At 38.5% G+C, this 237,635-nt stretch overlaps 14 protein-coding genes across 28 annotated transcripts; 8 read left to right on the top strand and 6 right to left on the bottom strand.

The window, feature by feature from the left end:
- The first annotated feature begins 15,920 nt into the window (after window positions 1-15,920).
- On the top strand, window positions 15,921-27,258 carry pnp4b (purine nucleoside phosphorylase 4b). The gene is made up of 6 exons (XM_057340578.1): window positions 15,921-15,951; window positions 16,894-17,066; window positions 19,677-19,780; window positions 23,455-23,630; window positions 23,724-23,914; window positions 27,018-27,258. The coding sequence occupies exons 1-6, from the start codon at window positions 15,929-15,931 to the stop codon at window positions 27,254-27,256; spliced, it is 906 nt and encodes a 301-aa protein (XP_057196561.1). The 5' UTR covers window positions 15,921-15,928; the 3' UTR covers window positions 27,257-27,258.
- A 4,834-nt stretch (window positions 27,259-32,092) lies between these two features.
- On the top strand, window positions 32,093-38,367 carry calb1 (calbindin 1). Its single transcript, XM_057339594.1, has 11 exons — window positions 32,093-32,302; window positions 32,578-32,654; window positions 34,962-35,036; window positions 35,702-35,782; window positions 35,877-35,933; window positions 36,675-36,752; window positions 36,852-36,907; window positions 37,000-37,039; window positions 37,126-37,179; window positions 38,082-38,153; window positions 38,243-38,367. The coding sequence occupies exons 1-11, from the start codon at window positions 32,224-32,226 to the stop codon at window positions 38,354-38,356; spliced, it is 783 nt and encodes a 260-aa protein (XP_057195577.1). The 5' UTR covers window positions 32,093-32,223; the 3' UTR covers window positions 38,357-38,367.
- A 1,955-nt stretch (window positions 38,368-40,322) lies between these two features.
- On the bottom strand, window positions 40,323-44,740 carry decr1 (2,4-dienoyl CoA reductase 1, mitochondrial). Of its 2 annotated transcripts, XM_057339592.1 has the most exons (10): window positions 44,606-44,740; window positions 43,980-44,179; window positions 43,799-43,856; window positions 43,561-43,647; window positions 43,288-43,435; window positions 42,652-42,751; window positions 41,772-41,844; window positions 40,879-41,025; window positions 40,517-40,579; window positions 40,323-40,435 (listed from the first exon to the last, which is right to left on the bottom strand). In XM_057339592.1, exons 1-10 carry the CDS (start codon window positions 44,735-44,737, stop codon window positions 40,376-40,378), a joined length of 1,068 nt encoding a protein of 355 aa, XP_057195575.1. In that variant the 5' UTR covers window positions 44,738-44,740; the 3' UTR covers window positions 40,323-40,375. The 2 variants fall into 2 exon arrangements, with proteins under 2 accessions (XP_057195575.1, XP_057195574.1); XM_057339591.1 differs by having other exon boundaries at window positions 40,376-40,579.
- A 176-nt stretch (window positions 44,741-44,916) lies between these two features.
- Window positions 44,917-61,071, top strand: pik3r4 (phosphoinositide-3-kinase, regulatory subunit 4). 4 transcript variants are annotated; one of them, XM_057339589.1, is made up of 21 exons: window positions 44,917-45,114; window positions 45,984-46,743; window positions 46,826-46,959; window positions 47,045-47,648; window positions 48,089-48,223; window positions 48,329-48,550; window positions 48,698-48,871; window positions 48,965-49,110; window positions 49,322-49,525; window positions 50,181-50,382; window positions 50,488-50,508; window positions 51,457-51,554; window positions 51,955-52,177; window positions 52,274-52,439; window positions 54,413-54,577; window positions 58,874-59,085; window positions 59,214-59,345; window positions 59,933-60,033; window positions 60,117-60,205; window positions 60,284-60,404; window positions 60,501-61,071. In XM_057339589.1, exons 2-21 carry the CDS (start codon window positions 46,026-46,028, stop codon window positions 60,669-60,671), a joined length of 4,038 nt encoding a protein of 1,345 aa, XP_057195572.1. In that variant the 5' UTR covers window positions 44,917-45,114; window positions 45,984-46,025; the 3' UTR covers window positions 60,672-61,071. The 4 variants fall into 4 exon arrangements, with proteins under 4 accessions (XP_057195572.1, XP_057195570.1, XP_057195573.1 ...); XM_057339587.1 differs by having other exon boundaries at window positions 51,457-51,677; XM_057339590.1 differs by lacking the exon at window positions 50,488-50,508.
- On the bottom strand, window positions 54,786-56,580 carry LOC130557640 (ictacalcin-like). Its single transcript, XM_057339595.1, has 3 exons — window positions 56,449-56,580; window positions 55,187-55,329; window positions 54,786-55,070 (listed from the first exon to the last, which is right to left on the bottom strand). The coding sequence occupies exons 2-3, from the start codon at window positions 55,322-55,324 to the stop codon at window positions 54,930-54,932; spliced, it is 279 nt and encodes a 92-aa protein (XP_057195578.1). The 5' UTR covers window positions 55,325-55,329; window positions 56,449-56,580; the 3' UTR covers window positions 54,786-54,929.
- Window positions 61,072-64,352: 3,281 nt separating the features above from the next.
- On the bottom strand, window positions 64,353-92,350 carry col6a4a (collagen, type VI, alpha 4a). Its single transcript, XM_057339519.1, has 40 exons — window positions 92,299-92,350; window positions 85,078-85,174; window positions 84,028-84,618; window positions 83,021-83,575; window positions 82,301-82,918; window positions 81,660-82,214; window positions 81,008-81,571; window positions 79,202-79,777; window positions 78,417-78,992; window positions 77,956-78,305; window positions 77,486-77,564; window positions 75,800-75,945; window positions 75,290-75,382; window positions 75,148-75,201; window positions 74,299-74,370; window positions 74,169-74,195; window positions 73,735-73,779; window positions 73,459-73,512; window positions 73,273-73,335; window positions 73,070-73,135; window positions 72,932-72,985; window positions 72,814-72,849; window positions 72,553-72,615; window positions 71,910-71,972; window positions 71,735-71,797; window positions 71,569-71,631; window positions 71,406-71,456; window positions 71,279-71,314; window positions 71,103-71,165; window positions 70,969-71,031; window positions 70,849-70,884; window positions 70,695-70,731; window positions 70,585-70,596; window positions 69,579-70,072; window positions 69,104-69,200; window positions 68,163-68,831; window positions 67,607-67,706; window positions 67,395-67,513; window positions 66,079-66,123; window positions 64,353-65,916 (listed from the first exon to the last, which is right to left on the bottom strand). The coding sequence occupies exons 2-40, from the start codon at window positions 85,151-85,153 to the stop codon at window positions 65,744-65,746; spliced, it is 7,497 nt and encodes a 2,498-aa protein (XP_057195502.1). The 5' UTR covers window positions 85,154-85,174; window positions 92,299-92,350; the 3' UTR covers window positions 64,353-65,743.
- A 9,449-nt stretch (window positions 92,351-101,799) lies between these two features.
- Window positions 101,800-112,488, top strand: capn7 (calpain 7). The gene is made up of 21 exons (XM_057339520.1): window positions 101,800-102,184; window positions 102,372-102,480; window positions 102,991-103,148; window positions 103,375-103,442; window positions 103,643-103,840; window positions 103,987-104,073; window positions 104,761-104,887; window positions 105,551-105,636; window positions 106,692-106,785; window positions 106,903-107,049; window positions 107,162-107,268; window positions 107,408-107,528; window positions 107,678-107,822; window positions 107,897-107,996; window positions 108,081-108,216; window positions 108,303-108,378; window positions 108,668-108,807; window positions 108,898-108,960; window positions 109,069-109,199; window positions 110,350-110,442; window positions 111,101-112,488. The coding sequence occupies exons 1-21, from the start codon at window positions 102,083-102,085 to the stop codon at window positions 111,243-111,245; spliced, it is 2,433 nt and encodes an 810-aa protein (XP_057195503.1). The 5' UTR covers window positions 101,800-102,082; the 3' UTR covers window positions 111,246-112,488.
- Window positions 112,489-112,550: 62 nt separating this feature from the next.
- On the bottom strand, window positions 112,551-129,138 carry sh3bp5b (SH3-domain binding protein 5b (BTK-associated)). Its single transcript, XM_057339518.1, has 9 exons — window positions 128,812-129,138; window positions 127,540-127,602; window positions 123,577-123,705; window positions 117,950-118,114; window positions 117,741-117,871; window positions 117,283-117,325; window positions 116,412-116,631; window positions 114,310-114,606; window positions 112,551-114,017 (listed from the first exon to the last, which is right to left on the bottom strand). Exons 1-9 carry the CDS (start codon window positions 128,884-128,886, stop codon window positions 113,815-113,817), a joined length of 1,326 nt encoding a protein of 441 aa, XP_057195501.1. The 5' UTR covers window positions 128,887-129,138; the 3' UTR covers window positions 112,551-113,814.
- A 541-nt stretch (window positions 129,139-129,679) lies between these two features.
- mrps15 (mitochondrial ribosomal protein S15) lies at window positions 129,680-135,374 on the top strand. Its single transcript, XM_057340477.1, has 8 exons — window positions 129,680-129,935; window positions 132,136-132,198; window positions 132,432-132,507; window positions 132,683-132,731; window positions 132,905-132,989; window positions 133,092-133,150; window positions 133,400-133,591; window positions 134,959-135,374. Exons 1-8 carry the CDS (start codon window positions 129,785-129,787, stop codon window positions 135,079-135,081), a joined length of 798 nt encoding a protein of 265 aa, XP_057196460.1. The 5' UTR covers window positions 129,680-129,784; the 3' UTR covers window positions 135,082-135,374.
- Window positions 135,375-137,248: 1,874 nt separating this feature from the next.
- oscp1b (organic solute carrier partner 1b) lies at window positions 137,249-144,431 on the top strand. Of its 2 annotated transcripts, none has more exons than XM_057340475.1 (10): window positions 137,249-137,815; window positions 139,920-140,074; window positions 140,347-140,514; window positions 140,649-140,729; window positions 140,889-140,992; window positions 141,256-141,384; window positions 141,617-141,686; window positions 141,826-141,965; window positions 142,214-142,277; window positions 142,958-144,431. In XM_057340475.1, the coding sequence occupies exons 1-10, from the start codon at window positions 137,704-137,706 to the stop codon at window positions 143,075-143,077; spliced, it is 1,143 nt and encodes a 380-aa protein (XP_057196458.1). In that variant the 5' UTR covers window positions 137,249-137,703; the 3' UTR covers window positions 143,078-144,431. The 2 variants fall into 2 exon arrangements, with proteins under 2 accessions (XP_057196458.1, XP_057196459.1); XM_057340476.1 differs by lacking the exon at window positions 137,249-137,815 and adding an exon at window positions 137,824-139,142.
- Window positions 144,432-146,238: 1,807 nt separating this feature from the next.
- On the top strand, window positions 146,239-163,030 carry stk40 (serine/threonine kinase 40). The gene is made up of 11 exons (XM_057340039.1): window positions 146,239-146,458; window positions 148,843-148,969; window positions 150,169-150,254; window positions 150,892-151,035; window positions 151,835-152,059; window positions 152,145-152,197; window positions 155,722-155,837; window positions 158,911-159,055; window positions 159,185-159,304; window positions 159,560-159,644; window positions 159,731-163,030. Exons 2-11 carry the CDS (start codon window positions 148,852-148,854, stop codon window positions 159,947-159,949), a joined length of 1,311 nt encoding a protein of 436 aa, XP_057196022.1. The 5' UTR covers window positions 146,239-146,458; window positions 148,843-148,851; the 3' UTR covers window positions 159,950-163,030.
- Window positions 163,031-164,587: 1,557 nt separating this feature from the next.
- On the top strand, window positions 164,588-196,213 carry eva1ba (eva-1 homolog Ba (C. elegans)). 4 transcript variants are annotated; one of them, XM_057339484.1, is made up of 8 exons: window positions 164,588-168,466; window positions 169,876-169,937; window positions 171,661-171,752; window positions 177,022-177,142; window positions 177,258-177,375; window positions 192,106-192,209; window positions 194,713-194,803; window positions 195,379-196,213. In XM_057339484.1, exons 7-8 carry the CDS (start codon window positions 194,737-194,739, stop codon window positions 195,804-195,806), a joined length of 495 nt encoding a protein of 164 aa, XP_057195467.1. In that variant the 5' UTR covers window positions 164,588-168,466; window positions 169,876-169,937; window positions 171,661-171,752; window positions 177,022-177,142; window positions 177,258-177,375; window positions 192,106-192,209; window positions 194,713-194,736; the 3' UTR covers window positions 195,807-196,213. The 4 variants fall into 4 exon arrangements, with proteins under 4 accessions (XP_057195467.1, XP_057195470.1, XP_057195469.1 ...); XM_057339486.1 differs by lacking the exons at window positions 164,588-168,466; window positions 169,876-169,937 and adding an exon at window positions 170,902-171,538; XM_057339483.1 differs by lacking the exons at window positions 164,588-168,466; window positions 169,876-169,937; window positions 171,661-171,752; window positions 177,022-177,142; window positions 177,258-177,375 and adding an exon at window positions 184,583-185,392.
- Window positions 196,214-197,442: 1,229 nt separating this feature from the next.
- Window positions 197,443-207,844, bottom strand: sh3d21 (SH3 domain containing 21). Of its 2 annotated transcripts, XM_057339481.1 has the most exons (17): window positions 207,671-207,844; window positions 205,943-206,100; window positions 205,783-205,840; window positions 205,221-205,333; window positions 204,424-204,514; window positions 204,254-204,315; window positions 204,112-204,157; window positions 203,662-203,756; window positions 202,777-202,875; window positions 202,368-202,419; window positions 200,518-200,580; window positions 199,939-200,062; window positions 199,268-199,457; window positions 198,963-199,040; window positions 198,510-198,679; window positions 198,366-198,429; window positions 197,443-197,869 (listed from the first exon to the last, which is right to left on the bottom strand). In XM_057339481.1, the coding sequence occupies exons 1-17, from the start codon at window positions 207,672-207,674 to the stop codon at window positions 197,840-197,842; spliced, it is 1,497 nt and encodes a 498-aa protein (XP_057195464.1). In that variant the 5' UTR covers window positions 207,675-207,844; the 3' UTR covers window positions 197,443-197,839. The 2 variants fall into 2 exon arrangements, with proteins under 2 accessions (XP_057195464.1, XP_057195465.1); XM_057339482.1 differs by lacking the exon at window positions 198,963-199,040 and having other exon boundaries at window positions 207,671-207,843.
- A 1,410-nt stretch (window positions 207,845-209,254) lies between these two features.
- thrap3a (thyroid hormone receptor associated protein 3a) lies at window positions 209,255-225,497 on the bottom strand. Of its 6 annotated transcripts, XM_057340547.1 has the most exons (12): window positions 225,127-225,497; window positions 220,322-220,471; window positions 215,420-216,238; window positions 214,839-214,906; window positions 214,211-214,757; window positions 213,883-214,052; window positions 213,322-213,433; window positions 213,107-213,191; window positions 212,163-212,350; window positions 211,143-211,302; window positions 210,921-211,055; window positions 209,256-210,612 (listed from the first exon to the last, which is right to left on the bottom strand). In XM_057340547.1, the coding sequence occupies exons 2-12, from the start codon at window positions 220,441-220,443 to the stop codon at window positions 210,391-210,393; spliced, it is 2,628 nt and encodes an 875-aa protein (XP_057196530.1). In that variant the 5' UTR covers window positions 220,444-220,471; window positions 225,127-225,497; the 3' UTR covers window positions 209,256-210,390. The 6 variants fall into 6 exon arrangements, 4 of the variants coding, with proteins under 4 accessions (XP_057196532.1, XP_057196530.1, XP_057196528.1 ...); XM_057340545.1 differs by having other exon boundaries at window positions 214,211-214,906; XM_057340546.1 differs by having other exon boundaries at window positions 210,921-211,052; window positions 214,211-214,906.
- Window positions 225,498-237,635: the final 12,138 nt, after the last annotated feature.

Raw genomic sequence — 237,635 nt, 5'->3', positions numbered from 1 at the left:
ATCATTCTTTGTCATTGGCAAGGTTTCAGGAATTAGATTAACAAAGAGCCGTCGACCAGGGCAGTCAGGCCGTTTTCTTCTCTCGTGAAGAAGTTACTGTGCAGAATGTGCCATGAATCTACTAAACTACTTTTCTTTGTTTATATTGCCAGACACATGTCATCCTTATTATCTAGAGAGTCTAACCAAATTCTGCAAGCATTACCTCAATAAACACATATAGCAATGATTACATCAGTAAACGGCATGAAAAAACATTGACAAAACTGCCACTTCCACATTTTTTGTGTCAATGCCGTTAATCAAATGTCTAACGGGTAATGGATCAACCTGTCACGCTCTATTTGCTTAATTCCAATACATCATGGAATGAGAGCAATCGTCATATCTCCATATCTCTAAATTGCCGTGTCTGTAAAGTTTTTAATCAAATGTTGAAGTAGACTATTCTGTCTGAATCTAGAGAGCATTTTTAATATAAAGCACTATGAAAGGTTGTGATTGATCATTAGGTATATATAGTAATATTAATATTTTAGATTGGTTTATGGTGTGTTTAGGTTGGGCCATACCAAATTCCCATACCAGACTGCTGTCTGAACATCTGATTTCTCAACAAAGAGTCACCAAGTGACTTTCAAATTTGACCTCAGCTCTTTGATTCTGGACATTGGGCTTTGTTCCATTTCTTACACACTTGCTTGGTTTTTCATATGCAAGTGGTTCTGAAAAGCAGTGTGTTCTAGTGTCAAAGGGAGGAATGACAGAAACAATTGAGAACCACTGACATAACTAATTGTCCTTCACGTGCAGTGTCCAAACTTTATGCTGGGCTCATTTTAATAAAAACAGACCCCTCAGCAGTTTTGTCTAGTTCAATGACATCAGGGGTCACAGGGAAACATTGCAAACCAGGTATAAATAGGCATAAACTATCAAGACATTGAATATACACTCACCTAAAGGATTATTAGGAACACCATACTAATACGGTGTTTGACCCCCTTTCGCCTTCAGAACTGCCTTAATTCTACGTGGCATTGATTCAACAAGGTGCTGAAAGCATTCTTTAGAAATGTTGGCCCATATTGATAGGATAGCATCTTGCAGTTGATGGAGATTTGTGGGATGCACATCCAGGGCACGAAGCTCCCGTTCCACCACATCCCAAAGATGTTCTATCGGGTTGAGATCTGGTGACTGTGGGGGCCATTCTAGTACAGTGAACTCATTGTCATGTTCAAGAAACCAATTTGAAATGATTCGAGCTTTGTGACATGGTGCATTATCCTGCTGGAAGTAGCCATTAGAGGATGGGTACATGGTGGTCATAAAGGGATGGACATGGTCAGAAACAATGCTCAGGTAGGCCGTGGCATTTAAACGATGCCCAATTGGCACTAAGGGGCCTAAAGTGTGCCAAGAAAACATCCCCCACACCATTACACCACCACCACCAGCCTGCACAGTGGTAACAAGGCATGATGGATCCATGTTCTCATTCTGTTTACGCCAAATTCTGACTCTACCATTTGAATGTCTCAACAGAAATCGAGACTCATCAGACCAGGCAACATTTTTCCAGTCTTCAACTGTCCAATTTTGGTGAGCTCGTGCAAATTGTAGCCTCTTTTTCCTATTTGTAGTGGAGATGAGTGGTACCCGGTGGGGTCTTCTGCTGTTGTAGCCCATCTGCCTCAAGGTTGTGCGTGTTGTGGCTTCACAAATGCTTTGCTGCATACCTCGGTTGTAACGAGTGGTTATTTCAGTCAAAGTTGCTCTTCTATCAGCTTGAATCAGTCGGCCCATTCTCCTCTGACCTCTAGCATCAACAAGGCATTTTCGCCCACAGGACTGCCGCATACTGGATGTTTTTCCCTTTTCACACCATTTTTTGTAAACCCTAGAAATGGTTGTGCGTGAAAATCCCAGTAACTGAGCAGATTGTGAAATACTCAGACCGGCCCGTCTGGCACCAACAACCATGCCACGCTCAAAATTGCTTAAATCACCTTTCTTTCCCATTCTGACATTCAGTTTGGAGTTCAGGAGATTGTCTTGACCAGGACCACACCCCTAAATGCATTGAAGCAACTGCCATGTGATTGGTTGATTAGATAATTGCATTAATGAGAAATTGAACAGGTGTTCCTAATAATCCTTTAGGTGAGTGTATTATGCCGATTTGTGTGATAAGTTTACAACACACCATGCAACTTAAGACAACATTACAGTAAGAGGACATTTTGATGTCTCTTCGACATGTGACGTCTTTGTAGGATTCTTGTATGAGAAAATAGGGAGAAATGTAAGACTGTTTGAAGGTCAACCTACACAACACAACACCAAACTTGGCCAGACTTGTTCGTAAAGTGACAGGGTCGATATTTCCATAAACACAGATAATAGATGGGTTAAGCTATGGAGCCATTTGCAGGTATCCCAAGTAATAAATAAATCAAACACATGCACCCTGTGCAACGACAACAATGTTTGTGATGCGATCACTCACAAACAACCAAATTCTGATGGCTGATAAAACGCTGATAAGCGGCCATTTTCAAACACAATCTCGCTATCCTTTCTTGCCTTGATCCACCCTGTTAGTGGGACATTGTCAAGAAGACAATCCCACCATGTATCATTAGTCAGGTAACAGGCTGGTGATTAAGGAGACACTTGATGAAGTGTGGCAGCTCAATTATATGACGTGCTCAATGCGATAAACACATACGTTTTTCCTTCACCCAACAGCTCAACCAGAAACCTGATGCATCAGTTTGGACTGCTTCATTTGATTCTCCTGTCTATTTGTCCAGCTTGATCTTTTGTAATTATGCCCCAAAGGGCTTTCCTGTCTTTAGGCCCTCATTGGCTATATCGACCAATTCACTCTTGTTGACGAATGAAAGATCTAATGTTTGAACGGCTGGTGGTACTTTTTCCTATTTTTGGAAAGCAGTCCACTGTGCACTGTGTGGCACTCTTGTTCTTTCTCTAGGATGCGGTTGCCATGAACACCATGTTGCGGGTTCTGACATGGCGGTGACCTGTGAAGAAATCCTGGTGACTGGACTAACACATGTTCTCCAGCTGGTAGATAATGTCACTTTAATATTTACCTGCTGCCTTTGCTCTGCATGCTATACAATTAAAGTGAGAGTTCGCCCAAAAATGAAAATTCTGTCATCTTTTACTCACCCTCATGTAATTTGAAACCTGTATGACTTTCTTTCTTGAGCACAACACATAAGAAGATATTTTGAAGAATGTTGTTAACATGGCTCCCATTGACTTGCATTGGTTTTGTGTCTGTACTGTACAATAGAAGTGAATGGGTACCGCCATTGTTCGGATACCAACATTCTTCACAATATCTTCTTTTGTGTTCTGCAGAAGAAAGAAAGTCATACAGTTTTGAAATGACAAGAAGTAATTGATGACATCATTTTATTTTGGGGTGAACTATCCCTTTAACTGCAGCATTTAAATCAGGTGCCCATTTTCACAAAATGTCCGAAACTCAGTCTTTAATTATGAAACAATGGATGTAATTGCCTAATTGCTTTTAATCTCAAATTTGCATTCATTATTCTATGAAGCAGATTTTGATTACCCAAGACAAAACTCTCTGAATTATTGCTTACTAATTGCAATCCACCAGAGAGGAAGTTTTATTATGGCCCATCTTTTTGTCATCAGCCAAACACTGCACATACAAAATCGAATCATCCCACTATTTTATTAAGAAGTATTTTGTAAAAAGCAAAAAAACAAGCAGTTATTATAATCACTATTATCTGAATCTGTCCTTCTCTCCAGCTCTGATTTGCCTTCCTATTGTCATGGCTACCTGAAAAACAAAAGATATCTCTATGTGACAGGATGATGGCAATAAAAATACACTAAAAACACCTTTTAACCTCTTGTCTTCCTGAATGTAACAATGTCTAGATGCCAAGGTATGAGGCATTTTGGCTAAATTTCGTAGCATATCAACAATTTTCCATATATTAGCGTACCATTGTTGCATATAGAATTGTAAACTTAAGCAAAAACATCACTGATTAAACAATTTCTTTGCTTAATAGATTAAAGTTTTAACATGTGCTGTTAATATTTTACTACTGTATGTGGTAACTCTTTTATTATATGAATAAATTACTTTACACAATGCCAATTAAAGGGATAGTTCCCCCCAAAATGAAAATTCTGTCATCATTTACTCATCCTCTTGTCGTTTCAAACCTGTATGACTTTTATTCTTCTGCATAACACTAAAGAAGATATTTTGAAACCGAACAACGGGCGATACACATTGATTTGCGTTGGTTTTTGTTTTGTGAATGGGTACCATGGTTGTTCGGTTACCACCATTCTTCAAAATATATTCCTTTATGTTCTGCCGAAGAAAGTCATACAGGTTTGAAATGATAAGAGGGTGAGTAAATGATGACAGAATTTTCATTTTTAGGTGGACTATCCCTTAAATGACTACAGTATAGACCTGAAGTATAACGGTGATGGTGAGTTTTATGGCTATGTAAGACATTACATATGACCCGTGACTACAGCATTGACTGTTGAATAAACAATAACAAAAAGGGACAAAGACAAATAAATAATGTCCAGAGCAATGAATCATCCACACAAGGACAACGCAGCTAATCCAGCTCACAGCGGTTGAATGCATGTATGCATGTGTGTGTGTATGCCTTATCTGGAGAGTGCCTGTACGCCTATTGATCTGAATGTGGACTCCATTCATCACAATGAAGAAGGCTATGAAGTTTGACTCTCTGTATTGATTCACATCACTATACCACCATAACCCAACGGTTGCCACCTCATTGGCTCTTCAGGTGCCAAAACAGCTTTGAAGACTGTTTGGATAAAGTATCTCTTACATCATCTGCCCCAGATGATGGGGATGCTGCAGGAAATGGTGGTCTTCTCCAATATGAAATGCATTCGGGCAAAGCATTCAAAGAAGTTTTAAAGTACATTATACCACGGGGCTGTTGAATGCTTCATTCTGATTGGCTGACGAACGTTCGACGGGTGTGCATTATTTTTCAGTTAAACGCACACCTATGAAGGTGTTCCAGGTCTGCTGACCGCATTACAGTTCCATATCACTTCGCCAAGTTTAGCCTACTGTCCGCCAGTGAATATGTATCTAACAACAGACAAAGTGACTGGCAAATTCCATTGTCTGAGAAGAAATAACTATTAATATTTATGGACAGCATGAACATTTGAACAACAATGGCGAGAGCACTGTACAGGACTGTTCAGATGAAAAACTAAAGCATATATCAAAGGTAACGGCAAACTACATGACACAATCAGCGGGTTAAAGATAAAACACGAAGCACAAAAATAACAACAACAACAACATGTTAAATTCGTCTGTGGAATGGGTAAACGGGACTTAAAACACACAGCAGGAAGCTTTCTATGCCACTGCGAGAACCGCAGCTGGCGCAGAAACCTCCGTGTCACTTTTTTCTCTTAATACTTTTCTTATACGACAGGGGTGTTAAATACGACGAAAACAAATCAAATATAGATACTTGTCTTTTCACTCTCAGTGAAGCAAACGCGTGTGCACGTGCACTGTCTGTCTTCCTCTCGCTCTCGGAAAACTGCATGCAGGCTCAAGCAACGCCTTCAGATGAGATGCGTAAGAAATTAGTCCTACCAGAAAGAGCATTCCGGGACAAATACCATACAAATGTCTTGAGATAAAACATCGTAACAACGTCTTGTGGTATCGGAACAACGTCTTGTGGTGTTGTGACCGTGGTATAAGCGGAATAATTGACTCCGGTCCGTTCAATTATCGAAAGTTAATGCACACCCGAGGTGTAAGGGCCACTCCGCTTCGCGTCGTGGCCGCATTACCACCTCGGGGTGTGCATTAACTTTCGATAATTGAACGGCCCGTCGTCAATTATTCCTTACGTATATAACTCCATAGGATTTCTACAGATGTTCTCTTTACTAACCTCTGACTAAATGTATAAATTCCTCTTCCATTCTTGTTCACACTTTCCAGCAATATATCCTATGTCCCACAATAACTGTTAACACAGTTGCTATTTTGCCATCACAGAGCTCAATGTCAGGACCAGGCAGCAAAAAATTGAAAATATTTTTTGCAAGTTTAGTCCAAGATTTTTGGCCTACAGATAAAATGGACACCAAATGAAAAGCCCAAGCACGGACAGGTTTGGAGTGACCAAAGCGCCACCAGGAGCCAGACTTTAATTATCACCTGCCCGTAGACAACAGCAGTGGGCATATTTGTATTCATATAGCATAATGAAAACACACCAGACCTTTGGGAATGAATGTTTACAAAGGTAACACGCAACCAATAGCATGCTTACATGTGAATAAATAAAAGACAATCAAACAACTTCATTCGTGGTGAATTGCAAACTGTTTATGGATACTGATTTGATTCTGTTGGTTTATTTGATCAGTAACGGATATTACTGGTTATGGGTCACATGATCTTAAAACCTTTTTATCTGAAGGCATATATCAGAATTTTTAAAGGGGTCATATGGCGCGAACACGTGTTTTTCTGTGTCAAACATTAAAGTGTGGGAACAAAAGATGCATTCTATCTAAAAGCGAAGGCTCACCCAGACCTGCCTGAAACGCCTCGTGTAGCCACACCCCCACAAATCTACGTCAGTTCGAGGTCTGATTTGACTAAGACCGCCCAAATGTATACGCAAGTAAGGTGGGTGTACCTGTCAGTATAATTGAAGAGGAACCTGATGTTCCAAATATGGTAAGAGGCGTTACATTTCCCTCACACGCTTGCACTGGCCAATCATAGCACACCTCGCTTTTCTGAGCGATGAGCTTTGTCAAAAATCTGCGCGTTTCACAGAGGCGGGGCAAAGAGGAGATACAAACATGCATTGTATGTGAAAAATACAGCGTTTTGAACCTTAAATCGTGTATACACATTGCATCACATCTAAAACAAACCATAAAATTTGTTTTGGCCGTGTCATATGACCCCTTTAAAATGAGATAAGTGGAGAACAACGTAACTAGGTTATTAGTTACTACGTACATCGTACTGTTATTACCAGTTGGCTGTCATTCTAAAATGTGGAAAAATAATGTAGAATATATAAGTAAGTACTGTACTACTGTAAATAAGTCTATACTTTAGGTAGGTAGTATAAAAATTTTAATCAATGTTTTAATAACTTTTTTCCCCTTATTGTGAATTCATACATCAGTGTCAATCTCAGAGGTGACAAAGTGCCAACCTGACAAAAATAACAGGAATTAGCATTTGTCAGATGCGAGTTCAAATGTGAGGTGTGTCAGCGTGTGTGCTCCCCTGCATGCAATTGCTTTTCTTCTGCATACAGTATTTCAGCCAAAAAAGTCTACAAACATGGCATGGAAATAGCTTTCATTTAATTTCAGCTTCTGCACTCCCAATCTCTCAAATGTATTCATGTTTAGAGGCACAGAAAAACTGTCATTTTAACAAAGAACTTTTAACTTTTTAACAAAGTTATTTTCCAAACACACAGAAATAGAAATAAAACCTGAAATGATTAGAAATAAAGGCCACAGGAAAAGAGAAATACAATTGCAGTTTTGTTTATACCCTCTGCCACCCATTTGTGTTCTTTTGTTTCGCTCGGAGGTCCTGCAGTAATAAATTGCACTGAGATAGTATCAGTTAAACAACCATTGCAATTTCACAAGATTTACAACCTGCAGTACTATAAAACCAATGGCCTATAAGAAGTGTTTGCTACGATGGACAGGCAAGATAATATTAATGTGAAATCTCTCCCCTGAAATGAGCTACTCATGGAAACACAAGGCTGGAAAGGCAGATGGCAAAATTTGCAGGAGATTTATAAGTGTCATAAGGTTCAAATCATGTTAGGTGTGTGTGCTGTCCTGTTAACAGTTGCCTTCATTGGTTTAAATCCATGACTGGTTTAATATAGTATATGATTTTCCCATCAGCAATGAGTCCAAACTATACCAGGGCAAAACGTGAAAAACATGATGTTAATAGACATTTTGAAGGCACCACCTGTGTGCGCGTGTTTGTGATGGTCTCATTTGTATTTACAGTAATGGACTGACGGGCACATCAAAAATGCAAACTGTTCTTTGGTTTTAATCTAATAAATTAATCAATTTACTTGGATTGTATGACAAAAAAAACAAATATTAAACATCCATAATATGCAAGATCGAAAGCCATTTGGGTTTGGAAAGACATGTAGGGGTAAGAAAAGACAGAATCTTCATTATTGGGTCAAACATCAATTTATAATTTTAATGACAAACATTATACATTACATTATACAAGTGACAAATAAAGATCTTCTCACAAATTTGTCCCACTTTTATATATATTTTGTCTCAACAGATGCTGACAAGACAAGGCTACTTGGCCAAGCATCAGCGTGTGTGTGTGCGTGTGCGATCATGCATGAAATTATAACACCGGGTACCACCGAGATGACAATAACAATACACTCCCAACGGTACACCTCAATATAACTCTTTGTAAGACTACATTAAACTGCACACTATCACTGACGCAAAATATTGAAGCTCTTACCGTACGTGGATCCTCTTGGATTCATCTGTCATTCTTGTGGTTTTTCTAACAATCACAGCAATAAAATCTTCACATGAAGTTTCATGCAAAAATCATTACACTGCTTATGATGATATGTCAACAGAAAACCATTAGCTAGATTATGTTTTCATATGATGTGCAAAAATAATATACATATTCCTGTTTAGTGAAACAATTTGCAAAGGAGGGTTGGGTAATAATCTCATGTAAAACATTAGCTACTGGCAAATGATTGTGTGTGTGGCAGCATAAACACTATATGTTGTTTATCGGGTACCTGAAGCTGAAAGCTGGTAGTAAATCATTGTGAATTTTTAAAGAAATTTATTAGGACTTAAATCCTTTGTTTCATTCAGATGGAAATAGGCCAACACATCTTTTTCCAAATATTACAGTTATAGTTCTTTTTCCTGAACCCCATGTCATTACAAACACATTTCTCCAAATATCTTCTTTCGTGTTTCACAGCAGAAAGACTCATATACAGCTTTTTCACAACATGAGGGTAAAAAGATCACATTTAAGTTTTGGATAAACTATCCCTTTAAATAGCTAGAGAACATTCGACATTCAAAGACAACCAACAGGAAGGTTCAATGAATTCACTTATTTACCAAATTATGTCCTCCAGTCATTTAGTAATTCTGTTAGGCAGCCTCCACTCTGTCTGATCTTGTCCGACCTCTGTCTCTTTGTATTTTTCTGTGAGACCTGATCTCTGCCTAAACAAGCGTGGTTGAAGTGCTCACAAGTTAAGTGTTTGGCATTTGAGGAACAAAAGGCCCCCACTTCCTGAATATAGCCATGGAGCAGCCAAAATCAAGCCCTGTCTGTTCTGTCCCTATAATGAAATCAAAATATGCAAAACCACGTGGGTCTCCCATTGAGAGGAAGTGAAACTGAATTAATCACATTCATGAAATACACGAGCATTAACCTTTTAACTTGTCAGGCATGAGAGGACTGACTGCTTTCTTTCTTAATGTATTACCTTTCTACCAGCATTGTTGTTAAAAAGACATTTGATCACAATTTGAAACCTCTCCCACACATTCACCATCATATGTGATTCTTGCTGGCCTTCTCCCCAGCCATATCTCATAATGGTCAACCCAAGATCACATCACATGTTGCCTCAGGGATTTGTTTCTCAGCCATATGGAAGATCAAAGGGGTGGAAAGCATCTCTGCCAAGAACGAATGAAGATGGTAAATTGGAGTACGGATTCCCAAAAGTGAGATTACAAAATAATCAAGATTATATAGGAGAGTCTTATGGTCTCAATTCAATTTTCAATTCACACCAGTGACTTCCCCAGAGAGCAATGTAATCGCTCATAATCTACCCCTGTCATCGCCGCAACCGACATTCTTTTATCTTTGAGCTGCAGGTGATGTGCGCTTGTGATACAAAAGATGCCTGGGGCATTGTGCTGTATTAATGTCATAATCACCTGCCACCCACACAATGATGGGAAAAAAGTAAATGGACCACTTGCACCTTTTTCCCAAAATTATTACAGCTTTCTATTGTGTTGTTAGATAAGCTCATCACTCCAGTTTCACCTGGTCCTCAACCTGCGATTATTGAACTCGTTTTCCCTTCCATGGCTGAGCTCAGAATAATGCAGCATCCTTCGTATCCTGATCTGTGTTTTTGTAATGTAGCACTCGACAGTCATTTTTCGTCATGGTATTCATCATTAGGTATTGTTTGATATTTTCATGACTATTTTCTACATTCATAATTTTCAGATACTGCTACCTTTGCAGTGTAAATATGGCTATAGATACACGCTTTTCTTTTCTTGACCTTTAGTCATGCTAAGCCCCCATGACTCTCTGTAGTGAGTAATCAGTCAGCATGCTGTAACTCAGTCTAATTAACCCCCTGAAGTACTAGTCTAATACGCTGTGGGGTGGTTAACTCGCTGCACTCGATGCAACTGGACCCAGGCTGGGCCTGATGAGCTATGTGAATTACTCGTGTCCTTTGGAGTGCACAAGGAAAATGATGTTTAACAGCAGCTCTGCTAGAAAACATCCATGAGTGACAGTAATGACTGTTTTTAGCATCTCTCAAACCCAAGAGAGATCATTTCTACCGGACAACGTGCAAAATTTCAAATCATCATTTCTATATTTCTTGTAAGATTGAAGTAATGCCAGACCTGTTTCCAGCAAGTGGACTCAGTGTGGGTCATGGGATGCTCAGACACCACAGCGACATCTCATTATGTTTCGAGACATTTTAGATAGTACGATGACGCAATAGCACAACTAAGTGTTGTGATGGTTGATTTTACATGCTGCCAGGAGAACAGAAGTTATATGGACTACATGATGTTTTTGGTGCCATTTCGGAGCTCCAGACCTTAGTGAATATCCCTATATAGAAAAGAAAAAAGATCAGAGTTTAAATGCTATATAGTAAAGTAAATAAAATCAGCTCTGATGTGAAATATCCCTCTGGCATTTATGCTACAATAAAATTTGTCAAGAGATGTGGAAATGTAGATGGAAGGACAAACAAGGTCTCATTGGCAGCTTTGTGTCAATTTCATCAACTTATTGTTAAGGTTCTAGAATTACACTGCCTTTTCACAAAGACATTTTGTTTTGCCGTTTTTATCAAAATATAGGTTTTATTGTTATACCGCGGGGCTGTTGAATGCTTCAATCTGATTGGTTGACAAACGTTCTATGGGTATGCATTAACTTTCAGATATAACATGGGCTCGCTAAAGCACCAGAAAACCTCCAACCACCAAATCTTATAACACCTTACCAACCACTCAGTATGCAAACCCATCCCCTTTCAGAAAAACAGATAAGTATAATATAAAAGATAAGTACGAAAAATAAGTACATGAAAAGATAAGCGTAATAATAATAGCTATATTGAAACTATTTTGAACCATTAAGCTCATTTGATGGTATAATAACCCTAATAACCAATAACCTTCACCACCTCCTCCTAGTCTCTCTGTCATTAAGCAACAAGTGTATAAGGTGTGGCTGGATGTTTCATCCCATTTAGATAATTATACTGCTGGCTGTGTGTACTACATTGTGGGAAAGCACTTACAAGCCACGTTTACACAACAGAATACGGGTTTAGACAAATAAAAATGCTTCCGTCCACACATAGACGACCGAATTCTATAGCCCAGCCCAGAACTGCACTTACGGTAAACCGCGCTGTAACGCAACGGCGTCTCGCGTTGAGCTAGTCTGGATGCCAAACGCCATAAAACAAGAAGGCAACTCGTGTTTGTGTATAGAGAACGTGAAGCTGACGTCACGCCCTATGTTGCATGTTGTAGTGGCACCTCCATCTTGGGAGGATCATACTCCGCTGTTATTATTGTTTTGATATGTACCGTTACTTGTTTTGTATGATATATGGAGAAATGGAAAGTGAAAGATCCAGGGGCTTTTCCTGAACGACTCTGCGTAATGCTATTGCAGATTTTAAACACAGCAAGACCGACCTACCATAGTTATATTTCCTAATCAAACAAGAAAAACAAAACACTGCATTGAACGCACTAGCCGCCATCCTCCCAAGATGGCGCAACATTCGACGCGGCGTGACGTCGATTAACAAGCTCTATACCGTGTTTTAATGCAGGGTTACAGTTACTCACACATGAGACAGAGATATGAGCCGCGTGTCATCTGAAGGTTTAAGACCCAGTCGCTGTCATCCACAGGAGCAAGTTTGTAAGACGTTGTGCCACACTAAAAGTTACAAACAAAAGCATGCAAAGTCAAATTTGGTTGAACTCATGACTAGATACGTATCGACCTGTTGTGAAAAACTCACGTTTTATCAGTTGTGATAATAAAACCTTTACGTTTAGTAGGCATCAACAACTTCGTTATTTGCTAGTCGCTGTCAGGTGTTTTTCATCACGAGCTACGCATTGACGCAGCTATCGCGAGAGTTAACGGGATTTATGGCAGGTTCCTTAATCGCGTCTCCAGTCACTTGTTATTAAATACAGTTAGTACCAAAAACGTGTGTAAACATAGCCTACACAAATTTGTGAATAAACGTAATAGATATAAAGAGCCTGGCGAATTTGGATAACATAGTTGAGGGATTTTGCATATTGTTCAGCACTTTTTATACCACTAACGTTATCTCTAAACTCTTTATACTATAATTTGGAAGTAAGCAATTAAAGGGCCTTGTTAAATTTCACAGTTAAAGGTGCTGTGTGTCATTTTTTGGAGGATCTATTTACAGAAATGCAATATAATATACTGTACATAACTATGTCTTCAGAGGTATATAATCAAAAATACTTCTGGTGCTTTTATGATAACTTTATGTGCTATTCTCATTTTTCATAGTTTCACAGACCCAGTCAGCTGCATCGAAGCAGCAGACAGTCATACGAGTTTGGAACAACATAAGTGCAGATGTTAAAGGTTGTTTATGGAACCAAAAGGCATCTATGGCATCCAAGAACCTTTTGAAGCACCTTTTTTTAAGAGTGTATACATGACGGCTCAGCTAAGAAATTATAGATATACATGAATGCTTCTCGATTTGCAACTAATGTAAACATTCTGTGATTCTGGCTTTTCCTTGTTTGGTGTTTTACTCTGAGGCCTTGTTGTGGCTGTATGTGCAATATCCTGTTTTGCATGTTTACACCCAGTGACCTTGATTTCTGGATGCGCTTATTCGGAGATCAAAGTACAATGTGAGTGATGTGCAGAAATCATATAGATTTAAAATGCCCCCAGCCTTTATTTAAGCCTTTTTGGCATAAATAAGTGCTGCTTCTGACAGAGGAGAGATGGAATGGCAATTTCACAATGATTACATATTGATTCAAAAGTAAGACGGTATTGAATCTTTGTGAAGTATTGTCATTAATCTAGTCATCTTAAAGGGATACTTCACCCAAAAAAGAAAATTCTGTCATCATTTACTCACCCTCAGATTGTTACATTTACAATAGATATAAAGATACATTATACATTTCTTTGTTTTGTTGAACACGCAGGAAGAAATTTGGAAAAATTTCAGATCTCATTGACTCCCATTGTAGGGAAAATAAATATTGTGGGAGTCAATGGGGGGCGAGATCTGACATTCTTCTAAATGTCTTTTTGTGTGTTCAGCAAAACAAAGAAATGTATACACGCTTGGAACAATCTGAGGGTGAGTAAATGATGACAGAATTTTCATTTTTGGGTGAAGTATCCCTTTAAGTTGCATGTTGTTTTTTTAATGGAAAACCCAGACAGGATACTACAGAGATTCCAGGCTTGACAGATCAGCGAGGGCAGCCGGTGAATTTAGGCTTGATGGATCATTAACCTTTGCCCTCAACAAAGGCAAAGTTCAGATGATTCATTATAGGTTGTTCAAAGTCCAACTTTGATTTCAAAGCACTTGGTATATGAAACATGGAAAGGGAATCTAAATGTGACAGGTGTTAGTTTAATGTCTGTACACAGTATGTGTCAATTGTGTCAAAAGCAACAATTTTGATGTTTATTTGTGTTTATGAAGTTTATATGATTTCATATTTAAAGGGGTCATATGGCGCCAATACGTTTTTTTCTGTGTCTTTGGTGTGTTATAAGTTGTCCATGCATGTATTAGACAAGATGGATCCAGGGGATCACAGATTTTGTGGCATTATATGAAATATAGACATTTATCATACTTTATGATGTTCCAGCATTGTATAACAGAATTCATTTTTGGTTTAATTACAATTCTAAGTTTAAGATTATTGTGCACTCTACACAAAGGGGGCCGTACAACAGAAAAGTGAGATAGAGAAGTCAAAGGAGAGTCTTCCTAATGATAGTAACTAATAGCGAGGTGTGTGTGCGTGCGTGTGTGTGTGTGCGTGTGTGTGTGTTGTCTAGGGTAACCTGGACGGTGGCAATGATGATATATAGTTTTACTTTAATAACTACAATAGTTTTAATACAAACGTAATGATACAATATAGTTGCTGCCTGTAAACTCTTATAAAAACCCGTTGACATAATTACATTTAAAGCAAAACAAGGAATCATTTTCAAAAAGCCTGTTTCACCTGTGAATCCAGATGGCACAGTGCCTGTAAAGTACATTTACCTTGACCATACGCACACGTTCCCCTTTCCTGTTGGTTCAGTGAAAGTTTAACCGAAGGGACCCTGCGGCTCTGACGGAGAGTTTCTGTTGATGAGACAGCTGGCAGACTGTACATCTGGACAAACAGTCACGGTCAGTCTCACCCGTCACCCCTGTAACGCCTCATCACATGAAAACCAATCATAAAGACAAAGCAGCAATAGGGGAAGTCACATTAAAATGTGTGACAAATTATAAAGATGTCACGGAAACAAAGTGACTATTTTGAATTGGATACATGTTTTGATCAATTAAATAATCTGTTAATATATGAATATTTTATACAGTATATGTACATTTTGCTTAAAACTGTAGGTGAATCACCTACTTTGTATATGTATCCAATACATTCATATACTATCTTTTTTTATGTTCCCTTTCAGCATATGTAAATGACAAAAAGTAAATTCATCTTTGCACCAAGTAGAATAAATAGGTAATCCATTCACATTTCTGTCCTTGTTGGTTAGCGTGCCTTGGAAATGTAACTGTTATGCAATCACATCTGGGTTTTTTACTTATTAACAGGTGCTACCTTGGACCCCTGGCTCAAAAAAACCCCTTGATAGAAAGCACGTTTTATTCAACACAGCAAATAAAGTTCAAAAAGAGTCATGTGGCAAACAGATTAGGATAATGCATTTGTGCTTAACTGCACTCACAAGTTTGTTTTTTTCCCAGTTACCAGAATCCACTGCTGTAAATATGGTTTTGTAGAAATTTCTGACCTTGGTACTGTAGAGACATGCCTGTCACATGTTTCGTTCTGTTTACAGTCGTGTCCGCATGCATGAGCTAACTACAACATTTCTGATAAAAGTTACACATGGGCTATAAACTAAAGGCAGTGTAATGCACTGCCTGTACGCCTGCTGTCTGGACCTGACTGTTTTTTTTTCTCCATTTTAGTGAGTGAAATGTCAAGTTTCTCAGGGGATGGTATAATTTCTTGGAATGGACATGGAGATTTCCAGCTCTCACCATTTATGCAGCCAATGGGACGAGACTTTCCCGTCCTTTGAGAGTCTACACTCTTTTTTCTCTCTCTCTTATCTGTTCTCATAGGATACACACACATCTTTTTTCTAGGTGCTGTCTGTTTGTGACTGCCAGAGACTGAGATCATGCACACCAAGGAAAACTCATGGTAAATCGAAGTTTTATATTATAGATTTAATTTACATTCCCTATAACACATGAAGCTAAAACTTCAATGAACTAAAACAAGGGAATTGCTAATGTCATTTGGATTCACAGCTGTTGTCTTAGAGTAAAAGCCTTTATCTGTTTAATCAGATTAGTAAGGCCAATAAAAATATATCAGCCCTGCCAAACACAGATGAGTCACAACAGAGCAAATTATTCTCAAATGAGATGCAAATGAAATAGATATTTGACTTCTGCATGCTGAAAATGAGCTTTTGTCGATTGTTTTTGGACTCAATTTTTTACATTTTCATTTTATTTGAAAAAAGGTGAGCCTTAATTGCATTATACCAGCTACCTGTTTAATTCAATCGCTTAAAACGGTCTCTGCTGATTAATTTAAAAATAAAATCCTCAACTAATGGAACATTTGGAACATCAGATAAAATTATTTTCTCAGTGCAGCTGTTGTTAGTGGTCAAATTACAAATTAAGTTTGATACATCTTGCATTTAAGTGGACGTCTGTTTTGGGAAGTGCTTAAATATCTGCACATAAATATCTGCACACAAACGTTATGTTATTGTATTTTGAAAGTGTGCTCACGAATTCAAGGGATAGTTTACCCCAAAATCATCTAACCTCACGTGAGTAAGTGATGACATTTAGGGGTGAACTATCCCTTTAAGTTCACGTTTAATGGCCTATGAGTGCATATACGGTATATACATTAAATATGATACCACATTAACCCTTTAATGCATGAAAGTCACTAAAGAGCAGCTCTTACAGCCTCCTTGAAGTTAAGTTGTGATGTAACATCCAACGCACTATGGGTGATTACTTTGAACTCTTATTTAATGTAAGTTCGATTTCAAAAATCATGTAGGACTTAATTGAATGCAGTGGTAATCTGTTTATGTGCCCATTCTTCTCATTGAAGCTGCTGTTCGTTTGATGACTGTAAACTGACTACAGAATGGCTGCTGAGCATGACGAGACACAGGCCGAAGATCGCCATCGTGTGCGGCTCGGGTCTGGGGCTCCTCGCCGAGACCGCCTCTAACAAACAGGACGTCCGCTATGAGGATATTCCTAATTTCCCAGTGAGCACAGGTACTGTATACTGGAGTGATGGAAACATAGCTGAATTACATGTGTGGGTCATTACAATCTCAAAAAGCGCACAATATATACAGTGCATAGATTTAAAAGATTTTCTACACATATTGAAAGCAACAGTTCACCCAAAAATGAAAATTCTGTCTTCATTTATACCACCCTCAAGTTGTTCCAAATCTGGATGAATTTCTTTGTTCTGATGAACACAGAAAAAGATATTTGGAAGAATGCTTGTAACCAAACAGTTCTTGGCCTCCATTAGTAAAAATCTCTTGTTGAACACAAAAGAAGATATTTTGAAGAATGTTGGAAAGCAAACAGTTCTGGGGCACCTCTTGACTACCATTGTCATTTATTCTACTTTGGTAGTCAATGGTGGTCAAAAATGGTTTGATTACAAGCACTCTTCCAAATATCTTTCTGTGTGTTCATCAGAACAAAGATATTTATGCAGCTTTGGAGCAACTCGAGGCTGAGTAAATGATGACAGATTTTTTATTTTGGGGTGAACTGTCCTTTTAATCTTCAGTGCTGTTTTGGACTAAATATCGGTTATAAAGAATATGACTCAGTTGTAGGTAATTATAGCCCGTGCTTTTCTTTTCTCTATTGGCTTAATCCTTAATGAATAGAAAACAAGTCAGTGAGCAACGCTGAAATCTTAGCAGTAATAAAGTGAATGGAGCGGATGTTTTCTTAATTTACATATCCTTTTAGTCAGCATGTTGAGTCTGTAAAAAAGCACCGGAGAGTTGGCGCTAATGCATGGACGAATCAGAATCAGTTTTTCTATTCTGTCCCTCATTGTATTGTATGGCTAACAAATTACGCACAGCTCCCGGTAATATGAGCTACAAAATGAATAACTACTGCCTATGAATAAAATATGACTGGAGCAAAAATAGCTCCTAATATTTGCCACGGGGAGTTCATACTATGATATCGCGGACAGATTTAAATATTTATACGCTGAGGTGAATAATCTTGAGAAGCTGCATCAAATCATATTTGCACCACCTGTAGCAGATTACGGTTACAAGAATAATAGCCTTTGCCTAACATTTAAATATGTCCAATCTGTTAAAATTGGTTTAATATCATAATATCAGATATCATGTAACTCTCTGTGACAGAGGGGTCGTGTTATTGTCATTGATTGAATTTGATTTGTTCTTGAGCGACATATCGATTTATGGCTACACACTCACACATTTATAACATTTGCATTGATGCATTTGGCAGACGCTTTTATCCAAGGTATGCGATTTTAATCAACATGTTTGTTTCAAACCAACCATTGCACACTATAGGAACATTCTTAATGAACATTTTTGGCTTTTGACAACCTACATTCAATAAGCACACGTTTTGTTTCAAGATACTGTATGCATATGCACATTATCCATTTCTGATTAAAATATTAAAGTTTGGTTATTGGAAAATTGTAAGCCTCGCTATATTTATCTCCAAACTTTTCTCATTACACACATTGTTTGGCCAAATTGCGTGGCGTCTGATTAAAATGAAAATCAGCCTGCGTGTGCTGAACTTCATTTGCTCATTCATTTTTGGAAGGTTACAGGAAATAAATTTCACGCCGAGTGTAACACCCCCCTCTCAGTCTCAGCCTTTTGTGAGAGCCATTTGTCAACGCTCAAGCAAGATTGGCCCTTGAAAAAATAGAGCTATTATTCCACCAGAACCTCATTACGCTGCAGGTTTTAGGGCCAAAGAAATCTCATCAGCCAGAATTCAAGGTTACACTTAGCCTACACGAGCTCACGTTCACTTTATGCGCTCAATCAACCTATCAAAGTGAGTTTCTCTAACCACAAACAAACTGCAGCCTCCACCGGGTTATCATTTTGGTAACGTTACTCCTCTAATGATGCACACTCCTTGATGACATCAGCAGTCGTCCATGAGCGGCACCAAACAACTCTTCTGATTGGCTGGACACTATCAGTATGTTGAATGAGCAAAAAAATGCAAATCGATGAACTTTCAAATACAGCCAAGCCAGCGGGATCTCTGAGACTTGGGAAAAGTCATCATTATTAGTCAATTAACATTACATTATCGAAAAGGATTAGATGGCTGCTCTATTGGATGGCAGAATGTGACCCTTTGTGCACTTATTGCAGAGTAATGCATCATCAGATGGATATCTCCTTTCGTTGGGTAGACGCAATATATTATGAAAAGAGCAAAGAGTAAATGCTTTACAGCGGGAGGTTATTTATCATATAAAGGCAGCTTTGGAGCGCAGTACGCTGCATCATGCATTACATTGTGTTAGAGCAATTCCAACCCGTAAAGTTTAAATCAAATAATATAATTCAATGTCACGTAAAATATTTTAGAAACAGCCAAATATATGCCTTTGTCTAACACCCTGATGAAGACCTGCTAGGGCCGATACGTGTTGGTGTTTTTAATAGTTAGCCCTGGAAATAAAGGCTTTTTAAACGACTTTTTACTTATATAAGAGTGCCTGGATATGGAATCTTTTATTTATTGGGAGGAATCCCAATATTTTTTTAATATATGCCATGTTGAAAGCTGTGACTATGCTGTGATGTACTTTATGTGTTTTTTGCACAGTTCCTGGTCATGAGGGGCGTCTTGTATTTGGTCACATCAAAGGCAAGTCCTGTGTCTTCATGCAAGGAAGGTTTCATCTCTACGAGGGTTACTCATTGTGCAAGGTGAGCTTAACATAATGGTTTAAGCTGATTTACAAAAAAGCATTTTTTTCATTTACAAAAAATCCAGCATGTTTACAATTTTTATGTTCTCTCTTTTATTCTTGTACCATTAACTCGGCTCTCAATAGACTGTCAAGTGGTAGGCCTATCCATTTATAATACTTGCATACGCAGTGGTTTCTTGAGGTAAAGGTCAATCTGCTTTTAGTTTATGCCACCAATGTCCGGATTGTGTGTATTTCATATTGTTCCTTATAACGTCAGCTCAAGGACAAGAGAACTCTATGAAAACCAATCCTATTTGCAAAAACAGAGCGGAGCCGTTACCTCCTGTATGGGCCATTAAGTTTATCTGTCACAATCAGAAACCACACCGCATGAATGCTGAGAATGCAGGTGCAGAGAAACAAACAGCCCCGTCACTCTCGTATCACAGCGGCTCAGACAACATCCAGCTCGCAGCTGTAGGGTAATGCTAGTGATGGTCAATGGGTTTGTGTGGATGAAAATATGAATTCTGTAAATGTGTGTGTGCGGAGAATGGCGTTTTAGCAAAGAAAACAGTTTTGTTTGATTAGATTGGGGTAAAGTTAATTTTAGGTTGACAGAATGCATTGACATATTGTATGCGATAAGTAAAATTTGTTTAATGAAGTTTTATACGAGTAAATGAAACATTAATGTGAACACCACTATAGAACTTGAGGCCAGAGTTTTTTTGTTTGTTTTCTTTTTATTGTTATTCATATTTTGAATTAGCATTTATTTCTATTTTTAGTTTTCATGTCAATTTAAGTTGAATTTTTAGCAATGTATGTGTTTTTTGCAATTTTCGTATTTATTTTATTTTTTTCATCTTGCTAAATTGGTTTAATTTTTTTCTGTTTTTGTTTTAGTTTATGTTTTATTTATTTTTTACGTTTTTTTATTTTTTATTTTATTGCCTCAACTTATTTCAGTTTATTGCTAGGGAACATTTCTAAATTTACAGTTTTATTATACAGTTTTTAATATATGTAGCCATATATATTTTTTACAATGTCAATGATTCCCTTACTAACATAATAACACACTATTTTTCATTATTTGTTTGAAACTAAACCCATGTGTTTAGAATAAATATAACTAAATGCTTTAAATGGTTGATTTAGCTTTTGGTTAATCCTTCATCAACAGTATCTCAGCATCTCAAACGTACACACATCTGTCCAGCGGAATAATTTGTCTGTTGTGCAAGAGAACAGAGAGACTTTTTACCAAATTACAGTTGCATCTACAACCTTTTTGCCCTGGAGTGGAACCTAGTAATTGCAGGCCTGACAACATGACACAATGCATTAGAATTAGTTGTCATGGTCACCGTGCCCATCTACAGCAACACACGAGCTTTTGACTCCTAATGTGTCGCTGTAGGGTATAGTCATCAGTGCATTATTAACCACTATATTATTAACCTCTAGCCTTACAAAATACTGCTTTGGCTGCAATGTCATAATGGCTATTTTTCTTTGTGCAGCAATCAAATGTGCATACTATCCTTGTTTGAAATGGGTACATACAAAAACATTATATTTTGAAAATAGTATGCTCCCAATATAGTATAATATTGTCTAAGTATTTTTTTTAAGTGTGTATCTGTGCATGTAATATTGCACACCCCTTTTTGCACAATGAGTGTAAAGTTTTCTTCTGGCAGTTATAGTTTTACAAAGGTGGCAAGGAACAAAAGGCTAAATATGTCTCGTCAGTTTTTAAAGATGAGGTAACACGTGTAGTTTCTGCCAATCTCATATTAATCTTGAGTACCTATACAGTAGTATTGCATACTTTGTATCTTCGAAGAGTATTTAGTTTGATCACATTTATAAAAGACAGATACAGCTGTACGATTATTTCCAGAAAAAGACGAGGGCCTGGAGGCATGCAGGGGGGGCGCAAGTACAGCACGAGCACACAATACATCACTATAAGTTTGTGTCGTTTACATTATGCACTTACACGCCGATTGCCAACAAAACACATACTACTTAGTTTGACTTACCGCGTGCGGTTGTTACGAAACGGGAATCCCTTTTCAAAAAAAACTTCCCGAACCCTGGCGGAGTGAATCGAGCACAGAAATACTATGTTTTACTCTAAAATGCACCACATTGCAGTGACGTGCCGTTTTATATTGACCTTTATGCACTCTGCATCATTAGCGAACTAACCAATCAGGTTATTGCATCCTTTATCAAGCTGAGTTTGGTGCATTTGTGAATGAGCGATCAGTTCATTAGCATTTGGCTGACTCTAATCTATGAGTCATCGCGAAAGTCTGTTCCAACCCACAATATCAGAAGTAAATAAATGTGCACTAATAATCAGCACAATTCATTTACAGTGTATGATGGGAACTTGCTAAACGGAAAGCATTGCATTTAGTATCTTTAAGCGATTGCTTGGATATTTGCTGTGAAGAATGCTTCTGCTGTGTTTCTTGGGACAAAGTAGTTTGTACCGTTGTTTCAGTCTTTCAGATACTGCATATAAAGCAAATAAAGAGATGAAAACTGTTTAAACGGATCATTTTTGGTTGGTTTCATGATGTTGTTTTGTATTTCCCAAATAAATGTGCTTTATACATTTTTAAAGATATTTTCTACCTGCTTTGCTGTTTATACTATATTAGAGCTTAAAATAATTTGTCTATATGTCTCTTTTCACTATACAACGCACTAGGCAACAAAGCAAAATGAAATTCTCCATATATTATCATGACTGAGTGCACAAAACTCAAGCTGGCAGTGATGTGTAATTATTGAACTGTCTATGTATGTAACGCAGTTCCTAGATCGTTGGAGAATCAAATTAAAAGCGACTTTTGATCTCTAACCCATGAAGATGTCGGCTTTGATTTAGACGGCAGCGGGTTTGGGGTGTATTTTCTGAAAATGCACCTCTTTGACCCGTCGGTGTACAGTTGGGATGGCAGTGTTGCTGGTGGCGGCCCCACACGTCCACCATCAGCCATAGAACATACTGACAAACTGTGACATCTCTATTGAGCGGTGCTATACTGAGCCTACGAATTCATTGTTCATCTTCTGCTCATACTGACACTTCCCTTAATGGCATTCTGCTCCCCAGTTTGGAATTACTGAAGCTTGTTTCATCCATACTGAAAGCTGTGGCTGGCTGTGGAAAACTATTGCACAGTTTGCCATGTAGTTGTATTTTGGTGTTATAATGACATGCTGTGTTTTATTTTTGACTTCTATAGGGTGTAGGGTGTCATTTAAAAATGTACTATAGAAATTAAATAACGACAGTCAAAAGTAAGGTGTTTGGTTAGTGAATATGTGTTCTTTCTTTTATTTATGCATTTGGCAGATTCTTAATAAATGTAAATCTCTTTCTATAATATCTATATTATTTTAATAATATGATTTCATTTCTATAATAAATTTCAGTTTAATATTTAATGTGTGTACTGTATATGTGGTTTATTTACTTACTTTCATGCAATTGATGGATGCTTTCATCCGAACGATGAATTACCTGGGAATCGAACCCATGACCTTGGTGTTGCTAGCCCTTACTTGAGCTATACACGAAAGCCAAACTCATGTGGTACTAAGGGTTTAGTGAACGTACAGTACCTGAAGATCCTTTGTTGTATGGTATTTTTCCAGGTCACATTCCCTGTTCGAATCTTCAAGCTGATGGGCGTGGAGACCATTATCGTGACAAATGCCTCTGGAGGTCTTTGTCAGGATTTTAAAGTGGGAGACATCATGGTTATTAAGGATCATATTAACTTGCCGGGGTTTGCTGGACAGCACCCGCTGTGTGGGCCCAATGATGAACGGTATGTTAAATGGAAATTGAGACGGGGAAGTTGGGATGTGCTACTTTCCGTTGAATAGAACAGGGTGAACTCTTAAATTGTACATCTCTTTAGGTTTGGGATCCGGTTTCCCTGTATGTCTGATGCTTACAGCAAAGCCCTGAGGAAGCTTGCTCTAGACATCACGACCGAGCTGGGCTACTCCAATTTTGTGCACGAGGGGGTCTACTGTATGGTTAGCGGACCCAACTTTGAGACCATCGCTGAGGCACGCATGTTACAGATTTTGGGGAGCGATTCTGTAGGTATGGACTATATGCATGCTTATTCCTGTTTGTATTCATTTTCTTTTAGAGACTATTACAACCTCAACTAATAATATTGCCTCACAAAGTAAATAGTAAAATGGCTCCAAAACACAGTTAAAAACAACACATTTTGTGTTCAGGTAAGGACAACGCATCTCTGTTTTATTTACACCGTGTGTGTTAAAATAAATAACACAGAACAATGTTTTAAAATGAACACATCAATTTTGTGTACATTATGTTTTTCTTTATGTTATGTACATTATGCAAAAAGTTGCAAAATCTTGCAAAAACTTTGAAGCTCAATATCTCAAAACTGCTCAGAATGCAGATAAAGCAATCATTTGGCATTGTCATCTGTAAAATAGGTGCCATTTAATACATCTAAGACGCTATTTTATATATGATGTAACAATACACTGTATAGGGCACAATACTGTATTTATATTTTAAAAATCCGGTATTGATTTGTAGGGTTAAAGCAAGGGAAGCAAGGGAGAGAATGCCCAGAGGACATTTTTTTTGCTCATTGGTTGCTTTTTCTAAGCTCAGGAGACATAGTTGTGATTCTCGTATGTTTCTTGATTAAGTGTCAGCAGTTTATCAGATATTTCTCCTAAAATTCCTTAGGAGAAACAAAAATAGATGCAAATGAGAGATGTCTAAGAGAGTGAAAACTGAGATTGTGGTGAGAGAAGCTTGGGAAATATCTTTATTGTCTAATTTAGGCATCAGGTTTGTCTTCCCATGTTTCTCCTAAAAATCCATTAGGAGAAATAAGAGTAGACACAACTGAGACATGAGAAATATCTGAGACTTAGTTGAGATTCTTATTTATCTCTCATTGTAGTATCAACAGTGTCTCAGATGTTTCTCCTAAAACTTCTTAAGATAAATAAAAGTAGACACAAGTGAGACATGAGAAAGTCACGAAAAGAAGAAAATTCCAGCTGCATATAATTAGTTGAATAGTTACTAAAGAACATGTAGTAGTTGCCCTAGTAAAAAATTCATTTAATTCATTTAAAATGCATTTATTTCATACTAAGTATAGTTTAGATGTATTAACATGTTTACTGACATGACTTACTAATATAAAATTATAATTAAACTTTATTTGGAGCACTATTTATACACAATGCACATTTCTTCATATTAAGCCTGTGTTGAAATAAAAATGTGTTCTAATGTGCACTTTTGATAAGGATTTTATGATTTTTTAATAAAATCAATCTTTCAATGCAAGATATTTAAAGTGTACCTGAAGCATACTTGCAATAGTTTTCATAGATTAATAAGGATAATGAAAAGAAATTAAATACAAAACAAATATCTGTACTCCCAAGTCAGAATTGCATCATCTTTAGAAAATACACGAACACGCACGCGCACACACACACACACAGGTCTATATATATGATCTATCAACACTAAACTATGACACGATCACTGAAATATGTCAATGCATGTATTGTGCTTGATTGAAATGGTGTGGATGAATGACATAGAATCTACCTTCAACATCTCTAAGGTTTTTGCAAGAAATAAATGAGGTTACATTAACATCAAATACAGACTTGCTATAGTGCTTCTCACACTTATCTCCTGAATCAAACACTCTCACATTTATTTCCTCTAAGGTTTAATAAGAGATCTCCATACCATCTCACACTGTGCTCAGACTTTTCCCCTTAGCTAGAGACTATTCTCACATTTATCTCCTCTAAAGTTTCATAAGAGATCTCAATACCATCTCACACTGTGCTCAGACTTTTCCCCTTAGCTAGAGACTCTAACATTCTCACATTTATCTCCTCTAAAGTTTCATAAGAGATCTCAATAACATCTCACACTGTGCGCAGATTATTCCCCTTAGCTAGAGACTCTGACATTCTCACATTTATCTCCTCTAAAGTTTCATAAGAGATCTCAATAACATCTCACACTGTGCTCAGACTTTCTAGCTAAGGGGAAAAGTCTGAGCACAGGGTGAGATGTTACGGAGATCTCTTATGAAACTTTAGAGGAGAAAAATCTGAGAATGTTTTGGTCTCTAGCTAAGGGGAATAATCTGAGCACAGTGTGAGATGTTATTGAGATCTCTTATGAAACTTTAGATGAGATAAATCTGAGAATGTATGAGTCTTTATTGAAGGAGAATAATCTGAGCCCAATGTGAGATGTTATGGAGATCTCTTCTAAATTTCAGTGGAGACAAACATGAGAGAATGACATTTGTTTGTCTCAGGAGAAACATGTGAGAAGCAAGAGACTTAACCTTATGTCTCATTTTGATGTTCACTTGATCTAATTTCTGTCTAGGAGAAAGATGTGAGATGAGAACGAGATCTCTTGTTTGATTTTCCTTTCCTCTTTGTGAACAACATAAGGTTTAGACATAAAACATAGACAGTTATTGGTTAGTTAGATAAATGCAGAACAGGCATGTTTTGAGTTGTTTGAGTTAATTCTTTATATATGGCAACATTACAATATATTGAATAATACATAAGTAATTTCTGCTTTTCATATATTGAAAAATATAAGCACTTGGTTCCAATATATGGAAATACATTATTTAATATATTGCAACATATTTTCCAGTATATATATTTTTGTAGGGGCACACAGACACATACACACTATGATCAGACTTGTCTGTGGTAGGAGCTCTTCATATAGAAGTGGTTTAACTTGTTTTCCTCTGTGTGCCGTGCATATTCATTAATAGGTCCTTCATAAAAATTTGTTAATGATGTGCCAGATGGCAAACGGAGGAGACCTGTCCTGTTGATAAAGATTGGGCCCACCCAAAGGCCCAAAAGAGACCACTTCAATCAATATAATTAGGTTAATCAGTGATCTCAGCAGTACATACTCACCGCTGGTCCTCTGATGACCTGAGGGGTGGGTTTTGATAATTGACCTAAGATTACTAACAGCAGAATGAATAATATTTCCGGAAAAAATATTTCCAGCCAGACCCCAGTAGTCTTTACAAAGTAGGAAGAAAGACCCAGACATGGTCTGCTTTTGTAATGTGCCATCTTAGTGCCATTTAATTATGTTTCTCTCTCTCTGGTTCTGGTTGTGGCTGCAGGCATGAGCACGGTACCTGAGGTGACTGTAGCCAAGCACTGTGGACTGAGGGTCCTGGGCCTTTCGCTCATCACCAATAAGGTTTCTCTGGACTACAGCCGGGAGGAGAAGGTCAATCACGAAGAAGTACTGCAGATCAGCAAGATGAGGGCTGAGATGCTTAAGAACGTGCTCATCACTTTCATCGCTCGCTGTCATCAAGTGGAGACCATCAATACCAACTACCCCAATGCTGTGTAGTGTCAATCAGACCGATGAATCAAGGGCATCATCTATGTACATTTACATTTAGTCATTTAGCAGACGCTTTTATCCAAATCGACTTACAAATGAGGTAAACAATGGAAACAATCGGAACAACACAAGGACAACAAAATGCATAAGTGCAGTAAAACTGGTCTCATGTAGCCCACCACAGTATAGAAAGCTAAGGATTTTTTTATGGATAGAGAGTAGAAAAGAGATAGAAGTCAGAACTAATCTGTCAGGTGCTGACGGAAGAGACGTCAACGCGAAGATCTTAAAGGATCCATGTTAAGACGTTTAGACAGTGGTTCTCAAACTGGGACCAGGGGGCCCCAAGATGGATCCAGGTGACATTTTATAAAATATAGAAATTTATCATAGATTATATGCAATCAAACTTCAGAAAAAAACGACCACCAACCCCAAAAATTGTGTTCTAGCACATGTTTTTCTACATTCTACTAGGGCTGTCACGATTATTAAATAATCGTCTCATCGCGATTGTTTGACCTCAGCGCGATGGTTTCAGATCATCGCAATTATTGCACATCTCTATAGAAGACACTAGGGGGAGCTGTAGTGCATCTGCATATTGCATATTTTATCGTATATATTGTAACTGAAGCACGGTAATACTTGTAAAATGTACCACCACAACACAATCACTTAAAAAAAACTGCAGTACAATTTAATATTATTTCAGTGTGAAAACCAGTCTACCAAAATCTCATTAACATAGAAGTCAACTTTTATTGTAGTCTTGCAAGTGAGAAAAAAACAGACTAGAAGCTTTTCTATGACTGACAGCATTTTAATGGTGGCTTCAATTCACTCCTGATCAATTTACTTCATTTACAAGTATTTGGCGGTTGTATTATTGACAGGAAAAGCCTAAACCTCAAGTATGATGACCCAATTTTTTCCTATGTATTTCCAAGAAAAAGAACATAGTCTTTATATTCAGAACAATATGGTCGTTTCAAAGCTGAATAAAAAAATGTATGAGAATTAAAAGTCAAAGCTCTAAAACAGACAATTAATCGTCATAATCGCAATGATTAATTAGACAATTAATCGTCAGCCAAATTTCATAATTGTGACAGCCCTAGATTCTACATCTAATTCTACATTTTTGAGAACCAATAAAATTACAATAATACTGTGGACAGGTAACAGACTTATACTTTCTCAATGTCTTTTACATACAAAAATCATGTTTATATTCCTTCAAGTGATTTCAGGTTTTACTTGAGAAACAAAATGATGTTCAGAGGAAGTTACATAATGTTGCTGACAAATCAAGATGACTGTAATTTTAAAATGACTGCTGTAGACAGTTGAAATATACTTTTTTTCATTTATGAAACATCAGCAAAATCACTTTGCACGAGCTGACCAATTAGTCCTAATTCATCTGATTTTTAAATTAAACTAATCAAATTTAGCTTTGCTTCATGATGCTCTGAAAACAGATTCATCTTTGTCTACAGGCTTATGATAATAGAAACTAAATGAGGCTATAAAAGATGTTAGGAATTGCCATGCAAGAACACTGATTGAATAATTTAGCTATCGTGAACACGTTTTGAGATTAAATCATTCACTTTCTCTCACTGGATTTTGGTAAATATAAATATCACCGTTGAGGGAAAACCTTTAGTCACATTTATGTAATCTTGGGGGACTATCTTTGTATTATTAATACTGTTTGCTAAATACTTTTTTCTTCCAAGATGCAACTTTGAGGGTCAAAAAGTCATTCTTCTAATTAGCACCATCTTTTAATGAGTATTCCTATCAATAAAATAGATTTTTACTTAATCAAGAGTTTTGACTGCGTAGACGTTGCGGGCATAACCTTCTTTGATTTTCTTTGCATGTCAAATACAGAAACCAAGGTGATGGGTTCAAATTAATTTAATCGCCGACAGCTGCATTCCTGTTTTTGGAGTCAGCAGGAAATATGGGTCCCCTCCGAACATTCTTTGGAGCTTGAAAAGTTCTGCTGTAATCTGGATGTTCTGACTCTGTTCTTAAATCCTTTTCTGAATTTAAGTTTAACTTCAACTATTTAAGCTCTGACACATATTGACAAAGAATGAAGTGTTTATTGTGCTGTCCTGACTTGTCACCAAGGAGGTGTTCCAAAACACCCGAACAAATACCCAAATCTGTGCAGAAGCCTATCAGGATCTGATGGGGAAAAGCTGCAATAAAAATAAAAACTGGAAGAAAGGCTGAATTATTTAGCAAATGGCTAAGTCGCAAATTATTAAAAATGATTCATGCAATCATTTTGCAGATCATAATAATTTCAGTGTAGACATTTCTACCATGAAAACAAATAAAAACACAAATAAGCAAGTGAGGAATATAATAAAGTAAACGTATGAGTGATCAAGACAAAAAATAATAACTCAAAGATGGTTTCTATTTCCCACCGGTTGCTCAACAATGAGCTGCTTAATGGACATGTTGCTGTTTCATGAATAACAAAATGTAGGCATATTTTACTGAAGGGAGTTTTCAAATTCCTAATACAATTATGCCAAGTCACAGAGTTCACAAAACTGCGGCAGATGTTGGAAAGTTCCAGTGTGTTCTTGTATGAACCATAGCCAGGGCGTTAGAATGTCAATTCATGAAAGCTTAAAAGGATAGTTCACCCAAAATGAATAGTTTCGTCATTCACTCACCTTCTTGTCATTCGAAACCTGTATGACTTTCTTTCCTCTGCAGAACACAAAAGAAGATATTTTGAAGAATGTTGGTAACCAAACAACACTGTCCCCCATTGACTTCCATCGTATGAACACAAAACCACAGGGACATTTCTCGAAATATTCTTTTGCATTCCACAGAAGAAAGAATCATATACATGTTTTAAATGACATGAGGTAAACAAATAATGACAGAATTGTTATATTTATGTGAAACATCCCTTTAAGGCAATCAAAACTGTGGATTAAAATCAAATTGTCTAAAATCAAGTTTGATGAACAGGTTTTGAAATGATACATCAATGAAGTCAGTATTCGACTGATTTTAAACACATACAGTGGCAATAAAACAAAAACAAGCAAGTATTTTTAATCAAGCAGACATCATATGGTGTGTATCTCAGCACCTGAGGTGTAGACGAGTTGTTTACATGTGCAGGTGCCACAGTGCACTTAAGGTGTGATGTAAGTTTCTCACAACATTACTCTGCAGGAGTGTTTCATAATGGCCTGGACTCACACCACAGCTGTCAGACAACACGTATACACTCATGTGTCCGTGAAGAAAACAGTGTCCAGTCACTAAGCCCCAAACAAATACCACCCATCCAACCACAGACATGAAGTTGCAGGTGACAGCATTAGGTTGACTAGTCTCTTTCGGTTCTTTGATTTGAACCATGAATGTTCTTAACGATTCATAAAGCACATATTTTTTGTGGAGTGACCATGAACATCATGTATGAAGTTCATTTCACACAGTCTGTCAGGTTACCAGTGAGGTTTTTAATTGCATGAGGGGGCTTGAGCTGTCCATCTATCTGTCTGTCTGCCAGGGTGCAATTTGTCTGGGAGGGGAGCCTCATTAAAAACATATGGAGAGCAATTATCTCTCGGGTCATTGCTTATCTTTATGAATTAATGTTCTGTAAACAAGAGAGAAGGAACAAAAACAACAAACCCAGCAGTGGAATGCTTTCTGTAGAGACAAAGGGGAATTGTTTCTATGAATCCAGGTTTGCATTAGTTTGTAGGGGTCACAATATACATGTATTGTCAATAATCATAATATTAAAACCATGATCTTTGAAATTGTGTTAATTCTACACATATGATGATATCAAAAATATTTGAGCACCTGCCATAGTAGGGAAAATCTATATCAGAGTCAATAGGGGATGAGATCTGTTTGGTGACTGACATTCTTCCAAACTTCTTCCTTTGTGTTAAGCAGAACAAAAAAATGTATACAGGTTTGGAACAATCTGAGGGTGAGCAAATGACAGAAGTTTCGTTTTTGGGTGACCTGTTCCTTTAAGAGCCACAATGGTTACAGACAATCTCTCCTAAAACTCAATTTTTAAGTGTGATTTCTTGGCCAAAAACGAGAAGACACAAAATTAACAAAATTAAAGATTATTTGTTGATTTGAAAACCATAATATATATATATAACATTGTTAATGTGAATTCTTTTGGTTAGGATTATGACATCCCTAGTTTGTACACACAAGGCAAAAAAGAGCTTCTGGCTCTGTTTGGATTCTGAGTCTATTACCCTGACCCTTTTACCATTACCTATTGTATTTTTGCACATATTCACACACTGTCTCAACTTATAATGTACAGTCACAAAAAATGTAATTCCGTTTTTATAAATTACTAGTATCTAACATCTAAAAGCTTGGAGTAGCCTACATATTGTAAAAAAAAACTAAGAAACAATCTAAACCCTCCAGGTCGTCCGAACTAAATCGGTGAACCAAAAAATATCTATATAAAATTCTCGATTTTCCACCCAAACAAGCTCTTATGATTTTACTGTGATTTTTAGAAATCATTTCCCCAGCAACTTCAGTAGGATATACTTTTAATCATAATGGAGGTTGGAACCGAAGTGGACATTTTGCCTAATGGAAAATCTGTATTCAATGGTGCCAAACAGCGCACTTCGTGCATATCAGATTGTGAAATGGCGTTTTATGTGGCCAGATGTTCCACACTTTCTATTTTAAGTGTATTACAGATTCAATGTGGTCTTGGTTTTTGTGACATCAGTCCTCATTTAAATGCGCCTCACATCCGTGTGGCTCAGCAGTAAGTCACTGGAGTGCGCGCTACACCTGCGGATACAGAGGTGCGCGCATCAGAGTGGAGGAGGGCGCAAGCACGTTTAAATACTGGAGACATCAGAAACCACATCACAGCATCACAGTGCGAAACACCAGTACACGGCAAAAACATGGCAAACGCTTACCTTCAAGGAGTAGAGATCTCCGCATCTCAGTTCCTGGATATATTTCATCATTACGACAACGATGGTAATTTCTTTCCCTTTTATTGTGGATTTCGTGAAGTGAAACAGTTTTTTGGGGAAAGAACAATTCGGGATTATTTTGCCACCTGCTTTGCAACCGGTTTTTCAAAGTTTGCTTGAAATTGTTTACCTGATTAATCTGACGTGAATTAACCTGTGACGATCTCGATCTCAGAATTGGGCGAACGAAAAATTGTCAGTCATTTCAGTCTGTATGTTTTTGAAATATATTTTTGGCAGAATTGAAACTGTTGTGTGATTGATTTGGAATGCTCTCAGGTAATGGATATATCGAGGGGAAGGAGTTGCAGAATTTTATCAAAGAACTACAACAAGCACGAAAACAAGCAGGACTGGTAAGTCACACGAGTTTTCTTTTACCTTCTGCGTCCTTGAAGCAAATAGATCGAGATAAACTGCAAACTATTGCGCTTTATCAATAACATTAATAATCATATTTTGTATTAATTACGACAGTAATTTGTAAAAGGCTGCACAGTGTGGCTTAAAAATAAGCAAAAACTGAAAACAGAATAAAAGTAATTTAGCAATACGCATTTCGCAAGATCTGTTTATACAGCATATGCGTATGGTCATGCTCTGTGGGTATGATGGATCCCTTTCGGTTCTGTCAAACGAGTGGCGCAGTAACTACAATATGATCTTGTCAGACCAAAGAAGCAGTGAGAGAGGACGAAAGCGAGACACTGACTTTATCTCTGCTTGTCTCAGTCAGTACACTAGAGTCAGTCCGTCCTGCATCTGTCCATGCACATCTGCTGCTCCTGCGCGCGGCTGCCTCATAGTGGATCAATCAAGGAAGAATCTTTGTTTGTTGTACAATAACTGCAGTCCTCTGTAGTTGCAATTACTTGATTGTCATGCTGTTAGTGTTATCTATAAGAGAACTGTGTTAAAAACAAAGAGGAAAGAGCCTTTATCAGCGTTGTTGAAGGGAACTGCTTGTGGTCTTGATGTAGTGGAATGAATTTGGATGAAACTCATTACTGGTGTGAACCGTAGTTTGTTTCAATCTAGAGTTGGGAAAACAGACTTGCTGTTGAAATATCCATGAAAACAACATTTATGGGGCACATTGCCAAACAGATACCTAATGATTTATGGCAGAAGTTTTGTACTGAATATCTAAAATATTGTTTAATTACGTTTAGTAATTACAGAAGCTGTCACCCAAAGCATTGCTGAAGGTCACATAGTGAGGGCACATCACACTCGAACATGCAACCTTCAAGTTACCAGTGCCGACGCCACACATCTGCATTACACCATTGCAGATAAAAATCCTGGCTATTGTCTATTCACGTGTTTTAAAGGGGATAAAAACTGTCCAATCCCCAACCTGAATACTGGTGCATAGGATGCATCCTGGAGGTCAGGGCCCTTTATTGCACTATTCATCACTTGATCCAGAGCCATTGTTTCATTGAGATTTCCGTGTCAATGAGTTTCAGACCTATTAGAGGTAAAGATGATGATGAAGGAGGTGATGAAGTATGACAGAACTGGAGAATCAACCTCTGGCTCATTTCTCACCTCTAATGATGTCGTCATGCTCTGCTTTCCAGTTCTTATACAGTGAATGTGTCTCAGAAGCCTCACATATATTCATTTATTCACACATTACGGTTATCTGTTCTGTGTTATTTGTCTATCTGTGCCCACCTTAGCTTAATTCAAGGACAGTTAATGTGTTCTGCGGTAAAGGTTTCTTGCCACAGTGTGAAAATGAATCTACTGTATATACCAATTTGTCTATTAATGATTCATGTCTGCAAAGAATATAACCCCTAAAAGCGATTTATGAGAGCTAAACTATATATCTAATGGTTTATACAGTATAAAACAGAAAAACATTGAGAAATGTAAACTTTAAACACATTTAAAGTAATACCGTAATACTACTTTGTTTTAATTCAAATTTCAGTAGCTACTAAATCCAAAATATTTCACTTAAAACTGAACCTAAAATAACCTAGATAACGGTAACCAATACACATTACTAAATATAAAGATGAGTATTTTACAACGGATATCTAACTGTAATGATAGAAACAAACGCATAACAGAGATGAGACAAAAGGAAAACAGTAATTCTATAAGGATAATTACAAAGACCACTTCAGATGATGTAAACAACGCTCGACACTGGTCCAGAAGAACTTCCTGTTACTACCCACAAAATATATATAACCAAATCAAAATGTTAAACAAATATGTTTAAAATGTAATTATGTATGACACCGGAAGCGCCTCTGGTTTACATCTTCATTTGTTCATTTATCAATATTTTGATTCAAATTCATATTTGTCCATTTTTATCTGCTAATGTGATGTTTTGCACTTGCTTTGCATACTCTACTACTGTACTACACTAAATTATACCAAGATGCCCTGTTATCTGGGCAGGTTGTTTGAGGAAAGAGGCTTCTGCCGTATATGTATAAAGCGCAGAAGGAAAACACAATCAGCATTGTGCAATCTGGACTGAACATAACAGCATGTATAATTGTCTTTGCATATTGGTCTTCTTACACATCAGCAAAAACTTCTGTAGTAAATAGACTGTAACCGCAGGAAGCTTTGTTTTCTTAGAATTACTGAATATATTAGGACTGCCTGTTCATTGAATGTTTTTCCTCTAGGAACTAACAGACAAAATGAAAGCCTTCGTGGAGAAATATGAACAGAATGCAGATGGGAAAATAGGTATCATTGAGGTAAGAAGTGTTCCTGTGCCTCAGGTGTTAAAGTATTGCATTATGGGTTTGGAACACCCAAGTGATAAAAAATGCACAGCTTGAATGCACTGTAAGTTGCTTTGGATAAAAGTGTCCGCCAATTTGTTATATGGAAATGTAAGAAAGCTAAATCTCCACGCTGAGGTAATATTTTCAAAAATCTTAATAAGATTTTATGACATGTGTCATGACACATTCCTGTCACCAGCAATATTGACCGAAACGCTGTCGTCTGCGGTGTCTTAAGTTCCAAAATTAAAAAGGTTTGGCATGTTGACAAAGGTAAATGTGTGGCTCTTGCCACCTGCCTGTAATTCTGAAATATAAAACACTACAATTCTGCAAAATATTAAGAAAAGACTAAATGCCATTTAATACTGACTCAAGACCATCATTCTAAAAAAGATCTGTATTGCCTGTTCACATTGAAGCACATGGATTTCTGCCAATCAGGGCAGCTGTCAGTAGCTCTCTCAGGAGCATCTTCTTTGAGATGTTATCTCTAAATGGATACCCTCAGATCTTGCTGACTTTGACATTTTCTTAACTGACATCTCTTCATGACTCACACCGTTACCCTCTCTTTCCCATAGAAATTCATTTGTATTACATGTACAATTAATCTCATCCTTCTTCTCTTGCAGTTGGTACAAATATTACCCACAGAGGAAAACTTTTTGCTATTTTTCAGACAGCAGTTAAAGTCCTGTGCAGAATTTATGAAGGTACTCACTGCTTCTAACTGAAATCATTTCCTGAACATTACATACTGAAATTACAATATTCACAGAGATCCTGTTTATTTTCGTTCGATTTCAGGCCTGGAGAAATTATGATGCTGATCACAGCGGATACATTGAAGCTGATGAACTTAAGGTCAGAAACTTATTTAATATGTTTATTATTTTTATCATTAAATATTTTATAAATAAACATGAAATATTATTAAAACTAATAATACTAAACGATTTGAGGATGAATCATCTCTATTTAAAAATGTCATGCTTGAGAAACCCTTCATGCTTATAGACTTTTTTTAATACAACCTTTTTTCTTTAACTTCTTGTGACCTAATAAAAACACAGCCGCAGAAATAAATAAGAGACCATTTCAAAATGAAACTGGAGAAACAGGTCAAAATAACAAAAAAGATGCTCAAATAATGCAAAGAAAACAAGTTTTATTTTCACTTTTAAGTAATATAACAGTATTTTGTACATGTATTTAGGAAAAGTTCCAAAATGATTTTTTATGTGATAACAGATTCTGGACTGGAATGGCCACGATACATCTAGAAATGCTGCATAAATGAACGTTTGGAACGGTGTCTTAATTTTTTCCGTGGCTATATTATGTCCTTGAACATTTAACATGAGCATGAGGTTTAAGGTCTTCTCAACAAAAGACCTTTTTACAATAAAATAATTAAAGACGCCCGTCACCTTAACCTAACGTCACTGGCGCAAAAGCAAATCGTACTAAAATGTACGAATGAGATTGTACAAATTAGCCTCAGTTGGACATCATTTTTGGCGAGGACCGTACTTTAGCATCCATATATTAGTCCGTGAATTCTGCCAGTCTGTAAATGTAATATAAAATTATATTGTTTTTCAGAACTTTTTGAAAGATTTACTTCAGAGGGCCAAAAAACCATATGACGAGAAGAAATTAGAGGAATACACACAGACTACGGTAAAACGGCTCCAAATCTTAACAGATCTAGCTGCATTTAACGCCACCTCAGAGAGTTTTTCCAATTTAAGAGAGGAAATGTTGTTTGAATTTTTACAGCTTAAAATCTTCGATTCGAATAGAGACGGGAAATTATGTCTGTCAGAAATGGCGAGGTTAGTGGGTTTTGCGAATTCATAAATATTTATCACTGGCTTTTAACGCTGATGTGAAAACTGGGAATGTGGCGTCCCTTATTTTTAAACAGGCTGTTACCAGACCAGGAGAACTTTCTACTAAAATTTCAGGTTAGGCTCCATTAAGAATTCAGTTTACACCATCATTCTGAACATAACCTCCTCATCTGAACAAACGGTTTTCCTCTTTTCATCAGGGTGTAAAAATGGCCAGAAAAGAGTTCAACAAGATTTTTGAGTTCTATGATCAGGTAAGTCCCTAAATATGCATCTGTTCATCAAATCCTTTGTGCAACCTTAAATTACAGCACATGAAGGCAAAAGCTACGGCTGGGCACTAAGTGGGCACAATCAAGCACAGTGTCTGTATTTGTATAAGCACTGAGGAAAGCAGGCATTAGTATGCAAGGACAGATCTTTATCTGGATATCACTGCCAACAACTTTAAACATTTCTGTCCAGGCTTCATTGTAATGTATCACTGTGTCCCTGAATGGGTCGAAATCTTTACTGTTGATGACAGTAGCCCTGATCTATATTGACTGGCAGGTTCAGGTTGCACACATGCCTGGACATTTAAAAATACAGAGTAATAATGCAAAAGACAACACATGCCGAAAATCCGGAGACTGGCTTCAAACCCATTCTTTCAACAGACCAATAAAGGGATAGTTCATCCATAAAAATCCAAACACAAAAGAAGATATTTTAAGGAATGGTCTCAGTGGTTTTGTGTCCATACTATGGAAGTCAATGGGGGCCAATGCTGTTTGGGTACCAACGTTCTTCAAAACATCTTTATTTGTGTTCTGCAGCAGAAAATCACAACTCAAAGTGCATTGCTATTTCAGGAGGACATCTAAATGTCTTAAGGCATCTGAAGGAAGTTTAAGGCCCAGTTTCTCTGGCTGTTATTTCTCCAGAGAACCAAATGAGCACCCCGAGACCCAGCATGTCATTGCATTGACTGTGCAAAACCGATCCTCAATGCCCCGATTTTCAATCTCTACCCAGAGAACATTGCATGAGGCATCACTAATGTCTCCGCAGCAAATACAGGAAATGATGGTAAAGTGGCACGACGCTGAGTTTCCTCAGTGGCTGTCACAAACGTCTGCTTGTTAACGTTCACGCTGCTCTCCGTCTCTTGCAGGACAGGAATGGTTACATGGATGAAAATGAGCTTGACGCCCTCCTCAAAGATCTTTGTGAGAAAAACAGCAAGGTAAAAGTCTAACAGACCAATTATTATGAAATTTTGGACCTTCGTTCTCAGAGATAAAACGAACATTAAAGATGTTCTTTCTTCAACAGATGCTAGAAGTAAAAAAAATCCCGACATATAAAACCGCCATCATGGCTCTGTCTGATGGGGGAAAGCTCTACAGAACAGAGTTAGCGCTCGTGTTGTGCACAGAGGCGATGTGAAGCCCCTCCGTCAAACACAACACCCACCCCTCTGTACTCATACCCAGAGCCATTGAGAGAGAGAGAGAGAGAGTAGCGTCAACTCCGTCGACTCCAATGGAACGGTTTTTTCACAGCAATGGAGGCTCTCAATAGTTCCCGGAAGTTACTAGTAACGCATGGAGCTGCGACTAAACAGACCAACTGAGGTAAACTTCTAACCCATGAAAGCCATTTAATGAATAAAAAAATGAAAGAAATAAAGCATTTAGAGAGAAAACATAACTTCCTGGAACTATCTGAAAGCTCCATGAATCACGTGACGCTCCAGCGTTTTGGACGTCCGTTGGCAGAACTCTCTCTCTCAATGGCTCTGGACTCATACCATCCCAGAAGCACGCCCACCGCTCACCTGTCAGGTGTAAAGTAGCTAGATCATATGTACTGTACATTTACGTTCTTTTATTCTGAACATTGACTTCACAACACGTACTTTTCGATTCGTTGTTTCTACCGTTTCTAACTGTACAGATTTTTTCGATAATAACAGATACGAAACTTATGAACTGCACCATGCGCGCCGCATACATGAAACATGTCCTTTAACAAAGAGGACACGGTAAGAAATACCTACCCAACATCAAATATATACGCCAACATTTATTAAATGAATATTCTTCGTAATAACCAATTTATCTTACAATATTGTAGCAAAAAGCAATAACATGGTACAGAATGCTGAAACACATGACCTGTTGGTGGGACCTAGATTGAACTTTAAAGGACTACTGTACGTTTACTTTGCGATGCATGTTTGTAGATGGCAGCTCGTGGGGCATTTCTGACTGTAAGCACATGCCGAGTATAACGCATCGCCCCGGTCCTGTCTCTGATGTTAGATCAACATTATTTTGCACTGTAAACAATGACCTGCTCTTCTATGCTGAACACAATAGACACTGTGTAAGAAGATATTAAACTTATTGAAAGACTGACTAAATGACATATATTTTGTGTGCGTTGTGTACATGTTTCTTCCATCCACAGAGATTAGTTTCATATAACGGCATCACAACATGCATTATGTTAGTTTGTTTAGTACATAAAACCATTCTTCAGTGTAAAGCCCTGCCTTGACATGGTGCATGATTAAGCGCTTGCTTGGAGTTTAAACAGATCAACGATCTTATCTTGGAAATTGAAGCGGTGACCTTCGAAAGATGGACAGTCACGTTTTGTGTAGAACTGCAACATATTGTTTCATTTGTTACCAAACAGATACATACTCAAACGATAAACCAACTTCTCCATGGTAACTTATATATTTTATTTTATTTTCCATGATCAAGAATGCATTCAAATTGTTATTGGAATAAAGAAATTAAAATATTAAATGTGCACGATTATCATATTTTACGTCTGCTGATTTTGACTAGATACTGTTGAATAGTGCTTGTTATTTCTCTAAAAGTACCCATTGAAAATTCAAATCCACATATAACTAAAACCTCAAGACTCAAAATAAATGTTGCTGCTGTCCTTCCGAAACATAAATCATTATTATTAGTCACCCTTTATGTTCGGTTTTGCAAATACATAAAATAAGTGCTTGTCAACACAGTATTTAAAGGCGGGGTAACCGATTTCCGAATTACGCTTTAGACAACCGAGTCGGGCCGAGTACCAAAACAACCTTGTAGCCAATCAGCAGTAAGGTACACAGGACGGACATTAGCCGAGACGAGCGCTGACGAAAGCTAAAGATGGGGGTAGGGGTGTGTTTGTTTTGGTGATTTGAACATCAACAACGGCTAAGAGAAATCAGACACCCCGCCTTTAATAATTAAAACAGTCGTTTTTTTATTTCCTAAAAAATATTTGGACATCAGAGGTTTTGGAAGGACAGCGACAATGTAAAAATAAAGTTCATAATAAAGTTGACATATCAATTTGAGGTATACTCATTATCTTTGTTACAACAGAAGACAGGCATTAGAACTGTTACTGCACGTTCACAATGGGAATTCTGTCTTAGCAGGTTTAAGATCCTTTTGTGCTTCTGATCATTGCCTCCATCATGGCCCACTGCTCTTTTGTGACCTGCCAAATAAAATCAAGGTAAACAGATGAAGTAATCATTACTCCCTGCTCTACACATGTGATGGACTGAGTTAAAATCACCTTCTTCAGATCATTGAACTCTCCAGCCATGGAGACGTATTCACCTCCATCCATTCTGATGACCTGCAAGGACAGGGGAGTCATTAACGCTGCAAAAGTTGTAAAAACAGATAATTAGATGCTCTGTCAGAGATCCTTAACTTTAGGGCCATTACAGTAATGTGCCAGCCTGTATATATCGATCTCTAGAGAACGGGTTCTTCTAATCCTCCACAATTTCATCACAGAGAGTAATACAGAGAGAGAGGGTGGCAGTGTATGCCCTTGGCTCTGTCTTTTTTTGGCTGTAAAAGGAGAGGTCCTGTGGGGGAAGATGGTTGGTTGAGCTCTTGCCCGGAGAGACGCAAGGTCACCAAACTCACCGCGCCTGACACCCAGCTGGCATAATCGCTGCAGAGGTAGGCGGCGAGGTTGGAGATCTCGCCTGGAGTGCCTAAACGACCCGTGGGTATCCTATCCATCACAGACTTCTCGAACATGCCCGTGGGATCCAGTCTGCTAAAAGCACCCTTCAAAAAGATAGGGGGCGCTGTAAGCATGGGCACGGATATATTGTATGGCAAGCCGAATTAGCTTTTAATCATTCTCAGGATATCAATTTTTGACAATTAAATTTTTACTAGTAAAAAATATAATTCTTGATATCAAGAATAGAATTTCTACTAGTAATAATTGCTATTTTTGATATCAGTAATTACATTTTCACTAGTAAAAATGTGAATTCTTGATATCAACAATCACGCCATCACTCGCAGAAATGTGTATTCTTGATATCAAAAATTGAATTTCAACTAGTAAAAAACATAATTCTTAATATCTTTAAATCTGAATATCAAAAATTATGGTTTTTACTAGTAAGAATTGCATTTCTGATATCTGAAATTGAATTTGAATGGCAGCCTATTGTGTTATTTAACTAGTAAAAATGCAGATATCAAGAATACACATTTCTGCGAGTGATGACGTGATTGTTGATACCAAGAATTCACATTTTTACTAGTGAAAATGTAATTACTGATATCAAAAATAGCAATTATTACTAGCAGAAATTCCATTCTTGATATCAAGAATTATAATTTTTACTAGTAAAAATTGAATTGTTGATATCAAAAATTCATATCCTGAGAATGATTAAGCTAATTCGGCTTGCCATATATATTGAGGTGTTTTTTTTAAATACATGCGAGTAAATTAACTAACAAAATAAGGGTCTTATTCTTTGCTTATTCATTCATCTTTTTTATGAACACAATACCTTGGTTTTGATTGGTCCGGGCTGAATGACATTGAATCTCATACCGTGTCTGCCCCACTCTGCTGCAAGAGACCTGTGGGTATGAGAGAAGCAGTCTGAGGACACAATGATTCAATTCAGACCTTTCACACTGGTCTGACTGATCTAGAATTTGTCCCATGTTTTCCAGGGATATCTGGTCATTCATCACCGCTTCAAGTGCCATTATCTCCCCGAGACCGACTCTACTGTTAGGTTTATCACGCAGGGGAATGACAGTGGCTCAGGGTACAGCACTATGGAGTACAATAAAAAAAATCTGTATTCAATAAATATACTTGAGTGTAATTACAAATAAGGCTAGAAATTGATACTACTGCATATGTCAAATTGTCTTATATGTCAAAGAATAATTTATTCAGATGTATAACTTCTCCATGGAATCAAGACCATTAGAAAATAAGACCTATGAAAAGCATGCATTCCATGTGTAGACCATCATGTGCTCATGAATTGGCATCAAATCTACAATTTCATATAACAATAGACATTTTACTATGAAAATGGTCAAACATGTCATGAGAGAATATCTTTATAATAAGATACCGATCAGAGCTCCGAGGTAAACAATGTGCTGTTGTTTTTCCCTTTTGTTACTCTTGGAATATTTAACATCCCTTAATCATGATTCAACCCCCTTAAGGGAAAAAGATCAAGATCCCATCTCACAATTAAAATGTAAATGAAACAAACCGCCACCTTCATTATGTTAATGTATGCAGGCCTTGAAAAAAAAAAAAGATTAGAAGGACATTTGACATTCGCCTCAAATGAAGCCACAGCCTGCTAGCGTGTGCCATCTGAAATGCTGTCTGACTCCGGAGGTAAATAGGGTACATACTTGCACAGCGTTTCTACTCCAGATTTAGCCGCGGCGCTTGGCACGACAAACCCAGAGCCGCTCTCAGCGTAGATTGTGGTGATGGCCAAAAAGGCAGCACCTTTTCAAATAGATACAAAGAGTTTAATGCTTCATACTAACTATATAAACCATTATAATAAATATATTGTGTGTCCAAAATGTTCAGTATTTATACTATGCATATTGCACTTCGACTTAATAGGGTAATTAAACATTTTGTAATTACTATATGTTGATTGAAGATGGAAAAAAAGAGGTAAAAATCGCACAAGGAGCCAGGCTTCTGAATAGATTACGTGCCACTTTCCTGTACTATTCTTGAAAAAATGTCTTTATTAAAAAAGTCTTTATTATTTATGCAACATTCTCAAAATATTGCATATGAGATGTGCAAGAAGCCACAGGAAACTTATGAAATGTGCACTTACTGCCATCTAGTGGTCATACTAACTAATCAAATACAAAAAAAGTTTGTACACATCAAAAAACAAAACAAAAAAAGAAATAATATATTTAAAATTATTATTAAATATATTGTATTTAATATTATTATTAAATATACATGTGGAAATAATGTAGACATATTTTCTATAACCTTATGAATATAGTATTTACCTTTCTCAGCTTTAATGAGACGTTTCCCAACCTCCAGTGTGATGTAGGCCGTGCCGTTCAGGACAATGTCAGTAATGGTTTTCCAGGCATTAGGTGAAAGCTTCTCTGAGGGGCTGATGAAGTTTCCAGCAGCATTGTTTATCACCACCTGTGGGACAGAGAACCAAGATGATGGAATCATACCAAAATGTGCAGGTTCAGTCAGATCTAGGAGTTTTATGTGTTTGGAGAATCTACTGTGTCTTTACTGTGGAGGTGAGGACTTGAACCTACATCAGGTAGACCGACATCATTGACAAGCTGGTTGACAGCAGCCTCCACTGAAGCTGGATCTCTCACATCACACTGGATAGCATGAACCTTACACATCAACACATTTATCATGTGTATAAAAGAAACAAACAAATACATTTAATTAATTCAACAAAAATCACAATAATCCTGAAACACTGAGTTGCAATGCTACAGCTCTGAGAATTTAAATGCAACTTGTACAATAATATCCATGTACCTTGTTTCCAGTCTGCTGTGAAATTTCATCAGCGGTTTTCTTCAAAACATCAAGTTTTCTGGAATAACAGAAAGTAACATCAACATATAACTTTATTACATTATTTAAGCTATGGGTGTGACTTATGTGCCAAAACATTACGACTGCCACCATAGATGCAGATGAAAGAGGGGTGACTAACCTGCTGGCTATCACACATTGTGCCCCCAGAGCAGAGAGATTGGCGGTCATGCCTCGCCCGAGTCCAGTGCCCCCTCCTGTGATGAAGGCCACCTTGTTTTGAAAGGTCCCTGGAGGAAGCATAACACCTTCAGACGCTGGAAAGAATCCAGCTGGAGAGGAACTGCTCTGGTATAAAGTGTCTGTCCCATTTCCAAATAACTGAGGATGCAAACAAGAAATATTTCAGATTTTTAAAGATTAGCCTAAACCAGCAGAAAGCAAAGAAACTGTTGGAAGTGGGTCAAAGGTCATTAATACTTTGACAAGGTAAAGCAGGTATGCACAAATAAGTACAAATATTCAAAGTAAGTTTAATACTTAAATCAATTTGTATTTTTTGGGAGGCAACAGGTGTAAAACGTAAATCATGTTTACATGCATTATTATCCATCCCAGTGTGTCACTTTATATATTCCCATCCATTTGAACATTTTAGTAGCATATATATATATATATATATATATTATAAATGTTTTTCCAACCTATAAAATCAAAACACAACACTTGAGACGTTATAATCATTAAATAAATTATTTTGCATTAAAATCCAAGGAGAAAATTAAGTATATAAAAAGAATTCTCTACCCGTGCTGGAGTGACAAACTTAACCGGGGTTAAAAATCTATTTAGCCCTCTCAAAAGCACCATGACGTCAAAAGAAATCTTTTTAAAGAGTTCAAAACAACCCTGCAGACAAAGTAGTGAAGTCAGAATCATCAACGTCGCGTGAAATGACTCTACAATAAAAGTCCCAACTCCCTGATTATTCTTCCGGTTTCCTGTTCGCCCCGCTGATCTAGAATCAGCCGCGCAACGCATTCCTCCAATAGCGTGTCTGTAATGAGTGACGAACAGATCCCGTATCAGCCAATGCGGTCACAGTCTTATACCTCTATTTCATTTCTGATACATAATAACAGACGGAGCTGATCTTTGACGTCAGTGTCTGTATATTGTATCATTTCGTACATTTAGCTAGTATCGCAAAGTATTAACGCGTTTAAAATGTAGAGCGTCTTTTGAGTCCGAGAGAAATTAACAAGCTGACCAGCTAACCTGCTTGATATTTGACAACGCTGGGACCCAAACATCAGGTAAACAACATGTTTATGTTTATGTTAATGCTTCATTATACACATTACATATGTCACTGACAGTTTATATTTAGAGAAAATAACAATAATGCAGTTGCTCTGAGTTTTGGGTGTTATTTTAGCTACTGTTGCTAACAGATATGATGCAGCAATTCATGTCGCATGACACTGTAATGTGATAGAAAGCAGACACCGGACACAACTGATGTATAACATGAATTTGCACGTCTTTTGTAAATAATTACTGGAAAGTCATTTTCAGTAATCATGTAAAAAAAGACTCATAACTGTTACAACCCTTACACAACGAAAATGTGTTTCCCTACATATTAACTGTAAATATATTAAATAATTTTATAATGCTTGTTTGAATAATACATTTATAATTAATATGTAATAATATTACAATTTATTACATAATAATACGCAAGGAAATGCAGCTTTTAAATGAAAAATAGCAGGTAAATAATGTAATGCATTATTTATTATATTGCAAATATTATTTAATATATTGTATTATTTTTCCAGTATATTCCTATATATTTTAGTTTAGTATAGGAAGAATCTTCCCACATAAAAAATACTGTAGTACACTGTGGTAAAATTCCTAGATGCCTAGATAATGTTTTTAAAACTTGCTATAGTAAATAGAAAAGAATTCAGTATTTATTACAGTTTATCAGTTTAATATAGTCATTATGACAGAATTCTTATATATAGTATACTATGGTATGATGCATTTAATATACTACAGTTTACTACAGACTAAAATACTTCATGTGTTTTGATGACAAATATCCAGCCGTCCGGTCATACAAAATAAATTGTGATTTTTCTGTCTCTCTGTCTGTCTATCTAATCTCTATTAGGTAGAGAATTGTCTTGGGGACGACCATCTCTAACCCAGTAAGATGGGGAATCAGCTAGCAGGAATCGCTCCATCACAAATACTCTCAGTGGACAGTTACTTCTCCGACATCCATGATTATGAGTATGACAAAAGCCTGGGCAGTACACGGTTCTTCAAAGTGGCCCGAGCCAAACATAGAGAGGGTTTGGTGGTGGTTAAGGTCTTTGCGATCCAGGACCCCTCCCTGCCCCTGACCAGCTACAAGCAGGAGCTGGAGGAGCTGAAAATCCGACTGCACTCTTGTCAAAACTGTCTTCCTTTTCAAAAAGCCACGCTCACTGAAAAAGCAGCCATTCTATTTCGCCAGTACGTACGTGATAACTTGTACGACCGCATCAGTACGCGTCCATTCCTCAACAACGTGGAGAAGAAGTGGATCGCCTTCCAGATCCTCAATGCTGTGGATCAGGCCCATAAATCCGGTGTGCGTCACGGCGACATTAAAACCGAGAACGTGATGGTGACAAGCTGGAACTGGGTGCTGCTTACGGACTTTGCTAGTTTTAAACCCACGTACTTGCCCGAGGACAACCCTGCAGATTTCAACTACTTCTTCGACACGTCCAGGAGGAGGACGTGCTACATCGCTCCGGAAAGATTTGTGGATGGCAGCATGTTTGCTACAGAAAGTGACCAGACAACTCCGCTCGTGGATCTCTCCAGCAATAGCCAGAGGACCAGAGGAGAGCTCAAGCAGCCCATGGACATCTTCTCAGCTGGTATAAATGTTGTCACGGTGGTCGTGGAATATAAAGGGACATCTGATTCGGCATTGACGTTTTTGCATTCGTTCTTTTTCAGGATGTGTGATCGCAGAGCTGTTCACAGAAGGCGTTCCACTCTTCGATCTCTCACAGTTGCTGGCTTACCGTAACGGACATTTCCAAACCGAACAAGTGCTGATGAAAATTGAGGATCGAAGTATAAGAGAGCTGGTACAATTTCTTAACATTCCTTTTTGTAGATGTTTAGCATGCGTTTACCTAAACTCATACTTACTTACGTCCTTTGAATCTCTAGGTGGTGCAAATGGTACAGCGAGAACCAGAAAAACGTCTGACGGCCGAAGAATACCTGAAACATCAGCGAGGCAAAGCTTTCCCAGAAATCTTTTACACCTTCCTCCAACCCTACATGGCCCAGTTTGCCAAGGAGGCCTTCCAGTCCGCTGACGAAAGGGTGCTGGTGATCCGTAAGAACCTGGAGAACATTCTGAACAACCTGTGCGGGCACGCTGGAAAATCCGAAAAGCAGGAGAAGGCATCTGAGGAGCTTAGTTCTTCCAAGGAGCAGGGTCTGGTGGTGCTGGTGTCGGTGATCACTTCCTGTCTCCAGACGCTGCGCTTTTGCGATTCCAAGCTGGCGGCACTGGAGCTGATACTGCATCTGGCAGGTCGGCTGAATGTGGCGATACTGCTGGACAGAATCACGCCGTACCTGCTGCACTTCTGCAACGACTCCATGCCCCGCGTCAGGGCTGAAGCCGTGCGCACGCTGACCAAGGTGCTCGCGCTGGTCAAGGAGGTTCCTCGGAACGACGTTAATATCTACCCGGAATACATCTTGCCTGGGATCGCACACTTGGCCCAAGATGAAGCCACGATTGTCAGACTTGCTTATGCAGGTAAAATAGAAGGAATTGTTTGTGTGATAAAGTGACAATTCTGTCATCATTTTGTCACCCTTTTGTCATTTCAAACCTGGATGACTTTATTACCAACATTCCTCCAAATATCTTCTTTCGTGTTCTGTAAAAGAAAGAACGTCACGCAGGTTTGAAAGGACAAGATGGTGAACATTCTAAGTCAAATGAAGCCCATTTACTTTTTTAAAAAAGGTGAAGGCACCTTTTTAGTCGATGTCCTCATCAATCCATATTTTTCTTCTACTTACTCTATCTGCCATCATTTTACTTTGTAATGCCCACTTTTCACAATCTATTGTAAAATGGTGTCAGTAAGGAAATTGGGTTGCAAAAGCATGTTTCATGTTGATTTCAACATGAAAGATAAAAACATGATGATGGTAATGAATGATTGACCTTATGTCTTGTGGTTTCTATAGAAAACATAGCTCACTTAGCTGAGACAGCTCTGCGTTTTCTGGAGCTGGTGCAAGAGAACAACTTGAGCTCCGAACAAGACTTAAATGGAGAAGACACAGAAGAAACTCTTCACCCTAATGAAAACTACGATTCAGGTAAATATTGGTTCTTTCATGGTCTCCCGATGTCCGACTCTTCTTCAAACTCCATTAATAACTGAGGTTCAGTCGTTGTGGAGATTATTCATCTCTTGTCTGTAGAGTTGCAGGCACTACATGAGATGGTTCAGCAGAAGGTTGTGACTTTACTGAGCGATCCAGAGAACATCGTCAAACAGACGCTGATGGAGAACGGCATCACGCGCCTCTGCGTGTTCTTCGGCCGGCAGAAGGCCAACGACGTGCTCCTCTCCCACATGATCACCTTCCTCAACGACAAAAATGACTGGCACCTCCGTGGGGCTTTCTTCGACAGCATAGTGGGTAAGTTGCCATCGCGTTGTGGCAACGTTCCTGCAATTAATCTTCCATAATTTCCTTTGAATCATGCTAGAACCGTGCTGTAAGCTACATGAACAAGTCGGAAACATACGCTTGCAGCCTAGTAGCCAGATATTCTCCTCCCTGCAGGTGTAGCCGCATATGTGGGCTGGCAGAGTTCCTCCATCCTGAAGCCTCTTCTGCAGCAGGGCCTGAGTGATGTTGAGGAGTTTGTCATTTATAAAGCTCTCAACGCTCTTACTTGCATGTGTCAACTGGGATTGCTGCAGAAACCTCACATCTACGAGTTTGTCAGTGATATCGGTGAGAGAAATGCTCTTGTCTTGTATTTCTACAGTGTATGCAGTAGGCTTTGTAAATCTATTGTGTGTTCATTACAATGTTACTATCCCAAAGCTCCTTTCTCGTGTCACCCCAATCTGTGGATCCGCTATGGAGCTGTGGGTTTCATCACTGTGGTCGCTCAGCATCTAAACATCGCTGACGTCTACTGCAAACTCATGCCCCATCTCAGTCCCTTCATCACCCAGCCTATTATACAGGTGAGAAAACATCATTCTTCAATTTTCAGCCTTTACAGACCTGGGGACCGCCAGCTGTGGAATCCCGTGATAATCATTTTCTTTCTCAAGAACTCAATATTTATTGAAGGACATTCACCGTAGTGTTTGGAGGAAGATTTTAATTCGGTTGAATCTTTATTTAGTCTTATTCGGTCTTTATCGAAGTCACGCTTTTTCTTGATATCGGCAGATTGATAAAGAGATCGTGCTGCTCAGCGTGCTGAAAGAGCCAGTGAGTCGTTCCATCTTCGACTACGCACTGCGTTCCAAAGACATCGGCAGCCTCTTCCGACACCTGCTGCTCCGGCAAAAAAAACGCAACGGCTCCATCCCAGAATGCCCCATTCCAGAGGACCCTGCGATCGCTCAGCTACTTAAGAAACTTCTCTCACAGGTGTTAGAAAACCTTCCTACATTTTCTGCTCTGCTGTAGTTATAATTCATGTATACTTGTAAATGTACACGGCTACTTAAAAGGTTACTTGGCATTAGACAAACAAAATTATTATCGTGCATTAAAATGAGTAACATTTATTTATTAAAGTAAAGATAAAGTATTTGAATTTATTAATTGCATCTTGAAGAAATGATGTACAGCAATTATGCAAGCATAGCATTCTTGTGGTAGCATCCCTTGTTGTTTCAGGAATTCCACATATCGAGCAGCCATAAGCCTAACCCTAACCTAGGGATACAATAGTTGATCCAAAAATAAAATCCTGTCATCATTTATTCAACCTGTATGACTTCCTTCCTTCCGCAGAACACAAAAGAAGATATTTTGAAGAATGTTGGTAACAGGCCTCCATTCGCTTGCATTGGTTGCATTGTGTCCATACAATAGAAGTGCTGTTCGGTTACCAACTTTCTTCAAAATATCTTCTTTTGTGTTCAGTGGAAGGAAGAAAGTCATACAGGTTTGAAAAGACAAGAGGGTGAGTAAACGATGACAAAATTTTCATTTTTGGGTGACCTATCCCTTTAACCCGAAGATGTTGAGCCAGGATACCAATGATCACATTAAGCTCTAATCACGTGATCTCTTTCAGGGAATGACAGAAGCTGAGGAGGACAAGCTGTTGGCTCTCAAAGATTTCATGCTCAAGTCCAACAAGGCCAAAGCCAACATCATAGACCAGAGTCACCTGAATGAGGGTGTTCACAGCGGCATTATTGATCTCGGAACGCTGGGCATCACCGGTCGACAGGTGGACCTTATCAAACCCAAGCAGGAGTCAGAAGACAAAAGAGGTGTGCTGCACGCTGGTGTTATCACAGTACTTTAGTTAATTAAGCCCACTCATTCCATTGGTTTACCATTGAAATTAATGCCATATATTTTTTATTTGTGTACAGATTTCATCAATACTGTCTCTGGTATATTGCTAGTTCTTGAGCTGTGTTTGGTGTTACGTTTAAATCTTACACCTTGACTAACTCAGACCTTTCTCAGTTTTGTCAGAACTGAGAATTCACAATTTGGTAGCTGACAAATATACTGTAAATGTGTCCTATGGTGTGGCAGGAGATATGTAGAAAACACTAACAATGAAGAACATCTCTTTTATGCTATTATGTATATAAGTAGTCGTCATATAAAATAATATATTATTTAAAGTTTGTTTTCTAAATTTGTGCTATGTCACTCCATAGGACGCATGTATGGTATATTTGTCAACTACCCAATAATATAAACATTTCACACACAATAATACTAATAATGCTTTTTGTTGCAGTCGGTTTGTTACAAATTTATAGATGTGTCGTTTTCGCGTGTGTGACAAATGAATTCATTTAAATGCTTATGAATCCAAAATCTGCAGAATTTTTCCAGGAGCTTCCATTCATTTTTTCCCAGACTTCACTGGAATTCTAAGGCATAATGGGCAATAAAGACGCACGGATATGAGATATTACACGTTTTTAAAATGTCATTTTATATTTATTAACGTTTTGGCAAAATTTCACAAACATAGTAAATTGTGAACCAATGTGCATCTTTATAACTGCATGGGCAGCAAAACTGTGGGGGGTTTGCTTTGTACAAAAAGTGAGATATTATTCGGTGAGATTAAATTTTGTTTGGGAAATAACATTTCATTTTTTGCTTTGCTACTATTTCCAGTTAACTAATATTAACTATAATAATATGAACTAATATAATTTGTGTTTAATATTGGGTTAAATAACAATGCACAGACTGAAAAAATTAATTGCCTGACTTTTTCCATGTGCCAGTCTACTTGTTATTATTTTAATGGAGCATTAAACAAAGTTTCTTGTGTCTTAGATCGGCTTTTAAAATGGATTCCTTTTCCCCTTCAGCTCGCAAACATACGAAACAGGATTCTAACTTGAACGAAGAATGGAAGAGCATGTTTGGTTCTCTGGACCCGCCCAGCTCCACCCCGACTCCTCCGACGGTACCTAATGTTCTAGTTCCGAGCAGTGGTGGGGAACCCAACGGAACTCTGGCTGGAGAGTGCCTGCTATCTGAGAGTTCCTCACAGACTCTTATCCTCCCTCATGTTTCATTCTCAGCCCAGGTCCACCACTGAGCCGACAGTGTGCTATCCATCCCCCCTTCCTTTTATCTCTGTCCTGCACTCTCCTCCTTCTCCCTTTTTGCCATCTTTTAACATCTTTCATTTCATGCAACACCTGTGTTACTGTGCATTTGCCTGTAATGCATTCAAGTGCAGTCAGTAGCATCTTAAACCTTTCAGCCGTATTAGTTACCCGATATGCTGTATTTGCCTTAAAAATGGCATGTGCTTCAACAATCGGGATTTTAACTTTTAACTTCCTTTTCACTCTCAAAAGGTGCCCGAGAGCGGAGCCGTGCAGCCCAGAAAAGCCACAGCACTCCCCACTATTCAGGTGGTGCAGTCCGTAACCGGAACGTCGACGTATCAACGGCGCATCACCACATGCAAGGCAGAGCTGCAGCAGCTAGTGCAGCAAAAGAGAGAGCAATGCAACGCCGAGCGCATGGCCAAACAGATGATGGAAAGTGCAGAGTGGGAAAGCAGACCTCCGTTGCCAGGTAGAGCTGTCAAATTGTTCACCCTTTGTCCAACGGTTTGTTTTTTGCTGTTGTGTCTGTAAGAATAGCTTTTCATTTTTTCTACGGTGATTCCAGGGTGGCATCCAAAAGGTCTACTAGTGGCCCATCTTCACGAGCACAAAGCCGCTGTGAACCGAATCAGAGTCTCAGACGAACACTCCATTTTTGCTACATGCTCAAATGATGGAACTGTTAAAATCTGGGACAGCCAGAAAATGGAGGGCAAGACGACCACCACAAGGTTAGTTAGAGTATGTCTTACAAACACTCTTTTCTAAGTTGTTTTATTTTACTGTTATATAGTGCTGCAAGATATGTAGAAATGATCACAACTGCTCATAACGCAATGGTTTTTAGTAACTAAATGATTGTTATTACATTTGAAAAAGTTTCGTATAGTCACCGTTTTAGGTCAATGCAGACAGCAGAGAAATTGGCGAGACTGAGAGTGATGCTTTATATTTCCTAAATGAATGTGAAACATTGCTGGTTAAAGCATTTTCTGTTTAAATATATTTTAAAATAACCTAATTCAGGAGGTTTTAATGTTTAAAAAGCATTAGACCCCCCAGTATGATCAACCTCGTGTGAGGAGCTCCCTTCCTAAAATTGACACGGCATCTTTTATAAACACCCTATTTCTAATCTGAAAAATTAATATTCTAAATCTTAAATTAGTTTTTATCAAGTTACATTATTATTTTTTTATTTTCATTATTGTAATGTATGGTTAAATGTATTCATTATATATTTATGTAACGAAGGTATTTGATTTTAATTGAATTGTATTTAAATGATTTTTTTTACTTTACTTGAATGTTATCTTTAAACAAACCATTTAGAATTACAAGGTTCTATCTGACATTTTTGTCAAAATTGAGTTATTCACATTATCTTATTCTGTGACAACTTATTTACATTATGCCATGTCTGTTTTTTTAAATGTGTACATTTGGGCCTTTTTTTAAGAAAGCAAAAAGGTTCTATGTACAAAATCGAATTATAATTTGGTTCTATATGGTTCTACCTGCGAGCCAATCGGCACTTTGAATGCACACAAAAGGACCAATCAGGATCAGCTTTCTTTGTCATGGGAAATATCTGAGGAAACAGTTCAACACAAAACAATGTTTAAACGAAAGCTCAAGGTTGACTGTTTTATTGATACTCTTGTCAAGGAGAGCAGCTCAAACTACAGTATTTCTTCTGTTTTAATTTAGGTTTTGTTAAGGAGTTTATTTTGAACTCTCATAATGCGATCAATGCCTACATTTTACTATGTAAAAAGTCAACAGTCTTAATTACAACATTAAACATTATAAGAATTAATTTGACCAGTCCCACCTTCTATGGATTAAAGTCCAGGAGCTGCTTTCCGTCTAAACCAACGGAAACGGAATAGTTCCTGCAATAATGCGTTGAATTACCCACCATAAACCTACCTAAAACGAACATCTGCACTGGATAAAACATTTAGTTCTGCCTTTTTTGCTTAACTTGAACAAGAAAAAAATATGCGTCCATAAATATGAAATAAATGTCATAAAAGCCATGTAAATGTAACTTTTTTTTATACACGTCAACACATTATCAACACTAATTTCTTGTTTTAACACAAATTATAAGTAAATTGTTTGTGTTGCTTGAAAATGTATTGCTTTAATGAATGTTTTGCAGATAGAACCTTATAATTCCAAACTGAAAGTGATTTTTCAGAATCAGATGGTTCTGTCTGCGTTTGACCTGTTCCAAAAATGCCCATTTACAAAGTTCAGACAATGTTGATATTGTACGTTTACATTTAGGGTCTCTGTCTGTCTACTGTATGAAAGAGATTTGTTCCCCATGTCATTTTTGCTATATTAACTGCAAAAACTTTGAAGCTCAATATCTCAAAACTACTCAGAACGCAGATAGAACCTTATAATTCCTAGGCGATTTTTGTTATTTGAATCACATTTTCATTTGAATCTACAGCTCTTTGTTAATTTACTTATTTATTTAACCTTATTTATTTCATTCTCTAGTCTAGACCTTTCCATGGACGCCAGTTTGAAAACCTCTAGTCTAAATTGTCGTTCTGCATAATGTAAATTGCTTTATTTAGCAAGTGACGGCTTGTTGCATTTTAATCAATATCATGCAGCCCTACTGATATAGAACCAGTGATGTTGACTGAAAATGTTACCAATAAACACCACATTATCTGTTCAGGTCTGTGCTGACTTATTCTCGGATTGGAGGCTTTGTGAAAACGTTGACCTTTTGCCAGGGGTCACATTACCTGGCTGTGGCATCAGACAATGGTTCCATCCAGCTTCTCGCAGTTGAGGCAAACAAGCCCCCCAAATCGCCCAAAGTCCAGTCCTGTCAGACCAGGTGTGTGCAGGTCATATTAACAACTAACCCCACTTGTACCAACCTCAATTCCAAATATGTCAGCACCGTGTAGATGTAAACAAAAAATATAACCAATGATTGGATTCTTTTATCCGTCAATCATCTTTTCTGGAATTGAAGTTGAACCTTTTAGGATTTGTTTGTGTGCTGCTAAATAACAGGAAATAAGTAAGTCAAGACAATAAGCTTGTGAGAAATTCAATCTTTATTGATACATCGTCACCAGTAACAAACGCAGTTTGCTCATCAGAGTATTACTTAAACAGAACTTGTATGAAATCAGTGTAAGCAAGCATAATGCTATTGTGATTCATGAATCATTTTCTCTGAATCACTTTTTACCCAACTGCTCATTACAAATCATAGTAATGCAGGCGACCAAAGTGGCATACTCCTGAAAGTCCACACTGCCACTACCATCTGCATCCAGATCCTTAAAGATCTTGTCGATAGCTGCCTTGTCATCTGCTTTCTTTAACAAACAGAAAATTGTCATCAGTTGTGAATTTCACTTGTTAAGACAGCACGAGCGTACAGAAACTGTTCAAAGAAAATGTTCAAAAGAAACAGGTTCTTGTTGCCTCTTACCCCCAAGACATCACCCAGCTCTGCATTGAGCAGGTCCTTGAGCTCGGCTTTGGTCAGAGTGGTCTTGTCTCCCTCCTTTCCAGAGTGTTTATGAAAGCAGGAAATCATCAGTGCCATGGCTTTCTGAATTTGAGACATGTTGACTAAGAAAACAAAGAGAGGTAATTCATCTACTGTATTTAGTGTTGACAGTTAGTAGAGGATATTGAAATTGTCACACCCACTATCAGCTTTGTATACAGAACAGGTTACACATCCATTGTGCACTGGGAGTCAGAAGAAATTAATTTACATGAACAAGTGAATTTTGGCCAACGCCCTGAGCACACCTCCGCTGTCAACTGTTTGTGAACAAACTCATTTCTATCTGAATACTTGTCAGGACACGAGATCAGCAAAGCATGCTTGTAACCAAACAGTTCTTGGCTTCCATTGAATACCATAATAGGAAAACATGACAATGGCAGTCGAAAGTTTGCTTTCTAACATTCTTTAAAATATCTTCTTTTGTGTTCAACAGAACAAAAAAACGATAAAGCGAATTTCCCTACTATAGCAGTCAATGATGTCCAAGAAGTGTTTGGTTACCAGCATTCGTCCAAGTATCTTTCTCTGTGTCCATCAGAACAAAGACATTTGTACAGATTTGGATGAAGACAGCATTTATCATTTTTGGGTGAACTGTTCCTTTAAGTAACCAAATAGAAGTTTGTCTTAAAAACTATTTTCATATAGATTAAAGGATAATAACAAACTTAGGCCCGGTTTCATAGACAAGGCTTAGCCTAAGTCAGGACTATACCTTAGTTAATTTAGGCTATTTAAATTGCTTTTATTAAAATGCCTTAGAAACAACATAACCAATGTGCATCTCGAGACAAAACAATGGCACTGCGATATTTTAAGATATGTCAGGGCAAGATATTTTCAGTTAAGACGGCTCAAAGTTCCTTTTAGTCTGGGACTAGCCTTAAGCCTTGTCTGTGAAACCGGGGCTTAGTGTTCTAAAACTTTTGAAGCCCTCCACTTGAAATTTAACCAAACATCACAATTCTGAAAGTAGAAATCAAGGACTTTGCGCAGCCAATGATTTACATCGGTTGTAGTGCAGATGTAGTGCAATACTGAGATCAGTTGAGGATTGAATGCTTCACTGTGAAGCAGGTAGTAATTGAGTTTAGCCCATTAAAACCTGCACCAATGTGCTGTATTGTACCTAAAATAGTTCTGTTAGTACCAAACCCCACCTGACATTTACTCACCTCAGATTTCTGTAGAGTTCCCAAGCAAGCAAAGAAGGAAGCAAGAGTGATGTTGAGGCTGGAGAGACAGACCTTTTTATATGCAGAGAATGGCACACCCTCATCTCATCTGGTTGTTTGTTATATAATGATCTATTGTCCATGTGAAATCTCATTCGGCTGGTTGATCCAGTTTCTAAATGCAGAAGCTAACAGCTAGGTACACATGGGCAAATGTATAGCAACCACCACTCCAGCGAGATTGAAGTTAGCAAGGGTTTTGGTTGACTGACTTGTGGATGTTGCACTCTCATGACAAATCATTTAGCAATGCAACGTTTTTATCAGTGCACTCTTAAAAAAGGTGCTTCAAGTTTTCAAATGATTTGTCATGTGTACAGATGCCGGTGACAAAATGTTCGATGCATTGAAATATATTCCTAACAATACAGGGCTTGCATTGACATGCAACACGTATAACAATCAGCTGTGGGTGCCGATGAGGTGATACTAAGAGGTAATAGATATATAGTTGTGAATATTATATAATGTATCAGAATTGGAAATATTTAACCGTCGAGTGCCAAAAGCGATGTGATGTGTGTTGTATCTGGTCACAGAAGATATACAGGAATACTAAACAGAACAAAAAAGATAAATGTGCCAGTTTACATTGCATTGATCTGGGGCCGGTTGTCTGTAATGCTGACATTTACAGTCTCTTAAAATAGAGAACATTATGGGATGAAATGTCATTTTTGACGGCTCTAGAAAGAACCGCCCTTGCGCGCCTCCGTGTGTGTATATCTGCCTGTGTTGTGCACGTCAAAATAAAATCATCTTTTTATTTCATTGGCGGTTGGCAGTAAAGTGAAATCACCCATATTATATGTCATTTATTATTGCGTTAATTAGGCTGTATTGTTTTCAATCAGCATTTGTTTATTAATCTAACTGGAAATATGTTATTCATGATAGGTCGTATTCTATTTAATAAAAACATTTTTTACAGTTATTATGTGAGGTAAATTAAGTCTAAATCAAGAATGTTTGATCAAAAAAGCCACTCCTCAAGAAAGGCCACAGGCCGTCACGACTGAGCTGTGCCAAAACACACCTTGAAGATTCTGAGGCCCCATGGAAAAAGGTGTTACGGTCGGATGAGACTAAAATGAAATGATTTGGCCTCAACACTAAACGATATGTCTGGCGCAAATCCAATACAGCTCACCATCCAAAAAACACCATTCCTACCGTAAAGCACGGAGGTGGTAATGTCCTGTTATGGGGGTGTTTCTCTGCATCAGGGACTGGAGCACTTGTCGGGATAGAGGGGAAAATGGATGGTGCAAAATACCGTCAAATTGTTGAGGAAAATCTACCGCCCTCTGCCAGAAAGTTGTCTATGGGAAGAAGGTTTATCTTCCGACATGACAACGACCCAAAGCACACAGCAAAACTGACCACAAAGTGGTTAAAGGAGAAACAGGCCAATGTCCTTGCACGGCCTAGTCGAAGCCCAGACTTGAACCCCATTGAAAATCTGTGGAATGACTTGAAGACCACAAAAGGTCACCATCAAATTGAACTGAACTTGAGCAGTTCTGCAAAGAAGAGTGGGCAAATATTGCAAAGTCTAGATGTGCAAAGTTAGAGACATATCCCAACAGACTAAAGGCTGTAATTAAAGCAAAAGGTGGTTCAACAAATACTGACACGAGGGCGTGATCCTTCATCCAACTCAGTGATTCTTGTTTTTGAGTTTTTCTGACATGTTGGTGTTATGTCTTTCTCTTGGATGTTATAGTAAATACAAAATGTGATTATTTTGAAGGGGGTGATTCTTTTCTCTATCCACTGTAAGAAAGAACTTGCGAATGGCTGGTGTAACCCTACCCAGGTCTTAATCACAGTTTCTCCATTGTGAGGATGTGCTTTATATGTGAGTTGTGGAGAAGAGCCACAGAGCAGTAGAGAGGAAACAATGCTTGGGGAGAAAGGGAGGGGCATCATGTCATAAAGAAATAATGGGCGAGGATGAATGGTAGCCAAACAACACAAGAACCACAAAGTGAAGGAATTCAAGAAAACCAGTATTTCAGGAACTGTGACAATTGATAAGTGGAGTTTTCCTGAGTTGGAAAGTGGGTTGTTGAGCAGATGTATACTGTATTCAGTACAGTACTTTAACAGTATACTATATTCAAACTTCAGACTGAATTGTATTTCTTTACGTCTCAGTTGTGCATGTTGTGCACATCTGATTTCTACTAAATGCTGTTTTCATTTTTATAGCAGCAAAGAACTCAAGACTCGAACCTTCTGTTTGTTTGACAGACAGTAATTTGCAACAGTTCCAACCTATGAAGAGAAACATGAAACCTTTGGGTGTGTTTGAATGTTTGATTCAGGTGTTCAGGTAACTGAGCCGTTGTGTCTCTTTCAGGTTTTTGGATCTGAAGGATGAGGGCTGTGTGGTGGACGTTCACCACTTTAACTCCGGGGCGCAGACGGTGCTGGCCTACGCCACCGTGAATGGTTTCTTGGTGGGTTGGGACCTCCGCAGCAACAGCAATGCCTGGACCCTCCGTCACGACCTGCGTCTGGGACTCATAACGTCCTTCGCTGTTGACATGCACCAGTGTTGGTTGTGTGTGGGTGAGTCCGCTTCGCTTCAGAAAGGAAAATATGTTGTATGTCACTTTAAGGAAACTGTAAGATTTGATAAACTTCTAAATGAATCCATTTAAGCTTGACAGAGCTTTTTTTGTTTTTGCCCCTTAAAGGCACAAGCAATGGCACTATGGCATGCTGGGATATGCGCTTTCAGCTACCGATTTCCAGCCACTCCCATCCAGCCCGAGCTCGAATCAGACGCCTGCTCATGCATCCACTCTATCAGTCTTCCGTCATCGCAGGCGAGTCACCTTCTGTTCTTTAAATCAAACGGAACTTTATCAAATTCCCCTGTTTAATTCTGCTGGGTTTTATACATAGAGCAGCTTTACACCATATACTAAAGCTGACAAGATTAAGATTTCTCACAATAAATATAGATGTGGAGATTTTAGCGGCATCTAGTGGTGAGCTTGCTAATTGCAACCAATGGCTCACTCCAACCCTCACCCCTCCCTTTTGAAGCACTACGGTGGCTGACACAGAACTAAGATGTCGTCACGTTTTTGCTGCTTTACCAAAGGAGATAACGTATTTACAAAACGTGCTCTGAAGAGCAGTTTGTCCGTTTAGGGCTACTGTAGAAACGGTGAATTCCACGTTAGGGGTGTATGTAGATAGAAATAGGTCATTCTAAGGTAATAAAAACATGATGCTTCATTATGTCAGGTCTTTATACACCTCTGAAGACATAGTGATGTATATTATATTGCATTTCTGTCAATAGATCCTCCAAAAAAATTACACACTGGACCTTTAAATGAATAAATGTACAGTGATATCCAATCACACAGTGTGTGATCGTAAAAACGTTTTCTTGTCTCTTCAGCTGTGCAAGGTAACAATGAGGTGTCCATGTGGGACATGGAGACAGGAGACAGGAAGTTTACGCTGTGGGCCAGCTCCACCCCACCGCTTTCAGAGATGCAGGTATGTTGTCACCTTCTCCATAAAAAACCCCATTCAGAGACCCCTACCTGATCTGATGCATCTGCATCTGTTGCGTCTTACAGCCATCTCCTCACAGTGTGAATGGGATATACTGCAGTCCTGCAGATGGAAACCCTCTGTTACTGACAGCTGGATCTGACATGAGAATCAGGTGTGCTTTATTAGCGAATCAAATCACTGTTGGATCATTTAGTATGAAGGATAAATAGTATATATTCTTTTTCTACAGGTTTTGGGATCTGGCCTACCCGGAGAGGTCGTACATTGTCGCCGGTGGTGCGAATGACTCTCTTCATTGTCCTTCTGTGTTTTACAACCGCAAGATCATCGAGGGGACAGAAGTAGTACAGGTTTGAAGCTACTTCCTTTTTCTTCTTGTTTTGTTCATTTCACATTGAAATGTTCAGTGGATATTTATGTATACCTGTCTCCCATAACCTCACCAGGAAATTCACAGCAAGCAGAAGAGCGGATCCACCGAAGACGCACCTCGCCGCGGCCCTGAGTCCCTCCCCGTGGGCCATCATGACATCATCACTGACATCGCTACTTTCCAGACCACCCAGGGCTTCATAGTCACGTCCTCTAGAGATGGTATTGTCAAAGTCTGGAAATGAGACGCGTGCCGTGCCCTTTGTATGTACGTCCGAACAAGTTCAATGTAAAGTTAAATATGCCAATTAATATAATTTTGTCTGAAAATAAAATACATTTTAAAAAGAAACTAAGCAATGTATCCTGCACCTGTAGTGAGACACAGTATAAATGTTGTTTCTGCACATGTACACACATGTAGCTTCGGAATGAGAGACATGCAAAGTATGGGACTGAAACTTTCGCTGTAAGCGCCGTTATAGGAATGCATACGTTAAAATAATGCACAAAAATAAAAATACACTGAAGTGATCAGAGTTTTTATTGTTGAATGCCAGTTTAGTACATGACATTACATATATCCAATAAATCCACTTGTACAAAGTAACCAAGAGATTAAAATGAAAACAGAATAATAATCAATATTCGGAAAACTGTTTTTGATTTGTTAATCATCTTTTCTGGAATTTAAGTTGTGTGTTCCTGAATGTACGAACCAGTGAGTAAAGACAGAAAGCCTATAAGGAATTCAATCTTTATTGAAACCTCACCAGCAACATGAATGTAATAAACAGAACTTATATGCAATTAGATCATTCTTTAGCAATGGCGCCGAGAAAAGTGAAGAACTCTAGAATGTCCACTGTGCCATTACAATCTTCATCCGGGGCCTCAAAGAGATGCTTCATAAATTGATTATCGTCCTTTAACAAACAGAAAGTTTCAATTATCAAGTCAGCATGAATGCACAAAAACCTAACTCTTAAGGACATTTCATGCAAAAATGATCTGTTTTAAAAGAAAATGTTCAAAAGAAACAGTTTCTCATTGGCTCTCACTGTAAAGACACCATCCAGCTGTGCATTGAGCAGATCCTTGAGCTCGCCTTTGGTCAGAGTGGTCTTGTCTTTAAAGGTTGTAATCATCAGTTTCATCATGGCGTCAAAAAAGTTCAGACATGATGACTAACAAAACGAGAAGAGGGAATTCATCTTCTGTATTTTGTCTGTACAGTTAGTAGAGGAGATTGAAACTTTGTATACAGAACGGGTTACACATCCATTGTGCACTGGGAGTCAGACGTATGGGATGGATGGATGAAATGAATTTACATGAACAAGTGAATTATGGCCCACACCCTACGTCATGTAGTGATCGCTGCAGCCCAGAGAACTGCAGGTGGGAGGAGTTAACGCACAAACGGCAAGTAGGAGGAGCTTAGGCGCAAGTAGGCTGGATTTCACTCGGTGATTGAGAATGGCAGGAGGTCGAGACAGTAATGAGAACTTTTTCATTAAAATTACATTTTCATTGTAGTTTGAAGTTTTGTTTTATCACAATCTGTCAAAATGCATCAAATGAATATACAATAAAACGAAGCGAAAAGTTTTTTATGGACAAAACACGTTTTAGTCCACCGGAAGTTCAATGCAACGTGGCCAGAATGGCATAATAAAAATTTCAACAAATAGACACTCAGCAACGTAAATGTATTTACATTGATATAAAAATAATAATTATGCATATTCTTGTATTTTAATTTCAGAAACCACCAATTATTAAAATGATCATTCGTTCTGACATTTTGTGCTACCATCAGATTGTGCTGCCCTTTCAAGTGAGTTAGGTTTAGGGTTCCGGGAGGGGTTAGTCTTGTATTTTTTTTATACAAAATACAAAAGCGTCCCGCCACCAACTGTTAAATGTGGATATTGAGGTTTGTCCAGCAGGGGGCAGTAACGCATTGTGTATGGGGCGGTGTAAAAGGCTGTGAAGAAGCCTACTCTCAATAAAATGACCATCGAGAATTATGGCCTTCTCCGAGTCTTCTTTTTGTTAGTATCCCAAGATACTACAACACACAACATTAAATTAACCAATCAAAATCCTCTGGAGGTTTGTATAGACCACTTTAGTGGTCTTAAATCCCACCCACTTGTGGCTGACCCGCCAATCTGCAGCTGGCTCCAAACTCCCCTGAGCGCTCAATTCTCCACTGGGGGGCAGTTGAGAGCTCGAGTTACCGTTACAACTGTGTCGCCTCCAGAGTGGCCCGGATTCACGAAACTGTTCTTAAAGGACTCATCGGATGAGAACTTTCAACAAGTTGGTATGATTCATTAGGGTCTTCATGAAATGTCTGGAACATAATTTGCTTAAAAACACTCAATGGATGTGTAAACAAAACCGTTTTTGCCTCGTCAAAACAGCTATGCTCACAGCAACCCGTTTTGGTCTCTTAAATGATAATGAGTTACAGCGCACCCCACCCCCTTCCGTGTCAACACAACACACGTGTAGTACTGCCATGGCAATGGTTTAGCTAAATTATGTTTCCAGGGGCCGGTTGCATAAACTGCTTAGACTAGTCTTAGAAGTTAGTTATCTCATTTTTTTCATCAAGATTGGTCATAACTCCTTTAAATCAGTTACATAAAAAGGTAGATTAGGCGATTACTAGGTAGATTACTTAGAAAAGTAAGACCGATTAGTCCTAACTAATTGCTAGTCAGTGAGACTAGTTGTTAAGACGCAGTCTTAACTTAGCGGCTAGGTTTATGCAACTGGACCCAGAACTCCTCTGCGGTTAGTTTCGTTTTAAACGTCTCAAATCATTAGTCCCGAGACTAAAAAATCCGTCACAGCAAACAGAGCATCCTAATGCGCTCACGTTGTGCGTGTATGCTTGCCCACGGAATGGGCACCTGCAGATCTTAGCAGAATTACGTGGATTTTTGCGCTTGTCCTTGACAAGTTATAACGTTACACACACAACGTGAGAGCATAACTAGTGTGCTGTGACAGATTTTTAGCCTAAGGACGAATGATTTTAGACTTTAAAACGTAACTAACCGCAGTGTTCCCCCTGTTCATTAGCTAAACAAACAGCTTGCCGCAGCTAAACTTATTAACGCACATAATGTATTAACATTCATACAGCTAAAGTCCAAGTGCCCATTTGCCAAATAACATATAAATATAGAGTAAGCTTAACACTGGCTTTAAATGTTCTATTTAGCCCGTGACTGACTTAGCTCCTTTCGCTATCATATGCTAACGTTATCCTCCTATATATACTGTACATTTACGTCAATTCAGACTGTTGATAAATATTACTTACATCGGCAGTTTTGTCTCGTTCAGTTGGTCTCGATTCCTCTTGAGGAACAACTAAGAAGTTAATCCTGCTTGTACTGTCCCAGGTTGAAAAAGCACTGTTTTTTGTGATTCAAGTGAAGTGATTCACACAGACAAGCAGATTTTTACTCATGGTTTCTGGGGGATTTCCACTAAAAATAAAATAAATCCACTCCTGTCTCTTCCGAGGTTAGGAGGTTGTGCAGTGACTACATTGCATGTTGTCCACGAACTTTAGCCATGGCCTCACGTACACCTCTGTCGCTTGTGAAAACAACAATGGCGGCAGCGCCGTGGGTGGAATTGTGTAGATTAAGCGGAGGTAATTATAATAAGATCCTGCTTTTACGTCACAACAGGAGCGAAATCTGAACGGCTCGATTTCTCACATGCTTGCAGGGAAATGCTCATCAAAACAAACTTACTGGGATCTTGTTTTTCACGTTTTCTGGGTTTTCTGAGTCTTATACTAGTTATCATGTATTTTACCATTTATGTACTACGTTGTATCTGGCCTACTGTAAAAAAGGCTATAAAACTTTTTTTCGTTCATATGAAACTTAACATGAACAACACAGAGGAAACACAGTCAAGTCAATTTTATTTGTATAACACTTTTCACAAAACATGTATAGACGGTTTCATCGGCCACACGCGCATGGACGAAAGATAATTTCCGGTCTGTGTCTGTTTATCGGTTAAAATTAATTATAAATATGTCTTTTAATAACATATATGACATTATATCTACAAATGATTAAACCAATTTGCCTGTTCGTGATGTTTGAACGTCGTTTCTTACTTTAAAACCGAAACTAAACGGCTTTTCCTCGCCTTATTGCTTATTGCAGCTTATTGCTCCCTGAACTCTCTGTAAGTCGCTTTGGATAAAAGTATAAATGTAAATTTACTTTATATTTATATTATTATTTTATTGTATAATAATTGTATTAAATACACAATTTGTTGAATGGGTCGTGTAAGTTTGTTGCATTTAAAGTTGGCATGAAATAGGTAAGGTCAATTTAAATTGATTTACAGTGTTGCAGTATTGATTATACATTTTTTATCCCTGCACATCTTTTTTTTTAATCCACTCAGAACGACATCTCTTCACTTCAGGTCACGAGGAATGGCGCGAAGGCGGGGCTGCAATGACAGATTGCATTTTTGTTGGCAACTCCCAACTTTTAACCAGTCAATACTCGATGAATGAAATCAAGTCCCGCCCTACATTTTTTTCTAATTTCAGAAGTTGTTTCGCTCGGATATAAGCACAAACAATCGCTACTTCCGTTTCATGCCGACTTTAAAGAAACCGTATGGAACATTGACATCTAGTGGTTGAGCTAAGTATCGCAGTCTACATTAAAAATATTGAAAAGGCAAGTTTAGCCAACGGCTTCTCGGTTTCTTTTGCTCGTTATAAGAACTAATCTATAGGCACTCTATTGTTTGCAGACGTGTACCGGAAGTTGATTTCCGTCCACAAACGTGCGCATGCGCAGTAACGTTTGTTTATGATGTTGCTTTGAACATATTATGTATACATTATACCATGTTTCAAAGCAGTCACATTCTTATACATTTAAAATACTAAAAAGTTACAAAATCTTAATCAGTGTCAAATCTAATAGTCCACTTTCTTAGTTCTGTGTGACATTTCTTCACCGAAAACCTTTTATGTACATTGACATTTTAACCAATTTTAATCAAATTAGATGATGGATGACTTAAAAGCTGCTACAGTATATGAATTTTGTCTGTTAAAATATCTTTTCATATTCCAGCACAACATGCATGGAAATGACAATGCAACTTTTGGCATGATGAAACCGCGCTAACCGTATGTTCGATTTACTATCGTTTAGAAAATCCAGAATAAAAATAATGTAATTTACATGAAACAGAATGAGTTGCTAAATGTGAAGTGTCATCTGAAAAAAAGTAGTCCTGGTCAAGTTTTCAGTAAGCACAGAGCTTCACACTGCTCCTGCGTGTCAAACTTGTTTTTGTTTCCTTCGCATCCTCCAAACCAGAAGTAGACACATTTATTCTGCTGGATGTCATAGTACCATTTTAAAACATACTGACTGCAGGGTCCAGCATCCTGTTTCATGAGACATGCATCTGTGTGCATCAGAGAGGAAATGTGCATATTACAATTAAGCCAATACTGTATTCAGCAAATTCTTACATAATGGCTATTACTTTTAATACATCATTACTTTTTACATTTGTATTTAACCCTCGTCTCTTTTAGAACCCTTGCAATGGTGTTTCATTTCTCACCGTCATATATTGTTGTTTCCTCTCTCTGCCCTGGTAGTTCAGGCTCTGGAGAGAGTAAATAAAAAACAGGTCATTCACAAGTCATGCAATGCTAAGGATTTACAGTGGTATCATGTTTACTAAGGTAACATCACTATTATTGCATAAAAAAGCCCCTTTCCGCTGTTGTGCTTTCAAAATGTGAAATAAAATAGAACAAATCTTGTCGCATTGACAAAGAAATCACTGAAAAAACGAACAGTGTCAGAATAGGGATATTTGGTATGTTATTTAATGTGAATACTGATATAAATTATGATGGAAGTTTTTTTTCTTCCCAAACTAAGATCAAAGCTCTCAAAGGCATTAACACAGCCATAGAAACAAAGCGTTTACATTGATTTATCACAAATGATTTATTGTAAAATGTAAATATTTTTCTAAATGAAATGATTAAACAATTTTGTATTTTTTGCAAGCATACACGTAAACGTCTTAGACAACTAAAGCCAATGCACACAGCATGTTGACATCCCATGACATCACATTGACATCTGCTGGCTTAGTAACAAGAAGTGCAAGGGGGTTGCAGGGTCAGGGGCCCCCTAAACGTGTGCCCAGGGGCCTGACACAACCATAAATCAATCTGGATGCCACCTGCGTTGTGCTGATTTAAGGACATTCAAACCAGCCAGACTTCTAAATGTTTAATAGTTCACTTCCTCATCCGCTGGAAGAAATTAACATCCGGAACAAATATTTGGGTTAGAAAACTTTTTGAGATGCTTCGTGGACTTTTTTATATTGCCTTTAGATACATTTGGGTAACAATACTGTATAAATAGATGAACAAAATCTTATTGTCAAACTTTATAAACATGAAATGTAATTATTTTTAAAATACTGCAACTGTTTTGATGTCAGTTTTTGCTTAAACGTGACCAGAAGAAAACGCAGTACTGCTTTATGTTTGGATGACTGTATTAACAATTTTGAGAGCCTTGACCTTGAAATGACAAAAAAAAAGGTGTGAAGAAGCATTGTTACTTAATTGTTGCATGATTTTTGTACAAATATTATTAATATTATGCTCAGTCATACTGACAAACATTCATTTTTAACCATAACAAACAAATACACAGTAAAATCGCTAGTGTAAAAAATGTCAAATTAACACTCACAGTGTACATATAATCCACACTCTCAGAGTGTGGAATTTATATACACTGCGAGAGTTAATTTGACCTTTTTTACACTAGCGATTTTACTGTGTAGGAACTCAACAAATAGGAACTCAGAAGCACTCAAAGACTGTTCTGAGGGTTTTAACAACGTACTCCCTTCATGGTCAGCGAGTCCAAGTGAGTCTCCACGGCCTGAGGACTGCAAGTCTTCAGTCTCCTCCGTCTCCTGTTCCACATTAGCCGTCGGAGATGGAGTGGCTGGGAAAGGAACCCTGAAGAAATGGTATTTTTAAGACAGTGGGCAAGTATTCAGTGACTGATGTTTTGCATTAAATGAGGACAGGACAGGTTTTGTTATGGGATACCTGTGTACAGGCCTCTCCGCAGGCTCAAAGTTGGAACGCCGACCTTGAAAATTACTACACTCCCTCTGGAGTGATGATGGAGGGTACGAGTTCGTATTCTCTGCAATCACAAAAGCACTACATGAACACTGTGGAAAAGCCATCTTTAAGTGACACCTCACCCAGAGATAACCATCTGCTCATGACAGCTTCACAGGGGAAAGGTTTTTGCAGCCTTCAATTTTTCAAGTAAAATCAAATTGGCTTTACGACTCATTTCGTCTTACTTTTTCACATTTTGAAATGTCACTTGTGAAAGTAAGTTAAGCAATTTCAATCCTGCCATTTTGCTCAAAAGCTACAAGACTTTCTTCTGTGGAACACAAACGAAGATATTTTTGAGAAATGCCTCAGTGGTTTTGTGTCCGTACAGTGGAAGTCAACGGGGGCCGATATGGTTTGGTTACCAACGCTCTTTAACATATCTTCTTTGTGTCATATATTGACATGAAGGTGAGAAATTAGGAAAAAATATTGGGGTGATACTGTCACTTTAAGAAAAAGAAAAGCTTCTTACTGCTCAGGATGTGGAAGAAAGTTCTTAAAAACCGCCGAGCGTACTCCTGCTCTCCATCTTTCAAGTGACCCAGGTGAACAATGTGCTGCTCCAGAGGATAGCTGGCCATTTCCTCCACCTGAGTATTGTTAAAGTGGTCGCCCACTGTCATTGTAAACAGAACCACACCTTCACACTTCGCCAACCTAGAGATAAAATCCAGCTTTGCTCTGTCGTGATATGCCGTGTGTTCGCCGATGACGGCCAGCACCATTTTGTTTTTACGCGCCTTAGGAGCTGTAAGGATGCTCTGCATGATGGCGTATTCCATTGCAAGACCCAGCCTGGAAGAGCCACCGGTTTGCTTCAACTCCTGGTGGATGCTTCTCTTCATTAGACTGTGATCTTGGAACTGTTGGAAGTTGAAGATGACTTTTACAGCAGACTGGGCTTCGCTGTATGTAGAGCTCTGTTGATAGAGAGCCACTCTCGCCTGTCCGTCCGCCCTGCTGGGCTGACTGCTCACGACTATCTGATCGAGTACACTGCCAAGAACCTCTTTAACTCCCTCATACTGATCGGCCAGGATGCTACGGGAACCGTCGACAATCACGGCCAGGTCAAGGTCTACTTCTTGAGAAGAGGGTTGCAGGTTGGTGCCATCACATTCTCTAGCTGGTCTGCAGGGATCTTAGGAGAGAAAATATAGATATTATCACAACTGCATTTCTCAGAGGTTGTACTTTTAACCGTGAGAGAGAGTTCCGTTTTAGATGTTTCTCTTAAAGTTCATGAAGAGAAGTCAGAAGAAACACACGAGACTGGCATACAGTAAGTGTAAAGAACTAAAAATGTACCAAATTATTATATTTTCATTGATTTTAGTGCACACTTTCCTTTCATTGTCTGAAAACATATATATAAAATAAGCAAGGACTTAAGATTTATTAAGTGATGCTTACCAAAGCAGACAACACAATTCTGGATCTTACTGAGAGAAGCTCTCTGGTTGTCCGGTCTACCAAGCACGGTGAAGACAAAACTTTGAGATTCATCGGCCTGCATAACAGAAAAAAAACACGTAAAAATGACAAGATTTAGAACAGTATTTTGTCATCAAATTTCTTTCTTAACCCCACACACAAACAAGTGCATTAAAGGATTTTGTTCACCCAAAAATGAAAATTCTGTCATCATTTACTCATCCTCTTGTCATTTCAAACCTGTAGGTCCTTCTTTCTTCCGCAGAACACAAAAGAAGATATTTTGATTAATGTTGTTAACTGGCCCCCATTCACTTGCGTTGGTTTTGTGTCCATACAATAGAAGTGAATGGGTGCCAGCGTTGTTGGGTTACCAACTTTCTTCTTTTGTGTTCTAAACGATGACACAATTTTAATTTTTGGGTGAACAATCACTTTAAGTGTCCATAACTACCTCTAATGCACTTCGAATAGAAGGCACATTTCTCAGTCCGATGACCCCAAGCTTAATGTTCAGAGCTTTATACTCTAGAATGGCCGTGGTGAGAGATGTTGTATCCTGAGACTCCCCGCTGGAAAGGAAGATAGCAACCTTCCTCATCAGGACGGCCTTTCGTACGCGCTTGAACATGTTCCTGCCGACGAACCTCATGGCGGAACCGATGTTGCGACGACTGGAAGTGCGTTCAAGGGCGATGTTTTTGACGGCTTGAATGAGCTGCTGCTTGCGGTGATAGTCTGCGAAGCGGATCAGGTATTTGGTGTAGGAGTTGTAAGTGACCACAGCCACGCGCGCCCCCGTGGGACAGTTGCTCTCCGCGACGTTGATGTTGTCCAGCAGGGTGAGGACCGCGGAGCGCATGCGCTCGAAGGCTTGAGGGGTCACGTCTTCAGACATGTCCAAGCCGATCACAAGATCGGTGGGGTAGGCAGGGCATTTCGGGTTACCTAAAGAGAAATTGAGATGGGAAAAATAATTCATATTCATAGTTTTAGATGAGATCCATAACTTTTCCCTCTCTATCACCATCTCTGGTTGAAAGATAAAACTGCAGGTGACTTTGCGTGAATTCAAGTAAAATGATCATCTACTCTCCACAACGTCATTACAGCGGTAAGCCAACAGATAGCGTTAAAACACACCTGTTTCTTCTTAGCAACGGCCTGGCCTGGACCACTTCAAAGGTCTTTTCAATATTTGGATTTTTTCGCACCCTCAGAATAAATAGTTGTATACCAGCCAAATATTGTCCTATCCTAACAAACCATGATTATTCATTCATCTTCCAGACATTGTATAAATCTCAATTAAAAAAACTTGACCCTTATGACTGGTTTTGTGGTCCAGGGTCACATTTTTGATCGTTTTTAACCCAAAAAATGACATAATGGTTTATTTGTGCCTCTCATTTCCGCATTCCTTTGAAATGGAATAATCGCAAAGAATTAATGTGACATACCTGTACAGCACACTGTCAGGAAATAAAAAACAACATGATGGTCAATACATAGCTTAACCACAATGATACTATTATTTTTACTTCATAACATATGAGATCAAATTGCTTACAACAGTTGTCTTGAACATATGATATCAGCTGACAGTCCTAGAAAAAAACCTCAAGGTCTTAATATGAAAAATCAATTATACCGTATCTTCCAGACAAGACTGACAATAAAACAGCAAGACATTCAAGCATTTTGTAAGAAAACCACACACTTACAGACATTTGCCTGGTTCCTACCGGTCCTCTTGGGCCCTACATGACAACAGTAAAGCTATTGTATTCTTAAACCTTCAAATATTTATACTTGTATGATTTATATGAATAATATTTACATACCCTGTGTCCAGGCACCCCCTGACTACCAGGGTCACCAGCAGGTCCTGCCCTCCCAGCATTGCCCTGTTTTCAAAAACCCAGTTAACAACCGAGTCTATATGGCTAACAATTATGAGGTGGAATAATGTTATTACCCCTCTTCCACTGTTGCCTTTAGGACCACCACCTCCATTTATGCCTGAATCACCTCGCTCACCCTGAAAGTCAAACATGTCCGTGGTTGGATATTTGTATTATGATAAAAACACACGGTCACGTCCCACAACATATAATTCTGCTCTTCCGAAGATGGAATTGGATGTAGACTCACCTGAAGTCCTGAATAACCTGGGAAACCTTTATCTCCCTTGTACAAAGTAAAACAGTATCAGATTTATTGAATCAAGCCAAATTAAACTTCATCAGAACAAAATATATCAGCATAATGCTGCACAAACCTTTTGTCCTTTAGGTCCTGGGAATCCATAACCATCCGACCCGTCATTTCCCTGTTAAAGAGATCCAACAAGATCCATCAATTCTCAGAATTGTAAAACATTTTGAATCGATATAATCGATTCAATCGATTGAATCGATATAATCGATATAAAATTGACTAACTTGCAGTCCTCTGGGGCCAGGGAGGCCAAGAGCTCCTTTAACTCCATCATCACCTGGCTGACCCTGCCAGGCAACAGCGAGACAAGAAACAATACGAGAGTTTAGCATTCAAATGCAGAGATTCCTACTGTAAATAAAGATTATGTTATTAAAATGAAGGTCATACCTTCTGTCCCCTGGAGCCTATGCTTCCTTTAGATCCAGGCCTTCCTAGAGAGCCAGGAGATCCCTGTTTGAGAGAGATCAATAATCTCATTGACGGACGGGTGTCATTCATTAGATACTGTATGAATGCCAACACTAAGAACATAAAATTGTTAAGGTATTATTTGAACATATACCTGAGGTCCAGGCAGACCAGGAAAACCTCTCTGCCCAACAGGACCTGGTGGACCAAAAGCACCCTAAACAGAGACACAAGAGAATTTGATTTTTAAACGACAACAAAATAACACAGCGTAAGAATGTTTTGCTTCCGCCGACCTTTTTATAGTTCTTGTACAGTTCTGTGCTGCTAATTACTGTGGTAATATTTATTTTCATTTAGCATCAATGTTTAGCTCAAGTACATTTTGAGCTCATATCATTAAGTACGATATTTCGGTAAATTGCAAATAAACTTTCCACAAAACAAATTTTCACATATTTTAAAAATCTCTGTCAGAAAATTCTAGAAATTTCTGTAGCACAGGAAAGGTGGGATGAAGCGATGATGGGTGTCTACGTCTGGAACTTGGTTCGTGAGGACAGTATTAGTCATAAAAGACAAAAAAGTTCAAATGTACACTTCTGAAGTTTTTGTTACATTGTGTAATCTATTACAACGACTTCATGCACTAATGAAAACGAATAAACCCTCATTTGGAAAGATATTGTAAAATATTGTATCAGCACGCTTCCCTTCGTTGCGTAGTCAAATTCAATCGCAAATGTATTTTTTTATTTGGTTTATCTGAACAGGGATAGGATCAATTTATAAATTACCAATGGACCTGAAGCCCCAGGAAGTCCCTGTGGTCCTGACTCTCCTGGAGGTCCTCTGGGACCCTGAAAACAATTGAATTCATTAAATTAATTTGTTTGCATCACAGTTTTTTAGCTTCACAAAAAAACATACATTTGACAAGAAAACACATGCAAATCTCATTTATCGGATGTGTAATATACCACAAGCATTATCCTTTAAGAAATGATAACCTCTCTTAAATTGAGCAAAATCCTGATATAATAATACTGATACTTTACCGGTTGACCGACAGAGCCTCTTCTGCCATTCGAACCCTAAAACAATAAAAAAGTAGCAAAATAAAAACAGGGCTTATATGTATATTCCTGTATACTATATTATGATATCTAAACTTACTGGTCTGCCAGCATCACCAGCTTCACCTGCAATACCATCTGGACCTGGTTCACCCTGTTTATGCATAAGATTCAATTTGTTAGCATACGAGGCTCAGTTTATACTAAAATTAAATGTTTGTATAATAAGGTCCCATACCTGTACGCCTGGGCTGCCAACGTCACCCTTAGGACCACCGGAGTTGTTGTCTAATCCTGAATTTCCCTGTTTATAATTTAAATCGAACGTCAGGACACTACTGTATTTTCCTTTTCCAAATTTGGCTTACAGGACACAAAGGTAGCCAACGGTAGAATGGGTAAGTTATATAGTATTTTGATGTCCAGCTGAGGTCTACTAACCGGATCTCCTCTCAGACCTTTCTGTCCTGGGACTCCAGGGTCTCCTCTGATACCGCGAGGACCCTGCAGTTTTGCAACCATAAACATCACATTTTGCACCTGCACTTAACTTACATTACTAGACATAACTGTAAAGTTGCAAAAACAAGAATAAAGGTAAAGAGAGACAGAAAACATGGTCTTTACAGGGCTGCCTGGATCTCCTCGCTCTCCTGGACTTCCTGCTCCTCCAGCAACGCCCTGAGATGAAAAAATGAAAAATACAATTTTAGAAAGGCCTCAGTAAGCAAGCTAACGGTCACAGTAAACTCCCTAAAATGTTTCAGTAAGATAACCTTGGCAGAATCCAGCTAAATACCAATTTAAATACCAGCTCAAATAAAAGATGTGTGTTATTAGTTATATTTTTATGTAGTCCCAGACTATTCAGTGAAAGCCACAAATCCACGAAATATTTCCTACCTGTTCACCATCGACTCCATTTAAACCATCTTCTCCCGCATCTCCCTGTGAAAGAAAAAGATGAAAGAATCCCAGATGCTTAATGAGCAAACAGCGGTTACATTATTTGCAACAACATGTCGAATGAAAGCGGAACAGGAAAGAAGACAGGAACTCAATTTAAGTGCAGCCCTATAAAACGCGTCGACTCACAGGGTACAACAGAGAGTTCCAGATGTTAATCAAAGTAATCCAAAAACAGATGGCGGCTAATAAATCCTGTCTGGTTATAATTAGGCGGCGCTTGAACAGCTATTTCCAAAAGTGATCTCTCCCCAGAGAGTATGTTTACCCACATGTGAGCTGGCCGGGGATGTAGTCATCTAGATTAATGCACACCCTATAGGCCATGTATTTATCAAATGGAAATGTATTAAAAAAACGATAAAACTCACATTTTCACCTCTGTATCCTCTGCCACCCTGTAGAAAAAACAACAAATAAAAATAAATGCTACAGTATATCAGCATTAAAGGCAAATATAAAACAGCGTGGTGCAAAAAGCATTGAATGCTTGTTATGTACCTTAATGCCTCTTCTTCCATGACATCCCTGATGCCCTTGTGTTCCATTTAAACCGGGCGGCCCTCTCTGACCCTGCGACACACATGTAGTGTACATGAGAGTCATACAACATCATTAGATTTTAAGATTTTTTTAAATTTATCATTACTCTTGGCTGCAAAAGAAAATTGTGGCTGTGGAATAGGCCTAGGATCTTTTGTGTCAAAATCTGTTTGCATGATGCAGAAGTAAAACTACATATATAGTGTTACTTCCAATTCCAAGAGTCTCTTCAGCATAGCAACTTAAAAATGACCTTTGATTGAACTCTTTCATGTATAGATACATGAGGTGAACAGCTATTCAGAAAGCCATTTCTTGCATATACAGTTTCATGACATAGTTGACTTAGTTGCAGAACAACCACTACAGGGGACACTAAAACATCATCTTAAATAACTCATAAATAAATAAGAGATGTAATATATGTTTTAGTGGAGATGAACCGATATATCGGCCAATAGTCCTCATCGGTCGATAAAAGCACTGTTATCAGCCGATAGTTTAAAAACAGCTGATGATCAGGGCCGATATGCAATGCAATGAATTTGTGCTCTGTACAACGTTTTTAGAAACATCACCAGTTTGATGTTCAATATTAATAGTGATTATATGAATTAATAACATTCAGTAAGTTAATAATTGTTATTAGAACATATATATGAACAGTTATCACTGAATATTCGTATAGGTGCATCTCTAGTTTTTAGATGAATTATTATGCACAGACACAACGAACACAGTAATGTGCAAAGGCGTAAAGATATTTTATCAAAACAATCTGAAAAATAAATGTAATGTACAACTCACAGCTTCTCCTTCTTCCCCAGGGAATCCAGGACTTCCCTTCTGTCCGGGTAATCCCTGTATAGAAGCACAGTTAGTGAGACACAAAACACTTCTTTATCTCTAATTTGAAGTAAACATTAAGCGTAAGTTTAGTCGTAAATGCCTTAGGCCCCGGACGACCGTAGGGTCCATGTACTCCCTGGTGACCAGAGCATTTGCACAGCACATTACAGCACACCCTGGAAGCAACTGTATCCTGAAGATTAGAAGAAAGTGAGAGATAAAGAAAGACAGAAAGACATTTTATATTATGTTTGGCGCATCAAAATCTGTGTTTGAATGTGGCTCTCGACAAACTGAACCAGGCACTAGACATCCTTCCATCTTTCTTCAGCACTCTGTATTGTAAACCTCATTAAGTACTTACGGCTGTTACCCTCTCTCAAGCAGCCAAACCCTTCTTCTCACAGGAAGCCATTCATCAACACCAGAGTCATAACACTGCGTGATCACTAAAGCGACCCATGAGGCAACTAGTGTGCTTCCAAATATTAAAAGTAATAAATAAGCCCTCCAGATGCATTTCAGTTCACATGTCTGACTGCCTCAAAGTTCCAGTCTTTGATTCGTGAGCACGCCATGATTCTGTGTCATGGGATTCATTGGGACTTACGATCTCTTTCTGCATGACACTGGCCACGTTCTGCATGCCGATGGAGAGAAGCTGTTTGTAGCCGAACCCTCGTCCAAACTCCAGCCTCTGCAGATCAGCAGTGTTTCTAAATCCATCCAGTGCCACGGTTAGTAGAGCATGGACACCTGTGTATCATACCACAAAATAAGCTTTAGTAAACATATATATCATACATATATATAAACCAAAACTTGTCTTCATTAATTCCGAAGTCTCTTTTCGAAATACAGTAACTATAAACCCCTGATAGTCTGACAGCATTATTAGTGCTAAAATGAATAGTCTCGGAAAAATTAAAAGAACACTCCAGTTTTGCCCTAAATCAGCATTTCTATATATATTGCGGCAATTTCAGTGTCAAAAACGATGTGAGAATACAAAATACAAAACATCTGGCTTATTTCATCAAATATTCATGTTTGAACTGTTGCTAAAATTCATGTAAAAACATGAGTATTGTATTGTTTAAACATGAATATACATTTTTTTATTGCAGTATTCAAGATCTGAAAACATTTTCATATTATATTCAAGATCTGCAGCATATTTTTTTGTTATTTTGACCAGTTTGTCATGTTTCAATTTTCTAATAGATCCTAATAAATCCAAATAAAAAAGACAATATTTTTATTTGGATTTTGGGAGACATGTTGTCACTAAGTTTCCTTAAATTTTAGGAAACATGTTTTTTTATCTTACATAAAGTTCTTAAATTTACTTACACTGTAAAAAAATACTTTTACTGTTTTATATTACAGAATTTTCAGATATTTTTGAAAAGTAGTAAAAATAACGTGAAAAACATGTCATTTTACTTCACAAAAAAGTTATTTTACATTTTTCTCTGCTGCCCTAGCTGCCAGAATAGGACCTTTTTTACAGGATTTTTTTACAGTCTTACCTACTATATAAATAGATTTAAATTACAAAATAAAAAAATGGAAAATAATGCCGTCTTATTTTTTTCTGTTACTGTATATCATAAAAAGAGCCACTAAAGTAGCATCTGACAGACAGTAAAACCAACAAGTCTTTTAAAGAAATAGGTTATTTGCATATGACGTCACGGCACTGCGCAAAGTGCAGATGGAGGGCAGCAAGAGATTTTCAAGGTGTACCGTACCTAAACAATGACCAGGGAAGCCTACATTTCTGTCAAACCTTGTGATAAACACTCATTCCTGTGATAAGAATAGTCTGACGTTAAACTTGTTATTCTCCATAGATGTTCATTATAAAGAAACCACATAACGTGGCTCAAGGCAGCGACAAACTGAGAACATAACACTTTTCTGTTATCATGTTTATGTTTGATATCAGCTATAAACAAACGTATTTAATTTGTTTTTTCGTGATCGTTGTTTCGGTACGTTAAGCTGTTTCCTTATAATGGACTTCTATGGGGAAGAAACGCTTAATGCGAGATTTTTCACTTTAACCATTTAATAAGGGCTCGTTCTCTTAACAGAAGCTAGTGTTTATTATTACAAGTAAGGTTGGACAGAGATTTGAGCTTACCTGGTCGTTGTTCAGGTCGTTAAACATAGGTACTTTGAGTTTGTGATCACTTGAAAATCACTTGCTGCCCTCCAGCTGCACCTCGCGCGTCACCAAAAACCACGTGATTGCAAACAACCTATTCATCAACAAAATGTGTCACCATACCACTGTTCCTGAGTTTCTCTGCAGCAACCAGAAGCTCCTCAACAGGCTCATCCAACCCGTCTGTGAAGATGATCAGTACCTAAAGGGGACAACCAAAAAATTCAGCATTCTTAAAAACCCTGGCTTTAAATATGAGTTTAAAACGCTGGTTAATGGTGGTTATACATGTTGGGTTCTGATCTTACTGCAAGACCACTACACCACTAAATTTAACCCCAGCAAATCAGCATTCTGTACAATATACTGTATCTGGTAGTCAGCAAGGCTGGTATTTTCATCAGGAAAGGCAACTCCTCATGCATCAGATGACTTGTTTCTTTTTTTATGATAATAAAAATCAACTTGGTCCTAAGACAGGAAACCTAATTTTCGTTATAACATCAGCTATTGCTAGTTCGAGTTTATTGTTATCGTTAGTTCGCTTTTTCATACAGATGGTTTGGTCCTCTTTTGATAGCTGCTCGACTCACCTTGACGTACGCGTTAGAAGCTTTGAGCATCTCCTGAAAGGAGCCCAGAAGCCTCGAGTTGAATTTCAGTCCTTGGGGATTCTGAAGCCCCATCACTTTTTTAACCACATCTTCATTGTACCCGTCGAACAAGTAATCGTTAAGCTTCTGTCCATCAGCGCTGACCAGACGGAAACCTATGTTGGTGTTGATGGTTGGTTTGGTGACACAGCACAGGTTGTGTACGACAGACACATCGCGGACAATCTCGGGCAGATAAGACTGCAGCTTTCTCTGGTTCCTAAAAATGGACGGAGAACTGGAACTGGTCATTGAGTTATCGAATCCTACTGCGATGTCAATGGAGCAACCTGTCAAAGAAACAAGTTAGATGTTGTCATTGCCAACAAACTCGAACCACGAGGTTATAAAGATTCTCACAATTTTACGTTACGCACAGACACGATGGCACCTCTACTTACTTGGAGGACTTAATGAAAAAGGGGTGCAAAGGGCGTCAACAAATGTTTCTGTCGTCAGATTGAGGTGGTCAAAGTTCTGCACCATGAATAACCTGTCTGGCGAGCCGGCAATATAACTGAGCTGCGACATGGAGATGTCCCCTATTCCAATGGCAAAAATATTAATGTTCATATTCCGGAGAGCGTCAGCAGCTGCGGTCACATTATCAGTCGAATCACCATCAGTAATGAGCACAAGGTTTTGTGGTACGCCATTCAGTTTGCGACTGCCTTTGCTTTCTTGGAAGAATTCCACTACGTTACGAAGCGCTGCTCCGATTTTCGTCCCATCTTGTATTTGTGTGATTTGCTGGATAGCTGATTTTATGCCTTTGGCATCTTCATACTCATTCAAGTAGAACTCTTTTCGATACTGGGTGCTGAACTGGGCTACACCAATTCTGAAAAGGTCCCGTGTGACACGGAGCTTGTCTACAAGGCCGAGCAAGAAGGCAATCATAGTTTTCCATGGATCTTCTTTGATGCTTTCCGATCCATCAATTAGAAACACCAGGTCAGCCACTTCATTTAGACATTCTGAAAGAGAGACAATATTTGAGACAATGCTGATCGTGATCAAAACATCAAAATGTTGTGATTTCATGCTAAAAATATCTGCCAATGAGTTAAGTTGAAGCTTGTTTTTTTACCCCATTGGAAGATTTAGCATTACACTCTCTGGGAAATGTTTGTTCTGCTTTATCAACTGATTTACAAGAATATACACGGGGTACAAAATATTTTACCTGGTTTTGTTATGTTGCACAGCACACTGGAGATGTTATTTTGCAAATCTCGAAGAGCCTCATAATTATCAACCTGGAAAACTTTGTTTTTGTTCTTGGTAATAATCTCCAGCTCACTCCTTTGGGCATTCGCTACTCCGATTCCATACACGTGGATATGCTTTGCCGCATATTCCTCAGCCCGTGCAATCAAATTATTTCGGTCTCTAGCCGGTCCGTCTGTGATCAAATACAACATTTGAGGGATGCCCCGTTTCCGGCGCCCACCGTGTTCTTCATTGAAGTACGCGAGTGAATATTCAAGGGCTTTAGCTGTGTAGGCGTTTCCAGTTGAATACCTGAGATTTTTTATGGAATCAAGTACCTGATGTTTACTGTTGTACTGCTTTAAAGTGAATTGATTTGGAGTGTCCGAGTAGACAATGACGCCAATGCGAATGAGGTTGTCACCGATCTGTGTGCTGTTCACCACAGAAATTAAAAAGTTTCTGATGTTTTTTTCAAAGTCCGGGGAACGGATCTGGCTGGTGCACTGCACGAGGAAAATGACATCGGCCAGCTGTGTTTTCTGACAACCTACAGGTGAAACGAGAAAATGTGTTAATGATGTTTCACATTGTTAGATTGCAGCCTTTTGTTTTTTTGTGTGCTTGAAAACTTACACTGCTTAAAAATAATATAAACTGCTACAGATAATAATGTGCTCTTCACACATACAGTACACAATACAGAAAAAAACATAAATTAGATGTATTTAGTGGTGTAACAATACACTTAGTGATACACAACACAACACTGGGTTTACGCTTACAATTGTCACAATATTTTGTAAAAATAAAAAGTTAACCAAACCTTCTGTATCTGAATAAAAAAGAATGAAATTAATCTGTCAGTCATAAGAAAAAATTAATTTTAACCCAAAATTAAAATGAAGAAAGGAATAAAGAAATCTAAACCCTAAGAGAGAACAGTTCACCCAAAAACAAAATTCTGTCTGTATTTACTCAGCCACAAATCTGATGAACACAGAGAAAGATATTTGGAAGCATGCTTGTAACCAAACAGTTCTTGGCCACCATTGACTACCATAGTAGGAAAAAAAATTCTGTTGAACACAAAAGAAGATATTTTGAAGAATGTAGGAAATCAAACAGTTCTGGGGCACTTTTGACTACCGTTGTCATTTGTTCTACTCTGGTAGTCAATGGTGGCCAAGAACTGTTTGGTTAAAAGCATTCCTCCAAACATCTTTCACCGAGTTCATCAGAACAAAGACATTAATACAGGTTTGGAACAACTTGAGGGTGAGTAAATGTTGACAGATTTTTTGTGGGGTGAACTGTCCCTTGCATGCATATGAATGGAAGTCAATGGAACAAAAAGTCTAGTGTGACTGCGGCTTTAAACTGAAAAAAAATCATTGTAAAAGAATCGCTCAAAAAATCATTTTTTTGTATCACAATATTCAATAAAACAATATATTGTTGCGCCCCTTTATTATTTAATATCTTATGTATTTATTCTAAAGAGCAGTTGGGGACATCTCCTTTTCAGATTTTTCATGAGAAACAGACTATAGAATCCTCACATATCTCCAAAATCTCTCAGAATGTGCTCAGATCTGCCCAGACACACAATCAAAACTCAATATGATCTCAGAATAATTTTACGACAAGTTATTATCTGTCCAATGGGCTATCGCCATACTAGCCTAGCATGCAAAACACAAACCGAGCTGGTCTTCTCAACAGGTCTGTGTGGCAAACAGTTATGTACAAACGCCAACTATTAAATGTTTACATTCACCTGTGACCGTGAAGCACAGCTTGAATTGAAGGTCTTTGTCTAAGGTCTGAATTGCCTCAAAATCCTTCTCCACGTACACTTTATCTGCAGTCCCACTGATCTCCAGCAGCTGTGTGGTGTTAACGCTGCCCACACCGATTGAGTAAATGACCACACCCTTGTCTCTGATGGCTTTGGCATTGGTGGCGACATCCTTCCCGTCGTGGGCCTCCCCATCCGTGATAACTATGAGGAACTGTGAAATCTCAGGCCGGCCACCACGGGCCACATCGAAATACGGTGAAACGAACGAGAGGGCTTGTCCTGTGTAAGTGTCCCCGGCTAACTGATCGATGCTGTCGATCTCTTGCTGCAGTTTTGTCTTGTCATAAAACCTATTCAGGGGAAACTGCTCCTTTGGGTTTGTACTGAACTGGACCACACCAAAGTGCACATCATCTTGTCCAACGACAGACCCATTCACCACTTTGTTGATGAATGTCTTCATTGAAATGAAGTCTTTTTCTTCGATGCTAGAAGAGCCGTCAATTAAAAACATGACATCTGCCACCTGGTTCCTGCAGGCTTGAAAAAAGTACAATACAGATGAGCTCACAGTAAAACAAACCAGTAAAACGTGATCATTTTTTCCTGTAAACAATTCTAGTTTTACCTTCTTGTGAGCAAATATCGGTAAGAACATCAGTCTTGATATCATTCAAAGCATCGTAATTGGGGACAGAAAACACCTTGGAGTCATCCGCCATTTTTAAGAGCTCATCCTGGTCGGCATCTCCCACTCCGACGGCATAGACCGAGACACCTAGATTCTTCAGCTCAGCTGTTGGATCACTCACGTCATCTTGGGATTTCTTATCAGTGATGACAATGAGAATGTCTTGCACGTTAGCTTGCCGAGTAGCTTTAGCCTCCCTAAAGCGTTCCGCCACATACGTTAGTGCCACGCCCATCTCTGTGCCTCCGCTGGACTGAATCATGTTTCTCACATCGTTTTCTAAGGTCACCCTGGTTTTGTGGTCCTTCACACTGAACTGTAGCGTGGGTGTGCGGTCAGCTTTTACGATCCCCGCGCGGACACGATACTGTCCGATGCTGAACAACTTCAGAAGGTATAGGATGAAGTTCTTCACGTCTTCGAAGTCTGCACGAGTGGCCCCAGAAGTGTCGAGGAGAAAGTAAATGTCGGCTTCTTCTGTGTTCACACATGCTAAAATTACAGAATGGAATTAGATGAGAATTAGCTAATCCAAAGCAAACAAGATGAACTGATTATGACATACAATCCCACGTTACCTTGTTTAAGGGTGTGTTTCTTGTTCTTATCAAACCTTCTGTTAACCACAGTCTTACAAAGGCTCTTACTAAGACTCTTCTCCAGCGACGTAAGCATTTGAAAACTTTTCACATTGAACACGAACTGCCTTTGGGGGTAAGATGCCATTTTTAGCAGCTCCTCGCTCCTGGCGTCCTTCACCCCGACGGCATACACGGTGACTCCCGAACGCCTCAGCTTAGAGGCAGCGTCGGTGACATCATCTTGCGACTCTCCATCGGTGATGATGATGGCGATCTGCTTGACGCCAAGAGCTTTCCTGCTGCCCCTTTTCTGAGTGAAGAGATTTTCTCTGGCAAACGTCAGGGCTGCGCCTGTTTGGGTTTCTCCACCTCTGTAAGGAAGGATTTTAATGTAGTTCAGAACGCCGTTCTTGTTCAGAAAAGAGTCCAAGTAGAATCCAGCACTGGGGTGGTCACTGTAAAGCACCAATCCCACCCTGACGCTTTGAGGATCCACCACCAGACCGCTCACGATGCGATGCAAGAATTGTCTCACCAGATCAAAGTTACTTGGGGTAATGCTACCCGATTCGTCCACGATAAACACGATATCCGCTACTTGGGCCAATTTGCAATCTGTTCAAAGACAAAAACAGTGTGACAATGTAATAGCTTGCTTAGTGGAAATTCTTTTAATGTAATGCAGCAAAAGTTGCACCAAGTAATTAACAAACAAACCTCCTGTAACATTTAAAACCTTCTTCGTCTCAATTCTCTTTGTGATATCCGAAGCTATTTGTATGATATTCTGTTGAACATCGTAACCACTTATCACAGGTGTCAGGAGGCGTAAATTTGTTTCCAATCTCATATCGATAACAGTCACATCTTCGTTTTTCATTGTACGTGTGGCACCGAGCACAGAGTCTGAAGATTCTCCAACTCTCAGCACCAGTATGTACTGCTTGTAGCCTCTGGAAATTCTGCTGCCGGATGCCGTGTTAAGAAAGTTGTTACGAACGTAATCCATGGCATTTCCCAGTTTCCGATCTCCGTTGGGCCTAGGTTCAAACTGGGCTATGTACTCTTTGGCCTTCGCTGTGTCCTTGTAGTCGCTGAATAAAAACTCCTTGACGACAGTCACGCCAAACTGAGCCAATGCAATTTTATTTGATCCGTCGCCCACCTTGAGGTTACCAGCCAGTTGGGTGAGAATATCTCTAATCTCTTGTTTCTTGGTCGTAGCCGAACTGTCCACCAGGACAAACACGTCGGCAAACTTTTGTGCAATGGCTGAAACAGACACACAATGCAGGCATGGCAATAAAAATCAAACAACCAATACATTGGCTTTTATTACATTGAACTTTTAATGAATATTTTTCTACATATAGAATCCGTAGCATTAAATGTAAAAATATTTAATAGAACAGTGTTTTTATAAAACAATGTCAATATTTCAAATTTGTATTTGTGGCCATTCTGACCAAAACTTTCATTGTTAAAGAATAAATAAGTAAAAAAATAAAATTAATACAAATATTTATACACAATAAATATTATAAATAAATAAGTATTGGATTTATATGTTAATTTAAAAAAAATAGTGACTTTTTTGGCAAATATTCATATGTACTAAATTTGGTCATGAATCATGAATTAAATTTTGTTTATGAAAGATATTTAGTACGCCCTGAACATCATAATGGACACAGACTTTACAGACGGTTAAGAAGCTGATTTACCTTTGCCTTGATCCCTCATCAAAATACACACAGTCTCCATCATTGTTGTAGTCAATCCTTTCAGCGCTTCGTAATTTTCAATATTAACCACAAAACGCTCAGGTGGGCTGCTGGCGATGGACCTCATCTGGGTGTTATTGGTCTCGCCAACGCCAATGGCAAAGATGATAATACCCTTTGCTCGAAGATCTTCAGCAGGTCCCTTTATATCATCTCTTGAGCCTCCATCTGTGACCACCACGATGATCTGCGGCACTTTCTGATCGATCCGACTTCCACCCGCGCTAGTGAAATAGCTTTCCTTAAGAAAGGTCATAGCTTTTCCCATGAATGTGCCTCCTTGTCGCAAAGGGATCTTATCTATTTTCTGAAACAAGTCTGCTTTGTTGGCGTAGTCGCCCAGCAGGATTTCTTTGTGGGGATCGAAGCTAAACTGAACGAGGCCAACCTGCACGTTTTTAGAGTCAATATCCAATCCGTTCACAACGTCACGGATAAACGCCTTCATATCTCTGAACTCTCGAACGGCGATGCTGCTGGAACTATCCACGAGGAACACAATGTCAAAGGCCAAATTTTCATCCTGGCATCCTGTCGATGAAAGTACAATGTACAAAACACTATAACACGTGAAATACTGAATTTAAAGGGATAGTTCATCCAAAAATTTTAATTCTGTCATAATTTACTCAGCCTCAAGTTGTTTCATACCTGTATACATTTTATTGTTCGACACAAAAGACGGTGATTGAAAGAATGTTTGTAACCAAACAGTTCTAGGGCACCATTGAATTCCATAGTAGGAAACAAAACTGCTATGGTAGTCAGTGATGTCCCAGAACAGTTTGGTTTCCTACATTATTCTAAATATCTTCTTTCCTGTTCAACAGAACAAAGTAATTTAAACAGATTTAAAACAACAGGAGGGTAAGTAAATGATATGAATTTTCATTTTCGGGTGAACTATCCCTATAAGATTTAACACTTATTCCATTATGAAAAACAATTCACTTATATTTGAGTAAATCAGACATGTTGGACTGTATTTACCTGTCTGTTGTCCAATGCTGGCAAGGAAACATGATGCAACGATGAAGCCAAAAAGAAATCCCTGTGTCATCCCCATTGTCTTAGCGCACTCCTATGGCTTAATAGAAACAAAATTATAATTCACCTCAAAGTGACCATTTATTCACCTTTTTATGTCACTTAAAACCTGAATATTACTCATTCTTTTGCGAAACACAAAAATTGAGCAATGTCTCAGTGGATTCGGGTCCATAATATGGAAGTCTATGGCGTCAATGTTGTTTGGTCACCAATGCTCTTCAAAATATCTAATTTTGTGTTCTGCAGAACAAACAAAGTCATACTGGTTTGGAATGACATGAGAGTGCTTAAGTGCTAAAAGAATTATTGGGGTGAATTATTCCTTTAACAGACAAAAATAGTAATGTACGGACAGCACACATAGACAAAAGCCATGTGTGTCTGTATGTCTACAGATACATTATATTCTACATTTACCAAAAGAGGCAAAGGAATGCTTGTTTTCTCTGTAAAGATTTGCTATTATTGGCCTGAACAGGTCATCTGTGACATCTCAGGTCAAACATCAAACAATGACCCCTCAAGACAAGCACTCACTGCCAGAGACCGCAAATCTTTCATGGTGGAAGGAAAGGAATGTCAGTCTGCTCCTAATATGAAGAACACCAAAGCTTGTAATTACTTACAAATTTCAGCAACACAAGCAATGCATCTCGAAGCTTTTGTATTACAATATACTGTACATCATATTGAACTATTTGATTAAGTCATGTTATTGGTTACAATAGTTGCAAATGTCATCATGTACAGTACATTTCATAAAACAACTGAGTAGACAAATTCAACATGAAAAGGTAAGACAATTGTTTCCACAAACTTGGGTTTGCACAGTGCGGAGAGCTATGGACATAAGCGTGGTCTGAATTCAGATGTTACCGTAAACACTCCGTTATCTTTGGCACACGATTTCAAAGCAACCTTTTCCTTCTGGACTCCACATTACAACAGACTCATCTGTGACTATATTTCAAGCCATTCCGTCTATTCCAATCCTGTTTATTTTAACATAAACATTTCCTACGCAGATAAAGTCGCATGTGTACCAGCCATTCCAGAGCAGGAGCGCAAAGGAAATGACATCTAATCTATGTTCACATCCTCTGCTCTCCAGCTTAAAAATTATTTTATTCAAACAAACCCGCAAACGAAAGCCACGTGGAACACATCTTTATTTCAGGCGACTTTTAACAGAGAAAGAATTTTGTAATACAGCAGTTTGGCAGCCACTTTTATTATGCTAATTTCCTCCAGGCTGTGATCTTACATCTGGTGTTCTTCAATTTATGAACAATATCAAATGTTCTGATTGGTGGACATTGGGACAAAAGAACAAAGCTTAGAAAACATTTTTAAATCTTTAGTGAGAACAACCAAGTGAATGATAAAAGAGAATCAGCTGCCCGCCACTGAGGGAACACCGGATTGTTGGGTCCTTATATGAAAGAGAAAAGCAGGTCTTACATGTGGAAGTTATTAAACTGTGAAAATAGAGTTGACAGATAAAGATAACCAAAGAGTCTGACATTTTCCTGAGGCAAATTTTTCTTTGTAGTATTTATTTCATGCCTGTTTCCGATCTTATGATCTGAAGTATGTTAAATCTAGCCATGTTTGGCTCAGAAAATATTAGGACTAAATATCAATTTTTTTGTCTGTAGGGTGTAGGGCATTTATATATATTTACCTCACACTGTGAAGCTATCAAAATATTACTCTCATCATTTTGAGATTATTATTTGACCAATTTTTCTGTCATATTTACATAAAAAACGCAGCATCTCTTATTTAGTTATAAACTATAAAAACACACATTCACCCAGAATGGATAATTGATGCCAGTGATTGCCAACAAAACTTAACCCCCTAATAACCCGCATCCATTGAAACACAACACCTGGCTTTTGGTTTAAACCAATAAAAACATCTGCTTTTTATCAAATAAATAATATCTAGTCACTGACTGGTCCTTAAACAACCAATCACAATGAAGTCACAACCCGTAACTTAATCTTCAGACATGCATGACTCACCGTCATGGCATTTGATGGGCATAGAGAGGCTTTACAGTGCTAAACATTTGGTGTTTGTTGGTTTTTGTGTTCTTCACCTTGACCAGAGGTGCTTTCCTAAAGGCAAACATCTAAAAACTGACAGACATCCTGGGGCGGTGCACATACAAAACAAATAAACACAAAGCTTTTATGCTTTTTTCGAATCACTTTGATGTATCGTGTAAGTCTAAAACACAGCTGTATACGTTTAACACCATGCAAACAATCTTCCATGGTAAGAATTTTTTGTACTGTCAAGACAGATGACAGCATGGTGCATACGCTCACAAGCACCTGGTCTGGATCTCCAGATGTGCAGTTACTAATTACGCGGACTTGACAAAGTTAACATATGGTTATAATCAAACTTTAGCTCAAAATCTTGTACCCACAGCCTAAAACTTGTATAGTTTCTATAGCCTCACCCCTTCAGCCTGTTGACTTCATCCTTTTTAGAAAATCAGATTTTTCTGTATAAAGTTTCTACACTTAGAAATCTCTGGTCAACACTTTTTCATACTACACTAAACACTAAACAACCTTAAAGGGACCCTCCACCAAAAAATGTCATGAATTACTCGCCCTCAAGACGTTTGTCAACCCTGGGACCTCTGTTTATCTTCAGACACAAATTAAGATAGTTTTAAAGAGGTCCGGGAGCCTTCTGACTCCTCCATAGACTGCAATGCAACCAAACGTCAAAGCACTGAAAGTGAGTAAAGACATTGTTGAAATAGTCCATGTCACTCCAGTGGTTCAGCTTTAATTATATAAAGTGACGAGGATACTTTTTGTGCACAAACAAACAAAATGACAGACTATATTCAACTAGCCTATATCCTGACTTCCGTGTTAAAGGAGTCATGAATTAAGACATCAATTTTAACCCGAGCTTTTGTTATATAAGAGAGAATCGTGTTCAAGCGAACATCCTGTAAGTGTAAGAACTGAAAACTCCCTTGTTACTGAAATTACAACTGTTATTGACACGAGGCTCAGCGAACGCCAGGTTCTGGAATGCACCTATCTAGGTTGAACACCGCCTCCACAGAAGAATATCAACGACTACTTCTCTAGCCCCGCCCACTGGTTCACGCATGACAGTACTGAAGTAACATAAGTTGCAAGGAACCAGTCAGAGCGAGCAAGCAATAAACATGCCGTTAAAGATCGCAAAATATTATGCAGTGTCTGGCTGTGGAAGAACACAGTCGCTGCATAACCTTCCTTCGGATTCCGACATTAGTAATGCGTGGTTGAAGTTTATTTTTAAAGACGTTCCAGCTCACGTGGGTAAAACATTGAGCGTTACTTCGCTTCATTTCACCGCGGATTCCTTTGTGAACAAGGCACAGTTCGACGCTGGATTTGCGGAGAGACTAAAATTAAAAAGTAGTGCTGTGCCGTCAATATTGGATCCAATAGGAATGGCGCAGCAATCTTATGTGAGTAAAACATTTTTGTACTATGCGTCACTATTGCTTTGTTAGAGATCGCTTGATGTGCCCTGAGCACTATTCGCATGGGATTAGTATTACCTGGGGACCTCTAATCATTTGTAATAATTGCAGAGGTTGTCTGTGATCTTAATCCCGTGCGAATCGGCCATGTCTGCAATTTGTAAAGTAAAAATTCCCCAACAAATTACCTACCATATTTTGACTAACACCGAGGTCCTGTGATAATATTAGTCCTGTGCGAATCGGCATCTCTGTGATTTGGCGGGCTAATATATCATTTCAAGGTTTTATCCACCGTTTGCGAATATCCATAAATTGCTGGGTCATATCCATAAATTACCTGCCAACACTGTCGTTTTGGCCGGGAGTCTACCATTTGTTTATTTATCATGGAAACTCGCGTAACATTTGAGACCTGCGATCGCGGGCTAATGTGTAACCTAACGTTACGTGTCTAATCAAATTCACAGAAGGCTCCAACTAAGTTTACTACACAAATTGCTATCCAATCATAGCAGTGGGCATTTACTTCCAAGTCTTCAATGCGGCACACCCATTAAAACCAAGCGTTTGTCGAGCCGGCCTCAAAACCCGGGTAGAAAATAGCCTATTACTTATTGATTTTCATGTTTTTTAATGTAAAAAACATGCAAACATCATAAGTAGACCTCACAAAACAGTATAAAACAATAAACAAGCCCAGTTCATGACACCTTTAAGTTTCCACGTTCACTGCATCCGGGATCAGCATCGCACAACGCATGCTCGTAAACATAAACATTTCCTACACAGATAAAGTCGCATGTGTACCAGCCATTCCAGAGCAGGAGCGCAAAGGAAATGACATCTTATCTGCCCGTCCAAAAAAAAGTCACCACCTGGACTTAACTAAGCAAATAGGTAAGAGCCTCCCATTGGAGAATTTTCATATTTCGGCAGAGGGTCCCTTTAAGACTTACAGGCTTTGTTGAGCCAAAATTAAAGTATGTAACTTTTCTAAGAATATTTATTCTTATAACTTTTTTCTTACACCGCATTTTGTGTAATATGAACACAATTTCTAGATGTAATTTATTGTAGATTTAGATGTAGGCAGCTTCAGTCTTGTGCCACAGGAAGTCTTGCAATAATGTTTCATTTCCTCCTCATTTATAAATCATCCTTATATCTGATTGGCAACTTTGTACTGTACGCAAGCCCTCAGGTCTTACAGGAATTCCTTGGTATGGACATTGTCTGAAAATTATACAAAGTATGTACTATATGAAATGTATACATAAACGGATTGGGAGGTTTCAGATTAAAGAGTAACTACTACAATGTCCTTAAAATTACATTTCACGCAGTGTGTAATGTTGGGAAAAGTGTGTGGCTTGGGAAAAAATTAGTCGACTCTGAATCACATGAACGAGTTCCGTGTCAGATTTCTTATTTCTGTTCCGTGTCAGATTTGCGTCACTCTGTGTAATGCCCGCCTACGTTCCATTCGCGACGCTGTACGCGGTAGACCGATCACAGCAGACTAGACCATCTGATCAATCAGATCAGAGTAGGCTGACCGAAAGGAGCGGATTAGACAGATGAATCGCCGAACCAATCATTTCTCAATCCAGTATGTCAGAGATGACGTATTTTTGTAGGCTAACCTGGAAGTGCTGTGCTGGGTCCCTCGACCGAAAGCCTATGCATTTTCCCCATAGACTTTTGGAAGATCGCAAAAAATAAGATCTGTGATTAACAAAGGTTATTTATGTTTTGTCTATCAAGATAATCTTTACAAATTAACACAACATTTGTTACTTTTGAACTTGAAGCCGAAATACAATCGGCAGAAGTAAAAAGGTAACACGATGCTAAACAGACTACACTTAAGGTCGCTCGATATCAACGTCACCACCACCAGCCTCTTTCAAACTTTATTAAAAATGTGTTCCCTGGTAAGTAATTACTTCGTGAATGAATCCGCATCTACGTTTTAAGAGATCTGTGCCCATGTTGCATTATTTGTGAGCTTTATATACGCGTTATACATCTAACGTCCCTGTCAAAGGAAGTAGTCGCTTTTAGCAGCTTGTTAGCAACCGCCGTTTTTAAGACACAATAAGGCTTTATAGAACCGCAAGTGGGTTATAATTGGTGCGTTTTATGTCATAGAATAAAATGTGAAAATATTTAGAGGTTTCGTTTACCACAGACCTTGTTTCGGGCGATTTATCAAAAGCCCATTCAAAAAACCCATAGACTTTGGAGCGATGGAACCAGAAGTCCTAAAATTCTAACTCGCTTCCGGGTTTTGCATACAAAAATACGTCATCTCGGCTCCCTATTCCAAGAACGCAAATAAGCGACTTGTGTTCTCGTGGAGACCATTCTTGTGGCAGCCTCGGAGGAACAAACTTGGATGGACACGCCGCAGTAACTTATGGGACTTTAAAATTAAAAATCACAAAATATTTACTCTTTAAACATAATGCTTCCCATAAGCACAGATGGGTTAAATAATATGAGCATGCTGATTTAAAGCCACATTCAATATAGCACCACTTTATCAGCTCCCTTGGTTATAGATGGCTTTCTCCCCTTCATTTTCTCCATATTTTCGTTTTCCCCCAAACAAAGCTGAACTCATATTGATTTCACAATGTCTGCAGAAGCATTTAAAATGTCATCCCACAACAGTGATTTCGTTTACCTGCATTTCAGAAAACACCAAAATAAAGTCTTTAAACCATGCTCAACTGCTTTAAGATCACGACAACACCTGATTCAATCAAAAGCATCTGAAGGTACCTCTACTTAAGGAATATCTCACAAAGCGTTTACCTAGTTTTATTCAATTCTTTTATTATATTCTTATTATGAAAGACCAATACCTGTATGTTCTAACGTCTCAATATAACATTGACAATCAACAGGTGGGCACATGAGTAACTAGCCGATGTTACCTTGCTAATCTCCAAAACCCAGTGAGGGGTACTATACTAAAACTATAGCCTATCCATTTAAATCAATGGCAGATTGAGACTGCAGTTGAAACTTTTTGTTTGTGGGTCCGCAAAACATTTTCAACCGCCATTGACCTGTAAATCCCGCACTGGACACGCAGAAAAAGAACAATGCTAATTGGTAGATGACTCCACATGAACGCGCAGTCTAAACTGTGACGTCAGCAGCCCTTTACAAAGTCACTGGCAAACTAAAATATATTTTTTATTTTATTGTATTTACTGAAATATTTTTTTAACTGTTTCCTTATCAAAATTAAATGTCCTTAATATTATTGATTAACTTGAATGATTACTTTTGTAAAGCAAATCCTGTCATTCAGTCCTATTATCCACGCGCACACACTTAACACAACATAAATAGCACGTAAAAGCACAACCAGTGCAAATCTGCACTTTCTCGCCTCACTATCATCACAAATAGACTACTATGTACATGCATGAAAGCATAATGGCTGTAATGATGCTGAAAGTCATGCATATAAAAGTAAATATTTTCAACCCCAAACGATTTTCACCATTTAAAAAAGTGACTTGCATACGACCAGCATAATTTAGTGGAATATATATGCAAGAATGGTTAACGTGTTAGCCTATACTTAAATCATCTTCAGATAAAAAACGCATTGTGTGTAGCCTACTTACATCTGCCGGAGCGCGAGACAAGAGATGCACTGCACGAGCGCGTGTAAACCGATAGTCCGACCACTCCTCATAACCCCTCCTCCCATTTTCTTCAGTCTTTTTCACTAAATGTAGGCTACTTACTAATACATTCTTAAATATATGCATTTCTCCAATAAAGTTGGTTTGCTACATAGATTCAAGAGATGAGCATTATTTATGTATTTACTTACACTTATAAAGAGGGAAACATATTCGTTAGATGATTAAGCCTGGTTATGATTTTATCGTTTTTAGTCAGATCAAAATCCACTAACTATATTAGTCCTACTACGGCCTGGCCTATAGACCTAGAGCCATTATTTATTACACAAAGCCAAAAAGGGAGTAAATTCTGTTAGTGGTATCAAAAATAAGTTTCAGTTTCTAAACTCTGTTTTCCCACGACGTTCATTAAGGCACATGGTGTTAGGTTTTTGATGGCAATGGCACCTTTTTATATATTCTTACATTACATTGTTTGCATACCAGTTAAACAGTTTGCTCATTGTATATAATACATTTTAAATTCTATTTGTACTATATGTTAATAAAAAGAGCTGTTTGTTGAGTTTAGAATTTGTAATGAACAGCAAAACTATAGCCCATCCCTGTTTGTGCAACATTTTGGTCAAATGTTATTTTGCAAGTTACGTTATATAACCGTGGTCTAAATCTTGTAAAACGCACAGATGTGCATAATTACCTAAATGTCTGGTAAAGGAATAATAAGCTGGCTATGTCACCAGAACACATGTTAGTAAGATGAGAACACAGTCTTTTCTTCTCACACTCCCCAGCTTTGAGCCTTCTATCTTGGGAGGAATCCCAGAGAGCAGTACATCTCCTTCACCTTGAGATGTAACTGGTTCAAGTCAACTCCCCAACCCAGTCAGTGATGTAATCTTAGTGTGGGAGTCTTACAACAACAATCATGTGTGGAACAGATCCAAGAAGATTCATAATGAACTAAATATAAATATACTGTACAAGGATGTTACCAATAACTGGAGCATGCAGGGAGCATGATGTTTAGAGTACTGTAACCGCATAAATGCATGCAAGAACTACGTCATGTATCACCTAATAAAGTCTGCTATTGGCTGGATAATCAGATCTTTATCAGTATCTTGTCCTAAGGTCAGAGCAACATTATAATGTGATAGCACCATAGTGTTTATACTATTGAAGAATCAGCCAACCAATTCTTTATTATGCTGTAGTTGTCTCATACTGTACTTCACCACACACTTCGCCCTTAATAACCAGCAAGTTTTTCTTTATATATAAAATTTGAAAAAAAACACATTAAAAAACAGAATGGAAAAGGGTGCACGTTATTATAATTAAGCTCATTCAGTAGCCTACAGTATACATTAATGTGAACTTTGGTTTGTTTGCATACTGCTTAAAGCAAAACATTATGAATAGAGCATTTGTCTTTTAGCATAACCTTGTTAGTTCTATGACAACTCTATTTAAAAGTCTATTTAAAACATAATCTTCTATGCTGATGTAGCCCATTAACTTTTCTTTGTGAAACATTGAAAGTCCCAAATGGTTTCTCGTTTGTTTGAAATTCAAGAGAAATTCAAAGGAATCATAAGTTCTTCAGAAAATAGCAGGGTGTCTGTTTGGCAGCTTTTATTTAAAAGAAAACATTCCTGTTTCTGCTAGTCTCTGATAGACATTTTTCTCTGTCTACATGAAATGACAATCCGATGAGCTACAGTTTTATAGGGATACATATGCCCTACTATATTTAAAGCTTTCAGCCTATATGCCTGACAAAACCATTGAAGACATCTGCTGGCTGGTATAATTGTATACTAATAAAAGAAAACAAAGACTTACCTGGCAGTCTAAATGTTATATTAGATGTGTGTCAAATCTGCTTCTCAAAACAAAACTGGAAGATTAGCCAAGATGCATTTTATTTTGGCTAATGCCTCTATGAAAATATTGGTTTTGGTTTAAGTCATTACAGTACACAAACATCCTTTAAATGACACAACGGGCCTCATTTATGAAACGAGCATACAACCGAAAACTGGGCGTACGGTCGTTTCCACGCAAAACTTGGCATTTATCAATATGGACCCGAGCGGTTGCTACGATCAAATCTCACGACAGGTCTCAGTTCGTGTACGCAAGTTTTGAGATAGGGTGTCTGTGTACGCTTTACCCTTTTGATAACTGAAAAGGAAGAATGACAAATAAAAAGGATTAGTTTTTTTTCGTTTAGTATAAGAAATGTAAAAATAGATTCTTTTTTTCATTACATTAATAAAGTATTTTTAATGATTTCATTATTTATTATATGATCATTTAATTGTTTGAAATTAACAGGTGCTTTGGTGTACAAAACTTTAAGGAAATTTTAGGCTACTTCTAAGATAATTTACGACAATTAAAATGCACAATTAAAAGTCAAACATTTTAAAAACTACAATAGGCCTAATCAGTATATGCAATGGGTTAGTTTACCTATTTTTGCGATAGTATTTTTGCGATCGCACACTGAGGTTACTAAAGGTTAACATCTGTAGTGTCATACGTATGTGTACATATCTTCACTCCCCTTTCATTTACTTCCCTTCACTTAATTGTTTGAAACAGCTTTGGCATATTGGCAGTTATGCACACGCAATGCAAAACCCAAGCATCGGCCACATGTGAGTTGGATAGCTGGTACTGAAGATTTGTTTATGTCCAGTTAATTGGGTATGTTGTGGGTCTGCACCTGGCTTTCCTCTAAACATAAAACTACATTTACTGCAACAATTTTATCACACGCACATGTGAGAAACCAGCCAGACCACCACCTAAACTTTTCTGTATGACCATTGACATAAACACATGCTTTATTTGTCTATGTATTTAATGTTCTTCATCAAGACATTTGGATTTTCTTTTCTAATCTGCACATTGGTGCCAAAATGTAGAGAACATGTTATATTATAAAGATGAAGACAAAAATAGAGCAAGGTTGTGTCCGATGCTTTTTCATTTGTCTTGTTTTTCAGGACTGAAGGAAATCAGATCTTATTGCCCTCTTAAAATAATTTCCCGTAATTTATTGTAATGTTTTTTGTGGTATGAAAAAAGCCCCAAGACAAAAGCCCTCAGAGAGCAATAGTGTATTTACTGGCCACTTCTGTGCCTATATATTTTAAGTTAAGTTGTGATGCTGCATGGAAATCTGTTTTGTAGTCTCCGTCACAATGATAAAATATCTGACAAGAATATTTAATATCCTGCTGTAGCCTCCCGCTGTTATCATATGCAGATCACTCGTTTCACTTCGCAGATTTCCAGAGATTTAAGAGACAAGTGTTTTTAAGTGTCTGCCATCTATCATTTCATCTCTTCTGTAAGCGAAAAGTCTGGCAGGGTGGCCACATGAGGTTTTGAAGAACATAAAGGGTCAGAACTAATTCTGACCCTTTACTTACAGACATTTTTATTAAAAGAAATGCACTGAACAACAATGAAGACAACAACTGTTGTCTTATTGTTCCACTCCTGGATGATTTTTCTCCTTCAAGCACTGCTGGATACATTGCCAGGAAGTCATTCTTACTCTCCTTTTGGAAAGTTTTCTATCTAGATAAGGTTCAGGTTTTGCTTTATACTTCACATAGTTCCTTCTTTATTCTTTTGGCTGCAACCCATAATTATAGATTATCTTCATGCCAATGGAATGACTTAATGCTCTAAATAAGATACTATCTGATTAGACAAATGGAATGTTTAATCAAGGAAGTGTTGTGCCAAAACACACTTGGCTGCTGAATAACTCTACTACTTTTAAAACCCCTTGAAATCAGATGTGATGTTAAAGAGGGTTTACGTGACCCATTCTCTTTCTCTTTAGCACCAACTCTGATAAAACACACCTGAACAAGCTAATCAAAGTGTTCAAGAACATGCCACGTTCGACTTAATTCGGGCTGCGCAGATTGCTTGGCGTATGACATTAAAGAACCTCTCTCGAGCCAGATTTGAGTATCACTGCAATAAAGGAACGGATGGCATTCCTGCACTATCCTGATATCTAACGTTACAACTACCTCATCCACTTTCCCTCGTCCTACTCCGGAGACTCTTTAAAGAGCATTTGGAGAGAGGAGCGGAGGCGGAAAAGGGGGAGGGATGGAGGGCCAGGCCCATGGAGCAGAGGCGGACCTGGGCCGTGGTGCAGAGGCGCAGGCTGGTCAGGCCCCCCCCCCGTGCTGGCATCCTGGTGCATAGCAACTGTACACCATGTTGAGATAATAAGGTCTGGTTTTAAATGATTGTTCGACCACTGTCGATATCAATGCTTACAGCTGCTCTAGCGCTCTCTTGAATGCCTGCCAAAATGGCAGAGTTTAGATTGTGTGACGTCAACCTCCGGAGCTCTATAGCTAAAACAATCATTTCACTGTTCCTTGGCTTAAGACTGAGATAGCGAGGACCTCTTAGATGCTCTTCATGTTGAACAGTGCAGAGTTTCAAGAAATTCTATTAACTGTGTGCTGTATCTGTTGCAATGTGGATGGTCATAGAAAACTATATAATGCCTCTATTAAAGGGATAGTTCATAACCCTCATAGTTTATAACCTGTATATAACTATTTTTTTCTGTGGAACACAAATGAAAATAATTTGAGAAATGTTTTTGTGCCCATACAATGGAAGTCAATGGGAGCCAGAGATTGATGTGTTTAGCTGTTGGCTATAATTCTCTGTCAGCCTGAACGAATCAAAAGTCATTAACTGTGATTTACTTAGGGAGAACCGGGAGCAGACAGCGGCCAGGGAAAAGTGAAACAATGTTATAATAAATGTCTCAATAGCCGATTGGATCATTAGTGAAGTTGTTTCTTATTATTGGCCACCTTTCTTGGCCTTTGGGTAGTTATGTGAAACCTTTCTGGTACAGGTTAGGCTCCCTTTAATAATAACAGCACTGTAGCCAAAAGAACACTTGGATGAATCACTGAGGCCAGAGGCATGCTGTGATTCTGTGGAAGTTTTGGTTGAAACATCTGACTCACAAGTTTAGTTTAAGTCCTTAGGAAATAGGAAATGCTTAGGCTAATAGATCTTAGGCAACCAAGACCAAATAATTTCCTGCTCTTTAAGTATGTTTTTACCCTTTAATTCAAATGAAAAATGAATGAAGCGCAACATGTTTTTGTAAGCAAAGGTATATTAGCAAACTGTATGACTTTCTATCTTTTTCAAAACACAAAATAAGATATTTTGAAGAATGTTGGTAAACAAACACCTGTTGGTCCCCATTCACTTCTATTGTATGGAGACAAAACCAATGCAAGTCAATGGGGACCAATGGTTTTCTTTTACCAACATTCTTCAAAATATCTTATTTTGTGTTTTGAAGAAGAAAGTAAGTCATACAGGTTTGAAATAACCAGAGAGTGTGTAAATAATGACAGAGTTTTCATTTTGGGGTGAACAATCTCAATTCCACAGATGGAGGACCCCAATACAAAATGGGGTAAGTCCTGTAAAAGATCTGATTTTGTGAAGTACCTGTCACTGTGCCTATCCATCCAAAATGATTTCAACATCCTTAATGTTCAAATTTAGTTGGAATTGTGATAACTAAAAGAGGAAAACAAGGAGTCCACATGATCTCATTAAGATTTTCCTAAGATACAGTGAGATTTGATTCTAAGGAGATCCGCACATTCAACTAGAAACATAACTCATCATAAGAACATCTGTTCCATTAATTTCAGTGTAAAAGTTAAACATAAAATGATTATTCAGCTTCGCTGTATTGTAATTGTGTGGCCACTAGGAGTAGCAGAAAAATGTCATGTAACAACTTGTGACCCGTGAGAGAAGTCTGTGGTGATTTTGAAGTCGAGGAGCAGTTTAATGTCCTTTGATTAAGCTTCCTAATTGCAGCAATCATCCACTGCGAAAATGAGTTTCCTTTGTTTACAGTCTAACATATGGCATAAACACTTCAAAGAGTTTTAATGGCAACTTCCTTTCCACAGTATGCATTCAGTTTTATCCATCATATGACCTCACATAGTACACTTGTTTTAAAATTAAAGCCAGTTTATGTGTTTTAACCAGACATTTTGTTTTCTTGTGAAATAAAAGGCTCCCAACTTCTGACAATTCAACCAATTGATATGACAACCCAGATTGAAATCTTTTCTCATTCCAAAAGCCATACACTCTATTCACCATTGCAACTTCTGTTTCAAGACGACTTTTTACATTTTTACACATATTGTAAAATATCTACATATCTATCAAATATCTACTACCATTATGCGGTGTAGGGAAAACTTTTTTATATCTGACCTCATAGTTTGACCCATCCCGCTTGTGTAAAAGATGTTTGAAGTTTAGAAGGACTCACAATGTTTTCTGCATTTTTCACTATTAAACCAACCTCAAAACCTGTCAATTGAACTTTCTAATGAAAAACAGGCATGAAATAACGTTTTAACATGGGAGAATTCTATTATTACACACAATTATAGACTTTTTGGCCATATACATCATGCAATGGCAGCATTAGGCTTAGATAAGACTCGCATTACAGACGATAAAGTTTTGCCATGTGGGCTAAAAGTATTTTTAAATAAACATATTTATATGCTCAAATAGATGAAATAGATGGATGTTTTCTTTGGCTTCTTATCTGCCTTTCTTGGCATGTAATAGTGCTTTTCACCTTTTTGACCATGGCCAAATGTATAATGACTGTACTCCAAAACTTTGTATAAGGCCACCCACACAGTGTACATTAACTGAATTGAAACAGGATGTCAACCATATGGAACTATAACATGCCAGGAGAGACTCTGACAGAAGATATCATCTGTGGCTCATTGAGTCACTCCAACTTTACTTTATCTTTCTTTTTTTTAAATGAAAGTAAAAATATATAAAAAATCTCCAGACTGATGCTTTCATGTCTTGCCAACAGCCAGTTTATGTGGTGTTAACCAACTCTAAGCATTTTATGTTCATCACACAACTGCATTTGTGCATAAACAAAAACACGAGAAACAACATATGCACAAAACCTTGATTTGATGGATATAATTTGACTTGACTTGATGTGACTTGACTTAACATTAACAAGAATTCAGTACAAAAGAGTGAAACGAGGGACACAGACCGTATGCACAAGAAAACTAATTAAAAACAATATAAATGCTCTGTAAACTTTTATTTACTGTTCCTGAAATTTTACATCTGGCTATATTATTTCAGTCCTCCTCTTACATTGGAATGTAATGTGACCATGTTTATAAGCACTAACACATTGATGCTGCAGCATACATTGCACTTGAATGTACTGTTAAATAAAAATGATTCATATTACCATAGAATGGGGCTGTGTTTAGTAACTTTTCAGGCTTCTTTAATTCCTCCTTATAAATAAAGTCATGAAGCTACAGGAAATGTCTGCGAAAGCATGACGATGTCCAGACTTGATTAACATTTCAACACTAGGGGTCAGAGTTTACAGGCTACGCTCACAAAACATATAGGCCATTTTTTATTTATGGCCCTGAAAGAACCTTAATGTTACAATCAACTAATTACTGCCAATATGTTTATGTAAGTGAAATAGTCCAAGTTGGCCATGAAGAATCTTTATCATTATCATTATCTGGGAATCAAAATAAAGAATACAAAGCATTTGGTTTCATTCACTTTTTATTGTGTATGTGTGGGCATTAATAAAACGACAACAGTAGCCTACCAGTTCCAGTCAAAAATAAACAAGCGTTTTAAATAAAAAACACACCTTACCGCGACCTTTTTCCGGTTCAAAATAAATGACGTATGCGTGTGGTTAACGCTGATTGGTCAACTCAGTTGCCAATGAAGAGCACCTTTGACCAATGAGAAACCTTTTTGGCACGCCCTTAACTTTCGGCACGCCCATTACTGCGATCTGCAGATACCCCACTTGGATTTTCCCAGAGCCATTGAGAGAGAGAGAGTCGCGTCAACTCCCTCGACTCCAATGGAACAGCAATGGAGGCTCTCAATAATTCCCGGAAGTTACTAGTAACGCATGGAGCTGCGACTAAACAGACCAACTGAGGTAAACTTCTAACCCATTCAAAGACGAAAGCCATTTAATGAATAAAAAATGAAAGAAATAAAGCATTTAAAGAGAAAACATAACTTCCTGGAACTATCTGAAGGCTCTATGAATCACGTGATGCTCCAGAGTTTTGGACTTCCTTTGGCAGAACTCTCTCTCTCAATGGCTCTGGATTTTCTTTTCTTTTTTTATTGAAACAGCATTAATTTACATACTCAAATAGAGAACACAATAAAAATACACACTTTTCCATAATTAAATTCTAAGCATACATAAATATCCAGTGTGTATACATATAAATCTACACACAATAAAACAACAAACAAACAAACAAAATACTTTTGAACATTTCCCAGGAGGTTGCAAGGAAAAAAAAATATATAAATTTATTACCATTCTTAAAGGAAAAGAGACTACATGGTTTTATAGAATTCACCAAGGGGTTGATTATCTTTGGATAAGTGTTTTAAACATCCTAGAAGTATTTTTTACATTCATTTTTAGAACAATTTATAGAGGGTTTACTGTAATTCCACTTACTTTTATGTATATGCTATTTGCCCATTGTGACAATGATGTTTACCATCAATTGCATCTTTTTCGAAAAACCATCTGCATAAACCAACACCTGGAACAAAATAAATGATTGAATATCTGTACTATTATCAATATTAAGCCATCTGTAGATATTCTGCCAAAACTGAAATGTGACTGGATAAGAAAAAAATAAATGTTCAATGGTTTCAGGCACTTCTAAACAAAAAACACAGAGATCTACCTCAAAACGGAATCTTTTCCAAAAAAAGTTAAGCAGCCGGATAAACATTGTTAATAATTCTAAACTGCATATTCTTTATTTTAGGTAGAATTGGCCATTTAAGATAATTACAAAACTTATTTTTAAAAACTTCATTATCAACATGTTTTATTTTTGAAGGTGTATTGAAGTCGGTAAATAGCTTACTTTTTAATACTTTCCCTATTACTTTGTTCTTACAATTTTTGTCCCCGATATGTATTCCTCCAATTTTCAACTCAGGCAATTTAACAGATATATTTGAATATATGAGGGTGTTTTGTATTCATTGTTTTAAAGCAGGAGGGATGGCTTTACACGTAGTATTAAATTCTCTAAAGGGACAATTAATCTTAAATTTCTCCATGAATGAATTATGTTGAATAAATTGCATCATCTAACAAATCTACAACATATAAAACCTTTTTTTCATACCACTCAATGAAACCACATTGAATTAGACTGTGTTAAATAGGTTTTAATCCATTTCAGTTTAAGTACTCCAACACTCTGGATTTCCCCACCACACCACATCGCGTTGGCTCAGCCACAGCGCAGCTCTGACGGAATGACGTGCGTCAACGACAACACGACACGCCCACCAGACCCGGAAGTGCAGCGGAGTTGTTTTGATGTCATCACCACAAGTTGCAGCGTTGTGGCTTCTAGCTTTTTTTCTAAATAGCTAAGTTTGGGTGCCTCTTGTGATCGATATCGGCTTTGACTCACTTTATTACGGAAATAGACGTGGACAAGTTTACGTACGTTAACTAGAATAACTGAAGATAACGCAAGAAGCTGCCCGTGATGAGGAATGGACTAAACGTATTCCAGTTAAACTGAACTCGGTTGGACTTTAAATATCAATCATGGACTGTACAGCTCTGGAACACGATGCTATCAAATTCGCCAAACTGGCTGTACAGCACGATCAGAAGGGCAAATACAATGAAGCTGTTTTTTACTATAAGGTAAGCTATAGGTTGTCTTTATGATACTGATTTAAAGATGACTTTAAATCCTTTTTCACATTCCTAAACATATCTGATGTCAATGTCGACCTGTTTAACATTCAAAGCTGATATTAAAAGAAAACAACATTAACATCAATTAAAAAAAGCTTATTTTGTGATATCTTGTATATTTGGTTCTGTTTAGGAGGCTGCCCAGGCTCTCATCTATGCAGGTATGGCTGGATCCAAACTAGAAAACATTCAGGACAAAGTGAACGAGTACATGGACAGAGTACAGACTCTCCTCAATGCCGGTTAGTTTATTGTGAACGAGTGACATCATTGAAATGCTGTTTTCATCTACTGATACACAGTATCCGGGTTTTCGCCGACTTGATGAACCTGTTGCAATGATTGGCTTCAGTTTTTTCTTCACTCGCTTTCATTGTGGTCATCAAAAGTGAAAGCGCCTCCTATTCACAGCGGAAGGATGGAGAGGAAAATCGTGCTCGTATTTTCCAAGGCCCAACCTTTAGAAAGTCATCGCCTAACTAACTGCTCGGATCTTAGTGTGACTAATACAGCATTCTAGAATTGCAACACATCCTTCATATTGACTCTTCATCGTGCAACTTAACGTTTTTGATCGTTTTTGATAGTTCGTCATTCGTATATGTGTTAGCAATAAGTTCAATTCCCAAGGAACTCATTCATACTTTGCGTAAAAGCACCCGGGACTACGTCCGGGAAGCAGCCCTGTGATGTACATTCTGTAAACAGTTTGTTCGTACCCTAAACCCACTAAGTGTCCTCTCTGTGATCAGTTCAAGCACAAAGCTGTGATCCTCTGAAGAGCAAACATCAGTTGGATCTGGAGAGGGCATATTTTCTGGTCACGCAGGCGTTTGAAGAGGATGAGAAGGAAAGCGCAGATGAGGCTATTGAGCTCTATACTCAGGCTGTGGAGTTGTGCATTCAAACGGTAAGTCTTCACATAAAGAGAAAATCTGTCACATTCTAATTTCATATAACCGTACTATGTTGACTTAGATACTAGCAACAGTTGGGATGTAACAGCTTTGCAACAGGTGCTGGTGTTAAGTCAGTCTGGTTTCATATCTCTGACTGACAGTTATATGGGCTCCTCTTGTAATCAGAGACGGAGCCACAACGTTGTAACCTTTGAACTCTTTCTCTGTCTCGCACAGTCCAACGAGACATCAGATCAAGCGCTGCAGGGGAAACTGAAGCAGCTCGCTCGACAGGCACTGGACAGGTGCTTCACTCTTTAATACAATAATGTTGTATAGTTGTAAATAGCAAGCCTTGAACTTGAAGTTAATACAACATAAGCTTTTGTGGTCATTCTTGTGTTGTTCCAAACCTCTGTCGCTTTCTTCTGTGGAACACAAGAGACATTCTGCAATGTTGTTGTGAAAGTCATTTTACCCATCGTCCTCCGTTTCGCTTATTCAGGGCAGAGGGACTAAAAGAGTCTCTCAGTAAACCTGTGAACCAAGACAAGCCCGTACCCAAGGCCCCTGCTCAGGTGAGGCAGTTCCTACCGCTGGGTCCAGACTTTTCCCTCCACGACAGAGCTCAGCCGGTTCGAGCCGCGCAGTCGTGCGAGCCGCAGGGTCAACGCTACACAGCGGAGGAAATCGAGGTGCTCAGGTAGGCTCAGACCGATCATGATGTCATCGACAAACTTTATGAGTAAACATGCGCAGAAAGTGAGATTCTTACAAATATGTTGCAAATTTGGAACAAAATAATGATACAACTTTTCTTTACATCATTGTCCATTTTGTGTTTTGTAGGAAGACCTCCAAGATCAATGGAATAGAGTATGTACCATTCATGAGTGTCGACCTGAGGGAACGTTTCGCTTTTCCTGTCCCGTTCTCGTGAGTGTTTCGTTTTTTTTTGTTTTTTTGCAGCTGGCTTACCGACATTCAATGTTCTGCTTGCAGCATTCGACAGCTGTATTTTTCCTTGACCTAGTTTTGTCACGGATGTGGTGGACAGAACCCAAATGCAGGCAGCAGTTCAGGGGTTAACAGAGGATTTTAATTAAACAAGAAACACAAAACAAAGACCCACGGTGGGGTATAACAAGACAGGCAGGGTAAAGACAGGACATAGACTAACTATCACTAAACTGAAAATAAACAACACTAGACATAAACTAGACTGAACACTTACTAACTGACTGGGGTTTTCACAGGAACACAGGAGAATTCACACAGCAAACACGGGCTACATCAAATACAATGCACGAGCACAATAGACACAAGGGGTTTTTAAAGGGAGACAAACAAAGGAAGATAACGAGGGGCAGGTGAAGAACATAAGACACGGCAGGGAAGCAATACGGGAAACGAGAGGGGCGGGGCCAATGACAAGACACGAGAAAACACATGGAGTGTCAAAAGATAAACACCCCATGGTTTTCTCACACTAAACATAAGGGATCTGTCACAATCCTGCCACTAGACTAGAAAATCATGAACAAGAAGGCAGGACCATGACAAGTTTAGAATAGTAGGCATGCCGTCTTAAGACCTGCGTGACATGATTCTGTTTACACACAGGGACAAATGTGGAAAACTGGCTCTGTCGCCGAAGCAGAAAGCTATATTCTCACGCTGGGTTCGACCCGATGACATCTGCAATAACCCCATCATGATCTACACAGTGTCCAGCTTCAGTATCAAACAGGTCACAAGTATCTTCATACGCAAGACATAAAGGCCCGGTTTCACAGACAGGTCTTAGTTTAAACCCGGACTAATCCTAATTTATGATATTTCAACTGCTTTTATAAAAATGTCCTAGTAAAAAACATGACTGGTTGACCTCTTGAGACGAAACAATGGCACTGGCATACTTTAAGATGTTTTAAGGTGAGTTGTTTTCAGTTAAGACTGCTCAAACGTCAATTTTAGTCTGGGATTAACCTTAAACCTTGTCTGTGAAACCGGGCAATAGACATTTAGGGTCATTTACTTACATTTTCACCAAAGTGAGTTTATATTTTCTGGGTTCTTATTGGACGCTTTGTCATCATTTTTGTCATTGAATGTCATTAATCTCAAAGCTTAAAAAATATGTAATGAAAGAAATGAATATGTTTGAAAAGCTATATATTATTAAGTTTAAACGTTCAGACATATGCCTTTAAAGGATTTTGAAATCATGAAAAACATTTCACTTAAGTTACCCTAAACTTTCGAACAGTAGTGTATTGTCGACTTTACCTGTGATAATTTTGCCGATTGTTTGGAACAACTGCGACAGACGTTTTGCCCTACAGAAGCTTTGTTGTTTGCTCATAAATGAGACTCTTAACTTGCGTAACCGTCCCTTTATTTATGTTTGCAGACGGTTGTGTCAGACTGTTCCTTTGTGGCTTCATTGGCCATCAGTGCAGCTTATGAGAGACGCTACAACAAAAAGTTAATCACAAGGTAGGGTGGGTGTGCCATGCCTCTGTGTTTGCTCTGAAACACGTGCGTGTGCGTTTGACTTATGTTTTCATTTAAAACCTGGTTTAGATTATGCAGCCGCCTCCCTGATTTCACACAGGACCAAATCAGTGACTCAGGGGATTGTGGTGTAATGTATATGTACAGTAATGCGTCAGGTGTCCTGGGGCAGAAATGAATGACATATACACTATATAAAAACCTCCTCTTTTAATAAACATGTTCATCTATTCCAGTAATTCAAAACAAAACATTAATGCTATACCGTACAATACAATATTAAAAAATGTTGTTTCCATCTTTGTTGCAACAGTTATAGATGGTTTCCCCCTGGCCTAAGTAAAAGAATCTTACCTGTAGATTGATATGGCCTCATTCAATTCAAGTCTGTGATTACGTAATCCTAACTAAGTATGAGCAAGTATGTGTAGTAATAGTGATGCATCCTTTATCAAACATCACTAATGATCTATAATACAATTCTAATTGTAATCTAATTATGTTATATAACTTGCATTATAATTATAATGATTTATCATTACCCTGCAGAATTATATATAATAGATTCACGTTTCATTTGTCACATACAGTACATAACCATACACGGTATAATAAATAGGAAAATGCGTGGTAGAGCACTCTTCAAATGGTATGCAATAAATGTAGAGTTTATGAATAATAAAATGGTAAGAAAAAAAAAACAGAAACCTGAAAAACTATCGAAAATTTGGAAAATGTAGAAGATTAAGACATTTTTTACATGTTTTGAATTGACAACAACAATGAAATAAGGAGAAATAATAAATATACCAAAAAAAATCATGAATATATTTGTTAATATATGTATATAATAATGCACATGGTATGATGTGCATTGAACATCCTGAACTGGCAATATGTGCATTGTAGCAAAGTAAAAAAGTGCTGTTGTGTGGTAACTACTGCATAGTTAATAATGAATAATAATTGATATACTAATAATTCATATGAATAATAATACATGTATATAAAAACAAAAGTTGTTTGTTTGTTTGTAGCATCATCTTCCCCCAAAACAGGAAAGGAGAGCCCGAGTACAACCCCTGTGGAAAGTACATGGTGAAGTTACACATCAATGGAGTCCCGAGGAAGGTATTCGAGCCCTCTTCATATTACAAGTCTCTAAAAATATAGATTTGATCATAGTTTGCAGCTAAACAGGTTCTCCAGGCTTTATTTTCATAGTTCGGGTGTGTGTTTCTCGGTCAGGTGATCATCGATGACTTCCTCCCGGTGGATCGCAACGGCGAGCTGCTTTGCTCGTACTCCAGTAATCGAAATGAGCTGTGGGTGTCACTCATCGAGAAGGCCTACATGAAGGTCATGGGAGGATACGATTTCCCAGGCTCTAACTCTGTGGGTGTCACCTCGGACCTATTTTTTGTTTTTGTTTGCGGATATTTTGGGATTATTCATGGTGTTGTCTGAACGTTCTATTATGTGTTTTATGTTGTTGTTGTTGTTGTAGAATATCGATTTGCACGCGCTTACCGGCTGGATCCCAGAACGTATCGCTATGCACTCAGACAATCAGTCGTTTAACAAAGACGACACTTTCCGCATGCTTTACCAGAGGTGAGCACGCTTTTTTTTCGAGGAATCGCTCTCATGAGCATGCTGTAAGGCTGCTTTAGGTTCTATAGGGAACAGATTTAGATTCATTTGAGTGCCTTTATTTGATTTGATTTTGGGCATTAATGGTGCGGTGTTGCAGGTTTCACAGAGGAGACGTTCTCATCACCACGGCGACAGGGGTCATGACCGAGGAGGAGGGGGAAAGGTGGGGTTTGGTGCCCACTCATGCTTATGCTGTCCTGGACATCAGGGAGTACAAGGTGAATTTCATGACTACAATAGCACGTCATGCAATATTGACATTTGAAAAATTTATATAAAAGTCTAAAATGAACAATTTAGAAAATGGACTTCTGCAATTTTGACTGAAAACTTTTAACATTGCAACATCGTCTCCTCGTTGGCTCAGGGTAAACGCTTCCTCCAGCTGAAGAACCCATGGAGTCATCTCAGGTGGAAAGGACGATACAGCGAACGTGACGAAAAGAACTGGACACCAGATCTTCTCAAATACCTCAATTTCGACCCCAAAACGGCACAGAAGTTTGATAACGGTAGGCACACGAGAAACTAAAAACGGAACAGCGTGTAGTTAAAGCGTCCTTATTCACGTATGGTTTTCTTTAAGGGGTGTTTTGGATCATCTGGGAAGATCTGTGCCAGTATTATGACGTCATCTACCTTAGCTGGAATCCTGCTCTTTTTAAAGAGTCGTCCTGTATACACAGGTTCACATCATTTTTATTACATCATCACAGGTGTTGTGTGATTATTCTTCTGTGATACTAGAGTATGTTGGTTTGCTATTGCAGTAGCTGGGATGGGAAACAGGGTCCGGTGAAGGACGTCTACAGCTTGGCTAATAACCCTCAGTATAAACTGGAGGTGAATTGTCCTCAAGGGGGCGCTGCAGTATGGGTGTTACTCACCAGACACATCACTGACAAGGTAGAGAGAACCAAGGTGAAGTCATTGCTACAATGCAGCACAGTCATGATTCAGTTGAGATAATGAATTCTCTTTCATTCTCAAAGGATGACTTTGCTCAAAACCGGGAGTTTATTACATTAGTCGTTTACAAGTCGGATGGAAAGAAAGTCTATTATCCAGGTAAATAGCCATTTAATGCCTTTATATTGAAGGGTTTAGATAGATTGACCCTATGATGCGTTATGCCCACCAAAGCCAATTTTGACTATTAAGGTGTAATGTAATACTCAAAAAAAAATTATAACTTTTATTGCATCATAAATTTGCCTCTGGAATACGTAGGAATCATTGTCTTCTGTTACAATGTACAATTCTTTAACTCTTCCGTAATAAAACTAGAAAATACAAATATTTTTATTTTCAAGTAAATAACTATTTTATTCGATGTTTTATTTTTTGACTTGCGCAGCTGACCCTCCTCCTTACATTGATGGCATCAGAATCAACAGCCCTCATTATCTGACCAAGATTAAACTCACTAGCCCAGGGACCTTCACCCTGGTGGTGTCCCAGTATGAGAAACAAAACACCATTAACTACACACTAAGGGTAAGACCCCATGTTTATGTCTCATGCCGTTTATTGATTTCGTTTTGAATGAATCATTTCATTTGATTTAGTATGAATAAACCATTCCAGGTCTACTCAGTGTGCAAGTTTAACTTCTCTAAAATCCCCACACCTTACACCCACACCAAAAGAGTGAGTTCACACCTCTACCTTTGCATTTATAGTCTGGTTGGTGGTTATTCTTGTTTGATAACTCCTTCTGTATCTCTCTCTCTCCATTTGCTGTGTTCTTGTGGGTAGATTAATGGCCAGTGGAAGGAGGCCAGCGCAGGTGGCTGTGGGAACTATAAAGATACCTACAAAAACAACCCCATATACCAGTTTAACGTTGAGAAAGCAGGCCCTCTGCTCATCGAACTCCGTGGATCCAGGTCAGACCGGTTGTTATTTTACTTTACACCACCAGAGGGGGATTGGGAATTGGTTTTATTGGTATCCTTTACTGGTTTCATTATCTTTCAGTGTTTCAGAGGTAAGCTAACGCGTGACAGTCTGAGATAAACCATTATTCTGTTGAATAGAAATAAGAGTCATCAGTTCTTAATCATTTAATAATAGAAATGTGCTCTTCAGCAGAAGTGTTCACAATAAGAGACAGTGTGTCATGGGAAATCCTTAGGGGTGTAAGAATGTTCTGCACAGTGCTGGGCGTTGCACATTATAAACCTTCAGCTTGGTTCTTGTATAATAATGTGACACAATGTTATCATTAAGCTTCTTCCTGTAGCACAGCACACCAAAGACAAAGGTTCTATTGCCAGGAAACACATTTAAACGTGTAAAACTTAAATGCAATTTAAGTCGCTTTGCATCAAAGCATCTACCAAATGCATGAATGTAAAGTTGTCTTTAATGACATAATGTAAACTGTGATCATTTAAAGGTCCAATGTGTCTGTAATGCTATTGATAGAAATGCAATATAATATACATAAATATGTCTTCAGAGGTGTATAAAGACCTCACATAATGAAGCGTTATGTTTTTATTATCTAAGAATGAGCTATTTCTATCTACATGCACCGCGGGTCCCCGTACATGGAATTCGCCATGTTGTTTCTACAGTAGCCCTAAACGGACAAACTGCACTACAGAGGGTGTTTCGTAAATACGTTAATTCCTTCGGCAAAGAAGCGAAAACGTGACGATATCTTAGTCCTGTGTCAGCCACCGTAGTGCTTTGAAAGAGAGGGGTGGAGTGAGACGTTGGTTGCAATTCACAACATCACCACTAGCTATATCTCATACACTGGACCTTTAAAATACATTATTTGAGGTATTTTTGGTGGTTGGTTATGATAACTTCTAATCCGACATGGAGAAAAAAAGAATTTCAAGGCACAAATCATATGCTTTTCCCTCACACTACGTGTGACGTGGGTAGGGGCATCCTGCTCAACCACTGCAAAATCCTGTTCCATCTCTTTGCAGTGTAGCGTGGGAGGGTATTCTCCATGATGTGTGGATTTCTGATGTAGCAAGATGCCTGTGAATATGAATGAGTTTGTCTTTCTCTCTGCAGGCAGTACAGTGTGGGCTTTGAAGTGGTGACCGTATCTACAGTTGGGGATTCAGGCTCTTCCAGCTCTCAAAAGAGAAGCAGCGGGGATTACCGGTAAATATTAACAGTAGAATTCATGTTCTGTTCGTTAAAGAAATACATTTTTCCAAACTCTATTTCCAACTTCTCTTGAACATTGACTAATACTGCTAACCTCATATTATCATGCAGTAATAAGTAGTTTAGGCAGCAGTGTGCTAAATTATCAGTGCATACTACAGCAGTATGGTAGCATAGTATTATCTTTGTATATTTGTAGCTAGTTGGCCTAGTTGTATATTGAGGGAAAATGCAATATTACCATGTATTAAAATACCATATATTTTTCGTTTTATTTATTTCTCTTTACTACAGTAACGCAACATTGTGAAAAGCACTATATAAATACAATTGAATATGTCAGAAATGTACCAATACACAAAAACTGTACTCATAATAAACAGTATATTATTAGTGATATACATCTCAATAATGCAATATTAAGATTTTTTTTATGATTATCGACATCAGACAACATATCTTTAAATTTAGCTCATAAAGCTCCTGCCATATAGTGCATTAGCACTTTGTTGGTATTTGTCATGATTTATTCTTGTATTCTGATAGCAGAAGCCTCAAAACTAAAAGTGTGGTTGTATATATATTCATAATTTGTCAATCTTTTGCTCTTGTGTGCCGTCAAGTAACCCCATTTATTCCTCTTCGTCCTCAGATGTGGTTTCTGTTATATGGAGGCCGAGCACTTGCCTGCCGGAATTTACAACGTGATCCCCACCACCTTCCTGCCCAAACAGGAAGGTCCGTTCTTCCTTGACTTCAGCAGCACTACTCCACTGCGGGTATCTCAGCTGCAATAAGGACATGTTGCAGTAGAGAAGTGTCCACAAAATCTTTCTGCAGTCACGACCCTTGCCTTTAGATGGCGCTCGTCGCTCCCCGCTGACATGCCAGAAGCCCCACCCACATGTAGTACCTGAAGTAGTGCCACATGCCACATTATGATGTGTGTTGTGATGGATGGCATATGACTGCTGAAACTTGTGCTGTGTGGCGCTCAGAGGGATGGGTCCCAAATTACAATCATAAAGGATGTGTGTACACTTGACCTGAAAGACCATTTCACTCAGGAGACTGGAATAAAACAGAGACTCGGTGTTGTTGTGTATTAAAGATGTATGTGTGTCTAGTAATCGTAGAAATTGATCAGAGGGTTCTGCTGTGTACACATATTTCTAAGGGCTCTTCCTCTGGTCTGATCAGCGATGTCCAGACAGATTTGAGTTGCAGGGCTTCTTATCAGTAGATACACAATCAGTCAATTTGCCAATTATTTTTGCTTTCCAGAGCTATTTAAACGCCTCACCCATCAATATGCCATTGCACAAATGTTTGCTTCACTATACCAGCAGAGAACTGTACGTTTACAAATTATGAATGTTTTATAACATTAATGGATGTAATTGTTGAAGTTCCTGTTTGAGGATTGTGCAGGTCTTCATTTTGAATGAATGTTCTCAAATGTATTTATTTGCTGATATTAAAACGCAAGCGTACGTGCCATACATAACACAGATGTTTAACATTTTTGAGTTGAAGAAACAGTTCACCCAAAAATGAAAATTCTGTCTTTCCTCACCCTCAAGTTCCAAATGTACACATTTCTTTGTTCTGAAACACGAAACAAAAAATGGCTTTATAAATGTCTTTTTGTTGAACACAAAAGAAGCTATTTTGAAGAATGTGGGAAAGCAAACAGTTCTGGGGAACTTTTGACCATTTTTCCTACTTTGATAGTCAATGGTGGCCAAGAACTGTTTGGTTACAAGCATTCTTCTAAATATCTTTCGCTGTGTTCATCAGAACAAGAGGGTGAATAAATGACAGAATTTGTATTTTTGGGTGAACTGTACCTTTAAGCAGAATCACATGAATCAGAAACCTTTTAGCATGATATGACTACTAAATATTCCTAAAACAAGATTTGACAGAGTGATGCGCTATTCGCTACAAACCTGCTCAAACTTGTTTGGTCACATCGTGACTGAAGTGTCACATTCATCTTCACTGAAGAATATTCATTTCCATCCAATTATATTTCTGAATCCTTAGAGACTCCTTGTCATTTATTGCATTTAATGATAATAGCAAGGTGATCTGAGAATTTAAAGTACCTCTAAAATCACAAAAAAAAAGATGGCCAAACTGTGTTATTGACAAATTGAGATTTAACTTCAAGTTGTTCTATGGTAGCCAACAGCATTTCATAAACAGACAGCTTATTTTATTAGTGTGGTCATCTTCTTGACTAGTAACAATACATCAGGTATTTTATTTATTTTTGAAAACAATTACACCAGCTTTGTAAACAACAAAAAGACCAAACGTCCTAAATCACTTAAGAATACTGGTATGAGCTTATTTTTTCCTCAGCAACAGACAAAAGAACAAAACAAACAGGAGATAAGGTGAAGTACATCTTAGAAGACACAAGGACATACAAAAACACCAGATCTGATGCTGCTTCTCTAAATCCAACAGCTACTGTACGAAAGCTTGAACATTCAATATCTTCCTAATCGCAGTGTGGTAAAACCACGACTGACACCAGCCAAATCTTACCCATAATCCCCATCGGTAAATCTATTCGGCTCTTGTCTGAAGTGTTCTCCGTTTTATCGTCAGCTCAAGATGCTGTGAATCTGCACATATTGCTCATAATTCTCTATACGGAGAAACAGGTGGGCATGCACGATGTCCAGTCGTGTAGGGGAAGCTCGTGTTATTTGGCTTGTGAGAGATGAAAGTGACAGGTGCCGATGCGAGGCGGTGACCTGTGACGTGCAGTTTGTTGGCTTCTTTTGTTGCAGCAAAGAAGCAGACGTTCAAAGCTCCTTGGAGATTTTGAATCCTTTTTTCGTTTTAACACGTCCAGGCTAAAGCGTAAACATGCACAGGTGTCCTAGCTACACATTAACTGGAAAGGCCGTAACATTATACTGCCACACAAATGATTGTGTATATCAGCGGCCCGTGACACTGTTACGGCATTACAGACAAAAGTGCACAAATCGACAGTGTATTAAATCTCTTAATGCATTTCAGAAAGCTCCCCAGTCAAGACAAGCGCTAACTACAGCGACTTCTGCAGACATCATCACTTTGTAGACTACAGAACGTGTGGGATGTTGTGAGGATGTTCATGTTCACAATAAATAGTCTTATTTTCAAAAATCTAGTTTCTACCAAATGGCAGATTTGTCTCTTCCGCACGTCGTGTCAGAGTCCAAACACTCATGAGATCGAGCCAAAGTTCAATCTGAAAGTTGGCAGAACTAGACAGTGAGAGGAATAGACCAAGGCGACATTGACAGGTGACAGGAGGCAATGAGGATGAATACATCAACGTCGGTGTAGCGGCTATAGCCTTCACATCCCGTCGAGCAGGATCGTGGTCGTGGAGGAGTGCTGGGCGAGACTGAGAGGATCAGCGGTTTTTCTGCTTTCCGTTCGGCCGAGTTTTAGAGGGAGCAGACGAAAGCGACTATCAAGGCCGAAGGTCGGTTTGGCACTTGTGTTGTTATTGCTGAGACTGTTGTCGAGTACAGCTTCGGCTCCCTCTGCTCTGTCACCTGTATACAGACATTTGAAATAAAATAGTTTTATTTAGTTCGAGTGTTTTTAAAGGTGATTTTTGCGATCAGAAATCACAAACGAGAAGAAGTTAAATCAGAGCTGAATCAGAATCAAAAATAACATATACTGTACATCAATATTTGCTGAGAATTTTTTTCTCTCCATTATACCAACCCCTAACAAGGGCACAGGTGCAAACAGGCACGGGAGAGAAAAAACTGGTCTCACATGAGAAACTAGAGCAAGACTAGCACGTGCGGCACATCCATCACGGCCAATGCATCTCACCTCTCTCTACATCGCACTCGGGGGAAGAAGCTCCGCTGCATTCGCTGCGAGGGCCCAGGATGGGGGACATCAGACTGAAGTCAGACAATGAGACGTTGCTGGGCAGGTCCAGGCTGCAGGGACGTGAGGAGGGAGCGGGGGACGGAGAGCCAGATGATGAGGAAGAAGAGGAAGAGAAGGGACAAGGTAAATCCAGAGGGCTGTTCGTCCCAAAGCTGAAGCTGCCGGTGGACTCGGAGTCTTCCTCAGACATGGCACTGGAGCTGCAGTTTTCATCATCGAAGGAACCAGATGCCACTGCGGGGAGAAAAATCATTTAAGGGGACATGACACATACTCCAAAATATTCAAAAGTGTCGTTTCATCAGCATTTCTAGATGTATTGTGGCCATTCCAGTCCAGTGTCTGTCGAATCTCAACAAATTCAAACCTCAGGGGTTACAAAGTCATCCAACAGCAATGTGAAATGACTGGGAGCATGACAAGAAAAACTGTGATAAACATTTAGAGGTTATCACATAAAAAAATATTTGACATATTATACAAATATGACTGTTGTGTTGCTTAAAAGTGAGTATGAACTTGTTTTCTTTGCAGTATTTGAGGTCTGAAAAACACAGAGCATCTTTTCTGTTATTTTCACCCGTTTGTCCAGTTTTCATTTTCTGCAAATAAATGCAAATAGAAAGAATATTTGTATTTGAAATTTGGGAGAAATATTGTTAGTAGTTCACAGAATGAAACAAAAATGATCATTTACCTAAACACACACCTATAAATAGACCATTTCAGTTTTTCTCATTTTAAAATTTACTCTTAATTTTTTTCTGTGGCTATATAAACATACTACCAGTAAGTTTTTTTCTGCTCACTTATTATTACTATTCCCCACATTTTTGTTGTGGCTGTCATCCAGTATAGTAAAAAATAAAGTGAAAATGACTTAAAAGTGCCTATGGGAGGTCACTAAAAAGACCTTGGACTCTCATGTGAATAAAAACAAGTTAACCATCAAATCAACATAGGAGACATTTTAGGTTAATGTTCAACACCCATAATCTGTCTCCTGCATGTAAAAGCATTCCTGTAGCTGCTCTTAGAATGACACTGAGCTCACAAATGCTGATTTGATCCGTTTCAGTCCTTTACTGCTCAATTCACACTTTACAAATCACACGCATCAGTCCAATTACCACCACAAGAAAGATGAACGGTGTGTCATTTCTGTGCCACTAGTGTCATCAAACAGAACATACAAAAACTTTATTTTATTAGTTTATCAAATAAATAGTTCCACCTCAGACAAACATAATTGAACGAGTCAATGTTACGGTATTGGGATGTTGTTTTGATAGCAACAGTCTTGCCGTGAAAAAATCCACCTAAATGGTTGAAAAAGACGGGAAGAGAAATTAAATGACCTTGCAAAAAGTCAAAACTTAATCAAATAACACTAAAAGACTAGCATTTCATTGGTGATTTGCACAGTTTGTTTGTTTTAAAGACCTCATGCAACCCTTTGCAGAACCACACTGAACCTCTGAAGACAAAGGACAGAAAACTCTTCGCTCAATACTGCAATGCAGCCATTTAAAGTGCTATGTAACTCACACAAAGACGTGATTCAATACACCAAAACATCAAACTGGGTAAAAACAAGAATGCATCCTGCTTGATAACCCCCAACTCGATTATTCCAGAATATTGGATTTGTTTTCTACCGTTAAATCCAATTCTGCTGAGGTCAGAGGAAAGCCTAAAGGCCATTTAGTGACATAACAGCTATTTTGTCTTGGTTAAAACCATCATCAACCATCAAATAGTGTTTTCCAGTAAAAGTTCCTAACCTCAAAGCCTGAGGCTGAACCGCTAAGGCTGTATTGATGGTCTCTCATGCATAACACACAAACAATGCTTGCGAATCAAACAAGGGACTCGACAAGCACTCTGTCGACTTACATAGGGTCTAATGTTAACATTTTGCTAAGCAAGGAAAGCCACTAAAGGTTTGAAACATACGCAATATTACATGCGAGGAGTTACACTGTTCTTCTTGAAATGTAATTCAAACAAAAGACATCCGTGAGAAAATCTCTACTCACTCGATATCCCATCAGAGTCCATTTTGAAGCCGGAGAGATCTTCACCAATGACGCCATCACCCTCCGAACCGACGCCTCTCTCCCGTGGGCCCATGCCTGAGGAACGTCTGCGCTCGTGGATCTCATCTGAGATCATCTCCAGGTTCCTCAAGGCAGATTTATATTCCCCTTTAGCTTGCGTTAGCTTCGCCTGCAGGTCATCTACATTTTTCTTCAGTTGCTGAAGAGAGAAGGACAGATCAAATGAAGCTAAGGTGAAGAATAAAGATGGCAAACAAGCAAAGTACAGAATTGAAATCATGTAGATACACTTTACAGTCCAAACAAATCCAGAATGATGCACTAATAAAAATTATTTCCCAAATCTATTTGTTTAGTGAAAAACATCTCAACATCTTAAAAACGTGATATGTTGACTGTACTAAGATACTAAGACTTGAGTCTTGTTTGAGCCCATTTATCAAAGTAAATAAAAAACATTCCATTAAACATCATTTAAGATGCGAGTCATCTTTCTTATTAATGTTGCTCTACGGTGGATTTACATACAACAGAAAATACTACAGTAATTACTTTAGTACTGTATACTGTAGTAAAATTCCTATAGATACCATAGTATTCTTCAACCTTATAGGAAATACTATAGTAGACTGTAGTACACTATTGGAATCGTACTATAGCATTTACTATAATAAACTGTTGTATACTACAGTAAATTATTGTATAGTATAATTACCATTGTATAGTCTATAGTCAACTCTAGTATTTACTATAGTAAGGTTCAAAAATACTATAGTATCTAATAATTTTGCTAGTTTACTATGGTATTTTTTGTGTGATACATGTTAGCCTAATCTATGTGCAGCAGTACCTCGAGATTCAGGTAATATTTTGCCTTCATTTCAAAGTAGGGCCTGCAAAAGAAATGAGGAAAAGGCGATTAGTCCAACTGTAAGAGCCTGTAAATAACACGGTGCGTATTACCACGGCAACCGTTCTCCATATGCCGACACGTTAGGCAAATTCTGAGTGAGAGGATTAGACAGGTTCAGACAGAGAGATGAGCTCCCCTATCAACCTGCCGAGTCACACTCGCTTGCCGAGAAACCCACCCTCCCCTCAGATGTTCAGTCTCATCCACTTTGCACCTTTTTTCCACACTAAAACAGGAAGAAGCTTTTGGAGATAGCCCGAAAAGACTGAATTAAACCTCCTCGTGTAAAAAATAAGCAGAAGTGAAACCATTTCCATGATGTAAACCTTGGCCATATGAAGATTTTGATTGGCATTATCTCACAGCGTCTCTAATGGATTCATAAGCGTGCATACTTCGACTTGCTGATGGTGCGTTTGAGTTTCTTCTCAAGCTGTTTCATGCGGCCCATGGCGGCAGTGTACTTGGCTGCTGTCTCTTTGTGCAATAGCTCGCTGCGTGATTTGATCTGTTCCGCCTCCATCACCTGCAAACCAAAAGCATTTTTGAGTATTTCCATGAATGATTCTATTGAACGGTCAACGCAGATCTGCGGACCACTCACCCGCTGCGTAGCATGGTTGAGCATCTCCTGCCACGCCGAGTCGAACTGCCGCTGGTCGTCCTCCAGCAGCCTCTGTTCGGCCAGAGCGATGGTCTCCTTGGCCGCACGCAGCACCTCAGCGGCCCTCTGGAAGTCCTGAGTGGACCTTTGTGCTTCCAGCTGAGCCTGGAGAGGAAAAAGACAGCGGATCTGTCAGAGATCAGTGCCAGGGACGCCATTCAACATTCAGCAGGACGGTGTTGGCAGACTTTGATCAGCCCCGCTCAGAGCCGGATGAAGATCATGAATCTCTTCTCACTGCCTGAGCCCTTCCATCAAACGCATCATAAGTAGAAGCTTTAGGAAATCACTGTCAGACACAACACATAAACAATCTAGCAGTTTCCGCTTCAGATAGACCAGCAAAAAAAAAAATTTGGTTATCATTTATTTACCCTAATGTCTTTCAAAACCTGTATATGACTCTTTTTCTGTGAAGCACAAAAGAAGATATTTTGAGAAATGTCTAAGTGGTTTTGTGTCCATACAATGGAAGCCAATGTTGTTTCGTTACCAATGTTCTTCATTTACGTTTACATTTAGCAGATGCTTTTATCCAAAGCGACTTACAAATGAGGTAAACAATAGAAGCGATTGGACCAACATAAGGACAACAAAAAGTATAAGTGCAATAACAAACTGGTCTCATATAGCCTACCACAGTATGGAAAGGATAGAACGAGTAGAAAAGAAACAGAAGTCAGATCTGATCGGTCACGTGCTGAAGGAAGAGATGTGTTTTCAGACCATTCTTAAAGATGGCCACAGAATCTGCTGATCTTGTAGCAGCGGGCAGATCATTCCACAAATGGGAGTGATTTTTTCCCTTTTTGGGATGGTACCACCCCAATATATCTTCTTTTGCATTTATTCATTATTAAAGAAGCTCATACAAAGCAGTTATTTTGCAGTGCGCTTGGCTAGGATTTTTACATTTTCAGTAATGTTAATCTCGCTATTAATCAAATAATTTTGAGTTATTTATACTTTAAGGTAAACCTAGAGGGGTGTCTGTCCAAAACAATTGATTCAGTCTGAAGTATTTGAAATCGATTTAATTCCAGCAGAAAAGAACCCCAAAAGGGCTTCAGCCATCATTTGTGAGGCCAAATTCCAGTTTCACTGCTGTTATCTCAACAAACCCTTAGAAAAAGAAGTCAGTCAAAGCATAAATGTCTCATGACAGAGTTTCATTGCATCATAAAACCCAGCACTCGGCATGCTCCGTATCAGCCAATGAATGTAATACGCTCCTCTTCTTCTGCTACACAACCAAACTCAAAAGTGAGCGTATGAGGTATCAAACACTTCAAATGACGCTCGCAGGGATGTATAATAATCTCAGGGCTAATCCTGCGCCTGCTCTTTCAGCCCTTCTTCCTGCATCTTTTCCTCACCCTCACACAAGTTATTTTTAGCTCAGGCTTCAAAGTTGATGGGATGCGGCATTGCCGGGGAAAGCTGACAGCAGGGGATCAACTGCAGAGACCTCCAATCCACACAGCAAAGGACACCGAGTGATGGGAGAGCTGCCAACAATCCAATCACATTTATGTAAAGAATAATGTATAATGTTGGTAATTCCCTGTAGGGGTCTTGCATCACCTTAAGGGGGTTTGTTATACTGTAAATTACTTTTTTCCGGAAATATGTACTTTAATTGATGAATACAGTACATATATGATTTTAATCTAACTTTTAAATGGTCTCATGACATTTGAAGGGTTGACGGTGACCCAGTTGAAATGCTGTTGTGATGTTTCTTGTCCATTGTCCTGACTCTGGAATAGAAATAAGGTCACTTATTCAAAGACATCTGATTTAACCTGGTATAAAACAAGGCGATTTATGGTCTCAAGGAAAACGAATGCTGAATTGCTTCTGCGCACACATCCTGTCAACAAGGGACTTCCATCTTATCAACTTTAAGCTTCTCTGCCCTGGACTAATTTTAGACACAAAACTGTCTCCGTCTATAAAAAAATTGCCTACCTACTTAGATTGAAGTTTCTTTTAACATCTGAAAACCATTTGCTTTGTGGTAAATAGTAAACAGTATACAATTCTCACTGTTTAAAGATGACCGATTTAGAAGTTCTGACTGATAAACATCTTTGGTTTGAGTCCTATGCACTATTAAACAGAGCCAAGTGGGTGGATTGTGGGTGGTCTGATGAAAGTTCCTACGAACTGCAACAAGATTCTAGAACATTACCATAATGCTTTGCATGCTCTTGCAAGTGTTACATATATAGACCACTTCGAAAAATATAAACACTAAAATAATATATATATATATTATACAAACAACACAGAAATAATTAAATATATTTGTTAAACATTCTGATTTAGTAACAGATGTTCTGTTGGTTGTATTTTGTTTAAACATTTGCGTAGTGTTGAAAAACTGAAGCAGGAAGTTCTTCTGGACCAACGTTGTATACGTCATCTGAAGTAGGCTATTGCTGTTTTTGGGTCCAAGCATCTATTCATTTCAAGCAGGCTATGGCTTATACAGCTGTTTATGAGCACTGTTTACTCATATTTTATATATTTTTAAGCAAAACATTTATTAGGTAAACACTACAGTCACCAGGCTCACGGAATCACTGACATCAATATCGAAATAAATTATGAAAAATAAAACGCTGGCTGGCCATGTGGGATTTCGTTATGAAGATAAGCGTTAGGATCGTGGTTTTCCAATAGTTTTACAGCTTGCCTATCGCATCTTACTGAGCGTTTGGACCCGGAAACAGTATATGACCTTCCATATATGGTGGTGCGTGAGTCAGGCTTAACAAGCCCACACCACCAATCGCACGACGGTCATCACTCAGAACTGAAGTGGCTATTAAAGATGAGTACATACACAGCATACCTTTAAGACTTTTATATGTCAAATCTAAACTGAAAATGTGTTGATACACAAAACCTCAAATAACATTCTAAGCAATAGGCCTATATATTATTCAGGAGAGTTGGAAATGATAAATGTGGAATAAATTATTAATATGGGTCTTGAAATATTTCTTCGCCCATAAATCAGCAGAGTATACACTTTGTTGCTTAGTTTCCTGTATTTATTATACCTCATAACTGATTCCATCTAAACCCAAAGGTTTTCTACTACATCTAAAGCTGACAGACTTTGACAACCACTGTAAAAGAACTGCAATTAATTTATTATTTTAAAAGGCTTATGAGCGTGTGTGTGCGTGTGAATCAGGCTTTCAGAATGTCTTTTCTCACATCTACACATCAAAGTGCGGATGAGAGATTGGATGTAATTATACCCTTTTTAGACATTTGAGTACTGAAAGTGTTTTCAGAGTGCACTCTGATTATAAAACACCTAGAATATATTGATATTCATAAGTACAAAACAGCCAAATGCTGTTCTGAAATCTGAATATAGCACAAAGTCTGAGAATAAAATAGAACACGTTTGCAGAAGTGAGATCAAACAGGCAGTGAAACTCAGAAGGCACATTAGCACTAATCAGATGACATTCGGATTGAAGGGGATTTCCTAATAAGAATAACTGGCAACAGAGCTAAATATTTAAGCTAAATATATAAGGGGAAATCAGGGGGAACAGCCACGCAGAGACGAGGCGCAGTTAAAGCTCCACTGCAGTCAAGCTTTTACTGCAGAGAGACGGCGCACAGAAAACAAATAGCTTGAAATGGAGAGAACAGTGCAAATAGTGAATAGACGTCTATAATGCCTGGAGAGAGCAATCTGCATTTTGTATTCATCTCAATGGCTGCTACTCTTTCAGCCAATCATCGGAGCCATAAATGTCATGTGACTACCCAATCTGGAGGTGCAGAAAAACAAATAGATATGAAATGTTAAAGTAACAATACGGGAGGATCTATTGACAGAAATACAATATAATATACAAAACTATTTCTTCAGAGGTGTATAAAGACCTTACATAATGAACCGTTATGTTTCTAATACATTAGAATAAGCTGTTTATATCTAACTTACATACAGAGCGGCCCTATACATGCATTGAATTCGCCGCCATGTTTTGTACAGCAGCCCTAAACGGACAAACAACTCTACAACGCGCGTTTCCTATCCCTCTCCGCTGCGGTATAGTGGTGAAACGGATCGCACTCAACGGTTCGGAACGCATGTGACCCGCGGATTAAATGTAAGTTTATTCATCATTGAGTAAGAGAGTAAAACGCGCTGTCGCTCGCTCTCCAGTATCTGGACGAGTACAATATTAAAGCGGTTCCAGATAAACAATGACGCTCGAAACTGCTCCGTCACACAGCTAATATTACAACAACCAATGTTACTCACATACTGATCCGAATCAAAGCAACCTCCTCGGGGGTGATTTTGAGACGATCTTTCTCTCCAACGTCTCTCTGCTGGAAAGTATCTCCATAGATATCTGTGAGTATCTCCGCTAAAAGCCTCAGTACCGCGGGTCCTAACGCGTCTCTGCTGGAAAGTCTTTATAATATTAACGCAGGTCCTAGCTCCTGCCTGACTTTATCCTTCTTTTTAAACTTAAAATCCACAAACCTTTTATTTTATGTAATAAATAAGACATCGCTCTTTCTAATGCCCGCATGATCTCTTCCCTGCGTCAACATGAGAACGACATCTTTTTGTACTGTGGTGGCCACCATCGTATTTGGACTGAGCGATTCGTTGCAAATCTATAATACAACGCTAGTGGCCGCTGTAAATCAAAAACTACGCCTTTAATATCTCACGGTGTGCCTTTTTTCTCCCCAAAAACAGCAATTTACCATGTCTGAGAACAACATATTAAGTTTGGCTGGTCTTAGCCGTTTTTGGCTGGCTTGAGTGTCTCGCTTCCTAACCAGGTTGAAAAACAACCCCTAATATCTTCACACAGCAACTGAATTTGATTAGCATCCTGTTGGCCTGTGCATAGAAAACAACGGTCCTCTTCTATTTGTTAAACTATATTTTTGATATGTTTTGATCCAAAGCAAATTGTGGGACTGAACCCACAACCTACCAATTGAGCTACAGAAAAATAAGAAATAAATAAGTCACTTTCAACTCTTCCCTCGTGGAGGGGGAAAACATCTAACACGCCCAAGTTTTACAGTGGGTCATCACTTCCACTGTAGCTTTTTCAGTCACTAAAGGTCCATCAAGTGTTGTATAAAATGAGGAACTTGAAGCACCATCTTTCCACCCGTTTCATACTCGCTTGCTTTATCACCACCACCAAACACAGCTGCAGTTCTCCGACTGGTGTAAACAGATGATTTGCTCTCAGAATAGCACTGCCAGCCCCTAAAAACAGAGAACTGAGATTTCGCTCTTTCAGTATAACTTTTTTATGCCCTGCTGAATGAAATCAACCACCCGTGACAGATTTGAAGTTAACGCTGACATGCAATCCAGCAGATAGCAGACAACAAGATGACAGCACAACAACCCCCAAAAATAAGGATAAAGGAAAACGCTTTGTAAAAATGAAACGGTAGCCTGACAACTTAGAAAACAGACGATGCGTGGGTGAGGTTGGCTTCTGGAAAATACTATGGGGATTTTCTTTGTTTTGATTTCTTTGGCTCACCTGTCGCGCCACCTGCCGGGCTTCCCAATACGGTTTTGATTCCTCCACCGCTTTGCCGATCTTCTTCACCAGCTCATCCAGCTTGAGTGTAGCTTCCACCAGCACGGAACGAAACTTCTGTCTGGCATCCTGGAGACAGAATATGTATAAACTATCAGTGTGGCTGTGTTCGGATTGTGAAGCTAAAACATACGTCATCTTATGCACAGGCTACTATTTCTTGTTTGGCAAAAAAACGTATCGAAGCGGCACCAACATTAAGAAACGTTATGAGGCCCAAACTTAATTTCCGGTAGACCTGCGCAAAGAATCAATAACAAAGTATTTTTAATTGAAAACATTTCATAAACAACAAAATATTAATATAAAGGAATATTAATATAAATTTAATATAAAATACATTTTCATATTATTATAACTCCGACTGCATTATTCTAAAAGAAGAAAGTCATATTCAGTCAGGATGCCTTAAAGGGTGAGTAAAACATGGGGAATTTTTAGGGATGCACCGATATGTACATTTTGGCTGATAACGATAATTCTTGAACATTGTAAGCCGATAACCGATATATTGGCCAATATACAGTATCTAAATAATATAACGTTTTCTGAGGCTGAAATTTATTTTTTCCCCCTGAAAATCACGTACCAAGCCTACTTAACACTATTTAAAGATCCTTGAACTTTTTAACTTTTCGGGATATAATGTTTATTTTATAAACAAATTAAATATGTTCTTCCAGAGCAACCCATGAAAGGTGTTCGCCACAAGTCTAACAGGTCTCAAGACAGAAAGCACTCAGACAGCAGTCGGCTTCAAACAATATGCTTTTGTTCCTATAATTTACATTCATAAATATCTTTATACTGTACATACGTTAACAATGTTTTGCTAATAGCAGTAAGTGAATGATCATGACAAAGACAGTACTGTTCAGAGGAGATGATTCATATTTTATCGGCTATAATATATCGGCCTAAATTTTATTATCGGCCGATACCGATAACATTACAAATGGCCATTTATCGGCCAATACCGATATGGCCGATGATTTATCGTGCATTTCTGGGAATTTTTGTTATTTTGTTATATCCCTTTAACTTTAGGCCAGGCGCGTGCATCCGATGAATCCATCTATACATGAAAATTATTATTTTTCATCATAAGACTATTCCGTTTTCAAGTGCCATTGGAAATATACAGTAGATAGTCTTTTGAGAATTCAGAGACCAAGTATCCCCTGCACATTAAAAAGTGACACCAGTTTATCTTTAATCAGATTAGAAAGAAGACGTAAGAACTGCTGCAACACATACTGTTTGCTGTAGCATAAACAAGCTTTTTATTTATTTTTTATTTTCTAATAAGTAACAAGATTAAGCCTTGTTCACCAAAACACTGATTATTTCAACAAACATCTCAGAAAAGATAAATACACACGATGAGACATAACAGTTCAAACAAGTCCCTCTTAAAGTGCCACATGGACACTGACGCAAAGGCAATGCTAATTTGCCAAATAGCTCAGTCATGAGGTTGTCAAAACAAACGTCAGTGTTACCGTTACAGTGTTACTGTTTACTGAAACAAACAAATTCTGAAACAAAGATGTTTGACATTGACATTAGCTAAAGGCTATTTAAACTGTTTTTTTTTCGGAATGTGGGTTCTCTTGGATTAAAACAAGTGAACTGCTTTACTAAATTCCTTTTACTGGTTGAGCTACAAGAACACTTGTTGCATCAAATGAGACACTGTGTTAACACACTTAAAGGTACAATGTGTAATTTTTTGGAATATCTATTGACAGAAACGCAATATAATATATAGGGATGCACCGATACCATTTTTTAAAGACAGAGTATGAGTACCGATATTTTTTCTGGTACTCGCCGATACCGATGCCTGTACCTTTTCACAACACATTGAGACTAATGAAAAAAGAATAGCTTCATAATTACAAACAACTCCAACTTAAACACATTATGAAAAAATAAACAATTTTATGTGCTTTTCACAAACTTTTACAACAAATTCCTGTCAGTTATGTCACACGAGGTACAGCCACAGTAGTGCTTCTAAAGGGATGGGTGGAGTGAGCCGTTGGTTGCAATTCGCAACCTCACCACTAGATGCCGCTAAATTTAAAAAACTGGACCTTTAATAGGTGTGTCTATTAAAGGCATGGTTGGTGATCCTGTCCAGAAACATTTTTTGTCATGTTGGTTGGAAATCTCTTTACATCCTGATAGCATGGTCATGTGTACATTTCAGCCAACGTATTTTGCATACCACTGTGCACCCTGTTCACACAGTCATCAGCGCGCTCACGTCCGCTGTGTCAATGTAGGGAGAATGGCGGACAATCAGCAACAATCAAACATTCCTGCGGAACCGACAAAAATTAAATCTACAAAACGAAAATCAGTTTTTGAAAAAGCAGTGACGAAAAAACGTCTGGATCACGAAAGAGGAAAAACCCGAATTAACATCGGTTCATCTTTTACACAATGGAGACAGCTCTGGCAGGCAAAGGGTCTGAGAGACGATACCATAGTTGCTCTCTTTCTTTTGGACAGGTATGTACATGCTTCGAGAAGAATTTAATGGATTTAGATTGTAATTCGTTACGTGGATTTACGAAATACATTCATGTGTTTGGAGGAGGCGTGGCTTTGGACGGCGAATCGCATAGAGGGTGGGATTATAATTTCAGTGCTAGCAGGCTAAAATTAGCACCTTTCTAAATCAACCACTCCACCTTTAATGGGTTTAATAGGTGTTTAATAGTCCGACGTCTATCAAACTACAGATATAAATGACCAAGCACGTGTATATCTAGCACAAGTTTTCCACTTTTAATCCTAAAATCTGCAGGAAGTAAGAAATGTATATATTTACTCTGTCTGAGCGCTGGCAGTACTCATGGAAAACTCTTTTCCAGTGCTGACACAAAAACCTTAAGACAAAAGGCAACGTGGCACCAATCAGTTTTATTCCTAATCCTCGCTACTTGCCTGTTCTTTATAACACAAAAGATAAATCCATTGTTTACACACGCAATGTGAGTACTGTTAACTAACTTGCTGATATATTCGGTGAGGAGGACTGTGTGTCTGTTGCGTACTTGCTGACATTGAAATATGAAGGACAGGGTAAGTCATGTGAACAATAAAGCTTCAGGAGAAGGTCATATATACAGTGATTTAATTACTGTGATGGCCATAGAAATGGGAGAGTGATTTGACTTCGACTGCTGTTTTTGACCCACAGACAGACTACAGACTTGTTAAATCATCTTATTGAATTATTAAATTAGGAGGACAGGCGCAAACAATAAACTCAGAAGAATCTGGGACAGTTCAGCAGGGATAATGTATGAACGCCTAATATAAACTCACAACATATTTTGTCCTGGGTTTTAGAATACCCAAATCAGACAGTTTCTCATGATATTTACAATCCAGAATGATATGATCTAGAATCACTTTATTGCATAATCCAGACAATACAATGGGTTTAAAATCCAACCATAGTACAGTTGACTTGTTAAACTGCAATCCGTAACTTTTTGGGTTAAAAATAAACAAAAAAAAAGTTATTGAGCAAGTGCGTGAACAATCAATGTCCAAAACTTTCTTCTTACCCTACCACGAATTACAACAGTAAGCTTATAATAATGCCACAATATTTGAGCAGTCACGTTGGATTTCACAGGAAATGTCAGTTGTATATAAAGTAACTTAAACTTGTATGTTTCAAACAGAGCTGTTGATAGAGAGGGAAAAGTTATGAGTGGCAGCTTTAAGAATTTACCATTTGATATAAGAGGCATGCCTGATTATGCCATTTCCATAAAGAACAGGAATTACATAGAGATATAGAAATACGTCATGTCCAAGAGAATAGGAAATATACCATATCGAGTGCAAACTTTTGGATATTGGATCGTGCATTCATACCTCAAGCTCAGTTTCACATCTATTGATGTCATCTGTTGACTGGTTGAGTTTCTCAAGCTCTCCCTGTGAGGAAAGGTCAGGTGATTAGTCAGAAAGAAAAATGAAATATATATATAGGCTACTTATGGGATATGGAGGGCTGTCAAGCGATTAATCGTGATTAATCGCATCCAGAATAAAAGTTTGGGTTAACAAAATGTATGTCTGTGTACTGTGCATTTTAATTTTGTATTAATAAAAACATACGCATTTATTTAAGAAAAATATATAATTTTAATATTAATATACATTTACATATAATTTAAATTATTGGCAAATATAAATAAATACATGGAAGCATTTTCTAAACATATACATGTTGTGTACATGTATGTGTTTATAAGTACTAAATTAATATGCACAGTACACAGACATGCATTATGTAAACACAGACTTTTATTCTGGATGCGATTAATCGCGATTAATCGTTTGACAGCCCTGAAATATATATTAATTCTTTCAATTTTCGGAATGCCACAACTATTTTGGCAGTAACTATGGTTACAGGGTGAATTTTATAAGGCATGTTTCACCTGTCTTTGTGATCTGAAATGAATTAAATGAGGGTTTTTTCAATTTGTCATTTTTTTCATCAGAATTTTAGCTGTAATAAGAAAACATTATGTTGGTCATTTTTAATACTATTATTAATAATAAATTGTTTACCATTAAAATCTTGAACATTTTTACATTTTACCATAAAAAATATTTTTGTAGTGTGTTTTTGTGCCTTATTCCAGTGGATTTCTAGTGGTTCCCAATTCACATCCACCAGATAAAATTACAACACATTACCAAAAGAGACTCACAGATCACCACAGTTTACTTTAAAACAATACACTATTCCCTTCATAACTTTAAAATCTATTGAATTTCTGTGATGCGTTATATTTTTTTTAAATAGGGGAAAACAGGAAAAATGAATTAAAAGGGGAAACCACGGTTAACGTTGTTTTTTTTTATTTTAAAACAGATATGGGATGGACGTAAATTACACAAATTAAGTTCGTTAATTAGATTTTGCTCTAAACAGCAGAAACAGGCAACAATGTGCCGCAATATCAACAGTTCATAATAAACAAGTTGCAGCGAATTAATCGATAACACGTCAGATTAATATACAACGACAAGCAAAGTGTGATGAAATGAATCAAACAAATCTACATTATTACTGAATTTTAAATGACACCTTTCATGCACATCAGACACACATGATATCAATGGCACAAGTACCTGAATTCTCGGATCCACCTCCTCTTCCTCGGGTGATTCAGATTCTTCGTCCGACCTGTTCTCCTTGCTGTCCATTTTATTTTGTTGTATTTTATTGCAGAAAACGCTGAACAAAGAGACTCCCTCCTGTGCAACAACGAACGATCTGGTTTCTACAGGCTACCAGAAGGGTGTAGAGACTAATCGTTCATGAATGCCCAATATCCTTCTTTCATATTGGATTATTTATATAGAATAATATAAAGATGCCCGCGTGTCGGTGTGTGCTTTGAGAATCCCCGCACACACACAGGCACACGCGCCTCTTTGACGTGCAGACAGTCTTGTCCCGCCCCTTTTTACCAAGACATTTCGGCACTTGACGCCAATTGAACACTGTGTATATAAACCATAACTGTCCAAACATTCATTATCTAAATAGCATAATCATATCTTTAGTTTCAAAATGTTCTTAAGGCTGTTTGTCATTGGACAAAACATACTGAAAAGGTCACAGGATGATAACTTGCCTTATATAACCTGTATATTACACTAAAGGTTTTGTTTAGCATCAGGTCAGTATTTATATAGGCTATTATTTTAATATATAATCATTTTAAACAGACCCTAGAAATAGACAACACTGCCAAAAGTGCATGTTTGCTTTGTCCTGAAAAGCATCCAAAACCCTAAAAGCTTCCAAAATCTGACAGATGGATTTTGAGTGAAGGTGAAAAGGATAATGAATATTTGTTTACACAAATTGGAGTTGTTTGTAATTGCACAAAGAGTAAACTTTTCAAACCGTTAGGAATAAAGACAAATTCAAGATTCAGACATAGGCACGCAATCGTCACTCGATTGTTCAGACTTGCGCATGTTTTTCTGGGGTTGTTTACTAATGTCTGATAGAATATGGCGGCGCACATGAGCTGAAGGGGTAAATGCGTTGCCCAAGAGCGTATGTATAAGGACATTATTATAATTAATCAGAATGGTTTTAAAAAACATCTTTCGAACCACATCGTTGGGTTTACGGACATGGAGTGTGTTTTCAAGCGTGAAGCAGGCCAGTAGTGCGTCCGTACTTAAACGGGTTCAATGCAGCTCTTATATGAACTGGACGTTAGCACGAAACTATAAAGGTGAGAATCGTTCAATATTGAAGTTCTGACTGTATGATTATTATTTGTTTTCAGCTTAAACGGGCAAATATATTCACAAACATTTGCGACTGTAGATAGTGGCTATCATCTATTTAAATAAAATCTATCTAATTTCGAGGTGGAATTTTCTTATTAGCGCAGGTGGTTGTCCTGTGTTGGACCAAGCTTGTTAAAAATGTGTGGAGCTTGGTTATTTACTTATACGTCTTGTTTTAAAAGCCTACATGTGTAATTCCAACATGGACATCTAGAGGGCTCCCAAACTTCATTCACTACAGAATAAGAGCAAAATGTATCATTTGACGTTAAAGGGATAGTTCACCCCAAAAATGAAAATTCTGTCATCATTTACTCACCCTCGGATTGTTCCAAACCTGTATGAATTTCTTTGTTCTACTAAGCACAAAGGAAGATATTTGGAAGAATGTCAGTATCGAGCAGATCTTGTCCCCCATTGACTGCCATAGTATTTTTCCCTACCATGGCAGTAAATGGGGGACGGTTACTGACATTCTTCCAAATATCTTCCAGAACAAAGAAATGTATACAGGTTTGGAACAATCTGAGGGTGAGTAAATGATGACAGAATTTCCATTTTATTATAACATAGATTGCAAAGTTTGTCATGCCTTTTTTAAACTGATCAATTTCCTTTTTAGTTCCTTCGGATGTTTTATAATTAACAAATATTAAACTTTCATGCAAAAATGAAATCTGCTGTTAACAGTTACAGTGCATAATCATGTAAAGAATCATACGCTGAATTTAGGTTGTTTTAGAAATACAACCAGGGACAATTTGATGAGAAGAAAAATCCTAAACAAAGTAAGGCCTTGCAACAAAAAAGCAGAGGAGCAAAAGATGGTTGTCACCTTCATGTGAGCGTGTAGCGATATGACTAAGTGTGACTTGTCATGTCTCAGCAATGTGAGAAAATTAACGATTGTGGTCCATATTTGTTGCTGCATGCTTGGTAGGGGGCTGCCTGGTGTTAATTTGTCTTTTGCTAAAATCTTCCCACTAGTATTATATTACAAAAATATGATCAGAATCTGCTTTAAATATTATTTATAAATGATTCATATTTCTGATATTTTTAAATGGCTAAAAGATGGCATTGTGCCTTTTTTATAGTAGCCCAATGTATGTTACGAATCAATTCAGAATTACTTGTGTACAACAGCAGATGTCTAAGCAGTAATTTAGAAAATGCTAACAAGTGTTTCTTTCAAATGATTGAGTCTTTTTCTAGAGCTAACTAGGTCACTGGTTTACCCTTTTTGAAACATTACTAATTTCCTTCTGTAAGCAGTGCATACTCGGTGCTTTAAACTCATTTATAAAGGCCTTTATGTGACCTTAATGTAAAAATGTCCAGATGTAACTGCAAGTTATTTTGTTGGCTGGTTCCCTGTTAAATGTCAACTGCGGCTCTTTTGAAGCATTGCTTTGTATTTGGCTTATTTCAGGAATGCTAATATTATTTGTTTGACATTATTTTCAGCATTCTGAATGAAAGGATTTAGAAATAATATATGATGCAGTAAACACCACTGTAGTGGTTGTATTAAAAGTAAACATGTGTCAGTTGTATAGCTGTTTATTTGATTCCTGTGCAGTAGCTTGAACCACAGAGATTGTTTGTCGTGCTAGTAACTGCTAACACAAAAGAGCAGAACATCACTAGTGAACAAACCCTTTCAAGCTCCTCTAATGTAAGCTGACTTTGATGATTGCTCTCGGGACAGAAGACATCATGACAGTGTGACAGCAGGATGCGGTCAACTAGATCACCTCCCACCCACTCTTGGTGAAACTTGATCACTAGTGATGTGTTGTGAACCACAATGCAGAGTTAAAGGGGTAGTTCAAGTTCACCCAAAAAATAATAGTTTACTTGAACATTTATTCAACCCCATGTCATTTCAAACATTCCAGAACACAACAGTGATATTTTGAAAAATGCATTAATTGTAGTAGGCTCCATAAGCACTCTCTTACCTTCAACAATACAACAACACGTACATGCTGTGATCTTATGGTTTGTATGGTTTTACAAAGAAATCTAGTTCCTTGGTTTCATGTGTTGTTCGTTATGCAAATTTATATTATGTTTATATACTGTATATATACAATATTCATTGCTGCTGAGTGACTGAGTGAATATTATTTATTCCAGGTGATGAAACATTTCCAAAGCAACAAGTGAGACAGTATGCTCGGGCAGTTAGAAAGAAACAAGGTAAGAAATGAGTGCTGTATAATGAATCTCTTCGTTACAAACAGTCAAGCACATGGCGTTGCAATCTCTTCTGTCAGTGGGGTAGCACTACAGCTTTTTTGCCCTTGTGTACATTGTAAGGTTTAGTGAGTTTGATGTGGAAAAACTTGACTGGCACCAGACATGTAATGGAAGTTCGAAACAGTTTCTGAATGAAACTTTTTAGCTTCTTTTTCTTCACAATTTCTTTGCAGAATTCCCAAGTCAGCTCCAGGACCTGCCTCCATCTATGCTAAAGCTTGAATACGCATCCGTGCCACTTGCACATACGTACGTTGTTGTCATCTCCGTTTTTGCATTAACTTAATCATGTCCTTACATAACTCAGATCATTGTGAGACGTGCTCGGTTATTTGTACAACAAGGTTTAGGATGTACATGATTTCTTCAAACTTCCTTTTAATGCTCATGCAAAACACTCGCTGTATTACATCATCTTTTGCAGGGTTGACGATGTGGTGAAGAAACTGCTTACCCTGGAGTTTGCAAGTCATGTACGGGTTTGCATTGCTCCATTAAGTATTTTCAAACAGTAAAAAAAAATTTCAGTCCATCTGTCTATCCATAATAGTTGCTTTTCTCTTAGCCACTAAGTGATTTAAGAACTGAAGATGGTTGTGCAGTAATTTGAAATGTAACATTTATGTGTCACAATGTCTGTCCCAAGAGTGAAAAACTGCGTATGAAAGAGGAAGAGCTTATTGCAAAGGTGCAGAGAGATGAGAATGACCGCACCTCAACAGAAGTCAAGGGTAAGTTCCTTTTTTTGAAGGCTTGAGAAAGTCTGTGCTTTAACCACTCTGGAATCTCAGATAATGACTCAATAATGGGGAACATCCTTGCTTGCTTTACAGTGGCAATTTTGTCAGCGCGAATTCGCAACTTCCAGGAGCATTTACACAAACACCCCAAGGTAAACGCTGCCTTTGTTTTTCTTGCCTTCATTAAAGGTGTCAGGACATTTGCTCCCCATTTGATTCAGAAGGGAATCAGGGCATACTGGCCCTAAACTGATGTACTGAATACTGAAGTATTTGGGCACACAAGTGGCATTTATTTTAAGACTGCCTAAAATTTACACAAGGCAGTTTAGACTAGTTCTGTTCTACGTGTAAACTGTTGTCAAAATGACTTTTAACTCCCCCTTTTTATATTACATCAGGATAAAGCTAACAAAAGATGGATGCTTATGAGCATTGACATTCGGAAGAAAAAGCTCAAGTTTCTGAGAAGGACCCGCTATGATGCATTTGAGAAAGTGTGTAAAGAACTAGATATCACATACACGTTCCCCCCTGAATACTACCGACGGGTCACCCGACGCTGGCTGGCCAAAAAGGCCTTTTGCATTAAGGTAACACTCACAGCAAGCACCTCATCCCGAATGTACCTGTATGTTTTCTATCCCACTAACATATAATTCCGTTTGATAACTATAAATGAAAAGTAAATATCAGGGTTTTGCTTTAAGCAGAAATTTTTATAAAATGGTATGCCAACCTTTACGAAATGTGTCAATTTCAGACATTTGAACTTCAGCAAATATAAGAAAAACCGCTAACACCACACAATTTATTAAATACTGTACATTAATAACATCTCCAGATTATATGATTAAGTGATTTTTGTTACAGGGAAATAACACAAAAATGTCATATTGAGGACACAAGGAAATACAATAAGCTTAAAAACTTGTGGAAAAGCATGTTTTGTTTTAAACATTAAAGGAACAGTTCACCTTAAAAATGAAAATTGTCATCATTTGCTCACTCTGTATATTATGGTTTGTTTTAGATGTGATGCAATATGCATACACGATTTAAGGTTCAAAAGCGCTGTATTTTCCACACACCGTGCATGTTTGTATCTTCTCTTTGCCCCGCCTCTCTGAAACGCTCGGATTTATTACAAAGCTCATCACTTTGAAAAGCGAGGTGTGCTATGATTGGCCAGTTAACCAGTGCGTAGTGATTGGTCGAATACTGCAAGCGTGTGATGGAAATGTAACGCCTCTTACCATATTTGGAACATCAGGTTCCTCTTCAATTGTACTGACAGGTACGCCCACCTTACTTGCGTATACATTTGGGCGGTCTTAGTCAAATCATACCACCAACTGATGTAGATTTGTGGGGGTGTGGCTACACGAGGCGTTTCAGGCAGGTCTGGGTGAGCATTGGCTTTTAGATAGAATGACTCTTTGGTTCCCACACTTTAATGTTTGCAATTTTACGTGTCTAATACATGCATGGGCAACTTATAACACACCAATACACAGAAAAACACGCCATATGACCCCTTTAAACCTCTGTGATTTTTGTGATATTTAAAAATATTGGTAACCATTGGTCCCCATTGACTTGCAATGGTGACCAACAGTTTTCTGTTACCAACAATTTTCAAAATATCTTCTTTTGTGTTCTGCAGAAGTAAGAAAGTCAAACGGGTTTGAAATGACAAAAGGGAGTGTAAATAATGACAGAATTTTCATTTCGAAGGTGAACTATTCTTTTAAGCGAGAAAGAAAAACTGAGCATCTTTGCCTAATGGTGATGTTTCCCTTATTAAAGTCATTTTTTATCTTTTAAGAAATCCAATTTTAAAGTCGATAAAGTATGTCTTATGATAAATCATGTGGCATGAAAATGTGTTGCATTAGTTGAATAAATCCCCCAGGGTTTGTTGTTTGTGTCTCATGATGTTCATGTGTTTTTCTATCAGGTCTTTAAGGAAGTACAGAAACAAAAAGCAGAGCAGCAAGCAAAAGAGAGAGCAGCTGTAGCTAAAAGAGAAGAGACAACATCCTCCACAGGGTCCACAAAACCAAAAGAATCTTCAGTGTAAACAAGTTCAGCCAGCCAAGAAAAAGAAAACTATGTTATTGACAGTGTGCGGATACGCTCAGTATATCTGGATGGCAGTCGAACACATGACATTGTCATCCAGATGTTCCCTTTTGATTCATGTGTGTGTTACAGATGAAAAAATAAATGTGAAAAAACAGAATAATATTTCTCCGTAGTGTTTTTTCAGTGTTGTCATTTTTTGCTCATCCTACTATCATAACATATTTTGTTTAAAGAAAATAGCTGCATCAAACTAAAAGACTTGGGGTTTGTCATTACTCAGAATACTACTAAATATATCAGAATCACTTCCTAGAAACAATTTTATAAAACATTTGATCAGTAGTTTCACATACTCAGTAGTTTTGTAGAGGCAGCAAATGAAGACCTGTGTCATATGCACGTAATGTATTGTGGTTCTGTGGCTAGAGCGAATGGTTTGCCTGCTCTCAAGTTCCCTGAACTGCTGTTTTATTTGAAATGCATCACAATCTGGTGAATGATCTGGGGGGTCAAAGTATCAGCTTTTTGTGAGATTATAGGCTACATTGATTTTTCAGAATTCTGGTTGGTCACCTTTACAATGAACATCATGACGTGTTTTGTGTGAAGCTTATATGCGTGAATCGGAAACATTGCACACGATAGTGGCAAACGCGTTGGTGTGTCACAACTTCCTTTTCAGCTGCAAGCCTCAGATCAAGAAGATCAGGAGAACACGAGGTGCGTTTTGCAGTTATTTGCTTTATATTGTAGAATATATTAAAACAATGTAAACCTTTGTTTTTCAGCATTTAAACTGCCACTACATGTTGTTGTTTCATATCGGTCATATATATATTGTACATATTTTATATTTGTAAAAAGTTTTAAATGTATTTGTAGATCCAAAACAATTCTTTAGAAGTATTTGTATCTAAGAGATAATAAAGAATGTAACAGTAATTTGTTCTGTTAAAACAACCTGTTAACAGCATAACCCACGTAAAAACAGAAAACAAAGCACTGCATAACGGTTGTTTCTAAAACGGTTATAAAATAGTAAGAAGGTATTTTGTTTTTTAATTCCATCAGACCAACGTATAAATGTCTTATAACCTCTGTATATTTTAACTAAGTATGAATATTAAATCACTTTTCTACTTTTGTCCTCAAATCACCAAGGAGGAAAGCCGTTTTCTCTGCTTTTTCTGGGCTGTTGTATTTGATTGACATGTCAAACCCAGTCATCACTCAACCTGGTGCTTGTTCTTACGGCACAAATGTGCAGACAGGAGAATGGAGCACTGGACTGTGTTCTTGCTTTAATGACCTACTTGTCTGTAAGTTCTGACAGCACTCAACCAGCCATTCAAATTCTATGTAAAACTCAAACTTTGATACTATTTTATTGCATTTTTCTCAATTGTAGTTGAACATTTAATGGAGTAGGCCTAGTCATAGGTTTTGTCAATGAACAAACCATGACTGTTTTAAAATGCATCGTTATATTTGAGGCCGAGGCACAGTTTATTATAGCATGTTTGATCTGTAACCAATTTTCTATATCCTTCCATTGTCGTCTAGGTGCCCTTGGCTGTTTTTGTCCAATAGCTCTTAGCTGTTACACAACAAAAAAGTATGGAGAGAACGTATGCCTTGCATGTGTACCTGGAGGAATGGCTGCCATGCGGACACATATGCGACTGACCTATGGAATACAAGTAATACACTAAGAATCTAAATAATTCATGATTTGTTAATGTTCCCTCTGCTGAAAAAATAATACCATTATGAATCATCGGCTGTTCACCATAATACCATTGAAAATACATGTGCGTTTTGGGCATCCAATAGTGTTCTGCTGGTTCCCATATGCCACATACCATCCCACCAACAGAAGCCAACACATTACTGATATAGACCCACAGAGGCCACTAGTTTCTTCTATTACAATTTCTGTGATGGTTTATATTGTTTTTTACAGCAGGGTCCCTTTTGTTTATGCATATTTTTCCAGCCACGTATTGATTTTAGCACTTGGTTTTATTATAAATGTTTTTTTTTTCCCCTGCAGGGCACAATATGCAATGATGCTTTGATGACCTGTTGCTGTGGATTGTTTGAAACGTGCCGAATGGCCAGAGAAATTCGTATCAGGAATGGAGAGGCCTAAATACTATGTTTTCCTATACTAAAGAATGTAATGTCAGTATAAAGTGTTTATATAAATATTTGATATATAAATATCAAAATAAAAAAATCTTACAGTTTTACGTGAATCAGCATAGTTTCGTTTTTGTTGTTGTATTTATGTATCCCTTTTGCAAAGACAATAAAATTGCTTAAAACCCCGTTGAAATAAAATGTCTAAATATATAAAAATTAAGTTGTTTTGGTTGATCTGTCAACTCTTGATTTTATACGTTCGTTGCTTACGTCATACGCACCCTGCAGTATTAGCGTCTGTGATTGGCTCTTGTTGGCGGTGACCTGGCAACCGATAGACGGTTTACAGACGCGTATTTATTTTGCTGGCTCTTTAGCTAACGTTACAGTAGACGCAGATATCGCGTCTTTTCTTACCTACAATCTTATTACATTACCGGTAGTAGCTGAATTCCTTCTAAATCCATAAAAAATGTCGACGAGAACGCTACCTCTGCTCTTCATTAATCTGGGTGGAGAGATGCTGTATATCCTGGATCAGCGTTTACGGGCTCAAAATATCCCAGCAGATAAAGCCAAGAAAGGTAGAGAGCACCTTAATGCCAGGGGGTGATAAAAGCACATCTGATCTTGATGCCTACATCATAATTTAATAAGAGAACATCGGTCGTCGTTTAATGCACGCTGTGTTCTGAGTCCTCTTTATTGGAACGGTTGTTTCACGCTATTCATGCAGAAATGAGCCAGTTAGCCTGTGTGTTTGAATGGAGATCATGTGGCCCTGTTTAGTTACATGGTTATCCAGGGACCGGTCGTTTTTTTCGCGTTTTGTTGTATTTTCAACGACTTAAACAAACGCATGGAGATAAAGCCTAATGTTGTATTAAAGGGTAACTTAGTTCACCCAAAAATAAAAATTCTGTCCTCATTTATTCACCCTCATGCCGCTCAAATACTGCATATTGAGGAATGTCTTGTGTTGGGAATGCCACGAGGAAGAGTAAATGCTTTATTTTTGGGTGACTATCCCTTTAAAGGCACAGTTCACCCCAAAATAAAAATTCTGTCATCATTTACTTACCCTCGAGTTGTTCCGAATCTGTATCATTTTTTTCTGATAAACACAGAGAAAAATATTTGGAAGAATGCTTGTAACCAAACAGTTCTTGGCCACCATTGACTAGTAGGAAAAATGACAATGATAGTCAAAAAGTGCCCCAGAACTGTTTGCTTTCCTACATTCTTTAAAATATCTTCTTTTAAGAAATTTATAAAGCAATTTGTCCTACTATGATAGTCAACAGTGGCCAAGAACTGTTTGGTGACAAGCATTTTTCCAAATTTCTTTCTCTGTGTTCATCAGAACAAAGAAATGACTGTATACAGATTTGGGACAACTTGAGGATGAGTAAATGAAGACAGAATTTTCTTTTTGGGGGAACTGTTCCTTTAAGCTGTCACAATTTAATTACTCATCTGTAAAGAAAATGAATTAAACGAATATATGATTATACGGCAGAAGATTGTCAGTAGTGTATTTATTTCTAATAAGGTCACACCTTCTGCCGCACAATGGCATGTCATGGTATTGAGCATTTCCTTAGCCTTATTTCTGTCACGAGCAGCCCACTATCATGGTTTCCTGTCTTTATATGTTTTCCTGTATCATGTTTTGGTCTCTTTAGATTTGCATTCCAAATATTTTGTTAATTCATAATAAACTTGACTGCATCGCACTTTGGCGTCAGATGCTGTCACAAAACATGTCAAACAAGTGTCTATTGCTCCCTTGCAAACAACAACTGTAATGAATATAGTTTCTTCCTATAGAGAACATTTTCAGTGTGTTCTTGTGATTTGCAATCTTTGTAGCCACTGTAGCAGATTGGCTAGAGGAGGACAGAAGAAGAGGTATAGTTAATAATCTGTTTGCTTTGCTGCTGGTAGTAGAAAAAAGTAGCATGCAAAGCATACATGCCAACTCTCATAGGCAACTGCTGTGTAGAGGGAGAGGGTTTCTGCGCTATGAAGTTGCACATTTGGAACTATGCCGTTCCCTCTAAAGTGCAGCCTCTTAAAGGGATAGTTCACCCAAAAATAAACATTCTGTCATCATTTGATCACCCTCAAACCTGTATAAATTACTTTGCTCTGCTAAACACAAAGAACGATATTTGAAAGAATGTTAGCAATTTTCAGTTCTGGGATATCATTGACTGTAGGAAAAATTAAAATGGTAGTTAAAGGTGACCCAGAACTGTTTGCTTTCCTAAATTCCTCAAAATATAATATACTTTGGTAGTAGTCAATGATGTCCCAGAACTGAAAATTGCTAACATTCTTCCAAATATCTTCCTTTGTGTTCAACAGAACAAAGAAATGTATACAGGTTCGGAACAACGTGATGGTGAGTAAATGGCGACAGAATTTCCACTTTTGGGTGAACTATCCCTTTAAAGCTTTCGTTCAGTACTGAGGTCTCAATGACTTTCTCCATGTGTTTCTGCGGTCCACAGCCAACATATGATGACAGTTTTCAGCTTGCTGGCCTGTGAAAACATTTGGCAAGACAATAAAGCTTGAATTTTGTGTTTGTTTTCCGCTTGCTCGGTTTATGCTCTAGTGTTTCATAAAAATGTATCGTTTTGTCTCACGATGACTGTTTTCGTATATTGTGTTTTGTGTTAGTTATGAATGATATCATCACCACCATGTTCAACAAGAAGTTCCTGGAAGAGCTGTTCAAGCCACAAGAGCTGTACTCCAAGAAGGCCCTAAGAACCGTGTTTGATCGACTGGCTCACGCCTCAATCATGAGACTCAACCAGGCCAGTATGGACAAAGTAAGTTCACAGTCAAGAATACTTTGCCGTTTTTTTTCCAAGAGAAATTGGATTGGAATTCCTTGAACGGTTTTGTGGGTTTTAAAACTCACAGAAGATATTTGAAGATATTAACGTTCCGTTAGCAGACAACATTTATCTTGCTCTGTTGTGATTACATTTTATAAAGAAAACGAACTGCTGTTGATTTTGCTGATTGGCTCCCTCTGGTGTGTAATGTCACGTACAGTATAATATAGATCAACACGTGTTTTGCTTTTTTTCCCGCACAGCTTTATGACCTGATGACCATGGCCTTCAAGTATCAGGTTTTGTTGTGTCCTCGCCCCAAAGACATCCTCCTCGTGTCCTTCAACCACATGGATGCCATCAGGGACTTTGTGAAGGACACTCCCAGCATCCTCAGCCAAGTGGATGAGACTAATAAACAGCTTATAGAGGTAACGGTGCCTGAAAGGTTTCAACCAATTATTTTCATTCAACCAATGAATTGTTCGTTTTGTTAAATTCTCTTTAATTGTTCATTCAGTTTAATCTACATTCTGAGAAGTCTTTATTCTCTTGTAACTTCTAGATATATACCGCTTTATCTGGTGGAGAGTTTCAGCTAATTAGACAAACCCTCCTCATCTTCTTTCAAGATATGCACATAAGAGTAAGCTTTTTTCTCTGTTTTGCTATATGTACATAATACAGAATGCTCTGTAAAACCAGATTAAAGAGCCAACGATATTAATGTGCAAGCAATCATAAACTGTTAGCAAAGTGTTGTAAATAATATGTAAACGTGATGTACATATTTCCTTGTTTTTAGGTATCAATTTTCCTGAAAGACAAGGTACAGAACTCCAATGGTCGATTTGTTCTGCCCACATCAGGACCCGTTCCATATGGGACACAGACCCCAGGACTCATCAGGTTGGCAAAGGAGGTTTCTGCTACCATTTAAAAAAAGTTACCGCATCAAAAATATAATCGCACAATGTGTGGAAATCAGTATTTGAGTTTTAAAATTAAATGAGCTCTTTTGTCACTCACAGTGCTTAAACTGAATCTGGCAGTAAAGGTTTATAGATAATTGCATTAGAATCAGACTTTGACACCAAAGCTTTTCTTGTTATAGAATTTTCCATTTCTTTTGCATCCCAATTTATTTCTTCATGAATATGTTTATTTTACAGGATGTTTAGTTGTGTTGGTGAGGAGGTAAAAAGGTTGCAGTTCCAGGGCGGTGGCAATTACAACGCTTCTCTTCGTGAAGGTTCTTTTGAAATGTATGGTGATCGGGTCATCAAACTGGGCACGAACATGTGAGCGTCAACCACGTCACAGCCACACTTTATACATGGATATTGTGATAATACTATCATTTCTACTTATCTGAATCGCCGGACACAGCAACCCATGATGTCATTTTTCACGTGTTTTATTGGTCGCAAAATGACATCCCTAACTGATTTGTGAATAATTTAGCTGTAAACCTGAGACATGTAGCCTTTCACTGGAGCGTTAGCTCTGTAATTGCCCTGTTTGTTTCTTCAGGTACAGCGTGAGTCGTCCTGTTGAAACACATATGTCTGGAACCTCCAAAAACTCCTCACAGCACACCAAGGTTGGTTTATACTTCGATTCTTTTTTATGTTGTTTTAAAATGACTGAATTGACGCAGATTATTGGCCTGCTATTTATGAAAACACAGTCAAATATAATGCATTAATTGCGAACTGTGTACTCCATATACACTACTGAAGGTCAACACGACTCCGAATCCCCTGGCTAAAGAAGAACTAAACCTGCTTGCTAGACTCATGGGAGGTCTGGAGGTGCAAAAACCAACAAATATCGACTCTGGTTTCAGGGTGAATCTTTTCGCCACTGATGAGGAGGAAGAGTGAGTTTTATAGTTTTGGTACTTTATATTTATTAATAATCTATCACAAACAGGTTCATAGATAATTCTCAGAAAAACATGTTCGAGTTACTTTTTACCTCAAAATCTAAAGACAAAAAATGATATCAGAAATTATACCATGCTTATGATGTGAATTTTAATTTAAAATACGTTTTCATGAAATGGTTGATATTCATTTTATTGATGACATTCAGTTTCATACAAATAAACGTAGATTTTTGCCACAGGGAAGCTTTGATATCAAGACCAGATGATCTGTCCTATGAGGTTCTTAATATCCAAGCAACGAAGGTACAGTTTTAATGTTTGTTTGCACGTACATTAATACACACAGGTTGTTTATACTGCAAAAATTGACGTTCTTACTTTTCTAGTAAAAATATTACTAGTATTACTTCTTAAATCAAGATACAAGAAAAATGACGTAAGATATTTAGTCTTGTTTTATAGAAAATATACGAATTAGGGAAATTATGTTTAAAACAATCTGCCAATGGGGTGAAGAAAATAAACTTGAATTTAGTTTGACTTTTTTCTAATTCAAGTTTATTTTTCTCACCCCATTGGCAGAATTCTTTGCTTGTTTTGAACATCATTTTTCCTAATTCTTATATTTTATTTCATAAAACAAGACTTATGTATCTTAGGTCACTTTTCTGGTCAAGAAAATGTATCTTGATTTAAGAATGTTAAGATATTTTGTGCTATAAAACAATACAAAAATGCTTAGTAAGAATGTCATTTTTTGCAGTGTACACCGTCAAAGCTAGATCCTAGGCCTTAAAAAATATATTGTAATGCCGGATTACCCATGATCCACCCACACCGGGACAAAGCTCTCAGTTTACCTAATTGGTTCTTGACAAGCTAAAGATTATAAGGTTTGGGTTAACTTTAAACTTGCTAAGCTAACAAGAGGGCCACGGGAGTAACAAAACACCTCTCACCGGGTCACTCTCCTTGTTGTTTAGGACAAACAGACCAATGCTGAGCTGGCTAAAATCATGGGGGAGTTTGGGGAGGCAGGGGAGGCCACCCCTAGTTCCAGCAGCAAAGGTGACGACCTTCTGGCCATGATGGACGGTCTGTGACTTATGGTTCTGTTGGCTGAAGAAAGTGATTGAGTGGTTAAGAAGGATCAGGTCCTGCTGTGTGCGCGGTCTCGCTCTGCGAAGAGCTCTTTTGCCTGGAGCTGCGGTGACAACCTTGTTTAATTTAGAATGACAGCTCAAGGAGATTCTCTTTGAGAATTTCATGCAAATCTTCTTCACCTGCTACAATGAAATAAATGCAAATAACAGCTGTTGAGATTTAATATGCATCTTGCCGTGGGACCGTAGTCACTTTTCCATAGTCAGTTTGTGGAGTTAGTCTGTACCTACTGAGGCAGCACGTCATTCCGTAATTCACATCACCGAGGTCTGCCGGCAAAGTGAGGACCCCTGCGAAGCTTTGATGCCACAGACACTCCTGTGACATTTATAGCAATAGACAGAATGATACGCCTTTTGCTGGATTGTCTCAATCCGCTCAAATGGAATTCATTTAAAGCTGTAGTTGAATGTGCATGGATGCGATTACATATTGGTCTATCCATACAACAAGCACTGCTTAAGACAGGGTAACAGAGGAAACCGAAGTGCACTTGCAGTCAAATTTTAGCACAGATCCCAAAACTGGTTTACAGGAATCCCCAGGACAACTGATCTGTGTTTGTTTTGTCATTATTATATGGAGGCAAATAAAATGCAACCAAGTCAGGAATTTCAATGTCACAATTGAGAACAAACATCGTTGTCTTAGAATGTGCAGTTTTTGCATTATATAAAGCGAAAATATATGTGAAATGTACTTAAAGGTAACCTTCCATGAAATGAAAATAAGCAATGCAGTATGCGTGGGGAATGAAATGTTTATATTTTTCACAAGCGTATTAGAGCTCATTGAAGTTAAAGGGTTAGTCCACCCAAAAATGAAAATTCTGTCATGAATTACTCGCCCTCAAACCTGTATACATTTCTTTGTTCTGTTGAACACAAAGGAAGATATTTGGAAGAATGTTAGCAGCTGAGATTTCTGGGGCAACATTGACTACCATAGTAGAATTTTTTTTATTGTATATTGTTTTGTTCTGTTAAACACAAAAGAAGATATTTTGAAGAATTTAGGAAAACAAACAGTTCTGGGGTACCTGTGACTAACATTTTGTGACTACCCCAGAAATCTCAGTTGCTATCATTCTTCTAAATATCTTTCTTTGTGTTCAACAGAACAAAGAAATGTACACAGATTTGGAACAACTTAAGGGTGAGTAAATTATGACAGAATTTTCATTTTTGGGTGCAGTATCACTTTAACGCACTGTATATGAAAGTTCATTTGTGTCTGTTTACTGTTTCATTGTTTTGAAATGCTAGGTTTAAAAAATAAAGTATGTCCTTTTGCAAATAATGATGGTCAGTGTGTCCTCTTTCATTTTTTTTCACATGTGAGAGCAGTTAGTTTCAACGAGTACACATGTTGCTCTGAAAGAAAAATTTGAAGTAAAAAATGCAAAATGTAGGTTATTGCTTTGTCAATACAAGCTTAACATGATGATATTTCTTCAACACTAGATGGCACAATAGAATAACACTACGTTGTTCACATAAACTGGAAAGATCCCCTTATCCCCCCCCCACACATAAAGAAATATCTAAAATCACTATTATGGATTAGTGTATCTGTCTGTCAACATGTTTCTCTGATAATGGTATATTCATGCAGTATTTCATAACACCCAGCAAAATAGATTTCATATTCATGTTTTTATGTCAAGAGAATTTTGGCTCTAGCAGACAAGCAATACTGAAAACGGCTGTGTTAATTTGAATAGTCGTGGGAGATGGCTCTCTCACCCACACGATTGAATCGTTGTCACATTTGTTCCTCCATGGGAAAGAGCTGCTGATTTTCATTGCTTGTGCTATTTTTTATACCCCACAGCACAAAATATTTTGACATCGTGACATTAGCACATTATAGCAAGATAAACATATCTTGCTTTATTTTTGTCTAAAGAGATGAGCGCCAAACAAAAAAAATGTATAATTTGAACATATTTTAGACCTCATGATTGACTGAAATGTTGAGCATAAGAAGCATATGAATCTTCTTATTATCCCTAATCAGATTTAGGACATTGCTAAAAAGTTTGACCAGCCAGAAACAATGAACATTTCTTGCTTCTTAACTATGCATTATAAAAATATAAGGTACTTTATATTTATAGCATTTTGTTAATGCCACAAATGACCAAGAAAAACATGAAATATTTTTTTATATAGTTTTATCAACATGAAATGAAAATGCAATTTACCTTCAAATATCATGATAACTTGTATTGTTATTAAAGTATTACAATTAGTGACAAGAGCAAGCAACGAATAGGAGCGTGCATCCAGACAGACAATCAATGCTGTCCAGATGTAATATAGTGTACTCGTGAAATTGTTCCTTGCAGTTTTTTTAATTTCATTGCTTCTCTACATCTTTATCAGGCATGGGCACTAGTAAAGTATGATTCACACTTTCCACCCCACACATCGTGGGCTGGCCAATGTTTAGCCACAGGCTTATAAAGTGTTTCATGTGGTTTAAGGCAAAGGCCATGCTGAGTCAGGGCAGGAAGACAGCACAGCCTGAAATCAGTTACTGCCCTTTAAAATATTCTCAGTTTGACATGCTGCCTCACACCAGCCCACTGAATTGAAACTCGCAAGCGTGGGTGAATTGTTTAGTTTGGGGGATCTAAAATTGGATGCATATCTCTGAGGGTCTTGTGATGTGTGCAAGAATTAGCTACGGGACATTTGCTGCGCTCACATGATATTATTTTTTGTATGATTCATGTTTATGTTTACTTTGTGTATTGTCATTACATTTTTCTATACTGACCATTTTCAGTATTGTTTTCTATAAAGGTAGAATCTTAATGCATGATGTTTCATTTGCTTCAATGAAAGGCGATTGATTTCCACTCTAACAATTATAATACGCTATAATAATTCGTATTATAAAATTACTATCTTCCACAAAACTCTAAAATATCTGACTTTACAGTTTACTACAGCTCATTTACGCGTGTGGACGTTTTGCATCTCACATCAAGCTCAAAGAATGCCAGTCTCAAGAACGTACGTGAAGGGGCGGGGCCGCAAACGGCCATTTTCTATTGGTCGAGCCGTTCTGCCACTCACGGCATGTGCGTCATTTCCGTTGTCAGGTGGTGCTGCTATGGAAAGATGTGATCAGTTGTCCTAAGCAGGCTTTTCCCTCAAAACCCCTTTCGGTTATCGTGAAATTTCTCCGGTTCGATTGAAGCAGACCGCCGTGCGGTGGAGTGTAAATGTCAATGCACACCTGCTGATCGTATAATCGGCCAGAAATGAGCGGGAATTAGTGTACGACAGAGGATTCCCTCGGCGCTTTCGGTAAGTTGTTAAATGGCTCGTCTGTCTGTCGGCTGAGGAGATTTTCGCAGTCCGTTAAAGGGACACGATGAACTTATTTGCTTTGCCGTCTATTCGTTTCTCCAAAAACTTAATAAAACTCGCTCTGCGACGATGGAACCGCACTTTGTTTGAATCTTTTTGTATATGCACTGTAAAAGCAAGTATACGGTTTAAAATAAGCAAGTTTCACGTGCAGATGCTAGACGACGATTGGAGCAGGCTCGTGGCGATACGAGGCGAGCTTTGTTTGATTGTACACATTTACTAAAGTCATTGGTATGAATGATTGTTTTGGTTTCAGATGAGCCATTTAAATCATTTTGTTTTAAGTCGATTGCCATCTTTATTTTATTTGGTGTACACCGTGCACTTTGTTGTGATCGTGTTGCACTCCTGTTTGTATTCCCTCTGCTGTCGTTTACGTTACCTATAAATGGAAACATTAGTCACTTTACGTGGTACAAATCCGGACACATACATATCACACAAAACGTGTACCGACACATCTGATACGCATGGTTTGCCAGCCGGTGTTCAGCGAGTTCTCAAGTTTGCTGCACTGACAGCTAACGTTAGTATTTTTAGATCGATTACAACATTAAAAGGCAAATTGATACTGATCACTTCCTCGATGTAGGCTGTGATGTGTGCATCCATTCAGTAAGTCTATAAAAGCAGTCGGCTGAATAGAGTATGAGTAATCTCTTAGATAACGTTATTTCATCATCGAGGATAGTGATTGCATTGGCTGTAAATATGTCATTTTCTGTGAAAAGGGCTGATCACAGTGTAACTTGTTATGACTTCTGGTTTCTGAGTAACTGCACTGTTGTTCATGCGTCACGCTACTTATAAAAATATGATCTAGATCTGATTTCTTTGTGTCAACGGGAGAATGTGAACCGCATGAATGTTTAGTGTGACCTACTATTGTTACAGATGGTTTGCTACCAGTTGGATTCTTTCTGTTTTATTAAGGTGCCAGATGTCCGCTTACATGTTTACTGCAAGCCAATGCACAATGTCTTCTAATAATCCAATAATGCATGTCAAAGGGGGCTGATGAGAAAGCAATCGCGTCTCTCACCTCCGTCTGTCACGTTGTCAACAGTCTGTGTCCAGAATGACAAAAAGCTGTAAACGTGTGAAGTGATAACTGCCAAATGTACCCCCTCCTCGAGACAGGCTGTGTGATCTGTTGCAGGAAATTGGCAAATATTTGAATGCTTTTCCTATTATTTAAACTGACATAATCTAGTTTGTATCAAAAATATGAATCACAAGCGTCTAGTTCCTATTTATTCCAAATGTCTCGCATTAATTCGCTATTAGTGGTAGGTTGCTATTCATCACTGGGATTTCATGGCCAGTCTCCGCGTTGTCCCTTAATCTGAGATTGATTTTAAAGAGCCCATGGGGTACTGAACCGGCTGCGGTGCTAAACTTGCTCCCCGGTCGCGACTTGATATTGTCTGGAGGCTGTGTGTGTCACGCTCCCATTGGTGTCAACAGTCTTTCATATTTCTGACAAATCGCTACCAGTGCAGACCCCAAGCCTTGTGTGAATCACGCTCTATCCTTAGTACCGCCTGAACAAGAACCACAGAAACGTTTGCAAAAAATATACAGAGGCCCTTTGCCCAACAAAAGTTGACGCATCTGTAATAAACCCGTGGCTGTTTGGTTGAGGTGTTGTTATCATGGGTACGTGACTTTATTATCTTTTTGTATCATAAGTAATGGATAAAATGGTCTGACGTTCTTTGATCCAAAAAAGTACTTCTTGTAATATGCAGATTACGCCGCAGAGATTTACAGATAAACCCATGCAGATTAAGGAACGGAAGGATTAAAAGCACGGAAACGAGAAAAAACAGGAAGTTCAAGACTGTGGGGTTATTTGAGTTGATTTGTTCTTTCATTTAGCTCCGCGTTTGCTTTTCTCAGTCAGGTTGTGGTCAACGGCACCATTTGCGAATAGCAACCAGGGAGTTCGCACCTGCTGCTAATCTTTACTCATGCAAACGCCAATTGACCTGATGGGTTGTCATTCATAAAGGGACAGAGCTGTTAATGGCGACTGTTCGGAAGTGTTGGGGGCATGACTTGTTATATCCCCTTCCCCCATCTGTCCCCATTTATAACACTTTGTTACCAGTTTGCTGGAAGACCTCAAGTGGGGTGGATTGGCTATTGTCCTCCAGGGCAACAATGCATTGAGCTAATGTCCCATGGCTGCATTGTTTGCATGTATAGAACTTCGCATAGGTAGACAAGATGTCCCATGTCTTTCTGGTTGCATGTTGGGTTGTTTCATTTCAGTAACCGTGTATTGACTGCATTTCTTGCACTTGCCTTTGCAGATCTGCAGAATGTCCAAACGCCGTGCTTCAGACCGAGGGGCTGGAGAGTCATCCGGCAGACCCAGTAAGCTCCTATGTGCTGGGATATCTGGCAACAATGCAAAGAGGGCCGGACCCTTTGTTTTAGGTGAGCCACCTGATCAATGCAGTGGTCACAATACCAACATTGTAGTAGTCAACTGCAGTATTTCAGAAATCATTTGATATCCCAGCAAAACAAATACATGTATAGATCTTAATTTTTCATGGATTTAAAACATCATTAATTATGTACTAAAATTAAGAACAAAACAATAGAACAAAGATACATATGTAAGAAACAGTGATTTTTTTTAGTTCTCTAATAGCAGTATATTAAATTCAAAAAATTAGGATTGTCACAATGTCACTTTTATATACCTTGATTTATCGTGGCCAAAATCCCAATAACAATATTATCACAATATCTATTGAATTTTTTATTAATGAATAATGTTGTCAGTCACTATAAATTGAGATTTTAACCTTTATGACTTTCTTCTGCAAAAAACAAACGAATGTTGTTTAAAAAAAACATTGGTCCCCTTTGACTTCTATTGTATGGACACAAAACCAATGCAAGTCAATGGGGACCAGTGGTTTTCGTTTACCAGCATTCTTCAAAATATGATCTTTTGTGTTCTGCAGAAGAAAGAAAGTCATACAAGTTTGAAATGACGTGAGGGTGAGTAAATGATGACTTTTTGAAATTTTTGGGTGAACGATCCCTTTAAAACGAGTGTAAGGAAGTGGAGAGAGAGTTTGTAACCATTGCGGCTCTTAAGGCCAAATTTTAACTAGGTTATGGCATTATTGTATGTGTGTATTGTTAACATAATACCCCTAATTCAAATGAACATACGTCATCTGTTAGCATATGGGCATATAAACTAGACATCTGTCAGGCAAGTTGCCATTTGCACAGGCACTGACTGGAGTCTTTTTCATTTCAATATTTACTTTGTCCTGAAGTACATTCCTAGTGCTAAGAAAACTCTTCAAAATACCAGAGGTCTTTTTTGGTGTTTGGAGTAGATTTTGGTGGTCTTGGTTTGGAGGCCTCTGTTTTGAAAAGAATGCCAGGAATGTTTTGGATTGACTGCAATCTGCAGGTCTTTCCCCGTGTGCATATTTTGCAACCGTCTTTGAAATGCAGCCGTCATAGTTGGAAACAGCAGCGTGACGTGCTAATGCAGGGCGCTACGATAAGAGCCTTTATGATTGCGATCCGGGGGAATTGCTGTGCCTTGAACTGTCCGTACCTTCTGCATTTTTTCAGTCTTTTCTGTTATCTTCTCACCTCACCAGGCCCGCGGCTCGGAAACTCTCCCGTTCAGAGCATAGTGCAGTGTTTAGCCAGAAAAGATGGGACGGATGATTTCTACCAGCTAAAAGTGAGTACTCTTTGGTTTGGTTTGCACATGGTTTTGATGCTTTTGACCATCTCAGAATGTCATCACAAAATGCCTTAAATGCTGTCCATTAGTGACTAGATTTCCTAAAAGCGATCTTAATACCATCACAAAAGCCCTCCCAAGTGATTTTGAAAATGTCCTGAGTAGGACGGCTTCTGACAAACAAAAGACTCTTTGTATCTCACTATTTGCATGAACCTTTGACCTGCCTCAATAAACCTCCACAATACATCAGATACGCTACTTTGCAATACTAGTTCATATTCACGTCTGGGTCTGGGTCAGATTAGAACATCAAACCAAGCACTTTGTCTATGGTCCAGCCTGTTATTGGATGGGCTTGATTCAACCTGAAATCAGACCTTTTGACCCCTCATTTCTGTGCCCCCAAGTCTAGTGTCCCTCAGATCCAGATCTCCGGTATAGACTTGTTGAATGACACGTCAGGAACTTATCTTCGCCCTTTCTGTAGATAAAGCCTCTAATGGATCCCCTGCATTGCCTCAAGATTGTTGATGGCTTAGTGTGCCATCACGGGAGATAAGAAGGTTTAGAATAGGATGTGTGGTATGGCAACGCCGAGGTCGTGTCCTCTTACCTTCTCCTTTTGTTGTAGATTCTGACACTGGAAGAGCGTGGAGACACAGCAGGAGAGACGCAAGAGGAAAGGCAGGGCAAAATGCTCCTGCACACGGAGTATTCTCTACTGTCACTGCTCTCCAACCAAGAGGGAGTGGTGCACCATCACGGCCTCTTCCAGGTAAGACAAACTACACTTGGCAGTGGATCTTGTATAAATAAAAACACATACTTATTTTGAAAAAATGACCTTGCACAGCAACCTTTGATGTTTTTAAGTGTGGCGTTGCATTGCATTTTATGATTGCTTGGCTACAGAATTTGATTGATCGACTGTGGCGTTCTGCTATCAGATTTTTTGGCATAACTGCCCCAAGATTTGTTTATGTACCATGGTGCCTCTCCCATCAATCTGCTGTCTCTTTTTATCACACAATGCAGTTATTATTTGTTAACCATACTCCTTCAGTTGTTTTTATTTTTATCTCAAAGTGCTCAGGGTGACTCACCACATTCTCTTTGAGCGAGAGATGCTTTCTTTTCATCTCTCCCCGATGAAATCGGCCTCGGAACAAGTTGTACCGTGCTGTCGAAGCCGTTCATTGAAGCTCGCGGTATTGATTGGTTTATTATAGCTCCTCTCTAGAGTAGGCCGGTTAATTATAGATCGCTCTTGTGTTCGGAGGCACCGTCATTACGAACAAAAACCGCACTGCAGATCGATTCGCAACCCTCGTTTGACCTCAGTCTCAGATGACAGAAGGAGGGGTTTCATCATTCAAGCTGTTCCACGTGGTGAACCATTCAGGAAAATAAAGCACATTGTGTACCATCAGTCCATTAGGATTGTTGTTTAGATGCTGTTTTTTTCTTCTTCTTAATAGTGTGGTTGTTTGCTTGTCATACACTGTTCAATGAAGTAAAGACTTGTTATTAAGTGGGCAAAATGTTTCTGACATATCTGTCTTTTTCTGTCTCAGGACCGTTCCTATGAGATTGTGGAAGACGTGGAGGCCAACAAAGTGCGGAAGATGAAAAGGCGAATCTGCCTGGTACTCGACTGTCTCTGCGCCCACGACTTCAGCGACAAGACGGCCGACCTCATCAATCTGCAGCATTACGTCATCAAAGAGAAACGACTGAGCGAGCGCGAGGCCATTGTTATCTTCTACGATGTTGTGAGAGTGGTGGAGGCTTTGCATAAGGTGAGATGCACGACTTGAATACTGTTTTTCGAGGGCTTCATCATTTTGAGGGCTTTCCACTAAAATGTTTATTTTACCATTGCAGAAGAATATTGTGCATCGAGACTTGAAACTCGGAAACATGGTGCTTAATAAGAGGTAAGGCATCTCTGCATTCCTTTACTTCTCTACCTGCAGAGCCGTGGAGTTCTCCAGTCAGCCTTCTGTTAGTTACGTCGAGCACCGTCTGGCCTCATTGACCTCCCTCCTCTCAAGCTCTCAGTAAGAGCGTGACTCATCGCCACAGGCAGGGAGGGGGATCTAGCAGCGGGAAACCTTCCCAGTTAAAACGAGACTGCCTGGAACGTGCCCCTGTTTTGTTCCCTGGAAAAAGGAGAGGGAGTCGCACGTGTTGCCTGGCTAGGGCGGAATTCCAAATTCCTCACCAGCCCTCTTCATATAGCATATGTGCCGTCTGCATGCCCGCCTTTGCCGTATGAGCAGAACGAGAGCCTGCTTAAGCAATTCTAACCACAGTTATCTCTGTCATTTCAAATGTCCTGAAGGAACGCTGACTAATTGAAACTCCTCAGTTCTTTCTGTCACATTTGCCAGCATGTGCCTGTCGTTGCAGAGTTTGGTCACATTAGAGCACAGCTTGTCTAATTATGATGCCCGTAACACTATGCAAGCTCAGTGGCGTGTGTAGAGAGAGAAGCTGGGCTTGTTCCTTTCAAAATTTCTCCTCGCTTCTATTTTTATACTGTACAGTTTGCGTTCTGGTTTGTTTGCATTATGCAACTCTTGTTTTGCCCTTTAAAGGTAATAAAGTTCCAGTGGCTCAGTGGTTAGAGCATGGCACTAGCAACGCCAGGTCACGGGTTCGATCCCAGGGGATTGCACGTAGTCAGAAACAAGTGTATAATACAATGCAATAAAAACGTCTGCCAAATGCATAAATGTAAATAGTGACGGAGCTTGGGCCTTGCAATCACCAAAATCCTTGTGTGATCCAATCACAGATAGTTAGCCAAGACACATTGCTGTGTATATATGGTTGGCATTGCTTTCAGATGTGTATCTGTGATCAGATTCTCAGAATTTCTGATTTAATACATTGTTTGTTGTATCGAAATATAGCATGTTTGTTGTTTTAGTTAAAGGACCAGTATATGAATTTTAGCAGCATCTAGTGGTCCCTTTCGAAGACACAGAACTGAGATGTCATAACGTTTCCTATTCTTTGCCGAAGGAGATAACGTATTTACGAAACATGCTCTGTAGACCAGTTCGTCCGTTTAGGGCTACTGTAGAAAAAAAGGACCCGTGGTGTCGGAGAAGTTCTGCAACTAGTGCACGAGTATATCCTGAATTTTTGTTTCATATTTTATATACATAAATACATCAGTGCGTTTGCAGGCAATGTGAGTTTGAGTCTGACTTGCATCTTAACACCCCCTTTCCTTCCTCTCCTACCCATCATTTCCTGTGATTTCTCTACTTTCCTGCCAAAACATGGCATCATGTTCAAGCCAAGCAAAGGTAAAATGAATGAACTAGATGGGTAATGCTTTAGATTTTAACAGTTGGAGAGTCCAGAACTAAGTCACAAATATGAACACCGGGTAATACGTGAGGGAACTTGGCTCTGTGCCTGGAATAATTCTCATCTTTGGGGAACTTTCATTTAACTCGCATGTGCCGTTGTCGAGACAGAGTTTTTAAAGGCACGGACCGCCATCACATGGCTTAGCGACAAAGGAAAACATCCTCACGTACGCATGGCTGTCACTGCACCCGTGGTGATGAAACGGAGCAGTGTGGACTGTCTGCTTCCGTTCACCGAGAGAGCAGAACATTGTGTCCCAGCTGGAGATAATACAACCCTCTGCCAAAGGATCCATAGCTGAGAGCTGAGTCATGCGTACACGTAACGCTGGCTTTCGCTCTCCGCATACCCTTCTGATCATACTCTCTCTGTGACCCTGCCCAGCCTGCAGACTGTTGGCTTTGGGTGGAATGGAAAGTACTTGCTATTAGTCAGAAGTGGTCTGTGACATGTGGGCTGCTTTTCTGCTTGGCCTTTTAAAAACGACTGGCGAATCTGGAGTGACCTCCTTTATGATTTCCACACATTGTTCTGTTCTCTTTGTTCTCGGTTTATTGCCTTAAATCGCAATCTGCTTTGAGTAGCAGATAAAGGAAGTTCTTGCGTAGTAGGAGAATGCAAGTTACACTTGCTGATGTAGCATTGATGTCTCGGTTGTGGAGTATAAATGCATGTTTTGGTTGTATTAATGCAGTTAGGATCAATTGGATTGATTTGGCACGTTGTTGAACCGGATGCCAGACAAAGATAGATAGTAAACTTCTTTGACCTTTCTTTCGACCTGCACAACTCGCAGTCTTTACTCTTTAGGGTGCACCATAGGGCAACCATTATGTGTTCTGCTATAAAGAGATATGAATTATGTGTATGGTATGACTAGGATCTCCCGATTTGCTTTCACTATTCGCTTTGTTCCTCTTTCAGCACTTCTTGCCCAAGCAGAGGAACTCCAGCACAAAACCATTGCGTCAAAATCCCACTTTAACCTCACCCAGCAGAGGCGGATCTGACCGGATTTCAGCATCAAGACTTCCTCTTGCGATCAAACCATTTAACTTTTCCCATCAACGCGGCTAATTTTAGTACCCGCGAGAGTCCGGGAGGCTTCGGGTCTCTTCGCGTGAGCAGGAAGTGAATGCTGAGCATAGAAAACGTCCTTTTAGCTCGGGAACTCGAGAGAGGAGTCGTGATGCCGGCAGACAAAGCAAACCTTCCTTTTGTACTAAGGGTTGTACAGATCAAGGTTTTGCAGCTAGCAAAACTAAACAAGCATTTGAAACCAATACAATTTAGTAACCCAGGTACGAATCACGTTTTCAGTCGAACGTGACTAATCCAGTCTCATCTAATCTAGTTTAATCATGACCCTCCTTTTATTTAAAGATGGTAATCGGCCTCGAATTAATAAGAAGCTCTGCTGGGAAAAACCTGGGTTCTGGAATAGAGCTGTTTGTAGCAGTAAAAGGCGTGAATGTGACTGTCACTCTCAGGGTGTGAAAGTGAGAGAGCAACTGGGGAAGCATGGGAAAAAAGAGGATGTAGCTGTCAGAGAGCGGTGGGGTTTTCATAGTGACAGAAGATCACAGCTGACATCACATACGAGGACCCGTCGGCACAGCGGTTTCGCACGATCCGAACATGCACGTTTTTACGCCAGAGTGACCCCGTTCGAGAGTTGGGGCGTGTGCGCACGCTTGCATGCCTCACGCTGAAAAGAGCCCAGTTGTTTCCTTTTCGAGATGTAAAGATTAGTCATCGCTGATCTTGTGACAAGCCACAGGTGACTCACTTGTTTTTCAAAAGTGCAATCGTGGTGTCCTGTCATGTTAAGTTCTGCTTTCTGGAAAGGCTGAATGGCTCCTTGCCACACACTAAATTGAATGACACAAACAAACACATCAGAGGCATGTTTGCACAGATCAAAACCCCACCTGCCTAACAACACGTGAGGTTTCGTTTTGATATACTTACAGACGTATATGGCCTGAATTCCACTTTAGTCCAAACAGTAGGGGCTCGTACGGGAATTCACGACGGGTGTTTGACGTCACCTGTTTGTTTTGTTTATGTGCAGGACTCATCGGATCACCATCACGAACTTTTGCCTCGGAAAGCATTTGGTGAGTGAGGAGGATCTGTTGAAGGACCAGAGAGGCAGTCCAGCCTACATCAGCCCAGATGTCCTAAGTGGTGAGAATCCAGTTTCTCTCGCTGTCTGTGTGTGTGTGTTTGTGTGACCATGACCATGACTCACCTCCCAAGTCACTAGTGTAATCAAAGCTCATAAACCCAACCACCTACACGGCCTTAATCAGGACGGCAGTCACAAACTGTCAGCATGGGTGAGGACTGCTTACCATCATTGATGTCATTGTGTTGTGTTGTGTGAGCAGGACCTGTTGGCTCTTCAACGTCCCCGATACCAAAACTCTTCCTTGAGCTTGTTGTCATGGCCTCGGGGAAATTTCAGCTGTGCAACGTATCAAATTAACAGCGCTTGTGTCATGCTAAGCCCTTCCAGACAATTTCAGTTTCCGTGCTGAAATGGAATTGTGATGCAATTGCAGTATGCGCAACGCGCTGTTTTTATTTCGTGTCTAGCGAATATTCCGGGTTCACTTGTACCTTCGGTTCTAAAGACGTGTGTTTAGAAATCGAATTTGGGTGGATGTTAGCGGCGCAGTTGGTTTTTACTTGTCCAACAAATTTCAGTTGTGAATCCAATGTTTTCATTTATTTACCCTTATGTTGTTGAAAACCTTCTGTGAGCACAAAGAAAATATTTTGTTTCCGTGGGTTTGTGTCCATACAATGGAAGTCAATTAAGTCATTGTGTTTGTTCCCTTCTTACAAGCAAAACACAAAATCTTGTGCGTTCTACAGACATAGGTTTTAAACAAGTTTGTAGTATCTTAATGGTTATATATTTGCTTGTTCTCTGAGGTGACACGCTATGTATTATAATCTTTCTCAAGCTTTTCTGCACCTTTAGGGTTTTCCATGAAATCTACTGTAAGCTTTAGCTCTTATTTTCACGTTAAACCGTAAGAGAGAAGCCCGGGGTAATTCAGCCGAATATGACAGCAGAACAAAGGAGAGCTACTTTAGTGAGTCATCCCGATGAGTCATGCAGAAAGGAACTACTCTACTGTTGTTCAATCTCTCTCTCTCTCTCTCTCTCTCTCTCTCTCTCTCTCTCTCTCTCTCTCTCTCTCTCTCTCTCCCCTCTCCCTCTCCCTCTTCCCTCTCCCTCCTCCCCTCCTCTCTCTCTCTCCTCTCCCTCCTCTCCGCTCTCCCTCCTCCCTGCTCCCATCTCCCTCTTCCCCTCTCCCTCTCCCTCTCCCTCTCCCTCTCTCTCTCTCTCTCTCTCTCTCTCTTCTCTCTCTCTCTCTCTCTCTCTCTCTCTCTCTCTCCCTCTCCCTCTCTCCTCTCTCTCTCTCTCCCTCTCTTCTCTCTCTCTCTCCCCTCCTCTCTCTCCTCTCTCTCTCCTCTCCCTCTCCCTCTCTTCCCTCTCTCCCCTCTCTCTCTCCCTCCTCTCTCCCTCCTCTCTCTCCTCTCCCTCTCTCTCTCTCTCTCCCTTCTCTCCCTCTCTCCTCTCTCCCTCTCTCCTCTCTCTCTCTCTCTCTCTCTCTCTCTCTCTCCTCTCCCTCTCTCTCTTCTCTCCTCCTCCTCTCTTCTCTCTCTCTCTCTCTCTCTCTCTCTCTCTCTCTCTCTCTCTCTCTCTCTCTCCTCTCCCTCTCCTCTCTCTCTCTCTTCCCTCCCCTCTCTCCCTCTCTTCCCTCTCCTCTCTCCCTCTCTCTCCCTCTCTCTCCTCTCTCCTCCTCTCCTCTCTCTCGTCTCTCTCTCTCTCTCTCCCCCTCTCTCTCTCTCTCTCTCTCTCTCTCTCTCTCGTGATGGGTCATTATGAAAACACAATGTGTACCTTACAGAATAATATATCAAGCTGTTTACCAAACAGAAACCCATCCAATTAACATCAGTCTTTTAAATCGAGCTCTCATGAGTCATGGGTACTCTTCTTCTGGCACGGTGTGTTCTGTTGCCCATTTATGGTGGTAAACAAAGCAGTTTGGTGAGTGTGAACAGGTTTTAGGGACCATGACATGTGGTACTAAAGGCATATATTTCTTTTTGTAATGAATGGCTTAATAAATATGTAAAGTATACGTGTACGCTGTGATATAATGGTGTTAAATAAACAAGCCTGCTTATTGCTTGCAAACCTACTTCCTTTTAGTAGTTATCTTATCAGCTGTGACGCTATCTTTGTGGGCATTGAGTCAATGGTGCACTTTTAGTATGGGACAAGCAATGTAGTGTACTTTAAAATGTAGCTAAGCTTAAATGATGCTTCTTAATGTAGTTGTTATGCCTAGTTTTGTGAATTATGCGATTCATAGTGCAACACAAACATGCCTTGCATACTTAGTTTCTGCGAGTGCATTCACCATACATACGTTTTTCTGTTTCAGGTTTAGTAAATATAGCCAGCACTTGTCAATTGTTATTTTCACAGCTAACTAATCAAGTAAAAATAGGTAACATTACTGCCTGCTTGAGGACTAAGGTTTATTACCATCTCGATACCTGCGTCTGAATTCGCTCACTTGTTCACTCATTCACTATTCCCTATATAGCGAATGCTACATAGTCCGCTATATGTGAAGAAGAAGTGAATGAAAACGAGTGAACAAGTTTGGACACTTACGTAATATTTCCTGCTTCTGACAGTACTGTCGTGGACATAACGCTTAAACTACACCTGTGTGGCTTTTATGGATTGTTTTGTAAAATGGTAAAGTTCATTTTTACATTATTTGTCACGTTTATTGTATTAGTTTTTAATAAAGAGAACAAAACAAATGTTTGCCACATTTATTTACTATTACATTTATTACGTTTAATTTAAAAAAAATTTTTTTACAGCTATATATAACATTCATTTAATCAGTTTATTCTCAAAAAGTAGAAAGTAACTGTCAACAAGAACAAACACAAGTGTATAAACGTACATTCGTGGCGTTAACGGTCACTCTCCTCCAGCTGATTCTAATCAGGCGGTCGATCGGATGTACACTCAAAATCAGAATGCATTGTGGGTAAATAGTAGTGAACAAATGTAGGGAATGAAAATGGCGGACACCCGATATAGTGCACTATATCGGAGATAGGGGGCGAATTCAGGCACAGCTAATGATGCAAGATTGGATGTTAAAATGCAATGAGAGATAATATGCTAAATGTGCACTGTGTTTCTATGCAGGTCGACCATACCGTGGTAAGCCAAGTGATATGTGGGCGCTTGGCGTGGTGCTGTTCACCATGCTCTATGGCCAGTTCCCATTTTACGACAGCATACCTCAAGAGCTCTTCCGTAAGATCAAAGCAGCTGAATTCTCCATCCCTGAGTAAGTGTCTATCACAGTCCTCCTATTCGTATCTGTAATGCAAACAGTCTCTCCTCATGCTCTTAAATTCCTTTTAAATGAGCTTAAAGCAAATATATGACTTAAATGCTGATTACTTCCCTTGCACAGGGATGGACGAGTATCTGAAAGTACGGTGTGTTTGATCAGGAAGCTTCTGGTGCTCGACCCCCAGCAGAGGCTCACTGCCACCGAGGTGCTGGAGTCTCTGAGCGCCATCATCGCCTCCTGGTACGTCCCATCTTCTCATCTCCTGTGACCTGAGATCGGCCTTACCCAAGTTACATTTTTTTAGACTTGTCGCGGTGATGAAAGTAACTTTTTAGGAATGCATGTGATGCGTTGATGTCATCTTTTGTCTGAAAAGTCATCTCGCTACATTTTTCGGGAATCTTGTTCAGCCAGCGTGGTTCAGTCATGCGTTTCAAGGTTGTTACCTAGCCGAAGATTTGATTTGTCGCTGACTGATTTTGGTTATCTCCACAGGCAATCAGTGTCCTCCTTAAGCGGCCCTCTGCAGGTGGTGCCTGATATAGACGATCAGCTTAACCACCCCGAACACCTTCAGGAGGTTAGTACTAGTGTGAGCTAAAATGACTGTTATATGAAAGGTAAAATTGCAATATTAATGAAAATCGTATCTTCTCATAACCCCAGGCCAAAGTCACAGAGGAGTCATCTCAGTACGAATTTGAGAACTACATGAGGCAGCAGATGTTATTGGCGGAGGAGAAGAACACTATTCACGAGACCAAGAACTTCCTCAGCAAGAGGCATTTCGGCAACGTGCCTCCAGTGAGGCGTCTCGGCCACGACGCTCAACCAATCAGCCCTCTGGATGCCGCAATACTGGCCCAGCGCTTCCTCCGCAAGTAACCCAATGGGCGGGGTCACCGCAAGTGAAGGGAGCCACGGAGCTGGGCACACACGCTTTTTCGTATGTATTTTTGCGTGCGAGTATGCATGTGCGTGCGTTTGAGCACACAGTGTGTGTCTGGTAAACACGCACGGCCAAGGAACAGCTCAGCGCTCTTGCGATATTCATCAGCCCTGGACGTGGCACACGGAATGAATGAGACACTGACCACCAACACCACCTCCACCATGCCAATCCTTGCCCAAATCCGACACACACTCGCACACACATTTTCAGCAATACCCAAACAGAATCATGTAGCAAACCACACACAACCCTTCTCCACTCGAGTCCCCTAGCACTTTCTATGTGAAAAGCCTCGGATCACACGATCAACCTTCTCGTCTGCCCCATTCCTGTTCTCTTCCACCGGTTTGTCTGTATATCGCCCTCATCTGTGTCTATGACTGCAAATCTACCTCTTACCGTTTTCAATTTTTTCTTTTTTTCTCAGTCTGTTTTGAACAGTGTAAAGGACTCATTACGTCGGGGGTTCGGACACAAGCACCGGCTCGAGAGCATTAGCGTTGTGGTTGTGTAATGTTTATTGTGCATCAAAACCAGTCACTGGTTTTCCAAATAAGCTTTTCCTTTCCTCACCTACTAAAACGGTAGCATTTTTCATTGAAGATGTTAATATCACATTTAGCAAGCTATAACCTCATTACAGAAATCTAGCATAGCGCGGTTCTAGTCCTCTATTTGAATGGGTTTCTATCGGCAGCTAGCGTCAAGCTAATTATTCTGTGTCTGGATGCTTACAACCATTGCTTTGCATCTAAACCGGCTGATACGGTACAGCAAAGCTCGATTCACCATTTCCTTGATATTCAACCTGGGAAATGTATTTTTAAGCACGGGATCGTCATGCCATCCTTCCTCTTGCTTTCGTTCCATCAAAAAGCCACGATTTTCTTTGCGGTCAACCAATCGCAAACCGTGGTGAATATTTTAGCATGTGATGCGCCGCCAAGGCGGACTCTTGAGGGGCACATAGGGGCTAGTCTTCACAGGATTGAACAGCTGGTTAGGGGATGAATCTGTCAGGAAGCAGGGCGGCTGAGCCGGCAGTCATGCGGAAGTCTAAGCTAAGATAAGCCCCGTAAGCTAAGTCCTTAAACCCTCCTTTTCCTTTGTGTTCCGCTGTCGAGAGCGCTCGTCCTCTGATAGCACTCCAAACCATCGAAGCGCATCTTCTGCCACGTCCTGTATCTCCGGTGCGTTCGCTCCCCGCACAGATTTCAGCTGCAGCTCAGGGATAGCCATTTGGCCACTTGGGAACATTTTCGGCCTCAAAGAAAGAAACCCATTGCGTAGAGGACCATTTCTTTGTTTTTTACTTTTGTTTTTCTCCACCCTCATCTTCCTTTTCATTTATGGTTGGAAAGTTCTTCATAATCATCGGGAAGGAAACGCCGTCAAATTCACTTTGAATGTGTTTCATGCATTTTCTCTTGTCATGAGAATATTGCATAAGTAACAGATTCTCATTTGACTGTTGTCCGATCTCGTTTTAAGCTAGCCATTTGTATAAAGCATACTTTTGGGATATCTTGCCTTAGATTGTGACACATTCTCAATTCAACAGTCAAGTGATGTACTTTTGATGCTAGAATATGTCTTAGTATACTAGGTGGTTGGCTTGCATCGACCCGTGGCTTTAGTTTGCGATGCCTTTATGTCTGGCTCCACTTATATCGTTAGATAGAAAGGCCATTTAGTACTGTAGGTCTCCGAGTTCATGACAAGCAACCTGGCTCGACCTTTTATTTCCTTTTCAAATAAGTAAAGCTTGACATTACTTCCCTTTCTTTTTCTTCCCTTTTTAATTTATTAGCTGTTTATAATTCACCAACCTTATTTTTCCAAGCTCTGCATCAATGGTTAATGTAGAGATCCTATATCACTCAAAAGCATTGCTGTGATCTCTCTTGATTTGTAATTCTTCTATCTTCAGTGAAGGTTTATTTCTTGGCCCTTTTTTGATTCTCGAATAATCCTGTTGGTATATTAAGCTACACTAATATGGAGACTGGCTGCATAGCTCTATTTTCAAGTCGACTAAATTATCGTGCACATTAGCATGACATGTAGAAGCAATGTAGAGTTTATCTTGTGAGATTTTTAGCGCGCTCTGACCTGTGTGAAAAACATCTTCAGGACTAATGGTGTCAGCAACGCGACACCCGGTACAGGGTGTTATTATTCGAAAGAATCACATCAATGTTTCCACATACGACATTAGTACTTAAAGTGATGTTGCCTGCCACCATTGAAAGCATTAGTCTATTCCCACCTCAATGTGAATTTTTGGTTATAAAGCAGTATTGTAGTGGATGATGTATGTGAATCATTTAGAGGGGCTGTCTTTCTCTCAAATTCAAAGGCGAGTGCCCCAAGGCTATGTCCTGGAGCCACGTAGAGTTTCAAAAAAGCCATTATCTCATAGCAAATCTGAACGGTTGCGGTTGTGTAGTCTACCTAAAAACCTACGTGAAAGAAAATAGCTTCTATTAGTTTAGGATGTTTGGTTAATATGCCCCTTACGCTGTGATTGAGAAGAGTTTTCCCCTGAATAGACAATTTTGTGATGTCTGCAGCATGAGAAGTGTACGTTGTTCCATTTTAAAGCAATTCGTGCATGAGTTTGATTAGAAAAACGTGCCAAGATGCAGCAGAAATTGGAACAGTTGTGGGTGTCTTTAAAAAAAAGACATTGCATGGGAAGAAATTAAAGGTTTAGTTTGACTTTGATTTCTTTACCGTCTAGGACACATTTGTGCAGATATTTGATAAATTGGGAGGTTCTCTTCAGAATTGTTACTTTTGTTGCATCTTTTCCTAAAACTGGAACATTTAGACGATCTGGTGTTAAATGAAACATGATTCTTGTCAAAAGCCTAAACGTTTCACAAGCTGCTTGTTTAGAAAGGTGTCAAAAAACTTGTACAGAGATGAAAAACAAATTTGTATAAAAGACATATTTTTGTACTTCATCAAATCTCTACATGCATGTCAGCAATAAACTTTGATATGGAAAACTTGCGTGTCCGTGCAGTTTGTGTAAAATATTAGTTTTCAGAATGTTAACCTGTCAATTTATTTGTGTACAATTTTGTTACTTAAGCACAACAAATAACATTGTGTTAATTAACACAACGTTCGTGGGTTTTAAACCCCATTCAAGAGCTTGAATACACAATCTGCCAAGTGCATAAATGCAATTTTGCAACATTAACATTTCTATTGTGATTTTATTAACGACACACCTCGCTAGTAAGTAACTGTTCTATGATCTATGTATTTGCCATTCGTTTTCAACAGCATTTAGTTTAAGGAAGGTTTTCAGTGAAGCATCTAATCTCACATATTAGGTAGAGTTCTGCCCTCTTGTGGCAGACAAGCGCAGGGTTACGATAGACTCGAGAGTTCATTAAAACAACGAACAAGAAAACCCACGAATCTCTCGAGTTACTCTTTTTTCATTTTGCTCTTCATTTGTATTAGTTTTTTATCTTGCAGTGTCTTTGTACATGTATGTGCCTTGGCTGTGTGGCACTCTTGGGTGAGGCGTGTCAGAGAATCAATAGTGATTTCACATTCATTATTTATCTCGCAGCCGGAAATGTTTTTTCATAATTCTGAAGACTTAACATAACTCAGAACTGTTTAATATCTTCGTTGTCTGAGATGTTTTACATTGCATTCGAAGTTAAACTGTCATACATTTGGATAGCACATCTCAGATAATGTGATAATGATCTTTTTCATGCCATCAGTGTATGAAGAGAACCTGAACTTTTGGTCTTTAGTGTTTGTTGAGAATGAAGAACAGTATAGCAGGACTATGATTATTTTCTCCAGACTCTTAAAGGAACAGTTCACCCAAAAATGAAAATTCTGTCTTCCTTTACTTGCCCTCAAGTTGTTCCAAATCGGTAGGCCAGTATGTATATTTCTCTGTTCTGGTGAACACAGAGAAAGATATTTGGAAGAATGCTTGTAACCAAACAGTTCTCGGCCACACAAAAGAAGACATTTTGAAGAATGTAGGAAAACAAACTGAGGCACTTTTGACTAGCATTGTAATTTTTGGTGGCCAAGAACTGTTTGGCATTCTTCCAAATATCTTTCTCTGCGTTCATCCGAACAAATAAATCTATACAGATTTGGAACGACTTGAGGGTGAGTAAATGATGACAGAATTTTTATTTTTGGGTGAACTGTACCTTTAAGACTTCTTTTTCTGTGACAGACTCTGTTCAAGCACCTGTTTTTTAATCTCTTGAACATGTCTTTTTTCACTAATACTATCTATTTAGCTTTACTCATTTGATAACATGCTGGCAATAAACATTATCTTCATGTTTATTTTAGCCATCAACAGCACATTCCGCTCATCCAAGAATCTTGTCGAACACAAGAAGCTCTTAATGTTAATTAAAGTTAATCTTGGATGAATCACTTTTTAACACCATTTGTAGACTTATTTGTATCTTCTGGTATTATAATATTCTCAGTGGTACACTTTAATAATATATTTTGTTGAACTTTCTGCAGCATTTCTGATGTTCTTTTTAGCATTTCTATGGCTGCATGTTCCTCGGGAATTTGTAGTGAAGGTCTGTGGAGGCTTTTATCTTGCTTTACGCACAAGTAAGTTATCTTTCCACTGAACCATAAAGATGTCTATCAGTTTTATTTACACTTCTGGTCTCAAGAATGAATCCCTGTTAGGATGACTGCTAAGACATTCAATGTGATGCTCTTGTCTGCCTTTCTAGCTGTCATAATGGACTCGTAGTCAGTCCAAATCGGTAACACTGGTAATGCGCCTTGATGGCACTTTAATAACCAAATTTAAAATCTTTAAAAAAAGAGTAAATCTGTTATGTGTAGTGCCCGTATTTGAGTGTTCACAGCTTCAGCTGTTCTGTACGTTAATGTTGCTCTGTTTAACGTTAAGCCAGTTTGTCTCAGTAACAGTTCATTCCAGATTCGCTATGCTGAAAACGGTTTTGTCTCTGATCATATTGTGTCCCAAATTCACAGCGTTTACACATCCGGCGCAATTCTGTGACAAATCTGCCAGTTCCAGTTTATTCTGACATGTGATAGTTCATGCCACCAGTTCACCACATGTTTCTGGGTCTCGCTTAATGCCTTTTGTCTCCGTCGCCACAAGATTTGCTACATGTCGATTCATACATACCTTTCCATGTTTGGAGCACACTACATCTCTATATGTCTCAGTCCAACATGTAATAACAGGCCAAAGCAAAAAAGTCTACAAAACCATCTTCAGCCTAAACATTTACAGGAAACTTCTGTTGGAAATGCTCATTTTGACACAATTCACTCCCCTGGAATACTTGACGCTTGAAATGCTTCCTCCTTTATCTTTCAGAGATAAAAAAGTAAGTTGTAAAGCAAGAAACATGGCATCCATTTGAGCCGTCTTGTACTAAACTGTGCTCTGGATGTAGATTCCTCAGCTGTTGATTTGCTCAGAAAGACATATGGGAGTTTTTGTTCAACATCTTCAGGGCATATTTTGTGACATCCAATATGAATTATTCCGTTTTCTTGTAAAGTCATGCTCGGACTAAAACATGTTTAAAGACTTTTAAAAGCCTGGAGTTCATGTAGCAGACTTGAATGCTTTGATAAAAGATGTGACTACACCCCCGGGGTTCAGTACTGGTTTTACGACTCAAAAGTACCTTCATCCAATGTGTGAACCACTACCCCTCACAGTGATACCCACAATAAAGGCAAAGCGCAGTGCCGGGTGATGTTTCTAACTCCAAACACTGAGCTTAAATTGGAACAATAGTAGCAGTGCTTTGTTGTGGCTTATGAAGCTGTTGTGCCTTGACGAAATGAGGTTTTTAATCCCTTGACAACAGTTACAGTCGTATAAAGCTTCAGCTGACACGGCTTGACCTTTTCTGATGCTTAGTCTGTTACTTCTCGATTTGTTTCACCTGGTATGAAAACTCTAGCTGTAGTTAGATAAGTCAAGATGCTTTAGTAGCCTGCTGATATAAAACACTACTGATTTGGCAAGTTTGAAAGGTCACCAGGACTGTAGAGAGAATTTGGAGAAGCCAAACACGGAGCCTTTAAGGAGTAACTCTGAATCCCAGTTCTCCCTCGAATTAAACCGAAGCAAAGATAAAATCCACCTGCACTGACTTTTCATTTGTGGGTGAACTATCCCTTTAAGTACAGTATGACATCTGATACTGATCTCTGTCAGATCACAGCTTTATGTTCCATTTTGCAACCAATGAATCACGTACAATGCCATGTTGATACATGATGTGTTACTCCACAATCCCCAACCTCCAATTTTTTAGGAAAAATGAAAAACGCTCGCCTCCAGTCATCGTTCATCCTTGAATCGAGAAGGTCACCGAGCTGTAACTAAAGTCCCCCTTCTCTGTTTTGATCCCCAGAAAAGATCCCCCTTTGTTGTCCGTACCTCTCTTGGCTCATTTTACCCCCCAGTACCCCATTCTGGGTCTGCGTCCTCCATCTAGCCCAAGAGCCCCATTGATTCTATTATCCGGTGAATGAGATCCAGACTCGGTCAAATAAAGCCTGCTGCTCTGGTGTGGTATGTGCTGAGTAACCTGCTGTGTGTCTTTCTCAGAGGCCCTTCTATCCTTGACCTTGAGCGCATGAGATGTGACGGCTCTCGCTGCTCTCCGAAAAGCCTTGACAGTGCCTCCCTGCCGGGACTGAACGTGAACGTGTTTGTGTACGTGTGCATATGTGTGGAAGTCTTACAGGCCCAAAGTTTCGTATTCATGTTTGTTTCTTTATTCAGTTGAGGAAGTTAAACTCAACTTTAAATAACCCTATGTTTAAAATCTTTAGGTTTGTGTCAGGGATTCTGGTGACATTGAAACGTGCACGTGTTTCTCAGCAATGCAAGATCGCTTTATTGTTTTGGAGAAACAGAATTCACTTTAAATGAATGTGAAGCAGAATAACTCGATGATATGAACGAAGTCAGTGTTTGTGGAAATAAAAAGATTAGGTAAAAGGTCTGTCTGGACAATTACAACATCGCTTCTGGCCTTCCTTCATGTCTGATTTTGCTTGTTTTACAGAGAACTCAACAATCTGCACTATGGACCAAAGTAATTCAGTGAGTTGTGTTATCTGTTTTTTTAATAGGAGACTGTTTGGTTTCCCTTTTTTACACTTAACATATATAATACGGTATGTTAAACATATGTTTATGAATTGGTTACAGGAATTGCTAAACGGATAGAAACTGAATGTAAACATAAAGCAGCTTTTACAATATTTTGTTTGACCTGAGGATGACAGTGTAATTTTTTGGAGGATCTATTGACAGAAATACAATATAATATACCTAACTATGTCTTCAGAGATGTGTAAAGAGCTTACGTAGTGAAGCGTTATGTTTTTATTACCTTAGAATGAGCTATTTCTATCGACATACACCGCGGGTCCCCTTACATGGAATTCGCCATGTTGTTTCTACAGTAGCCCTAAAGGGACAAACTGCTCTACAGAGCGCATTTCGTAATTCCGTTATCTCCTTCGGCAAAGAAGCGAAACGCGACGACGTCTTAGTCCTGTGTCAGCCACCGTAGTGCTTCGAAAGGGAGGAGTGGAGTGAGCCATTGGTTGCAATTCCCAACCTCGCCACTAGATGCCGCTAAATTTAATTCTCTGGACCTTTAAAGCATCTACTTTACTGATCATTTGTTAACACCGATCATTAAGTATCCAAGTGCCATATATCTGCAGAAAATCTCTTCACTCGTCGTCATACCTTCCTTTTTTCCTGTATTTTTCCATGTCATGACTGCTTATTTCACGTGTTTTTGTATATTTGAGAAATTGAAGCCAGATTGTGAGTGAGATTGTCTTTCTGCACTTGTCTGCTAACCGTGAACATCTGGTTTTAGGGAGATTGACCTCCTCAATGGGAGCTCTTGTCTCCTCTGTCAACACTGAGGGGTGCCACAGCTGAGAGACGGACAGAGATTCCTATATGACTCCATATGTATGTGTCAGCGGATGGCCAGCGTGTTCGTTCACTTCACAGCATTTCTCTTAAGTGTCTGTCTCAATCTCAGAAACACCAAGTTTCTGCTAAGCAGATGCCCTGTGATCCATAACCATCCAAAATACTCCCTCGAAATAAGTCTTGATATTGTTCTGTTTTAAAAATTGTAAATCTTAGACGCTACCTGCACAGGACAAAGTTATACAAAACATTCCTTAAATCTCCAGATTGTTTTGTGCATTCCAGTTCTTCTCTCAAACACTTTTTGCACATTGAAACTCATTTAAATGTGTGCATGTGTGTGACATGTGTGACTGAAAATGCGATTATGATTCTACCAGCTGTCATCTCTTATACAGGCTCAGAGGACAGTTCAGCTTCCAAGAAAACTGAGAAATCATCACAAGAAAAAATGTCAGGAAAGGTATGTAGAGCTCCATGCTGGATCAATCCTTCACCTCGGAGAGTCGAAACAAAGTAATACTTTGGCAAAACCCAGCGTTAACATTCCTTTCAAACTGAATGCAGGCGAAAGCTTTTTGGTCGGGTGCAATCGTTTTTTTACCGTGAGATGCGTTGAAAACAATGTTCAGACACACCCCGTGTCATTTTAGCATCCTGGCAACCGTCAGTTTTTTGGTCTTTTGTTGTCATTGTTTTTGGCTCCCGTGCAAAGACAACTGGTGATTTAGACAGATAAATCACTGACAGCACTTCACCGAAGGAAGAACACATTCGGTAAAGCAATTACATGAAATTGTGTTCATGTAACAGGGCTATTTTCTTTTTGATGTTTCATTCACGGGTTTCCAAAGAAGTCTTATTGTTTTGAATCAAACAAATTTAGTGAGACATTTTGTTACTGTTTATCGTGAATGTGGACATTCATCATTTGGTTTTAAAATACTTTGATCATAAATGCGTTTATTGAAATTAGAGAGATCCCTTCTGAAACTCTTCACACACGTAAGAAAACCATGTTCCGTTTCCCAGGAGATGAACTGAAAAAGATCTAATCTTCTTGCTGTCTTGGAGAAACAATGGACATATTAAAGAGATTTTCTTTGTAATTTGTTTTTTTTGGGGGGGGGAGCGAAGATGTTCGTAGATGTTACATTAGAAAGCTTTGCTGTGAGGTCATTGATGTTCTGGCACAAATAAACAGTAAGTTTGAAGCTTTTCCACGCACGAGCTTCCTGGTTTCTTCATTCTGTTTGGAGAGATAAGTGGCCTTTATTTAATTTTCCTAAATATCTAAAGCAAGTTTTGGTGTAAGTGCTTCGAAAATTCTCCATTGACATGAGAGAGAGCGAAACAGGGAGCGAAACTTCGGAGCCACGTCATCTGTGAAATGCCAACCTTCATAGGACAGAATGAGTGTTCTGAGCTTGCCATATCAGACTTTGTAAAGGAAACAGTTTGTTGGAAACAGAGTGTTTCCTTTCAAAATTGAAAGAGTTAGTCATCTCTTTTCCAGTATATGCTATAGCAGGGACTGTGCTGACTTATCAACCAGCCATTATTGTATATACGAGTAAAAAAAACAGAAATTATATTTGTCAACAAATGTTTTCAATCATCAATTTAAATTCTACCATCATGTACTCACCCTCGAGTTGTTCCAAATCTGTCAAGTTACAAGCATTCTTCCAAATAGTTTTCTCTGTGTTCATCAGAACAATGACATTTATATTTGGACCAACTTGTGGGTGAGTAAATTAAGACTGAATTTGTATTTTTGGGTGAACTGTTCCTTTAATAAAGTTATTGCTATTTCTATATTTGTTATGTTTGCAAGTATGACTCTACTTTCTTGGAATTGTCTTTGCCCAGGAGGAAGAGAATGCTTGTGACACACACCAGACTCAAGGGAAAAAGCAACTTGAAGCTTTGCGGTAAGCATCTTGCTGAGCCCTTTCTCTCTGGTCTCTTAGTAAATACAGTATACTGCTACATGCTCATCGTGGGCTTTTGTGGAAAATGCTAAATAGTGATGGGAGCTGTTTGGGTTTGACCAGACCTCATTGAGTGCAATTGTCCCTTTCCCAGTCTTACCACCGGGGTGGAGCACCAATGGTTTTTTTGGTCGTGCTGTAGTATGATGACCAGCATTGCCAGTGTGACCCGTGGTTTGCCAACCACCAAGAAGATACATTTAGAGAACATTCTTGTGGTTTGGCATGTGTCTCACAAGAATATAAAAGGTACCTCTTATGAAGACAAATTTGATGGTGTTTGGCTTTGCAAAACTCACCGCCTGGATGTGGTGCGTTACAATTCATACTTTCAATCACAGAGTGCATGTCCGAGAGGTTGCTTACTGACCAAGGTCAGTGTCTATGTTTTACTTTAAGTTTAAAATTAAATCTATCAAACTCACCCCTTCACGGCTGGATTTTTTCCACTGAGCAAAAAATAAACATGTTTTGTCCGTTGCAGTGCACTGAAAAAGCTAGTTGCATTTACTTATTTTTGGGGGTTAATTTACTTCATTTTTGCACACAGTTTACTAAAGTAAATTATTTATTATCATTTGTTTTAGCTTATTTGTGTTTTTTTTTATCGTGGCTAATTGCATTAAGAGTACAAGTTTTATACACATCCACGTATACTGTATATTTAGGAAATATTTTGATGTTTTTGTTTATATTTACCAATAAGTGAAATGATTTATAAACGTTTATTCAATTTTATGTTGTATATTTTTCTTAAATAAATGTGTGTATGTGTTTATAAATACAAAATGAATATGCTCAGTACACAGACATGTAAACGTTTAATCTGGAAAATAAGCCCTATTTTAAATATTAAGTTATCTGAAGGTCCCCTTGGATGTTGGTTGTGGCCCCCTAGTGGACCCCGGCCCGCTGGTTGGGAACTGATGTATAGACCAGTGAGAAATATGAAGAAAAAAAACACGAATCATCGCTTCTGTTGCTGAGCTCAGTCTACTTGTATGTATAGACTCAAATAATATATTAGCATGTGCTATGTGTGTGAACTCTTTTCTGGGTAAAATATATGAAACACCATAACAACCATCTGTTGAAAGCTTGGATTGGATTTTACAGTGTGATATTATGGGCTGTAAAAAATAACTCTGGTGGGAAGTAACAGTACATTACAGGCTTTATGGGTGAATGTCTCTAACTCTTTAATGCACTCACTGTATCCCACAAAATCTTCCCTTTCAGCTTTCTTTCATTAAAGCCGAATGTTTGTCCCTTTGAAAAGAGTATGGGATTCAGTGATGTCACTGTCTTTGGGGTATTAGGCAATCATTCAGTAATCCTGTGACATCGATAGCGATGGAATCCAGTTCTTATGACGAAATGTCAAAACCATAACAAAATAAGATTTCTCAAATCTCCCTTGAGCATCCATAGAGCTTTAAGGAGTGTCATCATCACTTTCCCTCTGGGGCCAGAATCATACTCGGAGTCCCTTGGTACATATCTAAGAGATGATGTTCCTTACAAAGTTTTATTTAATTTACGTGAGTTTGTACCTGTGTACTAACATATTGCTAGTATATAATTTATAGAATTGTTAAAAATATATACATATTGTTATTTGGAGGAAGCATTTAAAGTAACTGCTGTTTGCTTTGATTTGTAGGTATGAATACACTTCTACAGAAGATGCAAAAGTCTCACTGGTGTAGTCAACAATCCAGCTCAACAAAGCACAAAACTTTTGGAGTCACAAAGGTATGGTTACTTTTTAACATCATAATCTGCATTATGTGTCTTATGCAAAGCCGCCCTCATAATAACAATTGAATGTTAATATCCTCAGCTGCATGTATTAGTAAAAAACATTTATTTCCTTTCATAATGCAAGTATTTGAAACATGACAGAAACTATATCTGTATGGTATGGAAACAGACGTCTGATAATAACACAGATAGAGGAACTGCTTCAGAAGTCTTTCATATTAATTCGATAGTATCTTTTCTTGTGTTAATTCAATTCAGCTACCAAAACAGGGTGAGTATTTTTGGACTGACTGCAAGGCGCTTTGGAAATATTTCGTTTGGATTGGAAGAAGAATTCAATAAAGTGTAGACTAAAACTATTACAAATACGAACACGTGATTGATAGACTAGATAGAACAGACACAATGTGACCCAATGAAGCAGCATTTTGGAAGAGCGAATAAAAATACTGACCCTTTGCAATTGCTATATATTTGAACTGGAATGCGTTGGTCACTTGGCATAAGCCCTGGACTTGTGTTTGTCAGCCTGAGCTTTCGTGCTGAATGCTTTATATTTGAAATGATGAAAGTTCTGCCTCTGTTGTGTATTAGCTTCCCCACACGTCTTCATCTGCTTTCTCTATACTTCCACATACGGATGTGTTCGAAATCGTGTGAAATGTGTCACTGCAATTCCTGGCAGCAAAAAGCATCTTTATTTATTGTCGTTCACAATGAGCCGTGAATTTTGTCACAATACAGTTTTTGCAAATAAAATATATAAATGATTTATATAATTATATAGTTGTTGTTCCCAGTGTTGAATGATGTTTATAGGGCTCTGAAAAATGAAAAACATGGACATCACAGTTTAGGATAGTGGTAAATGAATGAAAACCTATAGCTTTCTCTAGATATTAGCGATCGCATTGAACAGCCTATTAAACAAGCTTGGGTCCAGGATTACATTGGATGACATATTTGTAATTGATGGATATAGTGTCTTGTTCAGGAAATTGGACATAAAACAGTTTTGACAGGAAAAACTGTAGTGTCAGCAAAAGATCAAAAGAGGATTGAGGAAGTTTGGCTGTTGTTTCTTTAACTTTGTGTAAACCATTTCGCCTTTGATGTCATACATGTCATGCTGTATGTGTACAGTGTTGCAATGTATGGGTTTATTTTCATGTGTTTTCCAGAGATGATTTCAGATGAGATTGTTTACTGCCGACTCTCAATCAATAGAGCCCGAGCAGGTGATAGGCAGTCTCTTTTCTCCTCTTCAGCATCAGCTGTGTTTACAGTCAATGTTGGGCCACGCACTCATGGAGGAAAACACATGCGTAAAAAAACACCAACTACGGAGCTGGATTTTAAGACGAGAAGTTACTATTCATTCACCTGCTAATAAAATGAGTTCATTTGTAATAAACCAAACACATAATCTATTGCCTTTCAACGTTTTCCCATTCCGTGTTAAAATTAGTGATGGATTATTAATGGGCAATCGTTTCTTGGAAACCGCTCTCTTGATGACGTAAAACAGCGAATTAGGCGGCGCTGTGCAGAATATGAGCTGAACCATCTGCTTCATTCCACAGTGTGAGAAAGAAGCTGCGCTCCATCACGGGCTTGTGTGATCCTTGTAACCTCTGAACCGCAGCTGTGTGACTGGAGCGAGCTCGGAAAGAAGACATGTCTGTCACGTCTTGAGTAACTTGACGTGGGTCTTATTACCCTTAGAAATGAACGGCAGTAAAACTACATTGTAATCCGGTTTTGTGTAATATAGTGTGATGCGCTGCACGATAAAAACCTGAATTGCGGTGAAACTTGAACAATATTTTGTCAGTATTACAGTGCAAGTACTGTATCCTCATTAAGAATTAAGATGCAGTATGGTGTTTTAAGTACTGGTGTCCAACTGTATGTCCAATTTACCGTCTATTCAAGTCCTGGAAACATAAATAAGTAAAAGTATTGAATGTATAGCTACAGAGATATTTGTGACTGTTCAATGAATCCGTTTCTAATACATCGACCCATTAGCGTCTTTTGTTGCTAGGTACATGACCGTAGAAAGCAAACACAGTATGCAGTGACTGAAAAACATGAGGGAGACTTACTTGTGATTTATGATATGTTAGAGGTATTATTTTCCCTGCGGGATGGCAATGTAAACAGCCCGACAGAGCGAACACAGATTACAAGCCAAGCAAATAAGTTAATGTAGCGAGAAGCGACAGTCCGTTTTCTGCATTCCACTGAAACCCGAATGTTGCAGTGCAATCCTGCTGTTATGTAAAGCTTGTTTGTAAGCACATCTAAATCGGTGTGGATATCACATTTGTTTGTGATACAGGGGCCTTCAGAATAGGAATTTATAGCAGGGATTGTTAAACCAGTGTTGCTCTGTTTGGGCAGGCACCAGCGTTTGATGGCAGAAATGTTTTGAGAGTCTCAATCAACGTACAAATGGCAATACAAACTCTAATGTCATTTCAAACCTACAGGACTTTCTTTAGAACACGAATGAAGATATTTTGAAGAATGTCGGAAACCAAACAACATCGCCCCCTGTTGACCTTTATTATATGGACACAAAACCACCGAGGCATTTCTCACAATATCTTCTTTTGTGTTCCACAGAGGATAGAGTCAGACACGATGGTGAATAAATCATGACGGAATTTTTATTTGTTGGTGAACTTTCCCTTTAAATTTGTAGACCTGTAAATAAATTTGAATGTGGTTCTCTGTGTTTTCACAGAATCACCAGTGCTTATAGAATTTAAACACTTGGTTTTCTTTGTTTGGGCACGTTAAATTCCTCGACTGTGTTTTTCTAAAGGTGACAAGCTCTTAATGAACATTAAAGGCTATAGACCTGATGCTCTGTCAGATTTAGAAGTGAACATGTTTGTTCTTGCCGAGACGTCATTTTGGGTGGAGGGTGAAATAATAATTATTCATTTAATATTACAGTGATGGTTGCTGTAAGATGTCTTCACCTGTGAAAAATGAGCGTGAAATGAGAGACAAGCTTTTATTGATGTTTTACACCTAAGACAGATGGCACTCGTTCAGAGAAATGTGAAACTCCACCTCGTTTTAGTTATCAAGATGATGCATACTTGATCCCTATTTAGTCTACTTAATATACTAAATAGTGTAAACCTTTGGTTAAAGATGGTCCATTTTAGCGTTAAAATATTTATGCTGCTGTATAGCTAGTTGACAAAATGAACTTTTAGCAGATATACACTCGAAAAGTGCCATGTTGTTTCAACCCATAGTTGGGTAAAATATGAAAAAACCCGACTGTTGGTTTCAATTAATTTTCATGTTTGACACTTTTTGTGTGTGTACACAATTCAAATGTACAGAGAAATCAGGCCAAAAATACAAGTGACTCGTCTTGTGCTTCAGATGTTTGTCCAATCAAATGCTCTCTAAAAGGATGCCCCTCCCCTGGCTGTGCCGGAAACTAAAGGCTATTGGCTATTTAAATGAGTGGACAACCTTTTCGATGTATCCTGACCCAACGTCCTGTTTAGACAGTAAATGTGTCAACGCAGGAAAGAAATGGCACTCATCAGGACATTTTATGCTGTGTAAATGTGCATTGGTTGTGATTCGACCAACAGAATTAAAAACACCGCACATTTTGGGGGGTTTCTCTTGATGCAGAGGTCGATAAAGCAGATGATGGAGATTTTACGAGAGGCTTGAGTTTTAATGGCAAACCCAAGCACATGATAATGAACCGTGAGGGGCTAATGGCCGCAGGTTACTCAATCCCCCAGTGCTGTGGTCCGGCTCTCAGAGTTTGCTGTAATGAACGGTGAATCAGTTGGGAAGTAAATAGGGGACATGGCGGGGGGTCTGAGCACATCATGACACATGTTCCTGTTGTGTAACACGGATGTGTGGGAATCTGCTTGAATCTATTAGACAATATCTTTCGGTTTTACCAGCCTTGAAATGAGAGAAAGATGCAGATATAAAGAATGCAGTATAAAAATGATGCCTTGTGTCCTAGTGTTGTCAAACGTTGTAATGCATGAATATCAGTGTGATTTACATGAATCTGTGATTCTGTACATGCTTATACATGTGAGATCTTTTTTTGTCCTGTTTAAAGCTGCAAAGCTTTTGGTAATCATAACAAAAAGCACATTGATGCTTTAAGCATGGCTGTTTCTATTGTTTTCCTTAAAAAGATCTTAAAATGATGATTTAGTTCTTAAAACGCCTTTACATTTGTGACCCTGCACCACAACACCAGTCATAAGTCGCATGGGTATATTTGTAGCAATAGCCAACAAAACATTGTATGGGTTATAATTATCCATTTTTCTTTTATGCCCAAAATCATTAGGATGTTAAATAAAGAACGTGTTCCATGAAGATATTTTGTAAATGTCCTATTGTAAATATATTAAAACTTTATTTCTGTGAGTGGATGCAGCAAAATCGCGAACAAAAATGGCCGGAAACACGCCTAGAAACTTCATTCGCTGCTTTGGGAATTACCCACTGAAGCTTGGTCTCTGTGTAAAGCTTAGAATTTCTGCTTTCAGGTTCATCTACTCTAAACAACGTCGCTACAGCAGTAAGCCAACAACATTTTTGTCTGGGAACATACAGTAGGAGCAGATAGTGGAATATCTCATTAGTTTAAGTTGTGTAAGAGTTTGAGTATGTTTGGCCTTCGGGCAGAGAGAAACGCTAACCTGCAGTAAAGTCTGTCTCCTCTTAACTCTCCTGTAATTCTCTTTCAGTAGCCCAGAGGAACATCGTCGCCCCCAGCACACCATCCATGAGCCGTAAATCTATAGCGCTGCTTCACGCTTTAAGTTCTAGACGAAATGAGACTAAACATGCCACGTGTCTAAAATAGACATGCAAGGGATTTAGCTTCAAACACATTCGGTTCCCTTCATAACTCCTCCTTCCTGTTTAAGCTCTAATTTCCTGCATTGCTTATTTGAGCAATGAATCTTTGTCACTTCCTGATCCCACAGGCTTGAGTTTCGTTAATGTTAAATCGGGTAAAAGAAATCAGTTTGTCAATTTGGAAACCAAAGTTAATTTTAAAGTATTCACATTGCCATGCAAAATAGCGCATCTTCTTAGTTACCATTTTCAAATGTGCCCAAATGAAACGCATGTAGTTTTGTTTTTCTTTCAGTGCAGTTTCTTTTTAAATGACACTATATTGAATGGCATATACAGACTATATCTGTTTTGACTGCTTCAATAAATGTACTTTCAGCATTTGGATTTGATGTCGGGAGCATTGGCCACACCACTCGTGTCTAAACTCAACGTAGATACTGTGTTCCAAGAATATGTCTTCACATCACGAGAAGCAAGAATGAATAAAAGAGAATGAGGTATGTAATTACATGTGCATCTGTAACGCTCATTGGGAGACAGTCAGTCTAGCTCTTTGTATTAGCAGTGTACATGGAACTGGAGCACAAAGGAAATGATTGTATGTTTTCGCAGTGAGGATGTCTGGGAGGTCGAGTGTCCTTCGGGAGGATGGAGGACCGGCAGCAGAGCATCAGAGCAGTGGAGCATGAGGTTGAGGGTGAAGGGTGACGTGAACTTGATGTCCTGTGGGGTGAGTGTCAAGATTTGGGGTTTTATGGAGCATCACCTCAATGTCTTCAGGTGACGCTCAATGTGTTTACGGCCTTGGGCTTGTACCTTTTTAAATGCAATTATTAACAAATAATAAATCAATTGAGGCACGACACATTTTCCTGACATTGGGTTTAATAATGCCACCTGTTAAGCTGCGGTAAAAATCCAACAATACAAGCTGTAATGAGTTTCTGCAGTGAAACAGGCCTGATAAAACTAAACCCTTATAAACAGGATCATTAGTCCGAGTCCTTTGGGGCAACAGTGTTAACACAGATGAAAATCACTTCCTTTAGGTAGCTTTTTTTTTACGTGAACCAGAACTTACTATAGATTTCAAACAGACTTGGACTGGTTTCTTATTGGCAGACTAACTTGTTTACTTTTTAACTAAATTACAGGCCAGAACGCCACAAGGCATCTACAGTATGGCCGGTGTTTCCTTCTGAGAAGAGATTTAGTGACTGCCAGCTGTGGCATTCTGGGAAGGTTCAGTCTGGGTCCTGTACCTAACAGAGCGGTATCATAGACAGGTCAACCCTCAGGGAACAAGCAACCGGTCCTGATCTTTAGTTCTACATCAGCCTTTAAGCCCCCAACAGAGCGCTGTATAGGAACACTGTGTTTGTTGCTGGTGGTATTTCATTTGTTTTGTTGCAAATATAGTCGTCTGGTGGATATTTTGGTTTTGGTCTGTTTTACTGAGTTTTCTCCATGCATGTTTCTGATTGAGCACTGGATTTTATACGCTGTTTGCATGGCCTAAGCTATTGTGTTTTGCCTTAAGCTATCATTTCATGCAGGGTCAGCACTGGTCACTATACAAAGCATGTGGGATGTTCGAGAAGAGCGTATGAACACTTTTGCCCTAAGAGTAATTTTCAGCTTCATTGATGGATTTATTATTTTTATGCTTTGCTAGTTTAAAGGGACAGTTCACCCAAAAATGAAAATTCGGTCATCATTTACTCACCCTCAAGTTGTTCCAAACCTGTATCAATTTCTTCGTTCTGATGAGCATAGAGAAAGATATTTGGAAGAATGCTTGTAACCAAACAGTTCTTGGCCACCATTGATTACCAGAGTAGGAAAAATGAGTCAATAGTGCCCTAGAACGGTTTGCTTTTTTGCTTTCCTACATTCTTCAAAATATCTTCTGAACAGAAGAAAATAATGATTTGTACATTTTTCTACTATGGGAGTCAATGGTGGCCAAGAACTGTTTGGTTACAAGCATTCTTCCAAATATCTTTCTCTGTGTTCATTTGCAAAGTAAACGATATGACGTTAATCAAAATCAAACAACTGGGACATAAAGTGTTGAAGAAGCAAACTTCACTTACTATCAAGAATATTTGTTTTCCTTTCTGTCGTCCTATATTTTAGAACAGCATCTTCTGGCAGCTCTTTTGAGATAAAGTTAGCACATGTCTAAAATGTCACTTCTTTGACAGAAAGACAGCTTTGTTAGCAGATCCTCATGTCACCAGCCTCCGGCTCCTCACAAGATCTTCAGTGAAAGTCGGACTGCTTGTAGATAGTCACATGACATGACAAATCTGTCCGCTCTCCGTCTCTTGCGGCCAACCAAGTTAATGCATTATGTCAACATTCATTACTGAAGGAAGTTACAGAGACAGAAACATAGCTGATGTTGCCCGTGTCACCATCAACTACGGAGAAAACAAGTTGAATCATACAAAACAAGTGTTTTTTGTTGGATCCCCTGGTTGAGCCATCATTCAGTGAGATGGTGAACATTGCTCGGAAAAAAGTAGATGTTAATGAGTCACTGCTAAAGACTGCAGTGTGTCAAATACCTTTTCCACAGCTTTTAGCTCACTGCTGGTTTAATTGCTGTTTTAGCCTTGTGAGTTTGTGACACCAGAACCCCATTAAGTGCTGATAATCACAGTCCCAGCATTCCATAGGGGCTGAGCTACAGCTGGAGCCTCAAGGCTGACTGGAGAACCAGCCAAGAACACACAGCCTCTCTACACAGCCGTTTGCGCACGTACATGCATTGCATACAGCATGTGTCCTTTGTCTAGTCAAGACGGCCAAAATGTAGCCTTGAAAAACATCTTGGGGTAATTGGCATTTAAGCAGTCTTGATCGAGGGAACATTTTCTTATCTATGTTCTAAATGACGTTGATCTCATGTGGCTTATATTTTGTGCGTTACATTTATGGAAAGCCTTACTATCGATTTTACTCATAGTTAAGGGTTGATGGAATAAACCAAACATACAATTAAACTCTGGCATGTAACATGAATGATACCTCAAATTGTGCGGCTTCTGGAAGAGTAGTGTGGTAAACTTTTTTTGAGAATTCACGCCTTTTTTTATCCGGTGGATGACAAAATGGATTTAAAATAGACATTTTAAAGTGTTAGTTCAACCAAAAATGAAAATTCTGTCATCATTTACTCGCCCTCTTGTCATTTCAAACCTGTATGACTTATTTCTTCTGCAGAACACAAAAGGAGATATTTTGAAGAATGTTGGTAACAGCGGTATCCTGTTACCAACTGGATGGACACAAAACAAATCAACGGACACCGCCATTGTTCAGTTAGCAACATTCTTCAAAATCTCTTCTTTTGTGTTCTGCAGAAGCAAGAAAGTCATACAGGTTTGAAATGACAAGAGGGTGAGTAGATGATGACAGAATTTTCATTTTTTGGGTGAAGGTCCCTTTAACACCCCATTTCTTGCAATTTTGCTGAACTGTAAGTATCTCCGGCTTCAAATAATAAGAGTTTAAATATTGTGATTTTTTACAGACCAACGTATCTCCACAATCAGAAAGAAAGGAAAAACGAACTTTTAAAACTATCTGAGATCTTTCAGAAGCTGTGAGACTTGGCCCATGCTTTGACACGAGAGGACTAAGAGCAGCTTGCCTGCTGGGGTGTTGAACTGTTTATGTAATTCCAACAACCATCACCCCTCCCAGCCTTTAAGTCCCCCTCGGGTTCAAACCTCATCCACCCTCCTTCGTCCTCCCTTCGCACGGGGAAGAACACTGAAACCTTTTTCTGGTCTGGGCTCCGGGACCTGTGCCGAACATGGAGGGACCACGTCAGTCTCCCCTGAGCCATTTCCTGCCTTAACCCTCCCTTCTAATACCAAACAGACCTCATTCATCTTGTGTTCCCCCATCAGAAGCAGGCCAAGAGGCGTGCCAGAACCCTCCATGCTCTTTGCACTTATTAAAAACATCAGAAAGCAGAGAAGGTCAGCGTGGAAATGGTCTCCATAGTCTCGTTCCTGCTGTAGCACCATAAATTATTCCATAAACCTGATTGATTTTTGATGTAAACAAGGTTTGTGAATGGGTGTGTATTTTTCTCACAGGGATACTGGTGGGAAAAAATTCATTGCATGTTTGTTTGTTACATCATTGTAGTGGGTGTACCTGCTGGGAAACGTGATCTGTCTTTAGGCATCTTTGAGATGAATTATCGGGTGAGAGCAGTCAGGAATTCTCTGTGACAAACTTTTCACTCACACGCAATATAAATTGAAATTTCATTGTCATAATGAATACAGTATTTGTAAACTGATGTATTTTGCAGGTTTAGAAGATACTTGGGTCTCAGGAGATCTGATAGAGTTTTCAGTTGTGTTTCAGTTTGAACTAAATTTCTTTGGAGAAACAAAAATAGAAACAAATGAGACAATTGTTAAAACACATTAAAGGGGTACTCCACCCAAAAATGAAAATCCTGTCATCATTTAAACACCTTCTAGTTGTTCGTAATCTGTATACATTTCTTTGTTCTGATGAACACAGAGAAAGATATTTGGAAGAATGCTGGTAACCAAACAGTTCTTGGCCACCATTGACTACCGTAAAAAAAAATGTTGTGGTAAATTCCACAAAATATCTTATTTTGTGTTCATCAGAACAAACCAATTATACACGAAGTTTTCCTATGGTATAGTCGATGTCCCAGAACTGTCAGGTGCTAACATTTTTCCAAATATCTTTGTGTTCAACCGAACAAATTTATACAGGTTTGGAACAACTAGAAGGGGAGTAAATCATGACAGAATTTTCATTTTTGGGGGGAGTATCACTTTAAAAGTACAGAGCTGTGTGGTTAATGTAGATTGTATGCGTTAAATAATCTGGATTTGGGTCAATTTGATGAAAAATGTTTGAGGTCTTGTTAAAATCTTCAGTAATATTGACTTTTGACTGCAGACTTGACAAATCTGAGCTCAGTTTTGGTTGTCATTTCTTTACCATACTCTTACCCAAGATTTTTGGGTCTTTTTAATTTTTTCTTTTCTAATCGTAACAATAATGTACCTCTACAGTACATATAAAGGTGTAAGAGTGAGGACAATAGAAATATATATATTTATGAGGGAACTGCATGCCATATAAACATCCAAATCAAACCGCTCTTACTTGATTTGAGTGTCAAAAGATCAACAGAGATTTTGCACATTTTACACATTAAACCCATAGCTCATAATTAAAAGAAATTATTTGTGACCAACAATCCTAAAATCAATGAAATAAAAATGAAACCTAAAGTCAAAAGTGAAATTTACAGTTGACAGTCTGCGTGCTTCATTCGTGCTGTTTTGCTTGCGCAAAAACTGAACACGGCATTTCCCCTTATTTCAAGTTTGCTATAATAATAAAACAAGAACCCCACGCTTAATTAATATCCACAGTAGTTTCTTTATGGGTACATTGTGATTACAGAAATATAGTGTATGTTCACGGTTTCAGTCCGGTTTAAGCCTTTTTTGACGCCAAGTGAGTCAAGTGTTTTGCGATTTTGTAATTCTCATCTTATTGCGATTCAACATAGTTTGAACTTTCCCCAGGAATCTGGCATTCATGAGGACATGGTGTTTTTATACGACACAATTGGGCAATTTTCTTTGGTAGACCTCTATTTTAGCATGTGAAATAGAAGCTGAGTCTTCGCAGCTACAATTATCTAAGTAAATTATCAGATTAGCAGTTGGCTGGAAAACTGCTGACTTCTCTACAGGAAACCACTTTTAATGAAAGAGTTTTAGGGGTGTGCATATACAAAGCAATTGCAAACTAAATGTACGTTTAGCTGTAGACCAACTGTGTAAAATATAGGTGGTGTTATACACAAACAGAATGGCAGCCATATGTTTCTGTTTTGGAACACTATAACAGATGTCATATGTTTGAATGGTCCTCCCATGGTGCCTTGCACAAATAACACCAGTTGATCATTAAAACAGCTGATAATTAAAAGGTGCTTTAGACAACCCGTGCCATCTGAAAAGAGCTCCATTCCCACCTCAAACGGGATTAAATGAAGTCTGACTTTGTTTTCATGCACATTCATCACTTAACACCTGGTGAGCTTTATCACCTCATTTCACCTCAGTTAAGGTCTCAGAAGACACGCACCATCTTGCCCGTGATATTTCCAGTCTCCACCACACGTTACAGCAGATTTCCCATATGAACACATTTGTGCAACGTCAAACCTAATGGTCCGCTTTGGACGAATATGTAGCTTTGTAAGTGCGTGTCCTCCTACTCCTTTTCTACGCCTTAAATTAAGAAAGGTTTTTATAATTCTCTCTGGTGCCAGAAATGAGTGTTGGGTTGATGCTGGACAGGTCCGTACATGATCTAATCTATACTGAAATGAATATACAACGCTATTTACATGGTAGTACAGTGTTTTTGGTAGTTTTGTGTAAGGAAAGAAAGCTGTTTTCTCATATTGGTCTGTCCCCAAATTTGCACCCCGTGTTTCCTACCATCTTTGAAGAGCCGTCTGTCTAGAGTGTAAATCGACCTGTGGGACAGGTGGATATCCGCCAGCTGTGTGGAGAACCAGGCTGGAATGTCATAGAGCTCCATGAGGAATCAGCAGAAACGGCTGGATCTGTATAATCTGAGCTCTAAGAGGATATGGGTGGCAACATGTCCACTGTGTGTCTCTTTTCTATCTGTTTCTTCTTTCCATGAAGTTGAAACAGGAGAGGAGGAAATTGGGAGAAAATGTGTGTTTAATTAGACGAGCATTGTGTTCTATACATTTACATAGAGCTGCTGTCCTTCTGAAACCTTGTATATCCGTATCTTGTGATTTTTATTAAATCATTATTATAAGTCACCCTTTATGTTAGCCGCTGGGTTTTGCAAATATCCAACCAATAAAAAGTATTAAAAATTGCTAATAAACACACTATTTAGTCATTTATAAAGCACGGTGTTTTTTTTCCATTTCCTGAGAATTTTCGGAAAGGACAGCACTATATGAATATATTTCTGGGTAGGGTTTGGGTTGGTCACAAAGATGTTTTGGGTGGTTGCTAACTGACTTTCTTCACCCATTTTGTGATTGCCAGGTAAAAACCTCAAGTAAAAGTATATCACACCGCTATAAGCCACACGGTATGCAATGTACTGTACTGCATACGTACCATAAAAGTGTAATACCTGAAGTTTTTTCAAAACTCCTAAAAATGATGAATAGTAATAGTTTGCCTTAGCAAGCCTAACATTTTTTTAAAGCCTTCAAACATCATGTCTCTTCATGAGCTTTTTTAAGCAACAGAAGATGGTCTTGATGGAAACAGTCTGGGCTCTTCTAGTATGGATCTAATCAGAGATGATTCAGAATTCTCTCAGCATACAGAACCGTGAACTTAAGATGACTATGGAGATGTATAGTCAAATGTCAAAATGGAGACATGTAGTCAACCTACACAACTTAAAGGTCCAGTGTATGACGTTTTGCGGCATCTAGTGGTGAGGTTGTGCATTGCAACCAACGGCTCGCTCCACCCCCCCTCCCTACGGCGGCTTCACAGAACTAAGATGTTGTCAAGTTTTCACTTCTTTGCCGAAGGAGATAACGTATTTACAAAACGCGCTCTGTAGAGCAGTTTGTCCGTTTAGGGCTACTGTAGAAACAACATGGTGAATTCCATGTACGGGGACCCGCGGTGTATGTAGATAGAAAATAGCTCATTCTAAGATAATAAAAACATAACGCTTCATTACGTAAGCTCTTTACACACCTCTGAAGACATAGTTATGTCTGTTACATTGCATTTCTGCAGAAGTACACACAGCACCTTTAAAAACAAACCTTTTTCTTCATTGACAGTATGTGCACATCCAGAGATTTTAAATGTGGACGAATATTGTATTTATTTATATTTGGTGGTGTTTATATGCTGTTTATTTTGACCTTGTGGCGTTTTAGATTTCAGTCTTTGCGCTCTGGTGAAAAAAAGCACTTCAATTTTCCTTTTCAATTCATGGTAAACTGTCAGCTTGAGACACCCAAATTGCCAGCATATCCACATAAAGTTTTTACTCGGCTCAAATTGCTAGTTTTCTGTTTTCCACAGTGTTTGTGAGTGACTTGTATTTGAAACCACTGAGTAAAACAAAGTAACGCACTACATTTTGATTCAACGTTTCAACCAAACATACCCTTTTTACAGTCTCAAAGGCTCATTCATTCGGCCGTTCTGTCATGTTTTATTCAGTGTGGAAAATCTTAGTTAATTGCTCTAAACTTGGCTTTTCACGGCCGTTTCCTTAACAACAGGGGAAAGACCCCCTCTCCCTCCTTTTTCCCTTCCCAAACCCTGCCCATTTAAGGCTGTTCCTCTTTTTCCCTTTTCCTCTCCCTCTCTCGCCTCTCCTCTCCTCTGCGTGTGAGTATTGTTAGACAGCTTTCCTGCCGCTTGTCGTGAGTGCCGAACTCTCTTATGCCGCTTTTTCCAGTCTTCTGCTCTTTTGTTACAGACTCTTGTAATGCAGAAGCAAACCGCAGTCATTGAGTTGCGAAGGCTAAAACCTGATTGACTCACTGGCTGTAAACAGACTGTGTAATCCTGCTCAGTCTGGACTGTGTAACACATTGATGCATTCATCATCTCTGGACTAAACCTCGCAAGAACTTTGAATATGCGAGTGACGGTCTAAGAAGACAGCTTTAACATTTCTCTGTGGTGAGTAACTGACCGGTTAGTTGATGTTTTGTCATATTACATTGGTAAATGACATATACTTGTTGCTGTGAAGTCTTTTTGTAAGATTGGCATCTATCATATCATATGGCGTAAATGTTATTATAATCCTGATTCTGTGTGTGACTATGATGCTATAAATATTGCAATGGCACGTGTGTCACATCTGGGTCTGTTGCCCATATGCATACAGATCTTGTCCTGTAAAGGTACGATTCATGAACCGTCCAATCAGAAACCACCGTATGTGAAAATGATTTTAGACAAAAGAGAGCACATTAATTTCCACCTTATGAAGTATGTGCCTATATTTGCCTCCATGTGGGCTTTCAGTAAACCCTGGATTGACATGCGTCAGTATCAGAGGTTAATTGGTTAATGTTTTACCCTTATGAAAACAAACACCCTTGTGCGTTTATCTGTGTGAAGGTTAGTAATAGTGTAACGTGATCACGCGGGTTTAGATTAAGAGTTTATGCTTGGCTTATGTGTACCATCAACAAAAAGGGTGTCCTGTACCAGAGCCAATACGGTAGTTAAAATCCCCCATGTTTACAGACAGCCTTTTTTAGTTTTAAAATAAACAATTTAATTTTACCGGACGTGAAAATGTATTGGAAGTCTTGACCTGGCGCCTTTGAACAGTTGAGTGTAGGGGCGTTTGTTTGTTTTGCAATGCGATGTTAGTTTGATGTACATCCCGATAGAGAGATATTTTTCGTTTAAGGATGGATGAGTTGTGTTCATATCCATTCAACCCTGCTCTGATCGTCTGCTCTCTTCCGCAAACCCAAAGTCCACCGTGTTTATCGGCAGCCACCTTATCTTCATGAGAGCTGGTAGTTAACATCGGCGGTAGATTTAGGCGGGGTCAGGGGTCAATCCCCGATCGGGATGCATTTGTAAACTTCTGCGGTATCTACACTGTTGAGAAGGCAGATAGAATACACAAATGCACACAAAACGCAGCCGCGTTGAATAACTGAGATTGGGTCAACCTACTGTAACCTGCGACCTGCTTTATTTATACAGAATCTTTTTTTAGGTTCCAAATTTGCGCAAAAGAGAAGCAGAAGCAACTGTTCCTGTAACTATGTTTGTAGATCGTTGTGTTAAAAATGCAAAGAGCTCGTTTGATTCTGAGGAAACGAACATTCTTATAAAAAGTATATATCTTAAATGCAGCATAAGTCGCTTTGGATAAAAGCATCTGCCAAATGAATACATTAGAATATTTGATTCGTATGAACTATAACTATATAATTTACATGTTTGCATTTGGTACACACTTATGAAAAGCGACTTGCTGTGCATTTAGGTTATACATTTTATCAGTGTGTGTGTGTTTATCAAACCCACAACCTTTGTGCCACTAACACAATACTCTAACAATTTAACACATAAAAAAAAAAATCTTGATTACGAACACACAATTCATGTAACAATTCGCCATTTTCGTTTTTTAGAAGTTATGGATTTGAGTTTCGAGAAAATGTGCCATAATTTCAAGAAATGTGCTTAAGCAATCGAGAAAAACTGTAATAAGATGTAGTTTATAAAAATCTCCCATAACCACATCTGCATCTCTTCTGACCCCACATGGGGGTCACGACCCCAAGGTTGAGAACCTCCGTCCAATGACATGACGCCGTTAAAGTGGCGCCGTTAAAGACTCTGACATCTCCACATTCACATGTGTCAGGTCTCACATGATTGATCTGGAAGAGAGAAGAATTTGGGCCCCACTTATCTGAGTTTGATTGATTCAGACGCATATTACTCCAGACGCTCCTTTTGGGTTTAATGACCAGTCTGTGTTTTTAACAACTCCCAAACATTCTTTCTCTGCCTCATCTCTGTTTTTTATGAGCTGGTGGATTTTGGTTGAGAGAGGAAATATCTGTATCCAACAAATTGACAGCAAATCCACAGTTAGGCATTTTCTGGTGTGAATAACCGAGCACAGCTCAGTCGGGACTGTTTGCTCTGTTTGTTTAATGTATGCAAAATGCTTGAATGAACCTTCACCTTAGTACATCTTTTTGGGGTTAACAATGTCCACCCATCCATGGAAATGATGAAAGAGTCATAGAGTAATCAGAGGGTCCATGTAATAGATGCAGCATGTTTCTGGAGATCTGCAAAGGCCTCAGGGGTTAGATGGATCTACAGATGAGATCACGCTCTATTTGAGGAGCTTTGGAGATGGGATCACCTGAGGGTTGCTTGGTCCATCACGCACACACTTTCTGGGCTTTTAATTTAAACACACACACGTTGACATTCCATAAACATCTTTGTTTTATTGTTTATACACTAGCTGGTTATAAATACTATAGACCGTTTCATCGGACGTGCGCGCCAGGACTGCAGTTTGGCTAGTGTCAAATAATGTATATTTTTTATGTTTATATTAATTATTTTATTGTATAATAATTGCATTAAATAAACGATTTGTTGACCTTTGTTGGACGTTCAAAATTTTGGAGAGGCAAATTGAGCCGGTCTTCTCGGGTTCTTTTAATTGTTATCAGAAGATAATGTACAGGGACTCAATTGTTTGCAAATGTACCGGAAGTTAGTACAAAATCAATGTGTTACAATGGAACATTTTCAGGACATTATACAAGAGTACTTAAAGAGTAGATAACTAGGGATTTGAAGGTCCTACTTTGGTTTATGGAGTGTCCAACAACAAGTTTATGTACAGAGAAGGTGTATTATTTCGTTATAATACGCAGTTATTCTTACCTTACTTCTTGACCGACTCTCAAATGGTTCGTTGCGCGATTCATCGGTCTAATCCCCTCCTTTCCGCTAGCCTAGTCTGCTGTGATTGGTCAGATGGTCTAGTCTGCTGTGATTGGTCTACCGCGAATGAGGCTCACGAGCTACAGTGTTTGGGGGAGAAGAGTGAAGTTTTTGCGGGCAGTCCTATAGCAAAACGTAGGCGGTGACTATATGTAGTGACGTAAATCCACAGCGGTTCGCGAATCGGACTAGAGACGACTCGTTTGCGTGATTCAGAGTCGACTCCATTTTTTCCAAGCCAATAACTTTTTTATTCATTCACCATCGGATTTACAACTTGGCAGACTGCTTACTTTCAAACACGCCAACATGACACACTGCATGAAATGTAATTTTCATGATCTCATGTTATGTACTCTTTAAAGTGTAATTAGTGTACTTTTTTGGGGTTGCAAATTGGTACAAATTGGTCATAATCTCATAGATTTCTTTTGGATTATTGCTCTGTTAATCTTGTAGTGCATATTGGGGCTGATGATCTGTGTCCATGAAACACACACATAAGTGTTTTCTCTTTGGCATTTGCATAAAGTATTGAATCTCCAGTATGAGACACACATCTGTTCTACATTAACACCCAACCCAAGAGCATAGCCTTCAGCCACAAAACCCCCACTGATACCACCACCGGCTGGCAACTACACCCTCTGTTATATTAACTTCACTCAATGGATGCCCATCATGAGCATGTCATGAACTTGTTATGACCTCACAATGGGATTTTGAATGGATGTTCCGACCTGATCTCACAGGATCGTAACTATTTTACAAGGTGGCTAATTCGTATGAATTTGTACACAAAACGTACAATTATTAGCAATACCGAAGCCCCTCCCCTGCCCCTAAATCGCCTCCAGATGAAATACCCCCCTCAGTAGCTACTGGCAGGGTGCCCGTGCAAATGAGTTACACAGTTAAATCCGCTAGATTCCCTGTCAAGAAAAACAAGGAAGAAAGACACTCTGCACTCTTTTGAAAATGTTAGGGTAAAATCCAGGCCTGTGAAAGAGCTCAAGCGAATTCACATAAGGAATGGCTTTGCCATACGTCTCCTCCTGAACGGTTTAACAGGCAACTCAGTGGGTCTCTCAGCTGTGTATGTGTCCAGGTTTACTGGTTTGAAAGTTACGCTCAGCACCTTTGGGTTCTGCGAGGACAGACTAAAGTTTCATGGGGCTGCATTGATGATTTGTGGGGAGAGCTTCTGAACGTTTGGTTGGCGTTCAGGTGAAGCTGGCTTATGGGAGGAATCAGGACCTCAGAGACTACACGCTGGCTGAGAAATAGTAAAGTCAGCATTTCTGCACATCTGAACGGTTGTTTATGGAAAAATGTTAGAGATTATGATGATGTCAGGAGGGTTGTGGAGTTCTGCGCAAAAAATAACAATGTTTCAAAGTTAATGTGACTTCAGGGACAAACGATATCCCCTCCAGTCTTCATTCCAACACAGATGTTTCTGAAATTAGAAGAAAATAAGTCATCATTTTTGTGCATTTCAAAAGAATTTTTCATTTTGTGAAAATAGGCTTACGGTAGAGATGTTTTAGGGCAACACACGCCATTCCAAACCTGTATGACTTTCTTTGTTCTGCAGGACACAAAAGAAGATATTTTGAAGATTTTGGTAAGCAAACAACATTGGCCTCCATTGACTTCCACTGCATGGACACAAAACCACCGAGACGTTTCTCAAAATATCTTCTTTTGTGTTCCACATGTGAAACAGTCAAACACAGGTTTTTTAATTTTATTTTTATTTTTGGGTGAGCTCAAGTCCCTCCTTGAAGAGTAACAACAGTCCAGGTTGCTGTAAGACCGACAGCAAAGAAGTTTTTAAGAATATTCTATATGTTTAGACCAGAGGTCATGTAACCTGTCCACAGAACAAAGAAACCTCATTAAATGTAGGTGTATCAGTCACCGAACTCCACAAGTGGTTCAGTCAGTATGCCAGGAAATTCCAGTGGCTGAAAGAACACTTTTAAGTATCGAAAATATCCATGTGCTTGTTTTGGCCGTCGGTGTGTCATAAAAACGAGAAGACTGCACTGGCCGCTCGGGTTATGTTTTTCTTTCGATATTAGTAGATTCAATTATAGCCTTTAATGTCATGGATTAAATTCTCTTCATGCTTGGTGGTGATATTTTTGAGTGCAGCACAAAAAGGGAGTTGTTTGGTCAGGTTGTTAATGAGCGATGTGTCCTTTGGCTATCAGGACTGAAGCTTCTGTTGTACAGCAAGACGAATTGTTCCAAAGGTCACTTCATGCCTCACAATTCATCGACTTGAGCTCTTGATTTAGATTTACTGTGATTTCGGAAACTGAGAATCTCAGAATGTCTGATAAAGGGGAACGAACAAATAAGGAGGTTTTATTTAGGTATTTGCACTCGGTCACACTTTTTCCTGTCGGATGGAGCCAAATCCAGGAAATGCTATTTTGGTTTTCTTATTGCGAAAATGAAGACAGTTGTCACCGAATCTGACAGTGCTTGGGCTGTCCCCTGATTTATTTCATGTTTATAGTTGTATTTATAGTTTAAAATACATTTCTGTTGTTTTTTCAGGCTTTATGCCAGTTTGATCTGAAAACTGATAGTGTCTTTCCTGTATTAAATCAACCATTAAGCATACTGTTTAAAAAATGAATGAATTATGATTTTTTTTCAATCTGCATCCCTCTTGAACTTTAGTCAGGGTAGATGCCATATTGTATGTCATTTTAAATTAATAAAAGGAGCCGTCTGTCAATCGGCTTCCAGCAGACAGTCATGAATGTAAATAAGATACATTTTGACTGCATATTGACAGTCCCCCAGATGTCTGAATGTCACATAAATTGGAATTTTCCATTTGCTTTGTCAGGCTTAAATGTACCATGTGGGCAACAAAAGTAAGGTGTGAGAGAAAGCGAGAGAGCGAGAGAGAGAGAGAGAGAGTTTAAGGTTATGGTGATTGTGGGGCAGGAGGTCTGTTAATAATTTCCTCCTCAGGGAAAAAACAAAACACAAACAATCAACAGGTTAATGGCTGTTTAGACATAGGCCGACATTAGTCTTTGTGCTGTAAATGTTTTAGTGCTCTCCAGTGAAGAGAACAATTTGGCTAATCAGGTGAGCAAGCTATTACAAAGAAAATAAAGTATGCAATATGATATATCAGTGGGTTCTGATACTTTACAAAACTAAATCCAGAACCTGAAAAAACAGCGTTTCTGGATTTTGGCTCACTATTATACATCACTAAATCACAACTGATAAATTTAATGAATTCAGTTTTACATGTGGAGTTCATTGCATTCTGATACTGTATTTCTGAACTTTTTGGCTAACTTTTTGGACATAACTTCTTTACGACATTTGACAGTGTTTTAAATGAGGATTTATTGGATCGGGAGATAAAGTAAATTAAACATAATATGTTACTCATACAGGAAGTACAGTACACATGAAAATAAACCAACACGATCTGCCACATCTCAACCCACAGAAGAGAAGACTTTCACACCATCTGCCATTAAGATTTCAAGCTTGTGCCTAATGTCTAACAGCTGAGCTTTATTCAGTTTTGAAGCTGAATCATTTAGGCTTGTCATTTTGTCATTTCAAAACAAACCTACTACAATATAAAGAAAAGGCTTCTTTACAGTCAGTTCACTGTGATTTGTTTATCTCTGTTTATTTCTCTTAAGAACTCACTTAATGTACTGGGTTCCTGTCTGTAAGGATATTTGTTGAAGTTTGGTGAAATTTTAAACAAGAGTTCAAGGCTGTGCGTTGTCAAGCCGACTTCCTGTGCCCACTGAACAAATGCGTCCGTCATTTGTTTGCTCTGCAGATCTCTCGGTCAATCTGACGTGTGTGCTTTCTTTATTGTATAGACGAAGGACCACAATATTTGCACAACACAGGGGAGAGGATTCGTTCAGCTGAACCAAAAGTTCACAATGAAGAAGAACTGAACTTCTGAACTGCTTTTTATATGGTAAGGCATTTTTATTGTTGATACATTCAATTTTAAAGCTCCCATGTATGAAATCTAGTGGCATCTAGTGGTGAGGTTGTGAACTGCAACCAATGGCTCACTCCACCCCTCCCTTTCGAAGCCCTACGGTGGCTGACACAGGGCTAAGATGGCGTCATGTTTTCGCTTCTTTCCCGAAGAAGATGGCGTATTTACGAAACATGCTCTTTAGAACAGTTTGTCCGTTTAGGGCTACCGTAGAAACAACATGGCGAATGCCATGTAAGGGGACTCACGGTGTATGTAGAAATAGCTCATTCTAAGGTAATAAAAACAACTCTTCATTTTGTAAGGTCTTTATACACCTCTGAAGACATAGTTATGTCTATTATATTGCATTTCTGTCAATACATCCTCCAAAAAATGACACACTGGACTTTTAATGCTTTGGAATTGAATAGAATAATTATCGATGTTAGGAAAATGAAGAGAGGATCTTGAGGTGAAGTGTTCACTTATTCAATGCAATAAAATTCTGCTTTTTAGAAAAATGTGTAATAATAATAATGTGTATTCACTTTGATGTGTTTTTACATTTCTAATGTTTCTTAGAATGCTTAACCATTACGTGCAGCACAGTGATGTCATTCAGTCAGAACAATAGTGCGCTAGAAAAGCCAAAGTCAGCAGGAAGTTCTGCTTGACTGTTGTGGATGGGGTGAAGAGGAGGGGACGCAGGAAATGTAGTAAGATCCGGCAAGTCCCTGCGTGTTCTGTGGTGCCTACTACGCGACATGGAGTCAGATTCAAACCAGACGCAGAACCGTCTTAGGATAGAGAGGATATGCTTGTTTGGGGTTATAAATATGACCTTCTCAAACTCTTGCCCTACTGTACTGTAGGGTGCGGCTCTATTTGTTGACTGTAGGAAAAATGAATCTTTTCTTGGGAGTTCACAGCTAGAGGAAACACACTATAGAAACAAACAAAACATTGAAATGCATTGGAGTTGATGTCATTCGGGAAGCGGCTCGGATCATCTTTTCCTTTATTCGGACATAAAAGAGCCTAGCAGATAGCAAACAAAAGCACCAAAAGCAAAGGCCTGAGTGCTGTCTAGACGCTATAAAGTAGAGATTTGTAAAGGAAAATGGCCTCACTAGCTGGTGGTAAAATTGACATTTTGACCTCGCAAAGAGGCCACAGTCTCACGGGGAATTCGTGTAATTGTCACAAACCGTAATCTATTAATTCGTGTTCATCAACACGAATTTCCCCCTTTTTTCGTGTCACCCAGCACGACTTTCCAACAAATGTACTTTAATACGCGATATCTTTCATATGTATAAATATATATCGACGCAATCTGATGGGAATTCATACCTATTCTACAAGGTGGCTCATTCCTGTGAATTCCTATTTCCTACGATCTTATTCGTATGTTTTGTTATGATATGACTTTTCCCCTGTGACGTTAAGTTTAGGGGCAGAGTTAGAGTAGCCATTTATCATTGCTTTGCCACCTCGTGAAACTAGCATTTTTAGCTAAATTAGCCTTTGCGGCTGTGATTTTAGGGTTTGGGGTGAGGTAAGGTGTTGGTTAGCCCAGTGGTTCTCAAACTTTTTCGTTGTAAGGCCCCCTTTGTGTAGAGTGCATCGCTTTGCGGCCCCCCAAATAAAGACTTATAATCTTAAATTTAACATTTTTATTTAAACAAAAACATATTCGGTTATACAATGCTGAAACATCAATTCTTTTGTCTGGTGGTCTTATTTTTCTGATGTTTGATTGCATAAAATCTATGATCAATTTCTATATTTCATAAAATGCCACAAAATCTGTGGCCCCCTGGATCCATCTCGGGGCCCCCCCAGGGGCCACGGCCCCCAGTTTGAGAACTACTGGGTTAGCCAACTCCTAAAGTATTTGCGATTCTTTTGATATCAGGTTAGAAATATATAAATGTACATACACACGCGGTCTGTGTATTGAAAAATTGTCGTGCTGGTGACACGAAAAAAAGAGGAAATTCGTGTTGATGAACACAAATGAATAGATTACAGTTCGTGACAATTTCACGAATTCCCATGAGACTGGGTTGGGTGATCACATGGATGCCAGGGCGGTGGACCTGCATGATCTTCGCTTGGACCACCAGTACACAATCCTATGAAACCAATGCCTTATCGACAACTTATATTTTTATATACAGTACATTAACAATATGTTCAAGCTGCACATTTTGTTTTGATCAGAATGTGTTCCCAGGGATCAAACCCAAGACTGTTGTGTTGGTGCTTTAGCAAACAGATAAAAAGAACACATGCTTAATGCCATTCAGCACACCTTAATGGCAATGAATTTTGCACAAGGAGTGTCTGTTTAAATGTGGATTTAAGAGGTTTTTGTTTGTATTAGGATAAGGTTTCTGTTTGCCTGTGTTTTTGAGAGAGAAAAGGAAGTTCTCGCTATGTAGCCTACTGTGCAGAAAATCCACCTTATTTTCAAATGTTTATCTTTTAGGTTTGAAAATAGCACGAAATCACAATGAACGTTAAAAGGAAGGAGATGGATTTCTTGAGCAACACTATTGCTGCTTACGCTCACATTAAAGGTTAGTGCTTTTCTAATATTTACAATTAAAGCTGAAGTTTGTCTCATCTGCAATATTTATATACAATGACAAATAGGTTGATTTCCCCAAAAAGTGAAACACTGGTCCTGTCATGCTATCTCAAAACATCATTTTGTTCGCTTGAGGTGGCTGTTTGACAACCAATGGCAGACGGAGGGACCATTTGGGAAACCTGTTTTAATCTCAATTTTTGCTATTCTGTTTAGTGATAAAATGGTGCAAAAATGACACACTTTAAATATGAATGTTAAAAAGTTCAAAATTCTTGTCCTTCCAATCTGTATGACTTTCTCCCGCAAAACCCATAAGAACATCTTTTGAAACACATTGGTAACCAAACAGCATTGGGCCCTATTGATCTATTCCCTGAACACAAAACCACTGAGACATTTCTCAAAATATCTTCTATTGTGTTACACAGAGTAAAGACATGAACACGTTTTGAACAACACGAGGATAAATAAACGACAGAATTTTTAGAGAACATATTTTGCCACTACTAAAATGGAGATGTACATTTATTAATCCATCTCCGTTTTCTTCTCTCTCTTCAGAAAATCCAGAGAGTTTCGGCCTTTATTTCGTCATTGGCGTATGCTTCGGTCTAGTGCTCACTCTCTGTCTCCTGGTCATCAGGATCTCTTGCAAACCTCGCACCACAACAGCACCTTCCACACCGGAGAAAAAACAGTTAAAAGACTTTAGCGAGGAAGAGGAGGAGGACAGTGATGATGAAGAGGATGAAGATGCGGGAGAACTGGAGCACCCTGTCCTCCATAGCACCACAGAGATCCCCGTGGGTAACCACCAAACCACTCCTGATGGAACTCTGAACAGGAACGTGTTCACCTCGGCCGAAGAGCTGGAGCGAGCGCAGCGATTGGAGGAGAGAGAGAGGATCATCAGGGAGATCTGGAGAAATGGACAGCCGGATATTCTGGGTGCGGGGACGGGCACTATTGGAAGGGTGCATTACTACTAACATTACTTCAGTTCAGCTCAGAGCACTACTTTCACAGACTTATCAATGAATGACCATTGCATTTTGCATTTATTTTTTACATTGGACTGATGTGATTCTGTAAGCAACAGATACAGCCTTAAATGATGTCTTATATTTGAACTGTTGTCAATCCTCAACTCATGGTGCAGCACAGACTATCACAGGGTCCAGACTTGGATCCAATATTCTAAGCAGTGTTTGTGAATTGTAGGAGATAATGAGAGGCTCGCAAAAAGCAAATGCACTTTTGTACGTGCCATTTTGTGTTAAGATGTTTTAAGCTGTTTTTTATGTTTTATGTTTTTATTTTTAAGTAATGCATTCCTCTCCCTATAGGTCATGTCATGCAGTAACAGAAAATTTGGTAAAAAAAAAACATATTTAGCGCTTTTCTACGTTTATTTACCCATTGGTTGCATTTGCAATCTAAATCCATAACATATCAGTCAAAAATATATTGTCGAATCTATTCAGCTCAAGCATTCAAAATATTAGTTACAAAAAGACAGTTTCACACACACTACTTTAGATCTTATGCATTTTCCGGTTAATGTCATGGTTGTTTTGTCATTTGCATCAGTATTAATAGTCTATATTTTATACATTTCTATGCATACCATTTATGATCAGTGCACTTATTTTATAAACGGAACAGAGCACACAAGCAACCAAAGGGACCCGATTCAGTTTTTGTTTGTGTAAAAACTCTCCATGTGTTTTTAGTCTTTCAAAGTGTTTTTTTGGTATTTGGGTCCATCTTTAATCCTTTGTGTTTGAATTAAGAAACACACAAAGAGTTCTTGGCATATACAGTATGTACACTTTGATTTAAAGATCATTCAGTTTAGCAGTTATCCAAAACCCAAACAGTCTGACAAGTCAACCAATGTCTACAAAGAAGTGTTTATATAGAAGATAATGCCAGTATATTCTAATGCAACAACTTTTGTCGTTGTTTAAAATGGTTGAAGTTTATGAAGATACTTAAGTTAAATTGCCTAATATGTACAAAACTCACATGGCATCAAAGACAAGCCCAAAAAAGGAAATAATTTGAGTGTCTTTGTGAATGGTGGTACTGTAATCACAGGGATAGGACTCAGAAACCTTACAAACATGTTTCTATGGGAATTAGTTTATGTTGCTGTTAAAAATAGCCGATTCCCACTGATTTGTCAGAGGCTATGAGGATCTAATGTATTCCACATGGTTTCCAGATGTTGTTTTTTGACTGAAGAGAACATAAATCCGCACCAGTCTCTACATCTTTCTCACAGGGAAAACTGGGAACTTTCAGATTCTGCTTAGTTACCAAGCAGCGCATTCTGTCATCGACCCAAAAAAGCTTAAAAATAGCTGTATTATTTTCATTTTTGTTGGTGAAATGTCAAAAATTGTTGTCAGTTCATAAGTTCTCTGTTTGATCAGGATATTGGGTTAAGGAAATAAACAGTGACTATTTGGATAATTCAATTAGAAAAGAAATTCGATTTCTATATTTGTGTGTCATATAGACAATTCATCAATGATCATTTTAACAGACACAACTTTTTATGTAGATGCAAGATGAATTTTGTGATTTAAACAAAATGAAGTCTTGAGATATTTGACCATATCAGTGGAACTATTTATTGCTTTTTGTCCACAGGATACAACCAAAAACAACACAACAACATATTAATAAAACGAGTGTTAATACTTTATCATATGTTTAACCCTAAATTACCATCATAAAAATATAAGATACTCAAATATTTGGTATTTACACATTTAAAAGTGAACACGTATTAAGAAACATGTGGCAGGTGCTCCCATAACCATATGAGCTGGTTACCAGAATATTAAAGACAAAGTCTTTTGGAAGAATAGTTTTGGTCCATTGAGTCAGAAATTATTCAGCAGGTAACATCTGTCAAGTGTCTTTACACTCTCCAATTCCTCCGATATTCCAGGTTTGTCTTTACATTGAGGTGCACAAGGGGTGGTGAAATATGCCCGATATTTTATGGTGACTATTTTTTCCTTAGAGCCTCCACTTCATCCTGCAAATATTCAAATCACACATGGTTTATTGTACAACTACAAGTATATTATGTATACGCAACACTGAATATTAACATTAATATAACATCATATTGCGATTACACTTTATAAAAAGAACTCGGGTGACTCTCTATTCTTAAAGGCAAAATACATATTACAAGAAAACAGCTAAAGTAAACAGCAAAGCTCCAATGTACGAAATCTGTATCAGTTGTGTATCAGTAACTCAATGCTGCCCCCTTGAGGATATAAACGGTACACAACACTGTACACATGAAGTGTAGGCTTATTTATAATTATAGCAAGCTTAAATGTACTGGAAAAATGCCGCAAAATCAGAGAAGATTCCCTGGAAAAATGCTTTGCGGTTTGTTTCAAAAAGTTTATACTTGACCCATTCATAGGTTGAAATAACCCAACAGGTTATTTGTGTGTCTGATTTTGAAAGTTGATTCATAACCCTTATAATAACCATGTCTTACAAAATAGACTCACCTGCAGTCTGGTCCGTTTTTCTCTCTCATCTTTCACTTCATCTTTAAGCTCCTGTATGTCTCTCCTGTCCAGGAAAGAGGGACGTTGCGGTAAAATAGAAGTAATACGATCATTTCAGTCTGGTTGTATGTTGTTCATACTCACTCGTGCTGAGCTTTGAGGAGATCCAGCGACATGCGGAGATCTTTGAGTTCTGTCAGCACAGAGGCCAGTGACGGGCTGTCGTTCTGAATCACAGTTTCTGTCTTAGGTGGGGAGGTGGACTTGCTTGGTTGGTCAATCTTGTTGGAAGGTGCTGAATGACCATCTGTAACCTGTGAAAAATACCACCAGTGTTGCGTAACCAGGTATACGTAGTATTTTCTATAACAAGATATTGTTTTCTAACCTTTGGTAACACGTTATAAGAACTTTCAGTAATAAGTCTTTGACGAACATTATACAGGGCTTAGCTGATCAGTCGTTCATGTACATTCAAATGTGATTATATATGATAAGTTATGAACGATTTGAAAGATACACTAACCAGTGATCGGTTAAGCCTTATATAGTGTAATAACTTCATTAATGAAAGTTATAATAAAGTGTTATCCAAACCTTTAGTAAGTCTGGGATATTTTGTGGTATTCCATCTTTCTTCTCTGATGTTGCACTGTGGTCTGTTTGAGCTGAAATCTTTATGAACGACAGACGTTATTTGCATTATTTATAAATGACAAAGAGAAGATTACGCTAGAGCATCTCAAACAGCTTCTCAAAAGACTAAAGATAGCAAAAGATTTTGCTTGTGAAATGGTTTCTTAATTCAAGAGAAGAGTTTCAAACTTTTACAAAACAACAAGTTGGTTAAGCTAGATTCTGGGGCGTGACCACGATTAAGATCTTTTGCGCACAAAACTCACATTTGAGGAGGTGGGGGGGGCTGTTGGTGGTCTTCTCAGCGGAGGTTTTGCTCTGTTGGCCGTGGGATGGTTGAGTTTTTCTGTGGACACATCTACACCGTCAAACTGGTCGAGGGTCTTGTCTTTAACCTCTTTCTGTGTTGGCGGGAAGAGGAGTTGTTTCGGTGAGGCAGGTGGTGGCTCTTCATTCCTAAGAGGAAAGAAAAACATATTACTTAAGTGAAAATAAATACATAAAATGTTCCAAAAAAACATCCAGAAGGTTACATGTATATTATTTGTCTGCATGTGTCTTTAAGTGTTAATGTTTAAATGGTGAACTTTAAAAACATCGCATTATTTGTTCTATCAATACATAATAATGCATCCTTTGTGTTTGCACGCCCGTCAGAACAGTTTTCTGACTCAGCCTTAGGACAGGGACGGTTCTGCTTCTTATTATTCATTTACCCAGAAAAACAGGAAACAGGCAGTTTGAGTTTGTTTAGTCCCTCAGCAACTCATAAAATCTCCATTCCTCTTCATTAAAATGGCCGTTTAAAGAGGCTTTGGAATAACACTGATGCTAAATGATTCTTTAACCAGGCAGAGAGTCCTTAGCAGAATAAATAAGCAAGCTGAAGTGAATGTTTCAAAAATTTCATATGAATCTCGTATGAAGCATCACCTACTTTGAAAGCATTTTGATGGGCTTCTCCTTTACTGGTGGTGGTGGGACCGGTGGTTTGTGTAGACCGGGCAACTTAATTTTACCAGGTGGGTCACTTCGAAAATCTTTAACCTCTGCTTTCTCACCTATTTAATAGGACAGAGCAGGTGATAAAATGCCATCGGATTGCATCATATTCCTTAGTTAACATTAATCGTAAGGTCCAGTGGGGCGCAAACGTGTGAAACGCACAATATGCTTTTTAGATCATTCAAGTTGTGCTGGAATAACATGAATCATCAGGTTTGTTGGCAACCGAGCAATGGCAGTCACCTCTACTGTATAGACACAAAACCAATGCAAGACTACGGGTTACCGACATTCTTCAAAATATCTTCTGCAGAAGAAGAAAATCATACAGGTTCAAAATGACAAGAGCGTGAGTAAACGATGACAGGATTTTCATTTTTGGCTAAACTATCGGATTATGCTAACTTTTCGTTATACTAATAACACAAAATGTAATCAATTTGAACGTCATGCATTTGAACCCCATTGTACCATACTGTACCGTACTGTATTGTGTGTTTAAAATGATTACTTTTAGTCTCTGTCTTCGAGTTTGTATCGGAGCTGTTCTGGTCCATCGCTGGCATCTGATTCGCTGAGATACAGAGAGACACATGTCAGTACCGTGTCAATGTAGTGCCCCTTTCTCTAACATTTGTTTGTCCATAACTGCAATACAACTAACAATTCGTCCTGCCCTGTCATTTTCTTGCAATAGATTTGAACACGCAAACACTCCCTTTTATAATTCCTTCACAAACTGCACAATATAAACATGATTACATGGAACACGTGCTGGAGGTGTCAGTGGCATGAGAACATTGTGATGTTTCACTGACAACTTTTGCGGTTTCCTGTGGCTACACAACCATTCTCATGGGTTCCAATAAACCAAAGTAGGTCCAAGCATTAACAACCCCTAAAGATATCACTTTACCAAGCAAAAATGACCTTATGTGGGATACAAACCTACAACCTAAGCCGCGTCTTCATTCATGTGGTGCACATCCCTGTACATTATTCAGTATATCTTAACAAACCAGATCCCCATCTTATACAACACTAGCTCACCCTCCATCATTTCAGCCAAATCCAACAACCGCAAGCATTCATCAACATTATAAAAGACACAGAATGATCTTCACATACCCTGTCAGTATTGCAGCATCACGCGTCTCTCTACATATGGCAATGAAGGGGTGTATATCGAGCATCTCTTTCCTCTAGAGCCTGTTCACATGACCTCTCTTCATGGCCTACAGCTTCCTGTCACAGCCCTAAACAGCTGCCTCGGTGTTTCTTACAGTGGTTTGCGGTGGTGAATGTGTATCAAGTCAGATTTCAATTGAGCTCCTAACAGAGATTTTCACACTAAATATAGTGCATGAAAGCTTTTAATGCCTCTTTACTACCGTCTCAAGAATGATATACAGGAGCGATTCAATCATGTAAACCTTCAGTTTCTGTCTGCTCTGTGAGGGGGTGGGGGAAAGGAGTTGGCCGTGTCTGAGCGCTTGACTGCAAAATGCGAGAAACATGTGAGATGAGCAGAACGCTCACTTCCTGTCCTACAAATAACAGGTGCGCGGATGAAGCTGTACAGATCGCACTCGTATTCAGGAGCTGATGAACTACATGAGTTATGAGTTATGTTCCTGTAGCTCAAATGATAACGCGTTGTGTTCAAAGGTCATGGGTTCAATACCCAGGAACGCACAAACTGATCAAATGTATGCATTCTGTCAAATAAATGAATGTAAACAAATAATGTGTACATTCTATCAAATAAAATGTTATAGACATTTTAATGTCATACGAAGTGATAAAAGTTAAAACTGATCTAGACTTTTGTTAATAGGATTTGTATCTGTGTAACAAATAAGGGAATGAGATAGACGCTGATGACTTAGCCTTCGATAAAAGCATACCTCATAACTCATGAGTCATTTATCTCTGACAAAGAGGCTTAACCGCATTTATTGCCTACTATATTTATATGATAAAGAAATCAAATCATTTTGGTTTCCAAGACAAAACGCACAGAATGTAAAACAAAAAAATAATTAAATATTTATTTTGTATGTGTGTGACACTGTCACTGTGTTCTGAAAATATTACAGTACATCAGGCCACGTCATTTAGCTGTGACTTATTCTGTGTTTAAAAGCTTTTCAATGGCTCATGTGTGACCTCATGTGGAATTCAACCTGACACGTGCCTTTACATGAATCAGTATCGTATCTTATAACAAACAAGCTCACACACCTCCAGCTACACCAAACCATCAGTCACCTGTTTTTAGTAACATCTCCGGCTACATCTGAAACCATCTGAAGAAACAGACTTGTTGAACCTGCCCTGCCACCGTGACGCGAGTCTTACCTGCTTTTTTCACAGAACCAAGTCTTGCCGGCGGCTGGCCTGCATTTGCGATCTGCGTCGAAGGAAAAACATCAACAAAACACAGATGAGTCCCTTTGAGATAAAGCGCACACTGTTTTCATGTTCAAGTCACGGAGCTTCCTCTCCTCAGAGTCAATTTCTTTTAATCCGCAAAAAGTAACAGGAAGAAAATAGTCATTTAGACTGAAGTTAGCCGTAGTGTCATCTTAGACACAGCTTTAGCCCCAAAAACAAAAGTGTAAACTGAAATGAATGTCCTTGGCCCAACGTCAGTTTTTTAAGCCAGAGCATTACTTCAACCCCACAACAATGTTGATACAAGGGAGGATCCTGTTCTCCGGCCCAGCGCAAGTGGGCCAATCCTGAGAACATGTTCTTTAACACTCACATGAAGGGCATCCGCTGGGATCACCATGACGAAGTTATCTGGAAAAAATCCCCGGCGTCCATTTAGTTCTCCCTCCCACCAGCCCTCGTCCTCGCAAGCCTTCGGGGGGAAAAACACACAAGCTGACTCTCTGCCCAAGAAAACACTTGCTTGTGTACAGTTGGTATGGCACAGGCTTACATTATTTGCGCTGCTGTACATTAGCTTTACATTGCATTACATTTCTTATGGAGTAACTTGTTTTCAGCTGCTTGTATGTGAAGTGAAACAAAGTGTTTTACAGAACAACTCATAAAGTTTGTTTTCTATTTTAACGGTGTGTTATATTTAATGGAATAATACTCATTTATGCCAATCTCTTAAAAGGCAAAATGGTTTGAATAACTACATATAATTGGTCGCTAGAGAGCTTAAATCTGATTTGGTTCGTTTTAAATAGACCACTTGGCAAGATGTAAACACCGGTCCAGAAGCACTTCCGGTCTCAGTTTTTATTTATTTCATATTATTGTTTAAATCTTACATTTATAATAAAATATATGTGTTCAATATTTTAATTCGGTTCTAAATGTTCTGTTGGTTCAAACGTTTACGGAGTGTTGGAAAACTAAAACATGACGTTCTTCTGGACCAGCCGGTTTACGTCTTCCGAAGTGTTCTATATTTGGCATATCTTACATATTTCTTTCTTCTCGTATAATAAAATAATTTACGCAAAGAGGTGGGGTCTTGAATCATCCAAGAGGCATTTATTTTGCAACAATGACAGCATAACTGCCCATCATCCCTTACACACAAATGTTTTTAGGTAAAACATTTTTCCATCAGGAAATATAATGTGTGCTGTATAAATACAGAGCAGCGAGCCGGTCACCCGTGACACACCTTGTTGATTATTGATATGACGTCTCCCTTCTTCAGGTTCAACTCGTCTTCGGCCACAGCCGTGTAGTCGAACATCCCACGACAACATTCTTTTACTGTGGAGAAGTCAGAGATGTTTTCAATCAATTCCACCGCATTAACCTTGTGACATACAGAAAAGCAATAAACCGGCCTTTGTCTGTATAGACTGAAGGTTTTGTGGTTGAATGTGAAGGCACAAGTTGCTTCTTATCTGGTATGAAGTCCTAAGGGAGGTTTCTTCAAGAATAGACTGAAGACTGCATTTGTATTGTCTTGAAACCTGTTTGTGTTTCACTGTCTCTGTCAAAAATAGACCAGCTATGGTACCAGTGCCATTTAATCCTCTTGAGCAACTCGAATTTAAGAGCCAGACAAACAGCTTTTCAATAGTAAAGATCATCATATTTACAATGTTTTTAGGCCTCTCACCATTGGATGTTTTTTTCCTTAGGCTTGGTCTCTGTTGTGCTTTTCCCTGATTTAAAAAAAATGAAAACGCAAATAAGTAAAATATTAAACGAATATATTATTTACACAAACTGAATAGCAAATTAAATACTGTATGCTTCACCTCTTTACTGAAAACAGCCTCAGAGAGTTTAGGTCTGGATTTGCTGTCAATCATCTTGTTGTCTGTATAAGATTGAGAGGGTCCGGTAAGACATATCACATTGTTTGAGAATGTTTTTACAATATGTGATGATTAGGTTCAAGAAGTGCTTATAAAAAGCTGCATTTTACCTTTTAAAGGGACAAAGATTTCTTTCACAAAATTGGACGGAAAGGCTCCTATTTGGTTATTTTTCTTTCCCATCCACCATCCATCTTCGATCTGCCAGGCAAAACAGAAACGTTTTTTTTTAATGAAGGAACATTTTCATGCAGTGAGGATTTAAAGCTTTTGTCACGAGTCATTGAATCATATAATGATTCCTTGAATCATTCACTCCAACAATCATATACAACCCTATATTAAATCCAAATACATGATGACAAAGCATCATTGACATTTTCGTCACAGATGTCAAGAAAGCAAATTTATTAATAATTTGTTGCTCATGTTTAAAGGACAGTGCAAGAACAAGAACGATTCGTTCACTTCGAAGATTCAACGAGTCGTTATGACCGAAAAGCCAAACTGTTAACGGTTTAAATGAGTGACTACTGACACAAAAGGTTTTAGTGAACTAAAAATCACACAAGTGTTATGAACAACTTTAACTGTATTTTTGTGATTTTTGTGTCTCTGCGGATGACCTCAAAGTACCGCGAGAGCGATTCGAAAGTACCGCCTTCCTGTGATTTTTCAAAGGGCTCTCGCGGCGCCGCATGAAGCACAGCATTAATGAAGTCACACCACGTATTGAACAAGAAAGGCGAGTAAACTAATCACAAAGCGTTATCATTTGTAGATAAACTATTATTCTATCCTGATTCCTGAACATGTACACAGATAGATAAATGACCACTAACAGCATACAAAACATCTCACAGAAAAGACTCTAAATTTCTAACGAAGTCTTGAGTTTAGAAAATACCTCTTTAAGAATCTCTATGGTCTCCCCGACAACCAGCTCGAGCTCGTCCTCGTGGACAGAAGTGTAGGCATAAGTCACTTCGCATTTTCTCGTCAGAGTCTTTGCTTTCTTCGCTGGAGAAATGAAGTAAGTGGAAAACAAATGGAGCATTTTTAAACACATGAAGGTATGAGGACGAATCAAACTGAACTGCTGTAGAAACACTTCCAGTTTTCAGTTTTACAAGAACTCTTTTATGACAAGCTCTACGCTGTTTTATAGCGGATATAGTATAGTCCTAGCCTATAGTCTTGATGTTGGTCGTAGGTATAATTTGAGACCGGATGTGGTGGCACAAACCTTTCATTAGGCTGCTTATTTTAGTACACCATGCCTTGGACGTCTTTAAGCACTAAAGCTTAAGGATTCAACTAAATGTGGGATGAACTAAACGCCAAGGTTTTCAGATTTGAGAAAAACATCGGGTCCATTACTTATATTATTATTGGGGGCGTGTCTATATTAATTATGGCCGTACTGCACAATGTTTGAGTGTTAAACGATGTACGATGAAGGGACTTACGTTTTCTAAGGCTTCTTGGCTCTCTGTTGCTGTCCCCTATTAAGTAAACAGGCACTTCCTGTGGGAAGAGAAGTTTTGGGGAGAATGACCATCATGGGAACTAGAAGCTTTGGCAAGACATACACACGGACATGGAAAGAGTTGTCTGACAGGACGAGACCTTGACGAAGTTGGCAGGAAAAATCCCTCTCTTCCCTCTCAAGTCTCCCTCCAGCCATCCCTCCTCTTTGCCGTTGGAGACGTTCTTCACCACGTCCCCCACCCGCACCGTTAGCTCGTCCTCCATGGTCGCCTCGAAGTCGAGAAGCACAAGCACCTCTAGAATAGACACGAGACAAGTAAACTAAAGTGACTGTGGAAGTTACTATTATGGCTTTGATTTTATAGTCTTAGATCAATGCGTTATATGTGACCCTGGATCACAAAACCAGTCTTAAGTAGCACGGGAACATTTTTAGAAAAAGACAGAAATACATTGCATGGGTCAAAATTATCGATTTTTCTTTTATGCCCAAAATCATTAGGATATTAAGTAAAGATCATGTTTCATGAAGATATTTTGTAAATTTTCTACCATAAATATATAAAAACTTTATTTTTATGAGTGGATGGCCTGTTACAGTGCCTCTGATTAACAACTTCAAAGGCAATTTTCTCAATATTTATATATTTTTTGCATCCTCAGATTCCAGTTTTAAACTGTTGTATCTCAGCCAGATATTGTCCGATCCAGACAACTCATACATCAATAGAAAGCTTAATTATTCAGATTTCAGATTGTGTAAAAATCTCAATTTCAAAAAATTGACTCATAAGACCAGGGTCACATATAAGGACTTTGTTCATATATGATTCGATGATCTAGTTTCTTATGATGCACTTTTTTAGCCACCAGCGAGATTTATCTTTAAAACACACGGAAGTCCTGAAAGGCATGAAAAAACATGATGAAAATGATATAGTAAATGGCAGGATTAATGGCTGTGAGTTTAAAGAGCAATACTGCAGCTGGAGTACCACAGCAATGTGTTTCAACAGGCCTACATGTGCGGTATGCGAGTTGAACTTCATTGAATTGAACTCAAGAATGCCTAAGGAGCGCTGTGCATGATTGGCGTTGAGATATGACACCATTGGGTCATTTTGGAAGATACAATTTAGATCCAGCCTCTATGACAGGTATTTCTGGGCGTAGCAGATTTATTACTCAATAGGTTTAGTATCTTACTAACCTATAAAACACTGTAATGAGAGTCATTCTTTCTCATTTAATGACCTGTAATCTTATTCTAAGGTTCTTTACCAAATATGGAGGTTTGATAGTTACACTTGGTATTAGACAAACAATTACACACACCTAACACATGTTACCCTTACGAAAACTGACCATGGTTTTACTACAGTTAAAATGGAAAAACCATGGTTACTGTAGTAAAACAATGATTATCACAAAATAACCATGGTTTTGAAAACCACGTTTTTTGTAAAAACCATAGTAAACGATGGCTACTGTAGTAAAACCATGGTTTTGCCCCAAGTAATCAATGCACATGGTTACTACACTTGTACCACAAAAAAACATGGTTACTTTTCGTAAGGGTATGTTGTAATACAAATAGTATATACACATTGTAACCGGCCAAGAAATGAGCGAATTAATAAATAAATCGATGCAATGCATTATAATGTTAGTAATGATATTAACACTTAAACAGAAGCAGTTTAAAGAGCATTGGAATGATGTACTTACTATTATATCATACTGAATTTGTGTTACAGACCATTTCCATGATCCTTATCTAGCGTAGACATAATACTACACAAATAAAACAAAACACAAACCAAGGATACAAAAGACATTATTTTGTAAAAAGGCATAACAACTCACCCATGGCCCTTTTAAAGCGGTGCCCGGTGCACCAACACGGATAAAATGTTGATTGTGTTTGGTTCTCAAAGCAACATGAAATCACGCTGTCTGAATAAGTGGTATTGCACAATCTACAGGGAGCAAAGGTATTCTAAGACCTCCTTCTTTCTAGTTAAACATCAGCATTGTTGAAAAAAGTCCCGGCTAGTCGCGACACGTTATACCCTGAGAAAGAGAGAGAGAGAGAGAGAGATAGAGAGATAGAGAGAGAGAGAGAGTAACAGGTGCGACAGGTTTGTGTAGGTATGAGCCGTCTGGTAAAGGAGTCACGTGTCATAAACAAACAGATTGGAAGAAGTTCAAAAAAGGCAGATTTTTTGTCATAGGATTGTGTTCTTTAAACATTAATGTGTTGATGTCATCTTGTAAACTTGTTCTGAAATTGTAGCGAAGATAAAGTGCTTGTATGATTGACAATGAAAAAGCATTCATTTATAGCGCGTCAGGCCAGTTTAAATAGAAATGCTCGATATTATTTTTTTAATAGACTTCTAAGGTCGGCTGCCTTGGCCAGAGGCACGAGTCCATCACAGCCGCTAATATAATTAAACAATGAATAGTAATATAAAGTTTATGGTGTTTAGAGGAAATGATTAACTTCTTTCTAGAATCGTCTGAAAACACATCTCTTCCGTCAGCACCTGGCCGATTAGTTCTGACTTCTATTTCTTTTCTACTCTTTCTATCCTTAAAAACAAAAAATCCTTAGCTTTGTATACTGTGATAGGTTATAGACCTTGCAAACAGCACGTGTGACGCGACTCTGTGGGCGGAGCCGAACTGGTGGCAGAAAGCATCTCAATTATCGTTCTTAACTAACGTTACATCATTTATTTTGCATTTGTGCGTGATAAACAGTATAGAAAACCGTACCTGAAATAAAATAAACAGAGAAACGAATATTCCGGATTTCTTCAGTCCAGCCTGTTCGTTTAATGGCTAAATGGCGTTAAATGTCATATTCAACGACGGTACTCCATAGGAAAAACACCATCATTTTTGCAATTCCCATTCTGACATTCAATAACACAAAAACACATTTTTGAAGGAATTGTCTCCTACGTTTCATTCATTGCTGATTTGTTTCCACTGTTTTTCTGCCACCGGTATGCTCGCGCAGCTGGCAGTGACGTAACCGTCCACTCCAAATTAGTTTTACTGCACTTATGCTTTTTGTTGTCCTTATGTTGTTTCATATTGTTTCTTTGAAAGTCGCTTTGGATAAAAGCGTCTGCTAAATGACTAAATGTAAAGTAGGTCATTTCCACAAGTATTGTTTGCTTAATTTCCTTCAAAATATCTTCTTTTGTGTTCTACGGAAGAAAGCAAGCCATACAGTTTTGAAATGCTAAGAGGGTGAGTAAATGATAACAGAATTTTCATTTTTGGATGAAACATCATTTTAATGGGATATTTAATGGGATCCCAGACGATTCTTCCAAATATCTTTCTCCGTGTTCATCCGAACAAAGAAATTTATACAGATTTGGAACGACTCGAAGGTGAGTAAATAATGACAGAATTTTCATTTTGGGGTGAACTATCCCTTTAAGCTAATCTGTCCATAAAGTTTTAAAAGGTTATTCACACTTGACAAAACAAAAATTCACTCAGTTGTAAAATTCTCCCATTTTTTATTATTAGCTACAGTATTTAAGTAGGTATACAAATGTAAGGCAAAATGTATATTTTGCACAGTGCAAATCAGAACCCAGACAAATAAAAAATGTTAAATATGATTGAATATCTTTTCTTTTTCTTCATGATATATTTATTTCACTTTAAATCTTCAAAAACAAATTTCCTCTTTAAATCATTTGCCTACTCCGCCTAAACTTTTTAGAACAAATATGTAAGCTGTTTTCCCCCTCACTTCATTTACTGGGACAAAAATGTCTACCTGCAGTAGTTTGGTCCCATAGCGAGACTGTCATTCATATAATTCATGTAAGTCATGCAACAGACACAAGGTTCACAGGGTCTTAAAGAGATTTAGTTCTCAAGTTCTAAAAATATAAATATGTACATCTATTCAGTTTTTATTCAAACAGCAATAATGTCTCTTATCAGGTCAATAACAAATGTTACACTTGTATTCTACACTTTAGGCACTATGGCGCATCTAACTTACCTTAAAACTCAAAGTATGAATGCTACCTTTTATATATATATTATATTAATAATTTGCATGTTGCAAATGTGTCGCAAAAAAGATGAATTATAGATTTAAAGAATTATAGATTATAGATTATAGAGAATGGATAAGATGGTTGGAGATGGGGTGGTTGATGGATACTGGGAAATGTGTCACACCTGTGAGCTAAGCCCACCTAGCAGTCTGTCAAAGTGAGGTTAGATATCCATAATATGTGTGTTTGTGTGAATCGATCAAATTCGTGTGCACATACAGTATAAAAAGTACAGAAAATCTACATCTAACTAATAAATGTTCGCACAAATCACTCCCTTGTACTAAAAAACTGAGACAGAAATAAAACCAGGTGATCAATACAATGAAACGTGAAAAAAGCAAAGTCTCCTCGAGAAGTAAATAGATGACAGTGTGAGGGTCGATCAGTCCATCAGTGATTATCTTTTGAAGCTTGATGAGGGATCTCATAGTTCAGATCCTGCCAACATCTTCACTGCTCCATTCTATCCGAGACCCCGGCGGTGTCTCACTTTTTGTGGTCCTGTTTTACATCCTCTCCGTGCTGTTCACCCTCATCGTCAGTGGCCTGAAATTTATCGTGGGCCCATTTGGGGCTCGGATTATTTGTGGCGTTGGTATTGGTGGCCCTCCGGAGGATGAAACGACCCTTTCCACGCATGATGTTACCACGACCACGCCCTTGAATCTCCATTAGCTTCCTCTCGCCTTCACCGTCTCTTTCACTGTGCTGCAAAGACATTATTTCAACTACTGCAGGAATCGTATTATTATTATTTTTTTCTTGTGCTGGAGTGAGAATGTACAGTTCCAGAAAAGCACTTTGAAAATACTTGTAAGATGCAGAATTTCACTGGGCAAATTGCGTTTAGCAACAATTTTGGGGGGATTTTGCTCTTTTAGTGAATGGGCTGCTAAAACAGCATAACTATCAGTTATTGAGCTCTCCTCTGAAAGTTTTATTTGAACATGAATTCAAATTCAAACATTGGAAGAATACAGTAAGTGAGATGAGTGCTTGAAGAGATCGTAACATACCAGAAAGTATTTCTTGCTCTTGGGAGTGTATTCTGGATCCCAGTCTTCATTCTTCATGTGCATCTGTGCATCTTTGCCGTTACTGTTGCCATGGAAATTTCCTCGGTTCCAACTTCTACCACGTATTCTAAGCTGCTGGGGAAAGAAATGGTAACTTTTAAAGGTCCAGAGCAATGAAAACAAACATCTTTTGTTCGTTCTTTAAAAACAGGCTTGACTTACAAAGCCTCCTTGAAGCCGTCCTCTTTCAAAAGGCTCTCTAAAGCCTAGTCGGGCTTTGACGAAGCTTCCTGCCTTCATCTCAGCCTCTTCCTCATGGTCAATGGAGGAAGAAGATGAAGATGAGGAGGACTGTGAACGCTCTCGTTTCTTCTTTTTTCTCCTTAGATATGAAGTAACGTAATTCAGACATATTGTTGGTCAACGTACAGCACATGTTGATCAACAGTAAAAACTTGTACGCCATCTTGTACTTTTGAAATATGTCTACTGGCTCACATGCAATTTCATGTTTACCTGAACCTGCACAACGCTTTGAAAAATAAGACATTGTCCAACATACTGAGAATATACAGCTGACCAGAAAGACTACAGGTGCATTCACACTGACAGTGATTTAGTAGGTGTTCCTTCTTGACTACAGTAGGCGGAGCTATCATGTAAGGCCCCACTGTCAGCACTTCAATTGACAGCCATTGGTCATGGCACAAACCACTCAACTTTTACATCGCCAACGGCTGCTGTCTCTCATGTCGCCAGCTCTCATTGAAAACGTCTTCCTGCTGCTGAAAATAGCTGTCAGTGTGAACTCACCTTCTGGCATTGTTATTGAGAAAAAAGGCTTCAAACTTCTGGATGCTGTTGTCATGTTTTGTATTCTTTACGTGACTCAACCAGATTTACATTTACATTTATGCATTTGGAAGACGCTTTTATCCAAAGCGACTTACATTGCTTTATCCTATACATTTATACATAGGCATGTGCAATCCCTGGGATCGAACCCACAACCTTGCATTGTTAACGCAATGCTCTTACCACTGAGCTACAGGAAAGCTTCAAAAAGGAAAATCTTTCCCAAAAAGGAAAGATTTTTTGAAAAGCTTTTAGTAATATTGCAAAAATGGATCTCCAGGACTTCAGGTGATGCATCATAATAAGTGCGCTAAATTTCAGAGTTTCTAAATTGTCCATCTCCTGTTTACAATAATTCCAACATATAGAGTACAAAACGATTCTTACTTCAAATTTTTGTTGTTCTTTGAGGCTTTCTGAGCGGATGTTTCCTTGCTTGTGTCTGGAGATTCGCTCAACACTCTTCCTCCATCCTCATCCTCCCTGTGACCTCTCTCTTTGGCAACGTATTTCTTTCTGCGTTCAATATCCAAGCGAAGGTCCACTGAATCGCCTTTATATTGTTTTCTGTCAACCTGTGATGAGGAGAGAGAAAACGTCGTGGCCAGATGAGGGTTAGCGGGCGTGTTCTGTTAGCTTCATGTCGCATTGTATGGGACGGGACCAAAATGAAAAAACTCAGCAACAGCTGACATAAACATGCAAACGGATGAGCGAGCGTGCCCTTCTCTATTTTCATTATAGACAAGATTTTGAGGTCAATGTTTCTGGATTAAGCAGGGCATCTTGATGTGGTAATGTGCAGTAGAAATGTATCTCAGAAATATCATCGGACATCAAAAGGTACCAACGATTTAGGTCTCTTCTCATTTGCTCCACAAAATAAAACATAGTGCAGAAATGAAAAAAGGCAGTACAGGGTTTGTATTCAAATAGTTTACGACCACAGCAGTAATACTTTCATTGGTGCTCATGAAAGTATGTTGTTTTTACTTGGCCTAAAGTTCCCTCACGTGTTCGTTGCAGAGAAATACTTACTATGACAACTGTTTAGAGTCCTTTCAATGGATTTGACTTGAGTACAACTGGTCAGTTCCATTTCTGACCTCTGATTTCAGGATTCAACTGCCTTAGGAAGGTTTGTACCCATAGTAAAAGGTTACCATCAAACGTTGTGAGGGCATTTACAACACAACAACCTCAATGCACCACTTTTGGACTTTATGCCTCTCTTAGTAGAAACAAGAGAAGGAAGCCTAGGAATGCTCTGGCCGGATCGCTTTCTTAGCATTCTTTTCCCAAATACGTCATATTTCAAAATGTTCGGTCACCTTGAAGCTGTTTTCCATGGAGTTTTTCATCTCATCAAACAGAAGTGAGTGCTTCTTAAAAGCACTTGGAGAAACATCAATTCTCCTGTGTATAGACGTGAAAAGAGAGATAGAGAATAGAGAGCAGTTATACATATTTGGATCTTGCTTTTAAAACAAATCAATTACTCGGATGTGCATGAGAAGTGAGTGTGTAAAGGTGTTCTCTAGTGTACCTGTGTATCTCTGGACTCTTTCTCTGCTTCATGAGTTCTTTCTCATCAGCTCTTCTCTGGTACATGGCAAATCTGTCGTTTAGCGTCATTCCAGCGGAAGGGAAATAATGAGCTGTGAAAGGAAATTAAAATAATTGCATTTTGCAAATCGCATTTTAACGGAAAATGCGTAAAGGAACAATTCATACAAAAATGAAAATTCTGTCTTCATTTACTTTGTTTTCCGAATCTGTATACATTTCTTTGTTCTTAGAGAAAGATATTGGGAAGAGTTCTTGCAACCAAACGGTTCTTGGCCACCGTTGACTACCATAGTAGGAAAAATGTGTTCTGTTGAACACAAAAGAAGATATTTTGAAGAATGTAGTCAACTAAACAGCCCTTTTGACTACCATTGACCTTTTTCCTACTATGGTAGTACAACTCGAGGGTGAGTAAATAGAAATAATATTTAATAAATAAATAAAGGGGTCATATGGCACGAACACGTGTTTTTCTGCGTCTTTGGTGTGTTATAAGTTGCCCATGCATGTATTAGACACGTTTATATTGTTAATTTACCTTTGATGTGATGAATAATTGAAACTATGTGTTGGGCGAACAGTTCAGACGGGCTCCTGAGTGACTGCTGAGCCTGAAGGTGCTGACGAACAGCGTGAAGATCCCAATCTTTCTCATCCAGGTGCAGAAAATCCAAAATATTCCTTCTCTCGTTAATCAAAACGGATGACCTACCAAACAAAACAAACATCCAGTAAATATATTTACTTTTTCATCACTGGTACAAATGGGATCTCCACAGACCAGGAAGTAGATCATGTCTCACGTCAACATCTAATGGGGTGTTCTCAAAAAATTCAAGAAGAAAGAATCGTTTCTAAGAACTCACCTTGCCAGGTCATCCATCCTCACGCTGAATTCTGTTCCTTTTTTCGCTGATGCTCTCGGTGGAGATTCCTCACTCATAACCACAAACATCTCCTGCTCGTGATTCTCCGAGCTCCTCCTGGACAGCTGTGAAGATTTAGAGGTTTCCATTGTGTTTTTCTCCTTTCGTTTCACCTTTGAGAGCCTTTCGGGAGAGGGGTCTTTAAACGTCCCACCCGGCTGCTCTCTCTTAGACAGAGCAGCTAAGATATTTGACGCTCTTTCTTGTTTATGGCTGAGCAGAAGAGCTTCCAACTCATCATCCCACGCCATGTCCTGCAGCCTCCTGATACGCTCCTCGAACATCTCACGAGCGGACAGTGTGACTTTCGTGCTTTTGGAAGGATTTGTTTCCATATTTCTCATTTTATTCGAAATCTCCATTTCTTCATCGTCTTCCTCACCATCCTCACACAGAAACGGAGGAGGCCTTTGAGTGCCACTGATGGATGGCATGTCGCCTTCACAGCACTTTTTGTATTTCTCCTTCTCTCCTGCGTTGTCGGGATCTACAGTGCGAGACAACTCAACGTCAGACCCCTTTTCAAAGACTCTTCCATTTTCTTGATCACAAACCAACAATTCATTACTTTTGTCGTTATTTGTGTTGTTCTCCCACGTAGGGGTCTGTTTTTTAAGCTTTTGCTCTTCGAGGAATCTGATTGATGAGAGAGAAATGTACAGTTAGTTACTGTTGTTTACAAGTATGGACTCATGTGACCAAGACTGGCTTCTGTCAGTATTTCAGAATGAGGCATATAATGGTTCATTTTACCGTGGAAAAAACGAATAGCTTCCACCGTGAAACAAGTAAACAACCGTGTGTGCACTGTGCAGCTGGGAATATTTCAATTCATCCTTTCGTAAAGTGCAAAAATACACCCTTCAGACCTTTAGCGCATCTAAATTACAGACTCTCTGCTGACATTTGTAAACAAGGCATTTAGGTCAGAAATATCTAGCTCTTCACGGGCTGGCTTTTGTTTCCAATAGCTTCGTGGATGGATTTGAGGGGCAGAACGGTTTTCTTTTTGTCTGGCACACGCATATATTTTGCTATTTCCAAACTTAAAACAGAAAGAAAATCAAATAGACATAGTCCAAAAAATTGAACAATATGAGCGAGTCAAATAACGAGAAATTGATATTTTTGATAAAAATGTTAACTTACTTCAAAAATGCTGCAGAAATAGCAATTGTATCATCTTGGTCAACGTTTGTAAAGAGCCCGAAACCATTGAAACCCTGCGTAAGGCTTTTCTTTTTGGGACTCTTAGTTGGAGTTGCAGGTACAACATTCTGCCAGGTGGTGGCACCGTTAGTAGAAGCGTTTGAACTCTTATGAGCAGGACTTGACTCATTCGTCACAGAGTCGCCATGACCAAGAGCGACAGAGGAACAAACTTGAGTCCTTTTAGGACTGGTGTCATTGTTTGTCAAATCCTGACCGTTCTCCAAAGTCCTATCTCCATCTGACTTCCCCTCCTGCTCTGCCAGAGCGCCATCTCCTTCTCCTCGATTCGGAGTCTTTTTGGATGCAGGGACATTCTCTCTTATATCTTTGCTGCGCTTGGCAGACCCAGAGTTGGAGCAGGAAGAAGCATGCGACTGTGGTGACCTCCCCGAGGATGACCTGTCAGACCTGCGGGAATGACTTCGGGACTGAGGGCTACTCAACTGCTTCTTGGGAGAGCGTGAACGAGAGCGCCCCCTCTTGGGGCTGTTGGGGTATTGTTGCTGCTGTTGGTGTTGCTGATAGTTTTGCCTGAAGTTTTGCCAGTTTTTGGGTCTGTAGTTATTATATCCGCCCCATCCTCCGCGCTGGAAGCGCCCACGGAAATATCCCTGACCTCTGCCCCGGAAGTAATACGGCCTCCGGAAGCCCCTGTAGTTGCCTCGAAACTCACGTTGGTTCTGATACTCCCGTGCGTGATTGCGCTCCCGGTTGTGGGGCGGGGAATGGGATCTTGAGCGAGAGCGAGACCTAGAGCTTGAAGACAACGAGAAAAGATAGACTGAGATATCAAAGCTCATTGGGTAGTAGTATTGGATAGGGATGTAACGATTGACCGTGAGCCGGTTGAAAATCGATTATAATGTGTGACGATTCAAATCGGTCGAGGTGTGAACTGAATCGCAATACATTTTTTGAACAGCAGGGGCCGCCATGTTCACTGCAAACCTAAACGTGGACATGCTGATATTTCTTAAATGCAAAAGAAATCCAAGAAAAGCACAGACAGTATTAGTTTGTTTATATTAAAGAGACTTTTTCTATTATTAATTTGCTATAAAATTGCAGTTTAGTTTTGTTATTTGAAATAAAAGATAATTTTATTATACAAAGAAACGTGAAGAATTTAAGAAATAATGCAAGGGAAGTTGTTCATTTCTAATTTGTTTCAACTCATTTTGTAAAAATAAATCGTGAATAATTCGCATCGTGAGATCAGAATCGTGAATCGCATCGCATCGTGAGCTGAGTGAATCGTTACATCCCTAGTATTGGATAATGAGAGACGATTCTTACAGTGCATAGCTGAACATATGTGACCCTGACAGTTCCAGCCAAAGTCGTTTTTTTGCGGTTTACTGTTTACTACATAAAATCATTATACATGATGTCAAGAACCATGATATCGCTAACATTGACTGATGAAGGCCAAAGATTGACATTTCACAGACAGGGTCACAAATGGGAACACTGGCCTTAATGAAAAGCAACGTTTTTTAAAATAATATTTCAACCAAATACATCATTTACTCACCCCAATGTTATTCCAAACCCATATAGAGCCGCAGAAAAAGTTAAGAGACCATTCCAAAATGGTTTTCAGTTTTCTGAGTGTACTATTTATAGGTGTTTAGGTAAAATGATTTTTTTTTGTTTCACTCCGTGAACTACTAACAATATTTTTTGGTGATAACCTTGATTTATATCACAGTTTTCATGTGCCTCGTCAGTCTTTCACATTGCTGTCGGATGACTTTATGTCACTCCTGAGGTTTGAATTTGTTGAAATTCAACAGACAATGGACTGGAATGACCACAATACATCTACAAATGCTGATTTAATGAACATTTGGAATGGTCTCTTCATTTTTCTGCAGCTGTATCTCTAAGGTATCTTTCTTCAGTAAAATACAAAGGAAATCAGAGTCAACAGGTTTTACAGTTTCTCTTATATTTAAGAAAGAAATGGAACGACATAAGGGTGCGTAAATGATGACATTATTTATCCCTTCAAGAGCTTAACAATAACTGTCATACGTAGAACTAAAATGACAAATGATATTGTTTACCAAATTTGGCAAAGAATTCCTTCAGGTAACAAACATTTTGATACAACCAATAAAGCCCCAGGTGCAATTTCAACATTAGCCACATGGCGGCTCTACTGTTCTATTTATAAGTAGCCAATAAAATCTTTTACATTGTAGGGTCTCTCGCACCAACATGTCTTAACATTACAAAAGCAACTAAACAATTTGTACTTTGCAGGTTTATACTGTGCAGTGAACACTGTTATATAGCTTGCGGAATTTAATCTCACTTGAACATAAATTCTCAGTTCGCAATCAATACAACAATGACATAAAAAACACTGACAGCGTTCAAATTTAAACACTTCATTAAAACCTGCATGCCATAAAAAAACATTTTGTTGCTGTTATTGTTGGATAGTGAAACCAAAAAGTGCATTAAGTGGTTGCCCAACTTTAGCTCCCTGAAACCAATCTACATGGAAACAATCAACTCCAAACAACATGACACTATTACTGCTCTACATTTTCTGAATTTAGCTGTGTTTCTACTCACCTGATACGTTTTTTCATTGGAATACGGAGTGAGAATGTAGCGTACAGAGCAACATGATACTCTCACAGTGAGCAAAGAGGACTTTGCATCTCCTCTATTGAGTGCGGATGGAAAGAGCCAGTCACATGGGTCATATGGGAAAGATTTCTACTCTCATTCTACGAAGCAAAGAGGAGGTTCTCACCCTGCCAGCTACGACACATTGGCTTTGTGCTTTATCTAAAGGTCAATTGAAAAGATCTTTTCAAAGCTTTTTTAATAATGAGAACATCATTGTTCTGCGTCCTCATAAACCGGGAGGATTTATCCTCAGAATCATTCTTAGACACATTTCATTCCCATGATGTGTTTCAAATCTTTTAACGGTGGCAAAACTGTGGTCAGCAACATGACACCAATCTCATTTTCCCTTGCAAATAAGGGCCATAAAATATTCCCTGTGCAATCCATTTGCATGAAAAATCAACATTGTATGTCTATGTCTGCCGCAGAGGAAACTGCATCTGTGCATGTGGCAAAATCATTCAACTTCTCTGAAAAACAAAAGAAACCAGACTTCTGCAAGTACGTAACAGTTTTTGTCTCATACAGTGCAGCAGACTTTTGGCGGGACCGGTTTGCATTTGGCTACCGAAGAGGCTGTGCCATGAGCTCAGAAATAAGCTCAAGAAATTTTAGCTCAAGAAATAAGAAAATGTGTCGAGCCTTCCAAAGCCACAGACCTTCCCAAGCATCAGACTTCAGGGGATGGCAAACAATACTGAACGTCTACAGTAAAATAAAATCTTGCTGACTGAGCTGATTTCTCTGGCCGTGTGTCTTTTCCTGATCCCCTTCACAGCATGAGATCAAGCCAGAGAGAAGGGGTTAAAACTTAGGCTGTTTTCTTTATGTCTTACGTTGGCCTGGCATCTGTGGGTATACGGGTGATTCTGACTCTGGAATATTGATTTTAAGGTAAAATGAGTCATGGGAAACCGAGCATGAATCATGTGTATTTTTACAACGAGGTTCCATTGTGTGTATGGACAAACTAAAGAGTTAGCAGGTTTTCTACCATCACAATCTTTAAAGATGTCTGGACACAGAAAGTCTTATTTTGTTTTGTACATTGTAGTTGTGCAGTGCTCAGAATGACTCCATACATAACACCATGTTATAAGACAGAAATAACAGATGCAAAACTGAATGAGTATGAATGACTGGGAACACAATATTCGGTGAATATTCATATCAGAAGGTGATTACAGGACACTTCACCCGAAAATGAAAATTCTGTCATCATTTACTCGCCTTCGAGCTGCTCCAAATGTGTATAAATGTCTTTGTTCTGATGAACACAGAAAGATATTTGGAAGAATGCTTATAACCAAACATATTTTGCCCCCCATTGACTCCCATAGTAGGAAAAATTATTTTATCTTTTTTTTTTTGCTGTTGAACACAAAAGAAGACATTTTGAAGAATGTAGAACAGTAAACCGTTCTGCGGCACTTTTGACCACCATTGTATTTTTTCCTACTATGGGAGTCAACCAATCTGTTTGGTTATAAGCATTCTTCCAAATATCTTTCTCTGTGTTCATCAGAACAAATAAATTTATACAACTCGAAGGTGAGTAAATGATGACAGAGTTTTCAATTTTGGGTGAAGTATCCCTTTAAAAGGAGGCATGAATTTACTGTATTATACAAGTTTTCTATACAACCTGTCATACAAAAGCTTTTTTATGGAAACTGAGCAAAATATAAACCGTCATTCAATAATCTTAAAGACTTGGAAAATATAGGGCACTATGAAGCTGTTGCCCCCTTTTTTAATCATGAACCCTCATGTCCAAAATACAAAATTGCATGCATAAAGCGAAACGATTTATAGAAAAATGTCTCAATTTGTGTTAAACAAAGAATTGCGTGAACTTAAGTAAATAACCACTAAGTCCATCATCATCAGTTTTAGTCTTAAATGTACAACTGGATACCCACAAAGTGTCTTCCTAAATCTGCTGCTGTAGATTTGCATTCACAAGGTTACCGAGAGTGAAGACTGATCTTAATCTAAAAGTACAAAACCAGACCGAAACAGCAACTGAAAATCAAAACTATTAACTCCCTTGATGGACCATCTGCTGTGAACTTTGCACCACAGTTTTACTCCATTACTTTACAAGTGTAGAGATTTACTGATGTGACAGCCAAGAACTGATTCACATTATACTGAACTAAATGACGTATTGGCACAACAGATGCTTACCCATATCTGCGCTTCCTGGATCTGGACCGAGAGGTACTTTGTGATCTGGAGCGTGAACGAGAATCCGAATGGGATCTGGAGGCCGATCGGGATCGAGACCTGGAGTCTGTTTTCTTAGACATTGTTGCTTGTTGCCACTCTCATATGTACCTATAATGAAACAAAAAATATTATAGACATATAGCGATAAATACAATTATAATAGACTTTAAAGCGAGGGAGTTTAGGAGCTGTAGTCAGATTTGTTTTATGACTGGACTGAATTTCTGAAATCTTGCATGTCTACAGTGAGAGATTTCTCTCCAATACATTAAGACTGCAAAGCAGTAGGGTGAATAAACATTTCCATATCTCATAATCAAAGTTAGCTTGCCTGTCAGGCTAAATCCTGAATCATAACCACTATAATGATTTGTTTAAAGGCAAAGCAGGAGTAAAGAAATAAAATTTAGACCTTATTCAACAAAGGATAAACTGTTCTAGTAGTTTTGGATCTACGTCAATTAACCCTTAAACCCCCAAAGATTTAATAATAATGATCAGTGTAGAAATTGTTTCTTTAACGAATTGTTTGGACAAACAAAAAATACACATCAGCTTTAATTTACCAATGATAAAAAGGTCAAAAAGAGAAAAAACACACTGCATGTGTTAAGTCTGCTGACATGGACCCAAGAGAAATCACAACAGGTTTGGCAGGACAGATGTAAAGTGAAGCCGCATTAGTGAGGCGGGGAGTGTTTTACTGGCTCTTTAATATCATCCCGAATGTATTTAAAGAGCTGTTGAAGGGTGATTCTGTCTATTGTCCATCATCCTTTACCCTCCACAAATGTCCTGGTTAACTGGACACTTGGGTTTACGCGAGGGAACACTGATGATCAAACAACGTGGCTTTAAATAGGCTTGCAGCCGAGATAAAGCGAGAGCTTCGAGCTGCCTGTGAAGGTTGTCAATGTCGATATCCTTATGAAACTCTGGAGGCTGGACCCCAATCGCATACTCCCCTAATCATAAAGAAATCATTTTGTGGGTACAACTGCTCCTGGAAAAGAAGTGTTACAGCGTCGTAAAAGAAGGAGCATGCTTGTGCATTCACTACATGAAGTTGGGTAATAATATTTCATTTAATTGCAATCCAGTTGACATTTTATTGCTAACTTGATACCGCAATTTGCTCGTAAACGGCTTGTCTAATGGACTAGTACACTGACAAATGAGCAAACAATTAAATCCATCTGTACTAAAGGAAGTCAAATAAAATGCAAACAGACCGTCAACTATCGCGTGACATTCTTGATTTTTCTTGGTCTAACAGAAACGTTGCATTTGTCTGATCACATAATCCTAGTTTACCGTTGAACTCCACAAAGTTATTTGGGAGCTAAGAGAAGCTCTTTGGCTCATCAGAAGAAGCTTTATAGACAGGAAATTGCACATTGAATGCTTAAGCCGCATCTTTGTGTGACACGTGATTGTCTGAATAGATAAATCCTGATTTTTTTAGTAAAAACTAAATGGATTTAAACTCTTATCAAGCTTTTGTTCTATTCTTTTCAACTGCTTGTTGATTTTGGCCAACAGTCCATAATTTCCTGCCGCCTCCAGACATCCAGACTTTTGGCTTACTTCACTTAAGCAGAGTTCAGGTGTCCACTTTATTCAGTATGGAGGAACTGCAATATATTGGGTTAGGGTTAGGTTTTGTATATAAAACTATATACAAATATTGGTAACCCTTGTTTGTTAACATTAGCAATCGCACTAACAATTAACTAACGGACTAACAACAAACAATATCATTTTTCAGCATACAGTTATTAATGTTAAAGTAATAGTTCACCCAAAAATGAAAATTCTGTCATCATTTACTCACCCTCTTGTCGTTTCTAAGCTGTATGATGTTCCTGTAAGAAGATATTTTGAAGAATGTTGGTAACCGGACCACGGCGGTACCCATTGAGTTGCGTTGACTTTGTGTCCATTTAGAAGCGATACCACTGTTGTTCGGTTACCAACATTCTTTAAAAATGTGACTTGTGTTCCACAGAAGATAATAAGTCATTCAAGTTTGAAATGACAAGAGGGTGAGTTAGCAACGACATAAGTTTCATTTTTGGGTGGACTATCACATCACGTGAACATTAATAAATGCCGTAGAAGTAGGCCTATTGTTCATTCTAAGTTCATGTTAGCTAATGCATGAACAAATTGTTAACAAAATACATTATTATTAAGCGTTACCCTAACATTTAATGTATGAAGCTTTTCAACAAAACACACAACTGTCAAGAAAAACACACAACTTCATCAAAAGCAATAACTAGCATTTCCTATAAACCTATTCAATAAATTAAAAACAAATATGTAAATAAAAATATGTTTGTGATGTTGTTTATTTACACTGTAAGTAGTTTTGTCTCCTAAATGACTAAATGCAAAGAAGCTAACCAAAAAAATCTATTATATGTCTATTATAATTATATGTCTTTATTGCAATGTATATTCTGTATTGTTTGTACATACACCTTAATGTACATTGTAGGGCGCAAAATTTTACTCACAATAAATCATGATTATTCTGTCAATGTTTTACTTCAGTGTTTACATACTATACTTTACAGTCAATAATACATCATAATTTGCCGCTGTTGAACTTCTGTGACCGTATTTCAAAATGCATCTGTACACTCCGCAATGTCAATGTCTGATCCTTATGATGATGTTTTGTGCTTGCTAATATCACACGATCACGACAGTTATACCTTAATCAAGGCAGGCAGAAATCATTATCCTTATATGATTAATCGTGCAGACATTCTGGAACAAACCACAAAAACAGATCTCTTGTAGAATTCCTTGACCACTAAGAAAGATTTCAGATTCTGATTCTGTCAACAGAAGCTCAAGCTTTTCATCTATACACATTATAGTTAGCGTTCTGCACATGCCACGGCCTCCATCTAACTGCCTCATATGGGAGAGAGATGTAAAAATGCATTGATGACACATTACAGTATACTAATGAAAGTGGAGTATGAAAGAGAGCAAGATCTATTTCAAAGCATGATATCATGAAGAATGAGCAGCTGTCTTCTAATCTTCATATAGTCAATCCTTGGGGATCAATAGGCTATGTGTGTGTGTCTATTTATCTGGGAGTGGAAAAGGTTTTATAGACTAGTCAACAGGATTTGCTATCTAAAAATGTGTCGAACATCTCCGGTGGTCATACTGTACCTTTGCGCAGTCATTACAATCTCACATACAGATGCCAACCAAAAGTGACAGCTGTGGCTCAAACCTCACCTGTTCTTTTAAGGGGGAAAGTTGATGTAAACAATGGCGCAACTTGACACGGCTGCCGACACTCAATCAAGTCTTCTATCAGTGAAACCACAGATGCTGCATTAGCAGCCGGCATCCCATTTGTTATCGGACAACAGAGCTCCTTATCAAAGGCCATGGCAACTGTTCCACAGAAACGGACAAACTTCTTTTTAGCTCCACTGAAAGAACGACCTGTCGAGATACTGGTGTGAAAACTTGATTGATTGTTGGAGTTTTAAATATTTATTTGAACTATATCAGCAACTCTATAAAAAAAGTTGATGGAGATTGGGTTCATTGGAGCCACAATATCCGCCGATTGTGACTCGTTCTATTCCTTTATTTTAACTTAAATAATATTTAAAAATGAATGAACGATATTATTCGCCACGAAGGGTTATTATTAAATCATTATTTGTATTACACAGCAAAGATGTTTTCACAGCCAAGGACGAGTCAAAGGACCCAAACTCTTCACTTATGATTAGATTTTCTGCAGCTTATAAATGGGGTCCATTAGTGACTCAAACCCCCACTCTTCATTTTGTGAAGACACATCAACTCTCTGTCATCTGCCAGCATATGTTGATTTCACAATGAACCTTCTCTATTTTAGCCATGTGTGGAAGAACAAGATGTTATAGCTTATAGAGAACGGCGTGTGAGGATAGCTTTGAGGTATCATATGATACCTAGTTGCTCAAAAAAGAACAGATAAAACAGATTTGTTTTTTCGTAAGATTGCACTTTTTAGACCTTGACATTTATGGTCCATTTCTTTTGGGCCAAGTGGTGTCACTTAATGCACACCTGACTTTAAAAACACTGCAGGTTCTTTTTTAGTTATGGATACTTCATGGTAGAAAGATGTTAGCTGATCTCAACATGGCCACAAATAGACCTGCAGTAACAACTGATGTCAAATGTTTGGTTGAGTCCAGGTAACACCTGTGTTGTACCTTTTTTTTTAGGAATTTCGATTTGCATGTACAATGGAAAGTTGACCAAACTAAGTTTGATGCATAGAAACGAATCATTTATATGGCAAGACATATGTCTCGGTATGAGTTCAAGATGTTAAGTGTAAAGCAAATAAAACATCTAGAAAAACAACAATAACCAATATTTGGAAGAAAAAATAATTCAGTAACGTCAGAGATGAAATAAAGCGACCATAAATAGGCCAGTCGTTATTTAATAGGCTATCGTCAATATTTATTTCTGTAAAATTCGCATGTATTATTTAACTAGTAAAGCTTTAGTTTTTAAAGCCGTATTAAAAGACCTCTCGTAATGTTATTAATCATCAGATCGTTTTCCTCAAATTTATAGGCTTTGTAATACTAAAACATATGAAGTTTAAAAGCGCTTCAATAACTGAACTGTTTGTATAATATATAACTATAAAATTAACACGTTAAGTCAAAGCCAGGTCAATGTGCTTTCGGTTTTCTTTTAAAAACCACGTCACTTACCTATGGTTTGATTCAGTCCGGAGTGGAAAGATTCACGTACTGTCAATGTACAGTCGACAAGTGATGTCCCTTAGTTTTGAGATAAAACCATTCGTTATGCTTATAACAACAACCGATGTAGACGCTAAAATCCTTTTGGTTCCATCTGAAGTATCCGCATTCAAATTGCTGCACTGATGCAAAACGCCAAAACAAACGAACGAACGCCTGTGTTAACTAGTGATCATTTTCAAATAAAATGACAGATGTGCCTTTTCAAAGTCTGTATCAAGTATTTGAGTGAACTTATGTAAAGGAGGTTAGAGATGCAATTGTGCTCAGAGTCACCGGCTGGTCTGTGACAGCGATTTTTACAAGTTGCGCGTGTCAAGTTTCGCTCCCGGAGAACCGCTGTCAATCAAACGCGCGGTGAGCTGTAGCCCCGCCCCCAGGCAAGTTAAAGGAACAGACGCAAGCGTTGCTAAAGCCTAGTTAGTATACAAGTTAGTGTAAGCCTGGTTTGTATACACTTTGTATTATACTTTTTTCAGAAATAGGGTTTTATTATTGTGGCGATATTAAACAGATCCATGTGTAATGCCTTCTCAGTTTGCACTGTTATGCCCATTACATTTTTTATTCACCTTTTTATTTCTTTATTCCGTGTTTGACAGATTTACAGCATCTTGACACTGATATAAAAAAGAAAAGTAAAGGCCAAGGGTTAAGTCAGGTCATCCTAACACGGTTCTTATGTTTCGTTTTGCAAGGCAAATGTTTAGCCACGTGTGTTCGGATGAGTAAATCAAATCACAGTATGGAGGAGATGTGCAACGTATATGTTAGTTTATACTGTATGTTAAGAATACTGTAAAATTGATTCTGGTCAGTCATCAACCTTAACAAATTTGAAGTAACCTTGTACATTTCCATATGGAAATAAGTGTATTAGATTTTTGATTTTAAATGTATCATGTGAAGTCAGCCAAAACTATACATACAACTGGCATAAAAATGTGATCAGAGTTAAATCCTTTCATGAATGAGCAAATATGCTGACTGTGACACCAATAGATTTCATTATTTTCCATATAGAATTCACTTTTCAGTCTGAAACATATGACAGCTGTTAAAACCGTGTTATTTAATAGTCTTAGCAGAGAGATTTTACAACACCTCAATGGCCGAAGCATCACCGAGCGGAAGAAAGCTTTAGTGCCAGATTTGTTTTCCCAGCCACTATTTGATTTGTAAAAGTTCTCACGATTGTGGGTTTTATAACATTTCTGAGCATCTGTTACCACTTACAACGCAAAAAAATATACACAGGGATACACAAACTAGTTGTATACAAATTATATTATCAGCTTTAATGAAAAAGAACTCTCACTGGAACATGATTTAATGTTTGCTTGTCTTCTACATTTTGCTTGTTTTTGCAAATGTTAACAATTGTGATATCGAGGCAGAACATGCATTTTTAGAGATTATCTGGAACAGTTTTTCTCATGTCTCTATGATTTACTTTTATTCTTCGTCTCAGAGGTATCTTTGGATCAGACCTCTGCAAGGAATTTTCAGAGAACACAGTATCATCCAAATTGTAAATTTAAATGCAGCTACTATTGTGTAACATGACTGGAAGTAAATTAAGATCGGATCAAAAGCATTTTAAAGCAAGCTTTTATTGAACATGTAGAGAAAACGAGTTTTTTGGCTGTCAGGTTATGTAACACAGAGTATTATGGCAATCGATAAAATGTCAACAGAGAGTCCTGGAACAAGATTATAAGGCCCCTTCTGTGCTTTTGTTTTTTAGTCCAAACAGATGAACCGAAGAGAGATTTTTAGAGGACTTTTTTTGCTTGAGCAATGGAAAATGTGGGCCTTCATAGCTTGCATAATGAAAGTCATAATCTGAAAATGATGTAGTAGTTTTGTTAGATCTTATTAATTGAACTGCAGTCCTCAATGACACCTATTATACATAGATTATGGACATTTAATGAAAGTATTTCTGATAAGAGCTATTTACAATCCGCAAGACAAAATAACTAAATTAAATAACTCAAAACTTTACATCATTAGCTTCTGTGACGATCAAGGACTCCCTGGTTAGTCAAAGAAATTAAAGGTTTTATGTACATACCAACCACCAAAATATTAAAGGTGCCAATAAGAAAACATGTCAAACATTTAGTGTCAATTTTCTGCTTGTCTTGATCTCTCATACCACTGTTTGACACAGTTCACCCCGTTGTTTGTGGCCTGAGGGATATGTTGAATTTACAAGCGTGCCCTCAGTGACACATGACATATCAGAATATGTGACAATCACTGTGACAATGATGCAATCACCTCTCTTGCCCAGTAACAACTTACTGTGCATAGCACCTGTTTTCCCAATACAAAAGAAGTGATATTCCGTTACAGGCCTTAACATGCCAGCCTCTGATACCACCACAGGTTCAGCTTCAAAAGGTCCGCTGAGGAACTCTAAAGGGTATATTGGATTAGCACAAGGCATCATGAAAGACAGCATCTCGATAGTAACAGACGTAAAATTAACTGCACTTATTATATGCAAGGTCTGCAAAGCATCATGGTAAACTTTATTTGGAATTAAAATGCTTCTCATTGAATATCTGCATAATTAAGAAGCTCATTATTGATTGATTTAAATAGTGAAATTACACATTCATTAAATGATGTTCTATCAATACAATGTCCCCTGCCGTGTTGTTTCTAAACGGGCAAACTGCTCTACAGAGCGCATTTCGTAAATACGTTATCTCCTTCGGCAAAGAAGCGAAAACGTGACAACCTTTTTGTCCTGTGTCAGTTGCTGTGGTGCTTCGAAATGGATAGGGAGGGGTGGAGGAAGCCATTGGTTGCAATTCACAACCTCACCACTAGATTCCGCTTAAATCTCCACATTGCTACTTTAACTAATGTTTGATTTTAAAAATGTATTATTAAATGCTAAACTTAACATGAACTAAGATTAATAAATGCTGTGGAAGTTTTGTTCGTTGTTACACCGTGTCTACACCGGATCCATTGTGGACAAAATTATAATGGGTTCTAATACGTTCTATTGTCTTTTGTTGCGCCGAGGTGATAACACGGTGTTAGTTCATATTAGCTAACTAATGTTAACCAAATTGTGAAATTGTTTTTGTTTTTCGGTTTGCCTCAGATCACATTATTTGGTTTGCCAACAAACATCCTGATTGGAATGTCATATCTGTTTGCATGTGTCTAATATGCAAAAAATGCTATATGTATGCAAAAAGGTTTGATTGCAAATTGGGGCTTGTTTAATAAAGAGAGGAAGTCATTTGCTTTCTTATCCCATAATTGAAAGGGTAGAATTTGCATTTAAAGGTTGGGTGTGGGTCATATACACTATATCTTATTTGCTTTAACTGTTGTCTTTGTGTATTTGAGTCTTACAAGAAGCTAAAACCAATATTTGGACAAGGTACTGGTATTTAAACAGCACCGTGCTGTCCCCGAATTATAAATTATTCAGGAATCTGCTAGAAACAATTTACAGTGTTTTCTACCCTTTATTAATATACAGAAGCATTACCTTCCAACAAAGTGTTAATGCATTGGAAAGTAAAGCAAGTCCAAATACTGAAGTGTGAAAGAACTAAAGAACAATTGTGCGTAAGTGAATAAAAGTACACACATAGGCTATGTCAAGTGTAAGCTGTGTTTAACTGCTTCAAATGCCAGACATTAAACAGTCATAATTGGCAGGAAGAATTCAGCAATGTTGGCATTCACAACTACATTGTCTGTGAGTCAGTTGTTCGAATTGTGCAATGCAGCATGAATGTTATGACTTAATACATTTTACAGTTATTATGTGAAATGGGCTCCGCCAGGTATCTAGGATCGAATGTATGTAGAAAGTTCATTAAAACACAATTGTTTGGGGGAATTTCTACTCAAACTTGTGAAACAAAATATATGGGGTTATACTGGAAAATATAATGCAACATAATATATACAATATATGAATAAAATGAACGATAATAAATAAATAATAAATAATGATATTTCATATTTTATTATTTATTATAAATAAATAAATATTAAACAAAAAAATAATAATGCTTATATTTTTCAACATATTATACTGTATATTGTGATATGGTAATATATTAACAATGTATTATATATATTTTTAAACATATATTATATTTATTATATTGACAGTTAATACAGGAGAATATGTTTTCATTGCGTATAAGGGATAAAGCTAAATACTTCTAAATTTGTTTTAAATAAATTGTATTTAGACCTTTAAATTACATGTTTCATATGTCTCATTAGAGACCAAAACAAGAATCTTAAATTAAGCCTTTTGTTTATAAAACTTGGTTTAAGTGCAAACGCGGTTGTTGTTTTGTTGTGTCAAACAACTATAATGCCAATTAAGGAAAATTCAAAACAAGTCGTTTTGCTAATGTTGTCTGTATCAATAAATGACAAAAAAGAATAGGATATTTGAGCATGTTTCTCAAACATTAGAAGGTTAAGAACAAACGTTTTTATAATCTTAAATATTTTCCAAAACATGATGATTTTTTAATCTGCATTTTAATGTTTTTTGACATTATATACATACCAACTTTTGGTAGAAAAAGCAAGAGCACAGGCTTCTTTCCTCATCGGTCCTTAAGCCCTAGTTACAGCTCCGTGCCAAACCTGAAGACCTAAATAGGCTCCTAATATAATGCAGCGCAGCTCACTCATAAAAGAGCCCTCGCGGGGATCCAGATAACAGGTGGCTCAGTTGGAGTTACTGGTAAAGAGCAAAATTTGTGTCAGGAATAGACCGTTCGTGGGAGGAGGATTCATGTGTGGATTTGATGAATCAGTATGCAAGAGATTTCAGGGGAAGCCTTGAGCTAAAATGGGACTGTGAATATTTGACCCCACTGACCTCCAGCCATTAAGTGCACGCCAGAGAGAGAGAGACAGACAGGGTCGGATAAAATTCCTTTCCTGACATGATCAGATTTTCAGTATGCTGTTTCAGGTTAGTTTTCGGCTGTGATTCATTTCAATAGGGAGCAACATCTGGTGAATCTATTATGTGCAACAAGGAGGAGAAATCATAAAGCATGCAAATTCGGCACACATGCATGAATATTCTCAATTTGCAGGATAAACACAAACTTCTCTCAAATGTGTGAGGGTTGGATTACCCAAAAAAGAAAAATTTGAATTGTTTCAAACTTCAAGCTTTTATTTCCCAATGTTTTCTGCCAAAGAGAAAAGGAATGGATGCGACTTTTTTGAACATAAATATAAAATAAAACATTTGCTTGCACATAAGTCAAACTGAAAAGATGTGAACTCGACAAACAAGCATTTAAGAGTTCATAACTGTTCATATAATAGAGCACATGTGAATTTTATTTTTGCTCAGACAGCAGCTGATTTTTGATTCATCATTGTGCTGATGATCTTCATTTTTTCCGAGCAAATAATCCAATAAAAACATCTGATACATATTAGATGCTGCCATTTAGTCTCTCTTTCTCACATTAGAATGATATAAAGTGTCTCACAGGGATTTCTTATGTGTGCAGAAGAATGATTACTTCAACCCCTCCACATTTAAACGTATCTTGCTTTAAGTTTTTTTTCTTTCTGACATGCCGGGTAGTTGTGGTGGAGGAGTGAGTATTTGAGTAGTGTGTATATGCCCACAGGCACTGTATGTTGAAAAACACAACCGGGCCAGCTGCCACTCTCTCTAAGGTCAAATCCCACGGTGAGATGGATGTTCAGCAGTATACGTTAGAGAGGAGACGACAAATGAGGCAGAAAACTCCCTCCAGCGCCCCAGACACAAGTTAATCCACCTGGCTGCCGATATAGCCAACAGCCCTAATGCCTGCTGGGAGCTTTGTGATGTGTTATTTCAATAAAGAAAGTTACAAGCAGCCACTGCGCTAAACAGAGTAAAACAATCCCACTGGCTTCTCTGGAATAAAACAGTCACGTTTTGGATTTTCGCGAAGGTCCATTTCCATCCCATCCCCCTTGTCACCAAGGGTAAATTTAGCGCCTGTCCAAATCCCCTCCATCCATGTGTTTTATCTCTTAACACTTACTTTACCGTTAACTTTCCAGAAAATAAATAATGATCCTATGGAGCGTGAGATAGTCACAGAGTACGGCTGGTGTGGATTGGGTTCACATCATACATCATATACACCAATAAATATTATTACTGGAATACTTGGCTCTGATTGGTCAATGACAGCATGCTGAATTCAAATGGTTTCATTGTTTTGTTCACGTTCACACTGTTTTGCCCTTGCATGGGTAGCCTTGGATCTATGACCTATATTGGGTGTTGAAGGTCCGATGTGTCATATTTTGGGGTGATCTATTGAAATACAATATAATATGCAGTACATAACTAGGTGTTCAGACTGAGGTGCACAAAGAGCTTACATAATGCAGTGTTATGTTTTTATTACCTTAGAATGAGCTATTTCTACCTTGTCACGGTTCTGCCTCGTCTTGCCAAGTTTTTCTAGTCTCGGGGCAGGATCATGACAGTACCAGGTGTTCTGTGTGGAAGCTGGTAGGCATCGCTGGGTTCGGGTCTATGTCCCCGCCCTCTCGTTACCTCGTTAATTATCTTGTTATGGTTTCATGCCCCTCACCTGTTCCCTGCTTGATTTGGTTCCTTATTTAATGCCCTTGTGTTTTCTGTCCTGTGCTCGTTCGTTTTGGTTGTTAGATTTCCTGTCTCAAGTCGGCTTATTATTGTGCCTTGTTTCAAGGAGTTACGATTGTGTCCGGTTCAAAGACGGTGCGTCTTGTTTTTGCTCGTAGTTTATGTCAAGTCTAGTCATACGTTACCTCCTTCGGCAAAGAAGTGAAATGTGATGACATCTTAGCCCTGTGAGAGCCGCCGTAGTGCTTCGGAAGGGAGGGGTGAAGTGTGCTCTTGGTTGCAATTCACAACCTCACCGCTAGATGCCACTAAATTTCATACACTGGACCTTTAAAGAAAAACGATCTTTTCTTTTTTTGTTCTTTCTCTTAAATGTGTCGATACATGAACGGTCTAGTTCCCACAGTTTATGTATAGTTGTCTACATGTATGTGCCTGCATTCAAAGCCCATCTCCTTTACTGTAACACGATATCAGCAAACAGAGAATGCTCTTAATGCTTGTGTCATGAACTTTGGCTTTGGCTTTGTAAATTCACTTTCAACTCCACTGCAGGGCCCATACAGCTTGTGTTACTGATATTAAATCAATGCAGGAAGGGGTCAAGTCCTGAGAGACTCGATGTTAACTTTAAAACCTAGATGTTAAACTCAACTCTACATGGAATTGAACTGCACCCGTGGAAATCTATAGACGTTTCAAAGCAACAACGTAAACAAACGTTTCTGCGCATGCACGCTTTTGTGGCCCAAACTTAACTTCCGGTACACATCTGCAAAGAATGGAGTCCCTGTAGATGATTCATGAAAACAACCAAAAGAAATAACAAGTAAATGACATTAGCTAGCAAGTTAAAAGTATATCTAGCCAGTATTATTTCAGGTTACCAGTAGAAGAACCATTACTGGTTAAACTTAAATGCGACAAAGTTACACGACTTATTCAACTAATTGTTTAGCCACGAGGCAGACGATAAACAAACTCAGACAAGTTAACTTCAGGCCAGGCGCGTGCGTCCATCTATGCTGTATTACCAGATGTTTTTACATTTACATTTATGCATTTGGCAGATTTATCCAAAGTGGCTCACAGGGCATTCAAGGGCACACGGGGCATTAAGCTTAATCTCGTTGGGCTATAGCCTACCTTGCGTTCTTGTGCCTCATCTTCGTTGTTCTTCGTTGTTCTGCATGTACCAATAAAAAATATAAATAAAAACGTTTGTTTTAAAATTGATGTCTTTGTCATTTGCAAAAGGCAACAATATGCTACAGAATAATAATTTACTAAAGAGAGATTATTTAGGCCTATTTGGCACTAAATAAAGGAAGGCAGTTATAATAACAAATTGCGCTATTTAGCCTCCTAAAAACACCGCAAGGAAATATCTTTCACCGTGGTCAACCCTATTTTCAGACAATATGTGTGTGATGTGTGTGAACGCACGCACAGATTCCAGAAAATCACTGGCAGTGTAAATGAACCAAATCTAACGATCCCGGGACAAATTCCTGGACACATTTTTCGTGTGTTTTCCAGGATCTCTGTGTGAAAAGGGCTACACTTTAAGACATCCACAACACATGAACTTAACTCAGGGTCATTTTTAAACCTGGATTATTTTGTTCATACTCTACCCTGGGTTACTATTCCTGAGGGTTTAGAATTCACAGTACATTAAATTAGAATTTATGCACATTTATTTGTATGAGGTTAAACTGCTTATTATTTAAAAGTCCCCTAAATGACTAGCAAAACCCAAACAATGGTTCATTGCTGTCATTAAAGAGATAGTTGACCCAAAAATGAAAATTATTTTATCATTCACTTTCCCTCGTGTTTTTCCAAACTTGTATGACTTTCTTTCTTCTGCAGAACAAAAAAGATATTTTAAAGAACGTTGGTAAACAAACAACATTGGCCGCCATTGACTTCTATTTTAGGGACAAAAACACTGATATATTTCCCGAAATATCCTCTTTTCTGTTCCAAAGAAGAAAGAGTCATATTGTAAATGAATATTAATATACATGATAAAATAAATTTTAATATGGCCAGACCGATAACCAAACACAGACCAAGTTAACTTCGGGCCAGGCGCTTGCATCCGATGAAATGTCTATACATGGGAAGATTCCTTCAATGCGTCTCACACAATCTTTCTCTAGGAAATTTGTCGACGCTGGAAAGAAAACGGAACTTGTTAAATTAATTTCATGGGGGTTCTAAAACTTCAGATTTTTAAAGACCAGCATCTCTTGTTTGTCAATAACAAGAGTCAGATGCATACAATTGGATTGTGTGCAGTTATAAACAGAGCTAAAAAAGTCGGATACTTAAAACCTTCAAACACCATCAAAACAACCTAAATGGGTTAAATGAATGCAGATGCGCTAAACAATGGCTGGCAAGCGTAAAGTTATAATTATATAAAGTTATAACAGCAATAAAGTATGGCATCAAGTATCCTTTTTTAGTCATTGCAGTTATAATCTTCCTTTGATGAGTCAGAAATGCAAAATTGCCGTTAGTTTGAGCAGATAGAGCCAAAGTATGCAAACCCACAATGACTCACTTGCGGTGGTTCTCTAACCAAAGATCCTTGAACACGGTTTTAGTGCATAAAAACATCTGGTGCAAGAATATGGAGAAATTTATGAGGAAAATAGAAAAATAAAACAACATTGCAGACCTTCAGTCTTTCAAAAGGAAGTGAGGAAGCAAATTGTTCTGTAACTCGTGGCAGGGGACCGTCAACACCTACGTTCTTCAAATTCAGCTGATGCTTTGGGCATCTAGACATAGTCGTGGTGCAACGTGTAGGTTTGGGAACAGCCTGTTCTCTCTTAACACTCTTACAGCGGGTTTCAGGGGGGGACTGGGCACAGTGTGCTTCCTGTGTAGACAGCTACTGCTGCCTTTAGAGCCGGAGAGACCCGATCATCAAGTCCGCTGCATTAAAGCCAGTCTGGAAACTGTGAACCAACACAATATTTGGCAAAGCAGAGTTGAAAGTTCCAAAACATTTCTCGGAGGTTTAACACCTACTGACAAGCAAAATACAAACTACACTCACTAGTGGACTAATGAGGGTTTAATGGCTAATGGTGATTGGCTGATAACCCTGTCGATAAATACCAGTATTTAATATTCCTTAAGCACATTTTAATTGGAGGATTGAGATGAGTACAGTAAACACAGATGCTTGCCATTAAACACAAGAACTGTAGATGCTTGCTTGACTCATTATAATACCAGTCAGCCATTAAAGACAATTGATAGAGACAAATTGCACTTCAAATATTAACAATAACTACAACAACAAAAAATGTATTATTATTATTATTAGCTTTTATGTTTAATGAACAAATTCCAGAAGTGTACTGTACATCCCTACTCCCTATGCACTTCAAAGGGGAGAGCTCTCAATTCTGTATCACAATTGCAAAACAACGTCATTATCTCGAACGACTTGGCGTCCCCTTTCCAGAGTTGCCTATACAAGGGTGTAAAAACGCATCCGAATATATAAGAGGGTGCTGTGTGTTTTGTGTAGTATATGGTTGAATAATCTAATAGGTTACAAGCTACACTGCACCACCAAAAGGACATATATGGGACACCTGTAGGCTATGAATAAACCGCACGGTCTCTTGAGAAATATGTTCCCAGAATCAGAAACTCAACGCACAATGTTTGTTCAGAAGGGTGTGCAGCTGTTTTGCAAAGACTAGTTTCATGCTTGTTTTCGAACTGCATTTGGCATTAAATTAACAGTTCGCGCCGGATAATCGTTTGGAAATATATGAGCATGCAGGATGTTTATTACTGTTAATAATAAAATGCTGTTAAAATAAGCTTTGTGTGACCGAGAGGAAGAGACTTATAATTTAAATCCGTTAAAATACTTACAAATACAACTCTGCATTTATGGTTAGGAGACAGTGTAATTACCATGAATGAAAATCTGTTGTCCGTATTTTTACCCAGTGTGCCTTTATGGGTAATAAAATCCCCTCATGGTTTTTGTAAACTAACTGTGAAAGTAAAACTGGTTTTGCATGAGATATCAGAATTTAGCAATGTGTGGCCTGGGATCAGTGACTTGACTGAAGGACAATATGATTCTTATATTCATCAAAATGACACGCTTATAAGCTATGCTAACATTGACATCAGGTTTTACTTTCACAGACACATCACCAGACAGTCCAGTTATGTAACAGCAGATATACCACAATTTTTTTCTTTTCTTGCGCACCGTCACTGATAGCCAAACCTCAACTACGGAAACCAAGTCCAAGAAGCCCATCTGGATTTTATTCCTGTTCCCATTTGGTTACTTAACTGAAAATAATGGTTTTATGAAAGCCTCTGAACAGAGGCAGAAGGAGCTCATACGGTTCTGATTGGACTGCGTGTCTTTATCTTCTCATTGCTGACAAAGAGTCATTAACATCAGCTTATTTGTCTCAGATGACAAAACCGTTGACATGTGACAGCAAACATCACATACTGTAATACAGTGGTTCTCAAACTGGGGGCCGTGACCCCCTGGGGGGCCCCAAGATGGATCCAGGGGGGCCACAGATTTTGTGGCATTTTATGAAATATAGAAATTTATCATAGATTTTATGCAATCAAACATCAGAAAAATGACACCACCAACCAAAAGAATTGAGGTTCCAGCATTGTATAACTGAATGTTTTTGGTTTAATTAAAATTCTAAATTTAAGATTATACAGTACGTCTTTATACGGGGGGCCGCAAAGCGATGCACTTAACACAAAGGGGGCCTTACAACAAAAAGTTTGAGAACCACTGCTGTAATAGCATGGTACTGTGCAAAAGTTTAGGGTCTTATAATCATTCTTTATTCAGACGGAGTAATACTAAACTCATTTAAACTGTGGACTAACACAAATGTAACGGCAGGAATTATACTCTCACTAAAAAAACGATATTTTAGATTATTCAAAGTAGCCACTTTTTACCTAGAATTTGTAGAATGTACTCTTGGCATTTTATTAACAAGCTTCTGGAGGTCTCATCCTGAGATGTGTGCATCTTCTCTTGGCTCTTATTGGCTGCTTTTTCTTTTAGTCGAAGAAAATAAAATTTTTTTTAAATATAATTTTGTCATTAAAAAAATAAGTATGTTTGCACAATAATTTTTTGTCTGCTAATTAAAAAAAAAGAGGCACATGCCTTCAGTTTAAAAGGTTTTTAAGTTCATGGCCATAAACATGTAGGCTAGTTAAAACATGATAACATCAGCCCATTAAAAATATATATATTTTTGTAATGCTTGATGCCATATACTGTAATTCTCAACTCTTACAGTAACTATAGTAACTAATCAGTAACTGATTATGTTTCCAAGTGGGACATTAATCAACTCATTACATCTCATTCAGCAGACAAAATTGATTTATATTCATATCTTTCAGTGTTTGCAATAAATGGCTCTTCCGTCCAAAATGTTTTGTTCTACTGTTCGACTTTTCACAACTCACTTTCTCGTGTAACAGCAAGGGATCAGAGTTTGGCTTTCGGTTCCTTCAGAATTAAGATCCATATACCAGCTGTCTAAGAGTTTGTGTAACTGGCGTAGATGTAATAATTCATGGCTGTCATTACTTTAACATGACATATACATGACACGCACACATAAAACAATCTGACCAAATACCACAAATCAACATGCAATCAGAATTTACTTGATAATGCACAACAAACCGAACATATCTTTCGCCCAATTTAATTCACAAAAAAACATGGTTATTTTTAATCAAAATCTGAAGATGTACTTCA

This window comes from Triplophysa rosa, linkage group LG8 (assembly GCF_024868665.1).
Source record: "Triplophysa rosa linkage group LG8, Trosa_1v2, whole genome shotgun sequence".
In the NCBI taxonomy this organism is placed as follows: domain Eukaryota; kingdom Metazoa; phylum Chordata; class Actinopteri; order Cypriniformes; family Nemacheilidae; genus Triplophysa; species Triplophysa rosa.
The sequence above is the reverse complement of the archived record's forward strand: the minus strand, read 5'-3'. Positions and strand labels throughout refer to the sequence as shown.

Excerpts from the sequence above, each read along its gene's own strand:
- pnp4b (XM_057340578.1), top strand. The coding sequence starts at position 15,929 with ATGCACACCAAGGAAAACTCATG. Across the intron at positions 19,781-23,454 it reads AGGGTTACTCATTGTGCAAG|GTCACATTCCCTGTTCGAAT; the intron begins GTGAGCTTAACA and ends GTATTTTTCCAG. Across the intron at positions 23,915-27,017 it reads TTTGGGGAGCGATTCTGTAG|GCATGAGCACGGTACCTGAG; the intron begins GTATGGACTATA and ends TTGTGGCTGCAG.
- calb1 (XM_057339594.1), top strand. The coding sequence starts at position 32,224 with ATGGCAAACGCTTACCTTCAAGGAGTAGAGATCTCCGCATCTCAGTTC. Across the intron at positions 35,934-36,674 it reads TTGAAGCTGATGAACTTAAG|AACTTTTTGAAAGATTTACT; the intron begins GTCAGAAACTTA and ends ATTGTTTTTCAG. Across the intron at positions 37,040-37,125 it reads ACTTTCTACTAAAATTTCAG|GGTGTAAAAATGGCCAGAAA; the intron begins GTTAGGCTCCAT and ends TCTTTTCATCAG.
- decr1 (XM_057339591.1), bottom strand. The coding sequence starts at position 44,737 with ATGATTCTGACTTCACTACTTTGTCTGCAGGGTTGTTTTGAACTCTTT. Across the intron at positions 44,180-44,605 it reads AGTTTGTCACTCCAGCACGG|TTATTTGGAAATGGGACAGA; the intron begins GTAGAGAATTCT and ends TTGCATCCTCAG. Across the intron at positions 41,845-42,651 it reads GGAGTAGAAACGCTGTGCAA|GTCTCTTGCAGCAGAGTGGG; the intron begins GTATGTACCCTA and ends TCATACCCACAG.
- pik3r4 (XM_057339587.1), top strand. The coding sequence starts at position 46,026 with ATGGGGAATCAGCTAGCAGGAATCGCTCCATCACAAATACTCTCAGTG. Across the intron at positions 47,649-48,088 it reads TGTCAGACTTGCTTATGCAG|AAAACATAGCTCACTTAGCT; the intron begins GTAAAATAGAAG and ends TGGTTTCTATAG. Across the intron at positions 59,086-59,213 it reads CCAGTGTTGGTTGTGTGTGG|GCACAAGCAATGGCACTATG; the intron begins GTGAGTCCGCTT and ends TGCCCCTTAAAG.
- LOC130557640 (XM_057339595.1), bottom strand. The coding sequence starts at position 55,324 with ATGTCTCAAATTCAGAAAGCCATGGCACTGATGATTTCCTGCTTTCAT. Across the intron at positions 55,071-55,186 it reads AGCTGGGTGATGTCTTGGGG|AAAGCAGATGACAAGGCAGC; the intron begins GTAAGAGGCAAC and ends TGTTTGTTAAAG.
- col6a4a (XM_057339519.1), bottom strand. The coding sequence starts at position 85,153 with ATGGGGATGACACAGGGATTTCTTTTTGGCTTCATCGTTGCATCATGT. Across the intron at positions 79,778-81,007 it reads GCTGTGCTTCACGGTCACAG|GTTGTCAGAAAACACAGCTG; the intron begins GTGAATGTAAAC and ends TTTCACCTGTAG. Across the intron at positions 67,514-67,606 it reads GCGGAGAGGCCTGTACACAG|GGTTCCTTTCCCAGCCACTC; the intron begins GTATCCCATAAC and ends CCATTTCTTCAG.
- capn7 (XM_057339520.1), top strand. The coding sequence starts at position 102,083 with ATGGACTGTACAGCTCTGGAACACGATGCTATCAAATTCGCCAAACTG. Across the intron at positions 105,637-106,691 it reads AACAAAAAGTTAATCACAAG|CATCATCTTCCCCCAAAACA; the intron begins GTAGGGTGGGTG and ends GTTTGTTTGTAG. Across the intron at positions 108,808-108,897 it reads CCATTAACTACACACTAAGG|GTCTACTCAGTGTGCAAGTT; the intron begins GTAAGACCCCAT and ends AAACCATTCCAG.
- sh3bp5b (XM_057339518.1), bottom strand. The coding sequence starts at position 128,886 with ATGGACAGCAAGGAGAACAGGTCGGACGAAGAATCTGAATCACCCGAG. Across the intron at positions 127,603-128,811 it reads AGGTGGATCCGAGAATTCAG|GGAGAGCTTGAGAAACTCAA; the intron begins GTACTTGTGCCA and ends CTTTCCTCACAG. Across the intron at positions 114,018-114,309 it reads CGAGTGCGATGTAGAGAGAG|GTGACAGAGCAGAGGGAGCC; the intron begins GTGAGATGCATT and ends GTCTGTATACAG.
- mrps15 (XM_057340477.1), top strand. The coding sequence starts at position 129,785 with ATGGTTTTAAAAAACATCTTTCGAACCACATCGTTGGGTTTACGGACA. Across the intron at positions 129,936-132,135 it reads GTTAGCACGAAACTATAAAG|GTGATGAAACATTTCCAAAG; the intron begins GTGAGAATCGTT and ends TATTTATTCCAG. Across the intron at positions 132,508-132,682 it reads TCCGTGCCACTTGCACATAC|GGTTGACGATGTGGTGAAGA; the intron begins GTACGTTGTTGT and ends CATCTTTTGCAG.
- oscp1b (XM_057340475.1), top strand. The coding sequence starts at position 137,704 with ATGTCGACGAGAACGCTACCTCTGCTCTTCATTAATCTGGGTGGAGAG. Across the intron at positions 140,515-140,648 it reads CTAATAAACAGCTTATAGAG|ATATATACCGCTTTATCTGG; the intron begins GTAACGGTGCCT and ends TGTAACTTCTAG. Across the intron at positions 141,687-141,825 it reads ACTCCTCACAGCACACCAAG|GTCAACACGACTCCGAATCC; the intron begins GTTGGTTTATAC and ends ACACTACTGAAG.
- stk40 (XM_057340039.1), top strand. The coding sequence starts at position 148,852 with ATGTCCAAACGCCGTGCTTCAGACCGAGGGGCTGGAGAGTCATCCGGC. Across the intron at positions 148,970-150,168 it reads GGCCGGACCCTTTGTTTTAG|GCCCGCGGCTCGGAAACTCT; the intron begins GTGAGCCACCTG and ends TCACCTCACCAG. Across the intron at positions 150,255-150,891 it reads ATGATTTCTACCAGCTAAAA|ATTCTGACACTGGAAGAGCG; the intron begins GTGAGTACTCTT and ends CTTTTGTTGTAG.
- eva1ba (XM_057339484.1), top strand. The coding sequence starts at position 194,737 with ATGAACGTTAAAAGGAAGGAGATGGATTTCTTGAGCAACACTATTGCT. Across the intron at positions 194,804-195,378 it reads TGCTTACGCTCACATTAAAG|AAAATCCAGAGAGTTTCGGC; the intron begins GTTAGTGCTTTT and ends CTCTCTCTTCAG.
- sh3d21 (XM_057339481.1), bottom strand. Across the intron at positions 205,841-205,942 it reads TTCCTGCCAACTTCGTCAAG|GAAGTGCCTGTTTACTTAAT; the intron begins GTCTCGTCCTGT and ends CTCTTCCCACAG. Across the intron at positions 197,870-198,365 it reads AAAAACGGACCAGACTGCAG|GATGAAGTGGAGGCTCTAAG; the intron begins GTGAGTCTATTT and ends GAATATTTGCAG.
- thrap3a (XM_057340545.1), bottom strand. The coding sequence starts at position 220,443 with ATGTCTAAGAAAACAGACTCCAGGTCTCGATCCCGATCGGCCTCCAGA. Across the intron at positions 214,907-215,419 it reads ATTTCTGCAGCATTTTTGAA|ATTCCTCGAAGAGCAAAAGC; the intron begins GTAAGTTAACAT and ends CTCATCAATCAG. Across the intron at positions 213,192-213,321 it reads AAGAGTCCAGAGATACACAG|GAGAATTGATGTTTCTCCAA; the intron begins GTACACTAGAGA and ends GTCTATACACAG.